This window comes from Saccoglossus kowalevskii, chromosome 8 (genome assembly GCF_978046115.1).
Source record: "Saccoglossus kowalevskii chromosome 8, keSacKowa6.1, whole genome shotgun sequence".
Classification (NCBI taxonomy): Eukaryota; Metazoa; Hemichordata; class Enteropneusta; family Harrimaniidae; genus Saccoglossus; species Saccoglossus kowalevskii.
This window is the reverse complement of record NC_140648.1, coordinates 20,667,225-20,945,109: the sequence shown is the minus strand read 5'-3', so window position 1 is coordinate 20,945,109 and position 277,885 is coordinate 20,667,225. Positions and strand designations below refer to the sequence as shown.

General features: G+C 34.9%; 10 protein-coding genes and 2 long non-coding RNA genes across 14 annotated transcripts; 3 read left to right on the top strand and 9 right to left on the bottom strand.

Annotated features, from left to right (window-relative positions):
• Window positions 1-22,334: 22,334 nt before the first annotated feature.
• Window positions 22,335-30,932, bottom strand: LOC102805889 (cholinesterase-like). Its single transcript, XM_085502746.1, has 10 exons — window positions 30,460-30,932; window positions 29,228-29,376; window positions 28,349-28,534; window positions 27,322-27,518; window positions 26,544-26,697; window positions 25,574-25,767; window positions 23,113-23,245; window positions 22,825-22,999; window positions 22,521-22,727; window positions 22,335-22,350 (listed from the first exon to the last, which is right to left on the bottom strand). Exons 1-10 carry the CDS (start codon window positions 30,930-30,932, stop codon window positions 22,335-22,337), a joined length of 1,884 nt encoding a protein of 627 aa, XP_085358872.1.
• A 5,215-nt stretch (window positions 30,933-36,147) lies between these two features.
• LOC146739383 (uncharacterized) lies at window positions 36,148-86,615 on the bottom strand. Its single transcript, XM_085502953.1, has 5 exons — window positions 86,240-86,615; window positions 44,183-44,232; window positions 41,519-41,642; window positions 39,296-39,466; window positions 36,148-39,041 (listed from the first exon to the last, which is right to left on the bottom strand). The coding sequence occupies exons 1-5, from the start codon at window positions 86,268-86,270 to the stop codon at window positions 39,001-39,003; spliced, it is 417 nt and encodes a 138-aa protein (XP_085359079.1). The 5' UTR covers window positions 86,271-86,615; the 3' UTR covers window positions 36,148-39,000.
• Window positions 86,616-86,886: 271 nt separating this feature from the next.
• LOC100376515 (transducin beta-like protein 3) lies at window positions 86,887-119,600 on the top strand. The gene is made up of 23 exons (XM_085502329.1): window positions 86,887-86,961; window positions 88,587-88,734; window positions 90,145-90,192; window positions 90,598-90,675; window positions 91,246-91,394; window positions 92,195-92,287; window positions 93,667-93,820; window positions 98,369-98,462; window positions 99,994-100,214; window positions 101,486-101,627; window positions 103,289-103,347; window positions 103,785-103,891; window positions 105,928-106,063; window positions 106,624-106,785; window positions 107,790-107,858; window positions 109,099-109,326; window positions 111,172-111,230; window positions 111,784-111,887; window positions 112,364-112,435; window positions 112,852-113,010; window positions 113,257-113,353; window positions 113,606-114,185; window positions 118,636-119,600. Exons 1-23 carry the CDS (start codon window positions 86,939-86,941, stop codon window positions 118,726-118,728), a joined length of 3,075 nt encoding a protein of 1,024 aa, XP_085358455.1. The 5' UTR covers window positions 86,887-86,938; the 3' UTR covers window positions 118,729-119,600.
• LOC146739382 (uncharacterized) lies at window positions 106,581-107,819 on the bottom strand. The gene is made up of 3 exons (XR_014930094.1): window positions 107,767-107,819; window positions 107,193-107,341; window positions 106,581-106,774 (listed from the first exon to the last, which is right to left on the bottom strand). It is a non-coding gene; the product is annotated as an uncharacterized LOC146739382 (long non-coding RNA).
• Window positions 119,601-120,255: 655 nt separating the features above from the next.
• LOC102807609 (mitochondrial uncoupling protein 4-like) lies at window positions 120,256-150,928 on the bottom strand. The gene is made up of 9 exons (XM_085502330.1): window positions 150,790-150,928; window positions 148,807-148,944; window positions 130,386-130,448; window positions 128,674-128,758; window positions 127,339-127,461; window positions 126,747-126,859; window positions 123,992-124,076; window positions 123,640-123,835; window positions 120,256-122,162 (listed from the first exon to the last, which is right to left on the bottom strand). Exons 1-9 carry the CDS (start codon window positions 150,902-150,904, stop codon window positions 122,091-122,093), a joined length of 990 nt encoding a protein of 329 aa, XP_085358456.1. The 5' UTR covers window positions 150,905-150,928; the 3' UTR covers window positions 120,256-122,090.
• Window positions 150,929-160,221: 9,293 nt separating this feature from the next.
• LOC100376667 (uncharacterized) lies at window positions 160,222-163,392 on the bottom strand. The gene is made up of 3 exons (XM_002734235.4): window positions 163,183-163,392; window positions 161,974-162,694; window positions 160,222-161,344 (listed from the first exon to the last, which is right to left on the bottom strand). The coding sequence occupies exons 2-3, from the start codon at window positions 162,666-162,668 to the stop codon at window positions 161,245-161,247; spliced, it is 795 nt and encodes a 264-aa protein (XP_002734281.1). The 5' UTR covers window positions 162,669-162,694; window positions 163,183-163,392; the 3' UTR covers window positions 160,222-161,244.
• A 9,067-nt stretch (window positions 163,393-172,459) lies between these two features.
• LOC144350695 (uncharacterized) lies at window positions 172,460-188,093 on the bottom strand. 2 transcript variants are annotated; one of them, XM_078008797.2, is made up of 3 exons: window positions 187,772-188,093; window positions 178,107-178,984; window positions 172,460-175,962 (listed from the first exon to the last, which is right to left on the bottom strand). In XM_078008797.2, the coding sequence occupies exons 2-3, from the start codon at window positions 178,760-178,762 to the stop codon at window positions 175,881-175,883; spliced, it is 738 nt and encodes a 245-aa protein (XP_077864923.2). In that variant the 5' UTR covers window positions 178,763-178,984; window positions 187,772-188,093; the 3' UTR covers window positions 172,460-175,880. The 2 variants fall into 2 exon arrangements, with proteins under 2 accessions (XP_077864923.2, XP_077864924.2); XM_078008798.2 differs by having other exon boundaries at window positions 187,785-188,093.
• Window positions 188,094-189,077: 984 nt separating this feature from the next.
• On the bottom strand, window positions 189,078-191,688 carry LOC146739381 (uncharacterized). The gene is made up of 2 exons (XM_085502952.1): window positions 190,699-191,688; window positions 189,078-190,202 (listed from the first exon to the last, which is right to left on the bottom strand). Exon 1 carries the CDS (start codon window positions 191,409-191,411, stop codon window positions 190,719-190,721), a length of 693 nt encoding a protein of 230 aa, XP_085359078.1. The 5' UTR covers window positions 191,412-191,688; the 3' UTR covers window positions 189,078-190,202; window positions 190,699-190,718.
• A 679-nt stretch (window positions 191,689-192,367) lies between these two features.
• LOC144350696 (uncharacterized) lies at window positions 192,368-193,400 on the top strand. The gene is made up of 2 exons (XR_013420310.2): window positions 192,368-192,759; window positions 193,016-193,400. It is a non-coding gene; the product is annotated as an uncharacterized LOC144350696 (long non-coding RNA).
• A 4,277-nt stretch (window positions 193,401-197,677) lies between these two features.
• Window positions 197,678-214,781, bottom strand: LOC100376816 (uncharacterized). Its single transcript, XM_002734236.4, has 2 exons — window positions 213,644-214,781; window positions 197,678-198,356 (listed from the first exon to the last, which is right to left on the bottom strand). The coding sequence occupies exons 1-2, from the start codon at window positions 214,141-214,143 to the stop codon at window positions 198,266-198,268; spliced, it is 591 nt and encodes a 196-aa protein (XP_002734282.1). The 5' UTR covers window positions 214,144-214,781; the 3' UTR covers window positions 197,678-198,265.
• Window positions 214,782-224,552: 9,771 nt separating this feature from the next.
• LOC100376210 (collectin-11-like) lies at window positions 224,553-227,422 on the top strand. The gene is made up of 5 exons (XM_002734232.3): window positions 224,553-224,693; window positions 225,584-225,749; window positions 226,550-226,688; window positions 226,907-226,988; window positions 227,249-227,422. Exons 1-4 carry the CDS (start codon window positions 224,619-224,621, stop codon window positions 226,986-226,988), a joined length of 462 nt encoding a protein of 153 aa, XP_002734278.1. The 5' UTR covers window positions 224,553-224,618; the 3' UTR covers window positions 227,249-227,422.
• Window positions 227,423-230,386: 2,964 nt separating this feature from the next.
• LOC100376362 (7-dehydrocholesterol reductase-like) lies at window positions 230,387-241,472 on the bottom strand. 2 transcript variants are annotated; one of them, XM_085502327.1, is made up of 5 exons: window positions 241,337-241,472; window positions 237,955-238,084; window positions 236,952-237,174; window positions 231,802-232,440; window positions 230,387-231,366 (listed from the first exon to the last, which is right to left on the bottom strand). In XM_085502327.1, the coding sequence occupies exons 2-5, from the start codon at window positions 238,068-238,070 to the stop codon at window positions 230,902-230,904; spliced, it is 1,443 nt and encodes a 480-aa protein (XP_085358453.1). In that variant the 5' UTR covers window positions 238,071-238,084; window positions 241,337-241,472; the 3' UTR covers window positions 230,387-230,901. The 2 variants fall into 2 exon arrangements, with proteins under 2 accessions (XP_085358453.1, XP_077864921.1); XM_078008795.2 differs by having other exon boundaries at window positions 237,955-238,108; window positions 241,337-241,465.
• Window positions 241,473-277,885: the final 36,413 nt, after the last annotated feature.

The following is a 277,885-nucleotide window of genomic DNA, read 5'->3' as shown; positions in this document are numbered from 1 at the left end:
GTACAACATTTTCTCGAAAAATAGCATGGTAACCTTAACTTATGCTTACGTCATAATTATATGATTGTGGCGGAGCACACGGCACTCTCTCTGTAACACGGCCCTCGCTTTGCTTCGGCCAGTAGGGCGTAGAAATAATAAAGTTTAAACCGGCTGTAATGCAAAGGGATCTCAGGTTACTTTACTTTAAATTAATAGACTGCCATAATTGCATGGTTCAGAAACACGTGCTTGAAGACCCATTTGAAGATGGCATCAGAATGTTACCACAAACGATAGTTTAGTTGTAAAAAGTGAAAAACTTGTTTTTTAACTTGTCTCTTTATTTAGTTTCAAGCCGCTCCATAGCGGTAAATTGGTCAAATTTGTTATAATATTATCACGTCAGTACGCTAGTTAACTGTGGGTAAAAGCGTATACCATGGAACTATTGTAGTTCCATGCGTATACTTACTTGTCTACTTATCCCTGGAATTTCTCATCGCCTGAATCGGCGTTGTCATCATTTCAGTCAATCATGGATACTGAATTACAAACGGGCCTCTCTCCTCAGCTCAATCAAGATCAGTTGGTTCGTCAACTCATCAACAGGCGTCAATATATGTGAACATATTTCTTCTTGTTGAATTTGACCCCGAAATGTAACAACCATCTCGCATAATTTGCTGAATACTTCCACAAATTCCGTTCACTTGAATAATGTATGAAAAAAATGACTTTCTTTTTCGAAAATAAGTTGTATGGAGGGCGAAATCAAACACTTTAAAGGCCGGAGACGTAGCTTGAAATGGTGAAAAGGCAACATGTACGAAAATTTAAGAGTTGGGAAAATATTTCTTTTTCATCATTATTAAAGTATAAAAAATTAAATTGTTTTGACATTTTTTGTAGCGAGATATTGTTTTTTTTTTGTGTGTGTGTTTTTTTTTTCTTGCTTCTTCCTGGAAATAATAACGAATATTTGAACCTATGTCAGATTCTACTTACAAAACATCGTAGTAAAGAGATCTTTTAAAATTTTCAAAATTTTTTTGACAATTTTTTTTTTGGAAGACACCTTATCCCTTATTGATTATTTTTTACGATAATTTGGCAACAACGAGGTTTTAAGCTGCAATAGAGGCTGGTCATATCTCTGAACGCATGTATAATATTCATTTTCGGAATCAGCAGGACAAAAATGTTGGTTTAAATTAGTACATTTCAGAATGTGTTTAACAATAACTTGACGAAAGCGAGGCTTTAAACTGAAATCGAGGCAAAATGCACCCGTGAACTTCTATTTTCAGGAATAGCCCCACCCCCAAATTAATCGAAAAAAAAGTTACCTTTCAAATAACACCATATCAATTCTCAATATTGCAAACTCTATAGTGTGTCCATGGAAGGTACTAACTACCTTCCATAGTGTGTCCAACCCCATCGCTTGCCAAACGAATATAAAAAACAAACGCTTTTTCTTCAGTCACTTCGGGATTGTACGATTTCGCAGACTTCGCGGTTAAATCGGAATCCTCCACTGTCAGAATCTGTCCCTTAAATTATAGTAGACCAGTCATAGAATAAAGCAGATTAAGGGTCTTAATTGAGATAAAACTACACTATTCCGATTGCTTTATTTCGGGTTATGATCGGGTACGACCTGAAATCATGCCGAATCGGCGCTACAGACTGCGTGTGTGAACCCACAAACACTGAGTGACCAATCACCGCGGACTGTGGTTTCCGCTGTGTGGTACAACCTCGAGGTGCCTACTACACATTGTCCCATTTATCAGTATAAACTGGCAGTTTTATCACCAACTTCAGTTGTGAAGATATCTTGTTACAGGTAAGCTACGGCACTTGGCGGTGCAATTTCCATGTTAATTGTAGTGTCGTACATTATTATACTCTTATATGAATGACGGGTGGGGGAGGGGTGCTACTCGTCTTTTAACCGACTGTCTGTGTATTATACTGCGATTTGTACGCCAAAGCCTGTACGTCGTGTAAAACAGATAGGAGTTGGTATCTTGCCAGACTTTCGCGCAATATACATGTTTTTCGTGTTGAGAAGGTCGACACTACAAATAAACCTGTGTTGTATTTATCTCATACGACTGACAGCCGATACGTGAGTTGCGGTGTACAGGGCAGTCGGCGTAACGCCTTCCTCCCGTCTATACGACCATGTAACCTATCTCATATACGGTCTTATGGCGCGACCTTGACGATTTAACAGTTTGGCGACATGCCTACGATCATCGGGATCGTGCTAAAGGTGTTATAACCAATCCACGCTGCACTGTTAAGAGTCATGCCGTTACAGCAGTCCATCAAAAGTTAGGGGCATTTCGAAGTTAGGTTATGCTATAAACTCTACTGTTGAGCGTACATATGATTTGTATTCCCCTTTTGGCCTCAGCGCTATTATTCCGTACTTTAGCTCTAATCATGTCGAAGTCTACATCCTCATATCTCGCGGGTATAGATACGGCAAATGTCAACACGCTGTTTGTCAGAAGATAGCAGCTACTCCTTGTTGTTTGTAATATAACACCTTTCTTAAAACGTAGTACCAGTATTACTAACATTACAAACGGTGTAAGTTATGACGCCGGGAATGGAGGACATGGGTTAATTAAATCTACGAGGGTGGCGATTAGATAGTTAGAATAGTTGTTCTAATCATCCGATGATTTTTTTCTGTCACTTCTTGCGTCAAAAATGGAGTTAGACTTTTTGACTATTGCGGCGGGTCTGCCGGTGTACGCAGCAATACTGACATGATCGTTATACCGCCTTTGGTGCTTCAAATGTGTCACACCAGACTGGGTTAGCGGGGGTTATCGGGGTTACTAACGCTGACAAAACCCTGAAGCGAGGCCCAAATTATTTTTCATTTCAAATATCCAAAATATAAACTTATATAAGTTGAATAAAAAAAATAAGCAACTGTACGTTTAACTTTTTAACGAAAATGTAGTTTTTATTTTTTGGATATGGATGCCAGATACCCCCAGGGCATGACAGCACAGATCAGCCATTTCGGTCGTCTTACCTTATCAACCAAGCTTTGAATGATGTTTATTCTGGTGGGGAGGGGGGGGGGGCATAGGATAATTTTGCAGTGACAGAATTATAAATATTTTGTTCTCGTTTTTATTTTTGTCAGGGGCTCATACTAAATGTAATTTAAAATAGTGCTATTTTTACACAATGTCTATGCTACTTGTTTTATTATTTTGATTTATTATTCATCCCGGGTTTATAAGTGTGTTGTAAAATACTCACGAGATTTTACTGCAACAAAGATTATTATCAATTGCAATTTGCAAACCAGCGTGCATAACACGTGATTATTTTGTGAACACGAAGCTGCACTCTAATTTGCATATTAGTAGATACTTTAGTTTAGTGGGTGATGAAATCGTCTGTGACCAATGTCAGTTAACCCTACTAGCGCCAAAGTCAACTTATGAAGATGGATGATGAAATCATCTGTGACGTTGAATGTTTGTTTAACCCCTTGAGCGCCAAAGTAATTTGTTTTCATTAGTTGCAAAATAAACGCACAATGTTGTTTCCATACTTTACAAACATTTTGGTCAAGATCTTTACAGGAGCAGATGATTTTCCGTACAATTGCGAGATCTCGCGAGTTGCGTGAAAGACGCGCGCCGAACGTCTGCCGCCAAAAATCGAACGATTTAATTTTGAACTCGATTTTCTTTATTTCGTAAGTCACATCGAAAGGCCGCTATTATACAGGAGAATACCCAGTCCAAAGGTGAGAATTGCATCGTTATGCTGAAAGGGTTGTATTCAAGCTCCCTCGCAGCTTCGAAATGAGTTAACTACATAGCCATAACCATTTTTTTTTTCGAAAAGAGAGACACGCGAGTCTGCTAGAAATACAATTAAAGGGACTGAACACTTTACCTACCATTAATAATATAGAATTTGAATAATTTGATTTTAGAATATGTATTAAATGAAAATAAAAGTTTGCTTTCAGAAATCTTAAAATATTACAATGAACAATATGAAATATAGTAAAGAGAAGGCGAACAAATACATATAAAAAAAATAAAAAATCAGAATGAAGTTTAATAGAACCACGTCTCGGACAAATTAGACTTGGATGATAAATAAAGTTAAATTAGATTTTGGCTTTTTTTTAATATATTACCAAGATCGTCAGTGTTCGATCCGGCCTGTGTATGGAAACAGGTTGAAGTTTGGTATAAAACAAGAAATTGAGGTCATTCTCACCTTCAGTGTGGGGCTTACGAAGAAAGTGAATTGATTGATCAGAGCGGAGTAAAATTAGTTTATACCAATATATATGAATCATGTTTGGACTAGCCCTAGCCCAAGACAATTTTGTCGCAAACAATATTCCACAGTTATCTATGAGTGAACATAATATATGTATATATGAGAGTTATTTTACTAAATCATGATGAAGTATACAAAGATGTCTATTAAAGCAAAACACCATGTACCTATTATAGCCTCTCGGTGGTTTATATTCATTGTTGGTCGCCTGTGATTGGTCGTCTTGTGGTTGGCTCACTGAATTATGCGTAGGGTCATGGTAAACTTTCAATCTCGCAACGTCAGAGCATAATTAAAACAATGAACAGAGATAAACAATTCATAAAAAAAATGGTGTTCAATATCACTGATTAGTGATGATGCGGATGGATATAGTCGTCCCATGTATAACCACTGCACTCAGTCTAAATAACATATGCCAATGAAAACAACTTACCAGGTTTACTACTTGATTTCTAACTGCTATTCATACAAACCCCAAAAATTCGTGATTTCAAGCTGGTGGTATTGAGATGAAGTTCTTTTCACATGATATAACCTGTCTTTTGAACTTTTTGACAAATTGCCAGGGCTGAAAACTAATCTAAATAGAGAAGACAGAGGCAGTTTCAAGTTGAGAAATGGAATACAAATTGTTTGGATCAACTGGCCCGGGGAACCAATCATAACATAAGTGTATGTTCTATTATGACACTGAATGGGCTGCTAATTTGAGTTAAATTCCAAACCCTTGATTGGAAAATACAGAAAATAACATTTGGAGGCAGCGTTTTCCGGGCATTTTACGCGCCATCAAGTTATAAATTGTCTTGTTTGATGACTATGACAAGTATAACACATAGTGCGATGAATAAAAAAAAAATTCGAATGGCAGGGACAAAAGGCTTATAATTTCGAACACTCCGAGAGATTGGCATAACTAACATTTATAATTAATTACGATTTGCTTGGATGAAATTTATCTGGATCCGTCTATTAAAAAAAGCATGGAAGAATCTTCTCCTGAGCAGGTTAACCTCTGTGTGAGGAAACTTTGTTTGAATGTAATTTTAACCCTAGCCTACTGCCCGTTCTCCTTGGTGATATAAGGATGCATTAAATGCGTGGACTGATTGTAAGAATCTCAATGTTAATAATTTTACTATGAAATGTATTATATGAAACAACAAAATCATTGCTATACACAGGAAATCTGTTTTTTTTTTTTATTTTTTTTTTTATTTTTATTTTATTTCACCAGAATGACCATTATAACAGAACTCATAAACAAAATACAATAGTAGTAATTCCGGCGTGGACCATGGAAATAGTCCTTATGGACTAGTCCAGTCCATGGCCCAGACTGTCAAGTAGATATTTACAATTTACTGGTAAAGGAAAGGAAAATTACTATTTACATAACGAAAATTAAAAGGTAATCTATATGATTTAGATATAAATATGACTAAAAAATTATGTGTAATAATAATATAAACGAACTACTGGTACAACGAACTTTTATGCAGAAGAAAAGAAAAAAAAAAATGCAGAGAAATGAGAGGTAATCGAGGAATTTAAAAAAGCAAATAATGTTTCATTTCATATTTAAATTTGTTTCTGTTGTTGATGTTTTTGAGGGAGTCTGGAAGTGAATTCCAGTGTTTTACTGCAGCAAATTTAAAATTATGTTGTGAAACTGTAAGTTGAGCAACAGGAATTGACAAGTTACCGCTAGACACTGAACTTGTGGGATAGCAATGTGGGTAATCATTAACATACTTATTGAGGCTATGTGCATATCTGTTGTGTTTAAGGTCGAAGATAAATAGGCAGGTTTGTAATTTACAAAGATTTTGAATAACAAGTATGCGTAATTGGATAAAAAGAGGAGCAGAATGTGCTTTAAAGTGCGAGAAAGTGATAAGGCGCACAACTTTTTTTGCAAGAGCAGAACTGGTTCAAGAAGTGTTGGGTATGTGTTTCCCCAGATTTCAATACAGTACATTAAGTGTGGGAGAATAAGTGTGTTGTAAAGTAGGATGAGAATTGATCTGGAAACATAGTGACGAATGCGAGATATAATGCCCACTTTGGGACTAATGGTTTTCACAATTTTTTCAATATGAGAATTCCAATTTAGGCATGGGTCAATGGTTACTCCCAGATAAGTGGCTTTAGACACGCCCTCTATCAACGTATCATTGATTGCGAGCTGTCCCTCCACTTTTACTTTTCTTTGCAGGGTTTTCAGGATCATATAGTTTGTTTTTTCTACATTAATTGTTAATTTATTAGCATTGCACCACTGTACAACATTTTCAAAATCATTATTAATATTAGAAAGATCAATAGAGTTAGTTTGCAGGAATTTAAATAAATTAGTGTCATCCGCAAAGAGGCGGAAATTAAAAGCATCAGTAGAGTGGTTAATATCATTTATGTAGAGAAGAAAAAGTAAAGGCCCTAATATTGATCCCTTGGGACACCCCGTATTGAATCTGTCTGGGTGTGGATGCAGCTCCGTCAATGTTTACTGTTTGGTGTCTATTAGTTAGGTAGCCTCGGAACCATGAAAGCGGGAGACCCCTTATCCCATATTAAGCCAGTTTTTTAAGGAGAATATTGTGGTCAATAGTATCGAATGCTTTTTTTAAGTCAATGAATACCCCAAATGTAACAAAACCGTTGTCCATGTTGGCAGTGATATCAGAAACAAGGTCAACTAGGGCAAGGGCGGTACTGTATTTTTTCCGAAAACCATATTGTGAGGACAAGAGTATGTTGAACTTATTTAGGAAACCAAGTAGCTGATGATTGACAGCTGATTCAAATATTTTACTGAATACGGGTAGAATAGATATGGGCCTATAATTGCCGACATCCAGGGCAGATCCCTTTTTATATACTGGTGTGATTGTGGCGAGTTTGAGAGAGTCAGGAAAAACATCTTGAGCTATAAAACAGTTCAGAATGTGCGCCAGAGGTTTAGAAATGTACTTTACAGCATCAATTACAAGTTTAGGATGCACGTGATCATGTCCCATTGCTTTGTTGGGGTCTAATCGGTAAATAAATTTCATAATATCCCGTTCTGTGACTGCTTGGAGGAAAAAAGACGACGGAAAATTCCCTGTGAGATCATAGTGATTAAAATTTACAGATGGGTGAATTTTTCTAGCTAGCTCAGGGCCAATATTTGTAAAGAAATTATTGAATTCATTTGCAATATCGTAACTTCCTGTCAAAACTTTATCGGGAGCATCACGTGATTTAAGACTTTGAGGGGTGGTCATATTATTGCATTTATTTAAAATGCTGTTAATTGTTATCCAAATCTTACTCGTATTCCAATTTGCGGAAATAAATTTATATTTAAAATAACGTTTTTTTTTTGCCAATTTTAACAGTTTTGTAAGAATGTTTCGATATTGCTTGTATTTAGCTTTGATATCAGTATTTGTGGGGTTGTTTTTCATACTAGAAAATATTTTTTTTTTAGTCCTGGCTGAATTAACTAGACCCCTGGATACCCAGGGTTTACGTATTGGGGCGTCCCTAGCATTGCATTCAATAATAGGAGCGTGAGTAGCACAAAACCCCATAAAAAATATCATAAAAAGTATTGAAAGCGACATTAGTGTCCGATTTATTATATACTGTCTGCCAAGAAATATTACTCAGATCAGAATGAAAGTTTGTAGAATTATAATGGGAGAAATTGCATTTATATATATTTTTTATTATTTTTAAGAACATAATCAAGATTCTTTGCAATAGAAAAAATAGGTAAATGGTCACTAATGTCGGTTTCTAAGGTACCACACTCCAAGAAATAACTGGAGATATTAGTGAGAATATGGTCTATAACAGTTTGGGAGTCAACTGTGGCTCGAGTTGGAGTATTAATTATTTGTGCATAATTATAACTGTTCAAAAGTTCAATATATCTGCCACTTGTTGAACTGTAATATGATACAGTCTCGGTTTTATTCCAGGATATGTTGAATGAGAGAATTATATTATATATTTTATGGACGGGAACGCGTTTAGTAGAAGCCGTAACTCTCGCGTAGATATAGTTCATCTGCTACTCAATGTTTCGAAAGAATATGCATTTGGAATGCGTTACCATAGACTGGTGGTAAACCCACACTCTCCTCCATGGGTCCCTTTTGAGAGCACCGAAATTGTTATTTATGATTACCAAGTTTATTGATATTAAAAAATCAGCAAAAATGTACTTAAAACATTGCTAAGTATTATGCCTAAAAGCATTTTTTTAAGATATCTATGTTTCTGTAAATTGGCAAGTGAAAAAATAAAATAAGATTTTACGCTCGTTTTCTACGTTGCACGAGTGCAAATCCGGGTACGAAGGTCTTCAGCGCCGAGTGGCGACCGCGACGATTAACGCCCAGTGTTATCTGCAGATATATTTGCAATGTCATTGAAGGTCAGGATGGGTGGATGGAACGCCTCACGCTCTAGAAATATAACAAATGATACTCAATTCATTATTGCTCTTCTATCGATTAACAATCGTTTAAGATAGGTCCCGGATGTGCGTGTATGTATGAGTCATAAGCCATAATCGCCTGAACACGTGACGTGAAAACATGCAGTGTTCATGATTTTGTTGATAGTTTAATGTACCTTGTTAAGCCTGGAATGAATTCACGCTAAACAATCTTTCGTGTATTTTTCCAAATTCTAAAACACCCACACAAACGCTGCTACCTGAAATATATATTTGAAAAAGAAACAAAAACATGATTTTTAGTTCAGCTGTTCTGCTGCAGTATTGATTTCAAGTTTGGGTACACAAGTTTTCACATCTCATCGCGTTAAAACATTCTCTACAAAACTGCTCAAATATAGAAGTTGACTGGATAAAACCGAATACTTATGAACATTTTCAGATGGTGTTCTGAAAAGAAAAACGATTTAAACAGATTTTTTTCAAATTGAGTAAAGTTAGTTTTGAGGCTACATCGAATCTTCCGATGTTATTTTTTGAAAGATAGCTCTTGATCAAAGTTCGATCACCAAATCACCACCGTAATTCATTGTCTTATTATTTGTTCTGCAGGTGACACCGTCTTTCCTAGTTACTGAATAACGTGCAGCTGCTTGCGTCGCCATGGAGAAACAGAAACTCCACGACGTAGAGAAATGGCTTCGCCAGATCCCCGAGGATGGAAATGTTGTTAACGATCTACCTGACTCGCCATACCACACATACCCAACGGAGGACGCTGCCGAATTCCCAGATCCATGGCAACAAGAGCGCTTGCAGATCACAAAGTACAAATACTACATCATTTCGGCGCTGGTTTTCGCTATAATACTATTACTAAACGGCGCTTTGATGACCCCACTCGGGTTTGCCGGTTACTCGTATTCTGAATATTATTCATTCGAGATATTTGGCCCGTTATTTCTTGGTCTCAGCGGTATGTGTATGTTGACTGCAATCGTGTTCTACATAAAGAGGAGAAAACTCATTCAACTGATACGAATGTTTGAAGACGCGCCGGAAACTGTCAAAAGTGCGGTGAGCGCTTGCAAAACCATGAGCACAGTCACGATGGAGAAAAAGAAAGAACGAAATCGTTACCGACAAAGCGCTATGTTCGTATTGGGGTTTGGCGTGTTGTTACTTTTAAATGGTGGGATAATGACGCCTCTCGGTTTAGCCGAAAACAATACCATAAAGTACTTCCCGTTTGACGTGTTCGGTCCGATACTCCTGGTCGCTGGACTGACATGCGCCATTGTTGCATCTATATTATTTTACAAAATGCTCAAATTGCTCAATGTTGAAGAAGCTCCGTCGATAGAACAAGGCGAGGAACCTTGCAAAAAGCGCGGTAATCATCGGACTCGTAACAATTCACATAAGAGAAGAAAGCGTGAAAAATCTCGAGTTTCGACAAGAATAAGCGTTACTGAATCAGAAGAAGTGGAAATTAAAACAGTGTCGAACGAGCACTTGGAACCAGATTTACGGAACTCAGCAACATGCTCGGATAGTAGCAGTTCACAAATTTGGATCAAAATAGACTCCAAAGTTAAACTAACTAACACCATGGAAACATAATTCTATGGTAATTACTGACCTGCCATTTAAAAAAAGCAAAAACAATAGCATTTGTATTCATTTAAAAAGAAGTATTATAAAGCAGTTGAGACCCATGTTCAATTGTTCGGACAAGCATCTCTTTCAATTCACGCGTCATGTTAAACTTTTTAAACTTAAAATACTTGTGGCTGTATGCTTAGTTCAATATACTGTGTATATACAGCAAATGGCACAGCACAATGCAATTGAACACTTGTATGTGACGTGGTCACAGTGTTTCTTCTCGAGTAGGGCATAAAATTCGCCACTTTTTTAATACATCCTTGTTCGTATAGGTACTTCCTTCTCACGATTTAAAGGGTGGTGGTCGTCGCGCCGAGTCTTGTTCGATATGGGACTCATAGCGACGTATACAACGCGTGTAAAATACATTGTTTGTTTACATGATGAAATTCGAACACGCACTGAGCGACGATCTCTACACTTTAACAAGTAACCTGTAGAATGCTGTGTGGGTAATATTTTTATATTGATTTTTGTTGCATTTGCAGCAAATAGTTACCAAACAATGAGAAATCTATAGGATTGGATATACCTCTCAGCTGGCTTCACATGCATAGTTCAAGACTGCCTAACCGGTGCTTATACCAGGATTCAGTTGCAGCACTGTGGTCTGTGGTTACAGCTTCATTTTCCGAGTAATCACAATAAATTGACATTACATTAGAAAATAAAAGACTGGCACTCCCATACAATTAATAGCAAGTGATATTCCTGGAATTGAAACATAGATTTTGAAGTCACTGGTGTAGGCATTGAATAACTTCAAGTTGGCATAAAGACGAGGTAGTTTATTTAATCAGTGCTGAACTAGAGGTTGAAATTATAATTAAGTTCGTTGTCATATAATTTGTTTATTTAAATTTCTCCTGAATTCAATTAGAATACAATGGTGAAAGGATGTTTTTGAGGTGTGGTTACATTTTGTATGGAGTGGTAGGGTTGGGTGTCATATATTTTTTTTCATTTTCAACTCTCGATGAAAAGTTTTCAAGCATACGGTGTGAATCAAATTTTCACTGTGCTGTGTCAAGTCTCAATGGGGTATGTAGGAAATGGCATTTTCACTGGAATTTATTTTAGCGGAAAAATGTTCACAGTGAAAGGAAGTATTCCATATTATTACATATATAGTTTATTTTGATTCGTCCCTGAAATCAAAATCGGTACTTCCACACCCCATATGCAAATGAGGTCTGAGAGCGAATAAAGTAGTCCGTTCAAGAGTAGCGTTTTTCGAAACATAGCAGAAATAAACAATATTTAGAAGTACGATACTTTACGTTTGGGTACATGAATATATTTGCCGAGTGAAATGAAATTTGAACAACAGTAATGGTACTTCTAAGCAGTAACTTATTTTGACTAAAACTAATTTGCATATCACCCATGCAATGATGTTTTTGGTATTTTCACGGTCAATATGCAAATGAACATGGTATTGGCGATTCGCTCCACTTGGATTGCCCTTAAAATCACTTTAATTGTGTGTGATTTCTAGTGTTTTCACGTATTAATTCTTCTGTGATTTGTTTGGCTTGGCCGATTTCGCTCAAACTTAGCAGGTAGGTCACACCTTCACCCTAGTTATCAGGAAATGTATCTCCTACAAATTTTGGATACAACACCTCAGACATAGCTCATTTTGCTCAGCTTGAGTGTGGGCACAAAGTTACTATTGGTAAAATATGAAAACAAATTCTGACCACCGTTTCCATGGAAACAGCCAACAACTGAATTGTTTAATACCTTCACGCCAAATGTATCACACCCTACATTTCTATGATTAAAAAGCATGGACGTAGCTCATTCTAATCCGCTTGAGTGTGGGCAACAATTTACTGAGATTATTTTTTGGCTTGGCTAATTTTGTTTATAATTGACAGGCAGGTCGTACCGTCACTAATTGGCAAAACAATCCTGGTCCACAGCTACCATGGCAACAGCCAAAAACTGTTTTTTGAATACTTTCGACCCCAAATTTATTACCTCCCACTAGTCTTGTATTCATGCCTTTTATTTTGGCTACGTTGCACACCGGTAAGAGATCACCGACGCCGACATTGTTACACTGTATCAACGTAATCCCGACGCAACTTTGAACTTTGAATGAACTGTAAATGCTGCCTGCAATCTAGAAAATACTATCGGTTGGAAATAATAAATTGAAGGGATTGTTCAGTTACTCTGGCCTGGGGGGGGGGGGTCGGCAGATTCCATTTTGTCAGCTGTAAATCTCAGTTGACTCACCCCTATCAACAACAAAAAGTGGGCGACCCCCTAACATTATATTTTAAAACATGCTGACCCCCCCCCGAAAAACAAAGAAACATTAACAGTTTTGGCTCTGACATGATTACAAAATGTATGATGTGCATTGAAAATATCGTGGTTTGCCGTAATTTTTAGTGTTTGCATTTAATAGACCAGTCACCTTAGGAGGGGAGGGGAAGCATAAAGCCAAAAAACGACTACAGAAAAGGCTGCAGGAAGTAGGGAAATCTATGCTGCTAAAGATAGTAAATAAAAACAAAGCTGTGGAGTACTCACTTGATAAACGCCCTTATAAGATAGGAAAAGAGGATTTGAATCTAGGCGGTTTGAAAACTAATTTGGATTTAATATATCTTTCATATCTTATAGACCAGGAAAGCTTTACACCTGAAGCACAGTCTGTGCTTATGAAAACAAAGGACACTTTGATTTTTGTATAAATTTGTGCTGGATTTTGGTATTTTACAGAGCAAAATATGCATATTTAAAAGTTAAAAAAACAAAAAAAACTATTTATTTATATACATGAATCCATTTAACTTTTTTGATTTGCTGAACAAAAACTGTCACTGCTCTTTGTACTAATTGCTGTGTTTTTCCGTCTCCAGCTACAATTGGATAAATCCAGTAAATATCTTATACAATGGTGACTTCAGACTTTAAATAAAATAATCTGATATCACATGGACTTGGGATGTGTTCAAAACTTAACTGTATAATTGCATGGGGCTCTGCCGCATTGCATAATCTGTTAGTTATTTGTCAACTTCAACCCCAAAATATTTAGCCTATAACATTTTTTACATCAACAAATTTATAGGCAATATGGGTAATAGTTATTATTAAGAACACATTTGTACGATTAACTTTTTAATCTATTGTTCTGAAATAAAATTTAAAAAAATATATGCATAAGCGCGTGTGTGAATTATGGAAAACAGGGTGACCCCCCCCCCCATTCGCAAAATCAAAAACAGGGTAACCCCCCTACTGATCCACCCCCAGGCCGAAGTAACTGACCAATCCCTAACAACAGCATACATCCTAGCAATAAAATAAAATGACTTCTAAGGACTGAATGTTTTTTTGCGAACTTTGTATACGGTGCCCGGTTTTAGTTATAAACCGACGTTAGCTTCACGTTCATGTCCTACCATGGCAACAGCCGAAAACATATTGCTAGTTTTTTTTTAGTGGAGTGGATCGCCAACCGGCTTGTTTTCATTGGCAAAATCGTTCAGCAACATGTTTGGCATATTAGGTGTACATCACATGGACTACTACGATTGAGAGAACTTTATGTATGTTGAATGAGTTTTATAAACCCCGAAGGGCTCTTGGAAGATCCACCCGCAGTAAAATTAGCGATTGCCATGGAGGCGCAACCATCAACATCAAAATCCCAGGAGGTTTCTGCTGGCGACGTTACCCAGTTCCAAATAAAGATCACCAACGCCAAATAAGCAACATTTTAACCGGTAATCAAGATTAATTCAATCCACGGCTAACAAGCAACATCACAAGTGAAGTTGTAGCGTGAAGCTCAGCGACTACTGCTGACAACGTAAGTCATGCTTGCGTGCCTTCACCATTGTATTCAAACGAATCACGTGGTGTGTCGTTCTCTTTCAAACCCGGGATTCGATCAATAGGGGAGTTTCAGTAAAAAAACACATTGCAAATCATGCAAATTCAACATTTTCAAACCAGTATACTAAAACAGAAATGCTCAGCGATGCAAAAGAAGGATAGATGTTACTTTTCATTATACACATCTCTGTTGATACAATCCCTCACATATTCTATTCCCAGTTATACCTGCGTAAATGGATTAGCCTCTTTTGATGTTGACATTCAGACTAAAATCACGTGACAGGCTGTTAAAATTGGCTGTTGCATACACTTTCGCCGGTCTGGAAAATGTGTTCAGTTAGCTCTCATTCAAGTAATAATGCAGATTTTCCAGTGGGAGTGAAACTATTCGACTCTGCCATTACAAAATAGGGGTGTTTTGAGCAAAAAACGAATAACCCTGGAGTGCACACAACACACTGAATTTCGGAACAAATCTTGCATTATTTACAGCAGCAGAATACCACAGAAATATCAGACGAAACATGGAAACACTATATATATGTATTTCGGCCTGAACCCTCTTTATTGCAATTCCAGGAATTACCCCCCATATGTGCAACCATTTTCCACCTTGGTACCACCCAAGCCTGAAAACAAAATCTTAATACCACGCTGAAGCGTTTGGTAATGAACATTCACCCACAACCTGTTGAGTTACATTGCTCATATACAAACAAGGAAACCAACACCGAAAATAACATAGCCTACTTAATCAGTAGGTGAGATAAGGATCTAATATACTAAGTACATGTAGTTGACAATGTACCATGACGTATTCCATTGTCCGGTGCCTTACTACGCCACTATAATTAGTGTATTCTATAATTACTAAAACAATCCGTTCTACCAACCACATCATCGCAAATTGCCTGGTAAATCGTTTTGTATTTTAAGCTTGGAAAGTACTAAAATTTTTCATAATGAAGTTCACTTACTGCAAAAAAAAGTCCGCTTTATAACATATCTTGAGTGGGTTGCTCACTTCGAAAAAAAACCTCAATAATAATTTTCACATTAGCAACACAAATATGTAGATTACAGTTGCAGTTAATACATAGGTTATCATTGATAAGTAGAGTTGGTTGATAAGTGAGCGAAGTCAGTGGTCTTATTATTCTCGATCACGGCGCGATGATTTCGTCCCAATAAACTTTTATCAATATTTAGTGAGCGTCATTGAATAGTTATTCTGTACGAGGTCTGACATATATTTTTGTTGTGACCACATACAATTTTATTCGACTGCACACGTACAGCGATGACGATTAGAGCGAATATCGTCATCTTGAGATATCAACGTTATAATTTTTCAGCGATTTTATGAAACAGAGAGAAATTTCTGATCGGACACGAAACAGACTGAGAAAGCTCCAATGAACGTCGCAAACATAAATTAATCATATGCATCATATAGGTACGTGATAATCTCTAATTGCCAAATAAAGTCCCCAGAAAATACAATATCGGTAAAATTCAGTGAATCCAGAAATGCACAACACGCATTTAATGTAGATTGAATTCGTATATATTCATTCAGTCCTCATCTGGGCCGTCTGGCGCTTGAGGCGAAACAAGGAGTTTCCATCTGGCTCTGTCAGCCGCTATCCTGGGGCAGTCTCAAGGGACAGTCTCTTACTCCTTAGCTCCCATTCGTATATATATGATTCATTCATTTCACAAGGTACGAAATGCACACAAACATAGCGAAAACAAATTCTTAATTAATTTCGATGAAGACGGTTGGTTTTAGCTGGTCAACCTGACAGCCACAGCACTGCAGTCGTAATCATGGTTCATCGCACTCTGTTCGTTGATATGGAATACCCTTCTGTTCCAAACGTCGTACTGATCCCACGTTCCATCAATATCGGGTATACTATGGCCCTCTGGTGTTGGGTTTTATGAATATTATAAGATACAAAACGTGACAGCGGTAGGGCGCATATTATTATAACGTATTGATGAGTGAATTTGGTGAACTATATGTTCTCAACATTATCTGATCCGTTTTTATTTGATATTTATTTTCAGTCACTTTGACGGTGTTTTGGTGTCCATTTGCAAATCACTACGGCAAAACAAAAGAACATCAATGATAAATAGTAGTGTTCACGCTACACGAAGTACGGGCTAAGATTTAGCTGATTTAGGCTCACATGTTTGCATTTCGGCTAGACCCAATTGCGTCCACGCACTGGGAGGGCCTTAGCACGGGCTAAGCTAAGGGGCGCCGTCAGTCGGTGACGTAAAATTTCTGCTGCTGACTCGGACATGTTTCGTTTTAATTTTGAAGTGACGTGCACAGGAACGCAGGAGTAGACGGACCCAACTTATGTGGATGGTCAGAAACAGTATACAACGGCGTAATCAGAATGCAGAGTTTTATTATTGCATGTTGTAGACAGCGAATCATATTTATTTTGTCTACGATTGGAACTGCTGTACGCTCTAGTACTAGAGCGACCCGGCCAGTGTGGGAGCGTGTGTGGAATAATGACTGGTGGGATAGACGACTTTCCTGAAAGTCGAAGATACGGTGTTTCACAGGCGCGCATGTCGTTTTGGGACGTAACGTAAATTTGCGCGCGTGATATTGATGTACCAATCAACGTCACAAAAATAAAATATTCTTCTTTCGACTATAAACAAACGGATATGTTTTCTTTTAGCCTGACAAAGCAGGAGTATGTTTGCACCCCAGTCTTGCATCCTGCCTTACTAAACCGTCAGCATTTCGATAATTGTAGGTGAGGGCGATATGATATGCCGTGGTTGCTGGACGCAAGGAGTCGAGAACAGCCACTGGCGGCGCTGTATAGTTTCGAAATCTTTAGTGGATCGCACATGTAAACTTATTGTATAAAGAGCAGCGACACTCAAGTTGTTGTTAAATCTGGAGACCAGTTTTGTATAGTAGAATGCGTGTTTTCTAATAATCTCTATGGACGTGGGAAAATCCCCATTCCGAAAATATCTGCTTGCCGCGTTACATAATAAATGTTTTTAAAATAATATTCATGAGATATGTCCATGTCATAACCTCATAAAAGTTATTAGCTTATTGTGTATACAGTGCGTATGCTACAGGTCGTTCTTATGTATTCCACAACGCATGCGTCACAGTGCCGTGGTAGAGTAAGTACAAAAGTGTTAGTCGATCTGGGAAGGATAATGCTATATAGTATCTGCTTCAAACTGTGTGCCAATTTTCTTGTGTTGTTGACATTGACAACTTTTGGCCAAGTCTGTGGATCTGCATCTACATACTAACACAGTTGGAACTATTTCGGGATAATTGGATTCGCTTAAAATGTGCTACTGTAATGGTTTGTTTTCACAAAAATATTTTATTTATTCGTTTTAGATTTTTCTCTGATAATTTCTTGTATTGATATCAGAAATAAGGAAATTAAGAACAATACTACCCTACAGTAGCACATTTTAAGCGAATCCAATTATCCCGAAATAGTTCTAATTGTGAGCTTCATGTTTAATGGATCCACCTCTCACTATCAAATTCTGGCATCGCCACTCATTCTTTCATTACTCCCATCACTATCATCTACATTGCCGCCTTCCTTGACAGCAAGGGCACAATCCTTTCTTCCCTTAAAAACTTAAATTAAATATTCCATGTTTATTTCAGTGAGCTTGAACTTCATCAATTTTTAGTTCTGGTTTCCATAAGGATGGAATATATGTTTCGCGTAAAGATAAACAAAATTGAAAAACGACCTTGTGTTGCTGTGTGATCCGAATGCGATGTTAAGGTAGAAGCCTATTCATAAATTAAAAAAAACAACCTGAATTTATTCATTTTGCAATAGATTGTATTCCAAGGCAATATAAGGTTTCTGACTTAAAAAAGTTAGGGGTCACCAGCCTTTTTTTCCGAGAAATTGATGGTCGTATTTTAGTGAAAATTCGCCATTTTGACACTATTATAACACTTATACCACAGGTTCCTATGGCAGAGATATTATGCAATATCTCAAAATCTAGCCTGGTGACATAGGCTGAAAAATTCATATATTGTTAATGATGAATTATTTAAAAAATCTGGGTTTTAAAATGTGTCCAAAAATGCAATTTTTTTCAACAATGTGTTCTATGGAATTGTTCTAAAAATAGCAATTTTCAAGAAATATTAGGACACGTTTCCCAAAAATCTTAACTGTAACACACAAAATAATGCTATTTCGTTGTACCATCATGTAACTTCATGATTGTACATAATAAACTAATGAACATTGTCATGCGATTTATGAACAATTTTGTCAAAAATTATGAATAGGCTTCTACCTTAAAGCTAAGACTGGAAATAAAAGAATCGGCGTGCTATTGCTACCAAGACACCATTGCTAGTAGCAATAATTACTACAAACTACAATAAAAATCAACCCGTAAAGCGGCATAATGTTACTTACCCGGTGAAGCAAATATTACTAAGCGGAGATTCCCTCATATGCCACATTTCACAAGTAAATAAGAGTTTATGTAATTTCTGTGCTGAAATTATTATTGAAGTTGTTTGGTTAGTTGAGGACATTGTCAGTGATTACAGTCTTCTTATTAAAAACGCCAAGGCAAGATCCGATGGTGACGTTTGAATCTGCAACTAATGAACTATAAATTATCATCACTTCGTGAACGGGAACAATGGGCCTTAAGTTTGTAGATAATAATTCTACATTCAAATTCCAAATGGTAATAAGTTACTTTATTATGAATAATTGCACCTTAGCGTTAATGGCGCATGGATGAAAGAAGATGTTGGACAAGGCTGACGCTGACTCAGACATTTACTGTGTGTAAATGAATCGCCAAAATGATAACCCAGAGAAATGCTCGCAACAAAAGTCGGGGTGTTCTATCAGGGGGGAAGTTCTTTTCTCTCTGGGGTTCTCCACACGTGCCAGGGGGAATATCGTCTCGTCCCTATATCGCGTCCCCTCGAGGTACGGGATCGGGGAAGTCACTTAAGCCTTACAGTCAAATAAGACACACACAATGAAATACGTTCAACTCTCGTCTTAGTCGATCAGTCGAGCACTATATAAGACACAGCGCCCTGGGGAAAAGTCCCCAAGACTATCGCAAGGCTGACTCAAGACTCGCCCAAGACTCTCCAGGACTGGACTCTCGACTGCGTCAGTCGTGCTGTACTCGCCAAGACCAACTCAAACTCTCTTTATTCATTTTCAAAACTCTAACCAATTACAAAGTAGTAAAAAGACTTTAGGGCGTAACCTTCATTCATAAAGCCAATCACACTAAGTACTGAATACGTCATATCTTTTGATTAATCGTTCACTACATTAATAACTACGAATACCAACTGTCAGAAATAGTAGTCCGAAAAGCGACGGTTATCTCATAATTAGTTCCAAATCACTGAGTCTAGTTCCGTCCAGGACCTCGCCTGCCTAAACGATGACAGACATAACACAGCAATTCAGCTAATAATCAACTAATTAAGTAGGTCAACAGATACGCGAAAACTAATTCATGACTGTTCATAGTCGTCGCTATTCGGGTAAAGGCATACGATATGGTCCATCGATAGAGACATACGACAATCGCAGTGAAGCTAATAATGCCCCGCTTTTTAATGATCACAGGTATAATCAAATATTATTTCAATATAAACACTTAAGTGAAGTAAGTAACTAGAAACATAATCACAGCTATAGTATACATTTTGTGAGTGAGAACAAAATTAAAGATTTTTTCAACAACAGTTTCGCTCAAAATTATCCCGGAGATTTTATTATTTAAATACTCGTAATCACGACATTAAACAATTTAAATGAAGTATCAAAATGACCCGTGGCAATATGAGTTGTTTATCGAATGCGAAGAAAAAAAATCAACTATAGAAGGGACTATTTTATCACAGGCAATACTAATTTTATTGGGAAATCTTGCAATCAGGAATACCACAATACATATGTAATACAATTATTTATTTATGTTTTATCAATATATACATTTATTTACACAGAGTTTGTAGCGATCTTTATTTTCCTAATTCCCGATGATATCATAGATTGTTTAATTTAAGGAATCATATAATGCCGATAAAAGAGATACTGAAATATATTTGCAGTTAAATCAATCAATATGCTCATATTTGTTTTTACAGACTCACTCATTTACAGTATTTCTAACAATGTACTTTCGTCCTGAGACGTCGTGATCATCCCTTAAGTTGTGTGACTGATCAAGTCGCGTGACTGTTCGTTGACCATGTTTCCGACCGTCAACAATTAGAATCGATTTTCGAAATCTTATTGAAAACTACCAGCCTAATTGTTTTGACATTTATTTCCTATTTCTATTTATTCTATCCAGGGAGTATACTGTATTCTATCCTATCTGCATTCACAGAAACAATTCTCACTTATAAAACACACCTAGTCTGCATGGACTCTGTCATTCACCACCGATGTAGACTATAGATACATCTAATCTGATTACTAAAATCCGAGTAGGTATAGGCTCTGAGACAATTTTTTTAGAATTAATATATTATATTTCTTTAATTTTTATAGAATTATAAGATGAGATACATCTTACAATTAATGCGGCATTGCCTCACGGGTAATTGTTATTATTCGGTATGATGTCAGTCATCACGTGATTGCATAATCTCTATAGATGACAACGTGTTTGACTGTTAGCCAAGGGCTGCACCGTAATCCTCTGGGGAAACTACGCATTACCTTTTTTTTCAGAACACTGTACGAGCACACAAACGTGGTACTGTGATTTCATATACATACATCATACTGAATGTTACAGCTATGAATTATATGAATATGAGGTTATTACGAGAATACCTAAAAAATATGCACGAAGACCACACTCCAAACACTGGCGGCGCCCTCACTTCCGTTTCTCTCGTTCGTGTTTTCACCACTGCCACACCGTAATTTGCATATGTCCGCCCCGAGGATAGAACATTATCAAAGATGTTCTCTTCGTGTCGCCCAGTAATTTTGAAATATTTTTGTTTCGCTCTTGTGTATAAACTTCGAATATTCGGTATCACACGCATTTTCCCCTTCATTTAAATCTCGCAATTTCGCACGACTTGTGTAAGTAGTTTTGATAAAGTAAAACAGACTTTGACTTGCGAAAGCAGAAGGTTTCCTTTAAACTTCACACATGAATGTACTTCCACTTTGAAATATAGGTCTCGTACAAAAGTAACATGTATACACCTAAATACACTTTCTGTCGGATGCTTTCTTATTTATGAACATCACCCTATTTATTTCGTAAACAGTCATGACGCATATAATCTTTGTTTGAACAAAATGTTTGGAGTGTGCACGAAGACAGTATAGCTGGAGTATCGACTGACGCGCAGCGGAGGCCGATGAGCGGCGTACTGTCTGAGTGCATACTTTGAGGTATTCTCGTAATAACCTCATTATTATACACCTTTTCTTTCCAACTTCTTTGTGTGGAGTCCGGTAAAACTGTGGTGGCAGCCAGGGGGGGGGGGAGTTGCATGACACGATTGGTTGAAATAATCGTCTTATTTGCATAAATTAATATTCATGAGCAATGAAAAACTCGTCTTTTCAGTAAAATTGTGCCAAAATGCTTTCCGATAGCATACATGCGCAGTTTGAAATGGAACAGTTTGAACGCAATAAAATCACGCGTAGAACTCAGGCTCCAGCAAAAAATTGTGGCGTCAAACTGGTTGTCGGTTGAATTGTTTTGCAATAGACATAATTTTGGAGCCTGTATTTGTCTATGAAATGTTTCTAAGTTTTGTTGAGGATTATTCTGTAAAGAAATTGCTGAAATTATTTCATCTGTTTGTAAATGGGACGTTATTGCTTTGACGATGGGCTACGGACGACTGACGTCGAAACGTTCCATTCAGATCGGAGGCTTAAATCCGAAAAATACCGCAAAACTAAAGCGCACTGTAACTTCCGGCGTTACGGTGACACATATATAATCATTCTTGAGCTTTCCTAGAAAAATAACAACATATGTGGGAAAATTCAATGAATTTGGAAATGTACACCATCCTAGAAGGTATAATTCGTATTTTTACATAATTCGTAAGGTAAGAAATACACATAAACATAGCAAAAACAAATTCTTAATTAATATGTGTCCGATGGAGACGGTTGGTTCTGACTGGTCAGCCTGACAGTCACAGCACTGATTTGAAGCTGACTCGACAACTTTAGCACCATAGTCGTACCAGTAACCAACATCATGAAAGTCGAAATCATAGTTCATCGCACTTTGTTCGTTGATATGGAACACGCCTTTACTTCCAGCTTTGTACTTATCCCACGTTCCATTAATACCGGGTATACTATGGCCCTCTGGTGTCGGGTTCCTATAAATGTTATAAGATACAAAACATGACAGTGGTAGGAGTGTAGAACAATATATTTTTAACATAATATGTAGTACATAATATATAGTAGTCTTACCCATATTTAGCAAAATTCGTCCAAAGTGCCATACTGACGTCAGCCATTACCCTGTCAGTGTCAGTCCAACGTCTTTCCAATATTTTAACAAATCCCGGAACAGGAAGAATGTCCACAAGCGGTCTTTTGTGAGGTCTTCCGAAACAATAGAACAAATCTTCCAAATGTGGCACCTCTACAAAATCAATCAATCAATCAATCAATCAACAATGAAAACAGACAAATAATGAATAAAACAAATCACAGCTACATTATCGAATATGTGAGTGAGCCTTGTTTTTTACTCACCAACATAATCATCGTATCTTGCACTTTCTGACTCGTAGTCAAAACGATAGATATATTTTGGATTATCTTCATCATTCAACATGCCAAGAGCGGAATAATGAACTCCAGCAACAAAATCTGCATCACTTTCTAACTGAAATGTGAATTAAAGACGCACTCTGGTTGAAAATATATTTGCCCGTAAAGTTAAAATGATGGGTTAAGTATGTGAGAGATATTTGTCTGTCGGTGTTCGTGCCATCGAGTCGTTGATGAATTTTTATCTAAAAGAGTTAAAAATCAAGTTGCGGTGACACGTAAAAAGTGCCCTCTAACATGTTTGATAAGTTGAACTTTTCAGCTTTGCATTAAATAACTTGATCTATATGTATCTAATAATAGTTGCAGTTGCAACGTCTTGGATTTCATGGATTTAACACTTGTGTCAAATTTATCTAATCTACATTTGCAAATTGCACTGCATTTTTTAAAAACTTTTTGCCGTGTATTTTCATACCTGGTACGAGAATACAGTTTTCCACTTAGAATTCAATTATCTCACATTCTGTATATATATATATAGAGAGAGAGGATATCTCACGATCGACCCTACAATATCAGATTTACTAAACGAGTGTAGTAATTTTCATTTATTCCTTGCCAAATGCATTAAACGAGTTTAATAAATTTGATATTTGATATATTCTGTTTATCCCATGTATCCATTTCGCAGCTTCTAGTAACAAAAAAAAACGTTAGTTTATTTTATTGCGATGTAGAAATATTTATTTTTGAAGCTTTCACTATATTTACGATTTCAAAGATATATTGATAACATAATTACTACTTTTTTAGGCAATTCAAACCTTGGTCGTTTCACAATCCGTGACAAATCGCCACTAGACAGGGTGGTAGTAGGTTTACAAATTGCGGCCTTTTACATTTTACATATGGTATTTTGTAAACTAAAAAGGATTCTACTGTTTTGTTTTACCATTGTTGTGGAACGAGGTTCCCGCATGCGCAATGAAAATAAAGTAAATGTCTATTACCACTTGTTTTAAATTCAGGTAACCGTCCATCATTATTTAGTGATAATTTGAAACTTGATTGGTGACGTATTTTATGGTACAAGTACAAGTAGATGCCTTGGGTGATGTAGTAAAATGTCACTTTTTGCAGATGAGGTGTTAAAGAATCCGAATTGTGAATTAATGAAGCCTCCTATTACATATCTGGCTTATACTACAAATAAAGATAGATTGAACGCAACCTAAAATAAATATAAAGCTATAAATGATTCTCCACGTCCTCAAAATATTACTGAGTTGAGATCATGATTAGGGTTAGTAAATTACGGTCGTTTTCTGATACAGTGTTGCATCCTTTGAATAATTTGTTGAATGATGATCTCCCATTTAAATGGTTACAATCATTTGATGTAGATGTAAATGGGAAACTAGTGGGGACCAGCTTTTTGTTCATTGTTAAATTCATTCAATCAATTCTGCTTGCCTGTGATGTCTCTGGCCACGCAGTTTGAGTAGTCATTTCTCATATTAATGCCCGATGGTTTAGAAAGGCATATTGCCTTTGCATGCCCTGCCTTAACCATGGCTGAAAAGGGTTATGCACAACTAGAAAATGAAGAATTTAGTCTTATTTTTGGAATTCAGAAATGTCCTATGTATTTATAAGAAAGGGCATTTTTGTGATCATTTTTTTCTTTACGGAAAAGTGCCTAGTTGCAGCCTTTTAGCCTTTTTTTTTTTTTTTTTTTTTTTTTTTTACAGCGATGGACTTTACATCGATACAAAACTACATAGCGTAAATGCGATGATCATGGTAATGCTGATGTGAACAAAACAATTGTTCATGTTGTACCGGTATCTGCTGATAACTTACCTGTTTCAGAAATATACTTTGAAACATGTCTTTTCAGCTAGCACGTTATTTTAGCTAATTTAGCTAATCCTCAATTTCGCTAATTTAATATGTCGCTAATTAGAATAAAGTATATTCTCACAGTAAGATTATTAGCATTTCAGGTTAATTAAGATTTAGTTTTTGCATTGAGTCAGATTCGCTAAAATGCTATGTGGATATTTCAAAGTGTTTCACAGTAGTCAAAATGGATAGCCACAGAATTATAGTCATGAACAACGTAAACCCTATTTTATTGAGAGATTTTAGATTTCTGTTGAAAAATATATGGGAGTTAGTATTCCACATAATATAGATATATCATACTTTGAATGAGTTGCACAATGAGGTCCAAAGCGCGGTAAAGAAGTTAAAGCGGGGGGATCGTCACTTGCGCACGCGCGGGAATTGAGTCCCAAGCGACGATAACAACACACGCAAAGGCTCATGGGTAGACGCTTGTCTCTAAACAATGATACGCTATGGCCATCTGACGCATGCGCAGGTGACGACTTCCCCGCTTTAAACTTTTTTTTTAAAATTTGTACAGACGACTTACTTTTATGTACTGGTCTCTCAGACGTATTTTATCCCTAGGGGCTTCCCATGGCAAATAATAGAACTCCATTGATCGGGCTATGTCTTCATGGATGACGTCACTGCAGCTGTCGTATTTCTTTGCCGTAACTAGTTTCATTATTTTTTCCCGAAACTCCTGTCTGGTAATCCCACTGTTTGGATCTTCTATGCCAGCTGAATATTTTTTATAAACAAGAATAGCGTCATTACAACCGATTACAGAATAGCATGATCGAGAGGAAACTAGCAGGTGCACATATGACGAAACAGTTTCAAATGACGTCATTACAGTAAAGGTCAAAGCTGTGGTTCGGTTATAAACTTTCTTGATATTCACTACAAATCACAAAAATCATAGCAACTTGATGCGGTTGCGGTTGGAAATCGTCTGATGTACACGTTGTCATCATTAGTCTGTATCACACGATGTACCTCATTCTAAGATTACATCAGTTTTATTTTTAGCAAGATCGCGTCACGGTAATCGCGACAAACGGTGTTTGTTCTTGTATATGTTTAGCTGTGATTGACATCTTGTACTAGACTGGCGCAGTCGGGCGATTAATTTGTTTTTGTAGTTTAAAAAAAAAATCGCGAAATGGAGGGGATTTCGCAATTACAGGGGATTTCGCGCTAACACCTTCATTTCGCGAATTTTGTTATTTTATTTAAACTAAAAAAACAAATTAATCGCCTCGACTGCGCTAGTCTAACATTGTACAACAATTTCTATGAAACGTGTGACATTGTAGGGATTGATATCTAGGGAAATCAGGAATGCGAATGAATCGAATAAATTAAAATTTGGTGACAGCGAAAATAAAACATATAGTAAAGTGTTAGGGACAAGTTGTACGGCGGGAAAAGTAGAAATACCAAGCATTGCGATGTATATTATCGAACTATCGAATGCCCGTTTACTTCCTGTGTTTGAAAACAAGTTTACGTACCCATAGCAGAGACCGCTAATTCACTCTTAGTGTAACCGGACATGTACGGCATTTTCTGATACTCTCCTCGTTCCATCAGTGAGAAAGGATCGTCTGGCAGAAAGTTGCCAGGTCCATCGACAACCACCATGAAGCCTAGTTGATCATAGTCCATCTGGCAATGAACAATAGTGTTACGTTTCAGACGGTATAGTGACGAGTAATGATTAATCAGCAAGTTTATTACTGAAAATTGATGAAAACCAATCGATTATGATTTATCGCGGTTTATGGTATTTTCTTTCAGATTGCGTTCTCCTTTTCAGGGGCGCTTTTTCTTTCTTTGTAGTAATGATTTTCTACCTTTGATCTTTTGTATTTATTCTAGTCACATCATACCTGTTATGTTTAGTAATTGACAAAGACACTGTCCCTAGCTACAACTACTAAGAACTGATTTATTCAACTCCAAACAAGTATAAGTAAACAAGGTTACATAATTTGCATAATGAGGACTTCCTGTGTGTACAGGGTCAATTTCCATATGTTGATAATTAACATGCTTTGTTGATTACATATCATGACAATACCAACAACGGATCAAGAGATTCACACGTTTAAGTTCATTATAAATAATAAAGACAATGATTCAATATAATCGAATATTGGAGTTACCCTGATGATTTTGTATCTCAAAAAAATAATAAAATGAATGAAAAAAAAGTATTTTATTAAACATTTTGTATGTAGTGAGCGTCGCCCAGTTTGTCCACTTGTAAATAAAATATTGTATACTCACAATTGTGAAAGCATTCGCAACGATATCGAACGCATTCTTTGTTCGCAGACAATCTATGATTTCACTTGATGTACCTGTTGGGCAGTCCATTTTAGTGGCCAGTTCAATGGTCGAATCCATTGGATCATATGGCGGCAGTTTGACGGCCCAATTAACGTGCGCGGACCCGGATTGTGTGATGGCTTGGTTGAACAAACCTGACAATGAAAGAAAAAGTAACGACAACACAATACTATCTAATGCAGTATATGAGGCGACATGTACAACTACGGACAAAATAGTGTGTTTATTTTTGTTTGCGCTCATCGAGTGGAAAACCTCTCATGGGGGGGGGGGTGGCACACAGAGATAATAATAAAAAAACAGCACCCAGCATGTATAATTTGTGTCATTTCGTCCTAGATAAAAACATATATAAAACATGTTTGGGCCACGAAAAAAAAAGGACATATTTCTGGTTCGCGCGCGCGTCAGTTCGAAATGAGCCGCTCACATATTATTTTCTTTTTCGTTCGTTAAAAAAAATATTCATTTTGAAATGACGCGCACATGGACTAGGATCAGGTATATTGTATTTTTGTCACGGTTTTGTTTCGTTTTTTGGCCTTACAAAAGATTCTACTGAAAAAAACGCATGAATTTTCTGGAAAAAGCACAATTATTTCAGATGACGAACATGTATACCTTCATATACTAAAATATGAATGTAAAAGTTAGCCCAGTGTACATTAGTCACTGTATTTCATTCGCGTGTTTTAATGCGCTTTCCTTAGCGCGTATAGACTGCACAACGAAGTTAAAATGTATGATGCCAGTTCGCGGCCGACATTAGGAAGGCCATTCATGAGGTCGACATTATTTTGATCTGTTCATGAAAAATAAAGTTTTCGACTATATATATTACTATATACACGACAAACGACCACACACCCAAGCACAGTTCACATCGCCCACCGCCATCTTAATGCCCCGGAACTCGTCGGTTGAGGGAGCAATTTACAATAATTAATTGGCCCTATACTAGTACCTTTAGACTGTGGTGATAGCATATGTAAACCGACGCTGACAGCCCCTGCACTCTGTCCATATGCGGTGATAGCATCGGGATCCCCGTTGAAATATTCAATGTTCTGCTTGACCCACTTCAGCGCTGCTACCTGGTCCCACATTCCCCAGTTGCCAGGGGCTACATCATCTTGCGTACTTAAATAACCTTAATAGATAAAATATAGGTGTGAGTTCACGTAACATACAATATGATCACGATGAAGTCACTGGTGGTAGTATGGTAGCAATTATTATTGTCATGTGGTATTGAAAGGTAAAAAAACAAAAACCATACACTTTCCATAATACAACTTTTAAGGTTTGGAAACTTTTTTTAATTTATTAAAACAGTCTTGGACTCAAACAGTAACAATTAAGGAACTTTACCAGAAACGGAACAAGTTTGGAAAATTAATTGAAACATATAATAAAACACTAGGTTATTTGTGAGTGTTTATGTTTTTAAAAATATGACTTATTTTTCGATCGTTGAGTTACAAGAGAGAGTTTGAAATATAACTCAGAATTCATTATGAGTTCAAACTTCAATCATTCTCAGAGTTTTGGTTTGTTTTCTGTGAAGTATGTTGGTGGATTATATATTAACATACGGTTTGGTCATACCCGGGACACTTGCAATATAATCATGATTTACTCAAGTTCAATATTTTCTCATTGTACAACGTTTAAAAGAAAACACTCAATTCCAACTTGAACTCATAATGACGCATGCGCAGGTGATGACTCCCCCGCTTTAACACAACACTCACATAAACAAGGCGATGGTAGTGTTTGCTTTTTGTCACTACATACACCACTACACAGTCCCAGAGGTCCTGTGACCACTCCTAAATCTTACCTAAAGCTTGCAACCTGTAGTTGAACGTAACCACGACGACGTCATTATACGTGCTCAGCACTTCACTGCTGTATATAAACATGGAGGTTCCCACAGAAAATCCACCCCCTTGGATAAAAAATATCACCGGGTATTTTTCAACGGAGGTACTGTTTATTTTCTAGAGAAATATAATAATTGTTGCATTATTGCTAGTACGTAATACATTACAATGGACAATAATTCCTAGCATCCAGAACGATGTTAAAGCGCGGTAGTCGTCGCGCTGCGCATGTTCGACATTTGTGTTGATAAACATTGATTTTCCCACAATCCAATGCGCTCTTCAAATAGAAATCACAAGTATGAGGTTTGACCTGAGCGCGACTTGCACTGATTACCGCCGGTGACTCTTCGATACCTTCCAATCACATGAAAATTACCTACTTAAAGCTTGGAAACGTATCAGTTCGTACTCGTTGACGTGCGCAACAGTCAAAGTCGCCATCTGTGTATATATGAGACCCATATATCTCGCACATGCGCAGCGCGACGACTACCGCGCTTTAACATTTTTCTCACATTATTCAAATTGTGCAATGCCCTCCGGGAGTACGGGTTAAACAGGTTATAGGTTGAATCTGAATACAAGCGCAAGTTAAATCCGAACGCTGCCGAATGAAACCGAAGATTGACAAAGGTTCAGGTCAGTGGTTCAAACGAAAATAATTTGAATGTTTTCATGTGGTATTTAGGGGTAAACGTTTGTTTTTAGATAAATTATTTTTGTCGTCGTACAGCGCGCTCGAATTTAGCCGGCGTGAACATGGTATGAGACTCGTATTGAACACGAGCATTTCAGCGACGACGCAGTCACGTGCTTGTGAGCGCGAAGCCGACCAAACACCATGACGATATCAGATGTGTGGTGTGATGTGATAAACGAAAACAATGTAGTATGCAGTGATAATTGGGTTGAGGCTGGCATTATTTTTTTCTAATTTCTAAATGTTTGTAAAGTCTGTTATAGATTGGAGTAACATGTTGATAATGATTTGTAATTATGTAAAAAAAAATATTTTAATTTAGAATTGTTGAACATACTATACGAATTCAAGACAGTATCGGATGATCACTAGTACACCGTATACACCAATTTAAGGCTTCGCTACGGTGTAGCAACTTGAATGCCTAATTTATGTCGATTCATATTTCCTAAAAAAAATGACAATAGTTTCACACCAATTATAAACATTACCTCCGGGGCGTACACATTCATAAATAAACAATCTTCTGAAAACATCTTTTCTGCATCAACTCCTGGAAGTGTATCAAACACCTTTGCCAAAGTTTGTGGACACGCCTGGCCATAGTATGTTGCATCACGCTCACCTTCCCACGACGGCGGGGGTCCCGGACGAGCGAAACGATAGTCTCCGACCGGCGGCGCAGCAAACGGAATTCTGCCGTAGAATAGAACGTTGGTTGTTTCGTCCATTTGACGCCGGAAACCCCGTAGTGTACCCTGTCCAGGGATATCTACGTAAACATCCTCATCGCCTTCACACGAAATAAATTTGAAAGTTATTAATAAAACGATTATGATATTACCCCACATTATATTGTTAGTACCGTACGCGGCTATGAAGCGATTTGCAATGAACCGGTGCTGCTTGATACAGCCTGTTATTTCGATATGATTATCTACGCAGTAAAGATGGCCCATTTGATTATTCAATGTATAAAGGTGAAGGAAAATAAACCTAAACAATGGTGTTAGTGAGCCAATGTAAGGGTGTGCATCCTTGGCTTGTTTTCTGGAAGATTTTGTTTTAACCCTCTGACTTTGGGATGGTCACGGTGGCAGCCATGACGTGAATAGTACATGTTTCCAATCTCTCTATATTTTCAAAGGTTATTTCATCCTTTATATATTTGATGCAATCATTTTTGAACAGGAACTCATTGAAACAAAAAACTGCAAATTCGTAAATAATAATTCATAAGAAAAATAAAAAAAATAAAAAAAAAATACATTGAAGAGTTCGCAATGTTTTTTCATATATAGCGTCGACGACTCGGGAGAAACTTGCTGAAATCGCAGAATACGCAAAGTAGATCAGGCTCCCGTAATAATATTAGCGTCGATGAGAAACTTGCTGAAATCACAGAATACACAAAGTTGGTCAGGTTCCCGTAACCTGACTCAATGTTCGACGCGAGTTTCTTGAATTGTTAATGAGCTCTTGTATTTTCTGTTTGTTTTTTTTAACTTCAAATTGATAGTTGCATTTTTTATAAGTTGATATCAAGATCGTAATACATGTATAAGTTAATATGTACATAAAAACGGTGTGTATTTCTTGTGCGCAGTAACTCGACCGAGGTTTGACCTTTATGTCGATATACAGAAATAGACGCAGATAACAATATACGTTATGCTCTTCTTTCTTATCTTGTTTTATTGTTGAGTTATTAGAAGATTAGATTTTCGTGCTTTCCAACTAAAAATGAATCAACATACGTTAAAGTGTGATAGGTCCAAGGTGAAGATCAAATATTTTCATGACAGAAAAAAAAACGAATCATTCTTTGCGCACGTTTTAAAAAATCCCAGAATTCTTCCGAGTTTTGTTTCTACGATGCGTTAAATAGTTTGATTTTCTCTCTACTAACAACATATGAGAATGATTATGCTTCGCCGGCCGCGTTTCATAACACATATTCAACCAAATTCATTCATTATCTATTAAATGTGATATAATTAAGAATATACTGTATATAGATTTTGAAAAGAATACGGTGAACTTTTGACAGTCCTAGTTATCACTGCTTAAGAATAATACAATGTACGCAAAAAATGTAGAGTAAAAATATAGAAATAAAAACAAAAAAAATACACACTTTCACCGATGAGGACGCTATACAAACAAGGCCGCTATACGTGTCTGTGGTCGTATCATTTTGAGTCCAATCGCGTTATGTAAAACTTCACGTCTTATGAAACAGTCTATAACTGTTTTGAAACGGTATTCCAGTAAGAAGGTGGCTGAACGAGGGGAATGTCACGTAACTACCCACTTGGACTATGGATTGCTTTACGATTCGCTGCAGGATTTTGATCACAGAGGTTAGGTCGGCTTCAAAAGTTGCAAACGCTGTGCAGTTTCCGCGGTCTCCGAGATAAACAAACACTGGAAAGCACATGAATATGTGTATATTTCATGCTAACTTTTATTTGTGATCACGTTATTGTTGTTTTTTTCTTAAACAGTTTTTATTCGATGATTTATCTTCAAATTCAGATACAGTGTAAACCAAGTTTAATATTGGTTTACTTCGTATGTGTGGGCACCGTCCCTCGGTTGATGGTCGGTGGTATGGGGTATTGTTTTTAATCCTAATAGTATCCCGGGAATCGAATAGAACCAAATCGTACCGGTGTGCATGAAGCACGCTGGCAACAAGCGCCCTCTGTGTGGAGAGTGCCACCTTTCCTATAAATCGCGTCCTCTAGTGACAAATCGCTTCTATGGAAATGGCTGATAGAGGCAGTTCTAAGCATAAATACGATTTTAATTAAATCTGTTGTACATGAATGAAGAATTTGTTTTTTTTAGAGATTTTACTATATTCTAGATGTAGATGACAATTTTTCCAACAAATCACTGCGTTTTGTAGAGGGACTGTGAATGAAGATCAGATAGTTTATTGTGTATTTTGCTGATTCGTGTTATAGTCCGAGCACTGAAGTGAAGTGGAAAATCCGAAATTACACATAAGCATAGTCTTGTTTATAAACATGTGGAGAAATCAGGCATGATTTGTTGCATCACTTCAGGTAGACTGGCGCAGTCGGGTGCGATTAATTTGTTTTTGTAGTTTAAATAAAATAACAAATTTCGCGAAATGGAGGTGTTAGTGCGAAATCCGAGAAAACGCTGGCTGCTGTAGCCGATTTTTTTTTATTCTACGACTAGTATGAGTTACATTTTTTACACATTGTGATGAATTAGAAACGACGACTACGACAAACTCGAATTTCATGTTGCCATATTGACGTTACCATGTTGACGTATTTCTGCGCCCACCTCATTATAATAAGTGCATTTATGAATATTTAATAACAATGAATTTCCTGTAGAATAAACTTCCATTTCGCGTTTTTTTAAATTTTATTTAAACTACAAAAACAAATTAATCATCCCAACTGCGCCAGTCTACACTTCCCGTAAAGGTCAACTCTGCTGTCAATTGTTCAAATTTATGTATTATTTTCTTGCCATATTACCATTAATTATAATCTCCCAGATGAACAGTAGTAACATCTTTATTGATTTTAGATTTCAGAATCCACTCTTGACAAAAGTTCAGGTGTTCTATTACATTAAACCCTTTATAGGGCTGCAATTTAATTAGAGTTAATTAATTAAAAATTAACACTTGAACATTCACAGAGTTATAAGGTGCAGTGTGTGAGAAAAATAAATCAAAGGATGTTTAGAACTACATTGTGCAGAAGTTATTGAAAGCATGAAAAAAAATTTGCCTATTAAACAAGAAGCCGATAATAAAAACAGAAAACAAGAAAATTACATAACAAAAAACAACAATTAATTGTACATATATGGTTTGCGGTCTGTTAAGTATCTTATACAATGTTCCAATGTACATTTAAATCTGATAAGTTCTTGGAATATCTAAAAACTCTCTAATTAATGCAAATGAGGTAATTGATATGCAAAGATTTCAACCCTAAACTAATTATATATATTGCTCATCCAGTGCATCTATGTCCCAAGTTTCATTGAAATCTGATGAGTGATTCTTTAGATATCTATTGAACAGCTGACAATTTATGCAAATTAGCTATTTAATATGCAGGAACTTAAACTATGAACAAACTTGGCCTGCACTTTATTTCAAAGCATTTACATGTATATAGACATCATGTTTCATTGAAATCAGATGAGTGATTCTTGAGATACAAGTGGAACAGACAGACTCAGAGAATTATTGATAGACATTTTTTTATAGTAATTATTGAGGTTATTACGAAAATACCTCAAAGTATGCATGAAGACAACAGGAGTATTGGCAGACGTGCAGTGGAGGTCGATGCGACGACGTACTGTCTTTGTGCATACTTTGTGTCTATCCAGAGGGACTGTGTTTTGAGGTATCTTCGTAATAACCTTATTATTATACATCTTTTCCTTCTAATGGTACATCATGAGAATGCCGAAATCCAAAAAGTTTAGAACAGAATCAGCAAATTTCTTTGTGTGGAGTACGGTCAAACCCTGATGGCAGCCATGTTTGTTTTTATTATTAGAGGAGATTATTAGAGTGTAATCATTCCATATTTTGAATTCGCATTTCCTTATATGGTAGGATGAAAATACCCCATAAAATACAGCAAAATTACGACACACTAACTTATGGCGTTACGGTGACAGATGTATAATAATATTAAGTATATTTATGTATTAAACTTTCTAAAACTATACTGCTTTCCATTTTATCTATAGGACACCTTGGTTTGTGGAGTCTTGATAAATATTTTGGCAGTGAAAGATACACTCATCTTATTGGGAAAAAAAGACTAGATCATATGGAAAATCTCCTAGGTGACAGTGGTTTATTATTTATCATCAGATTGGATGGCACATTTACGAGAGACTTGTACCACAAGGTAGTGATGCTAGAAAAACCAGTCATTGCAAAACTGCAGCTGTGTCACATTGGAAGCACTTCTATTGGTCACAGGCAAACGTTATTCGATAAGGAGAGCGGCACTGTGATTGCATATATGAACACCGTTCATGCAAGAGTTGATGGGACGTCTAGGACGGCAACCTATATACCCGAGAGTTACAAAGAAAGATACATTCCATATGTTGAAGGGCCGAAAGCAACAATGACAACGAAACTGAAAAAGGCAACACAAACGTACAGACATGTTGGACGAGTTGAGTACCATGACATAGATCACAACAACCATACCAGGTATAGTTACTATTTGCGGTTATGTTCCAATTGCGCGCACAGAGCAGTAGCTGGTGCATACTTTAAAAACATCACTGAAGATTTTGCACTATATATGGTGGACAACCTTTCAGCTAGGTATTTACGAGAGACGCATCCCAATGACCAACTTAATGTGGATGTGTGGGAAGACGAAAATAGTTATGGTGTACTCCATTTCATTGTAAGTGACGCTGAAAGTGACCAAGATGTTTTTCATTGTAGTATTAAACTTTGTATGAAGAAGGACTATAATCATTATTTCACAGGAGGAGTCTTTTGAATGTTATAAACAGACGTCAGCTGCGTAAATTGTACGATGATGCCTGGCTTCTTTTAATGTTCATTGATTGATGACCAAAATGGTGCACGAGACTAGCTGCTTTGAACTTTGAAGAACCTTCCTATCATGCTGAGCATGGTATTAAACCACTGTATCATACACAACCAGGTTAACTTAACAGATTCTGAGCTGTTTTATTTATATATATATAAATATATATATATATACATGTACCAAGTATTTTCTCACTCACAACTGTTTAACGCACCAACACTACTGCATTTAACGTTGAAATTAGTTCTGACATGTCTGAAAAACAGAACAGCTTGATAATTTCTTGTACATTTTGACTGTAGAAACAATTGGCATTTATGCATGCCAAGTATACTCTGCGTTGTCTGGATCAACTACGCATGACGACAGTAATTTCGACCAAGTGTTGCCAAATAAGATGAGACATAGTCGATAGTAATGAACTTGGGGACAATACTAATAACTTATTACACGACTAGCAGCGTACATACAACAGACATGCTACATTTTTGTATATTCAGCTTTTTGAAACTCAAGTAGTTTTAGAGCTACACACACACACTCAAGTACAGCGAATGAAAACCAATGGAACACTGGGTATATTTACTTGTACAATGTTTTATTCATGGTACTGCAGGCCACTGGCTCAAAATAGACAATATTGTTTTCGCACAAAAAAATACATTTACTTTAAATATTGTTACAATAAAATTAGAATAAACAATTTAAATTTATATATATCTTTGTAATTTTTCCATAAAGCATGAATAAACAGAAAGTTAAATTACAAATATAGACTTTGAGTGTAAAAGCTGACTGTTCTATTCTGCATAGGTCTATGTACCGTAATCTAAGGGACGACGTCAAAAGATAGATGTCGGATAAAAAACTTATTTGCTTTAGTTTGGGGGTGGAGGGTTTTGACCTCAAAAAGTTTCTATCCTACAAAAATGAAGTCAAAAAAATCTTGGAGTATTTGTTATTCGTTTTTTTCTATCCAATCATAGCCAAAAATAACAGAAAACAAAAAAAAAACACATCCAAGACGAGAAAATGGTTTGGTCCGAGTGTAAAGTCTTTTTACACCCACCCGGTAACCAACTGCTATGCCATACTACTGTCGGATTATCAATTTGTATTTAATAGTGAATGTAGTCTGACGCCATGGTCAATATTTATCAATTAAGTTTCAGTGGGGGGTAGGGGGTTTGGGAAAAAACTAAAGGAATTAAGTTTTTTATCCTACATTGAACTTTTGACGTTGTCCCTAAATATATAACCTATTTATAGAGCACGACTCTACCAGTATCAACTACGGTAGCTACTAGTATATATACGAAAAAGTTATATCAGGCAATAAGTTTTTTGTTGCATGACCAGCGCAACGTTGACAGTGTGTAAAAGATAGCGCAATTGTTATTTTACTAAACTGTAACTATGAATCAATTCCTAGTATATGCAAAATTCAACAAGATGTCTAAGTGGTTTCCCTCGTAATCAAATTTGGCAGTGAATAACTTAAGGAAAACCACCTTGCATCAGGTGTATGCAGAATAATGAAACTTAAAAAAAAAAAAAAAAAGGTTTCCTGATTGTTCAATTTTACCAAAACACTTTCAACTGAGAAGTTTCGCAAAAGTAAAACTGGATTGAATACATGTACATGGTACATGTACTAAGGTGTGGTGAGGGAATTTGTACTGCGAGTATTCACATAAATTAACAAATACTAGTATTAAAAGTACAGCACACATTATAACACTATAATTTCCTAACAGTTTGTCGACTTGAGTCATGAAGCTCTGTCATTACAACATCAACTTACATGTAGCTGGTGCGTCATTGGTTTAACTGGGTCACATGCCCATTATGCACAGCTATGATTAGTGTTTATTTGTTTTTTTGATTTGCACACTTTGAAAAACACCTGCATACAATCATTTCTTTTACTTCATTGCAGTATAAGTTACAAGGGACGAAGAGTGTTGTATAACCTAATCTAAACAAAACATTTGCCGAGTGATCACCACCTTCCAGATTGCCTCGCTATGTGTAGACTGCAGACATTGGACAAGATGGAAATGGACACTGCTTCGAATTACACTCTCACCTTTTTCTCAAGTTTATTTGGTGAATAATCAAAAATGGTGACTTTTTCATACAAAAAACGGATTTCACAAGAACATTTCACAATGCGTTTTGCATCACATTCGATGCACATCAAACAAAACACAATGCAGTGTCTCAAGTGCTTCTTTTTTAAAAAGTATAAATGTATGAAATTACCATGAAAAGGTTGATGAATACTGACGGAATATACCTTTTTCACGGATTTCACTGTAAAACCAATATTTTGGCAATTGGCAATAGCACTTAATTACTGCCTGAATTTACAACCTTTCTCAATGATTATGAAATAGTGCTTTATACATATGAGTGACTAATGTCACCTCACTCAAATATTGGCGAGAAAAAATATGGCACTGTTAAAGATACCAATGAATGCTTCACAAAAATATTTTGGGATTTACCAAGGCACACAAAATTAGCAAAAAATTTGTATCACAAAAATTAGGTGGCTTACAGTACATATGATCAAAATAATTAAGACTGGAAACAATTTTTATGAATGTAAGACATGAACCTGTGGTAGAAAGTTCTCGAAAGAAACTATCACTGCACTGAAATTATACACAGGGTAAAGAATACTGTAGCTTAAAGTTGTATTGTCGTCAACACAAGTCTCTCAAATTTTAGTAACTTAAATGAGCTGTAATCAAAATTTGAAAGTTCACAAGCTATTTGACATAATTCATCGTCTAAAATTATTGTCTTCACTGCAATAAATCATGCCGTTCTTTCCTGATTGAATTCTGTTTCGGGTGCCCATCGTATGTAATGTTTGAAGTTTAAAGTTTGCTTTGTTAATTTTAATTTGTAATATTGTCATCTTCAATTTTGTTTGATGTAAAAATTTATGTGCAATTTGATGCCTGAAAACTCGATCACAGAAAAATGAAATGTCTGACCTTTCTAATACAATGTCTGCTGTATATTGCGTATACGAAACACAAATCTTTATATATCAACTGTTTTCAACAAAATACTGCTAACATTACAACTTTTGAAAAACACCTGGATTCAATTACACTGTAACCTTGTTATAATAAACTCATGTTTATTCACAAACAACTTTCATATTTATTTTATATACTCATGTGATTACTAAAAAGATGGTTCATTTGTATATTGCAGGACAGTTGAGTGAGGGTAAATTCTTTTTATTAGAATATTTTTCTTTAATTTTCTTATTTTGTAACACACTGACTCCACTGTGATGGTATATTTTTTTTTTTTTGGGACACCGTTTAATATTCCAATCTTCATGAGATGATATGCCCTAAAACTGCGATGTAAATAATTATCTTCTGTAGCGTGGAGTAACTTGTTGCTATGACGTTCCCATCCAAGTGTTGCCTTCCATCTTATTTTCTGGAGGAGATAATATAATGATAATAATAAATCATTATGACCTGCATATATGGCGGGTTTTTTTCAGCTCCAAAAAAACAAAACAAAAAGCTTTTCAATTACATTTATGGCAAAGTTTTGTTTTATTTTTGAGAATCACTGTTCATTTTTGACGACTATGTTATTTTTATATATTTTAAATTTGAATGAAATATTTGAACTTTGGAATAGAATTTAGATAGAGTTTACCTATTTAAAAATATCAATCTGCTTACCCAATTCATTCAGGAAAACAACCACGTTACTGTTTCCCCTCGTCTTCGCCATGTATCTTGCAGTGTGTCCCTTGTTTGTTTTGGCTGACGTACTAGCATGACCCTTTTCCGTCAACCACTTGACAATGTCCAAGTAACCATTGGCTGAAGCATAGTGAAGTGGTGTCTGACCTGCACAAAAAAGAAAGAAAGGAGAAGTAATGAAAAGAGGCCATAAAAACAAGAGTACATCATGAGTTGACTAAAGAGGGCAGGCTTCAGATTTTCAACTTTCAAGACCGATGTTTGAATTGAACATTTACACAATGTTTTCTCTTTTTACCTGTTACTGTAGAATACTTTATATTAGCTGGAATTCATTTTCGCTGAAAAGACTTTTTGGTTGTTTTGTATGGAATTTTATTTTCACTTATTTTTGACTGAAGTTGAATGTAAAATACAGGAAAAAGGGTATATTCGCTGGATTTTATTTTCACTGAATCATTCTTGCAGTGAAATAGGAAAAATTAATTAAAGTATTTTACAGTACCTTATCACAAGAGGGCGCAACTGTTGACTAATTTTAAACAACACAAGAATTATGAAATTTTTTTTCTAACTCCTCTTATAAATAGGTAAAACTATGGCAATTCCATCTGCAAAAAAACTGATACCGGTAATGTTATTATTACTAACAATTTGAAATAAGAAGAAACATCAAACCAATATACCTACCCATTGTTCAAAGTTTCACAAAAAATGCACATTGACAACATTTTATGGTTATGATATATTTTTAGTACACAACTGATTTCAGATTCTGTACAAAGAATAATTATTTCATTGATGGCTAAATTGAAACCCAATGAGTATGTGAAGTTAATCTTAGTATGAATTAATAAAATTTACTTTATAAGTAGTGATAATCCCTGTAACATAAAGTAAAATTAAACCCAAAGAAAAATCTTCCTTCTAGTACTTCCTTCTAGTAGTAGATTTTAGTACACAATGATGAAAACATGGAATCTTTTCAACATACAGAGTGACGAAAAAAATAAAAAATTGCAATACCAGCTCATTCATCAAGACATATTTCCAAGAAATTCATACATTGTTTTCGGCATGCTGTAGAACAGTAAAAACTACGCAAATCAATTGAGCACGAAACTGAAAAGTCAAAAATTTTGATTCTGTTTACAATATCCCTCAAAACATCGTAAATTTTAATACGCATAAGTTTAAAAAAAAAAAAATATCCTGCAGCATCAGCACAGACAAGAACGAGTACATTTCCTTGTTGCAGCTTGCTTTGTGTTTTTGATACAGCGCAGTCAGTGACGAACAAAGATTAAAAGGAAGTTGAGACATTGTGAATGATTTAACAGCGTGATTACCGATCGTAACGTCTCTCTACCTACATAGATGAAGAAAGAAAACACGTAAACTAGCTTCCGGTGGATCTCATTAAAACCGGGTTATGACAACCATGGGGTGAAAAGAACACATACTTATATGCCTTATTACCGTGACAACCACAGGAAAAAGGAAATGCCTTCTAGGGAAAATGTTATAATCTTGGAATTAACTAGAATACAGCGGTGACAACAGGGATAATGCTTTTTTTATACCCAAAAGCGAGAAAATTATTTTTAAAATACAGTTTTTTTTTCCAAAATATAAAAGGTCAAAGTTAAAGTGTCAAAATATTGTTATGTACTAAAATTTGAATTGTTTTAACCACAAAATACTAAAATGAATGAACTAGAAGTTCAGAAAATCAAAGACAATCGTTGTATCAATGATTTTTAACACAGCAATGCCTGTTGATGATGATAAAACAGTCTTATAAATATTTTCATTTACGGGAAGATTTATTTGAGATATGTCAATCAAACAAAATCCAGTAGAAGATTATGTAAACCAAAAAATGTATTTATTGTATGCTAGGTCATTAAAACAATTTTTTTCGTTTTGGGGCAATAAGTAATATGACTACCACATTTATGCATACCCTTATAAAAATGACAGAAGGCATTGTGTTCCAAATCACTTATATTTAAAATTTTTGGTTTATGTGCATCCTACTAGATGCAGCACTTGTAATAGAGCAGCTTTGATTGATCAAACCTGATAATTGCGGAAATGAAAAATATTGTGCATTTTAAACTCTTAAGCAAAACTCGAAAGACACTTGAACAGTATAATCTTTCCTTAATTTTAGAGTTCGCTTGCACAAAGACTTACCACTAAGGTCAGTTGAGTTGACCTGAGCTCCTTTAGTGACCAATAGCTGGATGCAATCCAAAGAACCATTCATAGCAGCTTTGTGGATGAGAGTTATTCCAAACGGATCTCGGCTGTTCGGATCCTAAAAATATTTGAAAAATAAGCCTAGTTCTGAATTATTTAATACATGTACCAAATGCTTTAGCATTTTCCCACTAACATTTTGCTGTAGAATTTTCCCACCAACACTTTGCTGTAGAATTTTCCCACCAACACTTTGCTGTAGATTTTTCCCACCAATTAACACTTTGCTGTAGAATTTTCCCACCAACATTTTGCTGTAGAATTTTCCCACCAACATTTTGCTGTAGAATTTTCCCACCAACACTTTGCTGTAGAATTTTCCTACCAACACTTTGCTGACGAATTTTCCCACCAACATTTTGCTGTAGAATTTTCCCACCAGTATTTTTCTATAGAATATTCCCACCAACACTTTGCTGACGAATTTTCCCACCAACATTTTGCTGTAGAATTTTCCCACCAACATTTTGCTGTAGAATTTTCCCACCAACATTTTGCTGTAGAATTTTCCCACCAACATTTTGCTATAGAATTTCCCCATCAACACTTTGCTGTAAAATGTTCCCACCAATACTACAGAATTTTCAGCAAAAAATATTTTTACAAAGATTTATTTGTTAATTTTGGATCAGACTTTTTTTTGACAAGAAAATCAATCAAAATTGTTGAAAACAGATGAAGTACACTCTGCAGGTTTGTAAAATCATGAACTTGCATCTATGATCTCTGAACATATAAGTATCAGGAACATATGTTGAGTACAATACTTTTAACAATTGACGTATTTTTTTTTTAATATTTATTTCAATCTGCAGTAACTGCAAGTGAATGAATGATGGGCAGGTTATAATCTCCCAATATCTGTATTTTGTATGATCAGTATCACGGATTTCGCTCAACCTGTCATATACCTTTATGCATTCAAAGCATTTTTGTTGCCCAATTATGACTCTCACATAATGCATGTCATGCATTTTTCCACAGCACAATGGTGATTGAATTGGTTCATTTAAGATAATTTAATATTTTATTATTAGAACATTTCTCAAAGCATGGAAGTCAGGTGACGATTACTGTGTTTTGCCCCCATAGTAAAATCGGCCCTGCAATGGGTATGCAACTACATGGGATGACACCAAGATGGAAAAGCAATAAATGTGTGCGCTAGCTGCGAATCAGATTTCCCATTATGGGATGTACATGATAAAATAATGACATGTTGCATGAAAGCCGTATTGTGGCGATGTAAACATTGAAAGGGGAGCACATTTAGGAGTGAAGTGAATACAAACATGGCCGTCAGTTGGCCATATATCATCAAATTGAAAATAACAAGTCATTGTTAATGACACAGTCCCCATCCCAAATTTTGTGATCTGACATATCAATTTGATGTTGATGAAGTCATTGAGATTAGATTGAAACCATTAATAGGAGATGGATTTGTAAAAAATTATGATTTAGTGCTTTTACACAAGAATTGGACATTGGGCAGTCATATTGAATCAAATTACAAAAAACAAGTGGCGTATACAACAGATTGTTTATTTACATCAAAACACGTGTTCCGTGTAGTAGTAATATGGCCAAAAATAAAAACAGCCATTATTTGGCCATCTTTGATCTGATAATGAAACACACTGATATGTATGATGTATGTGCCAAATACGAATGAAAATGGTACATAAATTGTGGAAATATAGTAGTAAGACCAAAAAGTCAAATTGTTATGGACATGTATCCTAACATGTATAAAGTACATGTATGTGCCAAATTTGAATGAAAACTGACAGCACTTCCAAGATACCGCATAAAAATAAAAAAAGATGCCTGCCAGTCGACTATCTTTGATCCAATTGCGAAATAAATTGTACTGGACATGTAACCTAACATATATAATCTATGTACCAAGTTTGAATGACAACAGACAAAGCATGTCCAAAATACAACATTTTCAAAAAACAAGATGGCTGCCAGTCGGCCATTTTGAATCAAATCGCTAAACCACTGCATGTGCATATGTCCCAGATAAAGTACTAGGCACATGCAAAGAATGAACGGAATCGGTCCAAGGGATTCTGAGATATGACTCCGAACGGATGCACGGACGCACGGATGGAGACCGAATTATAAGTCCCCGTTTTCGGACTTCGTCCAAACGGGGACTAAAAAAAGATCAGTGTGATGGTCTGGCATATATATCACATTTGAATAAAATCAGCTCAGGTATGCCTGAAACATTATTAATGCAATATTAAAATTATTTGATTTTATTTCATTTTAGTTTCCACAAAATTTGCCAGTCTAAATTTTATTAAAATCCAATATTATTCATCCCAATATGTCTTATAAAACATTGTTTTGAAAATAAAATGGTCAACAGGGCAAGGTAATGATGCATGTCTAAATAAATAGATTTTAAAACAAAACTTTAATTGTGTTAAATTTTGTAATACATTTTTCAATCTTGTGGTAAATTTTTCAAATTTTTTGTGGTATCAGGATGTAATTATTACCACATGTAAAACTAACCCTTCATTAAGAATGATTCTTAACTGCAGCGACTTGCTGTATGCACTTAATCATTTCCTGACTTACCTGACCAGCGTCCAATGCACATTTCAATTCCTTCAGCTCACCGGTAAATGCTACCATAGAAAACAGAAAGGAAGACATTTTCAAAAAATGTTTCAATACCTTGGATAGCACGCTTTGACAATGAATTGGTTGGTATACATGTATGTACCTTTTAAATTAAATTATAATGATGATAACTGGGCAGTGCACAAACTGGATTGTGCATGAATTTGCAATATCTATATGTCGTCACCTGCGTATACGTTAGATGGCCATAGCGTGTCAATGATACAAACAAGCGTCTACCCATGAGCCTTTGCATTTTTAGCATGTGTTGCTTGGGACTTAATTCCCACACATGCGCAGGTGACGACCCTCCCGCTTTAAACAATGAACCCATTATGATTCATTCGCGAATCCTGGTCCTTTTCATCTGCAAACCAATAAGTGTGTTTTCACATGTCATTACTTGCAAGCATCGTAGACCTCCGATGCACTATTAACCAAGTCGATTTCATTCTTCTCAGGAATACACTGCACATATTCTTAATTTTGCAACATTTCGTTAAATATACAATTGAAATAAAGTAATCCTCATTGGCCATTATGATGCGATAATGAGCACAACTGTGTCTAGCCCATTACTGAGGACATCAACAACCTTGTCCTGTTATTGTACAATAATGGCCATCCTTAATTTATTCCATAATCACAATCCAGTCTTTCTTTTGAGAAATTTTTTTTTTATTGATGTTTAAATCATGTTTCAGTTTTTATGGGAATTTGCTTTTGCTATGTCTCATCCTGAAAAAAAGGTATAATACAATGGACCGGTTTTCAGTTTTGTGGTTGCTATGTTAATACTGAGCTTACTCTCACAACAGAAAAGAGGTTGTTTTTATAACCAGTAATCTTACCTCAGTTTTTTTAACAAATTGAATGCACATACTTGCATGGCCATTGTTCCTTCAGAGATAGCTTACAATGTGTATGTGTATGTATTGATAATAATACGTCACAAAATCTATTTTGTTTTGTATGTTTATGAATGAAAAAATATATATTTTATGAATATTCTGTAAACTTTACAAAATTAATACATTTAGTACATAAACTGGAGAGTTATTGGAGGAATATATTACAATAATTACATGGCAAAAAAGTCAGGTCCACAACTTTTCGACAGAGTAAGAGTACATATTCCTGATAATCATCTCTTTCTTTTTATCTTGTCCATATCATCGCAGATTAAAGTCAAGGTACATGCATATGAGGGAACAATGTCTGTCCCTGTTGTTGTTGTCATCGTTGACTCTGTTGTAAAACTTTTCTATTGTCTTCTTCTTGAAGTTACAAGAATTTAATTCAAACGATTTTATCTGATCATCTTCAACATTTTATTTTGCTTATATATATATTACTGCACTACTACACTGTAACCTCAATATAATGAACACCGTTATAATGAACTTCCTGATATAATCAACACATATCATGTCTCCCACTCACAACAGACCCAATGTATTATGTGCTTCATTATAGTGAACATTTCACTATAACAAACTAATTGTATGTCCCCCAAAGAGTTCGTTATAGCGAGGCTACAGTGTATTTGGGAATTTTTATACAATTTATGTTATATTATTCTACAAGGGACATTGAGATTACCCCGGTAATACAGTAAATGTACTATTAGTTGAGGAATACATTGGCTAGTATTTTTCTTGTCAAATTTGATTAGATATGCTGCTGTTTTACTATTTTCAGGAACATTTATACAATTCATGTTATATTATTATTTAAGGGACATTGAGATTAATATTATATAATAATACATAAAGTATAGTAATTTTTGCAAAACATGTAATTACATGCACTTCATTGTTCTTGTCCAATCAGAATTGTTCCCACCTAAATTTTAGCCATTTTTTTTCACATAAATAATTTATTATTAAATTGCGTCAGAACACAATCGTTTATCTCCATCCATTCGATCATTATCTAATCTAGATTTTATATGGGCAAGGTTGAAATAGTTACGCTATGTTTTTCAATAAATTTGCCTGAACCTGTAGGCAATGGGAAATGGAAAACAAAGAAATTATAGAAAAAAAACATAAAAATGTAGAACCATATATACTTTTAAAAAAAAATTATGAAATTCACAGTGCTGGACAGAAATTTTAAACATTGTCTTCATCTGACAAGCCTATTTCCTCTCTAGAAACCTAATTTCACCATTCACAATACTGTTGTCATGGTAACATAATGTCCTATCCTTTATAGTGCTGAGTGAGCAATCATTTCTAGGATTGAATCGAATAAATAAGCAAACCACCAGACATGTTCCAATAGGATATTGAACATTAATAGTAATTTTCAGGATAGAACTAAAATTCAAAATTTTGTATGAATTGTCTAGCTACAAAACAACCAATATATGCTATCATGATTTTTAATCGACAGCTATGCATGGTATTTTTTCTTTTCTTCGTTCATGTTCTCTCTATGCTGATTTAAGAAACAGGTTCCCCCATACCACAAAGGTCATTACAACAATTGACAAATCTGATATTGAAAACACTGTAGACATTCTAAAAAAATCTTGGGGGTTATTCTGCAATTGAAACAATTGCATCATTTCGGGGACTTCGCTTATGGGATTAGCTCATATTCCCCCAAGATCATTCATATTTTCTTAGGTATATTTTGCGTGGGTTTTATTATTATTGTTAATTTTATTATTGTAATTACTAATACCTCATTAACGACTTCACAGGCAGCCCTCGCTGCGTCAATGTCTAAACTCAGTAGTTGCAGCCCCCGCTGCCTCTACCCATAACCTCTTAACTTCATGCAGCCCCCGCTGCATAACCATGGTGTAGCCGCAGCTCTCGCTGCCTATACTTTACAGTTGCAGTCATGCTGCAATCTGCCATTCCATACTAACATCATGCAGTTATGCTGCACCAACCAACATGTTTTCAGTCTTATTCTAGTTTGTATTTTAGTTTAGAAACTGTAAGCCAGCTAGTTTACACCTGCTTTGTTCTACATTTTGGGGGCAGCACCAGGGACCATCTTATCAGTCTGTTATGCATTGTCTCACTTTTGCGTACAATGGTCTTGTGGTGTGCCCCCCTATTTGCCAAATAAATTATTGGTTCATGTACATGCTCTTGTGTTTGTGTCATAAAAGACATTCTAAAAACAAAAGATAAACAATCACTAATTCATTTGGCAAAATATATCTTTGAGTGCTTCAATTTAAGAAGTACGTGACACTCATAAACCAGCTGCCTTATAATATTTATAATTGATATAACTGATTATCGGGTATTTTTTTTTTCTTATCAGTCCTTGTTTTCTTTTTATTTTAATTTTATTATGCTTTCATTTTGTCTTCATTTGTATATTGTCTTGCCATTTTGAATGTATCTGGAACTTTATTGTATTTTAAAAATGTAGATCCTAAACAGGGTATGATTTCAATAAAGTCATTATTATAACTATTATTCATGACCAATCATTCATAATTACTAACAATGGACAATCAAGGTGAATATTATACAGACAGACTGAGAGGTGAATATATGACACGATGAATACGATTTAAAATTGTCAATTTTGACACTCCCTATAATAAGGTGATTATGGTGATTATGATTATAAACAGTTCACAGAGCACATAAGATTAGCTTCCTTTCAATAATGGATGAGTGCTTGATCCTCGTAACACTATCAGGGAAAATAATTCCAAATGGTATATTTAAATATCATGATAATAAATTTATCCCGACTCAACTAATATAACCAGACTCAACTAATATAACCAGACTCAACTAACACCTTTATTACTTCGCTAATATTTTGAGGTTATAAACGAAAAATCATTTAATGTAAACCTGACTTAAATATAGCATAATTTGCCATATAAATTATACAGACTTCCAAATTAACCTCAAATAAGGGCGTTTTGGCATGTATTGTAAATGTTGATCAATCTTTAAAAAAAAGAATATAAATTTTATATATCACCTGGAGAAAAATGCATCTCAGCTGATTGTATTGCATTCTCTTTGTGTCTGATTTCTGTATTGAATACGTGCATTTATTTATTTTATCATAGAAAATATGGAGAATACATCTTAGACACAAATGAATACAAAGACCTAATTGTTAAGAAGGATAGAGCCATGAGACATGTTTTCGTCCCAATTCATATTTTTGCAATTATGACAATCTAAGAGATCAAAACACTATTTGATGTTGAGAATGTCTTGTGACTCTCGCTCTTTATAAAATCTCGCCGACCATTTGCACCCATTTAAGGTTTAATTAGATGGGATTTCTAGCTTTCCCGTATTTGATTGAAGGAAAGGTTTATGTACATGTACCTACTTTCTTGTCATTATTGACCCTGTCGGACCTTTGTGTCTTGTTGTTACATTAATATAAATAAACATTCAAACAGTTTGGGACATTTAACTTTACTACATCCCATGTACAACTACACATACTATTTAAATAAATTAATTTAGTGACAGTTCTGATATTTCAATGAAGTAATCGGGCCAGCATATTTCCTGCCAAAGTTTGCTTTGTTTATTGTTTCATTCAGGAACATTGATACAATTCATGATGTAAAGGACTTTTGGGATTAATATTGTTCATGTAATATTAACCTACTTTAATACTGTAAACTACTTTATTTTAGCTGGAATTAATTTTCACTGAAAAGACTTTTTGGGTGTTTTGTATGGAATTTATTTTACAGCAATTCCAGGCACTGATTTGACGCTGAAGTAGTGCTAGATGTTGATAACTTACTACAATAGGTTACACACTTTGTTTTCAAATTTACAGAAGTTGTTACAAATAATGCAGACAACATGTCTGCAATTTGAAGCGCATTGGAAGAAAGCTCCGCCCATAAAAGTGGCTGTACATTAGTTTTGAATTTCTCCTCCAATAAACGATCGAGGCTCTCGACTTAGTTTCATACTTCAATTTGCGTCACATGTTGTTTCAGTGAGAGGGGCGCATAAAGTGGTGGCACTGTAAAGAACGTTATTTTACAGAACCAGCTGACCGACTGATCATGACATAATTATTGATCAAAGTGCATTATTCCTACTATGGAAATATACGTATCGCGCCTGCAACAAATGTTCTATGAAGACTTCATCCACTATATCAATAATGAAATTGAATACATTTGTACATAGAAGGGGTGTTATTCGATTATTAGTTCTCGACGATGAGAACCTAAATGTGCCACCAAATAAGCGCTTTAAAAAGCTTATCACTGGCAACACACGATCACACGTCCGGGGAGGGTTGCCACCGTACACAAGTAGTTTTTGTCGAATTTCCCGTCCGTAAATGTGTGGTCGCAATGTTTTATAATATTGGACATGGTCTATAACGTTGTCAGTTTCCTGGCAGGATACTCTCGGTGGTAACAACCCGTTTGACGATATTATAAAGTTCAAGCTGTCTGCTTTGAAACACCATTTCGATCTCTAATCTCAGCAAATGACAGTCCCCGAAAATACAAACTTGCTTTTTCATCGTGGTGCTTAAACAACTTGGACAAATGCCGATTTGTAGACACACAATCGACACGATGACCGACCAAAAGTGAATGAAAGACAGACGTGCCTCAAAGTCTAGGTGTACCTGACTTTGTAGCAAAAATAGAAAACATTGTGGGCAATATCTGTCAATCATTCCTCTGATTTGCAGTCGATGTTTATATTTCTAGTTACAACTTTAAATTTGAAAACAAAGCGTGTAACCTATTGTAGTAAGTTATCAACATCTAGCACTACTTCAGCATCAAATCAGTGCCTGGAATTGCTGTAACTGATTTCAGATGAGTTGAATGTAAGTATAGGAAAAAAGGTATATTTGTTGGATTTTATTTTCACTGAACCAGTCCTACAGCGAATATAGCGAAAATTAATTCCAAGCGAAAATAAAGTATTCTACAGTACTAAGAACAAAAAACAAAAACTTTTATGATTTATATATTTTAGTAAATTGTGCAAATGTTTGAGCACTTTGATATAAGGAACACTGAATAATTAGGAAAGGGCTCATTCAAGTAGTTACGCACTTTTTTTGCGCATAATTCATTGTGTATCGAAAAAAATAAATAAATAGATAAAAATGAATAAAATGTTCAGTTGTATTGAGAATCGAGTGCATAGATATCATCTTTAATATCACAGTGGAATTGTCAATTTGTATGATCACTGAAACGCTAAATCTGACAGATCTGTCACATGATCCACAGGTGCAGACAAATGCGTTAACTGGCTGCGATGAAAAGGATTTTCAATTTGATCACAGAGTACAAGATAATTATCATGTGCACCATGGCAACTACTACAATCACAGGTGTATTTTTTGCTTGATATGCATCATGAACTTCTTTTTAATCGGTTTCAAGTCCTTAGTGGCGACCGAAGACAGATATAATAACGCAGTATGTGAAAGATAACATTTCAGGCCATGCCAGCTTAACACAGTTAGTGTTTTATTATCCAATATAATCTTAAATATTTTAACATCAATGATTCAAACTCTCATGCATGTTAAATATTTTTAGATAAATAGAAAAATAATCGGATACTGAATTATTATATGATTTTAAATTATACTGTACATATATTACCACAATCTCAGCTGATACCGTTTTTCTGGCTATATATCCATGAACACTTTGAGTGGGTGATAGGTATGTTATAATGCTCTTGTGGCAGGAAGTAAAATGAAGGTGATCCTATTATGAACTAAGTACATGTACACGCCTGGAAGCTTTAGAAGAACTAAATCAGTATATTTAAAACTCTGAACTCAATGGAAAATTAATAACTAGAAATTGAATAGGAATTAAGTGCTCCAATTTGAGGTGTATTAACCTTTTCAAAACTAGACTTTCTCGCACAAATTTGTCTGCACTTTTCTTCTCATATTCTTCAAATTTTTTGGAATTGAACTCTAATTTTGGAGCCAACAGACAAAATTTGAGGCTATTTTCAATTTTTATTCAAAAAATTTGGCTATTTTTCTCCCAATCTTATGAAGGAAAGTGCAGACTATAAACAGATCTATTTGTGATAAAAAAGTGGGAACTGGTGATGAAAAGGTTCCTAGATGTTCAACCCAAACTAATATGTACTGTATAGGTATATATATCTACAAATCAGAGCTGCATATAAACCATTTAATCAATTCACATATATCCCATATATCATAAAAGAACTATAATCAAAAAAGTCAAATCATAATCTTGTTTGTCGGCCATATTGTGAAACAACTGTGAGAAGACCTAAGCGAGTAAGAGTGTCCATATCATGTGATTGGTCAAACAATAGTGTATATTTCAGTACCTTTTAATTGTTTACGTCGTTTTTCTTTTGTTTTCACTAAATTGATAAAATGAGAGAAATTGCAAACCATCTTCTTGAAATTCGCCATTTTGTGTACAATTTGTGCATGTTAATTAGTGCAACATTACATAGCTCTGCCTGAAATTAGATGTTTCCTGACTACATATTGTTTATTTCATATACCTGGTACCTCATTAAAGTCCTTGTCAGCACAATATTGAAAGATGTTATATTGCATATGCCCAGGCACTGTGAAGGTTAATATGGTAATTAGCTATTTAATATGACTGGAGTTCATGAATCTACTATTTTTTCATTGGACATTCACAACTATACACAAATATAGAGCATGCATGCACCAGTATACAATGTATACCAAGTTTTAATTCATTTGAGAAAACTGTTGTACCATATGGGCTATGGGCCCAGATCATATTCATCCAAAAACAATAATCCATGCTGCCCAACACATTGCTAGTCCCCTAGCCCATATCATCAACCTATCCATTACTACAGGTATTTTCCCAGATCTACTAAAAATCGCTAAAATTACCCCCATATATAAAAAAGGTTCACCTTTAGAAATAAGCAACTACAGACCCATTTCCTTATTGCCAATTCTAGCAAAATTATTGAATCTGTTGTTAAATCCAAACTTTTAGCGTTCCTTGATAAATTTAATATTCTTTTGCCGACTCAATATGGTTTTCGCAGGTTACATCACATTTGGTATATTTATAGATTTAAAGAAAGCATTCGATACAATTGACCACCACATTTTATTACAAAAATTAGAGCATTATGGGATTCGGAACCTGCCACTTAAATGGTTTCACAGTTATCTAGAAAATCGTCTCCAGACAGTGGATGTCAATGGTACCGTATCACCCCCAAACCAAGTTAAATGTGGAATTCCCCAGGGTTCAATACTCGGCCCTCTATTATTTCTTCTCTATATTAATGATATTAACTCCAGTACCAATGCCTTTGATTTTCGTTTATTTGCAGATGACACTAACCTATTCAACTCACATAAATCTAACCAAATTAATCTTAATACTATTAATACAGAATTTAAAAAAGTCGTTGACTGGTGTAAAGCTAACAAACTAACAATTAATGCCAACAAAACAAATTATATGGTAATTAAAACTCCACAAAAACAAGTTCATATTAATGGATCCCTAGAAATTGATAATGTACCGTTAGAGGGCGTAACATCAGTATCTTCCTTGGGTGTCAATATAAATTCGTCTTTGAACTGGAAATCTCATATTAACAAAGTCACTAACATACTTAGCTCTAAAATTGGTATAATCTCACAAATTCGACATTATGTCCCAAAGTATATTCTTATTCTATTATATAATACCCTGATTCTTCCACATTTAACGTACTGTGTTGAAATATGGGGAAACGCTTATCCTACCCTTCTTGAACCGATTCTACGACTCCAGAAAAGACTTGTGCGGCTTATCACTTTTTCAAAATGGAACTCGCATTCTGCAACACTGTTCCGTTCTCTTCAAATTCTGGACATTCACAAACTATGTAAATTCCACTCTTGTCTATATATTTTCGATTTAAATAAAAATCGTTTCGCACGCTGTCCTGATACCTACATCAACACTCCTTCTCATAATTATCCCACTAAAATAAATAGAAGTGGCAGCCTCTCTATACCAAAAACAAAACTTTCTATAACCCAGCATAACATAAAGTTTGCATCAATTAAGCATTGGAATTCACTAAGACCAGAACTACAAAATGCCAATATTAGTAGATATTTTTTTAAAAATTGTCTGAAAGCTGAACTTATATCTGAATATTCAGATTAATTATACGACTATTGGTTGACAACTCACTACAGACTGACTGATTAACTGATTGACAAGCCGACTAATTGACTGGTAGTTTGTACAATATGATTGATTGTTTTGCGATTAGAAAAATATTAATTTATTTATTTTGCAATTAAGTGACTTATTTATTCAATTGAATTATGATTATTCACCATATCAGGATAGAGCATAAAAATCACATATACATATATATAATTACCTTTTGATATTTGTTTCATTGACAGACTGATTGTTTGCTTGATTTTGCAGTTTAGTGATTAGTTTATTTTGTAGAAAATGATTTATTAAATTTAGTGATTTGTTTATTGTGCGACAAAATAATGTTTATATTCACTCAGCAATTTCAATGACTTATTTATTTTATTTTGATATTTAGTAATTGAACTATAATGTTGCGCCACTTCACGATAAAAATATATGTATATGATAAATTTATGATAATCCGCACGTCAGTACAGTATTATTTCTTATTCCGGGTCTAGGACTCGACTAGCTCAAATGAGCTATTTCCATGACCCACACCAGAATCCTTTGCAGTGGTAAAAAAGAAAAATTAGTTGTGTTATGTATATTTTCTTTTTCTGGTGTAAATAAATAAATACAAAAATACAAATAAATACAAATATACAATGAATGACTTCTTATAATAATCACATGTTGTGGAAACATGCATATGATAAATAAATAATCCCACAATATTTTTGTACATTCACAGCAGCTCAGATTGATACAAAACTCTGGTGGTAATCACTAGTTTCTGCCAACGTTAACGTAAGAGAAAAAATATCATGGCATTATATATAAATATATGCACTGCGATGTACCAAGTTATTCATTTCAGCAAACTTCTGATACAGAAATATTTTCAAAAATAAATAACAATCAACAATCACCTGCACCCTATTGTTATGCAAATTATCTAATTATTATTCATAATTGTGTATAATTCATTGTATTAATTTTAGTTAATGGGTGCACTTCATCTAAAATTATCGCAAATCAATTCGAGCACATGCTGCGTGTGAAACAGAATCCATTTTTGAACAAGGATCGAGGTTGAAAAATAGTATATGTACAGTAATTGACATCAATATGGATGTGAATTCAAATAGTACACTTGAACGCTACGTTTCGTTCAACCATTACCTGTCTCTTAACTCTTGAGTGCTGTTAAATTGCTTTCTGAATGCTCAAGGTGACAGTGGTAAGTCTGATTATGGAATTTAAATTAAAAAGGAGAGTCTCAAAAGTCATTACAATGATTGAAATTCATAGCGTAAGACTGCCAATGGTCACACCCCAAAGGAAAACATGTTTACACTCAACGAGAGTATCTATAGTGGCCATCCATACATCACAGCCAAAGTACTAATAAATCACGGTAACAATATAAAAATAGTACTCTACAGTATAGCTTCACAAGTGGATGGCTTATTTTGCTCACATGGAAAACAGACATCTACCAAGTTTACAAAGATTTGAATTGACTGTTTTGGGGGTATATTCACTGTAAAATACTTTATTTTAGCTGGAATTAATTTTAATTAATTTTGGCTGAAAAAAACATGTATGATGTCTATTTTCACTAATTTTTGATGAGTTGAATGTAAAATATAGAAAAAAAGAAATATATAAACTGGTTTTTATTTTCACTGATGCCTCTCTTCAGTGAAAATTGCAAAAAATTCCAACTGAAAATAAAATACTCTACAGTATTTATTCAATAAAAATATTCATTATAAAATCAATGTGAGAAAAATATTTATTATTTAGGAATTCTACAGAGGAGTTAGATATTGAGTATAATTTATGTATTGGTGCGTGACATTAATTAATTAACAGTATTTTGTTATTAAAAAAGGATATTTTAATATAAATATGCAAATTATAATTATTTTCAGCATTTTATTTTATAAAATTTGTTGATATATTATTATGTGGCACGGTCATCGTGTTGAAATGTACAATGCATTAATTACCTCGCATTGAATCCACAACAAACGTGACACCATGTAACAACTGCATTAAAGTGAAAAAAAAAAAAACTTGTTCTCTGAGTTCACCAAAGTTCATTGAGATTTCATTTATATGAAACACTCACAGAATACTTAAAATCTGCTTTCAGATTGCTGTTTTGCCATCAGTAAATTATTCTAATTAAGAAAAGGCATGCACCCTAAGAAACAAAAATCACTTTATTATTAATAAACACCAACATTCTGAGCATTTATAGAAAAAAAAAATTGAACAAGTATTTTTATTTTTGAGCATAATGCGACAATTATGTTGCTTTTGAATTCCGCGCAGAATAGAAAAATCCCTAAGGGGCTGGCAAAGGCATCATCAAGTCATTCTCTGCATTCACCCGCTATAAAAACCTGTTAAAATTTCATCTCTTCCATGACAAGGAGCTTGTTAAAAGCTATTTTCATTGGACACGATTTAAGAGTATTACCAGTTGAAACTCGGTGAAAATAATGAAGATGTCTTGACAATATTGCTGTTTCTGACTAAACAAATTAGTGTTGTCTGCATGCGATACAGGCTGTTAACAATGAATAGAATGTCTTCGCAAAGTGTCTGATATGTATGCCTATAGTTAGTTATAATAGAAATCGTCTGTCTTGAAATATTCTATAAATTACAGCGTAGAAAGTGAGACGTAGAATCTGACTTATTTGCATCTTGTGTGAAATAAAGCTGCGATCATTACATAATGCACTGACTATATTATAATGAACACCTCGTGTTAAATTTCTCATGGAAAAGTGTTTCTGATCATACCCGGTACTTCCAACAGAATGCAATTTAATGTTTATACTTTTGGCTCAATGTTTAAATCTGTATAAAAACTGAAGAAAAAAAAGAAAGACCATTATAGAATAAGTGCGTGTCTTAAGGTAGCGAGAAGGGTTTTGTGACGTTTTTAAATAAAACATTCTCTGTCTGTTGTCTCGTTGAGAACAGTAATTTAGGTTATATATATCAAAAGACTAAGTATAGAGGTACAAGTTCGCACAAACTGGACAGTCATTGTTTACATAATTATCACGTGACATCAAAAATGGCGAACCTTGTAAAAATGACTAAGTACGCGATTGCGAGAGCACACTGCGGAATTTCCTGGTGAAATTTACGTCATGCATTGTCCGTAATCAAGCCCATTGAAATGCGTCTCCGATAATCAAAAGAGCTATTATTCCGATTTCTATGCAGGTTTGTTTTTTTGTCCTTAAATTATTTCATACTTGGCACCTTTAACAGACTATTATTCTGTGACAAAGCATTTTCTTTAAAAACCCAGACATATTTCGCACCATCATTATCTTTTGAACGATAACTGCGAGTTTGAATGTCCTAGTCCGAACGCACTTGATTTAGCGGCGGTCCCAATGAGTCGTACTCGATCAAAACTTCAACTCGAAAAAAAACGCGAAAAACAGTTTTGGTTAATAAAACACTGTAGATTTGCTGCATTATTATAAATATACACTAAAAATGGCCAAACATATTAACCACTGATATCATAGAACTCATAAAGAATGTCACATAATGAATAATTTCAAGCTCGAGCGTGAAAAATGAAGAAAACTGCTGGCATTTGAGTCCGTACTCAGGAACGTTCGGGTTTTCCATTGTTATGCAAACGAACAACGAAGGATAATCCTCTGACAAACATTACTGTCCCACTGTACACGCTGACAGTTTACAAACAAGCTAATCCTTCAAGTGTCTCTGATAAGACATCTAATAAAACGGTTTTCATGGTGAAACAAAATGGCCGATGTTTGAAAAAAATTGCTGTGTCAGAGTGCGACACTGATTGGCAGATTTTTCTTTGCCTCGTCTGTCAACGCTTTCTTTCTTTTCTTCCCCATTGCGTTAGAAAAAAAATGTATTAGTAAAATAGAATATTGACTTGGAAAATAAAACGATTTAAAAGAAAGTTGTGCAAAGTTACAGTACTCCTTTCGCACAACCTCCCGCCCGCTTCCGCTTTCCAATCACCCTTTTCTCTCGCTTTTGCGACCGCTTGTTGAATTCGACCAGACAATTTCCACTTTGTTTTCGACCGCGCAAACCCTGAAATATCACCGCCCACCTGCTCGCTCGCGCGCATTTAAAATTCGGACTAACAGAATAATTTCCGAGGTTCACATTGTCTTATAATTGTCTTTCTGTTTTTTATAGATGTTGAACAGCTGACAAAAGTTCAAATACTTTTTGTTTTAACTATCTATAATTATATGCACGCAACCTGACCCTCTGACCTCGATTTGGCCTGGACTGAATATTTTATTTTAAACAATATTCTGACGTGAAATACAAAATGTATTTCAACACAAGTACGACATGGTTGTCTGAGGTTTCTTTCCCGATTGTTGAGTCTTTGCAATGTGTTTTATATAACTATTGTTGTTTCCCCCGATGCTGAAGGACCGTAATCTAAATGGCAGTTACATGCATGGGCTGAGTGAAAGAAAATATTTCTAAGCCTAAAATAAAACGTAATATTACACCTCTTTGTGTATTTGTTAATTTTACATATGTTTGTCATGACAGTATGTTTGCAAATATCTAGAAAAATCTCGTCTTTCGTTGATAATTTCGATTGTTTGTTTGGAATGTCGATCCCCGTTGGTGTCTCCATACTCAGGCTGAGTTTAGGAAGAGCGTCGATCAACACCGTGACAATCAGCCGAGAGAAGACAAACATTGACCGTAATTCATGGGGATCATGTCCGTAATTTGTGGGCTGAAACCCCAAATAATTAAACAAGTATTATTATTTTAATATATATTTTATTTTACATCGCAAAACTAAACCATGCAAAAACAGAGCTAGAGTTGTTCGCGGTGAAACAACCGCATTGAAGACGATGCAACTTCAACTAGCCATTTCTTACCTTGAAATAAAAAAAAATAAAAATTCGAAGAGCATCGGGGAAAATATTAATAATCATCCTTATCAATCGCTTGCTTTATTTTATTCGAATCTATGAAATTCACGATTTTTGTTTACAGTTGTTGGCAACTTCCGCGCTAAAAAAGTTATGGCTATAACTAAATTTGACACGTTTTTTTTTTAAGCCCAATAAATTATTCATACATGTCAAGCTCTGTTCGATTCTTTCAGGGCGTATGGCCGTTTTTAGTCGAAAATATTTGTTGTGGGAACACTTTTATGGTACGTATACGGTATAGACCGAACTCGTTCAATGATCGTGACTTAATTTTAAAAATTCAATGTCAAATTTTACCAGACGTGGACCGATGTGGATTCGGTATCGTTATTTTTGGAATTATTCGCTAACATTTCCTCGTTTCTCTGCTCTCTCAAAAGGAGTTACCTAGGCTTTTTTCACGTAACTGTCTCATTAAAAAAAAATATTACATCTAGAACAAGCGCCCAAAACACGTAACAAGAGGTCCCAGTTCAGTTGCTTTCACGATACAAGTGTAATACAACTATTAGATTTGAAGTGTCGTTCGGAATGTAATAATAGTTAATACTAGTTGTATGTTCACACTTTACTATCAAAACCACCATTTCGACCACCCATGTGCCAGTGATCAGTGTTTGGGCGAGCGGTCAATGTTTTCAATGACCGAGCCAGCGAGCGAAAAAAAAACGCGATTAAAATGCGGTCGGTTTCCGGTCGGACAAGACCGCGTGGTCGGAAATTAAGCGTTAAGCGGTCGATGTAAAAGCGGAAGGTTGGGCGAAATGAGTACTGTATGACCATGTTTCTCGGTCGAAGTCTCGACTGACAATAATGCTGACAATGGACGTTAGATAAACACGCATTGTTTGCAACTGGAAGCTTATCACCCGTTATATCAGAATCGTCAACAACAGAGTATACAGATAAGATGTTATCATTTAAACCCTTTCAAAGATAAACATTATGCAAATATCCACGAAACGCCAGTTGTAATCTTTTCTGCTAGTGTTTTAAAACACTAATTTGAGCAACGTTATTTCGCAATTTCGATCTTTTGTAAACCTGGGATGATGTATCAAGGTCTAAAGTAACCGTTTTATCAATTTGTGAAAAATCAAGAAAAAAGTGAAAATTTCCCTTCTCGCTACCTTAAAGACTTTTTCCAAGAATAGGTTTTATACAATGCAAAACATTTCATTTCATTTCATTTCTACAAAACTAAACTTGTGTTTACATATTTAATTGTTATTTTGTAACGGGAATTTGGAACTTCACTGTGTCTACATTTTCAATGTAAGTTGTACATGTCATCTGACATGGTACGTATATGTAGTCCCAGTGTATTTATAATAGTTATATTATATGGCACACATAAGATATAATATAATCATTCAAAATACGTCAGGGTTAAATTTAAGATTCAGTTGGCAAATCTTTTACTGATATGTACCAAAATCTATTCACCAACACTCAAAATCCAGCTTCATCATCTAGGTGCATTTTTGCAACATTTCATCTTGAACCAGAACTTAATGAAACAAATACAAGTTCATGTATATTTGTATAATGTGATGTACATTTTTGTATAACATCAGTGTGAAGTCTGAATTTGAGAACAACCATCTACCTAACAATTTTATCTTTTCCCCAAGCGTTCCTGCAGGCACTGCGAGCAGGGGTGGTAAAAACTGCCTAAGTTATCCAGTTATAATGCGTAGTTAAACGGAAAGTTTAACGAAAAGTGAGTGCTATTTCAGAGATAGCTTAATTGGAAACAAAACAGCGACCAGTTGGTGATTTTTAATCCAATCTGTAAAACAAAATAATGTGTATATGTGTGTTCAATGCATGTACCAATTAGTTATATTGCTGGATTTGGATTCATACATGTATGTATGGTTTCACATGTATTATGGGTTTCTCTGTGTTTTTTCTACAGCATTTGTTGGGAATCTTCATATTACATTCATGGAAAGTATATTTATACACATTTATTCTCCAAGGTATTGGGGTATTTTAATAATTAGGTGTAGATTTAACAGCTGTGTCAGAGCATTACCTGTATTTTTCATTATGACCTCCATTATTATTAGATTGTATTTTAGAGATTTTGTATTATTTAGTAATTTAGTGATTGTATTTGTTATTTAGTATATTGTGTTTTTGTTTTGTTTTTTTATATATATATTTCTCCTTGTACTTTGTGACCATTTTTTTTCCCTCCGGGGATTGTGTAAGAGTCAATAAGTAAATAAAGTGACTTAATGATGTCTTAGTTTCATCACAGACTTTTAAAAATTTGAAATTATAAGCAGTAGCTCTGTTTTTGTGTTGCCACCTCAACCCCCCTGGGTTGCCTTGAGTCTGCACCATTTCCGTTTAACTACGCATCATAACAGGAGAACCTTGGGCAGTTTTTACCACCCCTGCTGGCAGTGCCAGGAACGCTTGGGAAAAAAGATTGTTACATAACGATAAAATTGTTAGGTAGAAAGTTGTTCTCAAAAAATTAAATAAAACTGGGTATATTTTTGCTATACTTTTTAAATGAGTTTCGCAGCAATGAATATATGCAATCATGTGACACTAATTCGCAGAACTACATTCGCATACACAACCTCCTTGTTTTCGACAGGTTATTAATACCCAAGGCAGCAACATGAACACACTTCAGATCTTATAGTCTTATCCATATCAAAGGGGATGGCATAATTGATCTATATATATATAATAATATACTACTGTTGTGTGAATATAGCTGATCTATTTCTGTTATATTCAATCTACCACAATATGGTGCAAATATCATATCTATTTCAGAGTCATCACTGCAGTGTGAATAGCTGATCTATTTCTGTTATATTCAATCTACCACAATATGGTGCAAATATCATTTCTATTTCAGAGTCATCACTGCGGTGTGACTAGCTGATCTATTTCTGTTATATTCAATCTACCACAATATGGTGCAAATAGCATTTCTATTTCAGAGTCGTCACTGCAGTGTGAATAGCTTATTTATTTCTGTTATATTCAATCTACCACAATATGGTGCAAATAGCATTTCTATTTCAGAGTTGTCACTGCAGTGTGAATAGCTTATTTATTTCTGTTATATTCAATCTACCACAATTTGGTGCAAATATCATATCTATTTCAGAGTCGTCACTGCGATGTGAATAGCTTATCTATTTCTGTTATATTCAATCTACCACAATATGATGCAAATATCATATCTATTTCAGAGTCGTCACTGCGATGTGAATAGCTCATCTATTTCTGTTATATTCAATCTACCACAATATGGTGCAAATATCATATCTATTTCAGAGTCGTCACTGTGGTGTGAATAGCTGATCTATTTCTGTTATATTCAATCTACCACAATATGGTGCAAATATATCTATTTCAGAGTCATCACTGCAGTGTGAATAGCTGATCTATTTCTGTTGTATTCAATCTACCACAATAAGGTGCAAATATCATATCTATTTCAGAGTCATCACTGCGGTGTGACTAGCTGATCTATTTCTGTTATATTCAATCTACCACAATATGGTGCAAATATCATTTCTATTTCAGAGTCATCACTGCGGTGTGAATAGCTGATCTATTTCTGTTATAATTTATTCAATCTACCACAATGTGGTGCAAATATCATTTCTATTTCAGAGTCATCACTGCAGTGTGAATAGCTGATCTATTTCTGTTATATTCAATCTACCACAATATGGTGCAAATATCATTTCTATTTCAGAGTCATCACTGCGGTGTGACTAGCTGATCTATTTCTGTTATATTCAATCTACCACAATATGGTGCAAATAGCATTTCTATTTCAGAGTCGTCACTGCAGTGTGAATAGCTTATTTATTTCTGTTATATTCAATCTACCACAATATGGTACAAATAGCATTTCTATTTCAGAGTTGTCACTGCAGTGTGAATAGCTTATTTATTTCTGTTATATTCAATCTACCACAATTTGGTGCAAATATCATATCTATTTCAGAGTCGTCACTGCGATGTGAATAGCTTATCTATTTCTGTTATATTCAATCTACCACAATTTGGTGCAAATATCATATCTATTTCAGAGTCGTCACTGCGATGTGTATAGCTGATCTATTTCTGTTATTCGTAGTGCAGCGGTTTTAATAGCAGATACTTTATTTGTATAGCAGACTGGTGTGGTTATACCCAATCTATTAAAATAATTCATGCACGAATATGGTAATAAACAAATATTCTATTATAACAGATAAAGGTCATCCCATTGATATAATTTAAAATACCCAGTCCTCAAGATAATACAATGCATATATTAAATCAGACTATGGACAAGCTCTATGTACCCTCCCACTCATCAACCTGTTTAAGCCGAATTCCAGTCTGTCGTCTGATTCATATATGTCAAAACCATACACGGTTAAATTAGTTTCAATCTACGACTGACAAATACATTGTACATCGATGATCATCTGACATTTTATTATCCATTACCATAACCATCACTCTAGAATATTCAATTAATAAAACCTTTATACCAAGGGTTTAATATTTGATGACAAATACATATCCTCAATAGATCACCATCTTGAGGAAAGCGAGAAACTATAATTTTGGAAATGATGGGTATTATACTCGAATAGTTGAATCCACTGATTTGATTCTTGAAAGACATTATATTTACCCATGGAAATTTATTTTCAGTTCTAATTTCCTTTTTCTCCCATTTAAAAATGTCACCAGGATGCTATGTATGTGACCAACACTTAAACTAACGAGTTTTGACAGCATGGATGCAGTGTGTATCATAAATATAATCATTATGCCATTGTACTTACTATTCACTGGCATGTAGAATTAAATTACTCGTGGGTGTCAAGATAAAATGTGCACGGGTGTACAAATTGTTTATTTAGACTCCCTTATAGGATGATCCATTAGGATCCATATTTCTGTATAATTTTCTATCTGAAACCATGTATTTACAGCCGGCCACTCACAGTTTCAATCATAGGATACGTAACCTGTCGTCCAGATCACATAAACCACTCTTTCCAATACATTGTACAGCAGCTTAGGGAGGCCACATAAATTTCATAATTAAATTTTCATCAATCACCCAAATGTATGTTTAAAAATCATTGATCAGATAAAAATAACAAGCCATGCATGGCACAGTCCCTGTTAGTTATCACATTTAAGACTTAATATGTGTATTGTATTATCTTGAGGACTAGGTATTTTAAATTATATGTCTGGGATGACCTTTACCTGTTATAATAGAATGTTTTATAGATTTTTTTATAATACAATTATAATATAGTTGGAACATAAACATGTCAGCAATACGTATTCAGATGCGCGAATGCTTGATTATGATGATTAAAATGGTTGACATTCAGTCATATTGTAACTGATCATTAAACAAGTGCTTGTCCATATTGAGAGATATATGTAATGGCTCTAAAACCTCATTCATTTTTTAGCACAAAAATGGCCACCATTTGGCCATTTTGAATTGGATCGTCAAACCAATAAATCTGTACATGTATATCTATTACATCATGTATAATGAATATATAAAATTTTAACATTTTCAGTCAAAGTATGTCAGAGATATGGTACTAAAACAGCATTCATTAAAACAAAATGGCCGCCAGTTGGCTATTTTGAATCCGATCTGAAAAACAAAATGATGTGCATCAAGGTCCCATAATGTCAAATGTATGTACCACGTTTGAACAAAATCTGTCTGTAAACTGCTGAGATCATAATTCCAGAATGCCTGAAATACTTGATTTTGATGATTTTTCAATAGGAAAATGGCCGCCATTTGACCATCTTGAATCAGATCATGATACAAATTGATGTGCATATGTATAATATTATGTATAATGTATGTGTGAATTTTGAATGTAATTGGTCCAGGCATGTCTAAGATATAGGTACATACGGCATTGTTTTTGGACAGCGTCCAAACGAGGACTAAAAATGAAATTAAACGATAATATTCACACATTGCATGTACCGGTATATACATCCAAATGTACAACAAATGACAAATATTGGATTAATTTGAAATATTGATTGATCAAAAAATGTAGGTTTTTCCCAATTATAGCATAATATTAGCCTTATAAGTACTAATATTGTAAAATTACAATTACATGTATGTCTAACATAAGGAGTAATACTTTAACCCATTGTAGAACATTTGCGTCCAGGAATTGCATTTTTGAGTCTTGATGAGAAAAAATATATTCTGTGTATCTTTATCACGAATGAAACACGTACCTTCTTGTTCCAAAATGTGGGTCCCACTTCAATATTGGTGGTCTGGTATTAAAGCAGAATTTGGGATTATTGCAATTTTCACATTAATTCCAATAATTATCAAGTTCTATACTGTACACTGCCTAATTTTTTGAGCTAGAAACGTTTGCGATTTGTTGATTTTATTGAAGACAAAATTTTGTGAAATACAGATAGATTTGAGCTGTATATACAAGATGGTGGCCCCCCATATGGTGAAAATCAGTAAATTAATTGCATTTATTTTATTATCACTTGTATGCCAGCTGACTGGAATTAACTGACTCAACCATGGTCATTTTCTTTTTTATTTGATCATGACTAACTCCTTTCATGAAATAATCTAACCGACAAGGGTGATCATATATACATTAAGGCTGAGCAAGTATAGATCCCAAGTGAGGCAGTTAAAAAGTGCAGTTCATGTTAGAGACATGCGTGTGGTGGAAGGCAATAAATGCATGACCCCAGTGCGATCAATTAATGGCGCTATAGTGATGAAATTGACACAAATTTGATAAACGCATGATGCAAATCTGACAGTAATGAAAAATTACATCGCCATACTTTAAACTTAGGGGAGTTGAAGCTCAATTAAAATTCACTACTGAGAGAACTTTCCATTGTATGATAAGTAGAAGAATTTTAATTAATTGTCAATATTTTGAAATGCTTTTAATATCTGGATTCACGTCATTAATATTATTGTTTGACTTTTTCAATCCTACGTCACTGAGCAAAGTCTGAACACCTTGATGCTCATCATTTTATTTTAAATTTCTGATTAGATTCAAAATGGCTGACTCGCGACTGAAGAAGTAATTTCTCAATATACACTAGTACAAAAATTATGAATATTTTTATCATTTTACATGACGTTTTAGACCCTTGTTTTTTGATGAATTGTACACTTTCATTTTCAGTATCTTAATAGCATTAACCTATAGTAATGCAAGTATGGAGAAGATGATATTTAATCTTTAATGCTGTTTGAACCTCCTGAAGAAGAGATCATAGTAATTGCATTACACGGCCTCTGTGAGTTGTTAAGTTTGAGAAGTGATTACATCACTATATAGCTTCTCTGACATACACTTTTACTGGTGTAATCTCTAATGGAAAAGCTTCTAGGTATGGTTCAGTTAAGTGTCATCAAATAATTGTGTTATCAGGAATAAAAAGAACTGCTAGACACTCTGGAGTTGAATACCTGTCATAATTTCTACTGCAGTTGAAACAGCACCCTCTATCATCTTCAGTGAAACTGCTGGGAAAAGCGGATTGTTCAAACTGACTGGGGCTTGTCCCTTGAGGTTTTTTATTTGTATACTTGTAGAGTGTTTTTAGCTTATTTGCATATGAATCATTAAACATTGTACTAATTTGCATAATCTTATTGAAGACACCTGAGACACATGTATAAAACACGTTTGTTGCAATTCCTGATATTCTATTGCATTGTGGGTAGTGAACACAGGTCATGAATGCTTGGATTTTTTTTTTAGTTCAATAAATTTAAATAATGATTTATTTTCGAAAGCACATATTAAGCATATCTAACAGTTGAAAGATCAAGTATATCTGTCCAGTGTACATAGCAAGGCATATTTCAAATGAATTTCAACTGACATGTGATTTACTATACTCTCCAGTGGCGGAAGTCTGCATGGTTTGGTGAAAAGTATATTACATATCTGATAGAATACAAACAGGAAATTAAAGTCCTGTAACATCAAAATAAGTGGTAATACTAAAAAAAACAGGGTAGGGGGTGGGGGGAATTATAACAGCTGGAATGTGATATGGTATTATCGAGTTCAATGATACATCTTATGCACAGAACTTCAGCCAAAATGTTATCGCATTCATTTATATACTATATGTACAGAGTAGATAATCTTTGATGTTTATGCTCGGGGCATTATTATCACATATGTGTGATGTACAATGGGTTTAATTTGAGCAGATTTCATTAGGTTTTGAATGCACTGGTTACCCGGTATTCAGGGAAAAAATAAAAATTCTATGGATCAATTTCAAACATTGGGTATCATAATTTACTGTACTATTTAAAGCAAATATAATAATATACACAGTATATATCTTTAATAAGTCATTGCCAATGACATGGTAAGCGCCCAGGGTCCTCAACTCAGAAAATCATGATTTTTAGGGGTGGGCGCGTATTCGAGCACGCCACTTGGAGAAGAGGGAAAATGACAATTTTAATTCACCATGTGACAGATTGAAGGGGTTATTACATCTTTGAGGGAAAATAAAATTACTAAATTTAATAGTTGTTTCATCATCGACTTTTACAATGAAGAAACTGAAATGGTCACGAAAAATATGCACATTTTATTACAATATTAATTACGTCTGTTTGGTATTTTATAACACATGGACTACCAAGGTGATATCCATAATATCAACTTATATTTATGAGATATGGCTGCAGGGAATGAGATGACCACCAGTCAGCTATTTTGAATTTGATGCATAATAGTGACAAAAGTGCATGAGCTTTTGTCCGATATGATGATATACATTTGTATGTGTGTGAAGTTTAAATCTGATCGATCTAAGAAATAAGGATCTGGACCTGCATTCTCTAAAACAAAAAAACCATCGCACATGTTTAGCCTGATGGAAGAATTGAAATAACCTCAAGGTCCAATTGTGTTCAATGTAGGAATAAACATACAATTGATATACAGTTATGGAACGATGAAAATGTGTGATTTTCATGCATTTTTGGCCTGAAATTCACCTTCATTTTCAATTGGATTCTGAAACAAATGTATATGACTGATAGAAATTGATGAAATCTGATTTATAAGTGAAGTTTGAACGCATAGTCACACAAGCGCACACACAGAGGACATTCATAAATCCCTAATTTTCAGACTACATCCAAAGGGGAACTAAAAATGACCTCCATCAAGGTCCCATTGTGTTTAATGTATGGGTACCAAAATTAAACCAAATCAGTCTACGTACACGACCACATCTGGTTCTGGAATGTGTAAATGTGTGATTTGGATGTATTTTCGACCATAAAATGGGTGCCATTCAGCTATCATATGAATTGGATCCTGCAACAAATGCTCACTCCCAATCCAAATTTTTAGAATAAACAAACATATGCTGAAAGTAGTTTTTTTTTTTCATCTATTTTATTAATTAGGCACAAGAAATATTAATTTTTTCATTTTTATCCTCTTAATTTGCATTCTTGAATTTATACAATTTGAAGATTCGATAAACAACAAGGGCAATTTTTTTTTCATACATGTACACGCTTTTATTGGAGAAGTGCTTATAGAGAGGATATGGTACCGGTATATTGATAAGTACAATTTCGTCTTAGATTTAAATAATTTCAACATTGGATGTATATTTTCATTAGAAGCAGTTTTTTGATAAGACAAAAAAAAATTACTTCTTGTCAATGTACATGCAAAAAAATAGCAACCAGCAAAACTTAATTTTGACTCGATTGGAAATTGTAGCTAGACATCACATGCAGACAGCAACTGTGGTGGAAACTACTTCAATATTACCTCATTACTATTTTCTAAAGCCGAAAAGATATTAAATTCCCAACTTCCAATTGAAATTAGACATGTTTAGTAAAAAATTTAAAGCAAACGAAGACTGAATACAGATTAGGTTCGTCTATAAGTCGTAATAATTACCGCCGTGAGCAAACGGAACCAATATACCAATAATCAATCAAGTCATTGCTTCATAATATTCATAATGTAATAAGTTTTCCTCTGTCTTGCATAATTTAATTTACCAACCATTATTCTGTATTTTGTCGCTTTTCTTCTTGGAAAATCAGAATCTCAAATTTAATCTATATATAGAGTCTATCATTTTCTTCAAGTTGAATAGACTATCGTCTGGATGTGCAAGCGATTCAAATCCCCATAAAAATAGCTGTAGATAGTCAACCTACCAGTAATAGTTTTCAAGAAAAAACTTAGATTATAATAATATGAGGTTATTACTCTAAGACAGTACGTGGTCGCATCAACCTACGCTGCATGTCGGTCGATGTTCCCGCTGTATTGTCTTCGTGCATACTTTCCAGTATCCTCGTAATAACCTTATTATTATACATCTTTTCCTCCCAGCAACACATCATGGGAATGCCGAAATACAAAACGTTTAGAACAGAATTAACAAACTTATTTTTGTGGGGTTTGGTCAAACCCTGCAGGCAGCCATGTTTGTTTTTTATTAATATTAGAGGACACTTACGTAGATAATCATTCCATATTTGGAATTCGCATTTTCTAATATGGTAGGATTATAAAAATACCAAGTCCAATACCGCAAATTACGGCATGGTGTAACATATTGCGTTGCGGTGACAGATGTATAATAATACTTTATACATGTACCAAGGACATACATGTACGTGTACGCAACTTAGTTATCTATACACAGTGACATATGTGCTGCAATTGCATAAATATTTCGATCGATTGTATAAATATTCCGATCAATTGCATAAATATTCCGATGAATTGTATAAAAGTGAACAAAGAAACAGAACTCTAATAATGAACTGACTGCCACCTGTTACAGTGTACAGTAATTCTTCATGATTCTATGCCATCAATATTTTTGGACAATCGGTTTTATCATTCATGATTTATTCATTTATATTTTCAGAAAGAAAACAAATTAGTGAAATCTTCCAGACAAACTATTTTTAATACAACCTGGTATGTAGTTGAGGAGTCTTATACATATAGACCTGTAACTGAGGAGTCTTAATTTCTAATTATAAAGGTACGATGCAGCAGGTACAGAAAATAATATGTAGTGGAATCGTCCAGATAAACTATTTTCAACATAAAATGGCATCTTCTTTACAATTATATGTAGTTAAGGAGTCTTATACATATAGACATGTAACTGAGGAGACTTTTTCCAATTGGGGTGCTTCAGCAAGTACAGAAAATAATACTTAGTGAAATCTTCCAGACAGAGTACTTTCAATACAACATGGTATTTTCAATACAAATGCATGTAGTTAATGAGTCTTATACATATAGACATGTAACTGAGGAGTCTTTTATAATTGGGGTGATTCAGCCGACACAGAAAATAATATTTAGTGAAATCTTCCAGACAGTGTATCATCAATACAACATGGTATTTTCTTTAAAAGCATGTAGTTAATGAGTCTTATACATATAGACAACTGAGGAGTCTTTTATAATTGGGGGAATTCAGCAGGTACAGAAAATAATATTTAGTGAAATCTTCCAGACAGCGTACGTATCATCAATACAACATGGTATTTTCTTTAAAAGCATGTAGTTAAGGAGTCTTATACATATATACATGTAACTGAGGAGTCTTTTATAATTGGGGGAATTCAGCAGGTACAGAAAATAATATTTAGTGAAATCTTCCAGACAGCGTATCATCAATACAACATGGTATTTTCTTTAAAAGCATGTAGTTAAGGAGTCTTATACATATAGACATATATAACTGAGGAGTCTTTTATAATTGGGGGAATTCAGCAGGTACAAAAAATAATATTTAGGGAAATCTTCCAGACAACGTATTATCAATACAACATGGTATTTTCATTAAAAGCATGTAGTTAAGGAGTCTTATACATATATACATGTAAATGAGGAGTCTTTTGTAATTGGGGTAATTCAGCAGGTACAGAAAATAGTATTTAGGGAAATCTTCCAGACAGCGTATTATCAATACATGTACAACATGGTACTAGTATTTTCTTTAAAAGCATGTAGTTAAGGAGTCTTATACATATAGACATGTAACTGAGGAGTCTTTTATAATTGGGATAATTCAGCAGGTACAGAAAATAATACTTAGTGAAATCTTCCAGACAGAGTATTTTCAATACAACATGGTATTTTCAGTTCAAGACACACTGGAGAAAAAAATCGAGAATACCTATTAAAATTCCATGGGCATACACAAGCACAATGGATACAATCTATCCAGCAGTGATGTTACTTCCTGCCCGTATCTCAAAAATAAATACGTCCTGCTGGACGGGAATATCGAGAGAGCTGTGTGCATTTATAGAATTCATTTAACTGTCATTTGATAGAAGGGGCATCTCATGACAATTACAAGACCAGTTTGTGTTCTTTATTGAGTTTACACATCTTTTTTTAATTGTTAAAGGTGAAATTTATTTCATTCGTAAGCCTTTAGTGAAAGCATGCATCCAGAAAAGTAGATGTAATAGAAAACAAAAACTGTATTCTTATTTAATACTGTCAGTAGGAAGTCCATTTCATATGTATATATAGATGAATTATTTAACCTATTTGTTCTGTTAGTAGCGCATACACTAATTTGTAAATGACAAGAGATGTTTTAATGTTTGAAGTCATATTTCAATGAGCTCACATTCTCGCATGTACAAAAAATGCAAATACAATTTTTGGTTTATATGCGCTCATATTATTGATATTTAAATCGAATTTGGTTGTCACCTGCGTATGCATGGGAATTGAGTCCCAACAATAACGCACACTAAAAATGCAACGACTCATGGGTGGATGCTTGTTTTTAAACACTAACACGCTATGGCTGTTTGACACATGTGCAGATGACAACTCCCCCGCTTTAATTCTTTCATGCCATGTTTCCCAGCAAAATTTTGATGCAAAATTTTGCCTATTTTTATGTTGTTTATTTCTATATTTTTTTTATATATTTCGTCTAATTGGTCATTTGTTTTTCTATTGGCTATACAGGTCTTAATAAAAATTTTGTGAAAAAATTTGAAAATATTTTTTTGGACTTTAAATTGACGACACAATTAATATTGACATTCAAGGGGTTTAAACAGCAGGCCACAGTGACTTTTGAAAGTTTTATCCACCATAAATTATCAAATCACGAAATTAAATACTACATGTTAATTAGCTAGTTAATGGTTTACTCAAAGATATTGGTTTCTCAAATGAGAGCTACATACGGATTTCACAAAAATTTAAATAAAAATGACTTGCATGTATGTTAATGATCACACCAAATTTTTTAAATGATTTACTGTGAACATTTTTTTTTTCATATTTTAATGGTAGCAAACTACTTAAATTAATAAAATGAGCTGTATCCTAGCAACCATAGAAAAAATAAATGCCTTCATTTCATCATTCAGGATTTGTTAAGCTAGGTGGGGATATCAATTGCTATGGTACAACAGAAATATATTCAAGGATGATTAGTTATGCAATCCATAATTACTGGTAATGTAAAAAGAGATGAAAAACATGTTGGTATCCTGACATGTTTAGCTTCTGTATATGCAGAGCACAGACCCTGGCTTAATTAGTTGTCTGGGTGATGTCTAGGTGATGTCTGTCAGTTAAAATGTGTCTCTGTGCATAAATGGTTCATCTCAAGAACTGAATACATTTCATACTGATGAGGACTATTCTATTATGACCTGATTAAATTTAGCTACAAATCTGTGCATATTAATTAGGTCATTTGCATACTATTTTGCATAACTGTTGCTGCCTGTTCACAGTCACATGATAGAGGGAACATGGCCTGTTCAGTAGAACTATTCTATTTAAATGTCTTAACAAATTGGAATTTGCATACTATCTAGTTTTAGCACGCTATATTTAAATCTAATCAACCACAAAGAAATTAAAACTTAAAAAAAAACATAGTAAATAGTTTGCATATTAATCAGTTAAAGATGGAATAAATTAATTACACTGATATGTTGAAGAGATCGAGACATAAAGGAATTCACCCCTTCTGTGAACTTTAATTAATTGTGACAGTTGACAGTCTGGTAAACATTCTCCTGGCCTAATGACTTAATAATTGAATTATTCTCATACAGTTTATCTTAATACCATAACTAACAGATTTATGTGAATGACTTAAGCATTAATCCTCAGCCAAAGGCGGGTATATTCCACGAGATATTGCACAATCTATATAAGAAGTGAGTTATTGCTTTTATATCAGTATTATTTTACTGTAGTTTTTTTTAGCAATCTACACACAATTTATTTTTAGAAATTGAGATACACTGAGCGGGAGTGTAAATTCTAACATTAGTCGAAATTAAGATTGCATTTAAATTCCATTTTTCCAGAGATTCTAATAGATTTGATGTCATATCATACAAAATGTCAGGTGACACTGTAAACACCATTCTATCACGTAGTCATAGTGCATGAACAAACTAAACTAGTGCAAACAGCATTTGATTATTCTGGTTTTACTTACTCATTTTTTTTTTTTTGGTGAATAAGTGTCTTTAAACAACCATAAGAGAGTAAATACAGTATATGCATTATTAACCAGAGTGATTTATGTATGTGCAAAAATCATTATAAGTGATGGTAGTCAAAATTACATGATACATCCTGAAACATATATATATATGTATGTAAATGTATATTGTAAAATACTTTACTTTATTTTCGCTTGGAATTAATTTTCGCTATTTTCACTGAAGGAATGATTCAGTGAAAATAAAATCCAGCCAATATACATTTTTTCCTATTTTTTACATTCAACTCGTCAAAATTCAGTGAAAATAAATTCCATACAAAACACCTAAAAAGTCTTTTCAGCGAAAATTAATTCCAGCTATTAAAAATAAAGTATTTTACAGTATATAGTCAAAACAGAATAACCGAATAACCTCAATAAGGCATCGTAAAAGACGCTCATCATGAAATAGCCACGTGGCAGACCATGCAGATAATCCTATTTCTTCAGTGCAATGTCAATGCATTTATTGCACGATTTGCAAAATCTTGAATAATCCTATAATCCAATAATCCTATAATCCGGCAATAATATTTCATAAAAGCTAATGTGCCAATTTTTTTTTTTTATTTGTCAAAATATTGACCAATTTTTTTTTTGATCAATGTTTCGCCCATTTTATTTTTATGACCGAAAATGCACATCTCATCTGTCAGTGTATTTGATCAATTAAAAAATATTGGCCAATATATTGGTACAATAAAATAATATCAGTCAATATGTTTGTGAATAAAATTATATTAGGCAATATATTAGCAAATAGGTCAATAATAGATGTTTAAAATAATCAAAACTATGAACAAAATAGTTAAATTGAGTCAGAGACTAATTAGTAACTATAGCAATCATTTATAACAGCGATTACAAGTGGTGGTACATGTATAACGAATACTACTCATGAAATAATTATTAAATTGATTTCAACTTACCATATATGATTATTTTTTTTAACATTATTCAATTCATGATTAATAAAACACTATAATTAAGTTATGATATATGAGATAAACGAGATATCTGCAACACATGTATATGGAAATTTTGTACATGTGACATAATTTTGTCCCATTACACGTACATCACCAAACAGTTTTTAAAATCACTATCACATTGCTAATTAAAAACGTTTAACAGTCAAACCTGTGTATATAAGCGACCACCCAAGGAACATCAGCAAGATTGATAGACAGATAGTCTTTATAAGGAGTTAGAATTATTTTTTTATGGATCGCCAAATTTGGCATAATAATTGTTCAGAAAATTATTTGATATAGTACTGTTGCGAATCTATTTGAGCTTAAATCGACGAAATTTAAAATTGTCTTTTAAAACAAAATGCAGATTATATTATTGTATTGATCTCTAAACAAAGGTGAATCTGCAACACTATTGCTGAAAGGGTGTTACATATTTGTGTGTTCTTTATATACAGAAGTTACTTGTACATTATGCCTAAAAGTGGTCACTATAGACAGGTGGTCTTTATATCGAGGTGGTCACTAACACAGGTTTACTGTAGTTATCGTTATGAGTTATGGTGACGTGTACAGGCCTATACAGTCAGCAAATCTAGGCTCCATGTTGCTATGGAAACAGTAGTGTTGGTGTAATCACTTCTTGACATGCACACGCTTCAATCAATTCTGAGCCAAGCATGCTTTCTGATTATGACGCTTAATATGCAACAACTAGTACTTGACATTTACTTCTGTGTTATCTGCCTTTACCGGTCTTTAGGTCCATTTACTCTGCTAGCTGTGACAATTAACGCAATTCATCAATCAACGTTTGTTCAACAGTACCGGTACTTGACGTGCAGATTTAAGCGACAATATTCAAATTGTACACTACAGCGCAAACTTTTATCAGAAACTCACTATAACAAATATAATTTTTTTTTAATGTTTTAATGTTTTAAATATTAATATTAATAATAACATACATGTATAACGTAATAATAACTTTTTCATTTCATGTAACAGAACAAAATATCAAATATGACTTCATCATAACATTTCTCGAAAAAAATAATAAAATCATATAATATGATATATTGTTCAATTCTGCTCGAACCTGCATAATAAAAAAAAAATGAAAAACAAAAAAATTAACCTGTGTATGATTAGATCTTAAAATTTGTTTACGGAAAACATATATTGGATTTTTTGGGGGATTTTTTCTTTCAAGTCAATTTTGAACGTTGAATTAACATATATTTAGAAATATATATGGGTATATACATAGATAACACAAATATCCAGTGTTTCTATAAGTCTATAATTGCCCCAGGACAATTTGCACACTAATCACGGTAGTCTGTGTACCTTTAGGGCAAAACCACTACTTTGTTGATTTTAATATGCTAAAAATAAGTTGTCAGGGCAACTGCAATCAAACTGATATTGTATCCTCGATGACATAGTACGTACGTTATAAACTTCTTTCCATATCTTATTACTTTTTATATTTAATTACAGGTTTAACAATCAGAATCGAAATTTGTGAACACACGCAGGAGTTATGGCTTTTATATTTACATTCAGTATCAAAGTTATGCTATAATCAGTGTAATATTTTGTGTAAACATACAACACATATTACCCTTGTATATTACGTTTAACTGAATTTCGAACGAAAACACACGGTGTGTGGGAACAGTGCGTGCGTGATGGCCATTTGTTGTCAATTTAAGAATTGGATTTATAGAATATGGCCTACATACAATCGTATGTATTTGAATTATTAGTAATCAAAAGGGATAAACATCTACGTCACATATGGGACCCATATAAAACATGACGTGGTGCGACGATGGCGGCACTTTCATTATCTATGTATGATAGCATATTATATGAAGCCAGGTTAATTTATTTTTTGATGATTGCAATACATACATGCACATACACAATACACCACAATTTTAAACACAGAAAAGTTGACCAATCTAAATTAATTGCAGTCAGTTGTATCAGTTATAAAGTAATAACATATTCAAAGCCGAAACGAGAACTGCCGGCCTGCAGACTGCAATTATGTCAGCTGCATTTTAATTTAACCACTGAGTTTAAGAATCACTTTTGTCAGGTATATTAGAAAAGAAAGTGCTGATGCTTCTGTTTATCCTGTCTTGTATGTTTTCACATACAGCTGATCAATCATGAACCAATTATGTACCATGATGCTCAGAATCCTTCAGTGAGCAGACATGAAACACCCAATTCCAAGATTTAATTGAATCTTCATTGATTTTCCAAATATGCAATATGATTCTTTATATTTCTATTTCTATTCTGAATTCATTCTCAGATTTTTCAATGTTTCTCAGTAATTACGGAATCATACCATTGGTTCTGTGGGATATGTAAACTGTCTTTAGAGATCTTCCAGATTTTTTACATGTGCGATGCAAAATTTGTTGTTGTTGCTTTTCTCGTAATTTTTTATTCTAACTTGTAATATTTTGGCAGAAACTAGACAAAAAAATTGTGAATGACCTTTCTAACTGCCGCACATGCTGACCTGCAGTAACAAATCATTTGGTCATAAATACTGTAAACGGCTTTCATTTCTCACGAGACAAAATCATGAAATACTGTAGCAACATTACAGTATAGGTACATTTCACGTTAGGGAAATCTCTTCTTTTTTTTTTTTGTGAATTAAGCTTTCGTCATATCATAAAAATCATTAAAATTGCAAGCAATGAATATTTGCCTGTTCACAGAATGCTTTTCACTTTGCTTTACGAAACCTGAGAAATGTAAATTCATAAAAATATTGTTTTTAATAAATAAATTAATTGTTTGATTCCCCTTTCATGGTAATGAGACTAAAATACGATTAATAAATTAAAAGATATTGTATGCAATGTACACTCGTAGGAACTGCATGTAAAGAAAAAAGATGATAATAGCAATTCTGACTGGATGCCATAGCAACACAACATGTTTTTAAAAATAAGAAACTGGCGAATACAGGTTTATTTCATTTTTGGCATATCCATACATCAAATTCTTGTTAAGTGATTGATCGCTACAAATACATTTGATACAATTTTTTACTGATTTGCAATTTTTCCACATTAAAGATGCTAGAATTGTCAACATATGTTTTGAGTTTGAAGGATAATTTATTCAACAAGTTGTCGGTATTCTAACGGGAACAAATGTTATGCTTCAACTGATTTATTTTTTTATTCATATGAAGCTGAATTCCTACTGAAATTAGTTAAAAACAAAAGACACAAAGAAAAAAATCTTTTAATTTCACATTTATATATTGATGTTGTATTGAAAACATTCCTAAATTTATCGATTACATTCCAATAATCGATATATCCAGTTAAAATTAATATCAAAGGAACTAGAGAATCTGTTTCTTATTTTGCTAATTCAGATTTATGCCCAATGAATGTGACTCTAGGGACCAGTTTTCTGTTAGTCTATCACTATAAAGATGATTTTATTGACCATCATCAATTTCCCACACACCTTAACAGCAATATAATCAGCAATATATCCCCACTCTTTCCTACCTTTACATTTCCAAGCTCATTCACTGTGGCTATAGCTATAGTACATATAAACCTTAACATTCAAAAGGTTTCGTTTATTTTTTTTTTTGCACACGTAATGAGCTTGTGGTTTACACAGATGATATTACAGATGGCATCATTGTCATTTGTAGGCCTCTGGTTTTTTAACAGAGACCATTTGATTATAGGAATGGTATATACGAAGTGCCACATATGGATCGAGCAGGATATGCTCATTTTTTTTTTTTCAAAACACCTGCTATTAATTCTCATATGCCATGGAGTTGATTTTTCTCTTACTGATTTGACTATGTGCACTTGTCAGCTGTTTAGTTCCTGGGATTGTAATTTGTTCTGTCTTTTTGTACTTGTAAATTTCCCTATACGACTTATATCTACAGTTTTCACTCTAATTGAGTAAATTATACGGTATTCATTTATGTTTTTCGAAAATATAGATATGGTTAAAAATTTATTTATAATAAAAAGAAACATGTGAACATTATCTATTATACAATAAACTGGAACTCCAAATGCACTGTCTGGTTGAGTTAATTGGCGCCATTATCCATGTCAAAAACATAATGCCATGCAATAAAAACAGTGAAGTGTCTTTGGTGCCGAAGATTGTCAGATATGTGGGCAAGCGTCTCATCTGCTAATAACCAACAGAAACACAAAAACATTTAAATAAACACAGGTTACATTACTGCTCAGTGTATCTAAAAATGAATATTTTTGTTACTTGTTATTTCAATCAAAAAGAGTGAATTTTGTGTAAACAATTTAATTTACATGCATTTTACGATGACAATCTTTCAAATAACAAGTTGCATGATATACCATTATTAAAAAAAGGGGCTTCACAGCTCTTTTAATGATATACCGGTAAGTTAATACCCATTTGGGCAGTAAGCGTTATGAAACGATCACGAGCCATACACGTTTGTCTCGACAGGCTTTCAATCAGTGTCCAAAGGGATTTATGTCCAATACATAACACATTCATTTATTAGCCATCTTATCACTTCCCATTTAATATGAAGCCAATGAACTGCGACAATATTGCAGTGGTGTCCATGATTATGATCATAAATTTCACTAAAATATGTACTAACTTTAAAAGATAAATTCAAAATTATTTACTATATCAAGGTTAATAGTGTTCTTAACCCTTTCACCACCAGACTTTCTCGCTCAGATTATTCTGTACTTATTTCTTCTATTCTTCAATATTTCTGGAAATGAACCCTAATTTTGGAGCCAACAGACAAAATTTGAGTCAATTTTCAGTTTTTACTCAAAAAATTTGGCTATTTTTGTCTCAATCTTGTGCATACTATAATACCATAGTTATTTTGTGAATTTGTGATGAAAAGAGAAAACGGGTGGTGCAAAGGTTAATCAATTACATGTAATTGTTTTTCTAAGCATGTATATAAACGAGTTACTAAAAAATTGTTATCAAATCACTAATTTATTCCGCATGCGTTATTGATACGCACTGCAGCGATAATCAAGTCATAGCGGTAACATATACGCAAGAAGACGTTTCAGTCGTCAGAAAAATTCATGTAAGCAATCTGCAGAGATAAAGATGACAATTTCAATAAAAGTCTGTTACTATAGCAACACATTAAGTGTTATGAAAAAAATGCTGTATTGTGAAAAAAACGAGTATGAATGATTTTTTTTTATTATTATCATCTTTAACGCAATTTCTTTTGCAAATCATTTATACGGTGTATACATTGTATACAAAAAATAATTGCAGATATACATGATCTATCATTGCGTGCGATTCCAAATGTGACAAATAAACGCTGCATAAGAGATTCCTGGCTATATGCTTAAAACTAAATTTGAATATTATTTCCCACCAAAATTACGAAACAATATTTAACACATTTTTATGAATTAGTCAATAATATCTTTGTTCATTTAGAAAGAAAAATACATAATTTTCAATTGGGTACAGTTCCTAATCAAAAGTTTTTAAAAAATAAAAAAAATAAAAAAAATGATGCTGGGTTGTTTTGTGAATGTGACCAAAGTGGACTTTGATTGGCAAAGGGTAAATGAGCGTCTTATTATAAGCTTTTAAAAAGCCATCTTACTATAAAGCTTTAAAGGGGCATCTTACTATAAGCTTTTAAAGGGGCACATTACTATAAGCTTTTAAAGGGATATTTTACGAATAAGAAACATGTCTGTATAGTTATTTCTGTTGAAGCTAAAAAACACAGGCAGACAGAGAAAAAGTGAGATGCGTTTTGATTAGTTTTCAGCATTAAGAACAAACTGTGCAGTTTACAGCTTGCTTGAAGTGCTAAAAACAGTGTTTTCAATAGCGAAATTGTCGTCAGGTAATCTCTTAGACAAACACTGATATTACATATGTACTACAATACTGGCTTATATATCTAAGCTTTCAGATGATATATAGGTTAGTATAGGATCATGCTTAGTAACTTTTAGAAATAACTGAATCACAGAAATTTTAGTTCTTTGCCGCCATGTTGCTACTACTTTAAAGGGCATATCATAACTTTCTACATCAGACCCTGTATGTCACTTTATCAAGTTGAATTGATTTATTATTCATTTGATGTACATTTCAATTCAATTCAATAGGACCAAAAAATTATTAGTTTCTTGTCAGTATGTGTATCAGTTCAGTTTTATTTCGCTTATGTAAAAATATTAAACTGACACCCCCAACGTACTGCACCATCTTCTGGAGCAGAAACAAATATTTTTGTTCAATCCTAACATGATGCAATTTTCAAATGTACATTGTCAATTATGTATTCTTTTTATAAAACTTACTGATCTCATATAAAGATAATCAATTTAATATACGAATTGACGTCACATTTTGATTTTATCCATTTTAAGGACTGCAAATCTATTCACAACATGTGTCACTCAATAGTGAGACATTGATATTCCTGACACATACTCAAAAACTGACACAAAAACCAATAAATACTACGATTGTCTTCTGGGTTTACAATTGTTTTTCTCTTTTGCTATCAGCGCATAGTTATTTCTGGGAGACATACATGTACATATCTACGTTGTGAGATACAGTGGTCGGTTAAACAAGGCACTGACTTTAATTAATATGTCTTTCATGAATAATCGTAAAATCAGCGATATATATGAATTTACATATGTAATCATATCTTTGATCTCGGGAATCACTGCTGAATTCAATGCACAGCTGTTACGCTCATTCAAGTGGAGAAAAGAAACTTCAAGATTTGACAAATACACATACCATATTATTACTATTAGAGGTGCATCACTATTATAAATGAAAGCCACACATAAAATTGCATCATATACTGGATCATATAAAATGTATTTTTTGACCATAAACACACCTCTGTCTTTTACCTTGAAGTGGGAGAGTCGTCACCTGCGCATGCATCAGATGGCATGTCAAAGCGTAAAGCGTCTACCCTTTGCGTTTTAGCGTGTGTTGTTATCGTTTCTTGGGGCTCAATTCCTGCGTGTGCGCAGGTGACGACTCTCCCACTTTTAATAACTACATGCACTACGGTACTAATGTACTAGTTTCCATGTTTTTCTCATTTAGAATTTAGTCAGATAATGTTTTCTTTCATAAATATATTTTGCACAATATTTTTGATTTGCCTAATGATATAAAAAGACAACAGACTCACACTATCACCTAAGGTGCATATATTACTGGTAAGTGTTGAACGCACATTTACTTTTTGTTATTTACTAGCGCCCGGCAGAAGCAATTAACATTTTGCTTATCGGAGATTTCAGATGAGCTATTAATTGCCAAACTAATTGGTCAAAGTGCAGATCAAATGACACATGTGAAACTCTGTAGAAAGGAGCATAGTACAAATACAGTAACTATATGCTCCATCGTTGTTTAATGATGACATAAAATTTCAACTCTGTGTGATACCGAACAAGCATGGCATATACACATGCAACTAACTTATCAAACCAATAAATAATGATTATTTGTTTATTCATTTACACCTTATGCAAATTAGGTCATTAGTATGCATAGAATTATTTAAAAAAAAAATCAGATTTCACTGGGGCGTCAATGAAATCTGCAAATTGACACTAAATTTTAAAAAGGCAAACAATTCTTGCAGCAAAAATGTAATGGTTTACTTGAAATCAACTTGCTGAAATGAAATGCTAATTTGTTTAATATTAGGATATACATCAATATCGATAGCATTATACAACTTTTTTGCCTATGTCACTATTAAAACAAGATGTCTAGATATGTCATATCTACCGGGTATTACAACCTTGTCCACTGAGATCTGGATATAAACAATGCAACATCCTTTCTTTACACGGCAAAGGAGAGAAACAATGCAATAGTATATCTAGGCATTTTGAGAGGAAATTCCTGGCTGAAGTTTAAGTGGGAAAAGTTGGAAAATCACATAAAAAATATTCATGTTACTCAAATAATACTTCATGTACTGTATTAATCTCAATGTCTCTCACAGAAACATGGAAACATGTAAAACATAGAAATGTATAAAAGGTCCTAAAATATTAAGTACAGTAATATAACTAAGCAAAATTTTGGAGGAAAAATACTACCGGGTAGCTCAATTAATATTACATGTACTGTATTACTCTTAATGTTCCTTATAGAATAATATAACATGAATTGTATAAAAGTTCCTAAACAATAAGCCTGTCAGCTAATATGAATATCTTGTTTCAGACTCATAATAAGAAAGGAATATCAAATCAAGCAGTCTAGCCATTTGGAATACTGATAATTAACTAAAATGAGCACATTTTAGTTAACGACACGAAATAAATTAATCTGATAGAGGAAGAAATCAAATCATTTTGACAGTGATCCATCTAAGGTACCAACACATAAAATATCAAAACAATCAGGATAGTGTGGTAAACCCAAGGTGCCTGCATATAGAAAATCAAGGTAATTCTAAAAGCTATTTTCAATAAGAAGTTGCAAAATTGAAATTGATAGAAATATTAGTTAAAATTTAGAGAATTGAAGGTATCATCACAAAATGAACAAATCTGACTAAGATCCACCCAAAGTGATAGGATATAAAATAATGAAGTAAATTGGGTTAGCCATTTTTGTGAAGAAGTCAAAAATATAATTTATTACCATCAAAATTAGAGATTTTGAGATATATCATGAAATTAACAAAGCTGAGTTAGGTTAACCTGACGTATCTATATACTGAATATCATAGCAATTGGACTTACAAAGAGAAGTTCGAAAAATAAAATAAAATAAAATAGTAGCCTGATTTGAAAAAGGTGGGAAATCCTGCATTTGTCATATTTTTATTTATACCCGTAACAAATCACTTTACTACACTTATTTGATTGACAGATCTTGGAAATCATATTACTAACATCTGGTTCTCATTATTAACAGTTGAATGTTCTGTGCACTTATTTCTACATCTAAAATATGTTTTATTTCAGTACAATTTAACCCCCATTTCATGAAAATTATACAAAAATTGAACCTGGTTGACATTTCATAGAGATTGATTCCAGTACGATTTGAAGATGACCAGATAAAAATAACTTGAGTTATCGTAACCACAAAAGAAGACAATTGTAAATGAAATTTATTGATTATCTTGAAAAATATACATAGAACTTGTCCAAAGTTTGAAAAAGATCAGATAAAAACTGTAGAAACCACAAGATAAAAGTTTACGCCGGAGACACTGACAACACCAACAAGTGGAGACATTTTCAATGATGTATCCCGATTCTATAGCACTGAAAGTACATTTATTTTTCCATTTATTTTAAACCATGACCCTTAACACTGACAATTGTTAGTTTCACTTAGGATACAGGTTTGAATCTTTTGAAATATTTTCATTGCGAAAAATTAATATACATCTTATTTTTAATTTTGTTTCCTGTGTTGTTAAACTTTAATACTTTAAATATATCTGAATGCCCAGAACAAAGAATAAGTTTTTAATCACTCTGTTTTCCAAAATCAATAATAACTTAATAATAACAACTTGATTACACAACCAAAACCATCAAAGGGTTTAGTATGGTAAAAATAACAAATAACAAAAAACTAAAATAATAAAACTAACTATTAAAATAAAAGTAAAACATTAATAGGACAAAATAGAAAAAAAGTATAAAATACTTAAACTGACATTGCATAGAAAAAACATTGGTTCTCTCATGGATTAGATTGGTATTTATATAGCGTATTTATATAATTATGTATTTCTATTGAATAATGTAATTTTCAAAAATTTGGAGAGGGCAAGGTCAAGCTTCATTATTTTAAGAAAAACATCTGCATTTTGCTTGTCTGCAAAATCAATGTGGGTGTAAAGTTTTAGAATTGTTTTAAAAACATTTATTTCGTGTTTTTTATAAAAAAAAAATATTTTTTTAATTTCATCTAAGAAAGTTTAATAGATGCATGATGACCAGAATCATAATTTTCTTAAAAAAATTAAAAAAAATTGTTTCTGGCCATGATTACTGTGTTATTTATGTACTACCTCTAACGCCTACCGTAGTAAATGTAAACACTTTCCTGTATTCGTCACACCCATGTACATAATGTACCAAATTACATTTTAATTATTCAGACTGTATTAGAACTCCCTGAGACACACAGATCATGTGCCACTTAGTGATTCCAAATTTAGTTTATACTAAAGCGGAGGTTTATAATCGCAACATTTATTTTACATCCCAGATTTAAACATGGCAATATCACCTGCACTGTATATAGTTACACTTATAGTTAGTAATTGATCACAGAAGCTGAGAGATATTGATGGATTTCCGATTACTTCTTTCACGATTTCCTCTATTAGAAGCGAATGTGCTTGCGTAAATGACAGAGGCGTATGGTTAATATAAGTAATAATTTTCGTCACGCCCAGTATTTACGATTACATCGACGATGGCTGTTATACATGTGTGTGCATTGAGTATGGCATTCATACACAGTATATGGGTTATATGCAATTGAAAAACAAATCAAAATCTCCCTTATGATGTTTTCCCACCTGTTAATTTTTTAGACAAAGCAATCATAAAAATCAATAAAATCTCATTAATATTTTAAATGCTAACAGAGTTCATTCTAGGATTTAATCATCATATTTGATCATAATTGAAAAATTTTATTTATTCATTGTTTCTTTTCTAAAAATGTAATATTCACTATTATAAGTATAATTATTTTATATGTAACACATGCATATTCATAAAACAACACATAATTTAATAATATTGAGGTTGCCATTAATTTATTTCAATATAAACATGAAATGTACATGTTGTGACATGCTTGCTGTCACATATCGTCATGGATGGTGACTTTTCGGGGTATTTATCGCTTATAGAAAATTCAGGGGTTTTGTTAAAAGCCGGTCGCCTACGCCGGCCACACTGCTGGGAGCCTTTTAATTTTTGTTGGCCTGTTGTTACAGGATGATGGCCTGCTATTAAATACATTTGTGAAATCCCTGAAAATTACTTGAAAAATAGAGAACTAGGATAAATGGTTTAGAATTTTTTTTTTATACTGCTTATCCCAAAAAAATCACTAGATAAAAATCTGAAAATGTGATATTGTACAAACATGTGCGATTTAAGGATGGCAACATTTCATGATAAATGTGACAACATTATTTTAATCGCAAAAATAACCATCAATTATGAACTGTTCTGTAGACGACTTTTGTAACCTTTCACAAAATCAACACACAATTTTTTCTAAATTCTTTTGAAAATATTGATGTAGACCTACAGTCAATGCCAGAAAGTTAAATACTTCATATAGTCAAAAATTAACAAAGAAATTATAGAAAAAAACAAGATGTGCAAAAATTATATATTGTTCAATAGGTTAAACCAAAGTACCCAGTGTTCTGGGCTTTATAAGCCCATTTTTTTGTTATTTTCTGTAATCTTTGTGGTAGGTATGGATATCACCGATTTGTCCACACCCATATACATTGTATATACATAGTTCGGTTACAGCGCCCTCACACATTGCTAAATATGGGCAATTATAAGAGAAGGCTATTAAGACCATACAGTTGTATGTGTATCATTAGGTAAAAATGAAATGATTAACAAACCTGTCATCTGACTTTAGATTTAAAAGCCTCTATTCATATTCCCAGGGCATGAAGTATATAAACTTCATAATATATATATACATATTTGTAAATCAGAATCTTCATAGTGCAAATAAAAAAAAAATGACACTTTATGTGTGTCTTGCATGTTTGGTGTATAAGCACCACACACAACCATATTCAAACATTATATGCCGTATCCTAGCAACAACATCATCAGGTTGTAGCTCATGCATAATATGTGAATTCTCTTGACCTGCACTGCATTTGTTTCACGAATAATTTTTTTTAGCTTTTTGACAATAAAGAAAGAACAATATTATCGGGTATTATTCAATAATTCAAGAAACCAAAATTTTCATGTATATAAACATACCGTCAAAAAGTTTAATAAAGAAAAAAAAGGTTGTTTAACTCAGCTTGTTGGATAACTAAGGATAACAAAGAGGTGTTTTATCGCATGGAAATCGGCTTTAAAAAAAAACAGAAAACAAATTTACTAATATTTATGTAAAAATTTGAGAATAACAAAACTTTTTTTACCTGCTTCGTGGGCAGATATACGGGATCGCATGATGGTACTAGCTGGCGGCTGGTACCGCTGCCTCTTGGAGTTTCGCTTCAATTGAGACAGCTTGAATCTTTGGACGGTAAGCCTTTCAGACAAAGTTGAACATAACAGTTATTTATTGCGCGTTTGACGCTGAACTTCACCTGTATGCGTGTGAGCCCGCGTTCGGATGTACTGGCAGTATGCGAAGTCAATGTAATGTCATCGAAGCTTTCTTGCTTTCCAGCCAGGAGAGTCGTCTGCGAGACAGATCCGTGCTCCGGTTGCACTGTGTTCGCATACAATCACGATATATACACATTCGATAGCACTGTCCTACATTTTTCTGCGCCAGAAGATGATGACCCACTCTCGTCCAATCGACGAGTGAGAAAACTGGGAAAATTAAAAAAAAAATGGGTTGTACCACATATGAGGGAGGGTGATGAAGTATAGCACACAGAAACGTATAAAAGGCTTGAATGATATATATTGTTTAAATAAACACGACAATTGTTAATATTTATTACAATTATTAATTTAAACAATACTTTTAATGGTTGCCACTTTGTATTCTGTGTTCTCGTTATCATTTATTGAGAAGACTTTATATAAATCGTTCACACCTCTTTAAAAATAAGTTCGGCCGAGGTTATGGGTTAAGCACACAAGAACGACAACGAGGTCACAAGATGGCGGCGCCCTTGAAGAGCAAGTGAGTATTTAATTTTCAGTATAAGGCTGTTTACGTGCAAGACAGAAGTGTAGTTTTTTGGCAGGATTTTTGGAAAAGATTATATACCCATCAGCATAGACCCTGTCCCTCAAACTTCTCTGTGGATGAGTTGATATATATTGTTTGACCGAGTTCTTCGGTGTACTGGCAACACGTGGGGGTTTGTCTGGAGTAACAGTTGCAGTAAATACACGTAGATATACAATTTCATATGAATGGATCGTTTTATACAATTATACCGTGGAGTAATACATACTAAGTAATCAGGGAAAGATTAGCTGCAGTGTTATAACCTACACCCCTCTACACCGTGCCAGATTTCCGGCCAGATTATCTTCACAATCTGTTTGATTCAGGAGTGGCAATTAAAACATGGACAGGGAGGGGGCCTAGCCCTGTGTACAGTGCTGTGTGTACGGATACGCGTTTGGTTGATAGATGTCCCCACCACAGCCCTGCGTACCTCCATAGACAAAGTCCGGGAGCGCACCGTAATTGGTGCGCAAGTTAAAAATAACTTTTAATAAGTAGTTTCCCAGCCGAAATCGGTTGAAATGGCGATGGTTATCCATAACAAAAATTACAAAGTTATCTGAAACTGAAATGTCTTTAAATAACAACTAGTAAAGATGGACAAATTGTAAACCGGAGGAATTATCCACCAAACGCCGCCATTTTTAAATTCATTCACGCGAGAGAATGCGTTTGTTTTTAGGGCAAAGTAGCCGATTTCATCCACTACTGGACTCTGAACTGGGAGTTCTAGATATATCTGATAATTGATCATCATTTTTGGTACCTGGGCATGTTATTTCATTAAAAAAGTTATATTTTTCAAAGTCCCGAACTTTGTCTATGTAGGTACGCAGGGCTGTGGTGGGGACATCTATCAACCAAACGCGTCCCCGTACACACAACACTGTACGCAGAGCTAGGAGGGGGCCCATCTTTGCCGAAACAAATTACCGGTTATGTACAGGAAACACGCATCCCGAAACTAAGTGAAGGAAACCTTAAAAACCGGAAATGTTTGACGCTCTGCCCACTATGGACAACAACACTCAATTGAAAAGTGATGAAAATCCACCCTATTAAAAAATGTTGCTACCAAAATCCTACCAGTGAGACTCTTATTCACTCTCAAATGTTCATAGTTACAAAACTTCTTAAATTTACTGATAAAAAGAAAAGTTTTTTTTTTTAATTCCTGTAAAGTCCTGATTTGCGAAATTGCATGCCGTAAACTGATATAATGTGCAATCTCATCTGTTTAGTTTGAAACTGCTCATTGATTCACTGACATTCAGCACTCTTTGATCCCTGTATATAAACACCCGCTTGCCAAAGTCAGCCAGAGAGCTGTTTTATATTATGCAAATTAGACTTCACACTGTGACAGAGTACATGTAAATGTAATATCACTATTATCAGTTTTGAGTGGTCTTTTTGGCGCTTGGCATTCATGCACACTTCTTTAGCCTGTGCGCGTCTTAAAAACAGACGAGATTTAATTTGTACTTAGCCTGTGCTAAGAGTTCACACAGGTTTTCTTTGAACAGACTAATATGGATAAAGGGATTTAACACATGTACTTTGCATTTCAGTTTTGTTGTCAGTACAAAGATTGATGCATTCTACACAGGAGGCAAAGTTCTCCTCTCTCAAGATGGACTTCACATGTTCTGTCAGTGTAATGAAAAAATAAAAATTTTAGAAGTGGAAACTGGAAAAGTTGTACACACAGTTATCCAGGTAATTCTTTAATAAGGATATTTTCTTGAGTTGTTGATCTGATGATGTAACAAAAGAAACCAGGCACCCATACACAATTACAGAAATCAAGTATGTGAACAATTTTACAAGCTTTACTGCTGTTTTTTTTTTTGCATTCAGAAGTAGAGCTTTAGCATATTTATTAACAAGAATCTGCTTGTCAGTATCAGCAAGCATCCACCCAGTAATGAACACTATAGATTTACATGTGTTTATAAGAGAGAATTTGTAAGAAATCTAAAATACACTAAGAGTTAAAAAATGGACTGATGCTGGTATACAGTAACAGTCTTGGTGTGACTTATCTTTCAGGCTTGCTATCAGCTGGCTTTGCTTTTTTCATTTTATAAAACAATTGTTTTTAAGCGCGTATTATTTTCATCAATAATTTCAACTTATATACCAATGTTAGTAATATAAGACATATTCAGGCTGTTTACTTTTCAGTAAATATTTCTGCTTTAATAAACAAGCTATAATGTATTTTATATAAGCACAGACCAAACTGTAGCTCTTGATGTAGTTTTGAGGGGTGGTGACTACCGGGTAATCACTCATTGAGTGACTTAATCTTGAAACATTGTTACAATTCGTTTGAACGACTGAATCCCAATGTCCTCTTTTCATGTGATGTAATCTTTCATGGTTACGTCAGTTTCATAGTAAATCAATACTGTATTACTTCTTTTAGTAGAGCATTTGCACTCAAGCAAATGACAGAGGTGTGTCTATTGTCTGTGAGTCATATTTCACTAGTAATGTATTGTAGATTAAATGCAATTTTTCGGTTAATGCAGGGATCTCACCAGCCCAATGGGAGTGTCAGTTGCTCATGGATATTAATGAGCTATATAAATATCAATGAGCTCGGTCACAGTTGGAGTCAAAATGTTATGTTTCACAATTTAGAAGAGTTTGAAATTGAAAATGAAACATTCTCAAAATATGACAATCCCTGCTTGTATTTAAAATGTGCTACTAATAGAGAAAATACGATAAACTGCTAAGGTGGCCCACTTGTCAGATATTACCTTGCCTATTACTAAGACTGGTATGTTCTTGGGTGCAGTGATCAATACGCCTTTGCAGGTTTATTTTCATTCGCTCTGGAGTGTGTTTGTGTTGCCTTCTTGTGATGCCCTGAGAGACGTGGCAATAGTGACCTGTGGCAACAGAATGGCTCCTCGAACATAAACAAGGCACATGTAAGGTGACCCCAGACACCTCAAGGCAATGAGTGACATGCATGCACTCCTGATGTTCCTGAGATGCCAACATCATATTGTAAATGTTTCATATGTAAATCACCATTGAGATATTGTCACATAACAATTGAATTCTTCTAGAAGTACTTGATTATAATGATTTTTCCTCTTAATTTCTGTTTAGGATGATGAAGATGAGATCACCTGTTTTACTGTTACCAATGATAGCCAGGTCAGTGTCACTGAGCTTTTATCAATATTTACAAAAAAAATGTTTTCAGATTTTGATCAAGACCACCTGTAAATGAGAAATTCTGTGCATTTAGTACAAAATTACCAAAAAAATGACAGAAAAATCCCAATGTGAAAATGTTGCATCAAAGTTGGGCGAGAAAAAAAGTGCCAACAATCTGATTTTCCATCTGGTGAAAAAATATATTCACCTGCAAAAATCATAAAATTAATAAAAACTTATTTTGGATTGCCATAGCTGGAATTCTAATTTCTATAGCTTTGATTTTAGAGGTCTGATGTAAAAACAATAATTTTGCCACGTAGAAAATTACAAAATATTATGATTCTACATTATATACCGGTAATTGTTTTGTGATTGTTATCCACGCTATAAACTTCCCAGGTTCTCGTGACAGCGGCTCGTAATCTACTTTTACGACAATGGGACTGGAAAGATAAAGTATGCACAAGAACATGGAAAGTAAGTATCAGCTTTAAATTCAGAAATTTGTCATTAGATTAAACTGATAATACCGATATAGAACCAGTCTGGGGTTTCTTCTCAGTGGGACGTATGTTACTTAATGCTAACCAGCATTATTGTAAGCGAATTAGCTGACAATACAGTTGCAAGTAATACAGCCTCCAAATCTGTTAACGACCTACTGGCTTGATTGTCAGCCAATCGGATGATGACATTGCTGACTCGATGTACATAAAAATTTGCAACTGTAGTAAATTCAGGCTGAAAGTTGAAATATTCGAAAAAATGTAGTTGCATGTCAAAAATTTACATTTTTCACTGCACGTAATTTCAGTGAAATCATCAACCTGTTGTTTTTCTTGGCTACAAAATTTCTTGACTTGTTCATTTAATATTGCCGAAATTCCACAAGAAATTTTCAATGCGACAAAACATAAGGGATTCTCACTGACTCGCAAAATTTGTCATTGATTTGTATCTTGAGAAATTAACTTTTAATGAGGGGGCTATGTGACACATTCCCATCTTCCGTGATGACATCTCATTATTCCATTTTTTACGTTGTAGGCTATCCATGCTGCTCCTGTAGCCAGCATGACATTTGACAGTACATCTACGTTATTAGCCACTGGTGGGTGTGACAGTACAATAAAAATATGGGACATCATTAAGCAGTACTGTACCCATAACTTGAAAGGCTCACATGGAGTTGTCAGGTAATAATTTAATGATTCTCAAAGCATCGACTAAATGTGCTGAATCGGTCTATGAAGTACAAGAATGTGAAGTTGCTGTACTGGTGTTTTCTATTTAATGTTCAGCATGCGAAGAATTCAAGAATATTCATATTTTCCCCTGCAGCAGAGACCAATTAGACACACTCAGTCAAAATCATAGGAATGGTTAGAAATGAAAGCATGAATGGTTTGTCATTTCTCAAACTATAACTGGATTCTGCACAAAATAGGTATAAAAAGCAACACATAATATAATCTCAATTTGTTTTTGGATTCAACTTATGTCTGTTTTTATCTGAAAAAAAGATTCAGGATGTCAATGTGTTAGCAGGTGTGTACCTTGCATGAACATCACATGTACTAAGTAACTGTGAAACATTGGATTTGTTCAGTGAGTTGATTCAAAGGGACCAACTGATGAACATTTTGTTCATGTAACCATTCTCTTATCCTCAGCCAAAGAAACATTGACAATGACTAGTGTTTCCAAAATTGTCAGTCTAGTTACCATTATTACAGTATCAACAATGTAGTGAGTTTCCAGTGACAGGGGTTTGGTTGTATTGCTATGTTATCAATCTACATTTCAGGCACTTGTATAGTAATGATTTCTTTTGTAGCTGAGGTACGTACAACACCAAGGACTTTATACCAGATCATTGTGATGAGTCATCATCATAAAGCCTTGTGTCCAGATGTTCAACTTGGTGAATGGGAATTGTCACTTTGTTTCATGATAAATCAAAATCAAGATGTTAAATTTATTTGTTTCTTGATAGTATCGTACAGTTTCATCCGGATATATCCAGACTTCAGCTTTACTCGGCGTCGGATGATTATAAAATTAGAATCTGGGATTTGCAGACAAGCAGGTAAAAAAAATCAAATTGGTCCCTGTTTGAACGTTGACTTAATATAGGGAAAGTTATGCTAGATTGTAGTAGATAGTAGCAGAGGTACATTACTTGGGGTTTGCAACTACGGTGACATGATACCAAGATCTCGTTACAATCTCGCTCTCGCATAAGCGTTCCAACTCAGAAAAATGCGAATGTGCATGCCCGAGGTAACTAGAATACTGGGATATCCAGGTGGATTAAAATAGCTGCTCACGATATGACGGATTACGATAACTATATTTTCTGTACATTTTCGATGTATTATATTTTTTCACTATGAATGTGGTAATACATGTTTTATTGTTTTATTATAAACCGCCTATGTCATGTCAGAAGGTCATAGTATCAGTCTCGCTATCTACGAGATGAAACTTGAATGGGATCTTGACATGATGTCACCGTACAGTACTATGCACGTTGCAAACCCCAAGTAATGTACCTCTGATAGTAGATATGTCTACATTCGAAAATGATTCAAAATAAAATGTATCAATATTATAAGCATTGAAGAGTAAGGTTCCTCTCATTAGTTAGCAGAAATAAAAATTACTCTGTTAGTATTCTTCCCTGACTCATTTTCAAATATATATTATATGTGTAATATTTAGATATTTTAAGCTTTTATAATTGGTGCATAGATATAGCATATCTTATTCATGCAGATACAGACCAAATTTCTCTCTTGAGTGATCACAATATATTTGGATATGAAACCCTATCTGCAGCATTCTTACAAATGATGTCTTCTCCACATATGTATCCGTATCTGTATTTTAAGGAAGCATAATCCTAGAATGGGAATCTAAAATCCTTGTTTCCATGGAAACAAATCTGGCACAGTGGCCCAATTTGCATACCATTTTGTACAGTGTCTTTATCAATGTGCCCTGAAAAATTATCTTGTGTATTATGATTCATAAATGATGAACCAGTCTAACAATGTTATTTTTTTATTACAACGGGGTAACCATTTTGGTCCAAAAATAACAAAAAATCGCTCAATTTTTACGTTTAAATGGCATTCATGAAGACAAAATTTCACGAAAAGGTTTTGTCGCAGGACCCCAGTGAAATTGTCACTGCTACAAAATTACACTGATTGCGAAATTCATTAAATTTACATAAAGTGTGAAAAATGTACCGCAATTTTGGAGAGAAAAGGTGTTCAAAGGGTTTAATGGCTTTCAAAGGGATAAACTAGCATAGCAATAACTTTCACTTTGTCTCGAAAATTCAAGCTTGGTAATACCAACATATTTTAAAAGTACTCTGTAGACAACACTGAATAACCTGAAATAATATGGCTTAATGCTCACCTAGACCTAACTAGAGATTTGCATTTCTCCTCCCAGGTGTATAGCTCTTCTGGAGAGTCACTTCAGTGCTGTAACTGCAATGAGTTTTACAGAGGACGGTGACACGATGGTCAGCTCAGGCCGTGACAATGTTGTCATCGTCTGGGACGTAGTTAATTATTCGGCAAAGAGAACCATACCAGTGTACGAGGTGAGAACATCTCTATTTGACCTTGTGTAGTTAACTCGTTACTCTTTTTAGTCCCCGTTCGGATGCAGTCCGAAAACGGGGACTTATGTTTTGACCTCCGTGCGTGCGTGTGTGTATGTGTGTGTGCGTGCGTGCGTGCGTGCGTCTGTGCGTGCGTCCGGACCTGTATCTTAGAAATGCCTGGACCAATCACAATCAAACTTCACACATACATCATACATGATATTATACATATGCACGTCAATTTGTTTCACGACCTGATTCAAGATGGCCGAATGGCGGCCATTTTTGTTCTAAAAATCATCAAAATCAAGCATTTCTCGACTGTTCAAAGATGGATTTTGTTCAAACTTAATATATACATTAGGCAGATATGGGACCTTGGTGCAAATAATTTTGTTTTTCAGATAGAATTCAAAATGGCCGGCTGGCGGCCATTTTGTATTAATGAATGTGGTTCTCGTGCCACATCTATGACTTGCTTTCACTGATTATGTTCAAATTTTAAATATTCATTATACATCATGTCATAGATAAACAGATATATTGGTTTGACTATCCTATTCAAAACGGCCGAATGGTGGTCATTTTTGTGCTAAAAAATCATCAAATATCAAATATCAAGCATTTATGGGTGGATTTCGTTCAAACTTGGTACATACATTAGACATTACGGGTTCCTGATGCTCGTCATTTTATTTTTCAGATTGGATTCAAAATGGCTGACTGGCAGCCATTTTGTTTTAATGATTGGGCTTCTAGAGCCATATCTCTTAAATGCTTTGACTTGTTATATTTAAATTTTATATATTCGTTATACATCATGTTATATACCATACTCGACCACGTTAGCGCCCATGCCCGGGCAAGCGCCCACTCCCCACTTTTGCGCAATTTTTATATTTGGGGTCACATTCGGCAAAGCGCCCACCCCTTCAAAATGCAACTAATTTAAAACTTGGTCTTACATAACGAATCTTGGTAATCGTTTTTATATGATACAGCGTGGATATCGATCTCTGTGAAACATGTTGTGAATGCGTAGAGCACAGTAACCGTGCATAAACTACGCTTCGACAATGACCTGTTAATACAAGTTAAATGCGATAAATATTTCATGCCATATTCAGTTTACCTCTCAAAAATGGCAAGTTACTAGTTTTTTGGAAAAACCTTGTCGTTTATTCGCTGAAATCAATTCCAACAGATCGTACTTCAACATCGATTATTCACTTCCGCATTGCGTTACCGGAAAGTCTTCGGGAATTTCCGAAGAATTGCATCAGTACAACACAGCATTCTGATTAGTTAATAACCAACTTGACCCATTAGTTCAAAGGACGCCGCTGCAGGTGAAATCTGCAATTGCATCATGGCGGAAAGTGATTTTCGTCGAGAGTTTGCGTACGATCCAACAACTTCATCAGTGGAAATAATATGACAATTTTGACTTCGACTGTGTTCCAACAGACTCAAATGTTTTTAATTCCGTAAATTATGGTGGTACGTAATTAATATTGTAATAAAATGTGCGTATTTTTTGTGATCATTTCTGTTTCTTCATTGTGAAAATCAAAGACGACGCAACTAATTTAGTAATTTGATTTTCCCTCAAAGACGTAATCTGTCACTAGATGAATCAAAATTTTCATTTGCACTCTTTTTCAAGGGGGGTGCTCAGGTAAGCGCCTACAAAATCGTGATTTTTTGAGTTGAGGGCGCTAACGCGGTCAAGTACGGTGTATACATTTATTCAAAATGGCTGATTTTGAATGCTGTTCCAGAGCAATATCTCTCAATATGGACAAGTACTTGTTTGACGATCAGATACAAATGTCAATCATTTTAATGTTAAAAAATCATATTCCTGACATGGTTATATTCCAGCTATACTACTATAAACAAAACTATATATCTTAAATTTGATAACTAACGGGGACTGTGCCATGCATGGCTTGTTAAAGTCTTCTTTACCATGGATCTCACCAGCCCAACCAGAGTACTGGTCACTCATGAATATTAATGTACTCATGAATATTAAATTTGCATATATTGAGAATTTAATTAATGCACCAACAAAAATAAATATAATTATATGCAGTTCATCTTTGTCAAATAAATACATGTGTATGCTTAGATTGCAAAAACAAACCATTTTAAACTGCTTAAAAATTCAGGTAAAATTATAATTATATTAATTAATACATCAATTTTAAATTAATTACAGTAATAAAATTCTAATACAAACCAGAAGTTCATTTAAACTGGTATGTAGTGTACCGGGTAATGATTAGTTTGGGGTTAAAATCTATCTGTACATATTAATAACCTAATTTGCATAATTGAACCAATTTTAAGCTTTCACTCCGATATCTAAAGTACTAATTATTAGTCCCCGTTCGGACGAAGTGGTTTAGCGATTTGATTCAAAATGGCCTACTGCCAGCCATCTTGTTTTTTGAAAATGTTTTATTTTGGACATGCTTTGTCAGTTTTCACTCAAATTTAGTACATAGATCATACATGTCAGGATATATGTCCCCGACCGTCCGTGAGTTCCTGAGTCTATCCGTCCGTGTGTCCGTCCGTCCGTCCGTGCATCAGTCTGTCCAGAGTCATATTTCAGAATCCTGTGGACCGATTCTGTTCATTCTTTGCATGTGCCTAGTACCTTATGTAGGACATATGCACATGCAATGGTTTAGCGATTCAATTTAAAATGGCCGACTGGCAGCCATCTTGTTTTTTGAAAATGTTTTGTCAGTTTTCATTCAAACTTGGTACATAGATTATACATGTTAGGATAAATGTCCATGACGATTTATTTCACAATTTGATCAAAGATGGCCAACTGGCAGCCATCTTGTTTTTTGAAAATGTCATATTTTGGACATGCTTTGTCAGTTTTCACTCACATTTAGTACATAGATCATACATGTTAGGATATATGTCCTGACCGTCCATGAGTTCCTGAGTCTATCCGACCGTGTGTCCGTCCGGCCGTCCGTCCGTGCGTCAGTCTGTCCAGAGTCGTATTTCAGAATCCTGTGGACCGATTCCGTTCATTCTTTGCATGTGCCTAGTACCTTATGTAGGACATATGCACATGCAGTGGTTTAGCGATTCGATTTAAAATGGCCGACTGGCAGCCATCTTTTTTTTTGAAAATGTTGTATTTTGGACATGCTTTGTCAGTTGTCATTCAAACTTGGTACATAGATTATACATGCTAGAATACATGTCCATGACGATTTATTTCGCAATTGGATCAAAGATGGTTGACTGGTAGGCATCTTGTTTTTTTTATGCGGTATCTTGGACGTGCTCTGTTAGTTTTCATTCAAATTTGGCACATACATGTACTTTATACATGTTAGGATGCATGTCCATGACAATTTGTTTCAAAATCAGGTCAATGATAGCCGAATGACAGCCATCTGACTTTTTGCCTTACTACTATATTTCCACTATTTATGTACCATTTTCATTTGTATTTTGCAAATACATCATACATATCAGTGTGTTTCATAATCAGATCAAAGATGGCCGAATAACTGCTGTTTATATTTTTGGCCATATTACTACTACACTGAACACGTGTTTTGATGTAAATAAACAATCTGTTGTATACGTCACTTGGAACTCAAGTTTCAAGGACACGCTCGCGACAACCCCTCCGCTTTAATATGACGAGCACAAAGAGAACTTAATTTAACTGGAACTGTGTCCATTTTCAATGACTTGTTTCATTTAAATTAAACTTTGGTACATAGATGGTCTGTTACATTGTGCAGACCTTATTTGAATTTTTAAGAAAGATTCTGTGACTACAGTGATTCTAATGCTCCAAAATTACTTGATCATTCCTGATTGGCATCTATGGAAACTTGTCACTTAGAAAATACAAATGGTTTTTAGGACATGAACTTTTTATTGCAGTGTATGAAGCAATGAATATAGGGAACATTTATTAATTATACATATTCCAGATTTGTTTCAAAATTGTTTTTCATGTTGGTGCGTAGTACACTGTAATAATTTCATGTGTTATGTGTGACAATTAAAGCTAATTTTTTTCAAAAAAAGATAGGGCCAAAAAAAAAGCCAAAAATTTTACCAATTCTTTTTTATTGCCCAAAAATTACATTTTTCTGGCAATTATTTTTGGATAAATAGCTTTAATTAACACATCTGATATTGTGAATAGAATAAAAAAAATGTTTCTGCAAAAACATAACAATGAATTTTCAAAAATACAACTACTGGTAGAATGTGTTTAATATATTTTAAATTAAAATAAATGATAGTGTGGGACCAATAAATAAATATGACTTGCATGCATCTGATCAATATTACAGAGTTGTTTTTGAACTTCTCCTTCAAAATAACATTTTTAAGTTTGAAAATTAACAAATTTTCCACTAAAGAGAAATATTTGTTTTGTTTCCCTGTACTTCATCTGATTGTGTGTTGAGTATCCATTATTGTTCAGCTGTCAATATTTACCGGTATTAATAAGTGTCTTCCGGTTGGTATATTATATTTCAGACGGTTGAAGGGGTTCTTCTATTGACAAAAAAATTACTTCCTGAAATCCATGTTGATGATAAGAATCTGTATTTTATCACAGCTGGCAGTAAAGGTAATACCGCATTTTAATTAATGTGCTCGGAACTCCAACTGAACTTACCCCCTGAAGTTTTTTAGGTTTACCGATTTTGTTTAACCTTTTCACCACCAGAATTTCTCACCCAAATTTTTCTGTACGTTTTTTCTCATAATTTTCAATATTTCTGGAAATGAACCCTAATTTTGGAATCAACAGACAAAATTTGTAAATTTTCAGTTTTTACTCAAAAAAATTGGTTATTTTTGTCTTAATCTTCTGAAGGAAAGTGCAGACTATAAACAGGACTATTTTGTGAGTTTGTGATGAAAAGAGGGAATTGGTGGTGAAAAGGTTAAAATATACTATTTTTGACTAAATTCAAGTTTGAGTGTTGAACTTCTCCTAATCCTTCGCCAGTCACCAACAGAATTATATTTAGCTACAAAGTTTAATTGAAAACTGTAAATTGTGATAATGATCATCATTTAAAAACAATTTATCACCCACAGAAAGGTAAATTAAAGATCTAGCAAACATCTGGCTTACTGTAGAAGGGAAAATATTAACCGAGTTCAACTTTTGTGGAACTGAATTTGCAGGGATATTCACCAGGTTTAAATTCACTGAAATGTTAAGGAAACGATCAATATATTATTCAATTTGAATATTCACTGGGTTTTAATTTACTGTAAAATACTTTATTTTCGATATTTTTGCTGAAGGGATGATTCAGTGAAAATAAATTCCAGCAAAATATACCTTTTTTAGCTCCGCTGTCGACTTTGTCAAGCGGAGCTTATCATATGAGTGATTGTCCATCGTCGTCGTCCGTGTCAATGTTTTACTTTTTCGACTTCTTCTTGAAAACTACAAGCCTGAATGCTTTGATACTTGGTGTATATGTACCTTGGGTAGACCTCTCTCAGATTTGTTCATTTCATGATGATATCTTCAATTCTCTAATTTTGGTGAATATTTTTGTCATTTTGGGTAAAAAGTGATATTTTCAACTTCTTGTTAAAAACCACAAGTCCAATTGCTTTGATATTACATTAAATAGGTACTACATGTGGACCTCTCTCAGATTTGTTCATTTCATGATGATATCTTTAATTCTCTAATTTTGATGAATATTTTTGTAATTTTTGGTAAAAAGTGATACTTTCGACTTCTTGTTAAAAACCGCAAGTCCAATTGCTTTGATATAATATACATATAGGTACTACATATGGACCTCTTTCAGATTTGTTCATTTTCTAATGATATCTTCTGTTCTTTAATTGCCATTTGCATTGCTAACAGCTGAGCTATCTCAGCCGACAGGCTGCTTGTTTTCTATATTCAACTTGTCAAAAATCAGTAAAAATAAACTTCATACAAAACATCTATCAAGTTTTTTCTGTGAAAATTTATCACAGCTAAAATAAAGTATTTTACAGTAATGCATTTAGTGAAAAAAGTGAAAAAAAAACAGTTAATAATTAATCCCTACACAGTAAGTAATATGAAATATATATTTTACGCTCGGATATTTCAATTTACTCGATATTTATTCATTTACTAGGTCTTTTCAGGGTGTGGAACGCAGGTACTGGCAACTGTGTGTTCACACAAACCAATAGTATAACACAAAAACCACCTAGCAAGAAGACGAGTGATGAACAAGACCCAGCTGGTAATATTGTCCAGCTACATCGATGTGATGCATTGAATGTCCTCTGTGTTGTCTCGTATGATCATAATATCGTCTTTTACAATATTGATGATTTCAACCTAGTCAAGCAGGTCAGTTTCAAACAAACTCTAGTAACTTAAGTTTCGTATATATGCTTTTTCTATCGGTATTGAGGTGGAGCTTGCACATATGCCAGCATCTTAGTCCAAGTTGTACCGGTAAATTCTTCTGGTTGAAAAATGGCAGTGATCACGCTAGGCATGCATGAAGTACAGCTCCCTTATGAACAAAGATAGTGACTCTGATTTTTTAACAGATCAATGCGTACAAAAAAATTAGACAAATATTTGACTAGGTAGTTGTTGTGATTGAAATTTATTATCGAATATTTCTAGAATTCAAAGATATCGCACATCAAGACCAGATAAAACTTAACATTCACGTTTGCCTGTAGCAGAGTTCAATGTATTGTGTAAAATCAGAGGTACATTACATTACTTGGGGTTTGCAACGAGCATAGTACTGTACGGTGACATCATGCCAAGATCCCATTCAAGTCTCATCTCGTAGATAGTGAGATGGATGCTACGACCTTCTGACATGACATAGGCGGTTTGTAATAAAACAATAAAACACGTATTACCACATTCATAGTAAAAAAATATAATACACCGAATATGTACATAAAATATAGTTATTGTAATTCGTCATATCGTGAGCAGCTATTTTGATCCACCTGGACATCCCAGTATTCTAGTTACCTCGGGCATGCGCATTCAGATTTTTCTGAGTTGGAACGCTTATGCGAGAGCGAGATTGTAACAGGATCTTGGTATCATGCCATCGTAGTTGCAAACCCCAAGTAATGTACCTCTGGTAAAATTGATGTTTACCAACACAGATCTTGCACATACATGATGCATCAACCAAACCACCATTTAAGTATAATCTATCAAAAATACATGAAAATGCTGACAACTTGTTATTCTGCTTGCATTGGTACTTCTATTAAACTTTGGAGATTTCCAAGTGTTTGAATACCCAGAAAAATTAGTGACTGTTTACGTTTAATTACACCAATCACAATCTCCATCTATTGTCTTCATGGTAACCAGTAGTCATTTTAAATTGTATTTGAGTATTATACTGCATGCCTCAAATGAATATACTCACTCTAATTGAAATTATTCAGACAGAGAGAAAAAGAGTTGAACACGATTGCCAAAGTAGAACTACATGCATGATCTTGTATACATTTAAGTTATTCAGCTTCAAAGTAATTGTGTGTCAAGGCCCTTGGCGGTCCTTATCTGTATTCGCTTTTGATTTTACTACATTGTGTTGTCACATGCCGCTCACTATTTAACCCATGTCTCTACAGTTTGTCGGTTACAATGATGAAGTCCTTGATGTGAAATTGATGGGTGAAAAAGAAACTCATATCGCCGTGGCAACCAACAGTGAGCAGATTCGCATCATTGAACTCTCAACTCAGAATTGTCAGATTTTGACTGGACACTCGGGTAGGTCATTATTGGCTATTTACAAAGCTGTGTACAGTGAATGATAATTAAGAGGAATATTGATTGAGCCTATCACATGTATAGGGAAAATAATTATTTTAGAAGAGCCTGTTCATTCAACGCCCATACAATACAGACAATGAATTAACAGTTCAGTGGTAATAATTCACTGCTGCCCGCTATTTTGGACATTGATAAAAAGTAACGAATGTAAAAACTGAAATTAATTTGTCAAGTATACATGAACATGTTTCGCCCACTGTAAACACATGTTTAATGAGGACAGAGATGACTGTTGTACCATACATAGAATATACTGGACTAGTTAGTATCAATCCTGTAATAACAATCAGAATTAAATATAAAGAATATTATCAATGACAAATTATAATTTTATTATACTGTATCCACAAGAGTTTTCCATCCTTCTATATCCATTACATTACATTACGTTACATTACGATACGTTACATTACGTTACGTTCGGCTGAAACCATTACACGAGATTGTACTTCACTAATCTTCAGTCTGGCTAGTAAACGTGTTTTTTTTTCGACACAACGTTGCCTTAGTTAACAACAGTTTCATATCCCGCAGTGGAACTGTCCAGTAATTTATGGTATAAATAGCTCACAAAAATTGGAACTTTAAACCAGTGAAAGTGTTATCGTAATTTTTGGAATACACGTTAATTAATGATGGTTGAGTACTTATACGAAATTGAACAATTAGATGTATGTACGAACGTTTCAAACGATTTTTGTATATGAATTCATGTTTCATTAGGCACATAAATGCAATGACTGGAGCGAAAGCCGAAAACCATCTCCTAGGCCATTCAGTGCATGTTTGAAATGCTCCATTAGCTCGTCCACATATCAGATTTAAATATTAAACTAACATATGCATGAATGCTTGAAGTGCACTTGGATGACACCTGTAGCCATGACGACAATCACTTCCACGTATAGGCCATCTCACTTTAATATTATGCCTAATTTTTTAGATATACCCAATCTTTACATTGATTCTAATGGGAACAGAGCCCAACTGCCCTCTAATGGTCAGGTTGGGCAATGTGGTTAAGGGTACCATCACCCCCATGCATCTTCTATTAATTTGATATCTAAAGAAATAATATTTGGACTAATAAACCAATACTTTATACAGTGTTTTTTTAAAAATATCTCCAGTGTACTAGTGAAGTATTAAAACTGACTTAAGTTTAACCTTAATCCATGCCTGACCTTGCCTAAAAGCTGCACTGAAATGCATTATCTTATTGGTCACATGACCATTTGAGTCAATAATCTGGTCACCATATTATTATATACTCCAGCATAATTTTCCAATTAAGTCTCTAACCCATTAAATTATTGCTGTTAGCTAGTTTTCACAAATTAATGATTTAATGGTGTTTGAGGGAACAAATTTCACAAAAGTCCCCTCGGCTTCCTGTCTTTCTGAGAACCCAGCATTATTTTTACCGATATTTAGCAATTTTCACCAACTTGCGAAAACTCGCCTCTTGAGAAATTAAGGCGTTTAACAGTTATTGGTATTTTGCATCTGTAGACAACCTTTTGACTTGCTGATGACAAGGAACCGAATTGGAGGCGATCTCTGTATCGAATTAATTCTATGCTAATTTTTGTTTTCAGATATTGTGTTGTCGTTGGACGTTTTCAAGGATGGCTTGTTGATGGTCAGCAGTTCAAAGGTATTTCAAAGATTTTAGAAAGCTATAAATTTCATGCAAATAACCATCTAGGCTAGGCTCAAGAAATAACTTGAACAGTGGATTTGTAATTGAAAAAATATTCAAATGTATTTTTTCTATTATTTGGGATATTGTGGGATGACATTCTTCTACTAGTACAAGATACGGAAATATAAGATGCGAATTATACAGTTGATAAAGTTTTTCAAAAGCTGTATTTTTCGATCTGATTTAAATCTATGATTGTATTCTTTTAAAATCATTAATTCCATTATATATATAAAGCGAAAAGTAATTTTGAAACAAGCAGTACAAACTAGTTTCTTTTGCATTTTGTTATAAAATATTTTCTGCTTCATGATCTGACTGGAATTCTTTTATCAAGAGCTATTATATAGAGTAGATCATTGAAAATCATGCTTGTTTTCTATTTTCAGGATAACACAATCAGGTTATGGAAAATGGACGTGTCAACTGGAACTGTGTCTTGTATTGGTGTCGGTTCTGGTCATACTCATGGTATTGGAACTGTTGCTACGCCAAGGTGAGTGTGAATTGGGAATGCCATTAAGTTGACCATGGATTAGCCGAGTTGAAACTGACAATGATGTAAGGTGTCAGCGATCATACTACACATGTCTATACTCTTTGTATTTTGCATTATACATTGTTACCTTTTATTGTTTCTGTTCATATTCATTGCATAAGGCTTGCTATTCATTCATTGATATATATACCCGTTCACCACCTTTGTATACCATTCACCACGTGTGTATATATCAATTCACCACCTATGTGCACCTGTTCACAACCTATGTACATGTATACATATTAAACTATGTATACCCATTCACCACCTGTGCATACCCATTCACCACCTGTGCATACCCATTCACTATCTATGCATACCCATTCACCACCTGTGCATACCCATTCACCACCTGTGCATACCCATTCACCACCTGTGCATACCCATTCACCACCTGTGCATACCCATTCACTACCTATGCATACCCATTCACTACCTGTGCATACCCATTCACCACCTGTGCATACCCAATCATCACCTGTGCATACCCATTCACCACCTGTGCATACCCATTCACCACCTGTGCATACCCATTCACCACCTGTGCATACCCATTCACCACCTGTGCATACCCATTCACCACCTGTGCATACCCATTCACCACCTGTGCATACCCATTCACCACCTGTGCATACCCATTCACCACCTGTGCATACCCATTCACCACCTATGCATACCCATTCACCACCTGTGCATACCCATTCACCACCTGTGCATACCCATTCACCACCTGTGCATACCCATTCACCACCTGTGCATACCCATTCACCACCTGTGCATACCCATTCACCACCTGTGCATACCCATTCACCACCTGTGCATACCCATTCACCACCTGTGCATACCCATTCACCACCTGTGCATACCCATTCACTACCTGTGCATACCCATTCACCACCTGTGCATACCCAATCATCACCTGTGCATACCCATTCACCACCTGTGCATACCCATTCACCACCTGTGCATACCCATTCACCACCTGTGCATACCCATTCACCACCTGTGCATACCCATTCACCACCTGTGCATACCCATTCACCACCTGTGCATACCCATTCGCCACCTGTGCATACCCATTCGCCACCTGTGCATACCCATTCGCCACCTGTGCATACCCATTCGCCACCTGTGCATACCCATTCGCCACCTGTGCATACCCATTCGCCACCTGTGCATACCCATTCGCCACCTGTGCATACCCATTCGCCACCTGTGCATACCCAATCGCCACCTGTGCATACCCATTCGCCACCTGTGCATACCCATTCGCCACCTGTGCATACCCAATCGCCACCTGTGCATACCCAATCACCACCTGTGCATACCCAATCACCACCTGTGCATACCCAATCACCACCTGTGCATACCCAATCACCACCTGTGCATACCCAATCACCACCTGTGCATACCCATTCACCACCTGTGCATACCCATTCACCACCTGTGCATACCCAACCACCACCTGTGCATACCCAACCACCACCTGTGCATACCCAACCACCACCTGTGCATACCCAACCACCACCTGTGCATACCCAACCACCACCTGTGCATACCCAACCACCACCTGTGCATACCCATTCACCACCTGTGCATACCCATTCACCACCATTGTATACCTATTAACCTATGTATACCAATTCACCACTCATGTATGCATGTTAACCTTTGTATACCCGTTCACCACGTATCTATACCCATTCACCACGTATCTATACCCATTCACCACGTATCTATACCCATTCACCACGTATCTATACCCATTCACCACGTATCTATACCCATTCACCACGTATCTATACCCATTCACCACGTATCTATACCCATTCACCACCTATATATACCCATTTATCATTTATGTATATCTGTTCACCTATGTATACCTAGTCACAGCCTATTATTCATCATATAAAACTTCCTAAAAGTCCTTAAATTGTTGACATGCAATGTAATATTGGCCGCAATTACATCATGTTTTCACTGTGTAGATTATCATCAAATTTCATTGCAAGTGGAAGTCAAGACTGCACTCTAAAGATATGGGACGTCCCGTCTGATGTCGATAAGTGGAATGGTGACATAGTACAATTGCAGGTCAAGTGTACACAAAAAGCTCATGATAAAGTAAGACATTGACTGTATCAACTTGACTTTGGTAATCAAGTCAGCTTGATCCGCATCTTTCTTGATGGTTAACGATGAATTTCCCTTTCAGTGAATTTATGAGACTAAGTACCAATGTTTTGATTTGAAATAGATTTTCACTGTTTTCATGCACACAACTAATCAGCTGGAATAACATCCAGTGAATGTAGTATTCTCCAAATAGTTAATGTACATTTGCAACGAATCAACATAAACAAATTACCCCTGTCATGTCATTGTCAATCCTAATTGTAGTATTACAAATAAATATTACAAAATAATTTCTCATTAATTCTGCCCTTGCACATGCTCTAACAGTTCAACTAGAAAATAAACAATACTGTATTTAATTTATTTAGAAGTGCATCACAAATATAAGCCAAAAATTGACTCACTTGCGACATTTACGTATAAATTGCATTTTCTTCTAAACGAAGAATACAGCAAGTCTTTTAATGACTAATTGTCATATTGAGAGAGAGAAAGAAAAGAAACGTTTGATTACTTAATTTGCATCAATAAATGCTTTTATTTTGCAGGATATCAATTCTGTTGCTGTGTCACCTAATGATAAACTGATAGCTACTGGATCGCAGGATAAATCCGCAAAGATCTGGTCTTCCAACAAAGCTTCGCTACTCGGTGTATGCCGAGGACACCGCAGAGGAATATGGTGTCTTCAGTTCTCACCTGTGGATCAGGTATGCCTGTTTATATTATTCACAATTACGACACAGCAATTGATGAAACAAATGTTGATATAAAGAGTTAACCTGATTGATCAGTCACAGAATGTGTTTATTAGATTAAATTATTCAGATTCGAAGAAAAACAAAATAACTTGTTTGAATGTGTTACCGACATGTTTGAATGTGTCACCGACATGTTTGAATGTGTCACCTGACATGTTTGAATGTGTCACCTGACATGTTTGAATGTCACCTGACATGTTTGAATGTGTTACCGACATGTTTGAATGTGTCACCTGACATGTTTGAATGTGTCACCTGACATGTTTGAATGTGTCACTTGACATGTTTGAATGTGTTACCGACATGTTTGAATATGTTCCTATTTATTTAGAAAAATTGTGACATATTTACATCACCTTTGGACACTTTCTGTTTACGCCAGACATACCACGGAAATAAGGACACATCACCGAATGCAAACAATTTTCGTCCGTTGTGTCCCGCTCGATAGCGACTCCAAGCAGGAACAGGTTAAATAGATATTGTTGACCTCTTTTCCACATCACTGTAAACGAAATCACTGTTTATTCAGTTTTATCCCCAAATGTTTGTATTCAAAATAAAATCATTTATATTTGCTGACTGATGATTTCATGTGATTTTGTATTAACAAAAGAAATGTTGACAGCAATTGTTAGCTAGTTCCATCAATTCATCACTTTATATCACCTGCTAAACATCAAAGTGATCACTATTCTAAGTCACTACTACATGCAACACAATTTTTAAAGATATTCGTTAAGATGACTGCACAAATACATGTGCCAGACAGGTCAGGTAACACGTCATTCAGATAAGGTATTTTTTGCATTTAAAAGGTAGATGAATATATTATCTCACTAAATATAAAAATGGCAGTTTGAGTTATTGTGCGACTTAAAAAAAACTGCAGACCATAGATAACTAAAAATAAAAACAATCTGTATTAACCTTTCTTCTTGTTTTAATAATAGGTGTTGGCGACGTCTTCTGCTGATGGTACAATCAAAATCTGGTCTATATCAGATTTCACTTGCCTAAAGGTATGCTTATTATATCCATTATCGTGTTATATTAAAGGTCAGTCGTTGCCACGACGACGTGTGCATATGGGTTCCAAAAATTCATATACGATGAATGCATCAGTGAGTCGAATGCGTTATTTCCACAAAATTTCAATGAATGTGCACAATATCCACCTTTTAATTATACCTGTGTTTTTTTTAACTGACCAGAGTTTATTGTGCGTTTAGTCTTGTGAATGTCATAATTTAACCTGCCAAAAAGTTATAGAAAAATTAAGGAGCTTTTTGTTGTAATAGGTAGCAAAATTTTATTTTGGCAAATAGCTCACTTCTTATCAATGATGAAAATGTCTGTATGTATGTCTGTTAGTAAAATTTTATTAAAATTTGTGTTTTATTGTATTGTATACTATTCTATTTATTTTTTTTAATATTTATCACCTATAGATTTTTTTTCAATATTTTGTTATTTTTTCAATTATTTTTGTTCTTTGTTGTTTTTTTTAACTATTGTCACTAACTTGCCATTACCAAAACTAATAAAAAACTACTAGCAAATTAAAACCAAATGGAAATAACTAAGCCTGATTCTGTTTTATAATAATCAGATTGAAGCAGTAAAAATAGTGTACAGCTTATTCTTATGCTATATTTGAACATATTTCGCCATTCCCAAATGTAAATTATTCCCTAATACCGGATTCTGCTGTAAATTCGCCCAGGGCCGTTAAACGGCAGTTCGGGTTTTTAAAAAAATAAATTGGGAAACTGCCCAGTGTGATTTTTTTTCATTTTTTTTAAGGTGTTATTTTAATCTTCTGTGATGCCTAAAAGTTTCGCTGTAGTCATTGACGCCTATTCAAGAGTATTTATGTTTATTGCGACTAGCGTGAATGGGTTAGCTTTGTTTCCACAATGAGCTGTTATCGCTGTAAACAATGTTGAATTATACATGTTGAATTATATATAAAAATATTTGATGATAATTTTTTGAAAATTTGAACCCCAAATAAGAGCCCACCAGCCGTGAAACCGCCCAGGGTGATTTTTCGGATGGGCGAATTTACGGCAGAATCCGGTAATATGTAGTCTATTTGCTTTGGTCAAACATAATCAGATTCAGTTCAGTATTGTATATAACAGTGTGTTTAGGAATAATGAGGTATTACAAATTTTAATTGATTATATCTATATTTGGTAAATTTGCATAAAGAGTTTTTTTTTCATAGTTTTTTTTTTTTTAATTTAACAATTTCAGACATTCGAAGGGCATGATAGTTCTGTTTTAAAGGTTATATTTCTGAGTCGAGGAATGCAGATTATGTCAAGCGGTTCAGACGGGTTATTAAAACTGTGGACAATTAAAACCAATGAATGCGTGAATACGTTTGATGAACATCAGGATAAATGTTGGGCGTTGGTTGCTAAGAAACCAGGTGATTACGTCATATCCGGAGCTGCCGACTCTACTCTTATCATCTGGCAGGTGATGTACATTTCTTTTTTTAGCTCCGCTGTCGACTTTGTCGAGCGGAGCTTATCATATGAGTGATTGTCCGTCGTCCGTCGCCGTCGTCCGTGTCAATGTTTTACTTTTTCGACTTCTTCTTGAAAACTACAAGCCTGAATGCTTTGATACTTGGTGTATATGTACCTTGGGTAGACCTCTCTCAGATTTGTTCATTTCATGATGATATCTTCAATTCTCTAATTTTGGTGAATATTTTTGTCATTTTTAGTAAAAAGTGATATTTTCGACTTCTTGTTGAAAACCGCAAGTCCAATTGCTTTGATATTTACATATATAGGTACTACATGTCGACCTCTCTCAGATTTGTTCATTTTGTAATGATATCTTCAATTCTCTAATTTTGGTGAATATTTTTGTAATTTTTGGTAAAAAGTGATATTTTCGACCTCTTGTTGAAAACCGCAAGTCCAATTGCTTTGATATTACATATATAGGTACTACATGTGGACCTCTCTCAGATTTGTTCATTTTGTAATGATATCTTTAATTCTCTAATTTTGGTGAATATTTTAGTAATTTTTGGTAAAAAGTGATATTTTCGACTTCTTGTTGAAAACCGCAAGTCCAATTGCTTTGATATTACATATATAGGTACTACATGTGGACCTCTCTCAGATTTGTTCATTTTGTAGTGATATCTTCTGTTCTTTAATTGCCATGTGCATTGCTAACAGCGGAGCTATCTCAGCCGACAGGCTGCTTGTTTGAAATATTATCATACTGTGAAATTAATAAAATATTTTTATCAAATTATCAAAATCAATCACTTCTTGCATTCCAGAATTTGAACTTTGCTCTATTTGTAGTGCACAAGCTTACGTCAATGACAAATGTGTGCTTATGATCATAATAAGTCATAGTAATAATTCAGCATACAGTGAATACAATTGTTGGCGTTTGTTTGCTAATATTAATGCTGCTCTTCTAATATAACAAATACAATAATTAAAATTTTGTTCCTTGTATGTGACCAGTGACAAGTCTTGTTAGGCTATCATCATTTCCCCCTCTTGGTAGCTAGAGTGTCGGGCGAGATGCAAATCATAGGTGTGTTAGTTAAAAGTTGAATTGTCTAGTTAGACATCAAAATGTTTTCTATAATTCTTATTCCATGTTCTGTATTATTTCTGTGCAGCAATAACTCTGATGTTTAGTTTAGATTATTTGTATTCCTATTATATCATATGTGATCCTTATGACGTTATTACCGCGACCAGTGATTGGTTTAGAACTGATCTATCACAACTTGAGCTTCGGGTCATGTGACACTTGAGAACCTTGTGGTTCCACCATTATTATTATTATTTTTTTTTTGTTACAAGCTGATGTCGATGTTTCCAGTTTCATAGTTCAATAAATGTCAATCCTGACATGAAACTTTCCAACTTAATTGTTCCGACTCGTAATACACAGTGGCTATACTTTGAGCCTAATCATGGCCACACAGCGGCTGGGTTGTTAGATTGGCTCATATTATTTTCACACTTCCTTATATTAATTATAATACATACTTTTCTAGCAAAATGAATTCAGATCATAAAATTTACATGCAACATCAGTTTTAAAATTTGCGGTGTTTATGTAAATATGCATATTAAGCCAAAATCAAAATGCAGATTATATATATATACCGTATATATGAACTGATCACCAGTAATGCTCTTCCTGTGGTTGTCCTCCAAAAATAGGGATTGATTCCTACCCTGGGTGAGTGTGCCACACAGTGTGCACTAGTAATACTGGTATGTTGATTCACTGATTGTTTATTGCATAACATAGTTATATTTTTTCCCATTTTAGGATGTCACTGAAATTGAAAAAGAGGAAATTCTATCTAAGCAAGAACATGATATTCTCAAGTAAGTCAAAATATAATTTATAGAAAATAAATATTGTTTTAATCAACTTAAATTTATATTGTATTTATAATTTATTCTTCAAAATGTTGTATGTAAAAAGTACACATCTCTGTATTTGCTGTAGTAGAAGCACTTCTTCAAATTGCAGTTTTTAAACATTGTGCCACCCCAGTGAAATTTTCTGCAAAATTTGTATTTTACAACATAATTTTGTGATTTACAAAAGTATCTTCACCAGCCAAGGTTTGTTTATCCAGCAATAACCTCACCATTTTACCTTGGCAAATCCTGTTTAGCAAGTACAGCATGTTTTAAAGTGCGCCCTCTTTGGCAATTTAATATGCTATTTTGTTTTTATTTCCATTGCCGTGACTCTGGTGGAGCCCATGTTTAAATTTTGCGACCAATCAGATCTACGTATTTGAAGGGTGACCTCTTGGCAGAATCAATCAATGTAGAGTTCGTGAAACCACTCAAAATACAAAGTTTTTTTGTACTTTGAACAATTATAATAAATTCTGAAATTTCATCGTCATTTGTGTTCTACATACAGAGAGCAAGAACTATCCAACTTACTGCAACGGAAGAAATATTTGAAAGCCATCGGTATTGCTATCACTCTAGACCAGCCTTTCAAAGCTCTCTACATCATCAAAGGTATGGTCTGTTCTGGGTCAATATACTGACCAAACTCAAAGCGATTGAAATGGCTCACAGCGCTATGGGAATTTTAATTATTAATGGTTGACTGCAATGTATAATCAAAATTACTATACATTTGTCACAGTATCTCCATAAGTTAATGATTGTCATACTTTTGTGTATTCTGTGTATCTGTATTCTACCTTATTAGAAAATGCAAATTTGGAATTTTCAATGATTATGCATTTCCAAGTTTTGTTGAAATTAAGCTTACACCGAGAAATCTGATTTTCAAAAACAAGTTAACCCGAAACATTTTATTTTATTTTTCTGGGTCTTATTCTAAAATTCACACTATCATCTCAAGCCCTATTGACCCAAGTTTCAGTGTTATCATAATCTACATTTAGTATGCACACAATATTTCTCAGTCTCTGGCTCAGAATTTTATTATTACTTTTTTGATTTTCAAAAAAAATTTTCTTCATCAGAAATCCTAAGTGAACCGAATGGTAAAGAAGATTTATCCAAAACACTTGGCAAGCTGAGAGCAGATCAGTTGGGTGAGTTGATTGTTCTGGTTGGCGAAACTAAGTTATTCGTACAATGATCGAACTTATGTTACTACAACAAGTGATGTGTTTTTGTTATCAATATGTAATTCAAAACTAAAGTGAATTTTCAAAAGTTAATGTTTGAAGACTAAATATGCTGCAGGTCACAGATTCTTGTATATCCTTGGAGTACATTTTTTTTTTAATAATTTTTTTAATTATTGCAATTTTTATTAACAGTTATGACAACATTTAGACATAAATTTATGGGCCATGCATGTATACTATCTCTTAAATTGAAAATTTTAAGATTTGAAATCGTCCATTGGCAGATTTACTGAAACATCTTTGTTCTCTCAGCTACCACATCACCTGTTAACCCTCGACCTAATCATCTTCTATGCCATGCTTGCGTTTATTTTCAGATGCCATAATGAAATTTGCCATACACTGGAACACTAACTCCAAACACTGTCACCACGCACAGACCGTGCTTCAACTCATTCTGTGTTCAATTTCACCGGATGATCTCATGGCGTACCCACATGCTAAGGAGTGTGTGCAAGCATTTCTGCCGTACACTGGTATGTATACTGCCCTCAAGTGGTGAATTAATAGTAACTTTTGTTTTTATCAGTGTTTATGATTTGGAGACAATAGTTAAAATTATACAGTGTATAGAGTGCGTTCCTATCTATTCAGCTTACTATACCAGCTTTATGTGAAAATACAGTGATAGTAACAGAGCTGGTGAACAAAAAGAATAGTTTTTCCTCCAGTCAGTAATAATAATACATGTAATAATTAGCATTTTCACTATATACTTTTAGAGCGGCATTTCCAGAGAATGAATCGGTTGCTGCAACAATCAATGTTTATAGAGTATACTTGGCACAAGATGAGAATGGTGGCTGGAGACACGTCAAGGTGAGAGAACCCAAGAATATACGAGGAATTTACATTTTACAAGAATGCAGTTTATTTTCTCCCAAGTGGCATGCACATGCTGCTTCTTTGCTATGTTTATAGTTTGTTATAATCCACATAATACTGAAGTGAGTGACCCTATTAGCTATGGTGTTTTGTCTATGCTGTCCCATTTCTGTTTACAGTACACATAATGCACCTTCATTATCGATGTTATTAGTTATATTTATGGGTGTTTTTTTTCATTCACAGTACTAATGTCGCCATGGAGATACATCAGCCAGCATTTTCGGTTGATAAAAGTAAATCTATGGACCAATCAGATTCAGATAACAGTAGCCAATCAGATGAAGATGAGAAATCTGTCAGCCAATCAGATTCTAGTTCTGCTGCTGAAGACAACCAATTAGTTGAGAAAAAATTCAGTAACCAATTAGACTCTGATGACAGTAGCCAATCAGATTCAGATGAGGCTTCCGAGGATGCTAATTCAGTCAGCCAATCAGACTCTCAGGATGAATCAGCTGACCAAGCTGAGATAAAGCGACTCAGGACTACTAAATCAAGGACTAAGAAAATCAAACCGATGCAGATTGATAAAATTGAAAGTGAAAGCGAATCAGAAAATGAAATTAAAATTCGTAAGCATGGGAAAACTGCAAGTAAAATGTTACTTAGGACTCGGATGAGTAAGAGAAAGCACTTAGAAAATGACAAATCTCGCAATGTAGTTCACGACGAGAAAGAAAATGTTCCTTCAGACGATGAAGATGTGCCTCAGCAGATAAATGGAATGAGACGAAAACGAAAAACAATCAAAAAAGTATCTGAGGTGAGAAATTATCTTCAAATATCTTATAAACAAACACTGGTTATTACCCGAGTTGTATTTGTCACATGGGACCCACACCAAACACAACAAGGCATGACGACTGTGGCATATTAATTATGACATTTATATGGATTTATCAATGGATATTAAAATTGCTATTTTATTACATTTTGTCAGCCAATTACTAGTGTTATGTTGCCATGGTGAGTTACAAATGATGTCATTTTACACAGTTCTCATTAAGGTAGCAGGACTATTATTTGCATACTTGTTTTCATCTTCTAATTGTGACCAAATGACTACAAATAGACCCAGGAAAGTATATATTTTTTTAATCGCCAGACCTCAAGCTTTTCAAAGGTGTGTTTGCCATGCCCGTATCTGCATTCTACGCTGCATTACTTAATCAAAAGTGAAAAATTACTTTTTTTGTAAAAAAAATAATTACGCATTTATGCTGGTGATAAGAAGTTTTTTTTCCACTTTTCCTAGTTGTTCAATAGTCTGGTAAATTGAATGTGTCTGGTCAGTTTTATTCAAGCAACACTTTTTGAAAAGTAGTGTCCTGAATTTTAATTTCTGTTTTAGTCGCATTGCCCCCAACTCAAACCACAATACATTGGTAAATAATCCATGAAATAGTTTGTCTGGACACATTCAAGTTCCTCTCATTGCCACCTTAAAGCTGTGAAAATTTGGTGTTAATCTGACAACAATAAGTATACGCAGAGGTACATTACTTGGGGTTTGCAACGCGCATAGTACTGTATGGTGACATCATGCCAAGATCCCATTCAAGTCTCATCTCGTAGATAGCGAGACTGACGCTACTACCTTCTGACATGACATACGCGGTTTGTAATAAAACAATAACACGTGTATTACCACATTCATAGCGAAAAAATGTAATGCATCAAAAATGTACAGAAAATATAGTTATCGTAATCCGTCACATCGTGAACAGCTATTTTGATCCACCTGACATCCCAGTATCCTAGTTACCTCGGGCATGCGCATTCGCATTTTTCAACGTTGGAACGCTTATGTGAGAGCGAGATTGAAATGGGATCTTGGTATCATGTCACCGTAGTTGCAAACCCCAAGTAATGTACCTCTGGTATACGTTATTTTTTGTTAAAGACATTGTATTTTGAAAAACATAAACTCCTAGAAAACGTCCATGAAGTCACAGCAAAGATTTTCAAGCTTGTTTATCTGCACAAGCAATTTGTTTTCCCATCAAGGTCTGTTTTAACATGTGTAGGGGCATCCAAATGTGTAAGGCTATTGGAAACCCCAGAAAAAGGAATGGGATAGCTATAATTCGATAAAATCGGCAGATGAAAACACCAAAATCAACGATTTTTTTTAGTGGCTGTGTGACCTTGTGTCTGACACATTCATATGCAAATGACTAATCTGTGAAATAAACAGGGGCGGAGATAAACCACTCAAATGTTTGGAAACACTCATTGTGTGTCAGATAGCTACTGATAACACATCCTAACATTGCTTTGTCTTGAGTTTATCTTTGAAACTTATAGGCACACAGATTAAACCTGTGTTGTTGATTTGGGAAAACACTACTGAGGCTGCCTTGCTTCCCTTCAGAAAATCTACATTTTAACCAACTTACATGACATTCTAGGTTACGTTCACTTTATCAGATGAAAGTTTATAGTGCATTTCATCAATTAATAAATAAATGTGAGAATCGTAATTTTCAACACAAATAATAGTCTCGCTACCTTAATTAGCTGATGAGTTCTTCCCCAGGGTCCATAGTTTTGGGAAAATTCTTTGAAAGTCTTTGGATTTTTTGAGGTCTGGAAAGTCTTTGAGTTGTTTTTAAATTACAGGAAAAATAAAAAAAATCTTTGAAAAGTCTTTAAATTTTTCATAGTTATTACCTGGTAATTCATTTTAGAAATCCCCGTTTTCTCTGCATAGTCTTTTTAGCTCCGCTGATTGTCCGTCAGCGTCGTCGCCGTCAACTTTACATTTTCGATTTCTTCTTAAAAACCACAAACTGTATAGCTGGGTGGTTCTCTCTCAGATTTGTTCATTTCGTGTGGATATGTTCAATTGTCTTATTTATAGCGAATATTTTTGGGCAAAAATGCTATTTTCGACTTCTTCTTGAAAACCGCTAGCCCAAATGCTTTGATACTTGGTATGTAGGTACCTTAGGTAGACCTCTCTCAGATTTGTTCATTCGGTGATGATATCTTTAATTCTCTAATTTTCATGAATATTTTTGTAATTTTTGGTAAAAAGTGATATTTTCGACTTCTTGTTAAAAACCGCAAGTCTAATTGCTTTGATATTATATATACTACATAGGCATACAGGTAGACCTCTCTCAGATTTGTTCATTTCGTGATGATTTTGTTCTTCAGTTATTTAATTTTAATGAATATTTTTGATAAAAACTTATAAAAAGTCTGATTGCTTTAATACTACACATATTGTTCATATTCAAATGATATCTTCTGTTCTTTAATTGCAATGTGCATTGATAACAGCGGAGCTGTCTCAACCGACAGGCTGCTAGTTAGTCCCCGTTCGGACGTAGTGCGTCCGTCCGTGCGTCCGTCCGTGATCACCTGTATCTCGAACATGCATGGACCGATTAAGTTCAAACTTCACTCATACATCACACATTATATGGGACATATGCACATGCATTTTTTTCATGATCCGATTAACGATAGCCGAATAGCGGCCATTTTAAGGCCGAAAATGCTGCAAAATCACACATTTTCACCATTCCGGACCCGGATCTCAGTTATGCATGGACGGATTTTGTTCAAATTTGGTACATACATTAAACATAATAGAACCTTGATGCACGTCATTTTTTTTTTGGATCGGGTTTGAAATGGCCAACTGGTGGCCATTTTGTTTTAAAGAATTCAGTTCTGGATCCGTATCTGAGACATGCTTGGATTGATCGAGTTCAAACTTCACACACACAAGGTACATCATGTCACAAATATGTATGTGCATTTGTTTCATGATCTCATTAACGATAGATAAATGGCGGCTGCTTTAAGGCCGAAAATGCATTGAAATCGCACATTTTCACCATTCCGGACCCGGATCTCAGTTATGCATGGACGGATCTCGTTCAAATTTGGTACATACATTAAACATAATAGGACCTTGATGCACGTCATTTTTTTTTTCGAATCAAGTTCGAAATGACCGACTGGCGGCCATTTTGTTTTAAAGAATTCAGTTCTGGATTCGTATCCGAGACATGTCTGGATTGATCAAGTTCAAACTTCACACACACAAGGTACATCATGTCACAAATATGTATGTGCATTTTGTTTCATGATCTCATTAACGATAGCCAAATGGCGGCCGCTTTAAGGCCAAAAATGCATTGAAATCGCACATTTTCACCATTCCGAACCCGGATCTCAGTTATGCATGGACGGATTTCGTTAAAATTTGGTACTTACATTAAACATAATATGACCTTGATGCACGTCATTTTTTTTTCCAGATCAAGTTCGAAATGGCCGACTGGCGGCCATTTTCTTAAAGAATTCAGTTCTGGATCCGTATCAAAGACATGTCTGGATTGATCAAGTTCACAAATAGATATGTGCATTTGTTTCATGATCCGCTTAACAATAGCTGAATGATGGCCATTTTAAGGCCAAAAATGCATTAAAATCACGTATTTTCACAATTCCGGAACCAGATCTCAGTCATGCATGGATGGATTTTGTTCAGATTTAGTACAATGTGTTGTACATATGCAGGTGCATTTCGGTCATGATCTGCTTTGAATGTATATGTCACTCAAATATGAACGGAACGGGGACGTGTCATTGACAATGGCTTGTTATAAAGTATTTTAAGGGTTGAAATGTTTTGGGAAAAGGTCTGGAAAAGTCTTGGAAATCATTTGGCTCTTGGTGCTATATGTAAACATCGAAGTCGCTGCTTAGTACATATTGCTTACACTTATGTTTTATGATTTAATCCGCATATGCATGTATTTCAATACAGGTTTTCCACCAAAAGGCATTTATAAGTTCTTATAGTTTTACACAATAATTAGTTTTAGTTTTTTAGTAGCATATTCTGAAAGATAGTGAATAAAACAGCATATCAGATTGAATACCATAGCCTTGTGTTCTTCCATGGTTTATAATGCAGACAGACACAAAATTGTACATTCTCAAAGTAATACTGCCCTCTGTGGTCAGTATCAATAAACTTTTGTTTAGGAAAATTATTTTTATTTTATCCTGCTATGCATCATGATGTAACATTTGGTCAGTACTCTTCCCAGAGTACACATTCAGTGCCATTGAGGTGTTGCTACCCTGTAACTTACACTATGTATCTTGTAGTCATGTGAATTCTTTAGACTTAAATAATTGAACATATCAACATAGTATTCTATTATTTATTTTATTTTTCATTTCAGGTTTCCTTGGTTACACCCAAGACAAAAAAGAAAATACCATCCCAAAAAGTTATGGAAGTAACCAGTAGACGATCTCTGAGAAAACGAAAATAATTACGATGTAATTTAATCAGTTAATTAAGCAAAGAAATAAATTTTCTTTCTTTTACACAATAGCTCAGATTTATTGACATAATTGTTACAAATAATCTGTATTAGAAGCAGTAGTCGCACCTATTCTTTTTAAACAATTGAGAACCCAAAATTCATTGTTTTGCATATGTGTACATACAGCCACATCCCATGTATTGTACCATTTCAATTGAAGCCGCGGTTTCTAATACAGATTTTACAGTATTATTGATTAAAAGTGGTGGTCACCACTGAACAAAAACTATAAATGGCCCCTTTGAGTAGTTGCTTTTGGTAGCAGATACAAACCAACAATTTGTCATAAATGCCCAAACTGTGATTTTTACTGTAAAGGCATTTATTCCTCCATAGACATCTACTGAACATTTCAATAGAATTTGTTTTAAACTATTAAAAGTAAAACACCCTTGAAATAAGCAACACTAATTCTATTGTGTTTTGCCCACAGTTTTGAAGTACTGGTAATGTTTTGTTGCATCATGTATTTAATTGGCTAAATATAGCTCTATTATAACTTGCTACAGCGAGTTGAATCCATCACTCTGTCCATACATAAGAAACTTGCAGCGATCGACTGACAAAAAAGGTGAAACCAAGTCAAGGGTTGCGATTTACTATTCATGGGTGAAGAAAAGCTGAGAAAATGTGCAAAATAATCTGACATTGATAAAGCTGCAATGTTTTTCAGTGAATAGACCCATGTGTGTATATATGCTTTTTCTCCATTTTCAATAAGGCAGGAGTCGCTGTATGTGGTAGACCGGGTTATAATACAAGTTTTATTCAATCTTCGTTAATACAATGGGTGTAGCAAATAAAGAGTAAAAACCGTTCTTTTTGACTGAAAAAAATGTTTTATTTGTATGCAGGATCAGAGTAAATGTGGATGTACTTTTGAAGGTATTGTTTGAACAGATAAGTCCCTGTTTGTAGGGAGAGATGCACGATTTAAACAAAATTATCGTAGATTTGATGATCATAGCAAAGATAAGAATTTAGAATGCATGCTTTGAAACAAAATATAAGTTCTTTATAAATCTATTTGAAAATATGTGCATCAAGGTTGTTCAATGTACATTGGAGAGTTGCCGGGATCAGAGTAAAAACGACGACTTTCTGAGAAGTCTCGTGAAGGAAGGGGGGTTATGCATTGAGAATGAATAAAAGCACATGTACACCTTTATTGGATGTCTGTGTCTGCATGGATTCAACTCATTGCAGCGAGCTTTATCAAGAGAGAACAGCTAGCAGATATGTACAAAGTCGTGACTTCAGGCTGCAAAGTTATCTCCTCCAGCCCTTTAACAATGTGACAAAACATTAGTTCTACTTCAAAACTGGTGCCACCCAACTATGCGCGACTAACCAAATCTGTGATCATGAAACAGGCAAAATACTGCTGTAAACGCTCATACATACACAACTGTGAATCCATAATTTCTAGTTTTCAACTGTATCTCTATAGAGACTAAAAAAAACGTACACAAGTTTATTTTAAATCTAAATTCTTTAATAAAACTTTTTTTTTCAAAACGAACATTGCACATGCAAGGTTTCCACTTGATTACATTTGGAATCATTAAAACTAAAATATAATTACACACTGTTAACAATCCAAGTAAGTGTAAATTATTCATAAAAAATATAGATTTAGTCATTTCATATGGAATAGTCTCGCTTCTAAAGCGTACATCATTCATCACGAAGATAAAAATCCTATAATTCAACCCTGTATAGTCGAATGCACTCTGGGAGGAGAAAAAAAAAAAGTTGGTCATCACCAATATGTGTTAATGTACCTGAAATCAACTGAGTAGATACAAGACAACTGCGCAGATATTGGTTTAAAAGGGGTGTGAACACATAAAAAAAAAAGTCCCAAATTGACAGAAATTACAATTTTCAAAAAAAAAAAGTCTGGCAACTTTTAAAACAAAGATTAATCAAATAGTGAAGCTAACTTTAGTTTATCAAGCTTGGCAAAAACTACATACAAGCAAGCTGAACTGTATTTGGCTTCCTATATAACTCTGCACCTGCTTTTTTTTTAAAGAAACATCATTGGTCCTACATATCAACACCATGGACAATCATGAACACCTGTTGCACACATGGCAGTGTATTGTGTGAGAAATGACCACACCCACTTTATCAGGGTGCAAAACAAATTCAATGAAGTAGACACTTGTTTTAACTAAAAATATTAAAACAAATATACATGCACTTTATTGCTATTTTTTTTTTTTTTACTCAAACCACCTTTTTCATTATGAATGCACCAAACATTGGGGGGGTCCATTACATACCGTGAGTGACCTAAAATATCAATTTTCAGAAGGGAAAATAAATCATTGTACCCCTCCCCCTCACAGGACTATAACTAAAGCTTTTAACAATATATATACAGCACTTGTAATTCTAGGACGACATGATATAGTGCAAATTGACCCCTCAAACTATTTAATTGTTATGTGGAAACCTTAGTATCAAGCAGTTACAAGCAATACCATTTGCATTTAGGGAATAAAGTCAAATTCCACATTTATATGTAGAACACAAAGAATTTAAAATTACCAAGATCTCTACACACAGTCAGGAAAGAGAGGGATGGGTTGTCAAGTCAAAGTGTTTATCATTTTTCAATATAAAGTATGTCATTTTTCAAAATAAATGTGTGGAGCATTTCGGGACAGTGTATACTACCATTCCAAGAAATCCATTGGCAGATTTGTCTATTGAAATACTGGATCAATATATGAAGAATGCCCCGTTATCTAAGTGGTAATGCGACGATGGGTACGACTGAAGCCGATTATCTAATCTATACAGTCTCTATATACATTTAGGTAATAGAACAAAACGCTTGTGATATGTAAATGGAGAAATCTACGGAGTTCGGGGGGCCCCCCCGTTTTCAACAACGTTCTATTCAAATTATTACAGAGGTTTTACTATATGTATATCGGAATGACAAGGCTGCATCATAGCGCTTTCGTGAACACTGGTGGTTGCTTGTCGTATTGGCGCATGCACTCATATGCAGTATTGGTCCATAATAGTGTCATTTCATACCAATTCACTGTAGTACTGATCATGTTAGTAATTCCAACAGGTCTGGATATGGTCCACTATTAACACATCCACTATACAAAACTACATCTCTATAAAACATACCGCAATAAAGGTCCTGGTCCTCCATTGCACCTTGTATAATTATAAAAATATCTTCTCAAAAAAAAAAAAAGGATGGACAGACTCGTTTGCCCAGGCATCCTAAGTTTCATGATGTCACATGAATTGTCTATCAACACTATTATGGCACTTTAAAACGAATTCACCCCCATCATTTTTCTGATTTGTTCATATGACAGCCAGAATGTTAGTGACCATGGTGCCTAAAAAAAGACAAAAACAGATTACACATAGGAGTGAGGAACCTTCATTAGAGTGAGAATTCTTCAAATGTATGTGAAACTACAGTTAAATTGCACAATTTATTAAAAGTACTATCGGCTCCATAAACCCATTTCTTTTATTTTATAAACATGAGCAACTATCCAATTCTTGTCTGTTAGTTTTTTATATAAACTATATATAGAATTATTTTTCAAGAATCTGATGAGAAAATCTCAAAACTCAGTCCACAATTAACACAATGATGACTGAAATGCAACCGACTTGTTTCAAAGACTCAGAATATACCGGTAATAGCTTCCGAATTAAAAGTCAAAACTGGACTTCACCACTTCAATGTGTATGAGGGTGCTATTTCAAACAATTTCATGCAATGGCCCATAAACTCCTTTTCTTCCTTTTCATAACTTTCTTGTTGGATTCTTGCCAGATTTTTACTGTACAACTCCATTATAAACAATGGTTATATTCTAAAGCATGGATGTTTCAATGTGGTAACCAAAGTTTAGCCTACCAATGCAGATTTTCCACTGAAATCTCCAAATACATAGGCGCTAGATTTGCAAACATTGATACTATACTGACATTAGGGAATGGATGAAGGGGAATTACTGTAAAATCTGTATTAAAAGCCATGGCTTCTAATAAAATGATACAATGCAACAGAGGGGATGTGGCTTCTAATAAAATGATACAATGCAACAGAGGGGATGTGGCTTCTATTAGAGCATCTACACATATGAGAAATGCCGAATTTTTAGGTCTCAATTGTTCAAAAAAAATGGGTGCGGCTTCTATTAGGGATGCGGCTTCTAATACAGATTTTACGGTACTCTGATTATCCTGGACACAAGAAATTGTTGAGAACACCAGACAGACATGCTAACCCCAATATCTTCCCTTTTTTGGAAAGCCAAATATGAAGGGAATGGGTTTGTTGTGCCAAAAGTAGTATATTGATATCTTCTGTTTCTCTTGAATGGAAATCAACACAATTTATCAGTTTGTTGATCTAGTTACTATCAAAAATGTAAAGTTGACACAAAGGGAGCTAAAAATAAACAGTTTGTGTTATTGTATTGGGTGAATAAAATAATATTAACTTGCTATTAGAAGTGCATGTGAGTCAAACAATTTGGTTTCGGGGTGGAATTTTAGTTACACCAAAGACGTATAGTTTAATCTGCACATGTGTACCTACTAGAGCAAGCCCTGCATCACCAGTCTGCCTGGTCAACTTTTACATCAACATCAACAACAACTTGATTAATACAAATTTGAATAGTTCGATCAAGACAGGATGACCAATTTCTCATGAACCAAAAGGGCATCCTAATTGGGGGATTGATATGGGGGAGGGATCTGGATTTTTATAATCAAGTCAATCCATACAGAAAGAAACAAAACACACAGTTAATAAACAATGCATCATGCGACAACAAGATTCATTTCACTTACCATTCGTGCCCATGTTGGTATAAACCCTTTATAGAGTGCAAAGAATCCTTCATTTTTATACGCTTGTAAAAGACAATCAATAGATGATTTATACAGTAATCCTCTGCCGTGGCTATCTGTTGGCTGATTCATAATTCTCGTCTTGACGACATCTGCTGGCGTACTGAGTAGAGCAGCAATGAGACCAGCACAGCCACTGAAATAGAACCACATGCGAACTGTCAAATGGCTGACATACAATGTTGGGAATTACATTGTGCCTGTGATTATTTAGACAGAAAATTTAAAATAATTGAATTGAACATTCATTTTCTGTGTCGAGCTGGCGATCTTGGTTTGATCATTTACCTACCTGCCCATGGAGTGGACTAGCCAGCTGTCTTTGAGATTTGTGTTGTTTAATACAAAATGTTTCACTGTATCATACGTTGTCAAGTCTAGAGGATAAATAAAAGAAAAGAATTACGGTAGTTTGATACCATTATAATAAAGCAAAAATGATCACAGTAAATCATTTAAAAATTGTTAAGTAATGATTTACATACATGCAATTTATTCATATTTAAAGTTTTTACCGAGAAAGAAGGATGTGTTTTCAAGTAAACATATGCAAAATTATCTAAAAAAGACATTATAATTCAAACCTGTGGACCAAATCTGTTCAATCTTCGCATGTACCTCGTACTTTATCTGGGACATGCAGTGGTTTACTGATTCAATCCAAGATGGCTGCCATTTTGTTTTTTGAAAATGTGGTATCTTATGCAACCTTTGTCAGTTTTTGTTCTAATTTGGTACATACAGTATACATGTCTATGGCGATTTGTTTCGTGATCGGATCAAAGATTGCCAACTGGCTACCATTTTGTTTTTTGAAAATGTGGTATCTTATGCAACCTTTGTCAGTTTTTGTTCTAATTTGGTACATACAGTATACATGTCTATGGCGATTTGTTTCGTGATCGGATCAAAGATTGCCAACTGGCTACCATTTTGTTTTTTGAAAATGTGGTATCTTATGCAACCTTTGTCAGTTTTTGTTCTAATTTGGTACATACAGTATACATGTCTATGGCGATTTGTTTCGTGATCGGATCAAAGATTGCCAACTGGCAGCCATTTTGTTTTTTGAAAATGTTGAATCTTTTGCATGCTTTGTCAGTTTGTGTTCAAATTTGAGCCTGGACAAATGAAATTCAGTTTGGATACAAAATATTCATGGATAGCATACATGTATCTGTTTAATTTCTGACAAGTCATTTAATACATCTAATTTCTGTTGATACTAGACCAGCCAATTATTCACTCTAAATTATTAACTATGCTTTTGGTCCATATTAATTTATTTTCGGCATAAATAACATTTCCCCTAATTCCAACGAGGACTGTGTCATTAACAATGACTTGTTTAGCATAGTGTCGCATACGACTTATTTACCAATTCCGTGTCACTGAGAATGTTCTAGAACCGTACTGTGTCTGGGTGGAATATTCTAGATTTTTTTAGAAACTGGTTGAATAGGTAATAGAACACTGTAGGAGGCAATAGAAGGTAATGGAACATTCTAGAAATTTATAGTAAATTCCAGACTCATTATGTATGCTGATGTAATGGTCTATTTATAGACAGTGTGGGTATATATAGGGGAGTTGTTCAGCACTGAGTTCAGATCGGAGATCTCGTTGAATTGTATTGGAGTTTAAGTATCTAGTCATTGGAGTAGTGGAGTTTTACCGCGTTATTGTACTTGATATTTGCAGAGTATAATAATACCAGTACCAGTTGAAACCTCATCTGCTCTGTGTTCGTATTTTATCATCGCCGCCAGGGAAGTCTTTCTGTTACTGTTGCCATTTTGGTATTTGAACCATCACACCTGTACTATACCAATTACGATAATATTACGTTGCGTGTGACACATAGGTCACCTTACAAAATTATGAGATACGATGAAAGGTGTCACCATAGGAACTAATTGTAAACTACTCAAAACGGGAGGGTTGTCACCTGCGCACGCGCAGGAATTGAGTCCCATTCAACGATAACAACACACGCTAGAAACACAAAGGCTCTTGCCTAGACGCTTGTTTGTAAACACTGACAGAGATAGACCTGTCTAGGTATTTACACAGATGAACCTGTCTAGGTATTTACACAGATGGACCTGTCTAGGTATTTACACAGATGAACCTGTCTAGGTATTTACACAGATGGACCTGTCTAGGTATTTACACAGATGGACCTGTCTAGGTATTTACACAGATGGACCTGTCTAGGTATTTACACAGATGACCCTGTCTAGGTATTTACACAGATGAACCTGTCTAGGTATTTACACAGATGGACCTGTCTAGGTATTTACACAGATGGACCTGTCTAGGTATTTACACAGATGGACCTGTCTAGGTATTTACACAGATGGACCTGTCTAGGTATTTACACAGATGAACCTGTCTAGGTATTTACACAGATGAACCTGTCTAGGTATTTACACAGATGGACCTGTCTAGGTATTTACACAGATGGACCTGTCTAGGTATTTACACAGATGGACCTGTCTAGGTATTTACACAGATGGACCTGTCTAGGTATTTACACAGATGAACCTGTCTAGGTATTTACACAGATGAACCTGTCTAGGTATTTACACAGATGGACCTATCTAGGTATTTACACAGATGAACCTGTCTAGGTATTTACACAAATGACCCTGTCTAGGTATTTACACGGATGAACCTGTCTAGGTATTTACACAGATGAACCTGTCTAGGTATTTACACAGATGGACCTGTCTAGGTATTTACACAGATGGACCTGTCTAGGTATTTACACAGATGGACCTATCTAGGTTTTTACACAGATGGACCTGTCTAGGCATTTACACAGATGGACCTGTCTAGGTATTTACACAGATGGACCTGTCTAGGTATTTACACAGATGGACCTGTCTAGGTATTTACACAGATGGACCTGTCTAGGTATTTACACAGATGGACCTGTCTAGGTATTTACACAGATGAACCTGTCTAGGTATTTACACAAATGACCCTGTCTAGGTATTTACACAGATGGACCAGCATGGCAGATTAAACTATCTGTGACATACCTCCTAAATTGACCAGAGCTGCTCTTTGTACATTCGGCACCCATCCTTTCCAGAGACCACGGATTCCCCCTTGTTGTAAAATTTTTTTGAATGCGTTACTTGCCGATTTCACCCTGCAATATACGAACATTGATAACAGTTTTGTACAACAAAGATAATAATATCACATGACTCGCATCAGATTAATGAATTTCAGTTTCCAAGATAATACCATAACAAATTAACATACAGTTAACAAATTTCAATTGTCTAGAACATTGAACCGTTTGCTGCATAGCAACAGTCTGTACTGGTAACATAGCAACAGTTCGTACACGATGTTCAGATCTTATGTTTCTAATCTAAAGCAGGTATACAAATTTTTGTATGAAAGTGAAGGCATATTTAATTTAAAAAATTCGTAAATTTTGTGAAATCTTTCAAAATGACATTTTGCGATGACTAAAATTTGCGAAAGTCACTGTGCTACCCAATTTAGCATCTTAAGACTTGACTGGGAAAAGACTGACGTACATACCATACAATCAATATATCTAGGCCAAGTTTGAATCATGCTAGTCTGAGAGACAGCAGGTCAATGCACAATGTCTACCTTGGCGATTTTCCTTCAAGACGTCTTCTACCTTCTGTCTGCATCTGTACTTTAACTAAGTCTGTAGGACTCGCAAAAAACTGACCTAGACCACCCGCCGCCATACCACATATAACAGCTTTCCTGCAATCAAATCAGTTATTTTTTTTTAAAAATACGTTAACTAAATTCAATACAGTATGAACTGGTCACTGGTATGCAGCAGTTGTTGCCTCCAGACCAGCAATCGTATGACCTAAATTAAAATTCTAATTTGGGCTTGAACATCAAAAAAATTATCGTTCTTTAAAATGAATCATCAGCAGAGAGTCTGAGAAGAGGATAACTAACGGACTGGAAGGGTGCCTTTATTTTATAATAAGTCTGTACAATGTAATTGTTTGTGTTCAACAGGGTTTGGTTAAAGCTGGAATAGCACACTACACATTGGAGATGCACAAATTCCGTAATTACTTCATTAATAGTACATTCACAGGTATCTATCTCAGGCTATGGTCAAAGTACATATTTTAAAGACATCAAAAACACAACACAAGCTCTTTTGAGGTTTATGTGCACTTCAATTGGATATGAGCCTTTAATAGGGCAACTGTGTTGCATACCGGGGGTACCGGGTATGTGCGTTTCTTTTGAAGGTAGCAACAAGGGGGAAGTTGAAAATTTATTTGTTACTGTCGGTCTGTAGCACGTCTGTAGAAAATACAAATACGATTGTCTACTTTTGTCTAATTTACAGGTCATTCACCGAACTAAAAGTACAAGTAAATCAGTATTTTCAATAGTTAGGTAGTCAAAAAAGCAAAATTGGCCGTCAGGTAATAATCTCTGGACGACATATGCACTACCTTTATTGGTCTACATATGGGCTTTCAAACTACATGTATGAATAAGTTATTATTAAAGTAACTCTTAGAGAATGTAGATCAATTTTTAACTTTTTCCCCTGTTACTACCTCAATACAAATGGTCATACTGGTATGCCATGCAATCTATTTGTATCCATGGCTACAGCACTTGTAATCTGTAAATACTGTAAAAGGGTCTAATAATTATTCACTGGGTTTTAATTTTGCTTATTTCACTGATTGGAAAATGCGCTAAATTATAACCCAGTGAATATGTAAAATTTAGCATAGAACACATTATCTAAATGATAAAACCATGAATTTAAAACTCACTGAATATGCCTGAAATGCTAAATCAGTGAAATTTAAACTCAGTGAAAATTAGTCACTTCACAGTAGCAACAAGCAACAATGTGAGACGATAGTGACACTCACTTAACTATATTTTTAAAGACAAAATAAAGTACATACAGTTATTGTACCAACTTACCACAATGGAAACGAACCATCCTCTTTTTTTCCTAGTATGTTTTCCCTGATATATTCATATGAACCCATTCTGCCCCCAGTATAAACTGTTTAAAAAAAATTATTCAACAAGACAATAATCATTAAGAAGACTGATAAAAGTTTGGTGAATTATATACATGTTCGGTATTTTCAAGTAACCATCGGCTTGTAATAAAATACTTGTCAACTGGCTGACTGAATGGAACACAAATGTGACCTGATAAACTGCTCTACAGACACATTTTTCTTACCACAGCTGTGAACAGAATTTGTCTGTACATGTGCAAATTTTACATCAACCACCAATGGATTAAAAAAAGTGGCAACCTTAGAAATTTTGTTGAAAAAAATAAGACATAACAAACTTTGGAGGACATACAATTTATAGTGATGTGTTCACATAATAATACTGTAAAATCTGTTTTAGAAACCTAGACTTCTATTAAAATGCTACAATGCAACAGAGGGGATGCGGCTTCTACTACTAGAGCATTTACACATATGAGAAATGATGAATTTTTGGTTCTTGATTATTAAAAAAAAATGGATGTGACTTCTATTACAGATGTGGCTTCTAATAATAATACGATACATTGGGTTTGTTATGCAATGTGTTCATTATAATAGAAAATCCATCGGAAAATGGTTCATTATACCAAGGTTAAAGTGTACTTTTTGATAAAAAAAATAATCCCCATGTCATTTTAACATGACAAACTAAAAAATTAATGAAATACAGTGGGTTTCGGGATCCAAGCAAAAACTGCGACTTATCGAGGGTCGCGACTTACTGTGAGCTTTGTGGGGGCCTTGTGAAAGAGGGGGGGGGGTCGTGCATTGAAAACATATAAAAAGCACATATACACTCATGGGTTTATTTATAGTGTGTCTTCCTTTAATATTAAAACACCCAACGATCACGATTAATAAATTGATCTGTTAAATTTCATAAACTAGTACTCTTAATCTCCATCCATTGCAACGCAAGTTTCAAGTTGTTTACCCCTACTCCTCCTTTTTGTATTCAACATAGTAACGACTTTCAATATTGAAAATTAGGAGAAACGTACTATAAAACAAGTCCTTCAGAAAGAAATTGTATTTAAATGACCTCTACAGACAGAGATCATAAAAGCTATGCACATTAAACAAATGCAGTCTATTGTAAAACCAATTGTGCATGAAATCATTATGAAGCTATATCAGTGTCACAGACCATGAAACAAACCCTATGCAGTATATCAATATTAAAATCCATTTCCAATGTCAGCGAGCGACTGAAATGAGAATCAGCTGTTCTTTTATTTGTGAAAATGATTTATATTCTAAGTATAATAATAAAAAATAATAAATATTTGCACATGAAAATGTTAGAGGACTATATTTACATCACAGTGACGACTCAAGTTATATTACAACATCGATAAATACACAGCGCTTGGCAAGTATTATGTCAGACAATCCATCCCATTATTCCTGGCAAACCATGACTTGATTGCAATAATTATAATTGGTTTAGTCATTTTTATAAATAGATTCAATTTTCCAGTGTTATATGACAGGTCGATGACAGTGCTGATGATGTCATATCCTGCTATGACCTCAACAATACATTAAATAATTATCACCAATCACTGAATAAATTACATATTTTGTGTGCATTTATATGAATCAGCAATGTTCAATACATACCTATATGTCTGTAGAAAGCTGGTGTGAGTCCCTGCCATAGTTTGAAAAATCCTTCTTCTTGCACTGAGAGTAAAAAAAATAAATAATAATCAATAATTCAATAATCATATTTCAATAGTTTTCACTGACAAAATGAAAATATTCAATTATAATACCAAACATTCACTTGCCATAATTAATATAATATCATATATATAACCTAACAAGGGTCATGCACTTTCACCCCAATAAAGTCATCAACATTGGAGAGGGGGGGGGGGGGGGTGTTGTTGTCGTGAACTGTATTACATTCCAGTAACTAATATTTACAACAAAACATTTTGTACATTAAACCTATTTTAAAAATGCATCTCTAATATAAAGAGAAAACATGCATCTTAAATAAAAAAATTCACAAATGTACATGTATCCTAATAAAGATATGACACGTGTAAATACAGACTGTGAATGAAACTCCCCCGAGCATGTAGCAGACACAAGCGTAAGGTTCTGTGTTTGTACCATGTTTCAACAAAATCCATCAATTCAAGCTTAAGATCCAGGTTCAGAACACTTATTTTTGGTGCATTTCCACAACTAAAATGACTAACAAGCTTCGAGAAAACAGAATTTCGCAAGGATCAGTTTAGTGAAAATGTCATTGCTACAATATTTTGCATTTCTTCGAGCTGCAAATTTCCATTAGTTGCAACCAGATTATCATTTATTAATATTATAAAATTTTATCATAATTTATTCCAAAAGCTGTTTTCTCTATGGTACAAAATATAAGGATTTGACCTGTCGCTAAAACAATCATGGTAACGCTATCCTATATGTCAGTGAGTAAAATCATGCATCCCTGCTCAGCAGATGTTACAGAGACACACACACACTCGCCCCCACACACACACTCGCCCCCACACACACACACTCACCCCCACACACACACTCGCCCCCACACACACACTCGCCCCCACACACACATTCACATAGCTTTAACCCTAATTATACTAAGCTCTCAAACCTCTCTAACGGGCTGGGACAACCAGCAAATAATTATATCATATTTTTAACATTTATTCTCGAGATTAAATTGGATGGCTTAAGTTGAAAATATATCCACATTTGTGAAATATCACTCTAAATGTTATTCATCATAACAGGTCATTCTAATACAATTTTTAAAAAACAATTTCATAGCACAGTATCATTTACACTTTTATTTTTAGGAACTAAACATACCAGCACTTTGCCCTCTATTAAGTCAATATGACCGACGTGTCACTGACGTACAAAGATTTGTTGTGACGAGTTACTCTGATTCTGCTCTCACGTCATCAACGAAACAGAAAACAACACACACATAAAATGATCTTAAAAGAAATTCACATTAAAAATTAAATTCATTAAAAATTCATTAACATTAAATTCACATTTTATAAACAAAAATACTAATAAGTGTAAAAACGGAAAAATCAGGGAGGGTTTAAAAGTCCCCAACAGTCACGCATAATCTTCATTGTTTTTTGAAGACCTTTCTTCCCAGCAGTCACCAAGCTGACAGAACTTGATTATTGGTGATTCTATTTTGACTCAAGATTTCTATAAATAAATCAGTGTGGTATAGGGCACACTGCATATCATCACATGACCTAGATTTTAATGTTGTTGATGCTATCCATAGCAACAACTCATTGTGGATTTGGTGATGACAGATTTCTGTTTCCTCTGATCAGTGTCACAGAAAGAGGTCACAACTTGAACAACAGGAAGTACAACCAAACTGAGGTGGAATCCTACTTACAAATTAACATACTCAATAAATTGTACGGTACTCCCAGTCTATAAACGGAAGTTCAATTAAAATAAGTTTTAGGTCACCAATCCACATATATTTTAGTAAATCACAGCAATATTGTCAGTATTAGTACACTTTTATCACAATCTCATTAAGATCTAATGAATTCTATGGCATCAATTTTGTCATTTTTAAATATACTATTTTATGATATTTATTATTTATTTTTAAATAAATATGCAAAAAAATGATTAAAAAAAAGAAACTTTTGGTGACATATGCACTTATAATTTGAGCTCCCTGCGTCTGTGCATCCACACCTGGTAGCCATTTTGTTTTATTGAATGTAGTTCTGCAGCCGTATCTCAGACATTACTCTGACTGTTCTTGTTCTAAGAATTTATATTATATTTTTAAACTAGAAAACTCACAAGGACTACATGTATGTAATAATAACTTGTTTTATTCAGATTGACTTTCACCATCAGTTTGTAAGGTGTAAATATGCTATATCTCAAATTGTTGGCTGGTGACATGCATGTAGGTGAACCAATTACCGGTATATTTCGCAAAGAAAGAGAACTTTTTGTTGAATTATTTAAAAAAACAGAATTTAAAAAATGAAAAAAAACAAAAACATTTTGCTTTAACATTACATTTTATGAAACTGATCTACAAAATAAAATGTTTCAATAATACTTAGCCAAAATATCCAAAACTCTAGTATTGTACTTGTTATTAAATAAAATGATGTTTCAGGTTGCCATGGAACTAAAGCTTAATGATTGGAAATAATAAACCAATAAACGTTGTCATGTAATTTATGACACCTTTAGGCCAAGAAAAATTTCTTTTGTTTCAAAATCAATGCACACACACACAGGTTTTAAATTAGTGGTTTTTTTTGAACACCATTATTTTTGCTATCATCATTTAGGTGTAACATTCTGCTTATTTCAGAAATTGTTTGATAATTTTGGACAAAATGGTGAAAAAAAGTTGACGTTGCGCTCAAAGAGTAATAGAAATGCATTTTAAATTGAATGTAGGTGATGACCAGAAACACATGGTTCAACACAGTAATATAGGTGATTACATGGCCTGGGCTACTAAAGTGTTATAATTAGCCCTCATGGGTCCTAATTAGAGTGATTGACAGGCGAGCAGTGATTTCTCTCCTCAAATGCAATCCCAATGGTTACTATTACATTGTGGTCCATTCCAGCACCATGGGTATACTACTGCAAAATACATTATTTTAGCTGGAATTAATTTCCGCTGAAACAACATTTTTTTATTTATTTTTGAATGAGTTGAATGTAAGTATATTAACTAGATTTTATTTCACTGATCAGCAAGTGAAAATAAAGTAGTTTTAATGTATATAAAGACAACTCTTCATGTACATGTATTGAATCTAGATGAAACAAGCCCATGAAAACAAAACAGAAATGAGTCGGCCATTTTGTATCAGAACATGAAATAAAACACAAGAGAGTAAGGAAGTAAGAGAGTAAGAATTGCCCTTCCAGTACAGGTTTCGTTCTTTTCATGTCATGTAATTTTACAGTTTGTTTGTGATCAGTCAATATATGTCAGAAAAATGGATTTAGAACATCATTATTCAATTCGTTGCAAAATAAGATAAACAATTATAATTTTTCAAATGCCTGTAATGAAGGTGAATCATGAAAAGCCGGCAGCCAAAAAATGCTTCACTTGTTTTTCCCAAAGCAGAAACAAATTATTTATACACTTAAACAACTTATCTTCGAAATACGGTCCACCATAATAACATACATATATTTTTTTCATGAGCACACTTGAAAATGAGATTTACCTATTTCAAACCTTTCTTTAATACCATATTTTCTGCTATTTGTAGTGCAGGTACTAACTTATAATGTAAATTGTAAAAATGAGTCATATTTGGATGGTTCAGTAATCTATAAATGCAATTGTCAGTTTGTTTACTCTTATAATATTCAAATAGTGGATTAAGTAAATAATTAAATTAGTATTGTATCTTGATAAAATTAATAGTGAATGATGTAACATAAAATTAAAATAATGTTTTGACTACACACATTGCAGTATATGCTAATCAGCAATTTTCACAAACCAATGTCATAACAAATGTGGTCATTTTTTATGTCAAAAATAAAACCATAATTTGTATGTTCTAGCAATAATTAGTAAAGGTAAATGACATTTTTTTTTGTAATCTTGTGACCAAAACACACAAACCAATTTTTCAAGCAAATAACAATTACCTAACACATACTAATTACATTGTAGCGGTAACTGGAAGAGTTATTTATATTCCTCTGAATTCCTGTAAGGTCAGACAGACTAAAACATACTTGCAGTGAACTGTTTTTATTTATTTATTTATTTATTTATTTATTTATTTATTTATTTATTTATTAATGAATTATATATACTCATTCATGGCCAAATTCAAATTTTGGCATCTAAGGCACATATAAAACGTGGCAGACATGAAATAATTCCCTTTACATATAATGGGAAGAATACCATCTCATTTAAAACATGGTGAATAATATGTCAATTTATTCAAAATGTCCAACACTGTCCAGAACAATATATACTTTTTTCAGTCTGTGTCACTATTCAAATAATGAAAAACATCACATACAAACCAATGCAATGCATTTTGGGGGGAAGCCCACATTTTTTTTTTACCTTGACTGGTGATCACATTTTTTTTGTTTCATTTTCAGTACTGGACTGTTATTCACAATAAATAATAATAAATAATTTTAACATATCATTAGCAATTTGGCTTATAAATCCATAACTCTTTTACCACCAGACTTTCTCGTCCAAATTTTTCTGAAAATAAACCCTAACTTTGGAGCCAACAGACAAAATTTTGGTAAATTTTCAGTTTTCACTTAATAAATTTTGCTATCTTTGTCCCAATCTTAAGGAAAGTGCAGAATATAAACAGAACTATTTTGTGAATTTGTAATGAAAAGGTTACTTGCAGGTGTGAAAAATGTCATCTCAGTTTCCACAGACAACTCAATCAAAAATATGACCCAGGTCGTTCACTACATAAAATGTAGTAAATGAAATCAAAATCAAAACCCTAATTTTTGTTGTTGTTTTTTTAAAAGTTTTTGTGCCTGACGACAGTTCTGAACATTGAATGTCACTGTTGTCTCTCCTGACTTTTTTTTTGTATGTGCAAGTTGCAAGTGCTGACATATAGTGCATTTTTGCCACAGAAGCAATATTCATGTTTTGTCACACACATAACAGGGCTGTGTGGCCATCTCTCTATCAAATGGCAATTTAATGCACTATCCTGGCATCAACCAGGCTCGGTCGAAGGCATCTGCGGAACCTTAAACAAGGTTCCCACAAAGTCACATTCGTTAGTGAATGAATCTTGGCCAGTGAAATTGGCCTTCCCATTGAATCTGTGGTACACTCACCAAAGGTAGGGGTCAACCCTTTTGATGTTTAGCCCTAATTAGCACAATGTCCATAGGTAGTAATTTTAGGTTTATTTACATATTTACATAAAATAAACTTTTTGATCACCTCTGGTTACCCGAAACAAAACAATTTATATTATTAGGCCCAAAAAAATAATTCGGAGCACGATGGAGAACAAGTAAGTCAGTATTCCCAAAATATGATTTTATTAAACCATTATGGTAATAATTTCATGAAAATGTGTCTCATTGACCCACTGACTGAAATGAACTCAAGCAAACAAGATTGTGGTAGTCTTAGTTCGGTCACAGAGTAGCGATAGTAAATTCAGTATTATAGTGATCAATCTTTGTTACAATCAATAAAAACCCAGATACAAATTTGATTTATGTTGAGAAAAGCGGAAAACATTGTGGTATTTATAGAAAGTAATGGGTAAAAGGGAGAGGTACTTTTTTCAAAAAATGCAAATGACACCTCAACAACTGCCCTTTACTCCCTCAAGCAAATGTTATGCCGATCTCCAACATGTTCACTAGACCTGTATAAAGGGATTGGCATGTAGTGTTGTTCTACAAATGACTTCATTTAAGAATAGGTGAATTTGGGGCCAATATAAAATGTTAATGTCGTCACAAAATCACAATCTACGCAAAACATGGGCAGGATGCCAAATATTGGAGTGATCCAAAATGCTACTTCTAGGACCATTATACGGCAACATGGACATATTCAGAACGCTTTATTGCAGTTTCTTAAACTGTAGATGTATTTCTATTGGCATCAACACAAAAAATTCAAATCAAAGAAAGCTTAGAAAGAACTTCTGTGTGCTGAAGATATTGGGGGCATGAAGTTGAGCACATGTGCATCTGTTAGAACAAATACAGCATTTAAAAATATAACTGCAAGCAATGATCAAGGTGGTTCCAAGTAGCTATGGTTTAAATATTATATTTTGAATAAAATAATGACCATACATGATGACTTGATATTTTTGTCATACATGTATATCTTGTCAGACAACATTATAGCACAAGTTGCATGTTCCTATCTGCAACAATTTTCAAGATATTACAGTTACACATTTTATGGCCATATATAGTCATCTGAAACCATAAGTCATATCACATTGATTTCAAACAAAAACTAATCAGGTTTGCACAGTATCCCAGAGCATCTATGTACCATGTTTCATTGAAATTGGTTAATGGTACCATACTTGAGAAACAAGTGCTTAAAAGTTAGCTAATTAATATTCAAATTGGGTGATTAATATACACAGATTTTCATCCAAAACTAATTAGGTCTGTGCATAGTCCTAGATCATCTATGTACCAAGTTTCATTGAAATGTCAAACAATTTACTAATTATGCAAATTAAGTAATTAACATGCATGGATATTGAATCAAAACTTGTCAGGTCTGTGCATTGTCCTATAACATCTATGTACCAAGTGTCATTGTAATACAATGATTATTACTTGAGACATCAGTGGAAAAGCCGAAAATTGACTTATCATTTTGAAAATTAGGTAATTAATTAATAAACACAGATTTTTACCCAAAACTAATCAGGCCTGTGCATTGTCCCAGAGAATATATGTACCAAATTTCATCAAAATCCAATTAGTGATTTTTTAGATATCAGTGGAAAAATTATGCAATTGACTCCCAGTCAAAAAACAAAACGAAAACAATGCTGGTATATAATACATGTTAGGAATAAATAAACGTACAAGTTTCGATATTACCATCAATTTAATTTTAGCTATAAATTAAGTTTACTGGTCATAATTGTGAGCTAATGAGAATGTAATCAGAGTAGCTATTTATAGAGTTCAACTGAAATTACGCATAGGCTTGGAGCAATTATAAATTTATCTATCTATGGAATATCTGTCAAATTACGACTTACATGCTGGAAAAATTTAAATAAGGAGAAGAACTTAAGAGATACAAAGGTGAATATTTGACAGTTACTGGTATGCCATTTGAATGTTGTACATCAGAGCTGTCCATAAGCTACTGACAGTCACCTCTGTTATAGTGTATTGGTATGTAATATTAGGATTACTGCATCAGATGACTTAGTTTAATCCAGTTTAACCTTTTCACCACTAGTTCCCTCTTTTCATCACAAATTCACAAAATAGTCCTGTTCATAGTCTGCACTTTCCTTCAGAAGAATGAAGCAAAAATAGCCACATTTTTAAAGTAAATACTGAAAAATTGACTCAAATGTTGTCTGTTGGCTCCAAAATTAAGGTTTATTTCCAGAAGTATTGAAGAATATAAGAAAAAAGTGAAAAGTGAAAAAAAATTTGGGTGAGAAATTCTGGTGGTGAAAATGGTAATAACATTCTAGTACTGGTTCACTCCATATTATCAGAACATTCATCAGTGTGCCTCATACAATAGTTGAGAAATTAAAAATCCATATTGCCAAGTGATATCCAATAAGCACTTATATTAAATGCACTTGTTATTCACTTCTAATAAAAACCTACTTAGTTGTAACAGTCTCTGGCTTTGACAATCTCATGTCAGTAGGGAGTGCTAAAAGCAAAGGTTGCCCTGTAATATAAGCTGTCTGAAGCAAAAACACAACCCTTTCTAAGCGCAGTAATGAGTATACATGCAATACAAATATACAGATACCAAGTCCACTTCCTCATCTATTATTATGTATCTATTATATCATTTACATGTCATTAATGGGATATTTTTTAAGAGTAGTATCTTGATATCTAGGTGTTATAACTAATTTGAGCAATATCTATATATTGTATAGGTGTTGCTGGATATCTAGGTATTATATGCCTACTGTGGGCAATATTTTGACACTGTACAGGTTTGGTGGGTTATCTAGGTATTGTATGCCTACTGTGGGCAATATTTTGACACTGTACAGGTTTGGTGGGTTATCTAGGTATTATATGCCTACTGTGGGCAATATTTTGACACTGTACAGGTTTGGTGGGTTATCTAGGTATTATATGCCTACTGTGGGCAATATTTTGACACTGTACAGGTTTGGTGGGTTATCTAGGTATTATATGCCTACTGTGGGCAATATTTTGACACTGTACAGCTTTGGTGGGTTATCTAGGTATTATATTCCTACTGTGGGCAATATTTTGACACTGTACAGGTTTGGTGGGTTATCTAGGTATTATATGCCTACTGTGGGCAATATTTTGACACTGTACAGGTTTGGTGGGTTATCTAGGTATTATATGCCTACTGTGGGCAATATTTTGACACTGTACAGGTTTGGTGGGTTATCTAGGTATTATATGCCTACTGTGGGCAATATTTTGACACTGTACAGGTTTGGTGGGTTATCTAGGTATTATATGCCTACTGTGGGCATTATTTTGACACTGTACAGCTTTGGTGGGTTATCTAGGTATATTATGTCTGCCTTGGGCAATATTGCGATACTGTACAGGTATACATGTAGCAGGATATTTAGATATCATATGCCTACTTTGGGCAATATTATGATAGTGTACAGGTACAGCAGGATATTTAGGTATCATATGCCTACTTTGGGCAATATTATGATACTGTACAGGTACAGCAGGATATTTAGGTATCATATGCCTACTTTGGGCAATATTATGATACTGTACAGGTATAGCAGGATTTTTAGTTATCATGTCTATTTTGGGCAATATTTTGATACTGTACAGGTATAGCTGGATTTTTAGTTATTATATGCCTACTTTGGGCAATATTTTGATACTGTACAGGTGTAATGAAATACTAGGTATATAATGCCTGCTTTGGCTAATATCTGAAGAGTATACAGGTGTGGCTGGATATCTTGATAAAATATGCCTGATACTGTACAGTTTGGTGGGCTGTCTAGGTATATTACTGTCAAAACTCATTAGTACGAAATACTGGTTACAGCAAACGAACTGGGAAGTCCCTTTTGAAAATCCATTATCCCTATGGCAATTGACAACACTTAAAATCAATTTGTTTAGTACGAATGGTTTTACTCTGTAAAACAATAGGCACCTATAGTAAACATTTTCTTTCACTCAAACAGCTGCGAAATCATAAAATGAACCACCAAATACATGGTGTGATGCTTTTGCTGTTGTAAGTGAGCTTGTGCCATGTTGAGTAAAATAAAAACAATATAGCCATTCATGCAGTGCAAAAATCCTTTGTGTATGTGACTTTCAGTGTCTAGTCACTTTCAGTGCCTTGCTGCTTGAGTCTTTTAATTTTAAGGTTCACAATACAAAAAAGTGTGAAGCATGGACGCTGTAAATTCTTGATAACTTACATTGTATGGTGACTACAAGTGAGAGGCCAGTTTTCGCCCTGACTTCAGAATGTCAACAACTTGTGTCAAACGGCATGCCTTGTCATTGGACTGTAAAGTTCAAATAATCATTGGTCATGGTGACTTTCGTTGAAAATTCAATGTTAAACCCAGTACACTGTCAATGAAATTGAACCATGCCAAAAGCGAATGCGGTTTTCAGCAGTTGACGATGTTGAGCAGGCATTGCTGAAATGGGTTACCAGTGCCTGTTAAGCGGTCCTATTCTCCAGGCAAAGGCCGAAGATCTAGGACAGAAAATGAATCATGCCGAATTCAAAGCTAGTAATGGCTGGCTCGAGAGATTCAAATTCTGACAGTATCACGTTCAAATCCGTGTGCGGCGAAACTGCTTCTGTCAGTGATGACATTGTTGATGACTGGGTAACGTAAAAATTGCCCGGACTTGCCAAGAAATATTTTCAATGCTGACGAAACAGGGTTATGCTCGATAAGACATTATTCTTGAAGAATGACATATGCTCTGGAGAAAAGACAAGTCAAGAAAGATTGACTGTGATGCTTTGCGCCAACATGGATGGATATGAAAAACTCAAGCCAGGGTCTTCGGAAAATCAAAAAACCCTAGGTGTTATAAAAACCTGAAATCCCTAGCCATCAATTACAAAGCAAACAAAAAAGTGTGGATGGTCAGCGATTTGTTTACCGAATGGCTGCACAAACTGGACAAGAAGTACGTCAGAAAAGAAAAAAATTCTCGCGTTCACCGACAACTGTCCAGCCCATCCAGCTGTCAAAAACCTCACAGCCAACTTCTCTTTCTCCTGCCTACTACAACATCAAAGCTGCAACTGATGGACTAGGACGTGATTAGAAATTTCAAGTGCTTTTACCGCCATCGAGTAGTTCAGAGAATGGCGGTGAATAATAATTCAGGTGAAACCCTACCCTTGATCAACGTAAAGGATGCGATCAACATGCTTCATTCGTTTTGGCACCATCGCCAACTGCTTCATAAGGCATCAAGTCCCAACGTGGAACAGGAAGTCAGCATTGCTGATTGTGGACACATTACAGCTGATAACACCAGTGATGTTGAATGCTTATGAGATAACTTAGCCCATCATATCAAATTGCCAGAGAATACATTTTCAAATTTTGTCTTGCGTAGACAATGCAATTATAGCGTCCATTTTGGAACAAAATACTAAGGCTGATGAAGACGACATCGAAAATTCCTATTGACATCGAACGTCCTTCACCATCGGAATCTATGGATTGTGTAGTAAACTTACACACTTATCTTCAGCCCCGTGAAAATGTTAAAACATTGATTTTCTAACAACTCAACAACAACTACTATTGAGGACATGCTGTTCACATTGATTTGTTCTGATCGGTGTCGAACTAAAATTACAGACTTATTAAAATAGACATCTATGTTAATAGCAAACACTTGTCGATATACTTTTCTGTTATACAGATTTATTTACCATGCTACAAATGTTGTATCTTGAAGACTGAGCAATCATACAACAAATACAGTGTGTATATGTGTGTATATGTATGCATACGTGACAAATTCAGTCGATCTGGTAGGAATTTCTTTATTAATTTCTTTATACATGCACTTTATATAATGAACTGTATTTTCCATTTTTAATATTATTTTAATAAACATAACATTTATTTCAATACTATTTGTGTGTTTTTAATGTTCGGTCTAGTGTTAGATGGCGTCATAGTTTTGTTTACCCTGATTTATGGTAATTAGTTTATTTTCCTAAAGCACCCTCTTGTGGCAACCATTATTACGGTTTTAACGAATATATTCACCTGGGACCTTAATATTTGTACTAACGAGGTTTGATTGTATGTGTATTTTGGGCAGTATCTGGATACTGTACAGGTGTAGTAGAATAGCTAGGAATAATATGCCTAATTTGGACATTACCTAGATACTATGAAGATATAGTAGAATGTCACGCGAGAATCAGTCTTGAAATTAGATTGGTATACAGGTGCATGTTGTGAATGCAGAAACAGGTGTATGTTATATTTAATTTATTCAAAAATCCTTTGTTGTGTTTGCGTGGTGTGGTCGGAGGACACGTCACTCTGACTCAGGACGCCGCACTAGCAGGACGGGCTTTCAGTCGTCTGTGTGCAAACTGAGAGACGAGCCAACACGTTTATCACAGGGCGCCTGAGACACGCAAGTCCAGGTATAAGCTGGGGCCAGGTTATTATAGGAATATAAATTCTTTTAATTCTGGCGGAAACCGTGTAGGGTGTCATAAATGAACCGGTGTTGTTGGGAGACAGCGTATACAGGAAGAAAACTTGTACAGACTCAGGAAGCTGTGCTCCGGGGACTCGTCTGCACAGAGTATCATTGACCATTGTGAGTACAACATTCTTGTAACTTTTACATTATTTATATTGTAATTTATGTATTACCGGATTCGGCTGATACCCCGCCCATCCTAAACCCCGCCCATGGGCGATGTTTCAAATAGTGGGCGATGTTTTGGTCCACACATTGCCTGACTGAACCAACAAACATTTTTACAGACCCCAATTTTCCCGTCCGACATCTTGTATCGAGCGTGCTATTTCAAATATGACGCTAAATTATTTCACTGTGAAGCCGAAAAGCATTAAAAACTTCAATAAAACCAATGCTGTAAACGAATTGTTGTTGTGTATTATTACACTCGAATAAAGTCTACGCTTGAAAAGAATGTTATTTACGAAGTTTAAAATATCCAAGCCTTCCTGGTTCGAGCCTCTTGGTTGTTATCAGTAATGTTTAATCTTTGTCTGTATCGCATTCCAGACAAAATGTCAGTAAACAAGAAATGGGCGAACTAAAATGTCTCCTGCGTTTCACATGCGACATGATTATTAAAAAACACAGAGTTAAGCGATCATGTACGTTCTATAAAGCTAACCTTGTACACATAATCTTGTACTGACGTGTTTTTTCTCCAAAAAAGACGTTCTCTTTCAGTTAACCCCCAGTTAGCTCTTCGCGTTCATGGTATTTGTGAGAGTTGAAAGATTGTTTGAACACATGACAAGTAACTATATTGATTTACGTACGTTATGTCATGTACGTTCAATAAAGCTAACCTTGTACACATAATCTTGTACTGACGTGTTTTTTCCCCAAAAAAGACGTTCTCTTTCAGTTAACCCCCAGTTAGCTCTTCGCGTTCATGGTATTTGTGAGAGTTGAAAGATTTTTTGAACACATGACAAGTAACTATATTGATTTGCGTCAAGCTGGGTGGCTCGAATTTAAATATCAGTGCGTGAACTCAAACGCGTGGTTATTAGAGTTCAGTCGAAATGTACGTGAATATTGCGATCGAAGTGCGCTGTCCAGAGTTTATTATATTATAGTAAAATTTAACTTGACGCATGGTATGGTTTATATTACATGTTCACTTCATTTCGAATAAAAAAAATCACCATTGGAACATTGGTGAATCACAAGTATTTAAATTATTTTCTCGACTTTCCGTAGATACCCGACTACTATCATTTTTAATGATTTAAATGCGCCAATATTTATGTTTACGTAATTATTACGAATGCAACGCATTATCAAGTCGGTAATATTGAAATATTCACAGACACAATACCCCGGGTCAGTGCCCTAACAATAGTAAAAATTAACTTGAGTTTGCGTAATTATCATGAAAGCAATACATTTAATACAAAGTTGAACTATTCAAAGCTGGTACAATATTGTAAACAAATTTGCGTAATTAGAAAAGCAGTGCACTAAGTAAACGACGTGGATATATTCAAAGCCAGTACAGAGTTGCATACAAGTTGCGTAATTACAGTACCGTCGGATATAATAAAAATTTTACTAGATCGACGCACGAACCGCAAAAGAAAAAGGTTGCTAAGGTAACGCGCCAGTTCAGCGCCTGACTTGGGGTCAAACTTCGGTCAACACATACTTGATGCCAGCATCACCGCGCAGCAAGTTTCGCAAAGAAGTACTTCAAGTTCAATTGCGTCCCAAAATTATGTCGCTAATCACTCGGTTATCGCAGCATGTGTTGTGTCATGTCCATGATGCACCCCGTTTCGACTTTGACTTGCTTTTCCTTCCTAGTGCATGTTCTTGTTCACGTAAAATTCGACCTCTCACCAATGTATTACTTTGAATTTATACTTTGCATGATTATATTTGGTCAACGCGAAACATTATTTTTTCTAGACCATTTCTATCAACGCAGGGTTATTTTTTTTAGACAAGATGGGCCTCGTAATATCTGCCAAAAGATCACCCGGGCGATCTTTTGGTCCACATTTTTCTAAAAAAAAATGGAATCCTCCATAAGATCGCCCAGGGCGGGGTATCAGCCGAATCCGGTAACTATAACATTTAAAATGAAGCACGAGTTGTTTATACTTTACACAGGATAATGTACATACATCTGTGACGAGATTGTACGAACTACTGAGAATAGTATGTAGCCATATTGTATCTTTCTCATCATTGTATACTTTGTTGAATAGTGCCACTTATTGGACCTATGCTCTCGTATGGCGAAGCTTAGAACCGACCGTACTACCAAACTTGAGCTTATTTGAACTAGACATCATCTAACGGAATCGGACGATATTGATGGACTGTAGCCTGCGATATCATGTACCGGAATCAGCTAAGTTCGACGGCCATCGTATCCTCAACCCGTGCGCAGCCACTGTCATTCTTGAAATCAAGATAGTTGGGACATTTATATATTATTTAAAGTTTATTTTGTTCACGAACAAACTGATTTAAATATTAACAGTACTGTATACTTTCTTTAAATTTATAATCTATGCATAATTAATATAAATATTGTAATTATTCTCACTTGACGCTGTAGGCGATTATTGTAAGATATATTTCAGATGGTGACGAATATAATAAAATATATACTACCATACGTCTTGTACATGACCTGTAATGTGGGAACGATAGCTAGACCAAACATTGCCAAATTGTTTCCGGCCCGTGCCAGTGACATAGAAGAGCTAGGTATAATATGCCTACTTTGGGCTAGTATCTTGACACCGTACAGGTGTAATCAAATATTTCTGTATAAAATGCCTACAATGTACTTTGGCTAATATCTGAAGAATATACAGGTGTGGCGGGATATCTTGGTAAAATATGCCTACTTTGGGCTAATATCTGGATACTATACAGGTGTGGTAGAATAGCTAGGTGTAATATGCCTACTTTGGGCAATATCTGAATACTATACAGGTATGGTAGAATAGCTAGGTATAATATGCCTACTTTGGGCAATATCTGAATACTATACAGGTATGGTAGAATAGCTAGGTATAATATGCCTACTTTGGGCTAATATCTGAATACTATACAGGTGTGGTAGAATAGCTAGGTATAATATGCCTACTTTGGGCAATATCTGGATACTACACAGGTGTGGTAGATCTGAATATCTGAATACTATACAGATGTGGTAGAATAGCTAGGTATAATATGCCTACTTTGGGCAATATCTGGATACTATACAGGTGTGGTAGAATAGCTAGATATAGTATGCCTACTTTGGGCTAATATCTGGATACTATACAGGTATGGTAGAATAGCTAGGTGTAATATGCCTACTTTGGGCAATATCTGAATACTATACAGGTATGGTAGAATAGCTAGATATAGTATGCCTACTTTGGGCAATATCTGAATACTATACAGGTGTGGTAGAATAGCTAGGTATAATATGCCTACTTTGGGCTAATATCTGAATACTATACAGGTGTGGTAGAATAGCTAGGTATAATATGCCTACTTTGCGCAATATCTGGATACTATACAGGTGTGGTAGATCTGAATATCTGAATACTATACAGATGTGGTAGAATAGCTAGGTATAATATGCCTACTTTGGGCAATATCTGGATACTATACAGGTGTGGTAGAATAGCTAGATATAGTATGCCTACTTTGGGCTAATATCTGGATACTATACAGGTATGGTAGAATAGCTAGGTGTAATATGCCTACTTTGCGCAATATCTGAATACTATACAGGTATGGTAGAATAGCTAGGTATAATATGCCTACTTTGGGCAATATCTGGATACTATACAGGTGTGGTAGAATAGCTAGATATAGTATGCCTACTTTGGGCTAATATCTGGATACTATACAGGTATGGTAGAATAGCTAGGTGTAATATGCCTACTTTGCGCAATATCTGAATACTATACAGGTATGGTAGAATAGCTAGATATAGTATGCCTACTTTGCGCAATATCTGGATACTATACAGGTGTGGTAGAATAGCTAGGTATAATATGCCTACTTTGGGCAATATCTGGATACTATACAGGTGTGGTAGAATAGCTAGGTATAATATGCCTACTTTGGGCAATATCTGGATACTAAACAGGTGTGGTAGAATAGCTAGGTATAATATGCCTACTTTGGGCAATATCTGGATACTATACAGGTGTGGTAGAATAGCTAGGTATAATATGCCTACTTTGGGCTAATATCTGGATACTATACAGGTGTGGTAGAATAGCTAGGTATAATATGCCTACTTTGCGCAATATCTGGATACTATACAGGTGTGGTAGAATAGCTAGGTATAATATGCCTACTTTGGGCTAATATCTGAATACTATACAGGTATGGTAGAATAGCTAGGTATAATATGTCTACTTTGGGCTAATATCTGAATACTATACAGGTGTGGTAGAATAGCTAGGTATAATATGCCTACTTTGGGCTAATATCTGAATACTATACAGGTATGGTAGAATAGCTAGGTATAATATGCCTACTTTGGGCAATATCTGAATACTATACAGGTGTGGTAGAATAGCTAGGTATAATATGCCTACTTTGGGCTAATATCTGAATACTATACAGGTGTGGTAGAATAGCTAGGTATAATATGCCTACTTTGGGCAATATCTGAATACTATACAGGTGTGGTAGAATAGCTAGGTATAATATGCCTACTTTGGGCTAATATCTGGATACTATACAGGTGTGGTAGAATAGCTAGGTATAATATGCCTACTTTGGGCAATATCTGAATACTATACAGGTGTGGTAGAATAGCTAGGTATAATATGCCTACTTTGGGCTAATATCTGAATACTATACAGGTATGGTAGAATAGCTAGGTATAATATGCCTACTTTGGGCAATATCTGAATACTATACAGGTGTGGTAGAATAGCTAGGTATAATATGCCTACTTTGGGCAATATCTGGATACTATACAGGTGTGGTAGAATAGCTAGGTATAATATGCCTACTTTGGGCAATATCTGAATACTATACAGGTGTGGTAGAATAGCTAGGTATAATATGCCTACTTTGGGCTAATATCTGAATACTATACAGGTATGGTAGAATAGCTAGGTATAATATGCCTACTTTGGGCAATATCTGGATACTATACAGGTGTGGTAGAATAGCTAGGTATAATATGCCTACTTTGGGCTAATATCTGAATACTATACAGGTGTGGTAGAATAGCTAGGTATAATATGCCTACTTTGGGCAATATCTGAATACTATACAGGTGTGGTAGAATAGCTAGGTATAATATGCCTACTTTGGGCAATATCTGGATACTATACAGGTGTGGTAGAATAGCTAGGTATAATATGCCTACTTTGGGCTAATATCTGAATACTATACAGGTATGGTAGAATAGCTAGGTATAATATGCCTACTTTGGGCTAATATCTGAATACTATACAGGTGTGGTAGAATAGCTAGGTATAATATGCCTACTTTGGGCAATATCTGAATACTATACAGGTATGGTAGAATAGCTAGGTATAATATGCCTACTTTGGGCAATATCTGAATACTATACAGGTATGGTAGAATAGCTAGGTATAATATGCCTACTTTGGGCAATATCTGGATACTATACAGGTGTGGTAGAATTGCTAGGTATAATATGCCTACTTTGGGCAATATCTGGATACTATACAGGTGTGGTAGATCTGAATATCTGAATACTATACAGATGTGGTAGAATAGCTAGGTATAATATGCCTACTTTGGGCAATATCTGAATACTATACAGGTGTGGTAGATCTGAATATCTGAATACTATACAGATGTGGTAGAATAGCTAGGTATAATATGCCTACTTTGGGCAATATCTGGATACTATACAGGTGTGGTAGAATAGCTAGATATAGTATGCCTACTTTGGGCTAATATCTGGATACTATACAGGTATGGTAGAATAGCTAGATATAGTATGCCTACTTTGGTCAATATCTGAATACTATACAGGTGTGGTAGAATAGCTAGGTATAATATGCCTACTTTGGGCAATATCTGGATACTATACAGGTGTGGTAGAATAGCTAGGTATAATATGCCTACTTTTGGCTAATATCTGGATACTATACAGGTGTGGTAGAATAGCTAGGTATAATATGCCTACTTTGGGCAATATCTGAATACTATACAGGTGTGGTAGAATAGCTAGATATAGTATGCCTACTTTTGGCAATATCTGAATACTATACAGGTGTGGTAGAATAGCTAGGTATAATATGCCTACTTTTGGCTAATATCTGGATACTATACAGGTGTGGTAGTATAGCTAGGTATAATATGCCTACTTTTGGCTAATATCTGGATACTATACAGGTGTGGTAGAATAGCTAGGTATAATATGCCTACTTTGGGCAATATCTGGATACTATACAGGTGTGGTAGTATAGCTAGGTATAATATGCCTACTGGTGTGATGCAATATCCAGGTATATTATATCTACGTTGATCAATATCTGGATAGACAATTTAATTGTTGATATAAATTCTAACGTTTAGTACATACCTATTCCATATGCCATTTTAAACATTCCTCGATATGCAATTGTAGTACAGTTTGCTCCATGTTGTGCAGCTGCCGTTGCTGCAGCCGCTTCCCCTTGAATTTGTAGCCTTGTTTTTGTTAGATCAATGGGAAATGTTGCTGTGAATGTAAATAAAAAAAACATCTGTTACTACTAGCAAGGAAAGAACCCATTCCATTGGTATTTGCGTCTTTTGATGTTTTTTTTATTTAATTTATATAATCTGTTAAAATCCATGGCCCCACTAAAATAAACAAATCTGTTTTTGTATTTGTTCTAGGTGGGATTCCACATAAATTAATACTAGCATATATTACTATCGTACATATTAGTTATCTTTAAAAGTAGGTCAATTTCTATAGCAGTTTTGTTGGTCGCAAATACAAAAATCATTCTGCTTCCCAGATCCCTCAATATTGAAGAGAGACCTCTCTTTGAGTACAAGAAAAGTCGTATTTGTAATCACGTTACACAGAAAACTCCCTACACAAAAATGATAACGTGATCCCTGACAAAAACATTCAATATTTCAAAATGACCAACTACGTTTGTGAGTCACCAATGATGACTTATTATGAGATCGGACTTACAACTACTTTCACCAGTGATGATTCAACTGAATTACCATGATTATTCCATCACCCGACAGAAAATTAAATTCAACATGTGGAAAACATATCTACAGTGCATATTACAATAGCAATTAGGCAAATATATTTATTTTCATTAACATTTAATTTCATTATTTTTATATTTGACCTGAGTCTTAAAAGTAGCAGAATTAACTGCCAGTAAACACTGAGTTCTACTATTAGAATAATACATGGTCACATCAATTTAAATTCAATTATCAGTGAAAATAGTAAAATTATAATGAGTGAATACTTAATGTGTTTTACAGTATTTACTAATGAATCTTTAGTATCACAATTTTTTTCCCTATTTGGCAAGTGACCAAATACTTTTTTTTTACCCTTTGTAGAAGACTAGCCTTACATTTACCAACAATTAACTTTTTTACGAGGAAGCACTCAAGCAGAGAGAAATAGGATTGTAGTCTGAGTTGAGGACAACCAAGTTCAATGCCAAAATTTATAAAATGGCCTTGGCACATAGGAATAACAATTAACAGAAAATATCAGAAGGCAACAAAGCAAACTCATTGGGCATCAAGGCAATGGCCTTTGATGTCTTTGTTGTTCAGGCCCTGACGCAGTAAATATTGATCTATCTTTCAACACGTTTTAGCCACTGTCATTTCTGATGCATTTTGGGACTGATACATTGGGAGTTTTTTTCTGTTATATCCTAGGTTCAAAATTCTCAGTTGAACCCAGTGTATACCCAATGTAATCACAATGTCGTAGTACACTATTGTTGTCAAAATGCCATGCACTACTAAATAAGTTGAGTTATAGACTACTAATATATGGTTTTGTTTGTCAAACTAAGTTCACTCACTGAGGTCAAAATGCCGAGTTCAATGGCGATGTTTTCAATTTTCAACAGATAAGTAGTAAACACATACAACTATTGATATTTTACTAATACTTTTAAATGACTGTGTTTTTAGTGGCACGTTTGGACTATAACTAAATCAAAGTATTTCGTTCACTTAATCGTCCTTTGTCACACTGATTCATTCATTTTAAATTCAACGACCGACGTTGGTCGGCTCAGCTGGGACCTCAGCTCATTATCAATAATAGCCATCAGTGCAACAGCGGGTCACTCGAATGTCATGCGGTCGTTTTTTGTTTTTTTTGTTGTTGTTTTTTATGTTCGCTTTGCGTACCTCATAACAATGGACAATAATTATTATCGAAATTTTCCGTGAATTTAACAACACGTTTTCGTCATGTCTAAGTTTTATTCCTTCGATTTTCAGCGGGAGACCGCAGATAAAATAAACTAGATGTCACATAGTGAGTATTGCTGTGATCTGCGAATCAAACAGAACTTACCGACTTCAGCGATTGTAGCTGCTAAAACAGACTGAAAGTATTTAGCCACGAAACTATTCGCGTCGAGCGCCGTTCTCCGCGGCGGTGTGTGCAACTTCGTTTCTTGCGTCGCCATGTTGGTATTCTGAACCGTGAATGAGGTCACGGTTGAACAAGTGAGCATCGCTTACTGACGCAATCAAATATCAGTTCAAAGGTTACAAACATGTTTTTCTTGTTCGATTACAAAGTACTTGTCTCTAGTATATTGAGTCGCTTATTCGTATTATGTTTAATATGATATTCATCTATAATGTCAGGTATGACGTCATTAAAGACGACACTCCGTTACGTATATATGCGGTGTATGAGAGGCCGTGGATAAGTTACCGATGCAAAATCGGAAAGAAAATTAGTAATTATTAGTAAAACTAGTAATATTGATCGATTTTAAATGTATTTTCAGCCCTCGAATGGGTCAAATATTAAACTATTAATATGCTGAGTTGTATACATATTGTTTCTTGTACACAGTTTTAAAAAAATAGGAGATTTCCGATTAAAGGAGGCGGTCGTCGCGCTGCGCATGTGCGACATTTGTGTTGATAGTCATTGATTGCCCTACAATGAGGGGGGGCAAGGGTTATTTTCGTTCAACGTAATTGCAATATTGTTTTGTTCGTACAACGTAAATTGAAAAAATAAAGTCCGTAATTCTGTAATCACAGGCTAGACGTACAACGTAAGCAATTAAATATTTTTTTCGTACACTGTAAACATGTGTATTATTTTTTTCGGTACGTACGAGAATTTTCTAGGTTTTCTTTCTTAATCTTCCGTAAAAATAACCTTTATTTTCTCTGTAAACTGTTAACATTCAATTTTCACTGTAAACTGTAACAACGTCTTTTTTTCCTTGTAAATTATAAAAAGCCATTTCTATTGCCCGTAAAACTGTACCAGCTACCCCCATTGCCCCCCCCCCCATCTACAGTGCAATACGCTTTTCTAATGGAAATCAAGAATACGAGTTTTGACCTTGGTGCGACGTGCACTAATTAACTTCGATGACTCCTTGGATACCTTCCAATCACCAAAGAAATTACCTAGTTAGAGCTTAGTAAAGTCTCAGTTGGTACTCGTTTGCAATATTAATCTTTGTTCATATGAGACCCATATCTTGCGCATGTGTGTCGCGACGACCACCGCCCTTTAAGTATATTATTTGACACAACAAAAAATACCAATATTTATTTATTGATTGTTTTCTTCCGGAGGTAGTTTTTTCATTTTATTTTTTCGCGCCATAAGACGTTATAGTACACAATAGACAAAAAAAAAAATCCAACAGACAATATTATTGACAAGTTTTATTTGCTTCATGACATTTGCTGCCTGATTCCGCCGTTTTCTAATTAATTAGACTCTCTGTTCACATTACCATTAACGTAACATGGTAAACAAAAGCTTTGCGTACATGCTACTTCTGAAAACTCGTGGAAAATGACGTCATTTCATGCATTTTTAAATATCAACCCAGCTTGACCTAGTCCATGATCTGAGAACGCATTCTCACGATGCACATCGCGCACCATAAAGTAACATCTTTGCCGTTATTGGCGCTCTTTCATTCTGCACCCAGTCGTCGGTAGCGCGTTTGAACAGTCAACCAAAGTTAAATTACGTTGCAGTTATTGCCTGTCTACATAGTTTTTTCTATTAAAACAGAGTTAAAACGGAATCCGAGGACCACTCAATATACTTCATTTATTTATTTACATTTTTTATAGTTAAAAAATTAAAAATATCAATATCATTCATCGTTATTGGGCAAGTGAAAATGAGTGCGTTCTATGATGCGGGGTAATTTGTCGGGCTCGCATGTACTCGCATGTACTATTAACCCTTTAACCCACCAAACCCGCTTTCTCCGTTCAATAACAATCCCCAACTCATGTGAGAAATCTCATCCTAGGCTCTTGGTGGTGTGAGATTCTAAGTTAATCTCACTTATTCTGCGTTTTGCGAAGCAGACACTAGACTAAGTCCTATTAAGTTGACCATCGCTTGTAGTGTTATTCAACTTGACCCATGCATGACCCATCATTGATGAGATATTATTTAACTAGTCCCATGAATTTGACCATCCACGCGGAGATATTATCTCACCATAACTGCTCAAGTATCTAGGCTGAGTATTGACCATCCCTGATTTAACAATATCTCCTTTCTCACATAGTAAATTTGCCTTCTGTTTTTGTGCCATTTTTCTCCATAGAATGGGTCCAAAAATGAAAATTATTTTGCATTTCTCTCATTTCACACTAAATCAAAATAAACATGTACATGCTAATTCCATCTTGGCGCAATGTACTGTTTTTAACGAAACGGTGGAATTCCTGGATGCCAGTGCAAACTCCTGAAGATTTCCAAGTTGAATGTTGAGCTCATTTTACCTACTGTCGCAATAGCTTAGTTGAGGCCTCTATGTAAACGTTCAAATTGAAAAAAAAAAGGAGATTAAACTATAGAATTTGAGTATTTGATGACAATAATTCTGATCTTCAAGTTAAAGGGCGGTGGTCGTCGGGCCGCGTCCCATGGGACACATAGCGACGTACACAACGCGTGTAAAATACATATGATTCTGGAGTTTGTATTATTCAAATGTGCGTCCCAATAACATTAAATAATATAATACAAGTATTTTAATGCACCGTTGTACATCAAATGTCCAGAAAACGCAACTTTAGAAAAAAACTATTTAATCTCATTTGCATACTTTTGCCATTGCCGATATTTTTGAGCAAACTTCAAATACATATGCAATAAAGCGAAGAACATGATGAAAATTACGATACGAGTATCATGAAGTATTTCATACGTCTGACAGATGCACTATGAACATTTGAAGGGCGGCTGTCGTCGCGCCACGCGTGCGCGAGATATGAGACTCATATGATCAAAGATGGCGACTTTGACTGTTGTGCAGAACAACGAGTACAAACTGAGACGTTATCTAGCTTTAACTATGTAATTTCTTTGGTAATTGGAAGGTAATTAGTGTACGTTGCACCTAGGTCAAAACGCTTACTCGTGATTTTCATTGGAAGATTGTTGGAAAATCAATATTTATCAACACAAATGTCGCACATGCACATGTTTATTTCATGTAAGCGTTTCAAGGCAAACTATTAATTGGTGCGTGCGCGTCTAAACCTTTGCATACAAGGATGTAGCCTGACAAGGTCGCGTGAGTTGCGCCCTCCGCGGTGCTCCAAACCTAGGACAGGTCTGATGCTGTTCGACCGGCGAGGGCCAACTCACGCCTAACAAGGTCAGGTTAACAAGGATGCAGTAATAAATAATTCATACAATTTTCTATCAGCGGTCTTTATACATCTCTCGAGAAATTTACAAGCAGTACTGAAAGCGGTGGGGGGGGGGACAAGTCTCATGCGTTGACAAGACGGTGAAGGTTGGGAGAATTTGGAAAATACGGATTAACAATATTTCAGACAGTTCGCTGGTTTTAATTTGAACATGTATATACTATTTTTTTAAATAGGTGGAATAAAATTAAATGTATTTATTTTACTTCCTTGACTTCCTTTTATTGTACTTATTCAAACAGCGGAGCTATATCGGCTGACAATAGCCGCTGTGGTAACACGCCATCTACGGCAAATTCAGATTCAGTTAACTATGCGCCCTCATATAAACAGGATGATGTATACTTTCGTTTAGTTAATAACAATAACAATATCGAAACTGAAATTACTTACCTTATTACCAAACGCTTCAGCGTGGTATTAAGAGTTTGTTTTCAGGGGTGGGTGATACCAAGGTGGGAAATGGATGCACATATGGGGTTAATTCCTTGAATTGCAATATAGAGGGTTCAGGCTGAAATACAATATATAGTGTTTTCATGTTTCGTCTGATATTTCTGTGGTATTCTGCTGCTGTAAGTAATGCACGATTTGTTCCGAAATTCAGTATGTTGTGTGCATTCCAGGGTTATTCGTTTTTTTGCTGAAAACACCCCTATTTTTTTAATGGCAGAGTCGAATAGTTTCACTCCCACTGGGAAATCTGCATTGTTGCTTGAATGAGAGCTAATTAAACACATTTTCCAGACCGGCGAAAGAGTGTGCAACAGCCAATTTAACAGCCAGTCACATGATTTTACTCTGAATGTCAACATGAAAAGAGGCTAGTCCATTTGACGCAGGAGTAATTGGGAGTAGAATATGTGATGGATAGTATCAACAGAGATGTGTATAGTGAAAAGTAATATCCATCCTTCTTTTGCATCTCTGAGAATTTCTGTTTATTTAGTATATTGGTTTGAAAATGTTGAACTTGCATGATTTGCAATGTGTTTTTTTACTGAAACTCTCCTATTGAACGAATCCCGGGTTTGAACGAGAACGGCACACCACGTGATTCGTTTGAATACAATGCTGAAGGCAAACATGCCGTGCTACTGCGGTACTCCACTGACGGGATGACTTACTAGTACTGCATGCTGCAACTTCGCTTGTGATGTTGCTTGTTAGCCATGGATTAAATGAATCCTGATTACCAGTTAAAATGTTGCTCATTTGGCGTTGGTAATCTTTATATGGAACTGGGTAACGCCGCATCGTCGCCAGCAGAAACCTCCTGGTACTTCGTACTATGATAAAACTTAGTCAACATACATCAAGTTCTCTCAATCGTAGTATTCCATGTGATGTGCACCTAATATGCCAAAAATGTTGTTGAACGATTTGAACTGGATAAAAATAGCAGACGAAAATTTGTTTACAAAATAAAAATACTTCGGTTGCCAATGAAAACAAGCCGGTAAAAAACAAGCAATATGTTTTCGGCTGTTACCATGGTAGGACATGAACGTGAAGCTAACGTCGGTTTATAAATAAAACCGGGCACCTTATACGAGGTTCGCAAAATAACATTCAGTCTTTAGAAGTCACTTTATTTTATTGCTAGGACGTATTCAGCAGTTAGATGTATCACTAGTATTTCCAACCGTTTTGCGATAGTATTTTCTAGATTGGAGGCAGCATTTACATTTTATTCAAAGTTGCGTTGGGATTACGTTGACAGCCTGAGTGTAACAATGTCGGCGCCGGTGATCTCTTACCAGTGGGCAACGTACCCAGAATAAAAGGCATGATCATTTGGGCACTGCTATTACAAGACTGGTAGGAGGTAATAAATTTGGGGCGAAAGTATTCAAAAAGCAGATTTTGGCTGTTACCATGGTAGCGGTGGGTCAGGATTGTTTTTCCAATTAGTGATGGTACGACCTGCCTGTCAAGTATGAACAAAATCAGCCAAGCCAAAAAAAAAATCACAGAAGAGTTAAAAAGCCATTCCTGGTGAACAGTTACTCTAACTTTGGAGTCAACTTTCTCATTAATGAAAAAAGAAATCAAAAATTCAAATAGTAACTTTGTGCCCACACTCAAGCCGAGTACAGTGAGCTATGTCTGAGGTGTTGTATCACAGGGAGTTGGACAAACTTATGTATTTTAATAAATTATTGAATAATAAAATGTTATATAACTTTTCTTTTACCCCCTCCCCTTCCTGGTATCTATTTCAAGTAATCACTATTTTTATTTTGTAAACACATTTCCGTCTGCTATTTTTGTCAGGTTCAAATCGTTCACCATCATTTTTGGCATGTTAGATGTACATCACATAGAATACTAGGAATAGGAGAACTTAATGTATGTTTACCACCTGGAAACTGAGTTTTATAAATCTTGAAGGGCTCTCGAAAGATTAACCCGCAGCCTTGACCCGCAGTAAAATCAGCGATCACTATGGAGCCGCAACCATCAACATCGAGATACCAGGATGTTTCTGCTGGCGACGTTGTGGCGTTACTCAGTTCCAAATAAAGATTACCACCGCCAAATGAGCAACATTTAACCGGTAACCAAGACTCAGTCTATCCACGACCAGCAAGCAACATCACAAACGAAATTGTAGTGTGCAGCTCACGAGTCAGCCACGGCCGATGTCAACGAAAGTCATTCCGTCAGTGGAGTACCGCAGTTGTACGGCATGTTTGCCAATGCACAGATCTGTGGAGGAACTTTTAACTTCAACATAAAGGTCTCATGCCACTAATTAACCAATGGCTGCTCGTAGTCAATTTAAATGCCCAGCAAGAACCAATGAAATTTTTTAAATATTATTTTTCTCAGGTGCTCCCTGTTTGAGGGCGTAATCACCTGGGTCAGAGGTGAGACTAACATGTGGTCTTTTGTTTACTACTTAGCGGCTGTGTACCTGTGGGTTTATTCTGTGTGTTAATGGATGTTCTAATCTTGGTGTTTTTCCAGTGATTTCTACCCCAGACCATTCGTCCCGGTGTTATCGCTATCGCCACACGAGACTCCAGCTTGTCTCCTATACAATTTGACTGCGCACATCCAGAAAGTAGATGTAGCTGTGATTGGTGGAATACTAATGAGTTGAGTGTCAATCAAACGCCCACGCTATCTTTAGTAAACAAAGTCACGTGACACGCGCCATTTTTGTTTTGATTAGTTCATCGGATCGGAGTGTCGGTGCTCGCCATCCATAAATCAAATCAAAATGATTTCTAATTGGAAATGGCATATTTTCATCAAACTCCTTTTCAACATCATGGTTGTTAATGTCCGTCACGTCGCTAAGTACATTTGAACTGCGGTCATCATTGCAAATTGAATGTGAGAAAGTTATGGAACGTCGTTTTGAACTTGAACGTGGTCGGGCAGGCGATTTCAAGGCAGCACGCTTAACCCTTTCGTTCACAGGTTGGGAGATATTAGAATGACTGACAATTTCACGCCACTGTTTTACATTATTGGCGGATTTTTCTGCGCTATCAATCTTTCTCTTACAAACTAGACATAGATGAGACGACAGAGTCGCTCCTTTCACAACGTCGCACTGGATCAAATTGGAAAGACGATTTCCATAAGTTATCCCTCCTGCTTTTTCTGGCTTGAATAAATTCACACACGACTTTAACTGTCCACAAACTCGAAGACTACACGAACACAGTCTACAATAGTCGTCCGCAACAATATGTATGTATTTCTTCGGTGTACTGATGCACGAATGCACTGTGACACGGTGTTTCTGGGGTGTCGCCATCGCTGAGAATGCCGCCGGCGCAATTTTTCACCCAACTCGCGATTCTGTTTTGCAACATTTTATCAATATTCCCTTTGACAAAATCGCCGACAAAAGCACCGCTTTGCTGATCTTTTGTTCTATAATTCTTAATGCAAACACCGACCCTAGTAGTAATTGTAACGTCGCCTAGTACATATGAACGGTCGTCATTGCAAATCGAACATCCTTTTGAAATTTGGACGTCGGGCAGGCGATTTCAAGGCACCGCACTTAAATATTAGCAACATATTTTTCTGAGCGGTTGTTTATTCTCTTTCAAACGAGACATAAATGTGACGACATAGTCGATCCCTTATCCACCGCTAAGAATGCCGCAATGTTTCGTTCGTTTTGCAACATGCCACAAATCGTCGAAAAAAACACCACTTCGACGGAAGCTTGCGTAATAAGGGGGTTAAAACAAGAAAACAAATGCCATGTTTAATACATATCGACCTGTTTTACTTGCGAAAGATAACGGAACATGAACTCGTTTCGTGCGACTTCGGAACCCGAAGGAACACACCAACAACGTTGAATTTACCCGCTATCTTCCAAATATGGTATATTAATTTATTCAGTTGTTTATTTAGAGTGACGTCCGCGGTCGAATGCGATTGGCTATCGATGTCAGTGCAAAGGTCATATGAATATTAAAATTAAGTGGGCGGAAGGAAAATTGTATAGGAGACAAGCTGGAGTCTCGTGTGGCGATAGCGATAACACCGGGACGAATGGTCTGGGGTAAGTGATTTCTCTTGGTGCAATCCAAATACAGTAGGTGTGTCTTGTTTACCTGAGATTTGCAAGAGTTTGAGCTGGCCAACATGTTAGTTTTTTTCATATGGTTGATTACTGGCATGTTGATTTCCCATTTTTGAGCCATATTTTCAACTTTCTTCGTCATTTTCATATAGCAATCTCGTCATATGTTAACATTGTCGTCTATGGAAATTCAATTAGTGGTATGAGCCCTAAACTGTGTATCGTTTTCGCCCAGTTAAAGTTCTGGTTCTGTCGTGGTCCCAACTAAAGGGCGACAGTCGCGTCGTCGTGCCGCGTTCTGTTCGATATGGGACTCACAGCGACGTATACAACGCGTGTAAAATACATTGTTTATTTACATGAAATTCGAACACGCGCTGCGCGACGACCGCCACGTTTAAACATAAACGAGTTATTTACTAGTATTCGGACAATGACTCAAATTAGACGTCTGATTATTTTATTTTCACACGTACAGTGACACGCGTTCTACACTGACACGCGTTGCTAGGTCGCAGCACTGTCTTGGAGCATATTAATAATAATAACAGAACCCCACACCCTCCCCATGGCTTCGCTCGTGAAAGTACGGCAGCAGGATACACCGCATTACTCGTGAAAATAACTTCCATACGCAATGAAAGCCACGGGGAGGGTATGGGGTTCTGTCATAATATTTCATTATCACTGAAAATATTTTTTCCCTGAAATAAATTCCAGTAAAAATGCCATTGCCCTAATACTCTATTGAGACACAGCACAGTGAAAATTGGATTCACATGTAATGCTTGAAAACATGTCAGCAAAAATAAATTAAGTGAAATTCTACGTGACTTCATAAGAGTTGGAAATGAACAAATTACACCCGACCCTACCACTCCATACACAATGTAAACTACACCCCAAAACATCCTTTCACCCACGGTTACTACCGTGTTTCACCAGTGTATTCTATTTGACTTCAGGAGAAATTGAATTAAACAAATTAGTTATAATTTCAGCCTCTAGTTGAGCACTGATTGAATAAACTACCTCGTCTTTATGTCAACTTGAAGTTATTCATTGCCTACATCAGTGACTTCAAAATATATGTTTCAATCCCAGGAATTTCACTCGCTGTTAATTGCATGGGAGTGTCAGTCTTTCATGATTTTCTATTGTAATGTCAATGCGATTACTTGGAACATGAAGCTGTAACCACAGACCGTCTAGGTGCTGTAACTAAATCTTGGTGTAAGCACTGGTTAGGTAGTCTTGAACTATGCATGTGAAGCCAGCTGAGAGGTATATTCAATCCTATCGATTTCTCATTGTTTGGTTACTATTTGCTGCAAGTGCAACAAAAATCAATATAAAAATATTACCCACACAGCATTCTACAGGTTACTTGTTTGTTATGATTTATTTGTTTCATACGTTCCACAGTCAAAACTTTCTACATTCTACACACATTGAGAACAACAATCATACGTATATGAAGTTCAAATTGAAATGGGAGCCTTTTGTTTAAATATAAACGTTATTTTATTCGTAAAAAAAGAAAGAAACATATATATATGTGCAGACCACTTAACAATATATCATAATACAAAGTTGAACACAATATATATACTTTTTATCGAAACTATTTTTTTTCTTTTGTAAATTAATGGATTTGAGAGGAATTATTTGACTTAAATAACCCGTTTGTAAACTGTCATGGCAACCATGCGTATTCTATAATATAGACGATGACATATAATACTGTAAACACGCTCATCATATATGTTGAGTTGTGGCAAATAAGCCATTTGTCGCTAGTGAGTGCGGTATTCAAGAAAGGGATGTCAATTCAGAGTACGTAGCTCATACATGTACACCTTGTGACTTGTTATCATCTTTAAGAATGTATACGCGTCGTTTAAAGCGGGAGGGTCGTCACCTGCGCACGCGTGGGAAATGATTCCCAAGCGACAATAACAACGCATGCTAAAAAGGCAAAGGCCATGGCAATCTGACGCATGACAATTACACGCTATGGCCTTCTGACGCATGCGCAGGTGAATACTAGTACTCTTCCGCATTAATATCTCATTATGGCTGTACAATCCCGTGTATGTTGAAGTAGACGACAGTATGATCACGTGTCTCAAAAAAATGTGCGTTGTAGAATAACTCATAATGTGATGAATGCGCATATTTCGGTTTACCAACTCATCTTGAATGATGCCATGCAGAAAAGTGAGAATATCAGCTGATTACCAGCGAACCTCGCGATAAATTGTCGCGGAACAACTTTCTCTTCACAACGGTTCAGGCGTCTGGGTCGTACGTTGTACGTATTTCCGAATTACGCACACTTGCTATTATATCATTAACACCGTGACAATCATTGGTTGACGTAGCTGAGTTGAGAAGAATATGCGCCGCCCTATAATTTTGTTTTAGGTAAAATTAGAAGGAATAAAGTCATATCAGTAACTGATAATAAACTGCCATGGCAACCGCGTTTGATCGTGTTGATGAAGATGAAGTGTTCATAAATTATTGATGCTGAGTTGTGACGGTGTCGTACGCTGGTGGTGGTGGCGCTGTTGTATCCATCATGCCATTCGGTGGCGGATATCCAGGGTTTCCTTCGTATCTGAAATAAAAAAAATAAGTTGACTAAAAACTGTACAAACTGTACCAAGATCGCCCTCTTGTTTTTGTTTTTATTAAAGTGGTTAGTAGAGGTGAACTTCACCGTGATCCGAACAAAAGAGAACCAAATGCATGAATTGTACCGACGTAGAAAGCGGTAGTACACTATTAAACCCGCTAGAGATGCTACCACGTTATAGCGTCCTGAATCGTACGATCATTCACCGATACCTACCAACATAACCTACCCAGTAAGTTCCAGCTTTGCTAAATAATGCAGCAATTGTTTTCAAATTTTGAGCTCTCGACTCATTGGGCCAATGTCTGAAGAGCCACGTTTGTTCTAGTTGTTTGCCTGCTATCTATGGCGGAAAATCTAGTAGTAGTGTGAGACCTGAACACAATAGCCTAATATAAAGCACCGTCTTATTCAAATGTTTGAATACTATAGTTGGGTGACTTGGCCGTGGCCAACGTGAGTCATCATACTATAACTGAACTGGGGGGGGGGGGGGTAAATCTTCCATGGGCGTAATCCTTTCTTCGGCTTCATAATAACCCAAAAATTGAATCAACCTGTGGTTATTTTTAATTTCCCCTCTTCTTTTTCCGAGCAAAACATTGACTTACCCGTACGTCACTGGAGGAGGCACACTGTTGGCTGGCGGTGGATACGCCATATCACCGGTTCCTGGTGGTGGGTATCCTTGCGGTGGGTATCCCTGTGGTGGGTAACCCTGTGGTGGATAACCCTGTGGTGGGTAACCTTGTGGATCCATTGGCACTGGGTATTGACCCTCCATTCCTGGTTGTCCGACGAGAAATTGTCCAGGTTGAGGAACGGGTTCCCCGGGCTTTCTGACGTAGTTCACCGTTATGTGCACTTGTCGCGGCTGTTCTTCATTCTCCACTATTGCCGTGCTAGTGGTAGCGGGAACTGTGCCCTGGGGCGTCACGGTAGTTGTCGTCGGGGTTTCCTTGTTTAGAACACATTTAAAGATGACGCAGATAACAAGGCCTGAAATAATGGCTGTTCCTGACAAAACGAGTAAGACAAGTCCCGGTATCATCGTCCCACCACCAAAGCTTCCGCCTATTCCGGTACTAAAGAGAACACATCCAGGGATCAATAAGAAGATCCCTAAAAAGAGTAATATTGCCCCAATAGCTGCCTTCCCTGTGATCCTTATTGCTCCTCCTCCTCCCCGACCACCGTACCTCCGGCGGTGGCCAACACCACCACGCCTCATACCGATCCCATGCCCGTGTCGTCGACCGCCGATTCGTCTGCCTCCTCCCCGCCGTCTTCCACCTTTTCCAGCCATTATTGCACGTAACAACAATCAGATGTCTAAAATAAAAACACAATATATAAATAAAAAATACATGGTTTATTAAAATTTGATATATATGTAATATTTCAATTAAAGGGCGGCGGTCATAGTTGTTCTTGTCACACGAAAACCATAACACGACGTCCATCGTTTATTGGATTATTTTCCAGTTTATATTCGTATTGGATTGAAAAAAAAGACACTCTATGGTGCATTCCCGGTGATTCAACTCAGTTAAATGACCTGAACTAAAGTCTGTTTTGGCAAAGTCACTGTGACCATGGAATTACAGTTTCATGTTGTGACGTAAATATGTCATTGGCAGAAAACTGCTTCCTAATCGCGTCACATGTATGTGTGTATTTTTTCGTAATACTTATGGCTACGGATTGGCATCCCAGGGACACCGTCATTATTTCAATAGCAATGATGAAGATGTCCCGTATGATCGACCAGATTACGCATATAATAATGCTGCCATACTAGAACGAATTGTCGAACGTACCTGTTGTTAAATAAGTCAATTCACCTGTAAACTGTCTGACAAAGGTACGGCCGGACACTCATAGAGTCACGAATTATCACTCTTCGTACAAATGAAGTAAATCAAATTTCCCAAATGAAGCCTTCCGTGGCCCTCATTCTGACACGACGTTCGTGAATGTAGTACGATGCAATGACGGGGAAATGGCGGCTTCTATTCTTATGCAAATCCACTAATGCAGTAACGCAAGTAAGTGTGTCCCTGTTGCCATGGTTGACAAGGTCATAATATTTGCCAACACAAAGGCACGGAAAAGTACATTGTCAGGACGAAGCTTTTGTTATACGAGTTTACATTGGTGACAGTATTGATTGTTGAGCGCTCGCCCAGGTCACAGTCCTTCTATCGGGACTGTGCCCAGGTGAATAGCAAGTAGTGGTTATAATAGAAATGTGACACACTGTCCCGTCTTTGAAATCATGACAAACAGAACAGTTTCGACCGAGAGCAGTATGCAATTCTTGGCATGTGCACACATAGCCTGACAAGGTCGTGTGAGCTGCGTCCTCCGCGGTACTACAAACCCAACATTTCTCAACACAGTAGGGTATGATGCCGTTCGTTCGGCGAGGGCGTCACTCATGCCTACATGTCAGGATAGTGAACACAGTTCAATGTGTATTCTGTCAACGAGATGTTGTTACTTGTACTTACGAAGTACCCAACTTTTCGCGATGTGCCCAAGATGACGATCTTTCTTTCTGATTCCTTATACACGACTCAAACCATTAGTGGTTTGAGTTCTAGGTAACATCCTTGTCAATATTAGGTCATATTTGAGAAGTGAAAACGAACACTGCCCTTCAAGTTTTTTAGTCGGAAATGAAAATGATTATCACCAAATTTAAATATAATATTTTATTGTGATTTGGATTTAATATAACACAATTAGGGGGGAGGCTGTCACCATTCTAAATTTGGCAATGTCAAACCTTGTTACCATTGGTTACGTGACATATTCTTCTCACATTTGTGACATTAGGTGAAAAAAATAACATATCCAGCCCGACCGAATTTTACATATGTGACCCATATTTTTAAAATGCGAGCCATACTGTGGTTCAGCAATTACCACCATGTCTATGTACTGTTACACTGAATTACATTACGCGGTGTACCCTGACTACAAAAAACGCAAAAGTGTGAAAACAAAGTGTTTATTCGATCACTAGTAAATAATCTTAACACGCCAGTTCACTAATTCAAAATGACCCATTGCGTTCTTGGCGATTAATTTCATTTAAGTTGTCAATACGGTATGTTCGGAACGCTACCACGTGTACAGTTAAGGACGCACAAATGTTCATTATTGATTGAGTGAACCATTTCTAAAAAATCGCGACCTCTAGTGATGGGCCGCTTCTGTGACGTTTAAATCGACAACTCTGATTGGCTGCATAATCATTCATCTTTCAGACATCGGTTCTTCAACATATACGCCGATAAAGACTTTCCGTTTACGACATGGTGAAATTCTTTCGTTTTTTTTAATACAACTGATTTTGTGCAACATATTGAAAAATAAAACTCATTCGTTTTATATCATCAAGGTTATTTCTATTGTCATACAAGGCGATTCAGTGCGAATTAAAAGACCTTAATTTCGAGAAATAGTCTGTAAACGATTTTGATTCACTGTATGCTACTATAATTCATAGGTCGTGATTAAAAAAAACCCTGAAAATATGAAAGAAGAATGTTAACAATCTATCGTTCATCTATTACTGTCTTATCTATTTTAGCTCTTTTTTTACTAGAATCTCTGGACATTGTTCATTTCAAGACAGGCGTAGAAATCCCAGAGAACACACAAGTGTATACACAGCCTTAAATAATGGGTTTCGAATTTCACCCAAAGCTTCTTTCAAGGTTTAGCCAAGAGAACTGTGTTGACATGGTTACAGAATGAATGTAAAGTGAAAGTCTTTTACCAAAGTCTGAATAATGTCATTCGGACGAGGAATACGGTGGAGGCGAGTCCTCGGGCAGGTCACGTTGATAAGGCGGTGGCTGAGACGGTGTGGTCAATGTGGAGGCGTGTGCCCAGGCATATTTAGGGGGTTCGGGTACAACTGCTTGCTCCCGATATAAGGATTCGTCATAAGGCGGTGGTGTCGGCCGCAACACTGTACTCACTTCTAGTACAGGGGGATGCAATAGAATCCCACTCAATCTGGTAGTCCTTACCGCATTATTACGTGGTCCCTGTCCCGAACTAGATGAAGACGCGGTCGATACATTGTTCTCGGTCACGGGTCTATGTCGAAATAAAATGGGGTATAACAAAGCAATGAGCGTCAACGGAGAGCCGATGACCATCAACAAAACAGCAAGAGTTCGTGCACTGTTCGTGAAAGCCATTAATAATACCCCTGGCGCTAACATTAATATGCCGAAAACACCCAGATAGACCGAGCTCTTCGATACACTGTCGATCTGTTGATTGGTGTTCGACGATCCGTCACCTCGTCTTATCGCGGCCAAATCAGGCAGCATCATTTCCGAAGCACGAGAATTAGTCAAATCTTCAAGGATGTTTCAAACAGGGTTTTTCTCCTTAGTTCATTCGTTTGTAACTTTCCAACTTGAAGGGTGAGCATGGAATAACGATCACAATGAAGTACCTGCACTTCAGTGCAAATGTCATAGAGTTGGAGCAATGATTACTTCAACAACTGGTAGGATGTGGTCACTCCAAATACTGCGAGCAAATGAATTAAGTGGGGCCAAGGATCGTGACGATGTACTGACAATGCTCAATGCCAACGACCAAGGCTATTGCATAATTAAAGTTACGACCCATGGACATCGGCAAGGACACTTATTTATCACCAATTTCGTTGCCAGTGCTCAGTTGTAAAAATGGCTATAATATTATCTTGAACTTGTATATTGCTACAAGTTCAAGTGTATGATATAAAAATGGTGACATAGCTGACAACGTCTCCATATTTTCTTTCCTTGCATTTGTATCGCAATAAGTCCTTCAAGTCTTGGTCGTCGCGCCACGCATGCGCTAGAAATGGGTCTCATATGAACAAAGATTGCGACTTTGACTGTTGCGTAGACCAATGAGTAAAAAGCGCTACCAAGCTTTAACTATGTAATTTCTTTGGCGATTCGAAGGAAACAAAGAAGTCACCGGCGGTGATTATTACACGTCGTGACCAGGTCAAAACTCATACTTTCATTAGAAGAGCACCTTGGATTATGGGAAAATCAATGCTTATCAACACAAATGTTGCACATGCGCGCCGCGAAAACCACCGCCTATAACAGATGCGATAAGGATGTAAATATGTAATTTTTAGTAGTGTTGTTTGTTACTGTATGTTGATGAATCTGATTATAATGTTATCATGAACTCACTGAAACGGTGCCTTTGCAACTAATTATTCGACGAAACAATCATGATGAAATTCTCCAATAGGCATGTGCGCTGATTGATTTGGTACGTACAATTGTGACTATAAGCACAATTCAGAAATCATAATGCAATTTTATGCGTGTCATCAGCATGACGTAAAAAACACAATTAAAAATATACTTTTTTTATGTGAACACGCATATACACAATATATTACTTATGCTACTGTGCAGTCTCATGCTGTCCAAGTAATTTTGATAACGGATTCGCCAACAAATATTAAATCAGAGTATTTGCTGTTGATGGGAAAGAAACTGTAATTTTTTATATCGAGTCTGCGTGAATAACGCCCATTCTGTTGAGAGTTTGCATCCAGGGTCTCTCATTGATTACTAGTATACTTTTCCTGTCATCGTCGTCGTCGTTGTTTTTATTTTTGTTGTCAACATCATAAGAAAATATGTGGCATTTCTTTATAATTTCTTTATATTTGAAGGTTCTAAACATTCCATGAAGTTTTACGGTGAATTTTAGCATTTCAATCGTATTTTATGTTCGTGGATTGTTAGTAAGATATTCTATCTTTGTAAGTTTGGTTGATACCATGTATCTATACTTGAAGTTTTGGTCATATCATCCTACCTTATTCAGTATTGTTAGTAGTCATACAGTCTGCAGTGTATATGTTTGTGTGTGTGTGTGGCGGGGGGGGGGGGGGATTGCCAGACAGACCAGTATGGTTATTTGAGTGTAGTCATAAAGCATGGCAAAATGCAAATCATCGTTTACCAAATATACGTACGGTAGTCACCGGGAGTTGTTATACAGTCACGTATATGCGTGTGGCTTGTTTAATTCAAACTCCCATATAGCTAGCTGTTCGTAAACGGGCTTGCAACACCATCTATGACGCAGCTAACAGCCCATGATGGCAGCAAATCATACAAGAGATACATTAAAAAAAACAAAAAAAAAAAAAAAACACGTGCATGAACACGAGTCATGATAAAAACACAGTTCAAGTTAACATTTAACACGAACTTTACTGAATATTAGTGTACGGTGTCTGTGGTACGATAAATGCCGCCATTTACGGCGAACGCTCGGGTTTAACTTTCACCACCGAGTACATGACAACGCTGTTGCTGCGCCAACAGTACTAGTATACCATTCAAGTGATATACATTCATATACAGAAACGGACGGAGGTAGAATCTTGGTCACCATCGATGCCGCATCGCTGCTAACATTTCCCCCCATCACGGCCGAAACCGAATGAGAAAAATCCATCTCACCTGGCAAAACCGCCAGTTCGTCTTCAGAAAGAAAATACACCCTTCCGAGCATTGTGACGCCGAGAACTTCCAAGATGACTTCCGAACTCTGGTAAATCTTAAAGGACAGTCGTCGTGCCGCGTCCTGTTCGATATGTGACTCATAGCAACGTATACAACGCGTGTAAAATACATTGTTTATTTACATGAAATTCGAACACGCGCTACGCGACGACCACCGCGCTTTAAGTAAGCCGAGTCATTGAGCGGGACCGGGACCGTCCACCTCTCTGGCCTGTTCGCCTTTACCAATTTGTTCATTCTCCGGGCCTGTTTACATTAAAACAACCAACTCACTTGAAATCACAGCCAATTACATCAAATCACATGAAAATGTTTCACCCTTGTCAATCATGGATCAGTCGTATACGTCGCGTGCGTATTAAAGAGTAACATTATTCTCAATTCACGTAGGGTTTCCTCCGAGATACCAATGATCAGGTACTTGTGCTTATAACACCACCTACGTTGAAACTAAGAAGTAGTTCCCTAAAATCAACGCATTTGTCTGATACCAGCAAGCGCACTACATTTTTGTATTTACAATATCACACACATGATCACTGTGTCCTAACCTTTAAACTGTCCGAAAATTGAAACCCACGATTTGCCTAGACGTGTTGCAAATTATATAAGCTAGTACCATTGTAGGTATGGCCTGCATCACCTGTAAATTTATCAGTGCGTGCCGAGCTTTCAGAGTTGGTACATACAACATATAGCCAAGGCGTCCCAGGACGTGACAAGTCATCGCAGAACAAATAGCAAGGGGGAGAAACATACACTAGCTCTAACTGAAACATATTTACTACAATAGAACAATATAAACGCTTTTGCTCACCTGTTGAAAACTTTCTGAAAAATATCAGATAACACATGTGCAAATATTCTTTTCTTTTGTTGAATGTCGTTCGATTAGGACAGAACTTCAGTACTCCATCGAGTTATCGAAGACTGGCCAATGTATGCTGTTAAAACCAAAGTAGTGTGTTGCTGTGTGTTTAGTAGTGTACCTTCCATGTTACAAGGGGAATGGGAGGGTGGTTGTTGACCCAGCCTACTTACTATTTGAAACAATCTACCATGTTACCCAGACCTTCAGTCTACTATGTTACAAAGGTAGCCAATTCACCCAGATTTTCAGTCTACCATATTACCCACTATGTGACCCAGGTAGCCAGACTACTTATGACGTGCATTGCCAATTACCCATCAAAATGACTCATGTGATAATAATAATAAACAGATGCAGATTGACAATAATAAGGATTTAATAATCAGTTATCATCAATCTTCACATCCAATAATACTGAGGACACAACGTCCATCTCGTCATAAAGTTTAAAAATAAAACAATATACTGTAAAATGCTATATTTTTGCTTGGAATTAATTTTCACTGAAGAAATGATTCAGTGAAAATAAAATCCAGTAAATATACCTTTTTTCCTATATTTTACATTTAACTAGTCAGTATCAGTTAAAATAAATTCCATACAAAACATCCAAAAAAGTCTTTTCCGCGAAAATTAATTCCAGCTAAAATAAAGTATTTTCCAGTATATTTAGAAGATACAGAATAATGAATTTTCCTTCACAAGTTGGGAAAAAGTGGAAAACAATAGATAATTCCAATAGTCAAGAAGTGCAGAAACGTCATCGTCTGTTGTTATTCAAAATATTGTGTTCGAGAGGTTGCTATTTTTGAAATGATGAACATCAATGTTGTGAGAATGTCGTTACTCGTCATACATTCGAATATCGCGACAACAATTCATCCTTAGCAGGAACTACTCATTGAAAAAATGCATTTATTGTTAAAATTGATCAGCCAAGCTTTACGACTCTGTGAGGAATATGCAATCAACACATATCCTAACCTTGTAGTCATGGAAACGGGAACACTTATATTGAGATATTTCCTAGTCCAGTATATTGCAAGCAATCAATATACTTGTAAGACTTGAAAAGTGAGAAGCTGCTTGAAAATCTAGGCAGGTTTACAAAAAAAATCACAATATATGACAGAATACATTACAACTAAAAAAAGTTTAAAATAGTAGTTTACAACCATTATTGTGTGATGTTTACATGATTGCATAGATTTTTTTCTTCTCAATACAGATATATATTTTAACTAAAAAAACAAAACAAAAAAAACATTAAGTTGAAAAATTTCTATTCAGCCCAGAAAAAAATTATCAGCTTCTGATCAGCATGCACATCAGTTCAAAATTAAAATACCGGTACATGTATAAATTTCAGAAAAAATTTTTTTTTAAACGAGACGTATTTGTGATTATTGCACATGCATAAATGTAGCGATCATAAATCGAGCCTATCAAAGTGACCTAATTTCTGTGACAAGTTTGTGTTCTCGTTGTCACAACTCTGAAGACAAATGCCAACAAAGAAATCAAAAGAGTATAGTTTGTAGTTTAACAATGTATTATATTTGCCACCCAGCAATGACTCAGATTGTGAACCAACTTTCTGTTCTGTTCATAACTTTAACCCTTTGACCTTTTAACCTTTAACCTTTCGAGCGGCAATGTAAACTTTTGTCACTTTTCACAATTTACATATTTTTTTTTTTTATATTTTGTCTAAAATTTTGTTCACAATTTGTAGCCAATGTGAAATTATGTCCATTTGTTCAAAAATTAAAAAAAAAATTGTAGAAAAATATATAAAAATATGCAAAATTTTGCATCAAAATTTTGGTTGGTTAAATTATGTTATTCAAAAGGTTAATCAATTGAAGTAATACTCCTATACCACTGCTTCCCGAATATAATCACCTACTTTGATTTATAGTACCGGTTTATGCTCAATTACAAAGTAAAGATTAAAATTTTGAGCAGCACAATTTTTCCCGCCAAAATGTTTTTCTTATTTTTATATATCTATAAAAGCCTTTATCAAAATTTTGGATAAAATTCTGAACAACAAATTGGGGGTTTGTGGGGAGTGGTTACTAAGTTGAAGGGATAATGTAATTTTTTTCTTGTCGCTACCTCAGCACAACTTAATTACTAAACTGCTTCCTGTGAAAGCACAAATTTTTTACTTTTTTTATTTTCACAAATCTATAATTAATTTTAAAAAAACAAGCAGATTTAAACAGGAATAGTGCACCTGCCTTCATCATTATTAAAAAATGTTTCAAAATGACGACTCAATGTAAATAGACTTGATTAACTCTTTCTGATTGCAGTAAAAAAATATACATAAGCAAACAATTGGTCCCAAGCTATTACAGCATTTTCTATTTGAATATATAAAACATTTTTTATATTAAATATCACCATACATATAAACAAGCAGCCTCTCGGCTGAGATAGCTCCGCTGTTAGCAATGCACATTTCAAATAAAGAACAGAAGATATCATTAGAAAATGAACAATATGCATAGTATCAATGCAATGGGACTTGCTGTTTTCAACAAGAATTCAAAAATATAATTTTTAACCATAAATGATTGTGGTTTTTAACAAGAAGAAAATATCACTTTTTACCAAAAATGACAAAAATATTCATCAAAATTAGAGAATTGAAGATATCATCATGAAATGAACAAATTTGAGAGTGGTTCCATATGTAGTATCTAAATATGTAATATCAAAGCAATTGGACTTGCGGTTTTTAACAAAAAGTTGAAAATATCACTTTTTACCAAAAATGACAAAAATATTCACCAAAATTAGAAAATTGAAGATATCATCATGAAATGAACAAATTTGGGAGTGGTCCATATGTAGTATCTATATATGTAATATCAAAGCAATTGGACTTGCGGTTTTTAACAAGAAGTCAAAAATATCACTTTTTACCAAAAATGACAAAAATATTCACCAAAATTAGAGAATTGAAGATATCATTACAAAATGAACAAATCTGAGAGAGATTCACATGTAGTACCTATATTTGTAATATCAAAGCAATTGGACTTGCGGTTTTTAACAAGAAGTCCAAAATATCACTTTTTACCAAAAATGACAAAAATATTCACCAAAATTAGAGAATTGAATATATCATTACAAAATGAACAAATCTGAGAGAGATACACATGTAGTACCTATATATGTAATATCAAAGCAATTGGACTTGCGGTTTTTAACAAGAAGTCAAAAATATCACTTTTTACCAAAAATATTCACCAAAATTAGAGAATTGAAGATATCATTACAAAATGAACAAATCTGAGAGAGATACACATGTAGTACCTATATATGTAATATCAAAGCAATTGGACTTGCGGTTTTTAACAAGAAGTCGAAAATATCACTTTTTACCAAAAATGACAAAAATATTCACCAAAATTAGAGGATTGAAGATATCATCATGAAATGAACAAATCTGAGAGAGGTCTACCCAAGGTACATATACACCAAGTATCAAAGCATTCAGGCTTGTAGTTTTCAAGAGCTGAACATGTATACTTAGAATAAAAAAAAAAAAAACTTCTCAACAGATTGGCATGAGTACAGAACTGGTTAAAAAACACTGGTACATGTACAACTCAGAGAAACGTATAATTCCAATATACAACTTTAATAATACATGTATAACAAATTGTTCTTAACTTAAGGCATATAATATTGTTGTTATGTATGTGTGTCTATAAATATACGATTGTACTTACTTTTATATGCCTTAAAGTACACTTTATTGTACTTATTCATCCATGTACTAGTTAAAAAAAAACAACACATTTTCCACCATTTGTATACAAGTATAAGTTTATACTTTTATCTGGCTTAAACTGTACTTTAATCATACATTTCAGTGTTCTAAATCCTATGTACTTAGGAAATGAAAGACAACAGAGCAAGGACATGGATTTGTAGAATGTGAGTGAGATGCAGGCAAGTGCATTATTCCCATCAAGCTTTAATTGCTTTATTTCAAAAATAATACCCCTCAATGAAGAAATGAGAATGGAGGAATCGACAGGGTGATAAAGGTGTTATAGACACTTGTATTTCAGTTATGTGTGAACATTCATAAACTACATCATGGAAAATACCAGAATTTCTTAACGTGAAAAATTCATGCAGTTATGTTGTTTAAACGGTTTGTACAAATGGTGGGGTGTGGGCGGGGGGTGTGTGGGGGGATTGAACATTGCTGAGTCACATACATTCTTGTTTGTCGGTTCAATCACTGACCATGCAGTTATTGTCTGATAACAGGGATGCATGTGGTACCAATCGACCAATCAGGATGTGGCGTTTCAACGATGGGCAGCGCACAGAATTATAATTTAAAATATAGCTGCAAGCAGCGATTACCGGCTTTCGATGCTATGCCTGCGTTAGCACTGAATTGCATTTATGCAACAGAGTTATGACATTACACTTCTGTGATATCTAGGGTGATGGAGACATGTACTGTGATCCGTTTGCTATATATTGTAGGCAAATTGATCACAATGTATGTTGATCTAGTCACAGCATGGTGAACTGATTACACTATATGAATTATATGACCATATATGGTCATTGAACATGTTAGCAATTTATCTTGTTCAATGCCTTCAATATAGCATTGTTTCCATGTTTGTACTTGCAATAGTGCCTGAGATATTAGTAATATGCACATTTAATGAGTTCTATGACCATATATGGTCATTGAACATTTTAGCTATTTCTCTTGTCCAATGCCTTTAATATAGCTTGGGTTCCATGTTTGTACTTGCAATAGTGCCTAAGATATTAGTCATGCATTTTCATATCTCTAACTTCAATAGTGATCGAGATATTATAGATATGCATATTTAATGAGTTCTATGATCATATATGGTCATTGAACATTTTAGCCATTTCTTATTTTCAATGCCTTCAATATAGCATTGGTTCCATGTTTGTATTTGCAATATTGCCTAAGATATAGGGGATATGCATATATAACAAGTTCTATGACCATATATGGTCATTGATCATTTTAGCTATTTCTCTTGTCCAATGCCTTTAATATAGCATTGGTTCCATGTTTGTACTTGCAATAGTACCTAAGATATTAGTGGTATGCATATTTAATGAGTTTTATGACCATAAATGGTCATTGAACATCTTCGCGCTATTTCTCTTGTCCAATGCCTTTAATATAGCATTGGTTCCATGTTTGTACTTGCAAAAGAGCCTAAGATATTAGGGATATGAATATTTAATGAGTTCTATGACCATATATGGTCATTGAACATTTTAGCTATTTCTCTTGTCCAATGCCTTTAAAATAGCATTGGTTCCGTGCTTATACTTGCAATAGTGCCTAAGATATTAGGGATATGCATATTTAATGAGTTCTATGACCATATATGATCATTGAACATTTTAGCCATTTATCTTGTCCATTGCCTTCAATATAACGCTATTTCCATGTTTGTATATGCAATAGTGCTTGAGAACTTAGAGCCATGCATATTTAATGAGTTCTATGACCATATATGGTCATTGATCATTTTAGCTATTTCTCGTCCAATGCCTTTAATATAGCATTGGTTCCATGTTTGTACTTGCAAAAGAGCCTAAGATATTAGGGATATGAATATTTAATGAGTTCTATGACCATATATGGTCATTGAACATTTTAGCTATTTCTCTTGTCCAATGCCTTTAATATAGCATTGGTTCCATGCTTATACTTGCAATAGTGCCTAAGATATTAGGGATATGCATATTTAATGAGTTCTATGACCATATATGATCATTGAACATTTTAGCCATTTATCTTGTCCATTGCCTTCAATATAACGCTATTTCCATGTTTGTATATGCAATAGTGCTTGAGATCTTAGAGACATGCATATTTAATGAGTTCTATGACCATATATGGTCAACAAATATTTTGGTCAATTCTCTTGTCCATTGCCTTCAATATAACGTTTGTTCCATGTTTGTACATGGAATAGTACTTGAGATATTAGAGACATGCATATTTAATGAGGTCACATGACCATATATGGTCATCTAATAGGTTAGTCACATCTCTTATCCCATAGCTTCAATATTGCACTGGTTGCATGTACCTATCTGTAATAGTGCTTGAGATATTTAAAACAGAATGTACAGGGCCCTCCCCCCTTTCCCATGATGCTTTGCAGGACACAATAAAAAAATATGAAAAAAACATTCTAAAATCATTTTCTAAAAAATGGCTCATCACCTGGAGAAGCCGTTTGGAAAAATAAATACTATGGCACTTGATCTTTCAAACTTATGCAGGGCTAGTGGATTGGTAAAAAAATATGCAGATGAGATGCAAAACAAAATTTCCGAAAATTCTAGCAAAAAAAGTCACGTGACCGCTAAGTTTTTATTTATGAAATTTGTAGCCCTTGTCCCACTGCTGCTATCATAAAAAAGTGGGAACACTCAGACCCTCAGAAAGGTGCGCAATACTGCATTGAAAATTTCGCCTTTAATCCAAGATGGCGGCCGAATGACGTCACATATCAAAAATCGGAAACTTTGACGTTTTAGAGAATTGCATATAGATTATGTTTGTAAAGTATCAAGACAAGTGGGTAACCCGTCTTTGAGAAGAAGAGTTTTGAAATTTTGAAAAACGGCAGAATAAGAATAAGAATAATACCGGTAAACATTACAATAACAAAAGGCTTTCGATGCTGAAATGCATCGAAAGCCTAATTAAACATTTCCTTATTTGGTAAGTACATAGCAATATACTTTTCAATATGGTTTACTTAAAAATGTACTTATTTATCACAACTGCCAGTGCGTAAATGAGTCAAACTATAAACCCAAAATACCCCCTCCCCTAACATGATCTGCTATTGCATTACACTTCAAATAACTATTCCCCCGAGGGTAGCAGAAGCCCCCCTTTCCGTCTGAATACTTTCTAAACATGTAGATAAAATGATCTTTAGGATGGAATGATAATACTGTCGCATATAACCAAAATACTTCGGTCGTTGATAAAGTCTCATAAACGTCACACATGTTCATCTTCCGCATCAATCAATGACACATCAGGATCAGATATTGAAATGTTCGATGTCGTCTTTGTGTCGCTACTAAAATAGAACAGAGTACAGAGTTAAGACAGACATGTACACAGCCACTGATTATCAGTTCGTTAATAGCCACCAACAATAAGCATAACAATTAAAACAAGTCATTAATAATGACATAGTCCCCGTTGGAATTAGGGGAAATGTTATTCATGCCAAAAAATAAAGTAATACGGACCAAAAGCATATTTAATAATTTAGAGTGAATAATTCCTAATTTTCGAGTTACTATTTTTCTCACGAAATTCGATAGAGGGCGTTCTCAAAGTACCCGGATGACAGTCCGTTCAACGTTCGTGGTGGGGTTGAAATTTGAGCGGCGTCTGCTTTTAAGCAATATACTAGTAGTTACTGTTGCCGAAGTCTTATTTTTTACAAACGTTTTGCAAGAATTGGTCAAAATTGTTAACTGGCATTGTAATGCCCCAGACTATTCCTTGGGTTCGATTAAAAAGAAAAAACAGCGAAATATCCTGAGATGAAAGGCGTAACTTTTCATACATTTCTTTCGTCCAACACTTCAACGCCAGTGGATTCGAATGTGTCGTCGGGAATCTGAGTGGACGCCAAACTATATTCCCGGGTTTGTTCACGGCATTTTCCATCCTGCGCCAGTATTTTTTTAGTTCAATAACTGGAGACAGCCGTCTTTCAACCGCAGTTATACATCGATTGAAAAACGAAGACTCTGTCAGCTTCCCGAGATGAGCGCAAACGAAAACATTGAGCCGGATTTGATGAAAAATTCGCTTGTTGCCGATTCCCACATCGATCTTCTTGTTCAGAATCCTTATGATGGCATTTTTAGCGAAGTTGAAGTTAAAATAACTACGAAAGGAAAAAAACGTGTGTCCATTTATGATAACTGCATCTGCTGATCGCCTGGTGAATAAAATATTAAATCTAACTTACACTACACAGTTACAAACACCAGAAACTATTTTAGAGTTTGATTTAATAATAAACCATGGCTTGTAAGGATTTTCCTTCATGGATCATTGCCGAATACACTCTGCCATAATGAAATTAAATTCTGTATTCTGCACTTGATGAAGCTTTACGGAAATTATGAAGTAAGTAACCATTAATAAGTCGATATTCTTTCAGTCTGGCTGTTGTCCAGTCACTTCGATGCAACAAATATGCGAACATATCAGCTATTTAACACAAAGGCAAAGTATGAAGTTTTTTTTGCCAAGTTTTTACGTTACACGGATCTACCAGAGTTATCGTCGACTCGTGTTTTACAGTACGACGACGATTGTTTGACTCTTGGCGAACATTTAACTCGTTTGCTAACTCAACAAGTTCAAACAGCTTAGCTTTACGAACATTGCTGCAAGTTATACCACGATCCTGAAAAAATTTGTGGAGTTCTGGAACTTTTTTGCTTTTCCAATCTATTGATTTACGCATGTAAGAATACAGAACTTCAATAAAAACAACCCCACTCAGGCTCGTCATCCGGGTATTTTGGATGCGCCCTCTAGCGGAATTCCGTAGAAAACTAACAACTCGAAAATTAGGAATTGGCTGGTCTAGTATCAACAGAAATTAGATGTATTAAATGACACATCCAAAATTATAATATATGGTCAGAAATTAAACAGGATAAGCTATTTATGCATTTTTTGTACAGAAATACAAAACACAAAACAAATCATCATGGTGATTTACAATGTGTATATTGTTGAAGATTTTGAATAAATGGCATGAATGCACTTAATGTAAACTTTTGTCACCATTCACCAATTTTAAACCAAATGATTTTTTTAAATAATTTTTCCAATTTTTTTTATCAAGATATGTAGCTAATAATAAACTACATCTATTTGGCTCAATAATATCAAACAAATATAGAAAAAATACATAAAAAGAAACAAATGAGCCCAATTTACAAGTTTGAAAGCGAACATGTAAGTAATTTATGTAATCTTACACCAGGGTGATATGCACTTTGTTCACACATTGCAAAATGTGTCGCAATATATTGTAAACCGCTTAATTTTTGCTTCTAGGATTTTTTTTATGATTTGATGATTTTATAATATTGGTATTCACTGGAATAAATTTGTCTCATGCAAAAATAAAGCGATTTACTCATTGGCCAATTATCTATACTACTAAATATTAATCAGGGCATTAACCTGTTTTTATTGCCTTCTTTCTTTATGACTTCATCATTTTGTGAGTCATCATTAAGTGATACAATACTATGACGTGGACGTACCAAAACTACTGTATGTGGATTATCAAGTTCAGAGTGCGATGATACGCTTCCTGTATCCGAAAAATGTTCTGAATGAACAGAGATTTCAAGCGGGGTCTCTCCAATGAGAGGTGGAGTTGGAGGCACTTCATCTGTACTATCTAGCTCTTCACCATTACATGGGGTGGTCCCGGTCGGTGTCACGCCATTCTGAATAACCGACATCTGGAAGTCGCTTGAGGGAGGTCTCTCTCGACCTGAGAGGTCAGTCATGCCATCTTCTGGTGGGAGCTTGACAGCTGGTGAGTGTCTTCTAGTGTGTGAAAAAGCAGCTACGCCGAGACAGGTGATGAAACAAAAAAATAATCCGATACATAATTCCACAAGCCCAACCACTTGGACGAAAGGGTCATTATCAACCACGTAGCCTTTGATCATCACGAATATACCAATGAGAGTAAACGAAACACCGATTGTACAAGTGCAGATGACCACCATGCAGACACCCGAACAATCTCCAGTGAAACAGTCAAAACAAGGACAGTTCCGAGACCAGCAAATTTTGAATCCGCGCCATATAGCCTGTCCTGACATAATTCACTTTAATCCTATATTCGTTTTTTTTTTAAATTACTTGTAAATATAGCGTAGAAGTAGTACAGCCTTGCAATGCGTAAATACTACATGATCTTCAGAAATTTAACGTCCTTATGTTGATATGAAATTGACAGAGATTAGAATCTGGAATGCTTGTCAGACGAGTGCCCATTTAATCCATCAAGTTCATGATGCTGTATTTATCCTACGTGAGAGACACTGAAACCAAGACAAAAGAAATCAAAGTCATTAATGAAAATACTATTAGTTAGTGAGCGAAATAAGCTTGAGAAATGAGTGCATTCTACACAAGTGTCATTTGTGGAAAACAGTTTTTTCGAAAGATTGTTTTCAACACTACACAGACACAGTTGAGTCAAAGCATATATGCAAGGAAGAATTTGATACGTTGAAAAAACCTGTCAACAAACAAGCTGCTCTCTGATTGGTCTGTTAGGTGTTTGATAGCCAACCAATCACAACACAGCAGACACTGTATTTGTGTAAATTTTACTTATTCAACAATTCCATTCTTCAGTAACATATTTAAAATTTCTGTCAAAGGCTATTGTATCGGATATCTAATTTGCATATATTTTGAATAATTAATTAGCTGGATCAAGTGGTGTAAATAAGTCTCAGTTATCGTATTGACAACACCCTCGTAATAGAATCATCAGCCCGATATAAACTAATCCAAAAAAGTAAATAAATCATTGGCAGATAAAGATAAAACTTTCTAGAGCAACTGTAAATTTAATAATCTAACAAAATTAATTTTTCAAGTTTAGATTAGTATTTCTAAATCAATTTTTTCATTTTCGAAGGAAAAAAAAATGGAAGGATGATCATTTTTTTGTCAGTCATAATAAGCTGCTCTTACGTTGTATACATAACCACCATTACCATGGAAACAAGGCTGAAGAGCTTCTTTTCATACATCTTGCATGACCTACTCAACATAAACCTGTAGTCAGTCGGCATAATTAATACCGGTACTGTAGTATATTTATTAGTGAGTAGCATCGTTAGTGCCGTGGTAGCACCATTTTTCAATCATAATAGTGTACTTGACTGGCATCGTGTAGTATCACCTAATAACACCATGATAATGAATATAAGGCTTTTATTTACAGATAGATCAGGCGCTGATACAGAAGAGCTTTGCTAGGTTCTTCGTATGAACCCTCCTAAAATTTGTATAATCTCATTTTTTCTGGTTTATATTTGTTTTTACATAGAAACAAAATAGGTAAAATAAATTTCTGGATCTGCCTCTGTAAATATATGCACATACACTGGTAGAGCGAAAGTGAAACGAACACCAGTAACATGTCTTCTTATATCGTATACATACATGTAATGTGAACTGCAAGTGACAAATTTTCACGATTGTAGCAGTGAAAATTTCACTGTCTTATTTAAGACACCAAGTGACTTTCATGGAATTTGTTCTTCTCACAAATGACCTTAAATAATGGAGTTGTGAAAATTGAGAAAAGAACAGTTTACAGTTCTGTGGGGTGTGCTCTAATATAATAAAACTCAACAAATAGCAACAGTACCATCAAGCACTCACTGTCTGTGTTGGGTCTCTTATGTTAAAATACATTCCCATGATTGGGATGGTCCCCAGGACAATATGGACAAGAATATATTATTTGTGATATTATTTCTTTGGTACATTATGTTTCACTGGACTATCAGGTTATTACGAGGATACTGCAAAGTATGCATGAAGACAGTACTCAGGGAATATCAGCCAACCTGCAGCTGTCTGCGTACTGTCTGAGTGCATACTTTGCAGCATCCTCGTAATAACCTTATTATTATTATTATACATCTTTTCCTTCCAAGGATACATCATGGGAATGCCAAAATCCAAAAAGTTTTGAACAGATTTTATAGCGAACTTCTTTTTGTGGAGTCCGGTCAAACCCTGGGGGCAGCCATGTTTTTTTTGTTATTATTAGAGGACGCTTTCGCACATAATCGTTCCATATTTGGAAATTACGTTTTCTAATATGGTAGGATGAAAATACCCAGTGCAATACCGCAAAATTACAACACGCTGTAACTTATTGCATTACAATGACAGATGTATAATAATATGATTTAGCGTGACATGAAAACACTGTTCCACACATCTGAGTTTTCATTAGATGAAACAATAAAATTCTCTAATACGTATGTGCACCAGTTGTTGATGTACCGGTACATACAATAACAATCACTGCACATGCGTTCAGAGTTTTTGATTTTTCATCTAACAAATACTGCTGTACTTCCTACAAATGCAACATTTTTCGTTCATAACTCATATTTTCAGACAACTATTAAATTTTTTGTCAATATTGCATTTTTAAATCTTTTCACCACCAGACTTATTCGCCCAAATTTGTCTGCACTTTTTTCTTAATTTTTTTCAATAATTCTGGAAATGAACCCTAATTGAGTCAATTTTCGGTTTTTACTCAAAAGATTTGGCTATTTTCGTCCCAATCTTCGGAAGGAACGTGCAGACTATAAACAGGACTATTTTGTAAATTTGAGATATATGATGTATGCAGATGATACCCTCTATTATATATCACTTGTGAGGGAGCTCCACCCTCCACACAGATAGAATCTTGTGTTGACAAAATCCGTATTTGTATGCGTGATAATAAACTCACCCTCAAAATGATAAGAAACAGAAATAATGAATTACTCCTCAGTCCTCAGAGTTTATTGCAAGTGGCATTGCAGTGCTTCCTTATATTGTTAAGATTTGAAATGCACCCTTCAAAGAAGATGCCGAATCTAGGGTTGATAATGGATATGGCAATGTCTTCTCATGCATCATCTGTGAAGATTGGTAGCATAGGCACTTAGTAAAATTAGTAAGATTCACAATATACAGAACCACCATTGAACAGAACTGAGATACGTATTTGTAACATTTCTTTTTGATTACTGTAATAGCTTACTCTATGGTCTTCCTGAGTTTGAATTGAAAAATGTAAATCATTGAAAATTTCGCTGCAAGGCACATTACAAGAAAGAAGAAATTTGTTGTCATATCACACAAATTTTAAAATAGTTACACTGGTTGAGCAGCGGATAATTTTCTTGTTATCGTGCATAACATACGCAACCATTCACGGACAGGAACCAATCTATCTTGAAGAATTAATGACCAAGTGAGATGCGTGTGACAACTAGTGGGTGAAAATTCAGGGAATGATAGATCTGCATCAGATTTTTAATAGTAATAATCAATAGTAAATGATCTACAAGTATCAAGATACTGTTTTACAATTTAATGTTATAAGGGTGCCAAACTGTAGTGATGATATAATACTAATTGTACTATTTTACATTCATCTGGGTAAATCGGCCATAATTTAGTAAGGCACAGAAGCTCATGAGTAACAAAGGCTTAAAATGAAAACTTCCTCTCTTCATTTCAATGTAACCAAGGTTATGTGTCGGGTGGGGGTTATATAATTCATGCTTTTTGAAAAGCAACTGTTAAAAAGAACTATCAAAAACCATGTTTCAAATTCAACATTCACTTTTTTTCAAGGACTTCCATATTTGGTATATATCCTATGAATTCTAGGAAAGTCTTCAAGTTCAGGATATGCACTGCTTGAAAATGAATTGAAATAGTCCATGTTATCGATATGGTTTGGAGTGTGCATGTTTGCAATGTGCATGTCAGTTGATACCAAAAAATAAATAAATGATTATCATGATATTTGAGACTACTAGCCTGAGTAAAAAATAACCCACTCAAGTCACTTGGAAAAACAGTAAATTGCTTGAGATATATTTTTCCCTCGATTTAGGAAATGGTCAAAACTTATTGAATCTAAAAGCAAATTGACATACATTTATCATTTATTCCTTGCTTTGCAAATGGTTTAAACAAAATTAATCAGAGTATCAGAAAAATGGGTTGAAGACAGTCAACAAAATATGGCCGTAAACACATTATTTGTTCACAGGGTTTTAATTTTGCTATTTTCGCTGATAAGTAAAATCCTCTGAATTAAATCCACATGAACATGTAAAATAACAATAGAACGCATTTGTTTCCCTGCCATGTGTGTGAAATTAAAACACAGTGAAATTGCACAAAACATCAAAACAGTGAATTTTAAATGCCAGTGTAAATAAATGGTTTTACAGTAATCTTCCCCCAGTCCATTAACTCTCTAAAACAAATGTGATAAGTGAAACATTGTGGCTAATACTATTTTATACTTAGTGGAATAGCAGATAATATTATCAGTAAAGCGTATAATTACATGATATAGCAAAGCTGTAACGATGTACAATGACCCCACCTATTTCTTCACAGACAATTAACGATAGTGTTTTCTATTAAAGTAATACAAATTATTCCGTGTTCATATGCTCATTAGCACACATTAATATCAATGTAACATAAGCAATAATTTATACAAAAGAAAACTGCTACTGACTTTCACGCTTGATTATAAACGCTTTGTTCCGTAATCAATAAATGGAGACAAAGTATTATGTAGGCTCTGGTACATGTGTAATTCAACTTGCTACCCTATTCTCAAAGATGGAGCTACATCACGATCTCCCAAATGTTGGCAGAACCAATCACAAACAAGAATAGACAATGAATTTTCAGATTAACACCTCTGTTTTCCCCCAGGCTAACCAACTTTCCCCCACACTAATGAACAAATGCTTTGTCTTTTACTGACTTCCTGTTCCGGTCCGTCTTTGAGAAATAATGAACTACAGAGCAATTAACACAATAGAAACCCAGGATCTATCTGATTAAAATCCGATGTAGGTATGCTCTAATTTTTTTTATCTGATTTCATATTTTACCAGTAATACAGTTGTACATGAAGCATATACATCCTATTCAGTTTTATAGTAATTTTTTTATATATGATACATATTCCTACTTTCCAATGATTACTGCGCCAGCAAAAAAAAAGAAGATAAAATCAGTTGGTTTTGGTATTAAAATGGAGACTATCTCTGAATCACAAAACGTTCTCCTGATTAGTATCTGCTACAATGTTTCATTTTTTTCAAATCACCAAATAAATGTTCTTGATTGGAACAAATTAGGTTAAAAATGACTAGGATACAAATTTATCCAAATCAATCAGTTTTTCAAAGTTTATGCGTGCAGGTGGGGAAAAAAAAGAAGGAATAAACAGGTTTTTTGAATCTCCCAGAGTACTGTGGAATACTTTATTTCCGCTTGTAATTTATTTTCGCTGAAGGGATAATTCAGTGAAAATAAAATCCAATGAATACGCATTTTTTCTTATATTTCACATTCAACTCATCAAAAATCAGTAAAAATAAATTTCATACAAAACACCCAAAAAAGCTTTTCAGCGAAAATTTATTCCAGCGAAAATAAAGTACTTTACAGTATCAGAGTTAAGGTGTTGATTGTATGCTGATTATTGAAATCATGATTGCCTTTATTATCAGTCAATTATATACTAGTAGTCACAATGAGTGTTTTAACACAGACGTTTCTAAGGTATATTGTTTAGTTCATGAATAAATCAATAATAGACTTCAAAATTTTAAGTTATGCAATTACAATTAAATCGAATTAATTTTTGAAGTTAATGAAAACTATACAGAGAAGTAAATTTTTATATTAGGTCTGAATGGTTTTTGTGAACTGAAGGATGTTCGAAAAATACCTTTTTCAAATAATACCTGGTAAGTTTATTACAGGCAGAACTTGTTTGTTTGTTGTTAGTTTACTCCTTATTTGGCTGGAGGACAACAGGAAATTTTAATTGTGCATTATATCACAGTTATAACCGTGATAGTACAGATTATATCAGTCAAAAAAACTCAAATTGTAAATCAGAGGTGAAGTTATCGGTTTTAATTTCATTTTCTGTATTAAGACCCCACTTTGTCTTTGATGTTGTAATCCTTGAGAAAAAATGCTGAATAATAATGGCTATGAATATACGTGTATGTGTATATCTGGGAAAAATTAGTTATGTACCAGCTGACATTAAGAGAGCAGAGTCTGTCATGTTGAACACCATGTGATACCATGCCTAATAATTGACATTACAGTGGAAATAAACTGATCATAAAAAACTACTATCTCCCTTTCATTTTCTCTTGGAATATTGCTATCTTTCAGAACATTCTTCATAGTGTGTTTGTTTTGACAGTCGGCACCCAGGACAACCAATTTTCACCAGGGCTACTGGGTGATAAAAATCATATACAATATTCACTTTGTTTTTCAATTTTTTTTTTTTCAAATTTAGTTTTTGGCTGTAAGTATCATGCCCTGTTGCCAATAATTTTGATTCATATTGCAGATTGTGCTCTGCAGATGTTTAATTTTCTCTGCGATGTTTCTTCGTGAAAACCCTTTTCAATCAGATTTTGTGAAGAGAATATGCGAGAAATATTCAATGCAACTAAATTATTATTTGATCACAAGCGTACATTTTAATTTTAAATTCAAACACCCCCATCAAAATATATAGTGGGACTTTTTATATAATAGCAGATTTGGTTGAATGCAAAGTCATAACAAATACTGCTAATAATCATCCAAAGGCTCATGTAATATTCCAAGATAGGGAGATACCATTTTGTTAATATAAATTTATCTTGGTTCCTGCAGTAATAAAATTGACATATACCATGAATGTACAACTCCCCAGAGTTACAACATGGTGCATTTCAAGTGTGGAATATTGTGCTGTAGGGAATTCAGGTTTTACTATTATATATATCATCATTATGACAATGGTTGTAAATTACTTAGAAATTGTACAATATTCCTCAGCTATATCATACAGCTCACCAAGTACCACATTTGTCGCAGACGTTGTTAAAGTTGCATCGCCCAAACATCTCTCCCTGAACAAGCAAAAAACATAAATGTGTTAAACCCCCATTCTGAATACCGGTATATAATAATTTAAAAAAAAACGGGGCTACGTCACGATCACCCCTAATGTTGCCAGGACCAATCACAATCATTTTCAGATTAACACCTCTGTTTTCCCCTAGGCTAACCAACTTTCCCCCCGCGCTAATTAAAAAACCTTTGCTTTCTACTGACTTCCTGTTCCAGTCTGTCTGTGATAATGGACCTATGGCAAGGATGATCATGATGTTTCCAATTAGTGCACAGACAACACCTCTGATGAGAGATCCAGTGATCCTGCATATTTCACTGTTTAAAATATCAAAAACCTGTATACTGTCTACAGCTATGAATATCATAGTACTGATTGTATGCCAATTTTAAAATTGTCAAGACTTCCTTGAAAACCTGGTTAAATTCAAGGGCAGAGAAGAAAAAGTAGAAATCCCTGTTATGTAATGTACGGCATAGAGGTAACATAGACTATTTATCTCCACGGTAAGTGACAGTAAATATACTACCTCTTGGTATCTGTTTATAAGCAGGCGTTTCTATATTTACTTATGCACTGTATTGTATTAACACTTCAATTATAAGTTCAATTTCCTTTTTGGTGATACACTATGGAACATAAATGAAAATGTGGGAATTACCTCATCAGCTTTAATTAGGAATATATGTAACTGATTTATGGCATTATAGAAAAGAAATGATGAATGTAATTTAAAGATATGTATTACTGTTTTCATGGTGCCGATACAAAGGTTGAATAAACATTATTATTATTTTTATTATTTTGACAGATCTAGACATCCACATCGATTTAGCATGATGGATTTGAACGTACAAATCTGAAAATTCTGTTCATGGCATACATGAAGGGCTTTTAATTTATATTCTTCAATTAATTTCTCATTATAATATCCACAATAGACAAAAAATGGCATTTATTGTGCGCTGGGTCATTAATTAAAATACGACATATTTTGACCATAGACATCAATTAAGTATTAAAAGTATATGTGTAAATTTCAATCTAACCATAGATCTAACAGAGCATTTACTTGTATGGTAAACAGACTCAAGATTACATAATTTTAGTTAGCTGTGGGTCCATAGCTCTATTTGTGTCCATGCTCATTATTTCTGAAAAATTTTCGGCGCGATTTGGGATGTTTCATCACTTTTTTTATTGATTTTGTGTCAAAGGATGAGAAGAGGCACAAGTAGATATATATAGACCAACAGCAAAATCTAAGAACCACTCGCCACAATTGTAAGACATACATATATGTAGTACTATATATATCACGGATTTTGATTACGAACTAATGCAGTCGGTGTTGTGTCTGCGCCTTCAAGCACATTTAGGAAAATGTTCCATAAGGCTCTAGTACTACATGTGTATAACGACTGTTGTACAACATATAGGACTATATATAGATGTAGATGTAACAGTGGACATATTTCAAGTCAAGATAATAGAAATTAGTATGTTTACCACCATGGTTACAGATGCTAGTACATTTAAATGTCAACAATTTGCATGTGAGTTGTGGCCATAAGTGACTGCGTGGTACTGTAAAATACTTTATTTTAGCTGGAATTAATTTTCACTGAAAAGATTTTTTGGATGTCTTGTATGGAATTTATTTTCGCTGATTTTTGACAAGTGGAATGTTATATATATGAAAGAAGGTATATTCGCTGGATTGTATTTTCATTGAATCATTCTTCAGCGAAAACAGTGAAAATTAATTGCAAGCGAAAATAAAGTATTTTACAGTATCATTTCTACTTCCTCTTTAATTAAATCCACATCCCTCTCCAACACCCACAGTCTTAATAATTATTAAGAGTATCTCTCAAGGTCGAACAAATCACCTTGAAATGCAGAGAATAATAGAAAAACATGTGCGATGGCTTTGTTTCACGTAAAACACTAAAATTAATTATCTTGATTTCAGTAATTGTGGCTAATTTTCTTCCTTGTATGTCTCATTATCGTTACAAACGTGGTGTGAAGTATTAAAAATAATCCAGCTTTATATACCATACAATTACATTTGTTTACTGACACAAACATCTATGATACCTACCTGTAGTACGTACATTGTGTAAAACCAAAAGCCTTACCAAGACAAGACAAGATAGTTACGACAAGTTTTCATTGCCAAGCTGAAGAAGATTAGATAATAATGACTGCGCTCGCTTCATCGAATCACTCGGCCATCCAGCGAGACGAGGACAATGTACACCTCGCCGGAAATTTTCCGGTGAAGCGTTTGATCTTCGTTACCCAGTAATTAATGTGTCGTACGCTGAATACTCCCTCGTGTATCGGCGAATCGTAACGTGTCCGTGTCGTCGGGTAGGAAACACTGAACGCCAAGGAGTTTGGTGGTAAACAATCATCTGAAGAACGAATATGGTAATATGAGGTCAAAGAGTTGACCTTTCCACTTTGGCATATACAGCGCCCTCAATCACAGTAAAAGGAATAAAAATTGTTTTCTACCGGGAGAGGGGGGCAATATGCATGGACAATTGCCCGCAAAAAGTGTGCACCTGCTAACAAACATCAAAATATGAAGTTTATTATTCAATTAATAATTAATAACAACAAGCGTTTGCACAACCTTGAATCTGACCCCAGTCATTTAATGTGCATAACACTAACAAGTAGAATGAATGTGCGATTTTTATTTACTATGTGTGAGATCACCAACATGTGTAAATGAATATTGCCCCCGTGTTTTATTACGATGATAACAAGATACTAGTGTATGTTTTCATCGAAAACTGTTTACATGTAAACTTGGGTAAACATAAGTACGCTATGTCATAATCGAGCTACTGGACTGTGACATTGAAAGGGCGATGGTCGTCGCGCCGCGTTCTGTTCGACATGGGACTCATAGCGATGTATACAACGCGTGCAAAATACATGCTTTTACATGAAAGTTGAACACGCGCTGATCCACGACCACTGCCCTTTAATCTAACTAGCTTCACGATTTCAGTGAACACTGGTGTCCCTTCGTGGATCCACCGTCCTGGTGTTGAGGGACGGCGGAGGAACTCGGGAATTAGCGACCGTGAACGCGAAATCAACTTGAAGTTACCAGACGAAAGGGAACACACCTTTGTGAACACTAAATGAGATGAACAATAATTAGCAGATAATTATGGAAGAACAAAAAGAAGTATGGTAGATTAAAATGAAATGTTGTGGGATCCGGCTCTAAAATTGACCTTACATACCACGCAAAGTAGTATATCTATCGTTTGTCTGGTCGCTTGGGGAGCATAATTCATATATTCCACACCACACTCTCTTGATTTGAAAGGCGCCATCAACGACAGGCTTATTTCATTTATAATAATAGTATTATACACATACAATTGATTTTGTTTCTTTATATACATATAAAATAACAAGTTTTTAAAATCAATAAATAAATAATAATAATCAACAACACGCAGTTAAAATAATGTATTAGTCTTAAATAACATTTATATTATATAACAGTGCACTCTAAAAATAATATTAGCTTGGTCATCGATTATTTATAAAAAAAAGACAAAGCAATAAGAAAATTACAATCGCCGTGTTGTGATTATGTATACAACATAGTTTGATAAATCGTGGATTACTCCAGACAGATAAATGAATTCATAGTTATAAAAACCCACAAAATGCATTATTTTATAAAAATGGAAACAAGCTCGCCGTGGGCTCACATTATATACATATAATAAAAAAATGCCCTTCCGGGTTGCTCACATTTAATGTACCACAATCGTTCACTAAATCAAATAAATCGGTTCCGTGGTGTACACATTTTAGTCTATGGCAAATCCAATGTTACTTGAAACAAATTAATCGCCCCCCCCCCCCATGTGAAGGCGAGAGAACCTTTTATTTATATATACATGTATAATGGAAAATACACTGCGGGACGCTAACTTGATTTATGTTTATAACATAAACAAATCACCAGGGTCGCGCAGTAAGCTGACGCGGAAGTGGAATCAGTCAGTCTCAATAGCAGGTTTCCAAATGATTGCCTCAACTGCTGGGACTGCATCACATATTGTGGATCATAGATCAAATATATGCATTACACCATCATTTATAAAAGATTTGATTGCGAAATTTCATGATACTATTGATAATTGGTGTGAAAACTAATTATTTATAAAATAATCATATCTGATGTTCATTATATCAATAATATGGTTAACTCATATAAAATATAAATAAAAACACAAACGGCAACCCAAAGACTGGACCCAGTCTATCTGGCAGTATTCTATCAGTAGAAATCAAGTTTGATTGCGTCACGGTGTGACCACGCCCTCACGAAGTAGCACGACTGAGTAGCCCGGTGTCAACTGCAACGATATAATTCATCATCATGTCTTCAAATAAGTGTTTAGCATATCTCTGCCTTGGACTTCTCTCAATTCGTAACATTGCTTCTAGAACATGGTGGAATGGTTACCAAACTAATTCAACTTTGTTTCCTGTAATTAAAACATTCATTAAATTAGAAAACTAGCGTTCTTACAGTTTGCTCTAGCTTTCTTTCATGTTATATACGACATGTGATGCGAATCTTATATTGAAAGCCTGAGCGCGAAGGTCGCCGTGCAGCAAACAATTACACGTAACACATACGTAACATGGGACGACCATTTTTCTTTCCTTAGCCACCAAGGTAAACTTTTCTCACTTTCATAAATACACGTTTCCACGGGCGTCATGTTTTCCTTATTTTCTGTTCATTTTATTCAAAATCAATAATTTGAAAGAACTTTAAAATGTTGCACCGAATTTCGGGGACAATTATGACGTTTCAATTAAGTTGACAAATCAACGCAGCTCGTTCGAGGGGATTATTCTTCTAACCGAACAAAACAGAACTTACGGACAAGTTAGAATGAATATCACTGCCTGCGATCAAAGCCAGTAAACATTAGCAGAATTGTCACAATAAAAAATGATAAGATGACAACATACCGTATTTTAATTTCTATAGTTCAAACTTGAAAACCTTTGAGTTTGTCACCACAGAGAATGTGATCGGAAGTGAGAGTAGCTGGATGTCGTCCAATGTAAATGGGACCTTGGCTTTGATTTTGCAATGCATCATCACTGTACGCTTCCTTCAGTTCTTTGCTCTGCTTTTTCTCGCGAGTATGGACGAAGACGGCAATAACGATAAGAAAGATAGCTAATATCGTGAGAGTCCACGCCGGTAAGTCGCGTTGGGGGCTGTACACTGACATCACACTGAGTAACCACATTGTTACGCATGCGACCATCGCCATACCAGCCATTATGTAAATACATACAGTCACTTTGTGATAGTAGTTCATCGTGTCACGCTTGATATCACTTGCGTTCTGTCTTCGTTTAACGGAGTGTCCATTCACGGGCTGATAGTTTTTACTCGTAGTACTAGTGCACGACTTGGTTGTTTTGTGAGAGTCTGTCATTTCAACACTGACCTGAGTTGTGGGTGCGTACGTAGTTGTTTGTACATTTTCGCCGATTTGTGACTCTTCGTGCGTGTCCGTGATGGGAATCGACGTGAATTCAAGTCTCCCGAAACTGTTGCCCAAAACTCCATCGTCCACGTTGACATACTGTTCAGTTGTTCTCATGTCGTTATTCGTGGCGATTTCGAGATATTGTTCAGACGACGATCTTTCGCATCCGAAGCCATCCATCACGACTAATTATTTTCTCGGGCGCGTAATGTAATGTTATACTAGTAGTCACAAGGTCTGTTCTGTACCAGACTTCGAATCAGAATGCCTCGGTCACTGTGCCATTCACAATATATAGTGCAAGCTCCCAGCAATGTTGGGAAATTCCCGCCAGTGTATAATAGCTCCTTTAATGCATTCCTATTACTGGCGTAATTCCCAGAAATTGGCTTCCTGTATTACGTTGAATCAGCCGGGGATCGTCGTAAATCAGTGCATTCAGTCACCCACTTCCACACTAGACCTTATTGCTATGATGTCACTTCCGGGTATCGCCAGGACAAAGGGCGTGGGCGTACTCCTCCTTATTTAGATCATGGGGCGAATTCAATTACTAGCATTTTTATTGTTTACAACAAAAAACCTAGCAAATATAAAAAAAATCCACATAAAGTATTGTATATTCCTAAGACCAACGGTAGGTGGGAAGGATTCGACTTCTACTTCTGCGATGAATACTTTCTATTTTTAAGACCAAATAACTTTCACTTTTAAAATACGGCTTATGACACAAAACCTCATGATTTTATAGTATACTCTTACGAACGCCGAATTGATGATAATTCACTACAAATATTTGCTTTATAGCTTAATTTCAATCGCTGAAAAGATGTGAGTACTACTATTAAAGAGCATCATTGACCTTACTGTACAAACCTCGGACTACTATAAAATAGTCTGAGCATAAACTACAAGATTGCCGGCATGCTCGATCACCTGCGTAGTATTGGGCGCAGAAGCTCCATGGTTGCGATTGGGATGGGATAGGCACGTACGCCGTCTTGAGCTGAACTTTAAAAAAACGGCCCGTACTATACATAGCAATCAAACGACAAACGGCAATAGGGTAAGGGCCGCGATGCACCGTCGGTACAAGGTAGGCACTCGTACTGTCTGACGGTATGTAGGACAACCAATCGGTGGTACCCTGACTCATCACTCAATGTTATGGCTTCCCTGGGTATCACAGTGACCAAGATCTGTAAAATATAGCCCGGGACGACAAAGGCAGCCTGGTGGTCATCACTGCTAGCCCACATCAGCCACATGGAGTTATAATGTATGTAGTATGTATGGCGGTGGTTTATCAAATATACAACCCCATCTTCGCCAGCCTAGGACCATTTATTCAACCGAAGCCTCAACATTTGCATTCGTGGGCCTGTTATGAATGGCCGTCTTTAGCGAAACCATGCGATTCGGAGGATGATACAACCGTACCCCTGCTGTTTTAAAGTTCACTGCCTAAAATGTCTCGATCCATCATGATAATAGCAAGAAACGCTGATGAAAACTTCCAAACCAACAGGTAAACACCCGCTGTGACGCTGCCACTGATTGGCTAATCGTTCTGTAAATCACGTGACCGGTGTAATACGTCAGCATGTTAAAGATTGGCAGTACCGGGTTACACTGTTGTAGCCAGCAGCCAGTGAACAACCCCCCGAAATATATTACAAGTACTTGTACAACCTATGTTTTAGCAGTATCGCCTATCTTTAAGCCGGGTCAATCAGGGACAAGGTTAGAGAATGCCATTATTTATCGTTTCTCTTTCTATACAGGCCGTGACCCTTGTAGCGATGCACATCGACTCAGTGAAGTGGGGAATCACAGACTCGTCATTCGTATTCAGTTATTTCAGTGAATTGTGAAGTCAGCGTTGGGAATTCCATCACGTACAACACGGATCGGACACACACCGTGTATTAAATTATGAATAATACACACGTGGTCTCAACTTATTACAACTTTCCAAATACAAATTTTAGTATTATTGATTCATGACACTTTCAACACGTATTTTGCGTGACGATATTTCACGCATGCCAAACTGTTCGGTCCCGACAATTGTTATTGCCGTTTTCAACTAATGTTTCTTTTTTATGAATGAATAATGAACAAATAATTACATAAATAAATTTTCTGGATATGAAATGATTAAAAAAATTTACTTGGAGCATTATAAAATTAACCCTGTTTGTATCAATACTAACATCACAATCGTCTGTGCCTATGAATTATAATTTACAAAAACAAATGTTATACGAGATCTCGTGATAATAACACGGGATGGCATGATAATAATACGAAATATCTTGAGATCCCAAATGATTTATTTTATTTCATAATCGTCACCGGGAAACTAACTTCAATATTAGTCTTTTCGATGTTTTTCTCTCCATCAGTTGCTAGCTTACATGATCTGGGTTTGATTTGCGAAATCAACAAAAATGACCGCCTTGTGTAAAAATCTCTCCACTCTAGTCGCACAAACATGCAACTCCCAAAGACGCGTACGGTAAAGTACTTAATTTTTACTTGGAAATGAGTTAGAACTTGAAGGATTGTTTCAGTGAAATTATTTTTTGGCATCAAAATTCGGCATATTTTTGATGAAAAAACATAAGATTAAAAATAAAACCCCCGAAAAAATAGCCTAAGCGAACGGCCGTTTCCTAAATTGTATCATTTTTTATACACATGGAGGTCGACAATATCCCGACGTTTGAAACAAGTCGTATTTATCTTTATGTTACAATCGACTATACATAAATAAACCATTACATTTACACTGACACGTGCCACGCTCGCTGCGTATTCACTGTTACATTCTACTACATGTCAAGTACATTTGACCTCGCCCGGGGTCACTGACCAAATATGGGTTATAAATCTTCGTACCATTTTCCTCTATTCCAAACATATTTCCGCCACTAAACCAGTTTCCCCGGCATTACTCGGTTTCACATGGGTCACTGAGTTGAAGTCATGCTGTTTGTCACGTAGGCATGTACATTTACAGTGTCGTGGTACCAAATAGCCACTCGTTAGCAGTTACGGTTGGTTGTTTCGACTTCAGACTATTTCGTGAATTGACAAAGTTTATCACATTTAAAAGGACATATAAACGCCGCCACTTTTCATTCGGATACGGTAGCCGTTTTTAAAAATGTCTGCTTATGATTGTGCCAATGATGACATCATTAAATGACATCATTACACTTGGTTGGAAATGAAGAAACAGGCATGTAATTGTGCACGTGTAAAGTATTTTACAAACATTTTCACAAAAAGTACTTACATTTCATTTTTGTTCACCTTTCATGGGTTTCACACATTTCTTAACTTTGTTTACTTTACTAAAATTCGTAGAAAAAATGTGCCTAAATATGCAGTTCAACATTATCATCAAACAAACGGAGAAAAATACACCGCAATGCAATGAATAGCCTGACAATGTCGCTTGAGTTGCGCCCTCCGCGGTGCTCTGATGCCAATTGGCCGACGAGGGCGCTACTCACGACTAAATGTCAGGCTATGGACTGTAAAACATGTTGAAAAAGCGGCATGCAATTTTAGCGAATTGTAGTAAAATGACGTAATAGCGAAATGTTGATTTACCGAATCTCTCTTGTCATTGTTGATTTCTTTGTTTGGCGGCCATTTTGAATTGATAATAAAGTCATTAGCGACATCTTGAATTAGCGAATCAGTTCTCTCGCTATATTCGCGAAAAAGACATGTTTTACAGTAATTAATGATTTGCTACGAAGTGACACAAGAAACCTACCAGGCAGGTATTTTAAAACCAACATCATTAAGAGTGCGTATAGAATTAACTAATCTCCATGAAAGTTCAAGGTACACTTTTCAGCAAAATGACTCCATTGGAGGAGTGACTTTACTGTGTGGATATGAGGGCGGATACTAACTGTCGTGTATATCACAATTGAAAGCAGGATACGAAACTTAACGAGCCTGGTAGTGCATACACAATACGTAGTTACGGGATAAAGTGACAGCGAGACGTTATACTTCAGCTATGGATAGTATTTATTCTGGAGAACATAACATGTATCATCGCTAGTTTGGTAACAACTGGTAATTACAAAGAAATCACAGTATTTATAGACCGTCAAGGATTCACGCCATGTGAACAAATTTTGGCGCTGACTATATAATTATGAGTGTTTCCTATTACGTTAGTATAAGTGGCCTTGATCATTAAAATGGCTTAAAGCAGTCAAGGTTGTGCTAGTTTTCCATAACTTTACTTGCAATATCAAACCGAAACACATTGAACTAACACTAAAAGGATGTGTATATATGCGGAAAGAATACGAATAAATACGATTCAATAACTGTGACTAAATGTTCCCGATACTAACTACGAACTAAACATGTTAACCGATGTAAATAAATTACTAGTGTCTGATGCATTTAGTGAGCAAAACGTTCATTCAAATAAATGACAAAGACTGGTTCCTACCAGAACAATAAATAACAAACAAAAACAATACAAACAAAACAAATAAATTTGCGATTTCCCATTGTTCCGTTATGATCCGATACCATTCGGTTTACACGAATTCGCCGTTGGAGGGGCAAATTCTCAAAGTGCCAGTAATGCAGTCCAACAAAGTATTTGTGATTTTCCCATTTTGTCGTTACTCTGTTGGTTTAAATAGCCATATTTAATTGAAAATTATGTATGGGGGTGTACTCACCTGGATTTTGGGTGAAAATCAGTTAAAAACCGTACCGAACCAGAAAAGAACTCCAATATGAAAATAGCGGTTGCGATGACGTTTTTTTCAAAAAAAAGTAAAGGACCGATAAAAATATATGGCACATACACACATATACAGACATAGGGTGTGAAGATATTGAAGTGCCAAAAATATATGGTTCGAGTCGACATGACGGACTTATTTACCAGATGGCGATAACATTTGGTTTTACAAGAATTACACGTGTTCGCCGTTGGTGGCGCAAATGCTCAAAGTACCAGTAATAGATCCCAGTACTATATATATATATATATATATATCCTCGAGGGCGGACATACAGGCATTTTCACCGCCTGGCAACCCTCGCGGTGAAAACAAAGCCCCAAAACTCACAGAAAACGGTACTTTGGGATTGTTGTTGAGACTTCCCTGAACAGTGTAACAAGATTATCCCCACGTGTGTAACATATATAAATTTGGTTTTTCAGGATTACTTCAAAGTTGAGTTTGTGTTGTTTTCTCGAATTTTCACTAACTCGACTGGCGTTCCACAGCAGCGCGCACAGAGCCCATATAAATGCACGTACAGTGGTGCGCGTCTTAGCAGCGTGGAACGTCTTGTGACGTAGCTCCGCCCCCGAGGATTATCAACGTATTTACCAGTCTCAGGAAGGTTGTAAGTTAGATCCAGGCACCCGATTGCAGAGTACAAACAATTATATATTATGGTTCAGTAATATGAAAAACTCACTAAATAAGGTCATAAAACAATATTACCATGGAGACGCTCGAGTCGTAAACACTCACCGTAGCTGGAAAACAAGTATATCGTTTCCGTCCACCAATTGAGACAATTTAATCAACAATCATGACGTAATTATTTCTTAATTACCCAAATAATTATTTGCAACGAGTCAAAATGCATGATAAATTTTCAGAATGGCAAAATTGTTCAGAAAACCCTGGATCGGTCCTTCTTAATATATTTCTGAACTATATTTCTTTAAATAAAACTTATACTCCGACAATAATCAGCTGTGCCATGTAGATTGGAATATTAATAATATACAAACTACTTTAGAAAATAGTCTTCATTCCGCTACCAACTGAGTTATTAACACTTATTTGAAGGCTCGGACCAGTTTTAATAAATTTCAGTTTCTGATTCTTGGAAAGCCAGATGTATTTCATGATGGGATCGATTTGAAAATAGTCAAAAAAAAAACATCTGCGATTAAGAATCTATTGATTTTCTTAGATGAACGTTGATATATAAAAAAAATGTCCAACATGTATTGAATGTTTCTTGAAAGGTCATCAAAAAGTTCATTCCAATCGACGCCAAACTGAAACTCTATAAGGAACAGTTTGGAGCAATGAAAGACCATTGTGATAATGTCTTTTCTTCGTAAATGCGATTGAATTCGAGAATTTCGTAACCGGGGTTGTTTACGATCATAAAAATGCAATTTAAGAATATTGTAAGTAATTAGAACAACTAATTTCATTTGCCGGCCAAACAAACAAACAAACAAAAATGCTTCAAAAATGAAATTAAGGGAACCAGGGCAACAAAAATGCCTGCTTCTTCTCAAATTCAACAACTTTTTGTAACATACCACGAGTTTATTACAGGCACGAACCGCTGTTTCTATAGCAGCTAATAATATAGTAGATAAACTCAAAATATCATAAGCAAAGAAAACTTTCAGATTTCTGTACATGTTAATTAAAATTATATGTATTTACTCTGAAAAAATTACAATGAATACGTGGATATTTTTATTGCCTTTTGTGCGTTACATTTATAAATTACTATTACATTCAGTGGACGATGCAATACGTGGGTTGGCAATCAATCACGTGATACCCACTAACTCGTGACGTATCGAACATGAATATCAAAACACCGTGTATCATAAACAATATAATTTATAATCTTGGTCAATAAATTTAAAGGACATTGACCCCTGGACGCGCATATCGGATGGAGCTTATAAGTAGGTAATTCTTCCTGTATCTGCAGAGTGACGATTGGTAAATGATTCACATTTGTATCCGCTCATAAGGAAACCACTGGTTTACTGGAGGTCCTTATGACGTGAAGCAAGATGAACGTACCAGGATGCTTTTACAATCCGAAACGCCCTCAAGTTGCTCTAATGTCCGTTATAGATTGACAGTTCATTTTTCAACACAATAAAATATCGGTCTGCAATTAGAATTAATTCTCAATCCGTGTAAATCCTTTCAAGGTGATGACGTAGTTCATTCGAACACCAGCAGCCGGCGTTTCCCAGATCACGTGGTGTTATTGCTACTGGAAGACGACTGTCGCTGTGGAGGTAGTGGCCTTCCCACATAGTACACGACTGGGCCGTTCATCTGAGCCCTGTAATGAGAAAAAGAACTTTAGAGTGAAACCATGTCCACACCACAACAAACAATATCCCAACAGTAATATATAAAGTGATGGCGGGAACATTGGCTAGGAACACTGACAGCGCCACCAGTGTCTAACAGCGAGAGGTATGTTGAAGAAGAAGATTGATTATGTATGTATTGCGTCATTGTTTGTCACAAAAGCTCACCGGCACGTTTTAAAATTAGCATAAATAAACCAATAAGTGATACATATTGTCACATTTAGATTGTAGCTGACTGTAGTCCATTTGTATTCGAGCACACTGAAAGCGATCATCTTAAAAAAAATTCCAACATTACCTTTCGAAACATCTTAATTATACAAATTAGCATCCCGTTTTCACAAGGAGCCACATTATTCAAACATGATCCCGGGTCATAACAAACTAATTTCCCATAAACAAACTGCTTGAACAGCACGCTGGGAATTATTCATCCGAATTGGCAAACCGATAATGTTATAGTTGTTTTGTTAAACTAATGGTTTATTAGTAACGGATTGATGTTCAAAACAGCTTTTATACAACACACACGTCCTCTATCGACGAATCTCTTTTGTGACGTATACGGGGAAAGCACGATCATTTTTTATTTGACCTATTCAAGGACGAGGAATTCTACGAAGAAACGATGTCTATGACTAGCTTCGAATCTCACCATATCGATTAAATTACTGCGTTTCTCCCGGCTTTGAACTATATTGTTAAGACTGCCGAGTCTTTAGAATCAGTAAAGAAAGAAAAAAAAAAACAAAAAAAAAACGGGTAACTGCGCTTTCTCAGGTATCCTGTGTAGACGACTTGTGAAATGCCGGTCTATTCTACTTACAGAGCCAATGACTCAAGTACCCAACATTCAAATCACATTAAAAGAGTTAGTGGTTTAGTACACAATCCCAAAATAAAACAGATCATCCATTCTCATGCTGACAAAATTGGAAAAGTTGACAGAGCTGCACACTTCGTAGCTGTGGGTCCATAGTCTTTCTTGTTCCGTTCTTTAGTGCTTATGGTGGTATTTTACTATTGGTTCCATATGTTAGCACATGTATCTAAATGCCATTTGTGAATGAATCAAGCAACTGACCGGAACATATAAAACATATTTCCGGGTATGCCAAAGATGTGACTAGATGCCGTTGCCTACCTGAAGCGTGCCGTATTTTCATTGAATTCAATGCTCTATATACTAGTGAAGATGTGACATTAAATGAGGAAAAAAACAACACCTGCTTGATTAAAATGATAACTCAATCGTATGTCATTTATAGGATAATGGTTGGAAATGAAACAAATATACAAATGAATGCATTAAACGTTTATTACTAGTATTCTAAGATAACTTTCGTACGTGAGAAGAGAACTTTTTATATGAAAAAGAATGTAATGGAGTTATCTTTTTATTTGTAGTGACACGTTGAAGGGAAATGTAGATGTATTTTGTGTTTTTTCCAAAACCTTTTACAATTGTATATACAAACTGTTTTTTTTTTCGCCAGCGTTGGAATTCATGTAATATTGAGCAAAAATTACCCCCGCGGCACCAAATAAAGAAACACATAAAGATATATCATGTAACGTGGCATATGTGTATAATAGGTTGCGAATAATATTCGACCAAGTGCTCTTTGCCGATGCATATAATGTATAATTAACTTAATATGTGTTCAGTCAGTACCACTAGGGTCATATTTGCTACAGTTTTAAATAAATATATGTATATATATTTACGTAACTGTACACAGCGCTACTATATAATGAGAAACAGACCATTAATGCTGCCATGGATACGACGTCAGCTCTACTCTATTAAATAATTTATCAACTAACTAACGAGAGTTCTCCAAGACACAGTGGTTCAGCAAGAAAGATGAGAATTAAAAGTGCTGTGTGAAATGGGAATGATGAATCACAAACTAATCTGTTTCATTAATAAGAACACATTAAAGCCGAGAAAATCGATTTTTAACTGCCGATCGTAATGACCTATCTGATCACAAAGACTAATTACACTTAATCATTATATAACTATATTTTGTATTATTCTGAGGTTAGGTGGATAAACCTCACGCTTTCCAGTCCGCTCCTTGGCAGATACGACTGAATAGTTGTACCATAACCATTGTATACGTTTGTCATACGTAATTATGAAGTTTTCATTCAGACATTAAAATTTAATACATTTTGATATTATGGTTGACTGTGAAATACGAGCCATGACGGGCTCCTTTTAAAAATGAATAACTTCCTAACGGAAACCTTACAGTTATACGTTACAGTTAAGTACTTAAATGTTGTCAACGATGTAAATACACCGACATCCCAACTTGATATCCACGCGACTTGACGTCTTGTTGGTACTTTAGTCCATTACACGCGACTTTCATTTCCTTTTTTAGTTTCTCACATATTTCAATGTCAAATCATTGTAATTTACGAAAACGACCAAGGTATGCCTCAAAATTAATTTATAATCCCCATAATTTTGCTCTATTTGTAAATATATATTCATTCGAGGCACACAAGTGATGTAAAAGGATTCGTTCTTTTATTAGTCTAATCTAATAAAATGTTCTTTTTTTCTGTGACAATCTCGACCGTTGACTGAAAAACAGATTTGATTGAAGCTATGTAGACCTTCATTATGTGGTTGATTTCCCATCGGTTGTCTCGGCACTGTCGAGATAATGATATTTGCAGAGTATTCCATATTAATGCTGGCAGAAAGTCCCTCGAGGTAGCCACGAATTGAAATGTACAACTTAATGGCGAAGTACAGTCGACGTTGAACGATGCATTATTAAAACATGCCAGTCAATGAACAAATATATTTTGTAGGTCAAAGTTCACACAAGAATGTAGTTTTAAATTGATGTGGTTATTTATATTCCCCGCAGTGTAATTTAATTGCATGTATAATATATTCCAACAGTTAAGCTTAAAGTTGTCGCTAAGCCAAGGATTGTCGATAACATTTATCATAGAAGCTATTCGATAATTCATTTTGCAATAAATTGTACCCACGGCTAATATAAGGATGATAACTTAAAACAAATAATCTTGTATTTTAGTACCATTTGCTTTAGATAGTGAATGTATTATGCCGCATCTCAAATTCTAAGTTGGCGAAATCTGGTGAAAACAATACATATTTCGACTAATAGGGTACGTTTATTATCCAGAATTATTTGAAAAACAAATCATATAATGGGTTTTACAAAATAAAAAAGGCAACTTTATGTTGTATACAACTGTTATGAAAATGACAAATTGTGGCTTCCGTATGCAGAGCACAAAGGGAGACTAATGTCATACAAATGTCTGTCTGTCTATATTGATTTCTGGATGAATGTGTCAAATATTGTTCCACTATAATTTGAAGAGCCACTGGATGGATTAGAGTACAACTTGGTACACAGATATTTTATAATTAACTACAGAACTGATCAGATTATTTTAATGATCTAATTTGCATACTAATAAACTACATTCATGTTTTGTATATATGCTAACATTTAGTACATGCATACTATTTTTGTAGTTACATGACAGATAATTGCTTGACATCAAGCTGTGTTTAATTATCTAACTTGCCTAACTGTTCAATTATATATTTTGTGTATCTTCGCGGCAGTTTGGCGGACTTGCTTGTTGTTTGTACAGATGGATATTTGATGTCGGTTTGTGACATTTAGTTAATTTTCAGTCTGTTTGTTGTGTATCAAGGTAGAAGTTTGTTCAAATGGTTTTAAACTTTGCACGTACACACTGTGTGTAGTTAATTATCTGACGCTATCTGCGAACTTTAATTAACTATTGTCAGCTTGATTTATTTTATATTCTAACAATAGATAATACAATACAATACAACAATAATCACATTGTGTCATTAGTTTTGAATCAATTTATGAAGCAGCACGAGCAATGCTGAGACAAATATGATTGTATAATACCATGAGGTTATTACGAGGATACCTCAAAGTATGCACGAAGACAGTACAGCGGGTGCGTCGACCGACGCGCAGCGGAGGTCAATGCGACGGCGTACTGTCAGAGTGCATACTTCGAGGTATCCTCGTATTAACCTTATTATCACACTACTTTTCCTTCCAAGGATACATCTTGGAAATGCCGAAATACAAAAAGTGTGAAACAGAATCAGCGAACTTCTTTGTGTGGAGTCCGGTCAACACCTGGTGGCAACCATGTTTGTTTTTATTATTAGTGGACGATTTCGTGCGTATATTCATTCCATATTTGGAATTCGCATTTCGTAATATGATAAGATGAAAATACCCCGTAAAATACCGCAAAATTACGACACGCTTTAACTTTCCCAAGCCTCAAAATACGGCACGTGTATCACACAAGAGTATGTTATTTTTATTTTAACATGATGGAACTATAGTTCACTGCATTTAATCCAATAAACATGCGAACAACTCTCAAAGTATGAGTTGCCTTCTACCTTAAAAAAATCGTGTTTATCATCAAATTCTATCATACACATTCAGAATTGTCAAATTGTATAAATAATCATATTATTTATCATAGTATTTATAATAATACAATTCCTTCACATCATATAATCTAATAAAAAACAGTAATGCAATTGTCCTAAGACGCAAATGGCAGCTGAAATCTCGTTGGCAGCGAGAAAGCCACTTATTTTATATCAGACACTTATTTTTGCCCTTGAAAAGACGTTGCACCGATCTATGTAACTTAGCAACAATGAACATGGTGACAGAAGGGAATAGAAGACTATTTGAGGGTCAAAAAACAAATCTCGTGGTTTTCACGCTCTCGCGAGATCCCAGAAGCCATTTGTGTTCATGGTCTATTTAAGGTTAGATACCGATATTGCGTCATTGCTCTCATTTACTGTAATATCGCGGGTAGAAGTAAATGCAAGTACTATTACACAGTATACATACAGAATCAATTAATCGATATCAACGAATGCGGGCAGCTTGCAGCCATCTTAAAAACCATTACAATGTTTCAACATATGGATACATCTGACAGATTCTCACACTTGATAATGACGTGCCAATACACGTACTCGCCACACGAATCGATGGCCAACTAGTTTGTCTTATCAGTAGACAAGACGACATGGAACGCACATATGGATTATAATCACATTCCCATATTTTAAATAGTTTTCTATATAAATGCTGGTGTAGCCTTGAAACTAACAGGACAGAAATCTCACAAAAAACTGCGACACGGAAAAATGCACTCTTTTCAATATATAGAGCGACAAAATTTCAAATTGAACCACAATTAATAAATTATATATGCTAAAGGTAAATAAAGCAATTCTAAAAAGAAACGCGTTTGAGAGTTAAAAAAGCTAACAAAAAAACTTTGAATTAAATATTGTTGAATTTGAATAATCGATATTGTAAACAGTATTCATTTGATTATAATCTCCGGCCACTCAATAATGTATTATATATTTATTTAAACAAATCCACTGAGATATCTCATATCATCGTGAATAGTTCATTATACAGTAGATTAGACTCCATTGTTGGATGATTCATTTCTTCATTTGTATGAGGTTGAATTTCGACAGAAATGAGTTACGAACAAAAGCTACGATATATTGACGATGCATCTTTCCATCAACAATTCCAATTTTAGAGTATATATCCCAATGATATATAAAGTTAAAAATCAGATGAAGGAGACGAATATTCTGTTTCATACTCTGAGATGAGATGATTTTAATTTTGCTATCAACAATTTTCTACACCTTTACAGTAATATTCCACTATTTCCTACCTGAGGTATACATTTCCTAGATCATTCACTATACCAGGGCTTATAGTACATATGCAGACTTTTTAAAAATAAAACCACTGTCTACTTTTGTCATAATATAATATTGAAAGTACGTAATTAACTGCAGTTAACAGTGTTATCGTTGCTTGTTCTGTGGTCTCACACGTTCTTTGTTGAACAAATTGATAATAAACATGAGAGAAGTCGACTAAAAAGTAGTCTAAAAACGATTTCGAGTCTTGAACTAAAACACATTCCAAAAGAAACCCATAATAATAATTATATTCATGGTTTTGTACTTCCCATTCATTTTCATTAGCATTAAACCCTATGACCTTACGACATGGATAATTGTCGGATTCCCATTTGCACGTGGGTCGTATACACAAAACAAACGATTAGATATTTGAACCCAACGAGTCTGCGATGAGCCATAGAATGTATCACTACACATGCTGTTAACAGCGAAAACACAGAAATGAACGACTCTCCACAACGCTACGATAATACAATACATACAACACTGCAAACGACACGGCACTATCGACTCAATTTAATCTAAAAACAAGAATATTTCCCAACTTCTTTTGTATGCGTCTACTGCAAAAAGGTGCCTGACCTAACCGTGATGGCTGTCAACGCTTCATAACTAGACTCCGCAAATATCGATTGAAATATACTAGTGGGTGTATTTAAATAAGCTGATTAAAATACAAATGGGGTTTATTTTATGTTGCATGTGTTTTTAGGTTTAAGAAAAATATATTGTTTAATGCATTTAAAGATTAGTGTATCGAAGTAAAATATACAAACCGCTCAGAGGTACATTCACCCTGTGTGGAAAAAATCGTTAAATAATTTAAGCTCAGATAGATTTCAAGATTATGAATTCAGATGCAGATGGATTACCGTAATCCGGTCTTTTAATTATTCAGTTTCCGACGTCTAATACAGACTTAAGGAAATTGGAGTTTCAACTTAATCAATCAACAAGAAAAAGAACGCACCGCATGTATATGATCTGAATTTTCATTGACTTCGAATACTATAATGTCTTTGTTCAGACACAGCATGGGTACATTAAATACCAAATAATTATTAAATATCAGAAGAGTACAATATTTAACGCAGAAACGTCCTTCAGGCAATATTTGTTCAATATCTCCCGTATTTTTTCCAGATTGATTTCGTTATATTGATTTTGCATTCAATGTACATTTCAAACGTCTATTTCAACTCTGCTCAATTTATTGGTAAATCGATATAGGACGCGCCGATATTGTTGCTGTAATAATGTATAAGTATACATTTCAGATAAAGAGAAATTGCATACATAATGAAATAAACACACATATGCCGTCATGCCTTCAGATTATGTTTGATCATGTCGCAATGTTTCCAGTACACATTATTAACAGCTATATTGAATACTTTATATACTTTCGTAAAACATACATATTAAATAAACGGGAATACTGTTCAAAATGCACGTCTCTATAGACTATTTTCCGTTCACTGCGAGAATCACGCGTTATGCGTGAAATCGAACGTAAAAACAGGACAAACAAAGGTCATAGCGTCGTAGTCGCGTCAAACATCGCGTGGGATTCGACAAACGCGAAAGTATTTCGGGGACATTTCCATGCTTAATAATGTGCTGTCCACATTTGATGATAGGCAATTTTGATTAAGTAAGGGTATTCGAAAGCAATATTCCTCTGTCGAAGATCGGCCGGTCGATATGAGTTACGAAATAAAGAAATTCGAGTTCAAAATCAAATCGTTCGACTTTTGCAGCAGACGTTCGACGCGCGTCTTTCACGCATCTCACGAGATCTCGCAATTGTACGGAAAATCACCTATTGAGAATAGTGTCCGGAGTAAAAAGATGTTTGCCGTAAAATCCAAATTAACTTACGACATGATTTATATATACACGATTTATCGACTTGAGTTAAAATATGTTTAGTTGAATAATTAATGCACACTCCAAAGGTTGCTTATGGATAAAATACTATTGTTTGATACGGCCAAATATCGAAATATGATGATGATGATGATGCGTGGTTAGCACGAACCGTGGTCACATTATACAAGTGTTTGTTTTTAGCATGTACTACATATAAAGAACATATTCCGTCATTTCAAATAATGGATAGAATCTTTAAATGTGTGTTTTCAATGAATTCGGTATATTAAAAATGTCTAAATCATCGACAAACACTGATGTGGCCTGTGTCACATAAGCATAGCAATTCGGTTCGTTTTAATTACCTTGGAGCCAGGTTTCAAAAATACAAGAAATGGAAAACAAGTGATTGTTATTCATGTACATGAGTGGAGTTGACGGAGCAGCATATATGCTCGACGCCATCGATCTCAGCTTCTAGAAATTAATGTATGCGCAAATTATTAAATTAAAAGCACAGTAAATTCAGCACATTTCATCATTCGCCATGAATGAATTAAAATGAAAATTGCATATATCGGTAGATTGACTAGGTTTCCAAAGATGTAAATTAAATACTCGGCTAAATACGAGAACAAATAAGTGCCAGAAACAAAATCATTATATATAATAAAGTAAGGAAAGTATCACTCAAAATTCTTGCGTGTATATTACCACACAATTATTACAATAAGGCGTTTATAATCTATCGCGGCACGAATATGCACAATTGTTACATCTAATTAAATATGTAATTGCGTATTAGATGTCTGTTCAATTTAAAAGAATCCTCAACATTCTATGTTCCCAGGTCTATGATTGATGCGTTTCTAAGATACAGCAAAATTAAGCCATTAGCAAAGACGATAACTACATACATTACAGTAACAGCTCACCACTCCCCTGGTACTCGCGTTATTGTCTGTTCACGCGTACATAAGTAATGGTTGCAAGGAGATAGAATGCCTATAATCCTGCCATTATATGGTCACACGCAATAGCTGGTACAAATGTGACTGGAATCCCTATCACATCTTCTATGTTTTACATACTGATCGGTATAACTAGTTTCATTTCGTTCTCGAGTCGTGCACACACAATGAAAAATCAAGAATCTGCCACAATGATGCCCAAACATACAATATCTGTGTTATTACGTATAGCGTAACAATCAGTTGCATCCACTTGTCTTGAAACGGAATACGGGAGTGACGATTGAATTTGAAATAACGCTGCTCGTTAGTTATGGTAATCTCCCAATGACTAGTAAGCCCACATGCGTTATGTGCCATTTGTTGCTAGTAGTGCTAGTGGTATAGATGTGATGTATATTTAAGTATTTAGGGCAGCAATAACATAATACTCAATCGATATCCAAACTCGTACTCTGTAAAAGGAATTTACAAGTCGACAAGAACAGAACAAACATTCAACAACAAAAAGTACAAAAAAAAAAACACTGCCAAATCAGCGAGAGGGGGTTTTATGGACCGCATGGTGTGCAGCCATGGTTCCTTAAAAGACCAGAGACGTTTCTATGACAAATATGTACATCTCTGAAATCGACCGTCATTAGTCGCATAACATTTCTAGTGAAAGGACGTTCACCAAAAGGACGAGATGGTCATGTTTGACGGCAGGTGCTGATTTAAGACGACTGATACCCAATCAAGGTGAAGTTAATACATGAATAATTGCGTAAAGACACAGCGCAAAAACTAATGCTACTTTACTTTCAGGTTACTGGGAATAAGCTAAAGAAATACATCTTAGTATGAAGTGACATCTTTTGAAACTGGTCTAGGTAACTTTCTAGGTCCATTTGACGTAGGTCTCAGTGGTACATCTAGCATGATGATAGTGAAACATTGCATTAGTAGTGATTGAAAACCATACAGAAGAGAATAACGTAATAAACATGGTGAAAGACAAATGTATTTATTCAATAGGAAATCTTTATATCTTAATTTTTCAAATACCTGAAATGTTCTCATTTCCTTGAATGGTCATACACAAAACACATGGTATGTTGTGCTATCTCCAATGTGAGAAAATGAGTTAATAAATAATAAATAAACTACAAATGTTCTGGAAACCTAAGATTTGAATCCGATGCTATGAAAGCGACGCGTTTCTCACATAAACACTCCAAGTGTATATCAATAGACATAATTATCTCTCACTACTGAAGTGCTCGAATTTATTTCTATTAAAACAAATTTGACAGTCTCACATTTAATAAATTTTTATTTTCATTGTTGAAAGTAACAGTACTTTAACTCAATTAACACATGGAATATAAGTACTGAGACGATCGTGAATATTCTTACGTTTTGGGCTATTTTACACTTGTGCCACATAAGCGACCAACGATATGTATATCACAACGTTGGCATGAGTACGATATTGACCTCCGTCAAGCTTGACACACACTTTTTAAATGAGCTGATATGTGTTAAAAATAAGTCATATTATATGTTTTTATTTCTCAAAATCGCGCTGTGTTTTGTTTAATAACAACATTTTGACCAACAATTATGAAACAGAATTTGCGTGAACATTTTACTATTCTAAAACTTCGCATACATTTCTGTTTCGTGGTAAATAAATAAATACTAATTGTCAAACACACATGAACATTTCATTTGGCAAATAAATAGTAATAGTCGTATTTGTACGTTTGTTAATCTGAAAGTAATGTTATTTTGTGTTTTTTTTTTGTTTTTTAAATTGTTTTTTTGTGTGTGCCAGGCGACAGTTCTGGACATTGAGTGTCACTGTTGTCTCTCCTGACATTTTATTGTATATGCAAATTGCAAGTGCTAGTGCTGACATATAGTGCATTTTGACACAGAAGTCATATTTATGTTTGGGACTACATGACAGGGCTGTGCGGCCATCTCTCTATCAAATGGCAATGTAATGCGCTATCCTGGCGTTAACCAGGCTCGGTCAAACACAAGCACCCGCGGACCTTAACCAAGGTTCCAACAAAGTCGCATTCGTTAGTGAATGAATTGGCCTTCCCATTGAGTCTGTGGCATACTCACCCAGGGTAAGGGTCACCCTTTTGATGTGTTCAGCCTAAGGTAGGATTTGAACTAGGGTCTACCGATCACGAGTCTGATGCTACTAGTGATCGGTTGAAAAATTTGTTAATTTTTTCATATTCTATTTCTTCTATAACATTCACAACTCAAATTTTAGCTTTCCAATTAAAACCAATATGCGAAACATTATTCCAATTGACTAAGATGTTCAATACAGAAACACACATAGAGAGAATATTCTATTATAACATAATAGTAATACCAAAAGTCGGGGGTCAGCGACCTCGTTTTTGAGAAAATTGTATGCCTGTATTACTAAGTGCTCTTAAAATAGGAACTGTAACGACCATACTCATGCATATTTGAACGTTTTCATGAAACACTGACATTTTCTATCGTTTTGCATTGAAATCCATGAAGTCATACTCGATACATACGAGGGAAAATAAATCTCCTATATGAAACATGTTTTGAGATATAAAACGCAGTTTTTCTAAATTTCTCACCCTCGTACGAGCACATCTCAAAAGCAATGATTATCAATATAAATAAGAAAATATGTCACATGAGTCGTTCAGGCACATAACTTATCGATGATTATGTAAATGTCAACATGTAACATCAGGAAATAATATGTAATGAGGTCAGAAAAGATCACTATGCACCCACTTTGTACTTAGAGGTATATATATATAGTTAAGCTGATGAGTAAATTTCAATATGCTCAGGTAGACGCCAATTTTACGAACGGATGAGTCGGGAACCTAATTAACTGTTCAGCTATGGGGATTTCCATGTACATATCCACCGTTCCCAAACTCATTCGAGAGTGCATACGATATTTCATTAACTAACAAGCGATCTGTCCGCATAATTCCCATCTACGCCCGACGTGCGCAGAATGTCTAAATGTGTAATTTTACCTTTCAGGGTAAGGCAATTATTTCGCATGGAGCTCGTACTGTCGCGAGTTACACTCCTACATTCGCATTAATTGAAGATGTGCTTTCTATAGTACGCATCAATCACTAATGTCAATTAATTATTCAAGATTCCTTAAACGACCCGCTTTAGCAAGTTCATCTGTCAAGTACAAAGGATGATAGATTATAACTGGCGTTTGCGTGTAAATATATTTTAGTTTGTACAATCTGATTAACCTTATGCCCTTGGGCTAACCCTTTAAACTGCTCCTTCCGAGAGACTGAACAAATGATTGTTAATTAATGCGTACAATTTTAATTCCAGAAATTATGATTAAACCGGTTATATGAACGGTTTTGATGTTCAGTATTAATACACACGTCACTTACTCTACGTTGACGTGCAATCTCCGAACCATGCATTAATGGCATAAAATAACTCAATTATATGTTACTTTGTGATTCTACTGGTGAACTAATACGTATATAAATCTTCACTAGATACGAAAGCTTTATTAATTTACCGTATTCATGCTAAACGCTACAATAAACCCAGACGTTGTAGAACGCTTCCAGACTGGCAAATCAGTTTGTTTACGTACGGTGTATCACTTGCCGCACACAATATAATAACACGTGTCGCAACGTCATCTTTCGCAAAGTAACACCTTTTATAATGAGATAAGTGTTATGAATGTGGTTATGTTATTGCGTGGTTATGTATAATTATTTAAAAAAAAATCATACAAATATGTCAATTTAATAAACGTGCTCTAATTAAACATTTACTAAAAGGGTCAAGTTAATCTGAATTTTACAAAAATGAATATTCATCGACACAGACTTGTAAATGTTGTTGGGGATTTTTCACTTGCTTCAATTTAAGCATGATTCGATGCCGGTTTCATCCAAATTCTAACTTGGCGGTCTTAGAAAATGTTAAACTGTAAAACCTTAATACTATGTACAATGTAATACTATGTCCAAAGTGACTGTATTGTGTTGTACAGCCATTTTGAATTTACAGATATTGATGGCAATTACAAAGAGAAAGAGAAATAAACAAACCTTCAGAATTGCGCTAGTCGTTTTTTTCTCTGAATCGATATACAAGTTAGTCAATAAAATGCAGGTTTAAATTGACTTTATTCATATAAATACAGTTTTTTCATTATAAACCACTGTCGGATTATATTGGAATTCTTTAATAATGCATTTGATAAATTTAATATTCTTACGAAGGTTGAAAGGGAGTTGGTTAACTTATTACAGCATCGTAAAGTGAACATAAATTTCGTCGTGCTACAATCCATTAGATTATGGCCGACCGGTGGCCATTTGTTACATGTAAAAACTAAATACGTTAATTTATATCTAACGAATGCAATATTAGCCACACATGCAAATCATTTCGTTCTGCATTATAAACTGCAATATGACCGATGTCTAGCCATATCCATATAAGCAAAAAGACCACCTGTTGAGTTTTATGAGCAAGCCCATTATTCAATTTGTGGGAAGCGCTCGGGATAAAGTTCACAAGTGTACATTATATTATTTCTCATTGTGATAATAAAAAATTGATTTACTAAGCATGTAATTTGGCTTAAAATAGCCATTTATATTTGTTATATGATGAAAGAACGTGTTTGAAGGAAACTTACGCCAACGTTTGACTGTTACCGACCGCAGTAAGTTGTTCATTTTCAGTCTATGGCAAATTCAGAATATTGCAAAATTAAATCAAAATACACGAAGGAACATAAGCCAATGTTGTATTCACTGGGACAGTTACAGTGTTACTGAACAGAAAATAAATCCCTGTGTCAATGTGTTGTTCATTGTTTAACAATTGCCCGGATTGAATTTATGCAAATCGCTCTGTTTATTCACGTTGTCATATCAATGTCGTGCATAATTTCTAGTTATGACAAGTGACAAGTTTTTTGCTTGTTTAAACGTTAAATAAATACAGTGCGATATAGCACATACCATACGTCATTAACGCCCGTTCAGTCATACATGACAGTGTCAGGGCGAATACAAATCGATATTTGAAAAAAAATATCTTTTTAATGCTCTTCGAATGTTCATTAGATTGGAAACATCTGCTTCATGTCTTTTAACTCGAATAATCCTGGAAAGTAACTGATAACATTGTGTTTCGGACAGTTATCACGTGTTTTCGAAACATTCTGATAGAGATTTTACTGGTACAAAAATTGCTACGTTACTCTTGTTGATTGTATTAGTAAGTTCTTAGATTATATTGATTTTTACAAAACAAATAATAAAACGCACAACGCGACAATAATGGCAAAGGCATTTGATAACCCCCTTTTTTCATGAACATACTAGAATAATATTTGGTTCTATTATACACCATCAAATTCTTGTCCCAACTTCAGATAAACATGGATTATGGGAAAACCCCGTGGCATGGATACAAGTGCATGAATGGTTCTGTTCACTATATTTCTTTCAGTTGATCAAAGTTATCGAATAACTATTAAATTGACACACCGCCTTTTGGAAGCCTCTGTGGATAGCAGATACAAATGGTATTCAACGGCGTCATTAGATGATGTGCCAATTAATTAACTGAAATGCAGCGTATGTGCGAATATCGCTATGAAAATACCAGGTACAATTATATGTTTGATACCATTTATATGAAGAAATATAACCTCTTCACGTCTATTTATTTATTCATTCACTGGCATGGAATTTGGATTATTGTGGTTATTCCCAGCCGCCGGAGATTTAAAAATCATCTTGAATACTGTTCGTTCTGACGACGCTGTAATTGATGATAGTACTATCGTAGATTTCACTGTAGGGCGACATTTTCATTTCAGGTTCAAACATTTAATACGTCTGTATCTCCTCTTACTGGCTACAACTGCCACGTTACATTCTCGTTTAAGATGCATTTATGGCCGTATCGATTGAATAAAGAGTATGCGCACACTCAATGCGGCGACTTTCGCACTGCCTTAATATAAACTGTTCCGTTCAAAGGTATAATTTTAAAACTGGCATGTCTGATATCTTTAACAAACCCTTGGTCGCGGTTAGTGGTTTATCTGACTTTTGGACATATTTTAGAATAACCACTCGTTTACTTGAGATAAATCCAATTTTAATTAGAACATTTTCGAGGGATGGGGTGTGTTTTAACCAATAAAAGTCAGACGGTTCTGTTTGATATGGCTACCATTGAAAATTGGAAGTTCCCAAAATACAACCCAAATTCACTCATTGAGATAGTGGGCGAATGTTAATTGTCAATGACCTCGCTGCAATTGCACGGATTGCTGGTTGAACAAAGATCATACAGGTAAACTGGTGGTTATTCGGCTTCAGTAATATTTGGAAATTATTAGTGACGTATAACGACACGTTAACACTGCTGCATCCACATAATGGGATTCAATTATTGATCATGAACCTGGGGTCAACGGCATGGATTGATATATCATGTTTAAGTGGTGTGTTACTCAGAGTAAAACCATTGTGTATAATATTTATATATATATTACCTGGAAGTGTTTGGCCAACTAACGCTTGTCGGTAAAACGTAGCATCTGATAACACCTTGGTCGGTCGACGGCGCGGCAGCACTCGCTGGCATCGATTCACTATGAGGAAGACCTCTGCGCTGGACATAGTCCTCGAATCCGTCGGGATCCTCGGTGACGACACAGAATTCCTGTTGGTTAAACGTCGTTGCATCATGGGGATTCCTACAATGACGCTTTCTTAAACGATTAACTCCACAGAGTATTAGTCCCATCACGACCATTATCCCTCCAAACGATAGAAAACCCACGCCGGCATAGGTGGGATGTAAATTTCCAGAATGGCCGGACGATGCCATCAAGATGCCAGGTCCTGTTACTAAAACACCAAGGACGATCAGGCAATAAGAAGCCATCTTCCCGGCTCTCGATGCTCTTTCGTTACAACTACATCGATTTTCATCATTGCAAAGACACCGGCTTAACTGGAATTTCTCGTAAAAGGTCCGTAGCGCACTCATGGCGGAGAGTGATTCCTCTTACTCCACCGTTTCAAAGCGTTGAAGATTGCATCTCTATGTGGCTAGTATTAAGCTAACGATATGCACATCACTAACACTCCTCAACCTACCATGCGCTATGAGCCATACCAATACGTGACAAAACCGAGGATCTGACTACAGCTACACTTAAAACACCCAGCAACGTTACCATACACGTTCAGGAAATACTGCATTCAATCCCTGTACGTGGTGTAGCGCCTTCTGTAGTTCATTTCTTTAGTCATAATCAGATTTTTGCATAACCGCCTTAATAAGATACAGTACATTTGCAGATTACTTCTGTTCAATTAACGTTATCAGCATTGAAATCAGAATACTCCATCAACTAGCTAAGCTCGCATGCAAAACTATATGCTCAGCGAACTCGTTATAGGAATCTGGCGGCGATAACACAATGTCAGTAGCACGTGACAGGTAGATGAGAAACGTAGTCAATTCCAGAATGCTTGGTGATGTTTTAGAAGTATACTCTAGTACACATCATGTACGTCGCCTTTGAAAACACGCAATATATATTCTTACTTCGTCTAGAAGGCTCATCAACAGCCTATACCCCCAACAACATACAATCCGTGAATGTCTGTTGGCGTAATGCCGGTTGACGTACCTGCACTCAAAGACACTTTCAGAGCGGAAATATTCGATTAATTTGACTTCATTTGCATATAAGTGAGATAGCAGATAGCCCGGCGGTGATTGACACGTGTTTAATGGCCTGTCCGCAGTTGATAACGAGCGAAGCCAGCACGGCGTCTTGGACACACACGGATTGACAGATATCGACCAAACTGTTTCAAACGCAGCATTTTACACTGGCAATTAATCAATGATTCCACACACAGACGCGGCGATAACTGCGTACGTGTTATCGCTATAAAGCGTACATTTACTCCCGCCCCGCTCATCTACTAGATTATGGAAACTTACGCGATTATGTTGTTCTATTATTTTGTCGTTAACACACGAGTGAAACATCGCAATTTTTTACAGAGTACTTGTTTTCTCACATTGCAGCTGTTCTCGCTTTTAGCGCACGGGTCGACTTTGAATCACCGGAAATATTTGGACTAATCCATTTCTAGGCAGGGAGGGCACCTTGCTCGCGTAGTTATAAGTAGCGATGTGTATATTTTCAAATGTTAACGTTTTTACTTCAGTTCCGATTATTCAGTATTTGTTCCCTTGTATACCCAAGTGTACACTGTCAACACACACAGTGGATGTAAAGTGGGCAGATACGACATTTTAAAATGAAGTTCAAATTGAATCGTGTCTAATAAAATTAATATAAGCGTTAACATCGAACTAATATATACTACAGTCTACTAAGTGGCAATCGCAATTCTAAAATAATGTTTTACCAGTATGAAATCATTTTCTGAGAAAAACTGCACTCACATGTGTCACAGAAAAAGGCATTATTGAAACAATTTAGCTTCGGTCGATACCCCCGCTGTACTGTCTTCGTGCATACTTTTCGGTATTCTCGTAATAACCTCATATTCAGAATATGTCAGAATTTCGTGACAAGCGGAAGTACTCATCCTACAAGTAAATTGTTCAGTATAGGAAACGTAATTTTGCGATAAGATGAGACATCCTTACCGTATAAAGTTTAATAATGTAGGGCCCCAAAATCGCCATTTTTGAAAAGTAGTTCAATGACCTGATTTGTTCTGTGAGTTCTGAAAACAGCTTGAATGAAACCACACTTGTAAATTTATTTAAATGGTGCCCAACTGCCGTGCCGTTCTTTATGGACTGTGTAAATTACGTACAACTGTCAATAATTATAATTATCATAATACATTATATTATGTTAAGGACATTCAAATTAAAGAGTAGACGAGGTGAAATCAATTTCATAACTATAATTTCGATTAAAGATACTGACTACCTTATACTAAAATATGTTTGGATATTTCGAGTACTAACAAAATCTCACTTCCTGTCCGGTTACTTAACATACACCACGAATATTCACTTTCGAGATATAATTTTTGGAATGTGTTTGTTCTTAGATATATCAGCTTCGTTTAGTAAATTCGAACTTCCCAGAGTGCTCCCTCGCTTAGTGTGACACCCTCGAATCGACCGATTCCCATTCCCTTCAAAAGTCAACAATGGTTTCGTCCCCTATTGTATGCTACGACTCGAAACAGTCTTTTTCGCTTCACGTGTTTATTTGCCTTCAATTACGCTTTGGTGACTGTCACTGTCGTCTTCTGAGTCTTGCCGATAACGTTTTGGTTCTATCGCTGAGAACATTCGAAAAATCTGTTAACTAACATACCGGAAATACAATTAGCATAACAATGAATTTTCCTGACACCACAGACAACTAGAACATTAAAACCTTATTAGGGAAGTTCACTGCATTAAAATACGTTCACCATGCTAAGCTAAGGTACGTTCAAAGTTTTCACTTTCTCGTGGCATAAACACGGGTTTCACCCTCGCTTACTAAAAGTAAAATATGTTTGGCTGACAATCAGCGTAGCTATGCAGTTTACATTGTAAAAATAATTTATCGTGTCTCAACAAATTCAAAACATAGAATTACTGGGAGGACTAGAAATGTCGCTTTCGTTAACGCAAACGATGACATCTGTACAACTAGAATGTCAATTTAGCAGCGCACAGCGCGCATCCCTAATGCCATTTTTTTGAAAATTGCTCCACTGCTGCAAATGATTGCTTCCCCTGGATTGAAAACTTCACGGGTTTGACGAAAGCGTATGTATGATGTTTAATAATTTCTAAATAACTTTAATAAACTTAAATTTCTTCACATGATTTCATTCCGTCGAGTGTATATTGATGCCAATCACTTGCATATAACGGAAATGACGTTGGTATACTTACATAACTGACCCTATGATGCTTTATCAAATACTACTTTTCCCATGACAAGTTGGATGAAATATATGGTAATTCATAATTTATTATTATTAACTATTTGTTAGTTCTAATAGCCATAAAATAGAAACATGCATTTTTCTTGCAGACAATCGATATCAATGTTCAATGCAACCTACATCCAGATATACGTGTCTGCCAAAGGGTCAATTTTACTGCAGTATGACAATAATTGCATAAACTGAATAAAACATGGCGAATGTAATCACACACACATACAGTCGTCTATTTTGTTTGAATCTAAACAAAAAATATGACGTGCACACATAACCTAATATGTATGATCCCAATACAAAGGCTTGTTCATCTGCGAGAAATGATTCCAGGCACACAGACTGCGATTACAGGATTTTGTATAAACCTTTCCGAGGAATGGCTTCGGGTGCACACACAATTGCAAACACGGACACGTGGGCTGACACAATTACAGCTGTCGACATACAGGGGATTAAAAAACAATCTGATAAATATGCTAATATTTCGTAGATGACCTTTATTTATAGTATTATACAGGTGTTTGACCTTGACATTTTTGGTTAGACTCGATATAGGAATCGACACTATCAATGAAAGCAACATTCTCGAGAATAACAATATAACTTCGAAAATACATTCTCATTTTAATAATCGGTCTGTTCTCTTTCTTTACATAAATACACGAAGAATCTCTTTAACGTGTTTAAAGGTTTTTTTCATTTTCCAAATCGTTGTTACTGCTTTACCACTTTATTCAGTTATAATAATATATGTATGTTGTTTACTCTGACACAATCTCCGATAATATTGTTTGTTTTATTGGATTCACAATAAAACATCATACAAAGCCAGGATTATTGATGGATTATCTAAATATTTAACTAATGAATTACCTGAAATACTATCATCTATTTTGTCTACTATCAAATAGGGACTTCATAAAAAATACTGTGAAGTGGTAAAATTTCAAATGGATATTACAATGTCGCAAAGAACTTGTCGACAAATTGAAATCAAGACCACTTTCAAAAGCGACTTTAATTAACACGTGGTTTGCTACAACGTGTACCACATTATAATTGAAGTCACGCATCAAAAACCTTTTTCTTTCAAGCATTTGTTGATAAAACGGTTCTAATCATTACAAGTATATAGTGGCTGGGTTAGAATGTGATCTAGACCGATATGAGACTTTTCTACATTGAAGAAGATATTATTATTATTATTAAGCAAGAATTCTTGATTGATACCATATTTGTCAAGTTTGGAGGATATATCTTTTAACAAAGTATTTATATTCTAATAGTAACACATTGTGCCAGTGCTCCATTGCTTGCCGATTAATTCCTTTTTCGCAGGATACCCGGACAAACAAAAACAAAAGAAACAAAAAAGACAAATCATTTAATCTCAACATGCAGATATATTGATGATGTACTCTTCATCAACAATTCCAACATTATATTTCAATGATATAATCCAGTTTGATACTTACATGTGTGCCCTGAATTTACTGTGCTTTGTAAAGAGAATTTTTTCTTAGCTTTTTAGCATAATGAACTTGGTATACAGATGATTTCAGACGGGATCAATGACACATATCTTATGTTAACCTCCGGTTTCTTACAGAATGATGATGTGTGGAAAGATGTAGAATATTTCGAAACACTTGACATCACTTCACGTATACCATAAGGACCATATATTTTATATATCGCATACGGATTTGACTATCATGTAGAGTAATGTATATGTCAGTCGTTTATAATAGTGTGACTTGTAAACTTTCTTGTATGACCTTTGCTAATCAAGGATTTGGTATATTATTTCAACAAATCAGTCAAAATCTGATGTACATTTAATAAAAATGTATGATATCGAAAAAATGCATTACAAATATATATTCTTCAATTATTTCCTAACATATATACTTAATGTACATGTTGTTTGTAAACTAATGTAATCATATATTCGTAGATGGCGTCATCATGGTAGTGATGCAAACTGTCGTTCAATGCACATAGTCATCACCATTCAGCCTTGAAATACGAGACATGCAACACATGTTAAAACAAATAATGTTTTGGAAGTAATGCTGAATTCGTATGATCGATTAAATGAGTAATTTTACATATTTGAATATAAACAGTAGATTAGAATATTATTCGATAACATGGCAAGGATGGAGACTATTTTCATATCAAATTTCAAAACCTTTTAACAATTAATATACCAGCATTATTCAGTTCTCTGGATTGAATATCGAACAGGAATACTTAGCTATAGTTGGTTAGAATTAAATTTAAGGGCATAATGTAATTGGAATGAAGCAACAAATAACTGGATTGATTCATTTATTCATTCATTAGAGCAACGCTACTGGTTATGAAAATAATATGATTCATTATTAAACTCCATAGACTATGGAAGGGGAATAAAAAATGAGGCATTTCCTTTGTTGTCATAATCCTTGTAATTTCTCAAGCTGCTAAATCACTGCTTATTCGGGTCAATGATTCTAAAAAGCACATGACTTACTTCCTGTTCTATTAAACATATTACTCAAGTCAACAAAAAGGGCCACTGTGCGAATGTTTTCCATTTTGAGGAGAGCCTGTCAAGGATCATGGATCAATGCATTATATACAATGTGAAGGTTTACACTTTCTTGTTTTTTGAAGGAGTATAAATTGATGTTATGTCAACATTCATACATCATTGACTTCTGAAAATCACCTTACTTCAAACAAGTTTGCTCATAAGGTGATATGTCCAAAACATCGGTGATAACATTCTGACATAGCTGTGTCAAAATCAGGACAGGATTCAGATCTGTACACGGCGGCTCATTTACCCAAAATATAAAGTGTTCTTCTCTAGATAGACAATGCAACATCAGATGAATATATAAGAATAAACCTTTGAAACAGACAATATGAATTCAAATGTGATTTAAACTGTGAAAATGTACAGTAGAAAAACTAGAATACATTTGAAGACAAATTTAATAATGCAAATGCGAATTTCTTTAGAACTGGTACGTACCAGAAATTCAATACTCATGCACATTTCATCACATCAACGAATAACGTTTTTAACTCACCGTAAACAGTAAATCAGCGGTCACACCGACATATTCTAGCAGGAAACATAAATAGATGATTATGCATTATCCGTTATTAACAGTAGCTTAATTGTTACGCCAGTTTACAAAAACAATCTTGAAGAGAGAATAGCACGTGTTATATTCGCAAATAGTGTGATTGCCTTGCCTTAACAAAATTTAAATAGCTTCAACAACCGATTGTTTTAAATTTTCAAATATTTACCATCTTTTTGTTCTTCTCATAATGACGTCAGTAGTTTATGAACACACTAGGAATAAATATAAAACATCTATTGAATTGTAATCTTTGCAAAACATAAAGAATGTTCACAATAATCGTTATATATAAACTTATCGCGGCATCTTTTATATCTACATGAAACACGTTTTAAATGACAAGTTAGTATAATAAAAATGTATTGTTTACCAAAATATGCACATATGAAACGCTGACATATCAAGCAGCTTCCGGAATATGTATAACATGGCATGTCTTAAATGTCATCTTCATCATCTGTTAGGTCATTAAAAAACAATCGATTATTCCTTCCATGTTAAAAAAAATACATACACGATTCGATATGCTTCGTAACACACTTTGTGAATCTGTAATATGTGCAGTGTTTGCACAGCTTTTCCATTTCCGTATATACTCAAACACAACTAATGCTTTTTTAAAGATGACGTAATGTCATGTGATCTAGCATAAAAATGAGTAGCTAGTCACTAATATTATATTTTATTCTACGATAAAATGATCGTTGATGGTTTTCAGATATATAGAGGATATATAGAGTGACCCTATGATATCAGATTTATTAAAAAGAGTGTAGTGATTTTCATTTGTTCCGTGCCTTTGCGTAAACAAATGAAAATTACTACAAGAGTTCAATAAATCTGATATTGTAGGGTCACGAATTGGATATCGTGTTTAACCCATGTACCCATTTCGCAGCTTCTAAGGTCTAAACACTGACGCAGGTATCGTGTTTTAAGACCATGTATTCAAGACATTGTAAAGCCTTCTGGTTCATTTGCATATTCGATCGCCATCCATGAACGCCGATTACCGTTAGTTTACGCTATTGCGATTAAGGAGTATTCATTATTTTTGAAGTCATAACTATATTAACGGTTTAGAGGATGTATTGGTAATATAATTACTAATTTTTGAGTCAATATAAAACCGCGGCTGTGTCACAATCCATGATAAGTCGCCACTAGACACGAGTGAAACAAATGTATGTACGTGTTGGTGAAGTTAAGGTTGGAAGAATTTAAAAAAGACATCTCACATATATGCGAGGCTTTATATCACACACGCATATCAGTCGGCATCTGAAACTAGCAGAATTAATATATAATTGTTAATGATAACTCAAGAAATGTTTTGTAAAACCACCAATATCTTTGAGATAGTAATTATTCAGCGATAGTCAGCCACGATGTCTCAAAAGATTAATCTGTTTGCACGGGCCAATCAGATAGCCGAGATTGTTAATACAATAGTGTGGAGATATTACCCAAATATTACACTGCGTTATTAAACTAAACTATAATAAATAAATGTTGATATTTATTCACGTGCAGTGTTTTTTTTTAACACGAATACTTCACTGAAATAGGTGCAGACAATACATGAAGCTCTCTTATTGGGCATTTGTTGCGCACAGGGAAATATTTTAATAATATCGTGACCATTACAATAACCACAAAGTTATCTATGTCAATGCTTTTAGAGTAAAGTAACCACGACATATGTACTTACTATGTAAGTTGAAAAAGTGATTAGTTTCTAAAGATAGCTGTCAACTCCCCCCCCCCCCCGAGATGTTTTATTTTCCCGAATAATACGATGGTTGCATGGTGTAAGTACAGCGAATAACAATGTGGCTTGTTAATTCGTCCTAGGAGAAATGTCTCCCAAAGCGTCGCCTAATTATAGCCGGATGTATAGACAAGTTTGAGAGTTAATTATTAGTAAGTAAAAAGCGTAATTTGTGCCTTGACATAGTAACAATGAATGACCTGCAACACACGTACGTGCATAGCCGTTTGATAACGGAACATGCAGTGAAAACTAATATCGCAGACATATTGACTAGCCTATGCCTTCATACTACTGGGAGTCCAAATACACGATGTCTTGTTTTACAATGGTATTCTCATCGTGCGCAGACCGTCTTGTATTCCCCGGTGAATTCGACATGTGATTTACATATTTATTCGGCCGTCGCTTTCAAGACGATCGTGTAAACCTCACACGCACCATTTTGTAGTTAACAGAGAATGATTTACATAGGCATTACTCGATGACGCTAAATATAGCATCGAGTCAGCACTCGTAGCTTTCCAGGACATCCATTTACTTCATTTTCAAGTACTACTGAATGTAAATATGAATATCGCCATTGAAAAGAGGTTCAAATTTGAACAATGGAGGCGCTATTATAAATTACTGGACTATATTCATTATGTTTGTTATGTCAGTACTCAGACTACTTCTCATTCCGCTGGTTGTCTAAGATCAGTAGTTTATGTATTTAACCTTTCTAGTAAGGGTCTCAAGGGCGCGCAAGGTGTGATTATTACGTACATATTCAACTCAGTTAACAAGAACACACTCCAACTCCAAGTGCTCCAACTCTGAAACCCCAAAGTCGGTTGGTCAAATGAATGAAGTCATATTCACCATGGCTATCCCTAACAAAGCCATACTTACCAAAGTTATCCCACATGTTGTATTATGGGTCTAACAAGCAGCCTCTCGGCTGAGATAGCTCCGCTGTTAGCGATACACATTTCAATTAAAGAACAGAAGATATCATTAGAAAATGAACAAAATGTATAGTATCAAAACAATCAGACTTGCGGTTTTCAACAAGAAGCCGTAAATATCACTTTTTACCAAAAAATACAAAAATATTCATGAAAATTAGAGAATTAAAGATAGCATTACAAAATGAACAAATCTGAATTAGAACCACATGTAGTACCTATATATGTAATATCAAAGCAATTGGACTTGCGGTTTTCAACAAGAAGTCGCAAATATCACTTTTTACCAAAAATGACAAAAATATTCACCAAAATTAGAGAATTGAGGATATCATCATGAAATGAACAAATCTAAGAGAGGTCTACTCAAGGTACATATACACCAGGTATCAAAGCATTCAGGCTTGTAGTTTTCAAGAAGAAGTCGAAAAAGTAAAACATTGACACGGACGACGGACAATCTGATCACTCATATGATAAGCTCCGCTCGACAAAGTCGACATCGGAGCTAAAAAACCTCACCGACAGAAGAAACGCAAACATGTACCCTCGCAACGGGTTATATCACACACAAAAAACACTGTCTCGTGAGATTTAGAGAAATTGACATCACTTGAAATAATTTTGTGAGAACCATGTACGCCATAATCTTGCGAATTCGTGTGAAAACAATTAAAGAATATGAGTTTATTACGAGGATACCGAAAAGTGTGTACGAAGATAGTACAGCGGGAGTATCGACCGACGCCCAGCGGAGGTCGATGTGACGGCGTATTGTCTGAGCGCCTACGTTGCGGTATCCTTGTAATAACCTTTTTATTATACATCTTTTCACCCATCATGGTAACTTCTTTGTGTGGAGACCTTCAAATCCTGGTGTCAGCCATGTTTGTTTTCATTAGAGGACGCTTACGCGCGTAATCATTTTATATTCGGAATTCGCATTTCCTAATATGGTAGAATGAAAATACCCCGTAAACGCTGTAACCTATGGCGTTACGGTGACCGGTGTATAATAATGGTGTTTATTAGTTACTATGACACAATCAGGCGATAATATCATGTGCAATACATGTATTGTGACAGCTCGAATACGACGACAAATCGTATTATTCAAATCAATATAATGTGTAAGGGTGGCAACTGTAATGGACATGTGTCTGGGATATAATGAATAATGTATTAACAGTTTCTTACATAAATAAATTAAATAAACGAATAAATAACATAACTATAGACAATAGAAAATAAATGTGGCGGGTGTTGCTAATGTTACGACCTCGTTATGTGATTATGACCCAATGATGTCAGGTTTGCAAGTTTGTTTATGATCTGTATCTTACGTGTCGTCTCGTCAACATTACAGAACAGTGTATTTTACCATATTATATCGCACCAAATTTGCATAATTTATGTTAGCAACAAACCTTTTTATTCATTTTTTTTAAAGTTTCGGAAAAGTTTGACAACCTTGTAAACCAGAAAATACTATCAGATATACAAACACAATTAAGTCAACAACGTATTGTTATTGAATACTTTATCGCGACAAATCAGGAATTTAATCTGGTGTTTGCGCTGACTGGATTACTTATTATGTATACATCACGTACTCGTCAGAGTTAATACAAAACTGTCTGTCGGATTCACCACTATGAACAGTTGGCTACTGCTGATATGTATGGGTGTGCTGTCCCAGTTGAGCAGCGGAGTCGCGTATAACGTCACGGTAAGACCATACAACGGGCAACGTGGCTCATTATACGCGTTGGTCGTTGTCTTACACAGGTCGCATGTGGTCAAGGGGCATAACGATTATTTATCAGGGATAAGCTCTACGCATACACGAATTATTGAGGTCACCTGGCTGCGAATACATTTTAGCGTACTAGATGTATAGGTAAACTACACGAATCAGAAGCTATCCCATTAGCATCATATGTAGTACATACATTAGTCTTTAAGACGATAACTTCGTCTTCATCGGACACAAAAGCTCTTTGCGTATATATCTATTTATGTCGACTCTGTGAACTTCGGACTAACGTTGTTTAGTATTCTTTGGTGCTGGTCCAACTAACTTATATAAAGTTAGACATAGGGTTATCGCGCTCTCTCTGTATATGTATACATAACCAGGAACACCACGTTTCAAAAAATATGTTATTCTTTGCTGAACGCGTTTGTTTCGCCCTAGTTTGTTTGACAGAGTTCACTGCACCCAGTTCAAAATAAGATATTGTTTTATACCCCAATGCAAACTGCGCACTGTTTTTTTTTTTGTTTACGCGGAAGAACATGTCAACGCAAAAGACAGATTCCCACGTTCCTGCATAGCTAAGGGTACTTCAACGTGGGATCAAATCACACATCGTTGCCATGCTATATAGACATGCGCGCACGTGAAACCCGTTTGTTTGATTAGACAGAAGACCAGCAGTGAGCCGCAACTAAAAAGAGAATAGACGCTGCTGACATCGTCACACTTACATCTTGTGTGAGAAATGTCATCCAAGGGCGTCGGTTGTGGGATAATTAGTGCCTCGATACACAAACAATAATACAGATAAGAATTGACTTGGCAATACCCGGGGCAATAAGAAGAAATTCCATTTTCAGAAAACTGAAGGCGAAGTAAGTCAATATGAGATAGTGTACCACCGGAAGACTTATTTCGGGGCGTTGAAATACTGCGAGGAGCTAGGTGGTCGTTTGGCAAGGATCCCCGATATGGAGAGAGATAAAGCTGTCATCAGTTGGGTATACACCACGAACGACGAGTTAGGTGAGTCCATCAGAATACGCACCATGTTTATCACGTGGGGGAAAAAATCCCTGGGTCACGTGATGGCTGGCTAGTATCGCGTTCATTTTGAACGACGCGACTTATTAAAATTTATCTATTTTGATCTTGGGGTGTATTCTTTCTGAAAAACGGGAATAAAATTTTCAACTTTCAATATGTACTTTGAGACGATGTATGGAATATTTATGTAAGCAAATTTGAGGGTTACCTCATGTTTTTTTTCAAGAAAATGAATGTTTTAAAATTAGGTTTCACCGTTCGATTGTCAGTACAAGTCATAAATATATGTGATGCATTCAGAAGGTCAACGGGCAACTGAATGACGCAATTGGTTACAAAACGGAGTTGCATTGACACCAAATTTTTTTATTAAAAGCACGTGATTATATCTACACTTTAGATAAACATGGCCTCAATAAAAACAGCTATTTGAAAACAAGTGGTATAAAAACAATAATCACTTAGCACGCCCTCATAAGCTACACACACTAGCAAGAAAACTTTTAAACGGATATATACTTTGTCTCTAAACTCAACAGTTCTATAATATTTCTATCGCTTTTAATAATAACAGTTGCATTAAAGGGCGGCGGTTATCGCTCCACGTCCTGTTCGGCATGGGACTCATAGCGACGTATATACAACGCGTGTAAAATTCAAAGACTCGCTACGTGACGACCACCACCCTTTAAGAATACTGCCTATATAATATACTGTTGGGTTCTGTTGGGTTATATTTCCTCCAATGTCTTATGACGTATGGAACATTGCCTACCCAGGTGCTCGCTATTGGATAGATGCCAACGATATCCAAGAGGAAGGGGTGTATCTTAGGTCAGACGGAGCAAAACAAAAGTTTGCAAATTGGGCAAAATCGGAACCGAATAACAAAGACAATGAAGACTGCATTGAACTCAGGTGAGAGGTGAAAACTGGTTAGTGGTCCTTACAGAGAGTTTGTTTGTTTGTTTCCTATATTTATTAGGGCAGTTGATTGTGTTAACTCCATATTGGATTTTGCAAAGGATTATGGGAAAGAAAATTGAACTGTAGAGGGCGTTTGGCGAGGAACTTTCATCTTTTCCCATGGAGCCCTATGTTACGCATTATCTCATTGGTTATCTTTATTTTTTCAGCGAAAACGCAGATTATGCGTGGAATGATAGAAGCTGCTACTTTCCAAATTATTTTATCTGTGAATTTCTTATTTATCATTAAGTAAGTGAAGCTCTAGCATTATTATAATATTCAGTACGTGCACCATGCACACATTTCTCGCGTCAGTAACTGCGCAAGTCCAAAACGCCGTTCATACTTTATTTGTCTCGTTTTCACGATGGACGCCAGGAACCAATTTTTAGGGTGATTGCAAATGCGAGAACATATTTTTTTTTAGAATTTACACATGATCGTAGTTTACGCAACCTCGAAAGCGTGTAAGCTGTATATACTAAATTACGTTATTGTTTTTCCCCCAGGTTTAATCATTTCGTATCACAATTCACTTGGAAGATGATTCTCCAATCAGCCGAGCAGTTTCGAGTGATCATCTCGTATAGTATTCGATCCGTATACAAATTTGTCCGAATTACTCCAGTAAAGATGTAAACCACGGGTGTTAGTATTGATTAAATACAGTATAATAAGTAAAATGTGAAAGGTGTCTTCTATTTAACGCTTAATTGATTCTATTGAAGGAGCAGTGTGAATAACCTAGATCTGTTTTTAGTATTTTAATTATACACGACTCGTAATCGTTTTATGAAATGTATATCCAATCAGTTGTTGAATTACTGGTCCGTACCATTATATCAATGCGCAGCTGCATTTGTGCAGTTAGTTATTGTAAAAAGAGCACACATACTTCAACGTTTAACTGGATTTTGTTTTATTTCGTGAATTCAAACACACCGTGAAACCGACTGAATACTATCAAAAACCCCACTGCGTAGATTTGGCGAAAAACAGTTGCTGTGTACCTGCAATCTACTGCGAACCGCGTCTCCTAATACGCCGGCGTCGATGATTGTTCTGGAGTCGTTCATAGCATTACTACTACGAGATTAGATGTATATATCAACCTATTAGTTATGCTCAAGGTGTCCACGTCGTATTTCTGTTACGAAATGGTCAAATCAACATTGAAAACTTTTGCACATTTTTTAAAATGTAAACAAGTAAAACGATCAATTGTATACAATGTAAAATTAGTGGACGCGGTAAAACGAAAATGGTATTATGGGATGTTAGCATTTTAAAAAATAGAGGACAGCATCAATTGCTAGCTATATTTGTTTTGTTTATTCAGAATGATTTTTCAATAAAGACAGCACTGGCAGTTGGGCGCGTTTAGCGTTATATGTTCGTATCGAACGCTTGGAGGGCGGTGGTCGTCACGCAGCGCGTGTTCGAATTTATTGTAAATAATTCATTTTACACGCGTTGTATACGTCGCTACGAGTCTCATAACGTGACGACCACCGCCCTTTAATGGTATCACGAGACGTGTGTACGCTAATTTGACAATACACTCGGAAATACCAGATGTACACACGAGGTAACTAATAAACCAAATCTAGCAAATTGAGCCATACAACGGAGTGCGATATATGGATCCGTGTAGACGTCGGTTGTTGAATATTGCTATATTTCTAAACGAACGAAGGTGATACACTCAATTCGCCGTTAGAGGGCGACACTTACTAGAAAATTTTACTTTACAATCCCATGCAAGTCACTATAAAAATGTGGTGGTTCAGAAATTGATTTATTCAAATAAACTATAATGATAATGATAATGATACAACAGTCATTATACATAACAAAATTGTTCCAATTCCAGCAATTAGTTGACCACCTATCCAAATATCTGGCGACAGAATTATCAGTAATGACGCCAGGGTTATGAAGCAATGATGATACAACTTGCAATCAAGCGTTGCCAAACTACTAAAATACATTTAACTAAGTAATAGAACGGATCTTGGGCAATTTACCAGATACAGTTGTATTCCATAACTTAAATAGCGTATGTACAAAAAAACAAAAAAACAGACATGCACAACATACAGACATATACACTGTTCTACACACATTGCAAGTTGGCGAAAATGATTACTGTGCATATGCAAAATCTTTTGAGTATATGCACACTTGAAACGATAATCTTTTTTAACTCCAAAATTTTTCCTGTGTGAATCTGTAATGGTCATCGCCAAAATATGGACACTGAAAACATAGTATATACCGATGTTGTACATTAAATCACTTGCAAGTAGAAAAAGATGGCCGCGGGGCTGGTCAACGCCATCTAATTAAATCCAATTTTGCCGAGCGAAATGGTAAACATACTGCTATCTTGAGAGGCTAAACCCCGATCTCTGATGGCTTATTATATAAGATTTGACGTGTCATTCCAATAATAGTATGCGTCGTGCGTCACAGTTTTCTAGGCCCCCACGAAAAAATAGCGACTACTCTACCCTTAATGTATACATCACATTTTATGTAATATTACGCACGTGTAGGGTCACTTTGCCCACGCAGTAGTGGCTTATTAAACAATATTTTGGTAATATTTATTCATCTTTATTTAGAAATAAAAATGTTCAAAGTCACAGCTATTGCTACTTTAATAGACAGTACAATCATGCACGGCAGGTGACTGGTTCTACAAATACTGGTCTACGAAACAGGGAAAGTACTGAAATACATTAACAGGAAATATTTCACGCAAAGTGCAGAAGCGTAATGATGCGAATATTATACGATAATAATTTAGTCTGGATTACAAGTACATGTATTTGAGCCCCACGTGCATCAGTTATACTTGATCTTGATTCTACTCTACGGTGTTGATACAACTATCACGTAAATGCATTTTGTGAAGATGGACGTATACAAAACGTTGTTCAAATATTTACCAGCATATGCGTGCTAACTTAACATTCTACAAATTAAATTTCTCTTCAATTTGAATACTGGTAAAGTTCGAAGATTAGACCCACGTTTGATAGATATTTCGCGTGACACCGTTTCGATAAGTTGCGCCCCTCTAGCGGCGAAACCAGTATGTGACGTATGTGGGAGTAGGACGATGTTCGTAGCGTCTATATTGTTTTTGTATGTAATCGTTTGTTTTTTAATGAAGTGCTCGAGAGGTCTGATGTATTCTACTACGAACGAAAATAGTGGTCTATCTGAACAACATTGCTAACACAAATCTACGCCATTTTGATGTCATAAAAGTGATAAGCCGCTAGAGGGCGCGATATAACGGAAAGGTGTATTACTGTAAAATACTTCATTTTCGCTTGGAATTAATTTTTGCTATTTTCACTAAAAGAATGATTCAGTGAAAATTAAATTTAGCAAATATACCTTTTTTTATATTTTACATTCAACTCATCAAAAATCAGTGAAAATAAATTCCATACAAGTCACCCAAAAAGTCTTTTCAGTGAAAATTAATTCCAGCTAAAATAAAGTATTTTACAGTAAGAAGAAAAAACTCTGCACTCAGAATATCGAGAGTGCAAGCGAGAGAATCAAATATTAAAATGTGTAACTGGTTAAACATCAAATACCCGTTGAAAAAAAAACATAGCAAGAACACGTTTCCAGTGTTCTAACACAGTGTTGAGAAAAAACATTTTATAAAACAAACCGATTCAGTTAAATTCAAGTTGCAAGTGATAACTTTTGATTATGACAAAAATATAGGGGAAAAAGAAAAGGTATCAGTGAGTAATAGGTGGCGATAAACGTACTGATGTCATGAAATTTATATGTCAATTTTAAAATTATGAATAATGTCGAACATGATTTATGGCATCATGGTGATGAAAGTCGAGGTGCTTAATAGTTCGAGTTACGGACAAAAATGTTCGAGTTACAAAAATGACCACGCCCATATTTTAGAAACCACACCCACTTTTGCGAGACCTTGTCCAAGTTGTAACTCTGTGTTCAATAAACTTTGTGTTATAGGCAACATACATTTTTTTTTGATGAACGCCCACATTTTCGTAACTCGATGCTCGTAACTCGATGTCCGTAACTCGAACATTTCAGCATCTCAGAAAAAGCAAACAAACTAGTTACTATGAATAACACCTGGTTCAAAAACATACTAAAATATTCCCGGTAGTAATCTGTAGGGCACGCGTGCGGTGTACCGGTTCCAGTCCTTGCCGTACTTGCATCTACAACGATGTTCATCGCGTATGCACCTATGCACCAATAATATGGTCATATAAATAATATAGAAATAAGGCAGCAAGTGGCCGAACCCTGTACACAGACAGTAGGACAACGACCCCATCAAATCACCGGTGTAGTTCATATGACGACTGACGCCCCACCACCCAGACACCAGCAGCTTACTCTGTCGTTCTGTGCCGTCCGATGAAACGTAACTACATTGGATATATTCAGGTTTCTTGCCCCAAATCAAGCAGTCCCCATCGTGGCTCCGGAACCAATCTTTCTGGTGGTTTACAGCGCGGAAAATGTAGTAACCAAGCAAGCCGAGCGTCAGCACAACAGCGCAATGAACAGGCGGTAACACAATGGGGTTGTAAACAAGATACAGTCCCTGCAAAAAATGTACATTATTGGTGGTCAATATTAGGGTGGCACGTTTTGATGTAAACAGCGTGGTCAGAATACGTTACATACGTGAACAAAAAACTGTGTCAACAAAATTAAGTCCCCATCGTTACGTCTACAGAAAGGAGACAGTAGGTTTAGCATTTTGTAGATTTAGGTGTGAAAATCTTCACAATTAATTCGGGAAATGAAATGTGCTGGTAAAGTTCCCTGACTTCAAACTTTTCAACCAAACTTCTTTCAATCACTGCAGTCTGGCTCTGTGTTTGTCCTGTTAAAATTTGAAATAATATGCAGTACACGTTTCAACAAGAATAAACATCGATCCTTTTTTTTTTATTTGTAAAATGTGTTAATTAACCAGTCACACAACCCCTCTCACTATCACGCACGCGACGCCCCTCAGCTCTCCGAGACTTACCTGCAAAGTGTAAAGATACGGCAGCCAGACGCAGTCTCCCCATCCCAGGTACCAACCAAAGTGATCGTGACAGATGTCAATAGTATGCAAGTACCAGGATTCGTTCCAGAAATAATCAACCACATACATACAGTGAAGGATATTCACTAAAATCATAGAGTTGGTCACGTGACCATACAGTTCATACTGTTTCCAGGCAAACGACAGGTTGATCAGAGTCCACGCTACAATTCCCGGGCGACCGTTGAAAAATAACTTGAAATCAAACCATTTGCCGATTCTGGGATTAAGCTCTACACCCATCATGAAATCATAGAAGATATTCCCGCTGCGCTTGCAGTCTTCGGCATTGGTGGGGAAGAATTTTGCTTTGATGTAGGCGAAAACAGAGACGAAATTGCCAGTAATGTTTGCCACCCAGAGAAGACCACCCCAGTTATCGAAGATAACGGTCGGCGAGAACCAGTTGAAGTAGAAGGCATTAGCAAACCAGACTATATGCGAGATGGTCCAAGCTTGGAGTCCATTCACTTGGTACCACATTTGGTTCCCTGCCGGAGTTACTGACCCTAGACGGATACCGCCTTTGTAATTTGGAATGATGTAATGAAGGACATCCGGAACGTTGTAGAGAAGTGCCTAGAAATAAACGTTAATTTAATATGACGTCATGAAATCAAGTTGATCTCAGTGAAGCATTTATTATGCATCATCAGTTGTCATTTTCACTCCCGCATCACAGACGCGTTAATTATTCGACGGTTTTTAATTTTGCTATTTTTGTTTATAAGTCAATCCCGAAAATTAAATCCACAAGAACTTGTAGAGTAGCAATATAACTCATTGTTTCCTAACCAAGTTTGTGAATCCCAGTGAAATTTCCCATGACATCAAAAATAGTTAAATTAAAGCAGGGGATCGACACCAGCGCACGCGCGGGAATTGAGTCCCAAGCGACGATAACACACGCTAACAACGCAAAGGCTCATGGGTAGACGCTTGTTTGTAAACAATGACACGCTATGGCCATCTGATGCATGCACAGGTAACGACTCCCCGCTTTAAACGTCGGTGAAAATAAACGTTTTTACAGTGAATCATTTGAGTAAATGCATTTTGAATGAATGCGCCATTTAATTGGCTAGTTATATTATCGGATTCATTTGGTTACAACGTGCCCTCCAATAGGACTGATTTTGTAGATACCGTTATAGTCACAATGCTATCCCTCAAAATCGAGATGAGTCAGCTTGTCAGAGTGCTGAAAGGGTCGGTCTTTATGTGACTGTATAGGTGACTAAAAATGTTGCAGCCACGATTCCCTTCGTTTTTACATTTGTTTTGTCTATAAAATGTGAATTTCATTTTACCAAATTCCATAAGATGTTTTTCAAGATCAGTGTTTCAATGTTTTTTCTCCTGTTGTTCTCCTCGAAATCGACGTCTCTAATTCTGCCTACTTAAACAATCAAAATTATACGAGAAGCGTAAGTCAGGGGGATTTGTTTGATGGGCAACCACTTCTTATGTCCTGCTATTTCTAATATTATACATGTTATACGAGAAATCGTAACATCTGTTGCTACTGCGTCCAAGCGAAGGCCGAAAATGAAACATTTCTACTTCCTAGGCTAGTTCAATCTCCTTCACATGCACGAGTTATTGCGCTTTACAGCGCCACAGGCAGCATCCAACTTTGTGGTCATTAGTCTCACTGTGCATGGACATTTCCTCTAATTTATTTTTACCCGAAAACGTACAACAAAACGTTAAAAATAATTGTTTGTGGCAACCGTGCTATTTAATATCAATTTCTGACTTTTGTAGAAATATAAACACAATTTTATCTGGGACTAAGTTATGCAAAGTAATCATGTTACTGGTGTGTATAGGCAATACAATTTTATCTGGGACTAATTTATGCAAAGTAATCATGTTACTGGTGTGTATAGGCAATACAATTTTATCTGGGACTAATTTATGCAAAGTAATCATGTTACTGGTGTGTATAGGCAATACAATTTTATCTGGGACTAATTTATGCAAAGTAATCATGTTACTGGTGTGTATAGGCAATATAATTTTATCTGGGTCTAAGTTATGCAAAGTAATCATGTTACTGGTGTGTATAGGCAATACAATTTTATCTGGGTCTAAGTTATGCAAAGTAATCATGTTACTGGTGTGTATAGGCAATACAATTTTATCTGGGACTAATTTATGCAAAGTAATCATGTTACTGGTGTGTATAGGCAATACAATTTTATCTGGGACTAATTTATGCAAAGTAATCATGTTACTGGTGTGTATAGGCAATACAATTTTATCTGGGACTAATTTATGCAAAGTAATCATGTTACTGGTGTGTATAGGCAATACAATTTTATCTGGGACTAATTTATGCAAAGTAATCATGTTACTGGTGTGTATAGGCAATACAATTTTATCTGGGACTAAGTTATGCAAAGTAATCATGTTACTGGTGTGTATAGGCAATACAATTTTATCTGGGTCTAAGTTATGCAAAGTAATCATGTTACTGGTGTGTATAGGCAATACAATTTTATCTGGGACTAAGTTATGCAAAGTAATCATGTTACTGGTGTGGATAGGCAATACAATTTTATCTGGGTCTAAGTTATGCAAAGTAATCATGTTACTGGTGTGGATAGGCAATACAATTTTATCTGGGTCTAAGTTATGCAAAGTAATCATGTTACTGGTGTGGATAGGCAATACAATTTTATCTGGGACTAAGTTATGCAAAGTAATCATGTTACTGGTGTGGATAGGCAATACAATTTTATCTGGGTCTAAGTTATGCAAAGTAATCATGTTACTGGTGTGTATAGGCAATACAATTTTATCTGGGTCTAAGTTATGCAAAGTAATCATGTTACTGGTGTGTATAGGCAATACAATTTTATCTGGGACTAAGTTATGCAAAGTAATCATGTTACTGGTGTGTATAGGCAATACAATTTTAAAATAATGGCGCTCTCTTCGACAACCGTCAATTTTTTATTTTGCCGGATTTCACTGTTTACTCACAGTTATTGCACATTCTCATAAAAACCACATAATTTGTAACGGCTTATTTTTTTAAAAGTTTTTAGATATAAAGATATTGCAACAAGCTTTCGCAAATCATAGACCTTAGAATTGTTTTCTAAGGTCTACGCGCAAATGCATAGTTAAATTGTTGAACATTATCACGTGATCAGAAATCCTACATAATCGTGCATCATCATGTCATTAATTCTAAATGTGATTGGTTAGAGGCATTCATACTAAAACCAAGATTATTTATAATTTTGCTTCTAGATGAGAACTGTTAAGTCTGTTCAAAGCATTGTTCGTTGTTTCAAACTGTTTTGTATGAAAAGTTCAATAAGTTTTAACACTTGTGGAAACAGTTTTTTTTTACCGACGAAATCACGGTGACAAGGGTGATAAAAATGATGATTTTAATCACATATGTAAATTTACTTAGTATAAACGAGCAGACTGCAAGGAGGAAATGCGAGGTATGATTCTACACGGCTGCCACACAGACACTGGACTACCTGTCAATTCAAAATTTACTACCCCATTATACGAGTATAAAAACAAGATCAAACATTGCAAGATGTATAAATAGTAATACGCAATGACTATAAATTGACACAGGCGGTGCGTCACGTGATCCGGGACCTTGAAAATCAAAACAATATCGATCGTTCAAATCGTGGAGTATACATCGCCTCTATTGAGGTAAAACAGTTAAAATGAAGAATAATATTCTGTGCACCTAGCAATCGAAGTGGGAGCAGTCCACGAAGACCAGCAGTCAAATCAGGAGTACGGAACTAAAGTATAGGAAAGACCACTAAGTTGACGTTTTACCACAGTATCACGGTGGTTTTACCAGCGAATGCCAGTACCAGTTGTTCGCAAGGTACGCTTAAGAATTACATTCGGTAGTGCTGCTATGACTAGTATTTAAAAAAATTAGGGTCACGTGTAGTAACACTATGATAACCGTCACGTGACTCTAATTTAATTTGTACTACGTGTTGCTAACCTTCATCCAATCAAATTGTCACGGTGAATACGTGTAACTTATTAATTTGTAATCAGTTTAAGTCACATATTCAAATTTGTCGGTACTTTGATCTTGTTATCCCATGGTTTCAATTTCAAGACGACTATGGTACAAATAAATATACATGTATACATGTACGTAACCCACAATATATGCACAACGTTGCCACGGTAGATAGTGCCAAGGTAGTGTTTTTGAAGGTTATTATATTACCTTTATACCAAATGTTTTCATACCGTGCATGCTGCTACATACATTAGTGTTTTAATAACGAATAAAGAAACAGTACCATGCATTCAAGTGGGCATAGCGTCGTGTGCCCTGTGTCAGTACCACTACACATGGACTACACTCATTTAGATATTAGGCACTTTTCATCTGGAATAAGTTGAGAAATGATGCGAGGAAAGCACAATATGTTAAACAAATTTAGAGACAACCAGAATGTATTCATACCAGTGCTTTTTATGCATCTATAATTTTTGTTTGCAATTACTGGAATAATTTTACATTTATTGTTCATTATTGTAATATATCCTACTTATTTAACACAATCTTATTGTGCATATTTAATCGTCTAGTTTATGTAAATTTTCCTTGACTGCATTAGTACCATTGTACTGCTTGATTTCAATGAGATTAAATAAATTTCTATTGTTGGATGATTGAACAATTAACTGTTACAGGGTGATCTCTGTTTCTAGAAGCTATACGATTGAGTCACCATGAATCAATCAGGCTAAAACTCTGAGTCCATAACTGCTACGATTGTAAACACGTATGGCTAGTCGCATAACAATCAAAGAATACGCAGAAGGTATTGAAGGCATATATCTCAAATATGAAATACTGTATTCAATATATTAGAAGCACATCAAAAATTTCATTGAGTTCGCCACAGCAATAAATCAAAACTATACGTTACTATCAAAGTCCCTCAAGTTCAAAGATATGTATTAAAAAAAAAAAAACGGGAAAATAATTGTTTCATTGATGTGATAAAACAAATTCATGCGCTGTATAGCAAAGAGCATTACAATATGGCTAAGAATAAAAAAAAACATACCTGGAACGAAATCCATACAAGTCCTACTTTCCAGGCTTGTGACGTCATATAAGGCACCTTCATCCATATATCGTATGGAGTTGCTTTGCCGCTGAAAACGTCAAGCAATGGCCCACTTAGGGCGCACTGGTACTTATCACAGGACACAAAGAAATACACAACCAGGACTGGGGCAAACATGAGCAGACCGCACACACCAATGTACGAGAATAAGTCAACTTCCCTGGAATGAAACATCACAGACGCATGAAAAAGTAGCTATGTTATCAACATAAGTATTTATAGTGAAATGACAAAGATACAATATGGACCAACTGCATTTGACAGGACAAACGATAATGTTTTGATTGTAGTTTTTTTTGTCGGATCTAGACAAAGAATCATATCCTATATGTATTATATTTTCAGTACGTAACCACGGATGTTCCGTTGGGAATTTTCATTTTAAAGTTCTATATGGAGAAAATGTGTATTGTTATAATACTGCATGTTAATAAATACATTGGATTATGACAATATCGTGAACTAAAAAAAAAGAAAGAAAACGTTTTACGACACAAGATAATTTTACACATGCGCGCTGGTCGCTTTTGTACGTAAATACCAATTACTGCGTGTGTGTAATATTTGGTTTACTTTCAAATTTATGATAAGTCATAATTGGTCATAAACACTCAGTATCAAACGAGAATTAAAAAAAATATATAATATACGTGTTCGTCGTCACTATTGCACCCTCCAGTCCCATTAGAAGTGATTTCTGGTTGAGCATGGGCAAACAAAATATTAATGAGTCTAGTTCCACATGATTAAAATACACGCATTTATAAACTGTCATTAACATAGTATATCGCGCGTCGTGTCCCATTATAACTTTTTTGTCCCATAAGGTAACTAGCAGTCGTATCAGCGATTCCATTCCGAAATACGAACCCGTGATCCAACGTTAAACAAGTGAAAACAAATACTTGACATCTACGTTTTTGATACTGTCAATGCTTACCATGCACGCCCCCATTCACCTCCCTTTCTTTTGTTTTCTTCCATGTTCTGTTTCCCTTTGCCTTCAACACGCGATTCCGATTTCGTGCTCTTCTGACTTCGGGTATGGACCGGCATGGTGTTTCAGTTACCTGAATACGACAGTGAATGGTGGACTGTAAAGGATGCAGACAATATTTAGTTGGGTGACCTTGTCCTAATTTGAAGGTCAAGAGGGGTACTGTAAATGACGAAACACGGAACTGCATTTGTAGATCACGCACGCGCAATGGACGACGGCCTTGTGAAAAGTAGACGATCTGCTCGGTGATCCTGGACAACGAACCTGAGCTGACATCTACATAAACTGTTAATACATGAAACTCTTCGACTGACGAAATTTGTTACGAGATTAACCCCCCCCCCCCAAATCGCATGTAACCCCCACGCATGTAACGATGCCCCGCGCTCCACAATAGTTCTGCCGCATGTCACACGGCAGGTATTTATTATAACAAACGTCGTAAAATGAGTCAAATGTTTCAAGGCAATCGGTCGTGTGTACCTGATTGTACTTTCGTACTGCCAGTATTTCACAGAGTGCTTTAGTGGATACTCTATTGGCAAAGCAATATTGATTTACAAACATCGGCGCTCAAGGTAGTTGACCGCCATAAAAACATAACATCAGACTATAACAATAAGACTTGTGTAGTGTTTATTAGCAATAATCGTAAAAAGTAAAACGTTATGGGCATCTACTTTTCACCCAAACAATGGGTCAAACTGAACCTGAATAAAAATTGAATCGAATGGGATTCTTTGTTAACATGTATAAACAAATCATGACGTAATCGTCATAAATACTAATTATGGTTGTTATTCTGAATACTGCCTATATTTCCCCATGTTTTAACACGGATTCCACGGATATGCGCCCATACAGCTTTTTCCCCCTTCCACTTTTGTACTAAGATTAAAACCAAAACGTTGGTGACTGTTGGATTCTTTAATTATGTTACATTTTTTAATAAATTAAAGTTACGCCTTGCTAAACATGCTAACTAAGGTTCTATTTATAGAAAGTTCCCTCCCGTGAATACTAGTACGTTTACCACGTCTTGTTTGGTATTTTACTTAAATGTAGATATTTATTTATTTATTTGTTTATTGTATATTGTATATTTGAGAATGCAGACAATCTAAGAAAAAGAGAGATTGTCGTTGGGCTCATAAAAGCGTGAAATAATAATAATAAAGAATGAAAGCCCATATTATAGTAAAAAGCGACACGCGATTATAGCACACAACTCGGGGGCAATGCATGCCTTGCCTGGTGCGCTGCGTTGTGTAAACCAACCTATATGCCCATTTTTGGACCTAGTCCTTTCAAGTTTGTGAATTGTTTGCTGGCGTGTTCGTAGCAAGTCTATTCAGTGTACCTATACAAGCTTCAGTCTGAATAGATTCTTCAGCTTTTGTTCAGTTCGGAAAACCATAATCTACGTTCACGAAAAGGCTAGCCGACAATCATTTTAATAGGGCCCATGACGACGGACAGCTCAGATTGAGCAGGGTACATCGAGTGAATCTAGGAGTACAGTTTATGACTACTGTGAAACCATTTATTTTCACTGACATTTAATTTCACTATTTTGATGTTTTGAGTAATTGTACTGAGTTTTATATTCATAAAGAGAAAGAATGTTCATGTGGATTTAATTCAGTAGATTTTTCTCATCGGCGAAAATATAAAAATTTAAAAACCAGCGAATAATCATTAATGCTTTTACAGTAGTTCCCTGACTTTATTTCAAGTGTATAAATACAATTTACAAAAACGGCGTAACTGAGATTACTACAAACAACTTATGGTTAGCACAAATTCAATATTGAGTAAAATTGTTTCATTATGAACTGCCGGCGCGCACGCGTCATCGGGGGGGGGGGGGGTGTAGCCTCAAGGTCAAACACCGACCGATCGAGTCCGATTTTTACGCCCTTCAATTGAAGTTGTCCACGCCGCACATACCGAGCTGGGGTTACAAACAACGGTTCCATTCACTGACAGTTAGTTTCGTCTGCGTCCGGGAGACGTCGATCATAACCATAATCAAGACCAGATGACAGATTCAGCTCAACTCTGGTCACACAAACTAGACGTTGACATCCGATACAAACTGTAATCATTTTGAACACCACAAATTGTTCCGCCAACATTTTTATACCTTTTTGTAAAAGCAGTTGGACTTAATTTAAATCGACTACACGACACATTTTACAGGGTTATTTTGTAAAAGATCACAAAAGTTGACCTTGGTATTCAAAGAGTCCATGATCAGGTACATTGAAACTTTACACCCAAAACAGTTCTAGAATTCATGAAAGCACGTGTAAAAACGCGTGAATGCAGTAAACGTGAATTTAGAAAACAGCCGCCCTTGTTATAACCAAGGAGAATATAATAAAATTATGCCAAGTAAATAATAGTAAAAAAATACGTAATAATAAAACAAGCATTGACACCTGCCTTGCAAATACATATCACACCGACCGCCAGATGAATTGCTAATAAATGCATATAGTATACCTTTGATCAAATAGTTAATTATTTTTCATATTTATTGTATTGTTTGTTTTTTCAAGTAGATAGGGTCTTATTTTATTAAGATAAGAAAGAAAACCTTACTGGTATTCAAGAATTAAATCAATCAATACCAATTATTACACATGTGACACCACAAGTGTGTAGACGTTAGCTGCATGCTACTTCAAATCCAGAGAGAGGCGGTAAATAAAAACAAGGCCAGACGGATGTTGTAGTACGACAACGCACACACTCACTGAAGCCAAAGTACTATTGCATTTGAAACAAAGAACCAGGTCCAGCCGCGATACATTCCACACATCATTTTCCAGCCCGGTAACGGAATATTTACATTTTGAAAATTTACACATGGCTACAAGTACTAGTACTATTAGAGCAGCACATAAATAACGTGAAAATTACCGGCATATTTACGTACGCAGAAAATCACGTGACGCGGTCAAACATTTGAGCCGAGGCTGTCATAAAGCATGTACAACGCATCGGCACCTCGCCTACTACAGTCCGACACTTAGCAAGCGGCAGCACTGCACATGCTGTATCACTGTATAATTACACACCATAACACGTCGCAGTAGTAAGCACCGCGATGAACAAAATATTGCAGCTTTGCACGATATAGTAGTCAGCTAAAAATAAGTTTTGATAGTAATAGGGTTAAATCCGGCTAAATTCCAAATGATCGGAAGGGCGGAACGTGAAAACCCAGGCCGGCCTCAACTAACCGACTAGCGGGCTCATCTAACCATGCATCACCGACCCTTCATAATTACCAGTTTAAACGCAACTTACTTACCGGCGTATACGTCGCTGATTGTTGACTTTGAAGAATAATGCCTGTGATATGCTATATATTTTAACTGAACGCTAGACCGACGTGTTGAGTTCTTTGTTAAGCACCACTGCAGACGAACGATCAGGTGATGTCAGCCTGAAAAGAACACTTTCACCTCACGATAATAAAATGTCAGAGCGCATGCGCAAATGGAAACGCAGAGCCATAAATTACCAAGCTGAGCGGGCGAGTTAACGTTTAACACTCCTATTACGGCATTTGGGGGAAAGGGATTTATTTAGAACATATAATTAATTACTACTTATTATACAGTTCTTTGTCTGTTGAATAATTATTAATTCATGAACTAGTTAATTATTTTTTTACCTGGCGTGGGAGAAAGGAACCAAGCCTACAAGCATATAACTCACGTGATTTAATATAGCAAATACATAGGCACGTTGAAAGGTTGTTAGTATGATTAATGACACGCAATATGTATGTCAAGTAGTTTTCACACGACTTTCTAAATCCAGCTTTCAAACAGCGTTCTACACATCGTGCGTATTTTTAATTTGATAGGATACATCACGAGGTGACCATGACGCACATTTGGAAGCTGTGAGTCAGGACGCCACGCGTTATACCGTGCCTTACACGACATTTAAGGACTGTCTAAGATGCATGGTAGTACACGTGCACGACAGCATCAAAGCGCAGGTTGTAGGTCAGGTCAGGTCAGTTTATAGGTCAGGTTACAGCCGGTTATTTCCGGTTATTGAAGGTTTCGGTATATAAAACATCACACATAAAATTGTTATAATGGTATTATGTCCTCCGTCGGTCACGATCTTTCACTCGCTCACCGTGTTCTGCAAAGTAAGTTCATTCTCCGAAGAACAGTCAAAACCAGAATGCTCAAATTTTATTTGAAATTACGAGCAGGGCGGGGGGGGGGGGTGGTGGTATTTTTAGTGCTTCTACCGGACTCGGTGTTTTGACAACAATGCACGTGTTTTATAGGCTATGCTTAGATATTTCCAGCAAACAACAATGCCTGTGTTCAGTTATAAATTTATCCCCCACTCCATGCAACTAGTGCATTACGAGCTAGCATCTCGAGATGGGGTAAAATTGCTAACTTGCAATCACCTGCATTCGAACGCATTGCTGCATCCCTCGTACAATAGCTGTCACACTGAAAAAATAGTTTCCATGTTGATGGGAAACAATTATTATTTACATACAGGCACCCTAATTGTCTAATGATTACCACTTACTGAATTATAAATGTTATATAACACGGTGGCTTTGTTTATTTCTTACATGTACACAATTTACGAAAACAAATGCAGAATGAATGTAATTAAGATTAATTGCAATGTAATGTCATAAATTTGTTTTTGCGTATCTGTTAACCGACTTAATTAGCTGATTATTAGCGAATTGCTGTGTTATGTCTGTCATCGTTTAGGCCTATTTGATGTTTTGGACGGAACTTGGCTCAGTGATTTGGAACTAATTACCAGATAACCGTCGCGATTCTGACAGTTGGTATTCATAGTTATTAATGTAGTGAACGATTAATCAAAAGATATGACGTATTCAGTACTTAGTGTGATTGGCTTTATGATTGAAAGTTACGCCCTAGAGTCTTTTTACTGCTTTGTAATTGGTTAGAGTTTTGAAAATGAATAAAGAGAGTTTGAGTTGGTCTTGGGGAGCACAGCACGATAGACGCAGTCCTGGGCAGTCGAGTCGAGGGCAGTCCTGGAGAGCCTTGGGGCGAGTGTTGACGCAGTCTAAGAGAGTCTTGGGTCAGCCTTGCGATAGTCTTGGAGATTTTTCCCCAGGGCGCCGTGTCTTATAGAGTGCTCGATTGACCGACTAAGACGAGAGCTGAAACGTATTTCGTTGTGTGTGTCTTATTTGACTGTAAAGTATAAGTGACTTCCCCGATCCCGTACCTCAAGGGGACGCGATAGAGAGACGAGACGTGATTCCCCCTGACAAGTGTGGAGAACCCCGAGAGAGAAGTATTTACCCCTGATAGTAATCTCAAACAAAATTTCATGTCTGGTGACAAATTGACAAACCACTCAAATGAATCGTATATATATATACTCGTGGATGGAATAGAATAGAATAAAGTTAACTTTGGTGGAATTCAAATTATTTGCAAGAGTAAATAAACAAATAGAACTTGAAAAGAAGCTCACTATAAAAAAACAGAAATCTCTGAAATTACAAATGTATGATCACAAATCTCTACAGATCACTATACATTAATATTCTCTTTCTCCTATATATTTAAAAAAAAATATTTTAATTTTATGTAACAGGGGAAAAATCAAAACGAAACAAAAATTTAAGTTAATTTTTAATAGTTAAGTATATATATGTATCATCATGTCGTTGCGCGCTGTGAGGAAAAGTACGCCATCGACGACAAAAGGGAGACGGAGGATCGCGAAAAGGATACCATGACCACGATCATTGTTACCGAGACCATAATATAACCGTTTTGTATAATTTAATTTCAAAATAGATTTTATATTACAAAATATTTAATAATCGGTGACCTGTGAGCTGACATGTAAGGAGTAACTAACGTGTTGATGCTGCGGCTTTTTTTGTAACGTTGTCACCCGGTTGTCCACCTAATTTTTTGAGCAGTAGGTTATACGATGAGCGTCAGCACAGTCCCTCTATCCCCCCCTCTCTGGCATAAGTAATAGTAATATAACATCACGTGTGCACTCTATGGTATGGAAATGTTTTCATACTAACATTGGTTTTCATTGGCACTACGACTGGATGTGTTATGCCGCCTTGCAACTCAACTATGCGAGTCTGGCAACTAAAACAACAATTGACTGCGGTTTCACGTTCTTTGTTATGCACCGTTCGCTGGCCCTTTAAATACCACATCGTTTTACCTTGCCCGTACCATCAAAGATGGAAGGGAAAGGTATATTAAGGGAAAAAATTTGTCCGGCGTTGTCGTCGTCGTTGTTGATGTTGTCGTCGTCGTCGTTAATAATTGTTATTGTGTGCATAATAACTTTACTAATTCTATTCCAAACTTTATCAAACTTGGTCACCTTATTCATCAGTATAAAGTCTTCCCTGAGTTTGAACAACAGATGTCCTGTATGAAAATATCATGCAACAATTGAGAAAATCTGATAAAATAATTTGACTGTTTCTACTTGACTGATCACTGGTGATACACATCAAAGGTCACTGATCTCAGTGGAAATATGCATTGTTGTATGTGTTCAATGAAGCAAATGATTTATCTTGTAATAATATCCTTGGTAATGTATCTCAGAATCCCATACTGGGTTTCAAAACCAACTCATGGAGAGATTGCACAGTCTGATACACATTTGCAAACCTACCAATAAAATCTTTACAGAAAACAAGATGTCAGAAAATTAATATAAGCCCTGCTATGAACTGGGTGCCAAACTTTGATCGAGATCTGAAGCTAATAGAAAATCTGTTTAGTCAAAAGTTATCAAATCAAAAACAATACATAAAAAATACATTAAAAGCAAAACATTTCATCCACATTTTAAAAAGAAAATTATTCTAAAATATATGTATTCTGTATTTGACAAACAGTTCATTCGACAAATGAAAATTCACAGGAATATGTTTCAGCTATTAGAACAGAATGATAGAGTTTTTATGATACTAGTTTAAAAACGCACTTCAGAGATTGCAGTGTTTGAAGATGTAGATTCTCAGGAGGCAACAGTACTGTTGACTTCTCCCTCCACTGGAACCAACTATTTAAGTTGATTTGCATACAAAGCAGAGCTTGCAACATGATAGCTATTCATAAAGGGTGTTTTTTACTTTTCATATAATACAGTAGTCACACAATGAGGCAGTTCATATTTGTCTCAGTGAATCATTCATTTTTGACAGACACCTGTACAAAATACTTGAACTAAAGCCAGCTAAATTTTTCTGTTATCTTGCATGTTTTATGAATCTATTCACATCTAAATGCAGCACTTTTTTTTGCAATGAGACATTTGTTTTTATTCTAAAATATCTCAATTACTTTCAATAAAGCTGGAAATTATGTTCCTTAAAATAATTAAACAAATAAGGCACCAATGTTTTTGTAAGATATTTACATCTTTTAAGGACATTCGGTAGACTGATTCCCCACTGTTGGTTCAACCCCAAAACTTGTTTGTATTCAAAATTAATTATGACAATGCATATTTATATTGAAACAAACTATGATAAAGGGAATTATATTATATAACAAAGGGCAAGGTCACCAGAGTTCAACTATGTTTTATTTTCGGAATACAGCCAACAGTGGATTCAAATATCGCCCGCTAGCAAAGATTATGACTAAAATAAAATAAGCTGGCCTAGGGACTTTTATAGATTAGGGCAATTCACGTTATGTATGTTGCTCTTTCTGTCAATCGAAAGTGTAAGAATAAATACTAGAAGTATGTGCAAGGCAAGTTTGTTACTGGCAACACCCACTCCAAAAGAAGACGGCCCAAAAAGTGCGAGAAAGGTGAAGTTCACAAATTTTCATAAAAATAATGATGCAACAAAATGTGAAACCCCTACACAGAAAATAAGTCAGCAGGTCATAACCAACGCATCTTATACTCATTCCGAATCTGAGAATGATTGAGGAATATTTTTTTTTGAATAAGTTGCTCAAAATGAACTTTTTTATATTTTTATATAATAATATTTATAAGTATATCTAATTATTCTTTGTAAAAACATGTTTAAAATATATTTTATATAACTAACAAATCACACAGTCAGATATGAAATAGTTTTAGAACATCTTTAGATGTTTTTATATCATCTATAATTTCCTGGGCGTCACGATTTCTCGACCATTTAAAACAATAACAACAGCAACTACATTATTATATGCAAATTTGTATATTTCATTGATTTAATTCTGACATCAGTCTGATCAATCAAACGAGTACTAATTAATAAGAAGGCACTCATCAGATCTTTTCACTTTTTCCAGAGATGTTATGTAATTTATTTGAACATAACAGTCATAGTGGTCTTTGTTAAATTCACTTTCTAGAGATTTTCTTATCTGAATGTAAAAGACAAACACAAATTTCTGGTGAAAGTGAAAAAATAAAAAAAAAAGTTAAAATCGTTGTGACTTTTATGTTTCTCATGAAGTTGTATCTAACATAACATTGATTAGTGTAAATTACAAACCACCCGTGTAGTTCGATGGTATTCTATATATGTTTTTGCGTCACATGTATTATCGTCAAGGAAGCACATTGTTATTCACAGTCTTGCATTCATTTAAATGTATATACTGTATTGTACGTTGCTTGTGCTGATTTTAACAGCACTGGACCACCTACTTTTTATCGGGGCCACTAACTTTTAAGAATTGGTAGCCCTTGTGTCTACCACATTATTTGCGGGAATTTATAACACTGTCTCGAAGTGTTATGGTTGGACAAGTAGGGTTATTGTTCGCAAGAGTGTCGAATACTGAACCTACACGCCCTGATTTTGGTAATTTTTAGATGATTTGCTACGAACCGTTTAATTTTTTTAGGTAGGCCCGCTTTCTTCATTCATTTCTTGCTCAGTCCAAATATAAGGAACATGTCTTTTAATTATACCAAGAGTCGATAAGAATTTAATTGAATGTTAGCTTCGTCTTGACCTCGGTTTTGATACGTGACATGTAGTAAAAGCTGGAAATAATGGTTTTAGATAAAACTCGACTATAAAACAAATAGTTCAATAAAGTAAGATGAAATATAGGAATTCGTTCTTGTATAAAAGTTAACGCAATAACACTTGAATAATACAAGAAGTAATTTTATGCACAGTGTATGCACACAATGTATGTTTTTGAGGTGTTAACGTCACGTGCGTCACTCCATACCAACACCATTATCGTCCACGGTTTCCATAAAAAGCGTGAAAAAACAGGTCTTGTGGAGCATGATAAAACAGGTCTTGCGAAAAATAACTGTGAATTATTTTCGGTTATGAAATACGGACAAGTGCATATATTATTAAAATATACTTCTAGATAGCGAATGGGTAATTCATGCCATTGCCACTAATCGTTGTCGTCATCAGTATTCAGTTGCCCAGTTACGCCCGTACTAATGGATCGTGTTCGTGCAAAGTGACCGCATGGTATATACGAAGTGACGTGAGACAATGCGACTATGTGGTGTGAAGTGAACGTGTGGTACAAATATAATGGGAATAAATTGTTTTGTTACGAAATGAATGTAACTTAACGTGAATTGCGCCATCCTAGTCAAGAAACTCGCGTCAGGCAAATGACTTTGTATATATTGAAGCTAGTACATGTTTTTACAAAACAAGTTCGATGAAACATGCACACCTTCTTTTTATATAATCGATTATTTTTCATACAACACATGCTATGAAATCTACACAATATAATGCACGATATTTATAAATGATATAAAATACACCTCATTTTCAAAAAAAAACATTATATAATTGTTGATTGACAAACTGAAATATTGATATATTTTACGCAAATTTATATTTACGAGTGTTTTCATCCATCTAAATTTAATTTGTAAACACTTTTACTAAAAGCGTTTTTACAATAAGTAGTATAGACCCAACGCAAAACAAAAATGGCGGAATATATCTCATACGTTATTACGTGAGACTACCCACAACAACCTGCGGCAAGATGCCCGCCAAATATTACACAATTCTTTAGAGGGTCACGTGACATCACATATATGCATTTGCGTTGCATTGAATAAACATATAAACGATATATACTGTGAATTGAAATGTCTCCATGAGCAACACAATTTATGTATTAGGTGGGTCACCACATTTTCTTCAGGAACTAAAAACCAAGTTCTCCAACGACAATTTTTTTTGGGAAAAAATACTTCCCTTAAAGCTTTTATATATCACAGTGACTAATTTAAATTTGTTCCAACCCTTAAGTGACACAAAACATATGCGGATCAGTCAGCTGATTACTAGTACCTACTTATTAACAAAGACTCCACTCAGTTGCGTTTTTTTGACTTTATAATTATTGTAAAAAGAGAATTTTTACAACGATCTTGTATTAAAACCATTTGTTGTAGGAGTGGCAACTTATAAATGAGTACTCTGCATTAAACAAAACGTCTTGTCTCTCAACAACACTATTAGGTTCTTTCTAATGACATGATCGGGCCCTGGTTATTACACCATGATCGGATACTTGAAATTATGTTTCACATCGTGGATAAATATGGTTCAGTCCGACCTACACATTCCACATAAATCAGATCATCTTTGGACACTTTCAAGATACAAATACTTTTGAAAAAAATGTTTCATAGAAGTGTATTTATGATGAATATGACTTGATGTATCTGTTATATTAGCAGGGCTGGGTGTCAAACGAATGTTCGCTATCCTCATTGCAAAATATTCTCTATTTGTACATTGCACATGAAAGTAACTTAGTATATGAATCGTTTTTATTTTACCTTGAGTCCATCTTTTTCATGAAGTGTTTTTATGCTGAACACTTTTTATCCACAATTTGTATTTGAGTGTTTAGCGCCACCTAGCGACGAGTATTGCAAGAATATTATAAAAACGTTGGTGAGCTATCAGGGAAAGCTCGATTTTGAATGTTCACACTGAGGTTATAAGGTATTGCTATTCGCTGTTTTGTATTCTATTTTGTGTAATCAAAATATTTAGTACGATGCGAATAGATTTTTTATGATTTTATGGCATAAATCGGGATAATTTGAAATCGTTCCCAGTGTGTCAGAGGTCAATATGTGCAGAAGTAGATGCGCAGAGATGAAAAAAAAGTCGAAATTCGTAACAACCCAAAAAATTAGGGTTTGAATTCCACATTGAGTGAAATTGTTGATAAGTGTAATAACTACTTACTCTGTAAGATTTTAACTCATATAATCTATAGGCGATAAGTCGAAACATGAATCACAAAATTAAGATATGTTGCACTCTCACAATTCACAATTAGATTAATTCAATTAAGATATATCTTGTTATTAACCAAAGAGAATTCTCCATGGTGACGAGCTGAGAGTCACGAATATATTACTGTGCACGTGTACGCAGATAACATGAAAGTGTTGCGATTCCCATGCGCATTTGACTGTTATCGAACGAGGTATATGAGGTACCTTTGACATCGATCAGTGAATGAATTAGCAAAAACGCCAGCAACGTCTATCATAGGAAATCACAATGCAATTGGACATATTACAGTAAACAGCAAGATACCGCGAACTATCGGCAAACGGCAAACGTCACAACACTAACGTAACACTAACGTAGAAAAGTATCGTTCTAAAACACGTGTCGACATATAACCAGTTAGGTATTTTATTATCAAGAAGTTATTACCAAGAACTGGCAGTATATATGTGTATGCAGTTGTCACGATTTCTAATAAATATTTTGAGTTCGGGGGCTACACACGGTGCATTTCTATCCACAAAGCATCGTTGAAAAAGAATAATTATTTAGTTGCAAAAGAGTGTCCAGTGTGTTTTCATCATACGAATTTGTGACTGGCTGAGCTATCTTTATTGTCAAATAATTTGGCTTTCAATTTCAATTACAATTGTAAATTTTACAGTATCTTCGGACAATGATAATGTAGCAAATTTAATTGAATACGATCTGTCAATTACAGTCTGGTTTGCATCATAAGTATCAATTACACTGTGGATTGGATACGATGTATCATGTACAGTGTGGATTGAATACGATGTATCAATTATAGTGTGGATTGGATACGATGTATCAATTACACCGTGGACGGGATACGATGTATCAATTATAGGGTGGATTGGATACGATGTATCAATTACAATGTGGATTGAATACGATGTATAATTGACAGGGTGGGCTGGATACGATGAATCAATTACACGGTGGACTGGATAGGATGTATCAATTACAGAGTGGATTGGATACGATATATCAATTACACTGTGGACTGGATACGATGTATCAATTACAGGGTGGATTGAATACGATGTATCAATTACAGTGTGGATTGGGTACGATGTATCAATTACAGGGTGAACTGGATACGATGTTTCAATTACACTGCGGACTGGATACGATGTATCAATTACAGGGTGGTTTGAATACGATGTATCAATTACAGCGTGGATTGAATACGATGTATCAATTACAGGGTGGATTGGATACGATGTATCAATTACACTGTGGATTGGATACGATGTATCATGTACACCGTGGACGGGATACGATGTATCAATTATAGGGTGGATTGGATACGATGTATCAATTACAATGTGGATTGAATACGATGTATAATTTACAGGGTGGGTTGGATACGATGAATCAATTACACTGTGGACTGGATACGATGTATCAATTACAGTGTGGGTTGGATACATATATCAATTACACTGTGGACTGGATGCGATGTATCAATTACAGGGTGGATTGAATACGATGTATCAATTACAATGTGGATTGGATACGATGTATCAATTACACTGTGGACTGGATACGATGTATCAATTACAGGGTGGATTGAATACGATGTATCAATTACAGTGTGGATTGGATACGATGTATCAATTACAGGGTGAATTGGATATGATGTATCAATTACAATGTGGATTGGATACGATGTATCAATTACACTGTGGACTGGATACGATGTATCAATTACAATGTGGATTGGATACGATGTATCAATTACACTGTGGACTGGATACAATGTATCAATTACAATGTGGATTGGATACGATGTATCAATTACACTGTGGACTGGATACGATGTATCAATTACAATGTGGATTGGATACGATGTATCAATTACAGGGTGGATTGAATACGATGTATCAATTACAGTGTGGATTGAATATGACGTATCAATTACAGTGTGGGTTGGATACAATGTATCAATTACAGTATGGGTTGGATACGATGTATCAATTGCAGTGTGGATTGGATACGATGTATCAATTACAGTGTGGATTGGATACGATGTATCAATTACAGTGTGGATTGGATACGATGTATCAATTACACCGTGGACTGGATAGGATTATCAATTACAGGGTGGATTGGATACGATGTATCAATTACAGGGTGGATTGGATATGATGTATCAATTACACTGTGGACTGGATACGATGTATCAATTACAGGGTGGATTGATACGATGTATCAATTACAGGGTGGATTGGATACGATGTATCAATTACAGGGTGGATCGGATACGATGTGTCAATTACAGGGTGGATTGGATACGATGTATCAATTACAGAGTGGATTGGATACGATGTATCAATTACGCACAGTATGGTTTGGATACGATTCATAAATTACAGTGTGGATTGAATACGATATAAAGTATATATAGATATTTCATGTTCAGATTCAGATCTGGTATGGTTCAATATAATTTGAAGGAATAAAATACACACTGTAATGTATGTTCCCATTTAAACACTCAAGACTACATTAACATTAAAACATATCATGGTCGTCTACCATTGCAATGCCACGCCAAGCTAAGCGCCTAGATGATTACATAAGCCTTTGTAGTCCGGGCCCTCATAGCAATGATACATAGGTCACGATGAAACGTGACATAAATTCATAACTCGTAAGTCTATGTTATTGATGAAATGAACACGTCTCAGCAGGAGATACCAATTAATTAGAGTGTATTGTGTCACCTCCGGGTTAGAATTATACGCGTGGAATGAGAGAGGGTGTGGTAATAAGAAACGACAACCATACGCCGCATACAAAAAACATCCACTCGCTGCAGTGAATATAATCGTGAATTTTAAGTAGGTAAGTGCATCATGAACTAGAGTAAGTGCATCATATCATGAATTTAAAAATTGCGTGAGTCGCTGATTATTGAAACAGCGCGTTCTTATCAGTTGATCCGGACTATTCTCCTAGCATGGGCGCATAGTCGGTCTCGACCACAGATGTTTACTTATCGCTCCCGAACGCTGAACGTTTGAACAATTCTCGTGCTACTCAAAAATGCTGAAAAAACTCAAAAATCATTTATTCTGCTTTTTTACTGCACCCTATTCGGATCATTTCGACAGAATCACGTTGCTGATCGCATTCCCTTTTTTTTCCACGCTGAACATCAAACGGAAAGCACCAGTTCGACAGTATTCTCGTCATGGCCCCTGTCATGGCCCCCGTCATGGTACCCAAGTGCGGACATATATGGTTCTCGTACTCTGTACTAATTATATCACAAGGCATTTTTTGGATGTATATTGTATTGTAAAATAAAGTAAAGTAGGTTATTTACTAAATATTGGTTTACTATTTTTAATAACTTCATACAACAACATGTGTTATGCATCAATGAAAAACGTAATTATGGCATGATGATAATTTATGCAATAAATAAATAAATGACTGTATTTTTCTGTTATAAAATAACATCATGATAACGTTATTAAAAACGTTATTATTTTAAAATAATTATGCTCTTATTTGCAAAGTCCTTATGACGTAAATTTTTACTATATAAATGCATCAAATGTTGGACTTATTTTTAAGGTTATAATAATGTTTTTTTTTTTTTTTTCTTTTTTGGAAACCGTAATTTCGATTCATCTGATAACGCTATAATCACCTTTCCAAGCAGCAGATTTGTCTGTGTTTGGAAACATTTCCGTTGATATTTAACTCGCTTGCTGAACCTTTACTTCATGACATGTTTTGATATAAAATACATAAATTTAATACTAAGCTATGAAAAGTGTGATATTCGAAAAACAAACCCGCATAATCTGACGGAATTTGGAAAATGTCGCATGTAGGAAAATCTCGGGATGGTTTAAGACTGAGAGAAATGTAGCATGCAGCCAAGTTGTCATACGATAGTCGGGCAGCGCTTGTGGCCAATACCCCACATTTTGATTGGCCATTTAAATAACAAATCATTATTTTTTCACTTTCAGAAATTCATGTAGTTTTCATCTAGAACGTGTTTTTGCTTATTGTAGCTTAATTAATTAAAACTACGGCGCATTAAAATATGACAATTTAAATTAAAAATATGAAAATCGGATATTTAAAATGTGCATTTAAGTTACAATTATGAGCAACTAAATTTAAAATATGAGCATTAAATTTAAATTAAAAATACGGGTTTTAGGTGTAAAGTTTGAGAAAGTAAATTTAAACATAGCAAATATGGTGGCGCTCTTCTGCACATACATGCAAATAGCCCTTTCACATTATGTCGAAAAAATGGCCGAACGTTGTTATGTGTCTTCTGTGTAGCTTTTCAATTGACAGTATTATCATCTTTGCGGATAGTTGTCGTATTGATGCTTCGTGTAACATTGATAGCACCTACTCTCGGCTTGAAAGTTCCAGGCATTTATGCGCTGTAGCGAGTGAAAGCATACCGAAACCGGGGTTGAGGGTTTCACACCCAGTCAGGTTTCACGTCCATGTTGGAGTATATATGCGTCCGCGTTAATTCGCCTCACCGACCATCTATAACATTTTTCGCAAGGTTATTTGTTACTAGCGAATTGTACTAATATATCGATACTAGTCAGATGTTGTTTCCAAGGTCCCTGCTATTTGAAATCTCTTAAACTCTCGACGAATAGTGTCGGATATTATCTTGCCTAGTACCAATGTTAGAGTACATTTTACCAATGTCAGGGTGGCATCCCGATACGTGCATGCAGTCTCTTGTTGATTTTGTTGGTATTTTTCTCAACTAAATAAAATATCATAGGGGTTTGTAAATGGCGAAAGCTGTTTTAGCGCAAAAGCCGGCTTCCGCCATTGATACACGCCCAAATTCTAGAGGCTGTATGCAAATCTACGACATATACAGGGAACTCATATTACCGTACTCGTACTGTTATTCCGCAATATGTTGTTCTTTATTTATTCCCTAAATATTTTTTCACCATAGTTTTCAGACGATACAGACATGCAATGCATCATGATCGCTTGTCACTGGCCAGCACGCAACCTACACTATCTCATTATACTTTGGGTGTTTCCTGTTTGTTAACAATTTCCTTCATAAATTGATAACATATTTTTCGCCGTCTGATTTTGCTCCAATTACGTTCCCAGGGATTTCAATGGTATTTGTTGAAATTATCGTAAATCTATTGCTAAATGGGGCAAAAAACCTAGGCAATTGTGCGCGTATTTTTTTTATTAGTAATTCAAACACGATCTTCAGAAATGATGTAGCGCGCCAGCAGCGACAACCCAACGAGAATGTCTGACCAATAATTGCTTGTTCGCAGCTAGCAATTATATCGGTTTGGATTGGTCATTATATATACCGGTTTATTAATCGATATTGTGGTTCAATATGATTTAAAACAAAAAAAAACGTGAAAAAAATGTAAAATTTCGTGTTTACTACTGTGTTATATTGCAGGGCATAATTTAGTTAAGGAGAAAATTATAAGTGCGAAATAGCGCCCCCGGCGAACTCATAGTTGTACTTAATCTTTGAACTTCTTTCATTTTTGAATTAACATTTATACCGACCTCGTTTTAGGGGACTCGGTATTTAATTTACATGCATCATTGACTAACAAAGTACAGCTAGATGCAGAATTTTCCGATATATCCTTCACTCGCTGCCCTCTTTATATCCTGTCCACAACGATGTTGATTTAAACCTGAGGTATCTGAAAGAGTGAGGGCAGAAGCAAAAATATCTGCCTTTCTGGTTATGAACGTATAACATTGTTCATGTTTGATCATGAGGTGCTCTATAAAGTCCGACAAGTAGCGAGAGTTATGAGCTGCCGCGAGTCTCGGTCGCGCTGATTTATATCAATGAACTGGTAAACTAACTGACCGGGACACTGTGCCTGTGCCGTTCACGACCTGTGTACGTTCCCTCGCGACAACCAATTATCTGCATATTCACCTTTCACGCCCGATCGAATGGGTAATTGCGAAATGTAAATACTTGGCAGAAAGTCATGTCGTGTTGCATCTCCCCAACCTCTGTTCTCAGCCACTATATACGTCAGGACAATATATATATATATATATATATATATATATATATATATATATATATATATATATATATATATATATCAAGACGTAAAATGTCGAGCAAAAAATTTGGAAATAATAGATATTTCACTCATTCAGCGATGTCGATTGGAGATGTTCCTTTGTATTATCGTGCGACCAAGAAAAAAAGCGAGTTTAAGAAACCCCGAGTAGTCAGCGTTATTTCATTGATAGAGATAGTTTCTGATCGCCGTGACAACGTAACGACGTGAGTTGCCGAGTCTAATTTTCTAATCTTGTTTCGCCGGATTCCTAAAACCGGAACATAAGGGTCTAACGGACAGATATCAGATATCGCGGCGAACGATAGCTGTATCCCAGATCAAGCCCGGGCTCAGTAATTCCGTTTAATTGATTCTTGGCGACAATTATTGATTGCCTAGACCGAATTTTGTTCCGCATTTAGCGATTGATAATAGAGATCGAATCATAATTTTCTTTAGACATTGTGCTAGTCACAAAGATGGCGGATTGATTATCAAATCTCATGTTTGGATGCATGTGCGTGACATCACCATCTTTGTTGATTATACAGATGGCAAATGAACAGAATCAGGATTTATAATATTCAGTTCGGCAAACACACTAATAGCCAAAACATCAAGAATATTTACCATGTCAAAGCAAGAGGACATTGTAAGTAATCAAGAAAACAATACACTCTATTGCGAACAACCACTCTTCTGATTTATGAACAGTGAGAACTATTAGTTAATTAGTGTTATTTTTAGAAAGCCTACAGGCGAAGATGCTGATTCACTGAGATGGATATCATTGTTTATCGTGTAAAACCCACGCATGGCATCAATCCTAAAACATCAATTTATGTCTGTAGTTCTACAGCCGACTGGTTTCTCGCGCACAGTTAATTTTATGTTTTCGCACTGAACGCAACCTGTCCAAAAAAAAGGTTGACCTTCGATTCGTGCTTGATGTTTAGCGCTCACGACTATATACAGACATGATACAACCTGAAATTTAATAAACCACCTTGGCAATCAGTCGTGCTTGGAACCCACATCTGCTAATCACGAGTAGAGTCCAATTACTGGCTTTACATATCAATGATTGAAACTATATCAAGCTCATCTTCAATGTCACAACCACCTGAACTCCGGTCTTTATTTATTATACTAGTATTATTCTAATATTTCCCTGTATCTTGTCTACTTAACATTAATTCATTCACATACACTATTATGTACAATGTATTCAATTACACTATATTCAGTTATAGACCATTCGTTCAGATATACTTCGTATTCAGATATAGTTTGATCTCCTAGACTATATTCAGATATACTTCAATTTGATCTGATTTACTCTATCCAGATATACTCGTACTTTGATCTGATTTACTCTATCCAGATATACTTTGATCTGATACGTTCTATTCAGATATACTTTGATCTGATACATTCTATTCAGATATACTTTGATCTGATACATTCTATTCAGATATACTTTGATCTGATACACTCTATTCAGATATGCTTTGATCTGATACACCATTCAGATATGCTTTGATATGATACACTCTATTCAGATATACTTTGATCTGATACATTCCATTCAGGTATACCCTGAACTGATACACTCTATTCATATATACTTTGATCTCAAAGACACTATTCAGATATACTTTAATCTGATACATTCTATTCAGATATATTTTGATCTGATACATTCTTTTCAGACATACTTTGATCTGATACATTCTATTCAGATATACTTTGTACTGATACATTCTATTCAGATATACTTTGATCTGATACATTCTATTCAGATATACTTTGATCTGATACATTCTATTCAGATATACTTTGATCTGATACACTCTATTCAGATATGCTTTGATCTGATACACCATTCAGATATGCTTTGATATGATACACTCTATTCAGATATACTTTGATCTGATACATTCCATTCAGGTATACCCTGAACTGATACACTCTATTCATATATACTTTGATCTCAAAGACACTATTCAGATATACTTTAATCTGATACATTCTATTCAGATATATTTTGATCTGATACATTCTATTCAGATATACTTTGATCTGATACACTCTATTCAGAGATGCTTTGATATGATACACTATATTCAGATATACTTTGATCGATACATTCTATTCAGATATACCCTGATCTGATACATTCTATTCAGATATACTTTGATCTGATACATTCTATTCAGATATACTTTGATCTGATACGCTCTATTCAGATATACTTTGATCTGATACGTTCTATTCAGATATACTTTGATCTGATACATTCTATTCAGATATAATTTGATCTGATACATTCTATTCAGATATACTTTGATCTGATACGCTCTATTCAGATATACTTTGATCTGATACACTCTATTCAGATATACTTTGATGTAACACATTCTATTCAGATATACTTCAATTTGATCTCATATACTCTAACTAGATAAACTTTGATCTGATACATTCCATTCAGGTATACCCCGAACTGATACACTCTATTCATATATACTTTGATCTCAAAGACACTATTCAGATACACTTTAATTTGATCTGATATACTCTATCCAGATATACTTTGATCAGACACATTCTATTCAGGTATACCTTGATCTCCTAGATTCTATTCAGATATACTTCAATCTGATCTCATATACTCTATCCAGATATACTTTGATCTGATACATTCTATTCAGGTATACCCTGAAGCGATACACTCTATTCATATATACTTTGATCTCATAGACTCTATTCAGATATACTTTAATTTGATCTGATACACTCTATTCAGATATAATTTGATCTTATACATACTATTCAGGTATACTTTGATCTCCTAGATTCTATTCAGATATACTTCAATTTGATCTGATATACTCTATCGAGATATACTTTGATCTGATACATTCTATTCAGGTATACCCTGAAGTGATACACTCTATTCCGATTTACTTTGATCTGATACACTCTTTTCAGATATGCTTTGATCTGATACACTCTATTCAGAAATACTTTGATGTGATACATTCTATTCAGGTATAACCTGAAGTGATACACTCTATTCAGATATATTTTGATCTGATACACTCTATTCAAATATACTTTTATCTGATATACTCGATTCAGATATGCTTTGATCCGATACACTCTATTCAGATATAATGTTATCTGATATACTCGATTAAGATATGCTTTGATCTGATACACTACTCAGATATGCTTTGATCCGATACACTCTATTCAGATATACTTTGATCTGATACATTCTATTCAGATATACTTTAATATGATACACTCTATTCAGATAAGCTTTGATCTGATACATTCTATTCAGATATACTTTGATCTGATACAATCTATTCAGTTATAGTTTGATCTGATACACTCTATTCAGATATACTTTTATCTGATATACTCGATTCAGATATACTTTGATCTGATACAATCTATTCAGATATACTTTGATCTGATACAATCTATTTAGATATACTTTGATCTGATACATTCTATTCAGATATACTTTGATCTGATACACTCTATTCAGATATGCTTTGATCTGATACACCATTCAGATATGCTTTGATATGATACACTCTATTCAGATATACTTTGATCTGATACATTCCATTCAGGTATACCCTGAACTGATACACTCTATTCATATATACTTTGATCTCAAAGACACTATTCAGATATACTTTAATTTGATCTGATATACACTATCCAGATATACTTTGATCTGATACATTCTATTCAGGTATACCTTGATCTCCTAGATTCTATTCAGATATACTTCAATTTGATCTCATATACTCTAACTAGATATACTTTGATCTGTTACATTGTATTCAGGTATACTATGATCTCCTAGATTCTATTCAGATATACTTCAATTTGATCTCATATACTCTATCCAGATATACTTTGATCTGATACATTCTATTCAGGTATACCCTGAAGCGATACACTCTATTCATATATACTTTGATCTGATACAATCTATTCAGTTATACTTTGATCTGATACACTCTATTCAGATATACTTTTATCTGATATACTCGATTCAGATATACTTTGATCTGATACAATCTATTCAGATATACTTTGATCTGATACAATCTATTTAGATATACTTTGATCTGATACATTCTATTCAGATATACTTTGATCTGATACACTCTATTCAGATATGCTTTGATCTGATACACCATTCAGATATGCTTTGATATGATACACTCTATTCAGATATACTTTGATCTGATACATTCCATTCAGGTATACCCTGAACTGATACACTCTATTCATATATACTTTGATCTCAAAGACACTATTCAGATATACTTTAATTTGATCTGATATACACTATCCAGATATACTTTGATCTGATACATTCTATTCAGGTATACCTTGATCTCCTAGATTCTATTCAGATATACTTCAATTTGATCTCATATACTCTAACTAGATATACTTTGATCTGTTACATTGTATTCAGGTATACTATGATCTCCTAGATTCTATTCAGATATACTTCAATTTGATCTCATATACTCTATCCAGATATACTTTGATCTGATACATTCTATTCAGGTATACCCTGAAGCGATACACTCTATTCATATATACTTTGATCTGATACAATCTATTCAGTTATACTTTGATCTGATACACTCTATTCAGATATACTTTTATCTGATATACTCGATTCAGATATACTTTGATCTGATACAATCTATTCAGATATACTTTGATCTGATACAATCTATTCAGATATACTTTGATCTGATACATTCTATTCAGATATACTTTTATCTGATACACTCTATTCAGATACGCTTTGATCTGATACACCATTCAGATATGCTTTGATATGATACACTCTATTCAGATATACTTTGATCTGATACATTCCATTCAGGTATACCCTGAACTGATACACTCTATTCATATATACTTTGATCTCAAAGACACTATTCAGATATACTTTAATTTGATCTGATATACACTATCCAGATATACTTTGATCTGATACATTCTATTCAGGTATACCTTGATCTCCTAGATTCTATTCAGATATACTTCAATTTGATCTCATATACTCTAACTAGATATACTTTGATCTGTTACATTGTATTCAGGTATACTATGATCTCCTAGATTCTATTCAGATATACTTCAATTTGATCTCATATACTCTATCCAGATATACTTTGATCTGATACATTCTATTCAGGTATACCCTGAAGCGATACACTCTATTCATATATACTTTGATCTCATAGACTCTATTCAGATATATTTTAATTTGATCTGATACACTCTATTCAGATATACTTTGATCTGATACATACTATTCAGGTATACTTTGATCTGATACATACTATTCAGGTATACTTTGATCTGATACATTCTATTCAGGTATACCCTGAAGTGATAAACTCTATTCAGATATACTTTGACCTGATACACTCTATTCAGATATGCTTTGATCTGACACACTCTATTCAGAAATATTTTGATCTGATACATTCTATTCAGGTATAACCGGAAGTGATACACTCTATTCAGATATACTTTGATCTGATACACTCTATGCAGATATACTTTTATCTGATATACTCGATTCAGATATGCTTTGATCTGATACACTCTATTCAGATATACTTTGATCTTATACATTCTATTCAGATATACTTTGATATGATACACTCTATTGAGATATGCTTTGATCTATTCAGATATACTTTAATCTGATACAATCTATTCAGATATACTTTTATCTGATACATTCCATTCAGGTATACCCTGAACTGATACACTCTATTCATATATACTTTGATCTCAAAGACACTATTCAGATATACTTTAATTTGATCTGATATACACTATCCAGATATACTTTGATCTGATACATTCTATTCAGGTATACTATGATCTCCTAGATTCTATTCAGATATACTTCAATTTGATCTCATATACTCTATCCAGATATACTTTGGTCTGATACATTCTATTCAGGTATACCCTGAAGCGATACACTCTATTCATATATACTTTGATCTGATACAATCTATTCAGTTATACTTTGATCTGATACACTCTATTCAGATATACTTTTATCTGATATACTCGATTCAGATATACTTTGATCTGATACAATCTATTCAGATATACTTTGATCTGATACAATCTATTCAGATATACTTTGATCTGATACATTCTATTCAGATATACTTTTATCTGATACACTCTATTCAGATACGCTTTGATCTGATACACCATTCAGATATGCTTTGATATGATACACTCTATTCGGATATACTTTGATCTGATACATTCCATTCAGGTATACCCTGAACTGATACACTCTATTCATATATACTTTGATCTCAAAGACACTATTCAGATATACTTTAATTTGATCTGATATACACTATCCAGATATACTTTGATCTGATACATTCTATTCAGGTATACCTTGATCTCCTAGATTCTATTCAGATATACTTCAATTTGATCTCATATACTCTAACTAGATATACTTTGATCTGTTACATTGTATTCAGGTATACTATGATCTCCTAGATTCTATTCAGATATACTTCAATTTGATCTCATATACTCTATCCAGATATACTTTGATCTGATACATTCTATTCAGGTATACCCTGAAGCGATACACTCTATTCATATATACTTTGATCTCATAGACTCTATTCAGATATACTTTAATTTGATCTGATACACTCTATTCAGATATAATTTGATCTTATACATACTATTCAGGTATACTTTGATCTCCTAGATTCTATTCAGATATACTTCAATTTTATCTGATATACTCTATCGAGATATACTTTGATCTGATACATTCTATTCAGGTATACCCTGAAGTGATACACTCTATTCCGATTTACTTTGATCTGATACACTCTATTCAGATATGCTTGGATCTGATACACTCTATTCAGAAATACTTTGATGTGATACATTCTATTCAGGTATAACCTGAAGTGATACACTCTATTCAGATATACTTTTATCTGATATACTCGATTCAGATATGCTTTTATCTGATATACTCGATTCAGATATGCTTTGATCCGATACACTCTATTCAGATATAATGTTATCTGATATACTCGATTAAGATATGCTTTGATCTGATACACTACTCAGATATGCTTTGATCCGATACACTCTATTCAGATATACTTTGATCTGATACATTCTATTCAGATATACTTTAATATGATACACTCTATTCAGATATGCTTTGATCTGATACATTCTATTCAGATATACTTTGATCTGATACAATCTATTCAGTTATAGTTTGATCTGATACACTCTATTCAGATATACTTTTATCTGATATACTCGATTCAGATATACTTTGATCTGATACAATCTATTCAGATATACTTTGATCTGATACAATCTATTTAGATATACTTTGATCTGATACATTCTATTCAGATATACTTTGATCTGATACACTCTATTCAGATATGCTTTGATCTGATACACCATTCAGATATGCTTTGATATGATACACTCTATTCGGATATACTTTGATCTGATACATTCCATTCAGGTATACCCTGAACTGATACACTCTATTCATATATACTTTGATCTCAAAGACACTATTCAGATATACTTTAATTTGATCTGATATACACTATCCAGATATACTTTGATCTGATACATTCTATTCAGGTATACCTTGATCTCCTAGATTCTATTCAGATATACTTCAATTTGATCTCATATACTCTAACTAGATATACTTTGATCTGTTACATTGTATTCAGGTATACTATGATCTCCTAGATTCTATTCAGATATACTTCAATTTGATCTCATATACTCTATCCAGATATACTTTGATCTGATACATTCTATTCAGGTATACCCTGAAGCGATACACTCTATTCATATATACTTTGATCTGATACAATCTATTCAGTTATACTTTGATCTGATACACTCTATTCAGATATACTTTTATCTGATATACTCGATTCAGATATACTTTGATCTGATACAATCTATTCAGATATACTTTGATCTGATACAATCTATTCAGATATACTTTGATCTGATACATTCTATTCAGATATACTTTTATCTGATACACTCTATTCAGATACGCTTTGATCTGATACACCATTCAGATATGCTTTGATATGATACACTCTATTCAGATATACTTTGATCTGATACATTCCATTCAGGTATACCCTGAACTGATACACTCTATTCATATATACTTTGATCTCAAAGACACTATTCAGATATACTTTAATTTGATCTGATATACACTATCCAGATATACTTTGATCTGATACATTCTATTCAGGTATACCTTGATCTCCTAGATTCTATTCAGATATACTTCAATTTGATCTCATATACTCTAACTAGATATACTTTGATCTGTTACATTGTATTCAGGTATACTATGATCTCCTAGATTCTATTCAGATATACTTCAATTTGATCTCATATACTCTATCCAGATATACTTTGATCTGATACATTCTATTCAGGTATACCCTGAAGCGATACACTCTATTCATATATACTTTGATCTCATAGACTCTATTCAGATATATTTTAATTTGATCTGATACACTCTATTCAGATATACTTTGATCTGATACATACTATTCAGGTATACTTTGATCTGATACATACTATTCAGGTATACTTTGATCTGATACATTCTATTCAGGTATACCCTGAAGTGATAAACTCTATTCAGATATACTTTGACCTGATACACTCTATTCAGATATGCTTTGATCTGACACACTCTATTCAGAAATATTTTGATCTGATACATTCTATTCAGGTATAACCGGAAGTGATACACTCTATTCAGATATACTTTGATCTGATACACTCTATGCAGATATACTTTTATCTGATATACTCGATTCAGATATGCTTTGATCTGATACACTCTATTCAGATATACTTTGATCTGATACATTCTATTCAGATATACTTTGATATGATACACTCTATTGAGATATGCTTTGATCTATTCAGATATACTTTAATCTGATACAATCTATTCAGATATACTTTTATCTGATACATTCTATTCAGGTATACCCTGAAGTGATAAACTCTATTCAGATATACTTTGACCTGATACACTCTATTCAGATATGCTTTGATCTGACACACTCTATTCAGAAATATTTTGATCTGATACATTCTATTCAGGTATAACCGGAAGTGATACAGTCTATTCAGATATACTTTGATCTGATACACTCTATGCAGATATACTTTTATCTGATATACTCGATTCAGATATGCTTTGATCCGATACACTATTCAGATATGCTTTGATCTGATACACTCTATTCAGATATACTTTGATCTGATACATTCTATTCAGATATACTTTGATATGATACACTCTATTGAGATATGCTTTGATCTATTCAGATATACTTTAATCTGATACAATCTATTCAGATATACTTTTATCTGATACACTCTATTCAGATATACTTTTATCTGATATACTCGATTCAGATATGCTTTGATCTGATACACTATTCAGATATGCTTTGATCTGAAACACTCTATTCAGATATACTTTGATCTGATACATTCTATTCAGATATACTTTGATCTGAAACATTCTATCCAGATATAATTTGATCTGATACATTCTATTCAGGTATACCTTGATTTCCTAGATTCTATTCAGATATACTTCAATTTGATCTCATATACTCTAACTAGATATACATTGATCTGTTACATTGCATTCAGGTATACTTTGATCTCCTAAGATTCTATTCAGATATACTTCAATTTGATCTCATATACTCTATTCAGATATACTTTGATCTGATACATTCTATTCAGGTATACCCTGAAGCGATACACTCTATTCATATATACTTTGATCTCATAGACTCTATTCAGATATACTTTAATTTGATCTGATACACTCTATTCAGATATACTTTGATCTGATACATACTATTCAGGTATACTTTGATCTCCAAGATTCTATTCAGATATACTTCAATTTGATCTGATACATTCTATTCAGGTATACTTTGATCTGATACACTCTATTCAGATATACTTTTATCTGATATACTCGATTCAGATATGCTTTGATCCGATACACTATTCAGATATGCTTTGATCTGATACATTCTATTCAGATATACTTTGGTATGATACACTCTATTGAGATATGCTTTGATCTATTCAGATATACTTTAATCTGATACAATCTATTCAGATATACTTTTATCTGATACATTCTATTCAGATATACTTTGATCTGATACATTCTCTTCAGATATACATTGATCTGATACATTCTATTCAGATATACTTTGATCTGATACATTCTATTCAGATATACTTTGATCTGATACATTCTATTCAGATATACTTTGATCTGATACGTTCTATTCAGATATACTTTGATCTGATACGTTCTATTCAGATATACTTTGATGTGATACATTCTATTCAGATATACTTTGATCTGATACGTTCTATTCAGATATACTTTGATCTGATACATTCTATTCAGATATACTTTTATCTGATACATTCTATTCAGACATACTTTGATCTGACACACTCTATTCAGATATATTTTGATCTGATACATTCTAATCAGGTATACTTTGATCTGATACATTCTATTCAGGTATAACCTGAAGTGATACACTCTATTCAGATATACTTTGATCTGATACACTCTATTCAGATATACTTTTATCTGATATACTCGATTCAGATATGCTTTGATCCGATACACTATTCAGATATGCTTTGATCCGATACACTATTCAGATATGCTTTGATCTGATACACTATATTCAGATATACTTTGATCTGATACATTCTATTCAGATATACTTTGATATGATACACTCTATTGAGATATGCTTTGATCTATTCAGATATACTTTAATCTGATACAATCTATTCAGATATACTTTTATCTGATACATTCTATTCAGATATACTTTGATCTGATACATTCTATTCAGATATGCATTGATCTGATACATTCTATTCAGATATACTTTGATCTGATACATTCTATTCAGATATACTTTGATCTGATACGTTCTATTCAGATATACTTTGATCTGATACGTTCTATTCAGATATACTAGGATGTGATACATTCTATTCAGATATACTTTGATCTGATACGTTCTATTCAGATATACTTTGATCTGATACATTCTATTCAGATATACTTTTATCTGATACATTCTATTCAGACATACTTTGATCTGACACACTCTATTCAGATATATTTTGATCTGATACATTCTAATCAGGTATACTTTGATCTGATACATTCTATTCAGATATACTTTGATCTGATACGCTCTATTCAGAGATACTTTGATCTGATACATTCTATTCAGATATACTTTGATCTAACACATTCTATTCAGATATACTTCAATTTGATCTCATATGCTCTAACTAGATATACTTTGATCTGATGCATTCCATTCAGGTATACCCCGAACTGATACACTCTATTCATATATACTTTGATCTCAAAGACACTATTCAGATATACTTTAATTTGATCTGATATACTCTATCCAGATATACTATGATCTAACACATTCTATTCAGATATACCTTGATCTCCTAGATTCTATTCAGATATACTTCAATTTGATCTCATATACTCTAACTAGATATACTTTGATCTGTTACATTGTATTCAGGTATACTTTGATCTCCTAGATTCTATTCAGATATACTTTAATTTGATCTGATACACTCTATTCAGATATACTTTGATCTTATACATACTATTCAGGTATACTTTGTACTCCTAGATTCTATTCAGATATACTTCAATTTGATCTGATATACTCTATCCAGATATACTTTGATCTGATACATTCTATTCACGTATACCCTGAAGTGATACACTCTATTCCGATATACTTTGATCTGATACACTCTATTCAGATATGCTTTGATCTGATACACTGTATTCAGAAATACTTTGATGTGATACATTCTATTCAGGTATAACCTGAAGTGATACACTCTATTCAGATATATTTTGATCTGATACACTCTATTCAGATATACTTTTATTTGATATACTCGATTCAGATATGCTTTGATCCGATACACTCTATTTAGATATAATTTTATCTGATATACTCGATTAAGATATGCTTTGATCTGATACACTATTCAGATATACTTTGATCTGATACATTCTATTCAGATATACTTTAATATGATACACTCTATTCAGATATGCTTTGATCTGATACATTCTATTCAGATATACTTTGATCTGATACAATCTATTCAGTTATACTTTGATCTGATACACTCTATTCAGATATACTTTTATCTGATATACTCGATTCAGATAAATTTTGATCTGATACAATCTATTCAGATATACTTTGATCTGATACATTCTATTCAGATATACTTTGATCTGATACATTCTATTCAGATATACTTTGATCTGATACTTTCTATTCAGATATACTTTGATCTGATACACTCTATTCAGATATGCTTTGATCTGATACACCATTCAGATATGCTTTGATATGATACACTCTATTCAGATATACTTTGATCTGATACATTCTATTCAGATATGCTTTGATCTGATACACCATTCAGATATGCTTTGATATGATACACTCTATTCAGATATACTTTGATATGATACACTCTATTGAGATATGCTTTGATCTATTCAGATATACTTTAATCTGATACAATCTATTCAGATATACTTTTATCTGATACACTCTATTCAGATATACTTTTATCTGATATACTCGATTCAGATATGCTTTGATCTGATACATTCTATTCAGATATACTTTGATCTGAAACATTCTATTCAGATATACTTTGATCTGATACGTTCTATTCAGATATACTTTGATCTGATACGTTCTATTCAGATATACTTTGATCTGATACGTTCTATTCAGATATACTTTGATCTGATACATTCTATTCAGATATACTTTTATCTGATACATTCTATTCAGACATACTTTGATCTGACACACTCTATTCAGATATATTTTGATCTGATACATTCTATTCAGATATACTTTGATCTGATACACTCGATTCAGATATGCTTTGATCTGATACACTATTCAGATATGCTTTGATCTGATACATTCTATTCAGGTATACCCTGAAGTGATGAACTCTATTCAGATATACTTTGACCTGATACACTCTATTCAGATATGCTTTGATCTGATACACTCTATTCAGAAATATCTTGATCTGATACATTCTATTCAGGTATAACCTGAAGTGATACACTCTATTCAGATATACTTTGATCTGATACACTCTATTCAGATATACTTTTATCTGATATACTCGATTCAGATATGCTTTGATCCGATACGCTATTCAGATATGCTTTGATCTGATACACTCTATTCAGATATACTTTGATATGATACACTCTATTGAGATATGCTTTGATCTATTCAGATATACTTTAATCTGATACAATCTATTCAGATATACTTTTATCTGATACACTCTGTTCAGATATACTTTTATCTGATATACTCGATTCTGATATGCTTTGATCTGATACACTATTCAGATATGCTTTGATCTGATACACTCTATTCAGATATACTTTGATCTGATACATTCTATTCAGATATACTTTGATCTGATACATTCTATTCAGATATACTTTGATCTGATACGCTCTATTCAGATATACTTTGATCTGATACGTTCTATTCAGATATAATTTGATCTGATACGTTCTATTCAGATATACTTTGATCTGATACATTCTATTCAGATATACTTTTATCTGATACATTCTATTCAGACATACTTTGATCTGACACACTCGATTCAGATATGCTTTGATATGATACACTATTCAGATATGCTTTGATCTGATACACTATTCATATATACTTTGATCTCAAAGACACTATTCAGATATACTTTAATTTGATCTGATATACTCTATCCAGATATACTTTGATCTGATACATTCTATTCAGGTATACCTTGATCTCCTAGATTCTATTCAGATATACTTCAATTTGATCTCATATACTCTAACTAGATATACTTTGATCTGTTACATTGTATTCAGGTATACTTTGATCTCCTAAGATTCTATTCAGATATACTTCAATTTGATCTCATATACTCTATCCAGATATACTTTGATCTGATACATTCTATTCAGGTATACCCTGAAGCGATACACTCTATTCATATATGCTTTCATCTCATAGACTCTATTCAGATATACTTTAATTTGATCTGATACACTCTATTCAGATATACTTTGATCTGATACATACTATTCAGGTATACTTTGATCTCCTAGATTCTATTCAGATATACTTCAATTTGATCTGATACATTCTATTCAGGTATACTTTGATCTCCTAGATTCTATTCAGATATACTTCAATTTGATCTGATATACTCTATCCAGATATACTTTGATCTGATACATTCTATTCAGGTATGACGTGAAGTGATACACTCTATTCAGATATACTTTGATCTGATACACTCTATTCAGGTATACTTTTATCTGATATACTCGATTCAGATATGCTTTGATCCGATACACTATTCAGATATGCTTTGATCCAATACACTATTCAGATATGCTTTGATCTGATACACTCTATTGAGATATGCTTTGATGTATTCAGATATACTTTAATCTGATACAATCTATTCAGATATACTTTTATCTGATACACTCTATTCAGATATACTTTTATCTGATATACTCGATTCAGATATACTTTGATCTGATACGTTCTATTCAGATATGCTTTGATCTGATACATTCTATTCAGGTACACTTTGATCTGATACATACTATTCAGATATACTTTTATCTGATACATTCTTTTCAGATATACTTTGATCTGATACGCTCTATTCAGATATACTTTTATCTGATACACTCGATTCAGATATGATTTGATCGATACATTCTATTCAGATATGCTTTGATCTGATACATTCTAGTCAGGTATACTTTGATCTTATACATTCTATTCAGATATACTTTTATCTGATACATTCTTTTCAGATATACTTTGATCTGATACGCTCTATTCAGATATACTTTTATCCGATACCCTCTATTCAGATATACTTTTATCTGATACACTCGATTCAGATATGATTTGATCGATACATTCTATTCAGATATGCTTTGATCTGATACATTCTATTCAGGTATACTTTGATCTAATACACTATTCAGATATGCTTTGATCTGATACACTCTATTCAGATATGCTTTGATCTGATACGCTCTATTCAGATATACTTTGATCTGATACACTCTATTCAGATATACTTTGATCTGATACACTATATTCAGATATACTTTGATCTGATACACTCTATTCAGATATACTTTGATCTGATACACTCTATTCAGATATACTTTGATCTGATACACTATATTCAGATATATTTTGATCTGATACACTATATTCAGATATACTTTGATCTGATACATTCTATTCAGATATATTTTGATCTGATACATTCTATTCAGATATACTTTGATCTGATACACTCTATTCAGATATGCTTTGATATGATACACTATATTCAGATATACTTTGATCGATACATTCTATTCAGATACACTTTGATCTGATACATTGTATTCAGGTATACTTTGATCTCCTAAGATTCTATTCAGATATACTTCAATTTGATCTCATATACTCTATCCAGATATACTTTGATCTGATACATTCTATTCAGGTATACCCTGAAGCGATACACTCTATTCATATATACTTTGATCTCATAGACTCTATTCAGATATACTTTAATTTGATCTGATACACTCTATTCAGATATACTTTGACCTGATACATACTAGTCAGGTATACTTTAATCTCCTAGATTCTATTCAGATATACTTCAATTTGATCTGATACATTCTATTCAGGTATACTTTGATCTCCTAGATTCTATTCAGATATACTTTGATCTGATACACTCTATTCAGATATGCTTTGATATGATACACTATATTCAGATATACTTTGATCGATACATTCTATTCAGATCTACTTTGATCTGATACATTGTATTCAGATATACTTCGATATGATACACTCTATTCAGATATACTTTGGTCTGATACGTTCCATTCAGATATACTTTGATCTGATACATTCTATTCAGATATAATTTGATCTGATACATTCTATTCAGATATACTTTAATCTGATACGCTCTATTCAGATATACTTTGATCTGATACACTCTATTCAGATATACTTTGATCTGTCACATTCTTTTCAGACATACTTTGATCTGATACATTCTATTTAGATATACTTTGATCTAACACATTCTATTCAGATATACTTCAATTTGATCTCATATACTCTATCCTGATATACTTTGATCTGATACATTGTATTCAGGTATACTTTGATCTCCTAGATTCTATTCAGATATACTTCAATTTGATCTCATATACTCTATCCAGATATTCTTTGATCTGATACATTCTATTCAGGTATACCCTGAAGCGATACACTCTATTCATATATACTTTGATCTCATAGACTCTATTAAGATATACTTTAATTTGATCTGATATACTCTATCCAGATATACTTTGATCTGATACATTCTATTCAGGTATACCCTGAAGTGATACACTCTATTCCGATATACTTTGATCTGATACACTCTATTCAGATATGCTTTGATCTGATACACTCTATTCAGATATACTTTGATCTGATACATTCTATTCAGGTATACCTTGATCTCCTAGATTCTATTCAGATATACTTCAATTTGATCTCATATACTCTATCCAGATATACTTTGATCTGATACATACTATTGATGTATACTTTGATCTCCTTGATTCTATTCAGATATACTTCAATTTGAACTGACACATTCTATTCAGGTATACTTTGATCTCCTAGATTCTATTCAGATATTCTTCAATTTGATCTGATATACTCTATCCAGATATACTTTGATCTGATACATTCTATTCAGGTATACCCTGAAGTGATAAACTCTATTCAGATATACTTTGACCTGATACACTCTATTCAGATATGCTTTGATCTGATACACTCTATTCAGAAATATTTTGATCTGATACATTCTATTCAGGTATAACCTGAAGTGATACACTCTATTCAGATATACTTTGATCTGATACACTCTATTCAGATATACTTTTATCTGATATACTCGATTCAGATATGCTTTGATCCGATACACTATTCAGATATGCTTTGATCTGATACACTCTATTCAGATATACTTTGATCTGATACATTCTATTCAGATATACTTTGATCTGACACGTTCTATTCAGATATACTTTGATCTGATACGTTCTATTCAGATATACTTTGATCTGATACATTCTATACAGATATACTTTGATCTGATACATTCTATACAGATATACTTTTATCTGATACATTCTATTCAGACTTACTTTGATCTGTCACACTCTATTCAGATATACTTTGATCTAATACATTCTATTCAGATATACTTTGATCTGATACACTCGATTCAGATATGCTTTGATCTGATACACTATTCAGATATGCTTTGATCTGATACACTATTCATATATATTTTGATCTCAAAGACACTATTCAGATATACTTTAATTTGATCTGATATACTCTAACTAGATATATTTTGATCTGTTACATTGTATTCAGGTATACTTTGATCTCCTAAGATTCTATTCAGATATACCCTGAAGCGATACATACTATTCATATATACTTTGATCTCATAGACTCTATTCAGATATACTGTAATTTGATCTGATACACTCTATTCAGATATACTTTTATCTCCTAGATTCTATTCAGATATACTTCAATTTGATCTGATATACTCTATCCAGATATACTTTGATCTGATACACTCTATTCAGATATACTTTGATCTGATACATACTATTCAGGTATACTTTGATCTCCTAGATTCTATTCAGATATACTTCAATTTGATCTGATACATTCTATTCAGGTATACTTTGATCTCCTAGATTCTATTCAGATATACTTTGTTCTGATACATTCTATTCAGGTATCGCCTGAAGTGATACACTCTATTCAGATATACTTTTATCTGATATACTCGATTCAGATATGCTTTGATCTGATACACTATTCAGATATGCTTTGATCTGATACATTCTATTCAGATATACTTTGATCTGATACATTCTATTCAGATATACATTGATCTGAAAAATTCTATTCAGATATACTTTGATCTGATACGCTCTATTCAGATACACTTTAATCTGATACGTTCTATTCAGATATACTTTGATGTGATACATTCTATTCAGGTATACTTTGATCTGATACATTCTATTCAGATATACTTTTATCTGATACATTCTATTCAGACATACTTTGATCTGATACACTTTATTCAGATATACTTTGATCTGATACATTCTATTCAGATATACTTCAATTTGATCTCATATACTCTAACTAGATATACTTTGATCTGATACATTCTATTCAGCTATACTTTGATATGATACACTCTATTGAGATATGCTTTGATCTATTCAGATATACTTTGATCTGATACATTCTATTCAAATATATATTGATCTGATACATTCTAGTCAGATATACTTTGATCTGATACGCTCTATTCAGATATACTTTGATCTGATACGTTCTATTCAGATATACTTTGATGTGATACATTCTATTCATGTATGCTTTGGTCTGATACATTCTATTCAGATATACTTTTATCTGATACATTCTATTCAGACATACTTTGATCTGATACACTCTATTCAGATATACTTTGATTTGATACACTCTATTCATATATACTTTGATCTGATACATTCTATTCAGATATACTTTGATCTGATACGCTCTATTCAGATATACTTTGATCTGATACGTTCTATTCAGATATACTTTGATGTGATACATTCTATTCATGTATACTTTGATCTGATACATTCTATTCAGATATACTTTTATCTGATACATTCTATTCAGACATACTATGATCTGATACACTCTATTCATATATACTTTGATCTGATACATTCTATTCAGACATACTTTGATCTGATACACTCTATTCAGATATACTTTGATCTGATACACTCTATTTATATATACTTTGATCTGATACATTCTATTCAGATATACTTTAATCTGATACATTCTATTCAGACATACTTTGATCTGATACACTCTATTCAGACATACTTTGATCTGATACACTCTATTCAGATATCCTTTGATATGATACACTCTATTCAGATATCCTTTGATATGATACACTCTATTCAGATATGCTTTGATCTGATACGCTCTATTCAGATATACTTTGATCTGTTACACTCTATTCAGATATACTTTGATCTGATACATTCTATTCAGATATACTTTGATCTGATGCAATCTATTCCGATATACTTTGATCTGATACACTCTATTCTGATATGATTTGATCCGACACCCTCTATTCAGATATACTTTTATCTGAAATACTCGATTCAGCTATGCTTTGATCTGATACACTATTCATATATGCTTTGATCTGATACACTCTATTCAGATATCTTTTGATATGATACACTCTATTCAGATATGCTTTGATCTGATACACTTTATTCAGATATGATTTGATCTGATACATTGTACCCAGGTATACTTTGATCTCCTAAGATTCTATTCAGATATACTTCAATTTGATCTCATATATTCTATCCAGATATACTTTGATCTGATACATGCTATTCAGGTATACCCTAAAGCGATAAACTCTATTCATATATACTTTGATCTTATAGACTCTATTCAGATGTACTTAAATTTGATCTGATACACTCTTTTCAGATATACTTTGATCTGATACATACTATTCAGGTATACCCTGAAGCGATACACTCTATTCATATATACTTTGATCTCATAGACTCTATTCAGATATACTTTAATTTGATCTGATACACTCTATTCAGATATACTTTGATCTGATACATACTATTCAGGTATACTTTGATCTCCTAGATTCTATTCAGATATACTTCAATTTGATCTGATACATTCTATTCAGGTATACTTTGATCTGATACATTCTATTCAGATATACTTTGATATGATACACTCTATTGAGATATGCTTTGATCTATTCAGATATACTTTAATCTGATACAATCTATTCAGATATACTTTTATCTGATACTCTCTATTCAGATATACTTTTATCTGATACACTCTATTCAGATATACTTTTATCTGATATACTCGATTCAGATATGCTTTGATCTGATACACTATTCAGATATGCTTTGATCTGATACACTCTATTCAGATATACCTTGATCTAATACACTCTATTCAGATATACTTTGATCTTGTACATTCTATTCAGATATACTTTGATCTGATTCACTATATTCAGATATACTTTGATCTGATACACTATATTCAGATATACTTTGATCTGATACACTATATTCAGATATACGTTGATCTGATACATTCTATTCAGATATATTTTGATCTGATACATTCTATTCAGATATACTTTGATCTGATACACTCTATTCAGATATGATTTGATCTGATACATTGTACTCAGGTATACTTTGATCTCCTAAGATTCTATTCAGATATACTTCAATTTGATCTCATATATTCTATCCAGATATACTTTGATCTGATACATGATATTCAGGTATACCCTAAAGCGATAAACTCTATTCATATATACTTTGATCTTATAGACTCTATTCAGATGTACTTTAATTTGATCTGATACACTCTATTCAGATATACTTTGATCTGATACATACTATTCAGGTATACCCTGAAGCGATACACTCTATTCATATATACTTTGATCTCACAGACTCTATTCAGATATACTTTAATTTGATCTGATACACTCTATTCAGATATACTTTGATCTGATACATACTATTCAGGTATACTTTGATCTCCTAGATTCTATTCAGATATACTTCAATTTGATCTGATACATTCTATTCAGGTATATTTTGATCTGATACACTCTATTCAGATATGCTTTGATCTGATACATTCTATTCGGATACACTTTGATATGATACACTCTATTCAGATATGCTTTGATCTGATACATTTTATTCAGATATACTTTGATCTGATACATTTTATTCAGACATACTTGGATCTGATACATTCTATTCAGAAATATTTTGATCTGATACATGGTATTCAGATATATATTGATCTGATACATTCAATTCTGATATATTTTGATCTGATACATGATATTCAGATATGCTTTGATCTGATACATTCTATTCAGATATACTTTGAACTGATACAATCTATTCAGATATACTTTGATCTGATACATTCTATTCGGATATACTTTGATCTGATACATTCTATTCAGATATACTTTGATGTGATACATTCTATTCAGATATACTTTGATCTGATACATTCTATTCAGATATACTTTGATGTGATACATTCTATTCAGATATACTTTGATATGATACACTCTATTCAGATATACTTTGATCTGATTCACTCTATTCAGATATACTTTGATCTGATACATTCTATTCAGATATACTTTGATATGATACACTCTATTCAGATATACTTTGTTCTGATACGCTCTATTCAGATATACTTTGATCTGATACACTCGATTCAGATATGATTTGATCCGATTCCCTCTATTCAGATATACATTTATCTGAAATACTCGATTCAGCTATGCTTTGATCTGATACACTATTCAGATATGCTTTGATCTGATACACTATTCAGATATGCTTTGATCTGATAAACTCTATTCAGATATCCTTTGATATGATACACTCTATTCAGATATGCTTTGATCTGATACGCTCTATTCAGATATACTTTGATCTGTTACACTCTATTCAGATATACTTTGAGCTGATACATTCTATTCAGATATACTTTGATCTGATGCAATTTATTCCGATATACTTTGATCTGATACACTCTATTCAGATATGATTTGATCCGACACCCTCTATTCAGATATACTTTTATCTGAAATACTCGATTCAGCTATGCTTTGATCTGATACACTATTCAGATATGCTTTGATCTGATACACTCTATTCAGATATCTTTTGATATGATACACTCTATTCAGATATGCTTTGATCTGATACACTTTATTCAGATATACTTTGATCTGATACACTCTATTCAGATATGATTTGATCTGATACATTGTACTCAGGTATACTTTGATCTCGTAAGATTCTATTCAGATATACTTCAATTTGATCTCATATACTCTATCCAGATATACTTTGATCTGATAC

Excerpts from the sequence above, each read along its gene's own strand:
- LOC100376210 (XM_002734232.3), top strand. The coding sequence starts at position 224,619 with ATGAACAGTTGGCTACTGCTGATATGTATGGGTGTGCTGTCCCAGTTG. Across the intron at positions 225,750-226,549 it reads CACCACGAACGACGAGTTAG|GTGCTCGCTATTGGATAGAT; the intron begins GTGAGTCCATCA and ends TTGCCTACCCAG. Across the intron at positions 226,689-226,906 it reads GAAGACTGCATTGAACTCAG|CGAAAACGCAGATTATGCGT; the intron begins GTGAGAGGTGAA and ends TTATTTTTTCAG.
- LOC100376362 (XM_085502327.1), bottom strand. The coding sequence starts at position 238,070 with ATGCCGGTCCATACCCGAAGTCAGAAGAGCACGAAATCGGAATCGCGT. Across the intron at positions 237,175-237,954 it reads GGTGAATGGGGGCGTGCATG|GGAAGTTGACTTATTCTCGT; the intron begins GTAAGCATTGAC and ends GTTTCATTCCAG. Across the intron at positions 232,441-236,951 it reads TTGTATGGATTTCGTTCCAG|GCACTTCTCTACAACGTTCC; the intron begins GTATGTTTTTTT and ends GTTTATTTCTAG.
- LOC100376515 (XM_085502329.1), top strand. The coding sequence starts at position 86,939 with ATGGCGGCGCCCTTGAAGAGCAA. Across the intron at positions 92,288-93,666 it reads TGGGATTTGCAGACAAGCAG|GTGTATAGCTCTTCTGGAGA; the intron begins GTAAAAAAAATC and ends TTCTCCTCCCAG. Across the intron at positions 98,463-99,993 it reads TATCACAGCTGGCAGTAAAG|GTCTTTTCAGGGTGTGGAAC; the intron begins GTAATACCGCAT and ends TTCATTTACTAG.
- LOC146739383 (XM_085502953.1), bottom strand. The coding sequence starts at position 86,270 with ATGCGATCCCGTATATCTGCCCACGAAGCAG. Across the intron at positions 44,233-86,239 it reads TATATCTGCCCACGAAGCAG|CATTTACCGGTGAGCTGAAG; the intron begins GTAAAAAAAGTT and ends TTTCTATGGTAG. Across the intron at positions 39,042-39,295 it reads TGTTTTCCTGAATGAATTGG|AAAATAAGATGGAAGGCAAC; the intron begins GTAAGCAGATTG and ends TATCTCCTCCAG.
- LOC102805889 (XM_085502746.1), bottom strand. The coding sequence starts at position 30,932 with ATGGGCCATCTTTACTGCGTAGATAATCATATCGAAATAACAGGCTGT. Across the intron at positions 26,698-27,321 it reads TTGCGAATGCTTTCACAATT|ATGGACTATGATCAACTAGG; the intron begins GTGAGTATACAA and ends GTTCATTGCCAG. Across the intron at positions 23,000-23,112 it reads AAGATACGATGATTATGTTG|AGGTGCCACATTTGGAAGAT; the intron begins GTGAGTAAAAAA and ends TTGATTTTGTAG.
- LOC100376816 (XM_002734236.4), bottom strand. The coding sequence starts at position 214,143 with ATGAGTGCGCTACGGACCTTTTACGAGAAATTCCAGTTAAGCCGGTGT. Across the intron at positions 198,357-213,643 it reads AGTTGGCCAAACACTTCCAG|GGCTCAGATGAACGGCCCAG; the intron begins GTAATATATATA and ends TTCTCATTACAG.
- LOC144350695 (XM_078008797.2), bottom strand. The coding sequence starts at position 178,762 with ATGTCAGGACAGGCTATATGGCGCGGATTCAAAATTTGCTGGTCTCGG. Across the intron at positions 175,963-178,106 it reads AAAGAAGGCAATAAAAACAG|TAGCGACACAAAGACGACAT; the intron begins GTTAATGCCCTG and ends GTTCTATTTTAG.
- LOC146739381 (XM_085502952.1), bottom strand. The coding sequence starts at position 191,411 with ATGGATGGCTTCGGATGCGAAAGATCGTCGTCTGAACAATATCTCGAA.
- LOC102807609 (XM_085502330.1), bottom strand. The coding sequence starts at position 150,904 with ATGGCGACGCAAGAAACGAAGTTGCACACACCGCCGCGGAGAACGGCG. Across the intron at positions 126,860-127,338 it reads CTTGAAGGAAAATCGCCAAG|GGTGAAATCGGCAAGTAACG; the intron begins GTAGACATTGTG and ends CGTATATTGCAG. Across the intron at positions 123,836-123,991 it reads CTAGTCCACTCCATGGGCAG|TGGCTGTGCTGGTCTCATTG; the intron begins GTAGGTAAATGA and ends GTTCTATTTCAG.
- LOC100376667 (XM_002734235.4), bottom strand. The coding sequence starts at position 162,668 with ATGGCTGGAAAAGGTGGAAGACGGCGGGGAGGAGGCAGACGAATCGGC. Across the intron at positions 161,345-161,973 it reads CCTCCTCCAGTGACGTACGG|ATACGAAGGAAACCCTGGAT; the intron begins GTAAGTCAATGT and ends TTTTTATTTCAG.